The following is a 288,358-nucleotide window of genomic DNA, read 5'->3' on the forward strand; positions in this document are numbered from 1 at the left end:
CCCCTGGGAGCACAGTGCCATCAATTGCCGAGACTACTAGTGGAGTAGCGAGGGGAGAAAGGGTAAGCTTCATAGAAGAAGCAGTTCTCCAGTCCATAAAATTGCCGGCAGCCCCGGAGTCCAGATATGCTAGGACCGATTGGGAAGAAGTGCCTACATGGAGGAACACCGGAAGAAGGAGACGAGAAGGTGATGTTTCTGGGTCCAATACTCCACTTTCCAAATGTATTAGACCCGAGCGTTTCCCGGACGGAGCGAGCAGGAGTCACGAAAATGACCCTTGCCCCCACAATAAAGACACAAGCCCAGAGTTCTGCGTCTAGCACGTTCTTCGGGGGTTAGTCTGGTCTGGCCCAGCTGCATGGGTTCCTCAGCAGACAGAGGATGCTCCACAGGGTGACGGGGACAAAGCTCAGGCTGACTAGGACCTAGGGGGTGCTGGTGTCTTTTTTCTAAGGACCTCTCCTGGAAACGAACGTCAATCTGATTACATAAGGAAATTACATCGTCCAGACCCGCGGGGATAGCTCTTCCTGCTAATTTGTCCTTCACTCGGTCAGAGAGGCCATGTAAAAAGGTTGCGACCAGGGCCTCATTGTTCCAGCTCAATTCCGCCGTAAGGATACGGAACTGATGTGCATATTGGCCCACTAAACAAGATTCTTGGCGAAGGCGTAAAAGGGCACTAGCCGCAGAAGAAACCCGAGCTGGCTCCTCGAAGATGTTATGAAAGAGCTTCAAGAAGTTGGACAGGCTGGAAACCACTGGATCATTTTTCTCCCACAGGGGAGCAGCCCAGGCTAAAGCTTCACCGGAGAGGAGGGAAATTATATAGGCTACCTTTGCCAGATCAGACAGAAAGTTTTGAGGCTGGAGCTCAAAATGAATGGTGCATTGGCTGAGGAAGCCCCTGCAGGCCTTGGAGTCCCCAGAGAAACGGGACGGAGCTGGCAGTAATAATGAATGCGTGGATGCGACTGGTGCGATAGGTGCAGTCACAGACTGTACTTGAGGCTGCAGGTTCGGGGTTCCCAAGGAAGCCTGTAGCTGCTCAAAGCAGGAAACCAGATCCTGAAGGAATCGCATCACCTGAGTGTGATTAGATTCCTGGGTCTCGAGTCTCCGCACTATGCCCTGCAATGGATCGACTGCAGGGAGCGGCACGTCAGCCGGGTCCATGGCTGATCAAACTGTCAGGTCACCTAGCCCAGGTGACAGATGCACACCGTAGGGTTTAGGGGTGCACCGCAAGGTTGTGGACCCTACGGCTGACTGCTGCAGACGGGGAACAGATCCCACTGGGGTTAGAGCGTAAGATTCCCTGGGGCGCGGAGTCTAAGAGCCAGCAGGTGTTCACCAGCACCTCTGGTGGTGAGGATGGACTTGGCTGCAACTGGCTCCAGGTCGCGACCCCCAGGGTCCCCCAGCTCACACCCACAGTAGGCAACAGGAGGATAGGGATGGTGAGGGACAAAGCCAAGGTCGGGGGCCACAAGCAGACAAGAATAGTCGGGTACACGCCAAAAGGTCAGGATCACAGGCAAACAGGGATAGTCAAGACACGCCAAAGTCGGTAACGGAAAACAGTAGCAGAGCACATGGCAGGAAACAGGAAGCCAACACACAAAGGTTGATCAGCAGGATAGGCTAGCAGTGCACATGTTAATATAGAGTTGTCTGATAGGAGCTAGGGTGGAGCCATGCCAGAGGATGGATTATAAAAGCAGTCAGGTGAGGCTCGGCTGGTCTCTAGAAATGAACACATGCAGACAGGTAAGCAGACGAACTCTATTGCATAACCATGACAGACTGTAACTTTTGTCAAAAAATTTAGGATGTTTATCTGCTGCAAAATGAGTTTCCTGCAACAGAATAATGTCTGTCCCTAATCTCTTATAGTGACTGAAAGCCTTTTTCCTCTTTTGTGGAGAGTTAATGCCCTGGGCATTGTGAGATATCACCCTAAGCCCCATTGGATAGATGGTGGGAGACTGTAGTAGTTATAGGGTGATAGAGAAGGCTCACGAGGCCCAGGGCACAGCACATCTGCACAGGGACACAGGGTTACCATTGTTATCATGACCTTCAGCCTTAGGGTTATAAAAAGATTTGAGAAAGAGATCAAACTATTATTTTTTATGATATAGTGTAACCTGTCACTTGTGTACAACATTATAAAATATAACCAACTAAATTGTGGATTTACTATGGATGACCTTCTTTTATAAAATAACTTGTAAGAACATTTTCTATATGGTAGGGAGTAAAGGTGTGGAACACCACCTAACCAAAAAACATTTCGGTGTGGACAAAATTGTCCATAACTCACAAAGAGAGCCCTATCTATAAGAATAACAGATAACATGATCAGTTGCGTAAGAAACGATGCAGACTGAACCATATTTTGGGAACCCAATGTGAGTAGGGGGACAAACTAACTGAGACGGAGCACACCAGCTTCCACAAAGATTCTATAAAACAGAAAATGTATGTGCGTGCATTGTATCATATATTGAGAAAGTGAAAAAATAAAGAAGTATATAACTTCATATGAAAGGTAATATAAAATACCAACAAGTAACCCTCCAGAGGGGTATATCTACTGTTAACTTTGACTTGCTATATTAACTTGCAAACTTTAACTAGATAGAGTAAGTAGAAATCCTGGCTCGCTATCTCGTTTTAGTTTTGACTGGGCTATTCTAACACATAAATATGCTTTGATTTAAACCATTCCATTGTAGCTCTGGCTGTTTGCATAGGGTTGTTGTCCTGCTGGAATGTGAACCTCTGCCCCAGTTTCAAGTCTTTTGCAGACTCTAACAGGTTTTCTTCTAAGATTGCCCTGTATTTGGCTAAATATACAAATCCTTCAGAGCAAAGATTGTAAATATATAGAAAATCCTCTAAAAAATGCTTTATGTATAAATTGTAAACAATAAAATGAAAACCTTTGTAGTACGCACACTCTCCATCAACTAGGTCCCCTTTGGCAATTGCTTTTGAGATCACTTCTCACATAGAGACCCCTATGTTTTACCCTGTCTTTCAGAAAGAGAGCATAGCCAAGAATATTAATAGCCCAGTCATGTGAAGAATGAAGTTCAAGATTCAGCAATACCAATTAAATCATAGTTCTCCTTGTGCACCAAAGCTTCTAACTCACCTATTGAACTTGTCAGGCTTCTGGCATTGGTGAATAAACACTTTAACTCATTGTCACATTTTGAACACTTATTTTGCATATCTTTTATTTTAGTATAAATACTACCATTTCCAATTTGTTTTGTAACATGGGAACCATCATATTACCTGCCATAGTCCTCCCCCCATCTTTCTCCTTTAAAGCCACCAATAGGGGCTGACCCCTGCCTGACCTGTCTGCCCCCTTATAATCAAATTCACCCTCCCCCTCAATCCTAGTTTAAATACTCCTCCAGCCTTCCCATTAACCTCTCCCCCAGCACAGCAAACCCCCTTCCATTTAGGTGCAAACCATCCTTAGCATATAGTTTGTATCCCAATTAAAAGTCAGCCCAGTGCTCTACAAACCCAAATCCCTCCTTCTTACACCAGGTCTTTAGCCTAGTACATTCAGTTCTCTAATCTTCCTCTGTCTTTCCTGTGTTGCGCATGGCACAGACAATATTTTAGAGAATATCACCTTGGAGTCCTTCCCTTCAACTTGCAGCCTAGTTCTTTAAATTGGTTCTTAAGGAGCCTCCACCTTCCATAAATCCTGTCATTGGTTCCAACATGCCCAGTCCCAAACCATTCGGTTGAGGCGATCCTGGTGACAAATTATTCTCAGTGCTTCTGATTACAGAATCCCCTATTACCACCAACTGTCTAGGCCTACCTGCAGTAACCTTAACACCCCTACTAGATGGGCTGCTCTCCCAGGTGTTAGGGGTAGCAGTGACATCTAGGGCCGCAACCTCTGATCTTGCTACCCCCACATCTTCACTCAACCTGCAAATCTGTTAGGGTGCGCTAACCCTGGGCTGGCCTTCCTTTTCTGTGAGCCCCTACCACTCCATCTAACTACATTAACCCATATTCCTACCTGATAACCTTGACTTACCCCTCAACCCTCCCCATTAGCCCTACTAGCCCCCTAGGACCAGGGCCAGACTGGCCTTCATGGATACTGGGACATTTCCCGGTAGGGTGCTTGCCCTGGGGCCGCTGCTGATTTGAGCCGTGGATGCAGGCAGCGGTCCCCCTCCCTTCTCCCGCTGTGTCTCCGAGCTCACTGTGACAAAAGTCCTGCCCTCCTCCTAGACCAGCTCGTGTGATAGACAGAACACTGCGTCTATCACATGATCTGGTCTAAGAGGAGGTCGGTACTTTTGTCACAGTGCAGCCAAACATCAGAGTCAGCTCCGAGATACAGCAGGAGATGCATAGTGAGGCTTCAATGAAGGTGCAATGGGGCACATTGAGGCTGTGATGGGCACCCTGAGGCTGCAATGACAGGTACATTGAGGCTGCATAATGGCAGGTACATCGAGGCTGCAATGACGGGCACATTGAGGCTGCAATGACTGTCACATTGAGGCTGCGATGGCGGGTAAATTGAGGCTTTGATGGGCACCTTGAGGGTGCAATGACAGGCACCTTGAGGCTGAAATGACAGGCACCTTAAGGCTGCAATGATGAGCAAAGTGAGGCTGCAATGATGGGCACATTGAAGCTGTGAGGGGCACATTGAGGCTGCAATGACTGTCACATTGTGGCTGCAATGACTGTCAGATTGAGGCCGGCAATGGCGGGTACATTGAGGCTGTGATGGGCACCTTGAGGCTGAAATGACGGGCACCTTGAGGCTGCAATGATGGGCACAATGGGCTGCAATGATGGGTACAATGAGACGGCAATGATGGGCATGGTAAGACTGCAATGATGGGTACAAGGGATAACAAGGCCACCATGGATCCAAAGCCAGCCACAAACAAGGAAACTGACAGCACACTGTACTTCAGAGGGTAATGGCATCCACAAAGGTAAATATAATTAAATAGTCATGGTTCGGGAGGTGTAACCTTCTTAAAATGTGCATCCTCACGAAATTCCTGTATTTGTTCCAAGCGCTGCCGATCAGAATAGCTTCTTTATATTTCAAACAAGTAAACTCAATGTTCATAAAATGTATTTGGTCACACTCGAAACCTCAACTGTGTAGACGTTACCTGACGCTGCCGAAGCATCAAGGAGGTCTAGCTCTCCCAGATGTGAAGCACCACCACCAAACAGTACATCTAGGGTGGATTATTGATTGGAACAGACACGAACAAACTAAATTATGGGTCCAAATAGAACGCACCCAAAGAGCAATCTGGTGCTATGAAAGACTCCCTCCAGACATGACGAAATACCCGATCATAGGCGCCACACTATCTATAGGCTCACTAATAATAAAGTCCACACCCTTATCATACAGTCTCCTTTGTTCCCTATCCTGGGCAATCCGACATTTGCTCCAGGCCTGGATCGCTTGGAGTACGATACATTATGGACTGAGGGTAAAGATTGTGCATTACACTACGTAGAAGGAGAACACTGGGTATCGATCCAATCATTGACAAGTGACACAGGGAGTTTCCAGCTACCGTTCTGGAAAGCGATCCATCTACACCACTTCATCTACTCAATTCCAGACCCTATACATTTTAAACGTGACCTGACCACTCTAGAGGACTACTGTAGAGATGAAGGGACATTGCCCCAGGTGCTTTCCAAGACATATTCATTGCTCAACACCCCAACAGAACAACCTGATCTACTGTTCATGCAGAAATGGGAAAATTAATTACAATGTAAATTTACAGCCATACAAAAGCAAAATATTCTCCAATTCTCCCTGAAGACATCCATCTGCTCAAAGATCCAGGAGACAAATTATAAAATCTTAACTAGGTGGTACTATACACCTCAGTTACTACATAGATTTTTCCCCAATACTTCAATACTACTGCTGGAGGTGTCAGACCGACAAAGGGACACTTCTACACATATCTGGACTTGCCCACTATTACAACATTTTTGAACGACAATTGAAAGGGTCATCCAGAAGCTGACAGATCGTGTTATTCAGAAGGGTTCTTTCTGCTACACCCAACCATGATTCTGGCATGGTCATACAAGAAATCCGTGATCAGATATTTGCTTAATGCCGCAAAGTCATGTATCCCAGCTACTTGGAAGCAAAATGTGTCTCCGTCAGTGGGATTGTGGTTGCGCAGAGTAGAGGATATCAAATCATTAAAAGATCTGGTGCTCACAGCCCAGCACAAGCAAGACAAACACTCCAAAACTTGGTCATTATGGAATATCTTCATTTATTCTGATGAAGGACAGACTTTGCTGAACTCTTGAGTATAACACCAACATGGTCCAGTGACGTAACGGTTCCCTTGCCGTGTCCATCGCGCTTGCGTTGAACAGATACCTACCTCCTACCCATTTCCCCCTTACCTTTCCTTTTACTGCACCCCCCTTCTTTTCTTTTTCTTTTTCTTTTCCTTTCCCTTCTTTTTTCCTCACCTAAGGGTCTTATCTTTAATGGGTCTTTCTATGCCCCCGGTGCTCTAGAGCCACAGGGCAGTTAGTAGCCCGCTAGAGTACACTATTCATTACGTATAGTAAGAATATGCAGACCTAAACTTCCATATAAAGGGTATGGTTTGACTCACGAGCCAGATGATATATGCATACGAGGACTTACCTCGTCTTGTACTCCGGCTGACAGATGTTATGCTATTCCTCTTAGGGACTGAATGTGCATCTATATTGCAGACCCACATGTATGCTAGAAAAACTAATTTGACCGTTGTTGTACTGTACTTTTCTGTATTCCTTTTAACAGCTCCCCCATATTGCTTAACTATAAATACACATACCCTAGCTCTATACACCAATGACATCACTTCCTGAATCGTCAATGAGCATAATGGCCAATAGGAAAGAGGCAACCACACAATCAGCTGTGTCACACCCCAGCAATGGCCACTAGTATCCAATAGGAACATGTATAACAAACTGCTGCGGGAACCCGCGAAAATTCGCACCAATAATTAAGGACTGATAACCATCCAATCCCATCCAAGGAAATCAGCCATTCACAGACCATGTACTAGTTTCATCCAATCACAGAAGGCCATGAAAATCAGATATAAACTTCTCTGAAGGGGCGGTCGTAAGCCACCAATAATAAAATGCTGACATAGACATTGCACACCACTGCCCAATATTAACCGATTCCCGACCAGCGCATGCCGATGTACGTCGGCAGAATGGCACGGGCAGGCATATTGGCGTACAGGTACGTCCAATCTTCAATGCTGCCCTGCCATCGCGAGCGCGCCACCGGCGGCGCGCTCGCGTGCCAGTTGGGACCCCCGTGAGTCCGGCCGCGATCGTCTCACGAGACGGCTGAATGGTGAAATGCCGTTGTAAACAGCATTTCTCCATTCTGCCTAGCAACTAGTGACGCTGATCTCTGCTCCATGTGATTGGAGCAGAGATCAGTGTTCACTAAATGAAAGCCCAGCCCCCCCACAGTTAGTAACAGACCCCTAGGAACACTTAACCCCTACACTGCCACCCACTGGTTAACCCCTTCACTGCCAGTATCATTTACACAGGAATCACTGCATTTATATAGCAGTGATTGCTGTATAAATGACAATGGTCCCAAAAATGTGTCAAAAATGTCCGATGTATCCGCCATAATGTCGCAGTCACAATAAAAATCGCTGCCATTACTAGTAAAAAAAAAAATAATAAAAAATTATTAATAAAAATGCAATAAAACTATCCCTATTTTGTAAACGTTATAACTTTTGCGCAAACCAATCAATAATCGCTTATTGCGATTTTTTTTACCAAAAATATGTAGAAGAATACGTATCGGCCTAAACTGAGGGGAAAAAAATGTTTTTTTTATATATTTTTGGGAGATATTTATTATAACAAAAAGTAAAAAATAATGCGTTTTTTTTAAAATTGTCGCTCTATTTTTGTTTATAGCGCAAAAAATAAAAACCGCAGGGGTGATCAAATACCACCAAAAGAAAGCTCTATTTGTGGGGAAAAAAGGACGTCAATTTTGTTTCAGAGTCACCTCGCACGACCGCGCAATTGTCAGTTAAAATGCCGAATCGCAAAAAGTGGTCTGGTCTTTGACCAGCAAAATGGTCCAGTCTGTAAGTAGTTAAACTGAGAGAATAGGTGAAAAGCAGACAGGCCGTCGTCCAATCCGGACTCGTAACAACGGGGACATGCCAGGACAGCCATGAGGGACATGACATAAACAATCAACACCAACCTGCGTTCCACCAACTAGAAAGACATGAAACGCAAGCGGCCGTAAGGAAGTTCACGTCAACTTCTGCCCGCGTTCCACCCGCCAATGAGGGTGACACTACTTCCGTATTTGCCGCTTGCGTTCCACGCCTCATTGGCAGGTGGAACGTGTGCGGAAGTTGGCGTGAACTTCCTTACGGCCGCTTGCGTTTCATGTCTTTCTAGTAGGTGGAACACAGGTTGGTGTCGATTGTTTATATCATGTCCCTCGTGGCTGTCCTGGCATGTCCCCGTTGTTATGAGTCCGGACTGGATGATGAGCTAGTAATTTTCTAGCAAAAAATATGGATTTTAACTTGTAAGCAACAAGTGTCAGAAAAAGGCATGAAGGGGTTAAAAAAAAGAAATATATTGTCTATGGGACTTTTGAGGTACCCAATCAAGACAAGAATAGCACTGAAATTGTCTTTATTTTAAAGGTGCTCTTGTTAAAAAAAATTGGATAATTTGTATATGTAATATATGTTACAAGACATCGACTATAGTAAAAGAAAAAAAATTGCCTTGATCGCCTACATCCTTTGTTGGTTTTCTATGTAGGACTGTATGATTGAGCAGAGCGCCCCTATATGTACAGTATGTGTGGCGGGCCTTTTATTTTAAGATTGGCATGAGGTTGGGATGTACAGATGTTTTTTCCTTGTCTGTTTACTACAGGAGTTAACCCCTGCAGTGTCTGCCTACCATTTATTGTCCCGTTCCATCTGGCTCTAATCAGGGTGTAACAGTGGTATGGACAAGCATGAGGCAGAAATGTATTGTGGTGTTAGGATGGCTGCCATTTGTGCATGTGTGGTAATTACATGTCCATCCCAATGATCCCAATGATGACATCACACACATGTACATCATGGCGGGGCAGGGCTGGGCTGGGGGTTTATAAGAGGAGATGGTTGTGGACACCTTTTGTTAGTGGATGTTTGACAGATACAGAAGCAGGGGAAGCACAGCGGACTGGTAATGTGCTCATCATTTGGATCTAAATCAACATAGCTATTTGGCACGATCATTGCTTGTATAGGAAACTTATTTGGCTCTGGATGTTTGTTTGTTTTTTTATTTGTTGTAATTGGGCACAGAGAACTAGTAGGAGGTAGTGGATTCAATTTATTCTGAATACTCTCACACAGAGATGTGGGTCTTATGCTTTAAATTTATTGTTTAAATTACGACTACTCAGTGATTAGGAGAAGAGGAACAATTAGTTACCCATCAAATGGGAATGAGACAGAAGGAGGGATGAGGATTAAAGATTTAAAATAATAAAAAAATAAAAAAATAGGACTTAGTTTTTAAAATGATTGGTTACTTACCTTTATGCACGAGCCCTCTGACAGTTGGATCCTGGATTACCTATAAATAAGAGTGGCTGAGTCAGTTATGCAGAAGAACGGCGGTGACGATTAAGAAGACTCTCTGTGCTCCACAGAATGGAACAAATGCGTCAGCTGTTGGAATGAGCGGCAGCACTGGGCAGAGACGAGTAGGTGCAGTGCTGCCTGTCTCTCTCGCCTTCATTTTCTGTGGCTGGGAAAGATGTTGACATGACTGTGCCCTCTGCTATGCTGTCCCTTCCTGCAGCAGCTCGGCCTCCGGTTCCTAAGAATATTCTCCCCTCGCTGACGTCGGATTCTTGGCAAATTCCTCCGCCTCCTGCTGTTTTATCTGCTTGCCCTTCATCGCCCCCCCCTTCATGATGCTCTTGCTCAAGATGATGTAATCATTGCGGGCACAAGCACAGTATGATCCGGCCAGACTGTGTCTAATAGACTGAAGAAGGGCCGCAGGTTAGAATCCCCATTGCCGCCTGGAATTAGTAAAAAGGGTAAGGGTGTTAAAAAGGCTCCTTCCCTGCTTAATAAAGGAAAGAGAGCACCTGTAAAGAAGATAGGTTCTAAAAATGTTAACCACTTGCTTACTGGGCACTTAAATCCCCTCCTTTCCAGACCAATTTTCAGCTTTCAGCGCTGTCACACTTTGACTGACAATTGCGTGGTCATGCTATACTATACCCAAATTAAATTTTTATATATTTTTTTACACAAATAGAGCGTTCTTTTGGTGGTATTTGATCACAGCTGGGATTTTAATTTTTTGCTAAATAAACAAAAAAACATTTTTTTGAAAAAAAAATCGTGTTTCATAGTTTTTTATAAAATTTTGCAAACAGGTAATTTTTCTCCTTCATTAATATGCACTGATGAGGCGGCACTGGTGGGCACTGACAGGCTGCACTGATGAGCACTGATAGGCACAGCTAAGGGGGCACAAACAGGCACAGATAAGGCGATACTGATGGGCACAGGTAAGGCGACACTGATGGCCACTGATAAGATAGAACTGATGGGCCCTGATGGGTGGCACTAATGGGAGGCACTAATGGGCACTGAAAGGTAGCACTGATAGATGGCACTAATGGGCACAGATAGATGCCACTGATAGTTGTCACTGATAAGTGGCACTGATGGGTGGCACTAATGGGCACTAATGGGCTCTGGTAGGTGACACTGATGAGCACTGATAGGTGGCACTGATGTACAGCACTGTTGATGAGGCACTGATTGTGGGCACTGATAGGTGGCACTGTGGGCACTGATGGGTGGCACTGGTGTGAACTGGTAGGCGGCACTGTTGGCTACTGCTAGGGCACTGGCAGGTGGCACAGGTGGGCACTGAGGAGCTGGCGGCAGCTCTCCATGATTGGGACTGATGTCCCTCTCACAGCCGCTGGTGATCAGAGAAAAAATACCCGATTACCGGCTCTGTTTACATCACATGATCAGCTGTCATTGACTGACAGCTGATCACGTGGTAAGGGGTCTGGATCGACCACTTACTCCGATCTGTGATCCAGTAAGCCTCATAGACTCACTGATCACTGAGCGATCTGTTTGCCCTGCAGGAGGCACGCGGGCTGCTCGGGCACGGGAGGACGTCAATAGACGTATTCCTGGCAAAGCAGATCTGCGCTGTAGCCGTCATTCGGCTAAAGCGCAGATCTGAACAAGTTAATACTACTGCTGCATGTATGCCTGTTATTAATTCTGATTCTCAGGCCGCGTACACACGGGCGGACTGTTCGCCCAACCTTGTCCGCTGAACAGTGTTTGGGCGGACAGTCCGCTCGTGTGTGGGCTTTCAGCGGACAGTTTCAGCGGACAGTTGGACGGACAAAGTCTTTCGGAAATTCCGAAAAACTGTCCGCTGAAACTGTGTTTGAGCGAACAGTCCGCCCGTGTGTGGGCCTGTCCGCTGTACTTTCGAAATGAGCGGACTGTTCCCGCTCGGAAAGTCCGCCCATTTCGAACGCGTGTACAGGTAGGCGGGGCCCGCGAAGGAGACGTCGCGGGCTCCGCCGCCTGGAATGTGCTTAAAGGGGAACCCCAACGCCGAAAAAAATCGGCGTGGGGGTTCCCCCAAAGTCCACACCAGACCCTTGTCCGAGCACGCTACCCGGCCGGCCAGGAAAGGGGGGCGAGCGAGCGCGCCCCCCCTCCTGAGCCGTACCAGGCCGCGTGCCCTCAACATGGGGGGGTGCCTTGGGGAAGGGGGGGCCGCGCGGCCCCCCCACCCCAAAGCACCTTGTCCCCATGTTGATGAGGACAAGGGCCTCTTCCCGACAACCCTGGCCGTTGGTTGTCGGGGTCTGCGGGCGGGGGGCTTATCGGAATCCGGGAGCCCCCTTTAAGAAGGGGGCCCCCGGATACCGGCCCCCCACCCTATGTGAATGAGTATGGGGTACAATGTACCCCTACCCATTCATCTGTGAAATAAAGTACAAAAAAAAACACAACACAGGGGAAAAAATATTTTATTGCACAGCTCCGGGGGTCTTCCGTCTTCGGGGGTCTTCTCGCCGGACTCCTCCGCTATCTGTGTGTAGCTCTTTTACTAGCGGAGGAGTCCGGCTTTCTTCCTCCCCGCCGCCGGCCTCTTCTCCCGACTTCGGGGGTCTTGTCCCCCTCTTCGGTTCTTCTGCCGGGCCACCGCGCCTTCTTGTAGCTCTTTTACAGGCAGTGGCCCGGTCTTCTGTCGCCGCTGTCGTCGTCGCCGCCGCCGCCGCCGCCTTCCGTTCTTGTTCTTCTTCTTGTTCTTCTTCTTCTTCTCCTGGAGATGTTGACTCGACGATCTCTCCGGCCGGAATGCCAGAGCCGCGCTGTGCGGTCACTTATATAGTGACAATGGGGCGGTGTCACATGGTATATGTCACATGGGTTGGTCACATGGTGACCCCGCCCCCTTACGATGTCATAGTCCCCATGTGACATCAACCCATGTGACCAACCCATGTGACATATACCATGTGACACCGCCCCATTGTCACTATATAAGTGGCAGCGGAGCGTGTCCCTGGCATTCCGGCCGGAGAGATCGTCGAGTCAACATCTCCAGGAGAAGAAGAAGAAGAACAAGAAGAAGAACAAGAACGGAAGGCGGCGGCGGCGGCGGCGACGACGACAGCGGCGACAGAAGACCGGGCCACCGCCTGTAAAAGAGCTACAAGAAGGCGCGGTGGCCCGGCAGAAGAACCGAAGAGGGGGACAAGACCCCCGAAGTCGGGAGAAGAGGCCGGCGGCGGGGAGGAAGAAAGCCGGACTCCTCCGCTAGTAAAAGAGCTACACACAGATAGCGGAGGAGTCCGGCGAGAAGACCCCCGAAGACGGAAGACCCCCGGAGCTGTGCAATAAAATATTTTTTCCCCTGTGTTGTGTTTTTTTTTGTACTTTATTTCACAGGTGAATGGGTAGGGGTACATTGTACCCCATACTCATTCACATAGGGTGGGGGCCGGTATCCGGGGGCCCCCTTCTTAAAGGGGGCTCCCGGATTCCGATAAGCCCCCCGCCCGCAGACCCCGACAACCAACGGCCAGGGTTGTCGGGAAGAGGCCCTTGTCCTCATCAACATGGGGACAAGGTGCTTTGGGGTGGGGGGGCCGCGCGGCCCCCCCTTCCCCAAGGCACCCCCCCATGTTGAGGGCACGCGGCCTGGTACGGCTCAGGAGGGGGGGCGCGCTCGCTCGCCCCCCTTTCCTGGCCGGCCGGGTAGCGTGCTCGGACAAGGGTCTGGTGTGGACTTTGGGGGAACCCCCACGCCAATTTTTTTCGGCGTTGGGGTTCCCCTTTAAGCCCATTCCAGGCGGCGGAGCCCGCGACGTCTCCTTCGCGGGCCCCGCCTACCTGTACACGCGCTCGAAATGGGCGGATTTGCCTCCTCCTTACGTGGGCGAGTCCGTTCATTTCAAAAGTTGAGCGAACTGTTTGCCCAACCTTGTTCGTCAAACAGTCCGCTCGTGTGTGGGCAAGTCCGCTCATGCAAATTTTGAGCGGACTGTTTGCCGAAACTGTTTGACGAACAAGGTTGGGCAAACAGTCCGCGCGTGTGTACGCGGCCTCATGATTTCCTTGCTGCCTCTAATGTCTTCTGTCATGCAGATCAAGCTGACTTACCTTTTAATGTCTCAGTGTCAGCTGAGCAGGATCAAATACATGTGATACCACTTGATGCAGCATCTCCTCAAAATCCTGGAGGTGAGTCTCAGGATCATAATGCTTTATTTGGCTTGATTAACAATTTCTCTTTGCTTGGTGACCAATTTAAACGTATGTTAAACATATGTTATCTAGCGCTAATTTGCCACCTGCGGATATATCTTGCAAAAGGTCTGGTCAGCCAATTGCACAATCTTCTTTATCTGTTACGTGTCCTGTTGTACTTGATGAGCCTAATTTGCATGCTTCTGAGCTTTCTAGTGCCTGAGATCTGTTAATAGAAATATAGATGTTGTTTCACATAAGACTGATAAAGAGGTGCTTGCAGGCAGGGTTGAGGGTCCGTTCTCATTTCCACCATTCGCAAATTTCAGCCTATCCCCTTTGGGTATTATTCCTAAGAAGGAACCTCAGAGCTTTTGATTAATTCATAATTTATCCTTTCCAGCTGGAAGTTCTTTGAATGATAACATTGATCCTGCTTTTTGTTCAGTGACTTACAGTTCTTTCGATGATGCGATCTCTAAAGTGCGTGCTGTTGGGCAGTCAGCTTTGTTGTCTAAAGCTGACATAAAATCTGCATTTCATTTATTACCTATTCACCTGTCCGCTTTTAATTTGCTGGGGGTTTATTTTAATGGGTGATTTTATTTTGATCGCAGTCTCCCGATGGGATGTTCTGTTTCTTGCTGTTATTTTGAGATTTTTTCATCCTTTTTAGAATAGTCGGTTTCTCATGTCTCTGGTTCTGAAAATTTGATACACTACCTTGGTTACTTTTTCTTTATTGGTTCTGCATCATTGCATGAGTGTTTATATTTGTTTACATTGTTTAGGATGCTTTGTAGGAAGTTTGGCATGCCTTTGGCTGAAGAGAAGTCAGTTTGGGCTACTACCTCTCTTGAATTCCTTGTTATCACCACTGATACTGTGAATATGGAATTCCGTTTACCTCATGAAAAGGTGAGTCCTTTGCGTTTCTTAGTCTCCTTTGTTATTAGTAAGCAAAAAGTTGCACTGCGTACATTGTAATCCTTATTGGGATTGTTGGCTTTCGCGACTTGGGTTATTGCTCTTTTAGGGTTTTGTCTAAATGATTGTATAAGCACTTGGCAGGTTTGAAGAATCCTCACCATTTTGTTCAGATTTCTCCTGATTTGAGGGAAGATTTGAGAGTTTGGGACTGTTTTTTGGCTTCTTTTAATGGCCGTTCCGTTTGGCAATCTCCTTTTTGCAACACTTCGGCCATTTCTCTTTTTACAGATGCTTTGGGATCCTGTGGTTATGGCCATTTATTGGAACAGGCATTGGTCAGCTTCTCCTTGGCCTTCGTCTTGGATAGAAAGAAGTTTACATTTCAACATTGTTTTTTTGGAAATTTTTTGGAAATTTCCTATTTTGGTTACCCTTGAATTATGGGGTGATAAATTTATTAACATCCGGATTACTTTTGCATTCTGATAATAAGGGTGTTGTGTGCACCATTAACTGTATGTTTTTCTAGGTCTTTACCTGTCATTGCTGTTCTGCAATAACTAGATTTCAAATATCTTAGTTTGAATATTTGGATTAAATCCAAATTTGTTCCGGGCCATTTTAATGATATTGCTGACTCATTGTCTCAATTACACCTAGATTGTTTCAGAACATTGGTGCCAGATGCGGATCATCAAGGTCATCAGTGCCCTGTCTGGCTTTGATCTCTCATCTAGTGAATGTTCAAACTGCAGTCCAGAATTCTTTAGCTTCTGCCACGTGGGCGAACTATAATGCTGTGTGGGCATGCTGGTGCTCGTTTTTGAGTTCAGCGGGTCATCAGCCATCTGAGCACAATGAACACTTGGATTTAATTCTTCCAAATATGGTTTTAGTTTTCCCTCAAATTATTCTGAGATTAGCATGGTTAATGTCTCCTGAACTTCTATTTTTGGAAAAAATTAGAAAGACACTAAATAGGGCTGTTGCTAAATTAATTCCCTCGGTTAGTGGTCAGTCCTTCCGACATGTTGATATAGAGGGTGGGCTTTCTGGATTTTACTGTCTGGATAACGTTAACTTTTCTGATGTGGCCCTTGATTTGTTTAATTTAGACTTACAAAATATTATTGAGTTAGCCGTAGTCATGGTGGTCTGGCGTGTGGGGACAGTTTGAGGTGTTATTATAGTTGTTTAGTTTGAGCTGTGAGCTGGACTATTTTATGGAAAAATACTGTTCAATATATTATCAATTAAAGTTGTGGATATAAATAAATGTGTACCAACAATAAAAAAGGGCTGCGGCCAATTCATACAATTTTAAGTTATATCCTTGTAGTCATTATTTCAATTTAAATATCTATTTCTGTATTCATTTCCATAGGAGAGGGGGGGGGGGGGGGACAATTAGTTACCCATCAAATGGGAATGAGACAGAAGGAGGGATGAGGATTAAAGATTTAAAATAATAAAAAAATAGGACTTCATTTTTTAAATGATTGGTTACTTACCTTTATGCACGAACCCTCTGACAGTTGGATCCTGGAGTACTTATAAATAAGAGTGGATGAGTCAGTTATGCAGCAGAGCAGCGGTGACGATTAAGAAGACATGTCCTCCCTCCCGCCCGTTTGCAGCAGCCCGATATTGTGTGGTTTGTTATGTCCCTTCTTCTGAAGGGGACAGTTTATGGTGTTATTATAGTTGTTTAGTTTGAGCTGTGATTGCTGGACTATTTTATGTAAAAATACTGTTCAATATATTACCAATTAAAGTTATGGATATAGATAAATTTATACCAACAATAAAAAAGGGCTGTGATCAATTCATACCATTTTAAGTTATAGCCTTGTAGTCATTATTATAATTTAAACAACTATTTCTGTATTCATTCCCATACAATTTTCCACAGTTTTTTTTGTATACGTGTGTTAGGCTTTTGCATTTGATTGACATATAGGTGCCCCAGAGGTGTACGTGGCTCCTGTTCTTGGGATAAGTCTGGTGAACTAATAATTCCTAATTCTGAAGTTCTGCAACACATATAGCATTGCTGGGATAGCAGGTATATGGTATAGAATGAACATATTCATCTTTTTCAGTCTCTCCTTTATGATCATTTATGTGGATACTGTTTTCTGTGTGAATATGTGTACCCTACACTTATATTTGATAATGATATACGTTTGGTATTTATGCTTTTGTAAATACCCAGTGCTGCCCAAATCTGTCTGCATTGTGCTATATGTTTATTGAAAAAAAAAGAACACCAATCTTAAGGTGCCAAAATGTCAACTACAATCCAGTAAGTTACTACAATTCAGTAAGTTACTACAACCAGTTGCTGCTATAGATACCAGATAGAGATTGGTGGTCTACATATACCAGAAAACATATCACAAAGCGCAATAAGCTACCTAAAATCAAATACAAATGTAAAGTATGTCTAAAGAGATGTATATTTTAATAGCAAAAAATAAATAATATAATACATCTTGTATGCAGTATGTAAGGGGTTAAAAACAGGTCCCAAGCGTGGCTTGGCCGCTGACCGGAATGGCCGCATAAGTGCTGAGCTCCTCACATCCACGCAGCTACGATCAGCATCCAGCGCCATCCGATACCGCAATCCATCCCACGGAGCTCCAGGGATCACCCCGCACCACCGGGGACATGACTCGCGGCAGAACCGCCACCCACGGAGCGAGGAAACGTACCGATTTCTACATGAAGCCGGCCGGCGTACAGGCCCAAGATGGCGCCGACCGGGATGAAAGCCACACGCCTCAGGAGACACCCGCGGCCTCGGCGGCCCCCGCATCCATAGAGGATCACCTCTCTGATATGGAGGAATCTGGGGAACAGCAGCGTTTGCCCGCCATATCACCGGCTGACAGAGGTAAGAGAGCAGCAATCTCCCCAGCACACTCTCCCTCTAAGCCTCCCCTAGTGAAGAAGCAACATGGCGCTGGCATCTGTAGTTCCACAGCAGCACTAGGTGATTCTAACTCCTCGCTGGCTGCTTACAATACTTCAGACAGCCCTGCTTCTGAACATACACTGAAAGCCATGCTGCTCTCATTACAAGCAGACATGCAGAAAGAGCTCAGATCCTCCATTAACCATTTGTTGGACAGAGTAGACGACATGGAAGACCGCATAGATCACATTGAGCACCATCTCTCTGCTGCCACTAGCTCCCATAACACTGTGGTTGACATTCAAGATGAACATACCACAGCTATCCGCCAACTGCGTCTTAAAGTCGCAGACCTCGAGGACCGCTCGAGGCAGAATAATATTAAGATCCGGGAGTCCCAGAGACTGTGTCACCCCCCTGATATAGTCCCCTACTTGCACCAGCTGTTTCACAAGATCATACCGGCCCTTACGCCGCAGGATCTCCTCATTGATAGAGTGCATAGAATTCATAAACCGCAGCACCTGCCTGATTCAATACCCAGAGATATCCTGGCTAGGATACACTTCTTTAATACTAAGGAGCAGATTATGAGGGCCGCGAGAACCATACGCAACCTCCCTGATCCCTTTGCTAAGATTAAACTATATAATGATATTTCAGCCGCCACCTCACAGGCACGCAAGGCCTTCTCACAAATTACTGCGATACTCATAGAACATAAAATCGCATACAAATGGGGATTTCCCACCAAGCTTCTTGTAAACTACCAGCAACAACAAGTCGCATTTCTGACTCCCAAAGATGGATTCAAACAGTTACATAATTGGGGCATCTCCCCTCACGTACCCCCGGCTCCGCCTCTGAATACTAGATCTACAAAGATCCCTTCTAAATGGGCTACAAAAATTAAATCATGAATCTCCGAGAACTGGGGGGCCTCCCCCCTGGGCACCCCCCCTTCTTAACAGGTGCTTGACTTCACAGGTAAAAGTGGATGACTGCTTTATTTCTTTTGAACCCCCCACGCCGAACTGCCACTGTGTGCCACGCACACGGCATTACCCATACCTGTACTCCCAACTCACCATCACAGCAAGTTTCCAGCCACTTTTTGTTCCTCCAGGAACTATCTGAGTTTGTGGTTTACGCCTCTATATCTCCCGGTCAACGATATAGAAGCTTCAACACTGATTGTTTTATATATTGCAATTTCGTTCTTGTTCTTCTTTTTTCTTGTGTTAGGCCGCGTACACACGCGCGGACTGTTTGCCCAACTTTGTCCGTCAAACAGTTTCGGCAAACAGTCCGCTCAAAATTAGCATGGACGGACATGGCCACACACGACGGACGAACAGTTTGCTGAAACCGTGCGCGATGACGTGAACGGCACGTACGACGGGACGAAAAATACGACGTCCTATACACTGCATTATAACTTTCGGCGTGTAAATCCTTTCTGAGCATGCGCGGAACTTAGTTTGACGAACAAGCCTACACACGAGCGGACTGTTCGCTGAAACAAGGTTTCAGCGGACAGTTTTTCGGAAATTCCGTAAAACCTTGTTCGTCAAACTGTCCGCTGAAACTGTCCGCTGAAAGCCCACACACGAGCGGACTGTCCGCCCAAACACTGTTCAGCGGACAAAGTTGGGCGAACAGTCCGCGCGTGTGTACGCGGCCTTACTGTTACAATACTTGATTATCTCTACTCAAAGTCAACGGTTTTTGTGTTCATTCTCTGTATACAGAGCTACTGTTTGTTTGTTTTTTGTAAAGGTCCGTCAACCTCAGTACCATTTTGACAACTGACCTTAGCAGTTCATGTCCCTTACAATCACATCCCTTAATGTTAAGGGACTAAATAGTCCTTTCAAGCGATCCCTCTTATGGAGGGAAGCAGCGACTTCCCGATCTGATATCCTATGCGTACAGGAGACCCATCTATCCTCCCGGAACCCTCCACAATGTACTAATAAACGATACCCCCATATCTTTCATTCCCGCACAGACAAAAAAGTTAGAGGAGTACTGATAGCAGTACGCTCCACGGTGGCGCTCACGGTTTCCAATGTAGAGCACGACCCCGAAGGAAGGTTCCTAATTCTGGCCGCTTGTTTTAATAACAAACCCTTGGTAATTGTGAACATTTATGCTCCTAACACTCACCAAAAGCCCTTTCTTAAGTCCATTCTTGCCAAAATACAACATTACCCGAAAGATCAAATTATTTTATGTGGGGATTTCAACGCGGTACCAGATCATGCACTTGACTCCTCATCCCCCCAAAGCAGAAGATCCTCCACCCTCTCCTCCTTTCTACACCTGGAAGAATTCTATGACCCTTGGAGGTGTCAACATGGTACTGAGAGAGACTATACGTTCTACTCTAACGCTCAGAGATCATATTCTAGGATTGACCTGTTCCTGACATCCAAAGTGCTACTACAAGCAGTTGCGTCCACTAATATTGGCGTAATATCATGGTCTGATCATGCCCCCATCTCTATGGTTCTCAATCTCTCCCCTCCTACCACCCCATTCACAATTTGGCGTCTGAACCCCAACCTGATCAGCGCTAAGGACATTAGGGAACAGGTCAAAACTGTCATAGAAGATTATTTCGCTCTAAACCAACAATCTGTCCCCAATCCCACCACATGCTGGAACGCTCATAAAGCGGTCCTACGAGGGATTCTATTGAAGCTAGGGGCTCAGGAGAAGAGAAAGCGCTCGGCGACCCTTAACGCCCTTCTAGATAGAATAAAGTCTCTAGAGAAGAGTAATATGAATTCGCCCTCTGCCTCTACTCACGCAGAACTCAGTAAACTGAGGTCAGAACTGAGTCCTTACCTTCAGAACAAACATGAATTTTATTTACGAAAACTTAAGCTAACCTGGTACTCTCAAGGTAATAAATCAGGGAAAGCTCTGGCCCAACAATACAAACACAGGACAGCCCAATCCACAATCTCCCACCTAATAGATTCTAAAGGCAACAGATTGACTAATCCCAAAGACATAGCCAACTGCTTCGGCACATTTTATCAACAACTGTATAACTTAAAAAACTCCACGACTGAGACACAGCCCACTGAGGCGACTATCCAGACATTTCTCTCTAACGTAGCCCTCCCCTCCCTGTCCCCTTCTCAAGCTGCTGACTTAGCCTTACCTTTCTCCCCCCTGGAAATTAAAAACGCAATTAAAGGCCTTCCTCTACATAAAGCCCCGGGACCAGTCGGTTTTGGAAACGAATATTACAAGACACTCATTGATGCACTGACCCTGCATTTATGTAACTCCTTTAATCACATGTTGGCCACCGGGGAGATCCCCACAGAATCTTTAGAAGCGACCATTTCCACCATCCACAAACCAGGGAAGGCCTCGCATGACCCAGCTAACTACCGCCCTATTTTGCTACTTAACACCGATCTGAAAATGTATGCCAAACTCCTTGCCACCCGACTTTCACAACACATGACTTCCCTCATACACCCGGACCAGGTGGGTTTCATTCCCCGCCGACAGGCCTCAGATGGTACCCATAGGTTTGTAGATCTTATCCACTGGGCAGAACACAGTCGAACGCCTTCTCTGTTGATTTCGCTGGATGCAGAGAAGGCGTTCGACAGAGTCCATTGGGGTTACCTCGAGGCAGTCCTAAAGAAATTCGGCATAGAGGGCGAATTCTTACGAGCTATCCTAGGCCTTTATACCTCGCCTACTGCGAGAATCCGCACTTCAGGCATTCTTTCCAACCCCTTTAGAATCACTAACGGCACTCGCCAGGGTTGCCCACTCTCACCATTGATTTTTGCCCTAGTCATGGAGCCATTGGCGCAATCCATTCGTTCACACCCTCATATTTCTGGTATCAATGTGAAAGAAACTTGTCATAAGATAGGTCTATATGCGGACGATGTCATCATAGCTATCTCCAACCCAGTGAAGTCCTTACCTGTCCTGACTGAAGTTCTCCATAACTTTAGCGAAGCATCATTGTACAAATTGAACCACTCGAAATCTGCCATGCTTGGCATTGAGATTTCACCAGCGCTTAAAGCAGAAATTGCTAAAATATCGCCCTTCTCCTGGGCCCCCGGTTCCTCTTTGCAATATTTGGGCATTCAACTGGTCTCCCCCTCTTCTGCATTGTTACGAAATAACCTTGCCTCCTTGCTTACGAAATTGAACAACTTAACCTCGAATATGACCTCCTTAAAAGCTTCATGGGTTGGTAGGATAGCCCTAACCAAAATGTTTCTCCTCCCACATGTACTTTATTTCTTTCGGACCCTCCCGCTTCCAGTTCTTTCAGCAGACCTAGCTAAATTACAGCGTACCTTAGACTCATTCATATGGGCAGGACGTAAACCCCGCTTGAAATCCTCTGTCCTATGCACTCCCTCTGCCTTAGGAGGGATGGGATCACCAGACGTTAAAAAGTACTACAAGGCTGCCATTCTAGACCAAGGGAAGCAACTGTGGTCGCAAGACCCAAACACAAGGTGGCACCAAATTGAAGCAGCAACTCTCTCAGCTGACCCACAACTAACCCTAGCTGCGATCTGGCTGTCTCTCCCTATCACACGATCCATCCTTCCCACAGTACGTGCCTGTCTAGCTCAATGGAATGCAATACGCCAAGATCACCGAGGCATTCATAGAGACGCATTGAAAAATCTCCCCTTACTAGCGCTACAACTTCTCTCTCCAGATCTCTCGATCAAGCACTGGCATGAAGCCGGAATCAAAACAATTGGAGCCCTGTTTCTTGGTGTAGATCTAAAAAGTTTTCAACAACTGACATCGGAATTTAGTCTCTCGCATAAGGGCTTTTACATTTACCTCAGGCTCAGACACATCGTCTCTCAAAGCTTGACATCTCCAGAACCCACCTCCAAGGAACTTCTCCATTTTTACAACCGTCCCCTTAATGTCTCAAAGGGTATATCCTTCATTTACAAGCTTCTCTCCAGACCTACCATGTCCTCGAAACCTTCGAACATGATCTATTGGGAATCCCAGTTGCATTGCTCTTTCCCTCTGGAAGATTGGCATCGCGTACTACGCACCCCACTAGTCATCTCCAAAAATGTAACGCATTGGGAATTGGTCATGAAATTGTTTCATAAGTGGTATTATACACCGCAAAAGTTGGCGACCATCTTCCCCACCCACTCTCCAAAATGTTGGAGGAATTGCAATTCCACCAGAGACATGTTCCACATCTGGTGGAGCTGCCCGGTTATCGTGTCCTTTTGGCTTCAAGTCTCCTCTCTGGTCCAGACTTTGACCAACTCTCCCCAACAGCTGACTTCACGAATGGCTCTTTTTGGTCTGGATTCCCAATATTGGCCCCCACTAGTCCTGTAGTACACCACATACTAATCTCAGCACGCCTGCTCATAGCTCGTGCGTGGAAAAATCCCCTCTCTCCAACACTTACTGAGCTTATAAATACACTTAATGTTCATTGCCGCATGGAATTTCTTTTCTCCAGAATAAACATGGCAGAATCTAGATTCAACAAACAGTGGTCCTCCTGGTTAACACACCCAAGCTGTGTTAAGCTTGCGTAACCTCGTGGTGCATCACCCCCAGACCAGATGGAGCCGGCAGTGAAAGTCACTGGTTTAATGTACTATTTCTTATATATCATATGTAAGTTAGCTGTGATTCTCCTGAAGCTCTGACTACTTGACTCAGTTATCTCTTTTTTTTTTCTTTTCTACTTGTTTTTTTTTTCCTTTTTTTCTCATTATGGGACTAAGTTCCACTCACACTCTATCTTACCTTGTCACTGTTCTTCGGCATGGCGTCCCCACTGGACACAGCCCATTGGGGTGTCAGGGGGGGACGGGATGCCCCCGGATCTACCGGACCTAACTATGCGGAATGCATAGTATACAGCAGATGGGCACCAGGCCCATATTCCGTTATGCTAGTAACTCATGTTGTTCAATGTATCTGGGCACTACTTGCTTATCTATTCATCATCTCCCTACAACTTATGTACAATTGTTGATGTCATATATTTGTTACTGTGATATATTACAATAAAATCTTTTGAAAATAAAAAAAAACAGGTCTCAAATAACAAGTCCCAAAAAAGTCTATATAGGCCATACAATGATACCTGGATTTCAGTTCCCACTAGCAGCTTCAATATCTGTACATCTGGTAAGGAAATAAATACAGGCACCATAAATGATAATTCAAGATACCATGAATGAAAATAATGTCTACTCACATGACAGCTGTAACTGTGTGCATCCAGGACACCTCTGAAGACTCACTGAGTGCTTCCCCTTTCCTCTCCTTTGGTCAGCAGTAGAGATGTCAATTGAGAGGATCATGAGAAAGAAGCCACTGTGTTCACAGTGAATTGTGTATACTTGTAGCTCAATTTCACAAGCAGGCAGGTGAACCAGAAACAATAATGTCTGCATACATCGCTTCTGGGATGAGCAAAGCATCCCCTATTGCTGCGACATTTAAACTAATTTAAACTACATTACTATTACATACACTGGAACTACATTTTTGTCAATCGTGTATTTAATGGCAGGTTGCTAATTGTGCTTTGTGGTGTGTTTTTTTGGTGTATGTTTTTATTGACTGCAATGTGCAATTATATTCTTATTTATCATCATATTATTATTATACACGATTTATATAGCGCTAACAGTTTACGCAGCGCTTTACAATGTATAGGGGGGGGGGGGACAACACAATTACAGTACAATTCAATACAAAAGGTACAGGAGGGCCCTGCTCGTAGAGCTTACATTCTAAAGGTAGGGGGTGGTGGTACAAAAGGAAATAGCTGCAGAGAATGATTTGATGAGGGTCATCATAGTGTTATGGTTATTTGAGCCAATCTATGCTATATTTAAAGTGATTCTAAAGGCTGAAGGTTTTTTTTTACCTTAAAGCATTCTCTGAATTTAGGTAGAAAACATGAGTGCAGCCCCCCTCCCCTTTATACGTACCTGATCCCAATCTCGATCCAGTGCTTTGCACAGGAGCAGCGGCACTCTCGGTTCTCTCCCTCCTCATAGCCTCAGAAACAGCAGCAAGAGCCATTGGCACATCTGTGCCACAGGCTAATTGCCTCCATGCTACACCATTTATGCAGTAATTCATGCAAAAGGCTCCCTGGCCAAGTATTAAGTGCATACTATACTGTACATGAACTTTACTATCCAGTAAGCCAACATTTGTGTATTGAAAATCCTTTTTTTTTTTCCTTTTCTTGGTCTTGTGTAATATTCTAGTTTTCTGAGATACTAAATTTGGGGTTTTCACTAGCTGTAAGCCATAATCATCAAAATGAAAAGAAAGAAATGCTTAAAATCACTCTGTGTGTAATAACTCTATATACCACGAGTTTCACTTTTTGAATTACTGAAATAAATGAACTTTTGGATGATATTCAATTTTTTGGGATGCACCTGTACAGTATATATACAATTAAAACATTCACATACAAACTTTTATACAAAGGTTTTTTTTTTTTTGCAAAACTTGTTTTATGAAACAGCTGCTACAATATTTAGCAACAAGTTACAATAAAAAAAATCCACTTATATTGGGCATTAAAAAAGAAGAAAATTCTCTCAGTGATTGATGCAATACAATAATAAAAAGGACATAGCAAGGTATGTCCTTCACATATAGTTATACAACAGAACTACAGTAACTCAGAACTTCTACATTTGAAATTGCCAACTTTTACTTTTTGAAGGTAAGCTTTGATTTCAGCAGGCTTTGTAAAATGTAATAACTTTATTTTTTTTTTTAAGGGAGCCTATCTTGGGAAATATTTTCCAAGAAAAATCCAGTTGAAGACCTTATATTTCTCTTGTGATAGGTGTATGTTTTGTAATTTTGAACAATGATTTGACGCTGTTAAATCCAAACATTCTATTGCAGGATGTTACAATTAAAAAATGTTTCTGGTAGGTAGTTTCAAAGCAACAGATGACATAATAGAAAATTAAGGGTTGGGCTTCTATTAGTTTTAAGGGTAATTACTTTAGAATTATAGAAAGAAAAACACAATATGGGAGCCCCCAAAGCTGCATAACCCAAAAGTACACAAAAAAACAGGAAGTTTCCCCAGGGGTTTTTTAGCAGCAGAGAATTTGTATAAAAATGGTTGATGTAAAGAATAATTTATTTTACAGACAATAATAATTACAAACGAACAATAATGAATCATCCATATAGGTGGTGCGACACAAAAACAGACATAGAACATCACTCATAGCAAGGGACACCCTATGTATAAGCAGGGTTTGCCAATTGTATTTGTAACATATGTATCCACATGAAAAACCCCAATGCATTTCGACCCTTGTGGTTTCTGCTCTCTTCAGGGGGATTTATATTCTAGGAAAATATCAAAATATCTAATTAAAGAAATTGGACAATATAAAAATGTAGGTAAAACATTTTAAATTGAGGAAAATTATATCTCCATACACATAGAAGTATAGTTACCAATGAGTGGATGAAGACATTAGGATGTATCGCAGGATTGTAATTGTCCAGTGATCCCATCACTGCCTCACGTCCCCACCACATCCTCGGGGTGGGTGCATAGTCCACAGAGCTTGCAGGGTGCCATGTTCTTGGACCCGGAGAGGAGAATGGGGGGTAAAACACCTGCAGATGGACATGCAAAGACTTTTTGTGAGTCATCATTAGATAATGTTAGGGGAATGTCTAGGCTGGTTGTTACTTGGTCACTGATGGATTCATATTATAGAAAAATTAGGTTATACATAACATGGCATAGTTTATTCGTTAGTTGGATTGGTTATAAGAGGGATTAGCTAGCAGTGAAAAAAGGTTGAGTGGCTGATAGGTTGTAGTGATGTGATTACTGAAGTGAAAATGCATGATGTGGGATTGACTGATACAATACAAGTGTAAAAGTGAAAACAAAAAAGGCTGCTAAAAACTGAAAAACAAGTGTTAAAAGTGTAAAATGAAATGTGTGGGGAACTGGGGGATAAGTGTGAGTGTGGAGTGCCTATGTTGATGGGGGGGGGGGGGGGGGATGTATATGTGGAGTGAGAAAAGAAAAGGGAAATTATTAAATAAATGAAATGATTAATGCGAGATAGATTTGGGTGCCAAACAAGTGATGTGACACTGAACAATATATATGTAAAGTAAGGGGATAGGACTAAGGTTATACTACATAGGGATAATAGTGTTACTTAGGCCGCGTACACACGGGCGGATTGTATGGCCTACTTAGTCCGTCATACAATCCGACGGACAGTCCGTCATACTTTCGAATGAACGGACTTGACCACACACGGATGCACAAACAGTCCGTCGAAAGCTTACGCGATGACGTGTACAGCACGTATGACGGGACTAGAAATAGGAAGTCCAATACACAGCAATGCACCTTTCCGCCGTGTAAATCCTTTCTGAGCATGCGCCATTCTTAGTCCGTCGAACTAGCCTACTCACGAGCGGATTGTCCGCTGAAACCAAAGTATGACGGACAGAATTACGGAAATTCCGAAATACTTAGTACGCCAGACTGCACGCTGAAAAAGTCAGCTGAAACCCACACACGAGCGGACTGTCCACTGAAATGTGTTTCGGCGGACTAAGTAGGCCATACAGTCCGCCCGTGTGTACGCGGCCTTATAGTTACTTTAGAAATACAGTTACTTTAGAATTAAACAATATATGCTAAGTTCATTAAGATCCTTTGCATCGTTAAAATATGGATAAGGCCATATGAAACATTTATGAAACATTTATTGGATAAACTGGTCACTACTGCAAATTTTTTTTTATATAATATGTAATATTGTACAAGATGTATGGGATGGGTCCTAGAAGACAGGTACAGTATCTCACAAAAGTGAGTACACCCCACACATGTTTGTAAATATTTTATTATAACTTTTTTATGTGACAACACTGAAGAAATTACACTTTGCTACAATGTAAAGCAGTGAGTGTACAGCTTGTATACCAGTGTAAATTTGCTGTCCCCTCATAATAACTCAACAGACAGCCATTAATGTCTAAACCTCTGGCAAAAAAAGTGAGTACATCCCTAAGGAAAGATGTCCAAATTGGGTCCAATTAGCCATTTTACCTCCCCAGTTTCATGGGACTCGTTAGTGTTACAAGGTCTCAGGTGTGAATAGGGAGCAGGTGTGTTAAATTTGGTGTTATCGCTCTCGCTCTCTCATACTGGTCAATTGGAAGTTTAATAAGGCACCTCATGGCAAACAACTCTGAGGATCTGAAAAAAAGAGCTGTTGCTCTACACAAAGATGGCTTAGGCTATAATGCCCCATACACACGGTCCGATTTTAAGACGGAAAATGTGCGATCGGATCACGTTGTCAGAAAATCCGATCATGTGTGGGCTCCATCTGGCTTTTTCCATCAGAAATTCCGACGCACAAAGTTTGAGCGCTGGAGCTAGAATTTTCTGACAACAAAATCCAATCTCATAAATTTGATCGCATGCTCAGAATAAATTATGAGATGGAAGCGCTCAGTCTGGTAAAACTAGCATTCATAATGGATATAGCACATTCGTCACGCTGCAATGTTAAATATTGTTTAATGCAGCACATTCTCTTTTCCGTTATAATGCTAGAATAATTAAGTTTTGCTGCTTATACTCACACAGTTCTCACAAACTTCTTTCTTTATTCTTTCTCCTGATTTCATGAATATAATATTTTTATTTGTCAGATCTCCTGAATAATTATTTTAGTTTTATGTTTTTAATATTTTTAAGTATTTTGTGCTTGTTTTTTTATTCACGATCTCCATTTAAAAAAAAATATGTTATCTCCATAATATTTTTTGTGGGATTTGTGTGTCAAGTTTCCACAACACCATTAATATCTTGTATTTTGAAACCTCAAGGAGGTTGGTTGGTGTGCCTTGTTAATTTCACATTGTATTTAGGAAATGTAACTGCCTACTCACAAATAAACTGTGCTTTTTTAAGTAAAACATATAGGCAAGTATTTCCGAAAAATAAATGCACCTTTATTAGGGGGAATAAGAAAATAAAGAGGAAGGAAACGCTGGCAAAACTGCTGAAATTGGCGAAGCCTTTGTACACCAGGACACACATCAACTATTTAAAGGCAAAATTGGTGGCCTGAGGAGTCCATATATAAGGGAGTACACTCTGGTCCAGAAATCCAAGAGATCAGGAACAGCAACAGTTGACATCTATGTCCCTAGGCTGTGGTCATATAACAGCCTGCATCTTTTGTCAGACCAGACTGAACCCAGGCCATCACACTCTTGTCTTCCTTAGACATTTCCTTCCAGGCTGTGGCTCTGCTGTTGTAGTTGTGGCAGAAGGTGGAGGAGGAGAAGGGCGATGTTTGACCCCCCTGGCTGCCACTTGCCACAGCCTCCTCCTGGCTGAAGTCTTCCTGTGTATGAAAATGGTACATAGTTTTAGTTTTTTGTTTATCAATCACTCAATTTTATGCTCATGTCTGTTGCAAATTGAATGTTTATAAATAGAACAGACAATCATTCTAACTCCAGCATTTTTCATTCTTGTCCCAATCATTTTTGGTCACTACTGTCTATTGATATGTAAAACACTTTGTTAAATCAGAACTTACTGATCAATAATAACATCTAGTTAACATCATTAAATTTACGACAATAAATATGTTGAACAATGTTCTACCTGACTCAAGCTGGGCTCCTCTACATGTTTCTGCTTGGAAGGCCCAGGTTGGACATCGGAAGCCTCAGCTGGAGGCAGGGAAGGAAGCCTTGAAGGAAGACTGTAGAGTGCTGGCCTGGGTTCCCTCTGGTCTGCCAGAAAATGCAGCCTGTCATAGTACCACAGCCTGGGTACATAAATGCCATCTGCAGCTCCTGATCTTCAGGGAAATCTGGACCTTCTTGAGCTCCCTCAGATATGTACTCCTCATGATAACAATTTTGGCCTTCAAATAGGTGATGTCTACCATGGGGATCATCGGCTTCACAAATGCAAGCTGTTTCTCCAGCGCTGCCTTCCTCTTTCTTATGTTGTTATAAAAGGGGTGGTTCACCTGCCACAGGCAGGGTAGCTCCCTGAACAGATCAATGAAGATGGGGATAAATTCCCTGTCTTTGAAGGGATCCATATTCTCTGTAAGACACAACGCAAGACAAACCCTAATGTCAGGCTAAACTCTTCTAATCTTGTCCCAATATAAGCCTCAGCCATCTAGAAGCTGTATAGGCCAGTGATGTACCAAGTTAAAATTGTACCTTTGTTCGAACACTTCCGCTACTCCTTCCTCCACTCCCAGATCGTACGTACGTCGCACGTGTGTTAGGTTTTATATACATATTCCCCTCCCCTTGTCTTTCGGCACAGTGGGGAGAGCACAGCAGGTGCATGCTAATTGCAGCCATGAGGAGGACGAGGAAAGCCCGGAGCCAGAAAAGTCCCGATCCTGGAGGAGAAGATTTAAGGCCTCAAATATGTCCTTTGTAGAGATATTGGAGATGGTGGACATATTGAAGAGGAACGACTATGATGTGAATTATGGACCTTACCCAAACCCAAATATCAGAAAGGCCAAGATCATGACTAAAGTTGTGAAGAGTCTTCAGAAGAATTTTGGGGTACAACGATCCAAGGATCAACTGAGGAAACGCTGGTCAGACCTGAAACTGAGGGAGCACGATCAGTACAGAAAGATCAAGCGAGTTCTTCAAAAAAGTAAGTAGTTGTCCTGTGTTCATATTATTATTATTGCTTGCATACTGCTCCATGTGCTTTTCTTTAGTGTTGTACAGTTTAAAATGGCACTTTCATGTTTATGGGTTCAATCAGTAGTAGTAAACATTGTTTGTTCGCCCACTGAAATACGATGTTCTGGGAAGTTTCAGTTAACTACATTTGTTCAGGCCTATTTCTAGTCAAAGGAAGTTTGTTGTCTAGAGGAGTTTGTAACTAGAATGAAATGCAAACTTGATTCAGTGTAGAGAAGAGGACATGCAGCAGCTGTTTACACATCTGGACTCAGGAGAACTAGTGTGGGACACCAGAGCACCCTTTTTATTAGTGTGTCCCACACACATGCTCCAGTGGATACTATAGGGGTATCTCCATCTGTGAAACTTGCACAAAACAGGTAAGTATTCCAGGTTTAGAAAGTGTAAAAAATAATGTTTACAGCTTTGAACTCTGCCAAAAAACACAATTGTACAACACTTCCAAGCAATGTTTCATATTCCCATTTCTGCCCTCCAATATCGGTGTGCTAAGTATTCCTTTTTTACATTCTCATAGGGGAGAGAAGACTCAGGACATCTGAGGACACCAGGGACCCTACACCTCCCAAAGAAGGGGAAATCCCAACACCAGAAGCAAAGGAGCAGGAGGAAGGGAGGTTGTTGAAATTGGCGAAATTGGCACCACAACAGGTGAGAGTCTGAGACCACAGCTTCAGTTAATAGATGCATGCCTGCATTATGAATGTCATTTTACCAGTGAAACTGCCCAGGTCCTCATCGGGGGGATAATGGGGTGCAATCGCAATTTAGAGAATATAGATCATCATATCATTGATGTTTTAGGGAGAATCTGAAACACACAAAACTAGCTAGCATAAATTTGCCATTTTACAAACCAGTTTTAGATTTTTTCAAAAGCCAAATTTGGAAGATGCACACAGTGTGTCAACATGTGCTATTTCCCATCATGGGGGATCAATGTACGCATTTTGTGGGTGCAACCCCTTCCTCGCTGCTAAAGTGGCTGAAATGAAGGGGTTGCACCCCCAAAACACGTACATTGATCCCCCATGATGGGAGATAGCACATGTTGGCAGTAGGCATGGGATCAGGAGGAAAAGGCCCCATTTGAATCACAATTTGTGTGCATCTTCCAAATTTGGCTTTTACAGGGGTAACACCCGATATGATGAAGGCAATATCAGCACAGTTTGTACATACTCATGTCTGATATTGTCTTCACTAGTGATGGACGAACTTCCGACGGGACGTTTCGCGAACGCGGACCGTGAACGCGGCCGATAGTTTGCGAACCGGAACGTTTGCGGCGGGCCCCATTGACTTCAATGGGAGGCGAAGTTCGCAAACCTACAGGTCAAATTTTCAGCCACAAAATAATTAATAGCTGTGCAAACATAGTCCCACCACATGGCCAATGACATAACACATGTATGAGGTGAATCTGGGATCGACAACTACAAGCATTCTTTTTTTATATGGGAAATTGTTGTGACAATTCAGGACTGTGGAGCGCATGAAGGCAATGGAGGAGAGGGAAGGTCAGGGACCAGGGTAGGCAAAGAAGAGGGTGCAGGAGATGATCACCAGCAGCGTGACATACAGCAATGACACCTGCACCGTGATAGAGTCATCTGACAGCAGCACCGTGATAGAGAGCACTGACATCAGCAGCGTGACATACAGCAATGACACCTGCACCGTAATAGAGTCATCTGACAACAGCACCGTGATAGAGAGCACTGACATCAGCAGCGTGACATAAAGCACTCACACCAGCACCGTGATATATAGCACTGACAGCAGCACCGTGATAGAGAGCGCTGACATCCGCAGCGTGACATAAAGCACTCACACCAGCACCGTGATATACAGCACTGACAGCAGCACCATGATAGAGAGCACTGACATCAGCAGCGTGACATAAAGCACTCACACCAGCACCATGAGATACAGCACTGACAGCAGCACCGTGATAGAGAGCACTGACATCAGCAGCGTGACATAAAGCACTCACACCAGCACCGTGATATACAGCACTGACAGCAGCACCGTGACAGAGAGCACTGACATCAGCACAGTGATATACAGCACTGACACCTGCACCATAAGCAGCCCCAGGAGGAAGTCAGCATAGCACAGGGATGGTGGGAGCCCCTCATAATGAGCATAGCACAGGGATGGTGGGAGCCCCTCATAATAAGCAGCCCCAGGAGGATGTCAGCATGGCATAGGGATGGTGGGAGCCCCTCATAATAAGCAGCCCCAGGAGGATGTCAGCATAGCACAGGGATGGTGGGAGCCCCTCATAATAAGCAGCCCCAGGAGTAAGTCAGCACAGCACAGGGATGGTGGGAGCCCCTCATAATGAGCATAGCACAGGGATGGTGGGAGCACCTCAAAATATGCACAGCAGAGGTACAGCCCCAGGAGAAAGTCAGCACAGCACAGGGATGGTGGGAGCCCCTCATAATATGCACAGCAGAGGTACAGCCCCAGGAGGATGTCAGCACAGCACAGGGATGGTGGGAGCCCCTCATAATAAGCAGCCCCAGTAGAAATATGACACCGCTCAACCTCTTCAAAGAGGAGGGTACGGGCATATAGTACGGTGTGCTTTTTTTGGACAAGGAAGTGAGCCAAATGAAGAAAGAAGGTCTGTGTGCTCGATTAAAAAAATTGTTTATAGACATATACATGGTCTACTGGTCACATGTGTTGAATTCCTCCGAGATCCATGCCTCATTCATTTTTAGAAATGTGAGGTAGTTAACACTGTCGTGAGCTAGGCGAGTACGCTTATCGGTCACGATCCCCCCTGCTGCGCTGAACGTCCTTTCGGACAGGACACTGGATGAGGGGCAAGCCAACAGTTCGATTGCAAATTGGGCAAGCTCTGGCCAGAGGTCAAGCCTGCCCACCCAGTAGTCCAGGGGTTCATCACTCCTCAGAGCATCCACATCGGCCGTTAACCCGATGTAGTCGGACACCTGATGGTCTAGGCATTCCCTGATGCTGGATCCGGATGACACCTGTCGATGGGTCGGCTGAAAGAATGACTTCATATCCGAAGTCACCAACACATCTTCAAACCGGCCTCTTCTTGCAGGCGCTGTTGGATTGGTACCCGCAACTCCTTCTCTGGTAGTGGGAATTGCTCCTCTGCCAGCGCACGCAAAAGCAGAATGCAGCATTTCTCGAAGCAAGGCCTGGAAGTGCTACATTCTGACAGCCCTCTGTGACGGTGGTAACATTTCCGCCATTTTGTGTTTGTACCTGGGGTCTAAGTACGTTGCCACCCAGTACTGGTCCTTGACCCTTATGCTTTTTATACGGGGGTCCCTATTAAAACACTGGAGCATGAAGGCCCCCATTTGCACTAAAGTGGAAGCGGTGTGGTGGCCTGGCTCCTGCTCATCATCCAGGATAATGTCGTCCTCTTCATTCTCCTCTCCCCATCCACGCACAACAGGGATCCCAGAAAGGTTTAAAGCATGCTCTTCTTGCTCCTCCTCATCCGCCCCGGCACCATCCTCCTCTGACTCCTCTTCAGACTTCTGTTGTTGACTTGTCTCAGATAGAGTAGCCCCCCCTGGGAATTCATCCAGCATTGCGACTTCCTCATCTTCCCGCTCCTGCTCCTCCACAGCTTGATCAATGACACGACGCAATGCACGCTCCATAAAGAAGGCATAAGGTACCATGTAATTGATGGCACCATGGCTGTGACTGATCAGTTTGGTGATCTCCTCAAATGGGCGCAGAAGTCTGCATGCGTCGCGCATGAGCAGCCACTGGTGCGGTGAAAAAAACCCCAGCTCCCCAGAACCGGTTCTGCCGCAGAGTTCATACAGGTAGACGTTAACTGCACGTTTCTGCTGGAGCAGCCTATCAAGCATATAAAAGGTTGAGTTCCATTGCGTCGGGCAATCGCAAATAAGACGTCTGACCGGCAGATTGTGTCGCCGCTGAATGTCAGCAAGGCGAGCCATGGCCTTGTAAGATCTTCTGAAATGGGCTGAGATTTTCCTTGCCTGCCGCAAGATGTCCTGGACCCCAGGGTATTTGACAAGGAATCGCTGCACAACCAAGTTTAAGACGTGTGCCATGCATGGCACGTGCGTGATTTTGCCCTGTTTCAATGCGCTAAGCAGATTGGCACCGCTGTCACACACCACTTTACCAACTTTCAAATTGAGCGGTGTTAGCCACTGATCTGCCCGTGAACGCAAAGCTGAAAGGAGTGCCGGGCCAGTGTGGCTCTTGGCTTCCAGGCACAACAGACGCAGCACGGCATGGCAACGTTTCACCTGGCATGTCGGATAGGTTCTGGGGAGCTTGGGCGGCGCAGCAGAAGAGACGCTAGCAGCGGAAAAGGAGGAGTCAGCCGAGGAGGAGAGGGAGGAGGATGGAGTAGGAGGAAGAGGAGAAGAAGAGTCAGGCCTGCATGCAATCCGTGGCGGTAAAACCAAATCTACACGGGTACCACAGGTTACATGCTTGACGGCCGTCAGAAGGTTCACCCAGTGGGCAGTAAAAGTGATATACCTTCCCTGCCCGTGTTTGCTAAACCACGTGTCTATGGTCAGATGTATCTTGGCACCGACACTGTGTGCCAGAGATACATTCACTTGCCGCTGAACATGGACATATAGCTCTGGGATGCCCTTCTCTGAGAAATACTTCCTTCCTGGGACCTTCCATTGTGGTGTTCCAATGGCCACAAATTTGCGAAAAGGCCTCCGAGTCCACCAGTTTATATGGCAGTAGTTGGCGGGCTATGAGTTCTGACAAGCCAGCCGTCAACCGTTGGGCAAGAGGGTTATCTGGCGTCATCATTTTTTTACGCTCGAACATTAGGCCCACGGAAGCCTGCCTTTTTGCAGAAAAATGTGAGCTTGGCGTGATGGAAGGTGGAGTGGAGGACAATTGTGAGGAGAGAGGAGAAGGAGAAGTAGAAGACGAGGCTGGACGGTGAGAGCCTGGAGTGCGGCTTTGTGTGTTCCATTGCTCCCACTGGGCTCGATGATGGCTGCTCATGTGCCTTCTTAAGGCGGTCATCCCTAGATGAGTGTTGGGCTTACCGCAACTAATGCGTTGACTGCAAAGATTGCAGATGGCAACGCTATTGTCAGCAGCGGATACGTTAAAAAAAGCCCACACTGCGGAGCCATGTGCCGGTGTCATGGGAGCGCCAGATGTGACCGTACATGGTCGATGACTCGCTCCTGATACATTTGCAGTCTGCTTTGTCCCTCCTGTGCAATGTAAGTTATTCCTGCTTCTCCTCCCTATCTGCTGGTCCATATCTCCCTCTGAACTCCCCTCCTCTTCCTCTCTTGTGGGCACCCACGTGACATCACTAGAGACGTCATCATCAACGTCACCTTCCCCACCGCTATAAGTAGAGATCTCGGAGTAGGCAGCAGCAGCGGGGACCAACCTTCTCCTTGGGCTGATCTGGGTACTGTCGTCAGACTGCTGAGTGGCGGTTGTTGCTGCCTCCTCTTCCTGATCCAATACCAAGAGTGGCTGCGCATCAGAAATGTCTTGATATGGATCAGAAAATAATTCCTGTGACTCAAGTGGAAGGTATGTGGTGGTGGTGGTGTTGTTGGTGGTAGTGTCTTTGGGGGTGCACAGAGCAGAGAGTGAAGAAGAGGGTGCAGATCGAGAGGATGAGGAGGGTGCAGAAGTAAGGCTGAGCGAGCCACTCAACTAAGTCTGGTGCGTCCTTTAAAGCAATTGAACGCACCTTCTGCAACTTCCCACTTTGGCTCAAGCCTGTTGCTCCTGCCCTACCCCTACCACCCTTGCGGATGGGCCTGCCTCTTCCTCTGCCTGTCATTTTTTAAATGACCCTGTGACAAAACTCTCAGTCCCTATACCGATGAAGGACTGCTGCAGTATAGGGCAGCGGTCAGCAGTAGTGCACCTCAACCCTATGTATTGTGGACCGATACCAGTCCTTATAGAATGGCAGACTGTACCTCACTCAACCCTATGTACTGTAGTACCCTATACCTTACCAGTCCTTATAAGGACCTTTGTGGACCAAGTAGGTTGTGTGTGAGTGATTAGCAGACTGTACGTCAGTCCCTATACCGATGAAGGACTGCTGCAGTATAGGGCAGCGGTCAGCAGTAGTGCACATCAACCCTATTTATTGTGGACCGATACCAGTCCTTATAGAATGGCAGACTGTACCTCACTCAACCCTATGTATTGTAGTACCCTATACCTTACCAGTCCTTATAAGGACTTTTGTGGACCAAGTAGGTTGTGTGTGAGTGATTAGCAGACTGTACGTCAGTCCCTATACCAATGAAGGACTGCTGCAGTATAGGGCAGCGGTCAGCAGTAGTGCACCTCAACCCTATGTATTGTGGACCTATACCAGTCCTTATAAAGTAGCAGACTGTACCTCACTCAACCCTATGTACTGTAGCACCCTATACCTTACCAGTCCTTATAAGGACTTTTGTGGACCAAGTAGGTTGTGTGTGAGTGATTAGCAGACTGTACATCAGTCCCTATACCAATGAAGGACTGCTGCAGTATAGGGCAGCGGTCAGCAGTAGTGCACCTCAACCCTATGTACTGTGGACCTATACCAGTCCTTATAGAATGGCAGACTGTACCTCACTCAACCCTATGTACTGTAGCACCCTAGACAGACCAAGTTACCAGTCCTTATAAGGAACTTTGTGGAACAAGTGGGTTGTGAATGATTAGCAGACTGCAGCAGAAGGGCAGCAGTCAAGTATAATATTCTTTCTATATTTGGAAGAAAGAATATTATACGTGTACAAGCCTATTACCATACCACTGATACCAGTCCTGAAAAGAACCTTTGTGGAACTAATAGTAACAGCTACTGATTAAACTGACCCCCACTGCCTCACACACTGCTTCCTGCCTGTCCCTATATAAACTGACAAAACAGAGGCTACTGGAACAATAATTGAAATAGCACTTTTGTGGACCTGATAGTAACAGCTAATGACTAAACTGGCTGTCCCTGCAGCACACACCGTCATGTTCCTTTCTCTAAACTGACAAAAGACACTCAGGCTGCTGCAACAATCACTAGCACAGCACTGCCTATCCTGAACTACACCTAGCACCTATACCAGTCCTGAAAATAACTTTTGTGTACCAAATAGCTAGCTATTTGGGTCACTGTAATCTCTCCCTGCTCCACACAGCAACCTCTCCCTATAGTGACAGAAGAAAGAATGTAAAATGGCCGCCGGATTGGGTGTATTTATAAGTTAGGGGGAATGTCCAAGTGTCCATGTGCTGTAATGTCTCAATTGGCTGTCCTGTACCCCATGATGGATGTGTCATCATAGGTCAAAGTTCTTTTACACAGTAAACACGGAAATCAGCCGGGGGAACGGCGCCAATAGTCCGCCGAACGGGCGGACCGCGAACAGCCTAAATTCGCCGCGAAACGACCGCCGGGTGAACCGTTCGGCCATCACTAGTCTTCACTTTTCAAAGTTGAACTTTGTAAGTTCCTGAGTTGTGTATGTTATGCTTTGAAACATGCCTGTTTTATAAAAAACTGCTAGTGATATTAATGTTACCAAAAATAATGTTATATACACCAAATATGTTGGTTTGTTGAAAAACCCTTTTATAAACGCACATGTGAATATGCTTTCAGTAAAAAGTTTTATTATCAACAATGTGCGGTTTCTTCTTTCAATGTTCAAAAGCATTTTTTGTAGTAAAGTTGGTGTTTTCTTTGGCAATGAGGGTTATTTACTAAAGGCAAATCCACTTTGCACTCCAAGTTCAGTTTCAGGTGCACTTTTGCAGTGCACTTGCAGTGCATAGTGGATTTGCCTTTAGGAGATAACACCCACGGTGCTTTTTAATTTGCCCCAATCACGCCATTTTTATGACTCCACACATTTCTGCTATGGTGCTGAAAATTAGGAATATTTTTGTCAGTAATGCACTACATACATTAAAAACTAGGGATGAGCTTAGAGTTTGAGTCAAACTCATTTTCGACTCGAACATTGCCTGTTCACCAAACAGCAAACAATTTGGGGTGTTCGCGGCAAATTCGAAAAGCAGCGAAACACCCTGTGCAAGTCTATGAGAGAAAGTGATAATTTTAAAGGCTTATATGCAAGTTATTGTCATAAAAAGTGTTTGGGGACCTGGGTCCTGCCCCAGGGGACATGTATCAATGCAAAAAAAAGTTTTAAAAATGAAAAAATCGGGAACAGTGATTTTAATAATGCTTAACCACTTGACACTGGGCACTTAAACCCCCTTAATAACCAGACAAATTTTCAGCTTTCTCACATTTTGAATCATAATGACTCAGTCATGCAACACTGTACCCATATGACATTTTTGTCCTTTTTTTCCCACACAAATAGAGCTTTCTTTTGGTGGTATTTAATCACCGCTGGGTTTTTTATTTTTTATGCTATAAAAGAAAAAAGACCGAAAATTCTGTAAAAAAAAAAAAAAGAATTTTTCTTTGTTTCGTTTATAAAATTTAGCAGATTAGTCATTTTTCTTCATAAATTTTGGCCAAAATTTATACTACTACATATCTTTGGTAAAAATAAGTACAAATTGGTGCATATTATTTGGTCTTTGTGAAAGTTATAGAGTCCACAAGCTATGGCGCCAATATCTGAAAATTGATCACACCTGAAGTACTGAAGGCCTATCTCATTTCTTGAACAAATACCCCCCAAATGAGCAATTTTTGGAAAGAAGACATTCCAAGGTATTTAGTAAGAGGCATAATGAGTTTTTTTTTTTAATTTGTCATTTTTCCCACAATTCTTTGCAAAATCAAGATTTTTTTTCCTTTTTTTCCCCCAAAATTGTCATATTATCAGGTTATTTCTCACACACAGCATATGCATACCACAAATTACACCCCAAAACACATTCTGCTATTACTTCCGAGTATATGTGAGGCTTTTACATAGCGTGGCCACATACAGAGGCTCAACATGCAGGGAGCACCATCTGGCGTTCTGGAGCACCCAGGCCAATTCTAACATTTCTCTCCTACATGTACAAATCAGCATTTATTTGCTAGAAAATTACATAGAACTCCAAAACATTATATATGTTTTTTTAGCAAAGACCCTAGAGAATACAGTGGTGGTCGTTGCAACTTTTTATCTCACACGGTATTTGCGCAGCAATTTTTCAAATGCATTTTTTTGGAAAAAAAAACAGTTTTGTGCTTTAAAAAAAAAAAAAACAGTAAAGTTAGCCCAATGTTTTTGCATAATGTGAAAGATGAAGTTACACCGAGTAAATAGATACCTAACATGTTACCTTACAAAATTGCACATGCTTGTGGAATGGCACCAAACGTCGCTACATAAAAATCCCCATAGGTGAGCTTTACATTTTTTTACTGGTTACATGTTTTGAGTTACAGAGGAGGTCTAGAGCCAAAATTATTGCTCTCGCTCTAACGTTCGCAGCGATACCTCACATGTGTGGTTTGAACACCGTTTTCATATGTGGGTGGGCTTCTGCATGCGAGCACATGGGGACAGGGGCACTTTAAAAAAAAAATTTTTTTTATTGTTCATTTTACTTTATTTATTTTAGTTTGAAATTTTTTCCCCAAAAATAAATTTTTTGATCACTTTTATCTCTATTTCAAGGAATGTTAACATCCCTTGTAATAGGAATATGGCATGACAGGTCCTCTTTACAGTGAGATATGGGGTCAATAAGACCCCACATCTCACCTCTAGGCTGGGAAGCCTGAAATAAAAAAATAAAAAAAAACGATTCTGGCTTTGATCGTATTGGCGAGTCGGCAGAAGCAACGGAGGGCGGCGGGAGGGGAGTGTCCCCTCTCGCCTCCTGTAAGAACGATCCAGCAGCGGAACAGCCGCTATGATCATTCTTATGGTGTAGGGAATCGCTGGCTGAAAAAGCTGATATCTGAATGATGACTGTAGCTACAGGCATCATTCAGATATCCCCGCACGAAGTCAAGGATGTCATATGACGGCCGGCGCACGGGAAGTGGTTAAAATGCATTTTTTTTAACACAAAGTTGTCCATTTATACAATATTTCTAACACATAGCAAGTACATACCAAAAATGACACCCCAAAATAGATTCTCCTACTCTTCCTGTGTACGGTGATAACACGCGTGTGAGACTTTCACAACCTGGCAACATACAGAGGCTGAGTACAGCCAAGCATGGCCGAGCATGGCAGGGTATCACCGAGCATGGCTGGGTATTGCAGGGTATCACAGAGTATGTTAATCAACAACACAAAACTCCAGCGCTAAGATTTTTTGGTCTTATGCTGGCCATACACCATACAATTCTCCTCTATGGATCTCCTCCAGATCTACCAAAACCATATAATATGAGGCCAAATCTAAACACCCCCAATGTGTGTGCAATCAGACAGGCCCATGTACCACATAGCTCAAGGCAAACCCAAAGGCAATCCCAACCCTGTCAAAATGGGCAATGCAGTAAGGTTCATTTCCACATTAAATACCAAGTTCAGATCTATCTCTAAAATCATAAATAAACATTATGCCATTCTCAAACTTGATCATCTCCTGGCTCCAATACTTCCCTCCAGACCAAAAGGGACATTCAGACGTTTTTGCACAGTGAAGAATAGTATAGCTCCCAGCAAGTTGACAAACTCTGTGAGGGGTCCCCTCTCCAATATTAGAACTTATTTTGATAACAGGGTTGGGATATTTCAGTGCCGTAAGAGGGGTTGTCTTACCTGTCAGTCCATTCCCCACGGACGTTCTGAGGTAACCACCAGTAAGAGCGAAACGTTTAAAATTAAACAATTCATTACCTGTTCAACTGAATTTGTATATGTATATATACACATTTTATACAATATGTTACATTATTTATATTTATATATATCTTTGTAGTAAGTGTCTAATAGTATTATCTCTTAGCCTTGCTATGCTATGTATATGAAGCATCCAACAAGGGGTTAAATCTAAGGTTACTTCAGACAGCTGATCGGTCCATCCCTCAGGGTCTGTTATGCTTTATAATCCACCCTGCCAGTGACTCCCGTGACTTTGACAAAGCGCAGGCACGCAAAACATGTCAGTCACGGTCATCATGGCAACTTACTGAGCTTCACTGACCGCCCTTTCCTTCCGAACGGGAGCTCCATTTTCTGAACGGTAGTGGTTGTCCTTTTCCGGTCGTTCACGGCGACTCAGGCTCTTTCCCTCTTCACCACACGGCAGGAGTCATGGGACGCCAACCCGATGTCTCTCGGACATACACTATAGGACGCCGCTCATCGTGAATAGAGGTACTCTGGTGACTGTCTTGGTGCAGCGCTGTCTGATCCCTGGTCATCTCAACTTGAGATTAAAATAGCGCACATGTTTTTTAACCACTTGACCACTGGGCACTTAAACACCCTTAATAACCAGACCAATTTTCAGCTTTCAGTGCTCTCACAATTTGAATGACAATTACTCGGTCATGCAACACTGTACCCATCTGAAATTTTCGTCCTTTTTTTCCCACAAATAGAGCTTTCTTTTGGTGGTATTTGATCACCTCTGCGTTTTTTATTTTTTGTGCTATTAATGAAAAAATACCGAAAATTTTGTAAAAAAAAGCATTTTTCTTCATTTCTATTAAAATTTTTTGCAAATAAGTAATTTTTCTTCATAAATTTGGCCAAAAATGTATACTGCTAAATGTCTTTAGTAAAAATAACCCAAATTAGTGGATATTATTTATTCTGCGTGAAAGTTATAGGGTCTACAAGCTATGGTGCCAATCACTGAAAATGTATCAATTTGATCACAGCTGATGTACTGACAGTCTATCTCATTTCTGGAGACCCTAACAAGCCAGTAATGTACAAAAACCCCCCAAATGACCCCTTTTTGGAAAGTAGACATTCCAAGGTATTTAGTACGTGGCACGGTTAGTTTTTTGAAGTTGTAATTTTTTCCCACAATTCTTTGCAAAATAAAGATTTTTTTTATTTTAATTTTTTTTCACACCAAATTGTCATTTTACCAGGCTATTTCTCTCACACAGCATATACATTCCACAAATGAAACCCCAAAATACATTCTGCTGCTCCTCCTGAGTACGGTGATACCACATGTGTTAGACTTTTACACAGCCTGGCCACATACACAAGTCCAACATTGAAGTAGCAACTTCAGGCGTTCTAGGAGCATAAATTACACATCTAATACCTCAACCACCTATTACACTTATGAAGGCCCTGGAGCACCAGGACAATAGAAACGCCCACAAAGTGACCCCATTTTGGAAAGCTAACACCCAGGTGGGCACTGATGGGCACAGGTGGGCACTGATGGACACAGGCGCCACTGATGGACACAGGCGGCACTGATGGACACAGGCGGCACTGATGGGGCACTGCAGTGGCACAGGTGGCACTGATGGGCGCAGGTGGCACTGATGGGCGCAGGTGGCACTGATGGGCACAGGTGGCACTGATGGGCACTATAGTGACTTTGGTGACACTGGTGTGGCTCTGGTGGCACTGATTAGCACACAGATGGCACTGGTGGGCACAGGCGGCACTGGTGGGCACAGGCGGCACTGGTGGGCACAGGCGGCACTGGTGGGCACAGACGGCACTGATGTGGCACTGCAGTGGTGCAGATGAGCACTGATGGGCACAGATGGCACTGATGGGCACAGGTGGCACTGATGGGCACAGGTGGCACTGATGGGCACAGGTGGCACTGATGGGCACAGGTGGCACTGGTGTGGCACTGGTGTGGCACTGGTATGGCACTGGTATGCACTGTAGTGGCACTGGTATGCACTGGTATGCACTGGGGTGGCACTGGGGTGGCTCTGCTGGCACAGAGGTGGCACAGAGGTGGCACAGAGGTGGCACAGAGGTGGCAAAGGTGGCACAGGTCGCACAGGTGGCACAGATGTGGCACAGGTGATAGATGGCACTGGTCTGTCACTGGTCTGGCACTGTTCTGGCACTGTTCTGGCACTATTTGGGCACTGCTGGGCACTGCTGGGCACTCACGGTTATCTTTTATTTTCACTGGGATGTTCTCCTCTCCTCTCACGCTGCATCGGTGTGAGGAGAGGAGACTGATGACCTTAGCTTGACCCGGCAAGCCGAATTGTTTACATTTGTGATCGCTCCGTCATTGGACGGAGCGATCACGTGGTAAAGGACCGCTGCCATTGGTCCTTTACCGCGATCCGTGTTGCGCCGGGTCCCGTGAACTCGGCGAGCACGGATGTTCCGGCGTGCGCGCCCCAGGGGGGCGCGCACGAACGATTCTCCGGGAGGCCGTTAATTAACGGCCTCTTAGAGATAGCAAACCGACCTATAGCCGTTAATCGGCTATAGGCCGGTTATTAAGTGGTTAAGTGCACAGCAGCCTGCGATAAGTGGATTGCTGCAACATGGAGCTATGAGTTCTCTATGCTTTGGCTACCTGTTAATAGATCTATAGCCGAGAGTTAACCCCTTGTTTCCTGAAGGAAGGTGGCACAGTGTGCTATTACTTTTGCTTTATTCCTACTTTTGAATTTTTACTTGACTGTGCAATAAGTACATCCCTCACTGTTGTGCTGGATATTAATGATTTTACCTCTGTCCTTCTATTTAGATTAAATGTGATATTTTTAATTAATTGATTGTATTTATGTTGAGTTCCACTGAGTGCTGATTTTAAATAGTATCACAGAGTATGGCTGAGCATGGCCGAGTATGGCTGGGTATTGCAGAGTATCACCGGGTATGGCTGGGTATTGCAGGGTATCACCGACTATGGCTGGGTATTGCAGGGTATCACCGAGTATGGCTGGGTATTGCAGAGTATGGCTGGGTATTGCAGGGTATCACAGAGTATGGCTGGGTATTGCTGGGTATGGCAATTTATGGCAGAGTATTGGCAGGGTATTGCAGGCTATTGCACAGTATTGCTGGGTATTGCAGAGTATTGGCAGGGCATTGCTGGGTATTGCAGAGTATTGGCAGGGCATTGCACAGTATTGGAAGGGCATTGCTGGGTATTGCAGAGTATTGGCAGGGAATTGCTGGGTATTGCAGAGTATTGGCAGGGTATTACAGAGTATTGCAGGGTATTGCAGATTATTGCTGGGTATTGCAGAGTATTGGCAGGGCATTGCTGGGTATTGCAGAGTATTGGCAGGGCATTGCTGGGTATTGCAGAGTATTGGCAGGGCATTGCAGAGTATTGGCATGGTATTGCAGAATATTGGCAGGGAATTGCAGGGTTAATTGCAGATCCAGCCCACAGCGCTGCTGACACCGATCTCTCCCCTCCACTCTACCGGTCGGTACAGAGAGGGGAGGGAGGAACCGTCGTCATAACATGACGCTGGTTTGTTTACAAGTGATCGCTCCATCATGGGGGATGCACGAGAGCGGAATTCTGGGAGTTTATCTACTATAAAGTCCTCCCAGAGTTAAGCAACCAACTTGTAGCCATCATTTGGCTATGGGCCGGTTGTTAAGTGGTTAAAGTGAAACAATAAAAGTGTAATATTCCTTTAAATTTCGTACCTGGGGGGTGTGTATAGTATGCGTGTGAAGGGGTGCATGTTTCCCGTGCTTAGAACTGTCCCTGCACAAAGTGTCATTTCTGCAGGAGAAAAAGTCATTTAAAATCACTTGCGGCTATAATGAATTGTCGGCTCCCCGTAATACAGAGAACAGTCATTGAAAGTCATTGATAAAAAAAAAAGCGTGGGGTAAAGCGTGGGGTTCCCCCAAATTCAATGACCAGGCCCTTCAGGTCTGGTATGGATTTTAAGGGTAACTCCACGCCAAATTTAAAAAAAGAAAAATGGCGTTGGGTTCCCCCTAAAAATCCATACCAGACCCTTTATCCGAGCACGCAACCTGGCAGGCCACAGGAAAAGAGGGGGGACGAGAGAGCGCCCCCCCTCCTGAACCATACCAGGCCCCATGCCCTCAACATTGGGAGGATGCTTTGGGGTCCCCCCCAAAGCACCATGTCCCCATGTTGATGAGGACAAGGGCCTCATCCCCACAACCCTGGCCCGTGGTTGTGGGGGTCTGCAGGTGGGGGGCTTATCAAAATCTGGAAGCCCCTTTAACAAGGGGACCCCCAGATCCAAAAGTACCAAAAGTACCCCTACCATTTCACAAAGAAAGTGTAAAAAATAGTTAAAAAAGACACAAACACAGTTGCAAAAGTCCTTTATTAAAAAAAAAAAAAAAAGATTCCAGTGGTGGTAATCCACTCTGATCCAGCGATGGGTGACCATCCAGCACAGAGCATCCATCCTCTGTCTCCACCGGCAGAGACACTGTGGGGATCCCGGCAGCCTGACACTTCTTATATGAGGAGGGCACCCGTCACCTGACCCCGCCCCCTCTGAAGCAAGTAGGAAAGCCCGGCTTCCCCAATGACGTGCGGGTGACCCCGCCCCCTCTGATATAACGGAAACCTGTTGCTGAAAAGCCCCCCGCCTGCAGACCCCCACAACCATCGGCCAGGGTTGTGGGGATGAGGCCCTTGTCCTCATCAACATGGGGACATGGTGCTTTGGGGGGTACCCCAAAGCATCCTCCCAATGTTGAGGTCATGTGGCCTGGTACAGTTCAGGTGGGGGTGCTCTCTCTCCCCCCCTTTTCCTGTGGCCTGCCAGGTTTCGTGCTCGGATAAAGGGTCTGCTATGTATTTTTAGGAGGAACTCCACGCCATTTTTTTTTATTTGGCGTGGAGTTCTCCTTAAAATCCATACCAGACCTGAAGACCTGAAGGGTCTGGTATGGATATTTGGGGGGAACCCATGTCATTTTTTAAAATTTGATGCAGGGTTCCCCTTAATACCCATACCAGACCTGAAGGGCCTGGTAATTGGATTTGGGGGAACCCTATGCTTTTTTTTTTATCAATGACTTTCAATGACTGTTCTCTGTACTACGGGAAGCCGACAATTCATTATAGCCGCAAGTGATTTTAAATGACTTTTTTTCCTGCAGAAATGACACTTTGTGCAGGGACAGTTCTAAGCACGGGAAACAAGTGCCCCTTCACACGCATACTATACACACCCCCCAGGTACAAAATTTAAAGGAATATTACACTTTTATTGTTTCAGTTTAAGCATTAATAAAATCACTGCTCCCGAAAAAAACTTTCGTTTTTAAAACTTTTTTTTGCATTGATACATGTCCCCTGGGGCAGGACCCAGCCTTTAAAATTAACACTTTTGATTTTGAACGTTCGAGTCCCATAGACTTTAATAGGGTTCTAAAGTTCACACGAAGTTTAGGTCTGTTCGCAGGTTTTGGTGCGAACCGAACCAGGGGGTGTTCGGCTCATCCTTATTAACAACAAAAACAAGGTGTGTGTAGGAGACCCACAACATAATAATATTTTCTGAAGAAGAGTCTGTCACCTCATCCCTCAAAGAAATTTGGTTTGAACTGTTGAAGAAAAATGCCAAAAAAAGTCAAAATAAAAACCTAGGAGACAGCTAAAACAAACTGAAGCAGTAAAAGAAAACAAATATTATTGCAGTTTCAAATATAATTTATTTCAGACATTGTCTGGCATATCAATGGCCCCCCTACCCACAACATACTCTGTGTATCTGCGGGTACTTTGGGGGGCAAGCCAGGATGACCAGCTTCAAGTGCCGCTAGGTTGCAAAGTTCTGGAAAGTAGGCCTCAGGCCCAACTGAGGTCACATAGTTTGTTGAGTTTTTTTTTAGATAATTGTGCAAAATGCAGCAGGAAAGCACTATATGATTCAGTTTATATTCTGCCATGTGGATTGGAGTAAAAAATAGGTGGAACTGGCTGGCCATTATCCCAAAAGTGTTCTCCATCACTCTTCTGGCTCTGGCCAGCTGGTAATTAAAAACCCTCTGGTCCGGGGTGGTCCTCATAGGTTATGACTGCATAAGATGGTTCCCCAGAGCAAACGCTTCATCCACGACGAAGACGAAGGGGAGTCCTTCTACATTCTCCTCTGGAGGTGGCAAGCCCAAGCTGCCATTCTGGAGACGCCAGTATAATTCCGTCTGGGCAATCACTCCACCATTCAACATCTGGCCATTTTTCCCCACGTCCACATACGGGAACTAGTAGGTAGCTGACATTACTGCCAATATCACTATACTATTATACCCCTTGTAATTATAATAGTAGGAACCCGAGTTGGGTGGTGGGACGATGTGGACATGTTTCCCATCAATTGCACCTCCACAATTGGGACAGTCCCAATGGGTGGCAAAGTAGGAGGCCACAGTCTGCCGTTCCTGTGGCGTTGAAGGAAACTGTGGAGTCAAACAAGAAAAAAAAATAAATTGGTAATTTTGCACATCAACATTGCAAGCAGATTAGACACAAAGATTTTTGGCCAACATAAGTATAACATTTTTTCAAATGAGTATATAAAGACAAAAGGTCCACTTATCTGATTCCTCACCCCATCTGATGGCCCATTGCAAACTTTAGGGGGGGGGGGATGTTTTGGACCGGTAAAACTCTCCACTTCATTGAGAGCTGAATACATAAATAATGTGTGTTACTTTGGCAAGTAAGGATACTTACACTATTGGCAGCCCATTGGACAGGTAAGAAGTGTCATAATAAAAAAAATACACACTGAACAAATGGAAGCACATTTTTACACTCTGCTATTACCGATCAAGATAATATTAGGAGAAGCGAAATTAAACAGTAGCAATTGAAAGTAATCAGACAGGCCCTTGCACTACATGCTTTGGTGAATTCATCCATAAAATATGACCACAAAAGAGGTAGGTATAGTGTGTATTGATAGAGGCTTGATATCAGCTGACTTAGCGGTTGGGGGAGGGGGGTTCCAAATGAGTTTGGGACACAAAAAAAGCCTCTGCCACTCTGCATGAATTTAAGGACACACATAACATTTGTACACATTTTAGGGGGTGTTTATGGGAAAGAACTACGATGGAGCTGACAAAATACATTGTTAAGTGACTAGACTATATTTGTATATGGGCCCAGAAGAGCATGCTGGGGAGGTTAGTGAAGGCAAATATGCATGAAGGACAAAAAAGGAACTTTAAACGCTTCCAGCATGCATGAGGACAAAGGGGCACAGCATATTACAGCATATTCCAATCATGGTAATTAGGGAATGATGAAAGAAATACAATACATTAGCAAACATTAAATACATATAATGTGATGTTAAAGGAGAAAACTTACCTTAATTTAGTCCTTCTGCAGGACCTGAATAATGGCAGAACAGGTCTCTGCAATAATGATCCTCAGAGCCTGGGGGGAGATGTCTGTGGAGAACTTGAGGTCCTGCAGGCTTCTCCCAGTCGCCAAGTACTACAAAGTGACAACTAGCCTCTGCTCTGGAGTGATGCCTGCTGATATAAGGGGAGAGCAAAGCTATCAGACGGTGAAAAATAGGGTCCGTCATCCTGAGATAATTCCTGAAATCATCAGGATTATTTTCCCGGATCTCAAGAAACAAAGGCATGTGCGAGAATTGGTCACACTGGACCAACCAATTCTTGCTCCATGAACTCCTCCTCGTCCTGTTCATGGATTGGGCTTGTGTCAAAGCTAAAAGCCCAACATCAAGCTCCTGCACAGCACGAACTCTACGACGAGTACGTACACGCAACATGGCTTCAAAACGGTCAGCTGGTCAGAACGGACTAACAGAAAGCACTGAATAACAGCAAGGCCCGAAAGAACGAACTGAAAATCAGCAACGCACGGACAAGAACGCACTGAAAATCAAATAATGTACTACTATAAATAGCACGCACTGACAAATGTGAACTGACTACATGCAATGAAAAGCAGATACAAACCCACAAGCAGAAACTGACGGGCAGTAACGATCTGAAGTACAAGTTTGAAAAGTGCAAATTGTCTCTAACCAAACTTCTAATAACACGCGATAAACATGAGATCAGCAGAAGGAGCCCAAAGGGTGACGCACGTGGTGCTGAGCTTCCCTTTTATAGTCCCATTGTATGTCACCGCATTCCCGATGATCGGAAATTCCGACAACTTTGTGCCATCATGTGTATGCAAGACAAGTTTGAGTCAACATCCGTCTGAAAAAATCTGATGGTTTCTGTTGTCAGAATGTCCGACCGTGTGTGGGGCATAAGAAGATTGCCAAGATCCTGAAACTGAGCTGCAGTATGGTGGCCAAGACCATACAGCGGGTTTAACAGGACAGGTTCCACTCAGAACAGGCCTCCCCATGGTTGACCGAAGAAGTTGAGTGCACATGCTGAGCTTCATATCCTGAGTTAGTCTTTGGAAAATAGACATATGAGTGCTGACAGCATTGCTGCAGAGGTCAGACCATATGCCACACACTGCATCAAATTGGTCTGCATGGCTGTCGTCCCAGAAGGAAGCCTCTTCTAAAGATGATGCACCAGAAAGCTTGCAAACAGTTTGGTGAAGAAAAGCAGACTAAGGGCATGGATTACTGGAACCATGTCCTGTGGTCTGATGAGACAAAGGTAAACTTATTTGGTTTAGATGGTGTCAAGCGTGTGTGGCAGCAACCAGGTGAGGAGTACAAAGACAAGTGTGTTTTGCCTGCAATCAAGCATGGTGGTAGTAGTGTCATGGTCTGGGGCTGCATGATTGCTGCTGGCACTGGGGAACTACAGTTCATTGAGGGAACTATGAATGCAAACATGTACTGTGACATACTGAAGCAGAGCATGACCCCCTCCCTTCGGAGACTGGGCCGCAGGGCAATATTCCAGCATGATAACGACCCCAAACACACCCCCAAGACGACCACTGCCTTGCTAAAGAAGCTGAGGGTAAAGGTAATGGACTGACCAGGCATGTCTCCAGACCTAAACCCTATTGAACATTTGTGGGGCATCCTCAAACAGAAGGTGGAGGAGTGCAAGGTCTCTAACATCTACCAGCTCTGTGATGTCCTCATGGAGGAGTGGAAAAGGACTCCAGTGGCAACCTGTGAAGCTTTGGTGAATTCCATGCCCTAGAGGGTTAAGGCAGTGCTAGAAAATAATGGTGGCCACACAAAATATTGACACTTTGGGCCGAATTTGGACATTTTCACTTAGGGGTTGTAAGATTGGGGTGATCAGACTTAAGCGGTAGGTGCATTTCCAGTGAGTAGGCCATTCCAAAACTGTATTTTAAGAGAGTGGTAGCCCACTTTTATATAAAAGAACAAAAAAAGGTTCACAAAAACATCAGTAGCCCACACAGTGGTTCCACCATTACTGTATCTTACAGACTCCAAATGCTTCAGCCTCCTGGCTTACATTATTGCCACACAGCTGCTTCAGGCCCGGCCTTAGGTCTGCTCCTTAGAAGTAAAGAGTTTCCTATAGTTAAGCTCTCTCCTTGCTTACTCCTGATCAGCGTCTTGCTGCTCTATCACAAAGTACATCTGCCTCCTGTAGACATGCATGCTATGGCTGCACCCCACATGCAGCCTTTGACTCCTGCAAAAGAATGGGAGTCCACCTGACTCACACGCACAGGCTTCCTGTCTGTGGGGTGGGGCCCTAAGCCATAGTCAGGTCACACCTAAATATCCCAGCACACAGCTGTGCTATCAGCATCCCTGTCTCTCCAAAATCTGGCGTAAACCAGCAATCTTTCAGGTAGCACGGGTTCCCAATGCCACAGGGTATACTCACTTTTTGCTAGTGGTTTAGACATTAATGGTTGTGCGCTGAGTTTTTTTTGAGGGGACAGCAACTTTACACTGTTATAGTGTACACTCACTACTTTACATTGTAGCAAGTGTCATTTCTTCAGTATTGTCACATGAAAAGATATAATAAAATATTTACAAAAATGTGAGGTCTGTACTCACTTTTGTGAGATACTGTATGTTCCTTGATATTTGGGTTGTGGTCCTTTTAAGAGAGATGATTTGAAAGCAGTTTTTGAGTGCTCTGGGGTTCTCAGAAATGCAGGGCGAGGGATTCCAGATGGAAATAAGTAAACTAACGTGCAGATTGCCCAAAATTGGTTAGTCCTTATATGGGGTCCAGTATTCGGAGGCTTGGAGAGACTATGGCTGAGAAAGAGCCTCCAACTCTGATTACAGAAACTTTGGTCCTGAAAGGGTGAACCCACCTACACAGGACAGGTCTTTAAAAGGAAGAGGAAACAGCCAGCAGTTTGTAGTGTGGAGCACAAGGTAGGACACACTTGGGAGCAGTGGTGGCTGGTGCTCCATTTTTTTGGGGGGACGCAAAGAATGCCCGAACCCCACTGGTCACTCACCCACAATAGGGCCTACAGATAGTTGGATAAATAGACAGAGAAATTAGATAAATGGACACATGGATAGATAGACACTGGGTGGGGGGATGGAAGGATGGATGGATAGATAGATACTGGGTGGGAGGGAGGGATGGATGGATAGACACTGGGTGGGAGGGATGAATGGATAGATAAATAGATACTGGAGGGAGGGCTGGATGGATAGATACTGGGTGGGAGGGAATGGATGGATGGACAGTGAGTGAGTGGGGTGGATGGATGGATGGATGGATGGATGGATGGATGGATGGATGGATGGATGGATGGATGGACAGTGAGTGAGTGGGATGGATGGATGGACAGTGAGTGAGTGAGTGGGATGGATGGATGGACAGTGAGTGAGTGGGATGGATGGACAGTGAGTGGGATGGATGGACAGTGAGTGAGTGGGATGGATGGATGGACAGTGAGTGGGATGGATGGATGGATGGATGGACAGTGAGTGAGTGGGATGGATGGACAATGAGTGAGAGGGATGGATGGATGGATGGATGGATGGATGGATGGACAGTGAGTGAGTGGGATGGATGGATGGACAGTGAGTGAGTGGGATGGATGGATGGATGGATGGATGGATGGACAGTGAGTAAGTGGGATGGATGGATGGACAGTGAGTGAGTGAGTGAGTGGGATGGATAGATAGATGGACAGTGAGTGAGTGGGATGGATGGATGGATGGACAGTGAATGAGTGGGATGGATGGATGGACAGTGAGTGAGTGGGACGGATGGACAGTGAGTGAGTGAGTGGAATGGATGGACAGTGAGTGAGTGGGATGGATGGATGGACAGTGAGTGGGATGGATGGATGGATAGTGAGTGGTATGGATGGACAGTGAGTGAGTGGGATGGATGGATGGACAGTGAGTGAGTGGGGTGGATGGATGGGCAGTGAGTGGGATGGATGGACAGTGAGTGAGTGGGATGGATGGACAGTGAGTGGGATGGATGGATGGATGGATGGACAGTGAGTGAGTGGGATGGATGGATGGACAGTGAGTGAGTGGGATGGGTGGATGGACAGTGAGTGGAATGGATGGACAGTGAGTGAGTGGGATGGATGGATGGACAGTGAGTGGGATGGATGGATGGATAGTGAGTGGTATGGATGGACAGTGAGTGAGTGGGATGGATGGATGGACAGTGAGTGAGTGGGGTGGATGGATGGGCAGTGAGTGGGATGGATGGACAGTGAGTGAGTGGGATGGATGGACAGTGAGTGGGATGGATGGATGGATGGATGGACAGTGAGTGAGTGGGATGGATGGATGGACAGTGAGTGAGTGAGTGGGATGGATGGATGGATGGACAGTGAGTGGGATGGATGGATGGACAGTGAGTGAGTGGGATGGATGGACAATGAGTGAGTGGGATGGATGGATGGACACACACAGATCAGTGATGAGGACTTACATGTCTGTTAATGAGGCTCTGTCCTGAGCAGGAATCCATGGCTAGTGACAGGCAGCTGTGACTGGTAGGTAGGACACACTTGGGAGCAGTGGTGGCTGGTGCTCCATTTTTTTGGGGGGACGCAAAGAATGCCCGAACCCCGCTGGTCACTCACCCACAATAGGGCCTACAGATAGTTGGATAAATAGACAGAGAAATTAGATAAATGGACACATGGATAGATAGACACTGGGTGGGGGGATGGAAGGATGGATGGATAGATAGATACTGGGTGGGAGGGAGGGATGGATGGATAGACACTGGGTGGGAGGGATGAATGGATAGATAAATAGATACTGGAGGGAGGGCTGGATGGATAGATACTGGGTGGGAGGGAATGGATGGATGGACAGTGAGTGAGTGGGGTGGATGGATGGATGGATGGATGGATGGACAGTGAGTGAGTGGGATGGATGGATGGACAGTGAGTGAGTGAGTGGGATGGATGGATGGACAGTGAGTGAGTGGGATGGATGGACAGTGAGTGGGATGGATGGACAGTGAGTGAGTGGGATGGATGGATGGACAGTGAGTGGGATGGATGGATGGATGGATGGATGGACAGTGAGTGAGTGGGATGGATGGACAATGAGTGAGAGGGATGGATGGATGGATGGATGGATGGATGGATGGACAGTGAGTGAGTGGGATGGATGGATGGACAGTGAGTGAGTGGGATGGATGGATGGATGGATGGATGGACAGTGAGTAAGTGGGATGGATGGATGGACAGTGAGTGAGTGAGTGAGTGGGATGGATAGATAGATGGACAGTGAGTGAGTGGGATGGATGGCAGTGAGTGGGATGGATGGACAGTGAGTGAGTGGGATGGATGGATGGATGGACAGTGAATGAGTGGGATGGATGGATGGACAGTGAGTGAGTGGGACGGATGGACAGTGAGTGAGTGAGTGGAATGGATGGACAGTGAGTGAGTGGGATGGATGGATGGACAGTGAGTGGGATGGATGGATGGATAGTGAGTGGTATGGATGGACAGTGAGTGAGTGGGATGGATGGATGGACAGTGAGTGAGTGGGGTGGATGGATGGGCAGTGAGTGGGATGGATGGACAGTGAGTGAGTGGGATGGATGGACAGTGAGTGGGATGGATGGATGGATGGACAGTGAGTGAGTGGGATGGATGGATGGACAGTGAGTGAGTGGGATGGGTGGATGGACAGTGAGTGGAATGGATGGACAGTGAGTGAGTGGGATGGATGGATGGACAGTGAGTGGGATGGATGGATGGATAGTGAGTGGTATGGATGGACAGTGAGTGAGTGGGATGGATGGATGGACAGTGAGTGAGTGGGGTGGATGGATGGGCAGTGAGTGGGATGGATGGACAGTGAGTGAGTGGGATGGATGGACAGTGAGTGGGATGGATGGATGGATGGATGGACAGTGAGTGAGTGGGATGGATGGATGGACAGTGAGTGAGTGAGTGGGATGGATGGATGGATGGACAGTGAGTGGGATGGATGGATGGACAGTGAGTGAGTGGGATGGATGGACAATGAGTGAGTGGGATGGATGGATGGACACACACAGATCAGTGATGAGGACTTACATGTCTGTTAATGAGGCTCTGTCCTGAGCAGGAATCCATGGCTAGTGACAGGCAGCTGTGACTCCTCCTCTGCCCCATACGCTGGCTGTGAAGGATGTCTTATCTCGGTGTGTAGTCAGTCACACAAGGCTGGTCTCCTTATATATAAGGCTGGGTTCACACCGCTGCGGGGGGAGAACCGGATGTGATTCGCACAGCAAATCACATCCGATCTCCGTAGCGCTGCGAGTTCAGCCATACAGATAGTATGGCTGAACTCGCAGCGGTCCCGCAGCAAACTCGCACGGGACCCTTTTTTGGGTCCGCAACGGAATCGGATCGCATGGGGGTTCACACCATGCGATCCGATTCCTGTGCGAGTCGGCAGATCGCACTGCGATATGCCGACGGATCTGGGGGTGTCATTAACATAACATTGACACCCCCAGCCGTCCGCATAGGGCAGTGTGAACTGCCGGCGGGAGGTATGCGATGCGGGAAAACGCCACGGATTCGCGGCGTTCCCGCATCGCAGCGGTGTGAACCTAGCCTAAAGGATGGGCTGTGTGTTTAACAAGAGCCTCCACTGACACTGCCAAACCGAGACACAGCAACACCAGTGGAGATAGTAGAAGCATTGACGATCAGCACTTGATAAACACACAGTCCGTGTGAAGCCTCCCCATCCATCCATCCATCCATCCTGTAGAAATAAGGAGACCAGCCTTGTGTGATCGTCAATGATTCTATTATCTCCACTGGCTTTCTCGGTTTGGCAGTGGAATTATTCTGCTTTTCTGCTTTCTGCTTTCCTGTGGATTTCCTACTAGATGCTTGTCGTTTGGTCTCTAACAGCGCAAGTGAAGGAGTACGCTCCTCTGCTCGGGCGCACTGGTCTGACACAGGCAAAACCGGAAGTGACATACTAACTAGTCTGTCACTCAAAGCAAAAGGCCATAGTAATCCTATGGGCGCTGGGCGGATGCAGATCGGCACTTTTCATTGCGCCACAAGGCGGGTTAAAACCCCGCAAATGAAGCGCCGCGTCTGCAATCTTGTGATTGCATTGATGTGGCGCTTCATATAGTCCACTGTGTCCAGTGCTCTAACACAGTGCACTTAAGCACTTTTTTCATTTCTTTTTTTTTAAAGGGCCATTTGAAGAAAAACTATTTTTTTTCAAATTTTTTTTTTTTGTGACTGACTTCCTGGAGGGGGGGGGGGGGGGCGGCGCCCGGGCGCCCCCTATGGACGGGCCGCCACTGCTTGGGAGACCGTGGTGGACTGCTGTCCCCTGCGTAGTGGCTGGTGAACTGGCTTAGTTTTTGAACCCATGAGGCAGGCAAGGATGTTACTCTGTTAAGGGATACATTTTACAAGCAGTGAGCCAAAAGTTTGACTTTTGTTCCAGGCGTTTGAACTGTTTTATTGAAACTCCTGGCAGGGATCCCATGCTAGTATGCTTGGGTCATGTGCCAGGTCCTGGCTAATGCATTTCATCCTTAGCAGACATCATCAGACTTCACTATACAGGGACTTTACTTCCAAGTGCACTTTCAGTGCACTTCCAAGCGACTTGGAGTGCAAAGTGGATTTTCCTTTCATAAATAACCCCCATATGAGGTTATTTACAAAAGACAAATCCACTTTGCACTGCAAGTACACTTAGAAGTGCAGTCGCTCTAAATCTAAGGGGTAGATCTGAAATGAGTGGAAGCTCTGCTGATTTTATCATCTAATTATCCTTGCATGTCCCCCTCGGATCTACAGCGTCTTTACTTCCAAGTGCACTTGCAGTGCAAAGTGGATTTTCCTTTAGTAAATAACCCTCATAGTGCGTTAATATTGAGAGTACATGCTACTGCGAAAACATAGCAATTTTATTGGACTAATGATAAACTTTATAGCATGAGCACTAAGATTTCTTCCTCAGTGTATCCAAAGAACGTATTACTCTAAAGAACTTAACATTTTAATGATATCTCGTTCTGTACATGTCCAAAGTTTGCTAACTGTTGGTGGGACTGTGTTGCTCTTATTCTCCCTTAACTGAAGAGATTAGCAGGTAAACAATGCTAAAATACTTTTTTTCCAAACACACTATTTAAGGCAAAAAAGGAAACTTGAATAGAGAACGACAAGACTGAAAACTTGCACTGCAGCACTTTTTACAGTAAGCTTAGCACTGTTTGCTGAGTTTTGCACTATCAAGCCATTAATAGGCTGGTCAATGCATTGCTTTATGAGGCAATTATTTCAGCACGCTCTATTCAAAATACACATTACAACTTAACCTTCTGAATCTCCAAGTAACAGTTTTATCACTGAACAGTAGAAAAGAACATGAGTCAGCATTTTGTTTTTCATTTTTATGATATGGAGCATTAATATAACATTGTGCTACTTGACTCTAATATAATTTACAGCACAAAAAAAAGCTTGCTGTATTGCAATTGCATGTTGACATGCTTAAGCCTAAGCAATTTACAATCACTTTAAAATAAAAAAAATTGAAGTTGCAGTGGGAAAAGGTATTTTACACATATGCATAAGGAGTCATGCATTATTAGATAACAGTTTTTTCCATGCTTTAACAGAAGTAAAGGCAAAATTACATTACATTAGAAATTGTTATTTACCGTATATACTCGAGTATAGGTCGATCCGAATATAAGCCGAGGCCCCTAATTTACCACAAAAAAACTGGGAAAACTTATTCACTCGTGTATAAGCCGAGGGTGAGACATGCAGCAGCTACGGTTACAGCTTAAAAGAGGGGAAAAGAGGGTCAACACTGCCCATCTGCAGCTGCATACCTCCCTGTGTCCATCCCTGTGTCCCTCCCTGTGTCCATCCCTGTGTCCATCCCTGTGTCCATCCCTGTGTCCCGTCCATCCCTGTGTCCATCCCTGTGTCCCGTCCATCCCTGTGTCCATCCCTGTGTCCCGTCCATCCCTGTGTCCATTCCTGTGTCCCGTCCATCCCTGTGTCCCGTCCATCCCTGTGTCCCGTCCATCCCTGTGTCCCATCCATGCCTGTGTCCCGTCCATGCCTGTGTCCCGTCCATGCCTGTGTCCCGTCCATGCCTGTGTCCCGTCCATGCCTGTGTCCTGTTCATGCCTGTGTCCCGTCCATCCCTGTGTCCCGTCCATCCCTGTGTCCCGTCCCTCCCTGTGTCCATCGCAGCCTACCTGTCTCTTTGCCTTCTGCAGCCTCTGTGTGCCATGCCGCACCTCTCCTCCTCGTCTGACAGACGGCGGCCATTCCACTGTTCAAAATCCGTGCCTCTCTGTCTGTGATAGGCGGAACACTCAATTTCCCAGCAGTCAGTGTTTTCCGCCTATCACGGACATCCTCTCATCCTCGTCCGTAGTATGAGAATGAGCGGATGTCCGTGATAGGCGGAACACTGACTGCTGGGAAATTGAGTGTTCCGCCTATCACAGACAGGGAGGCGCGGCTTTTTAATAGTGGAATGGTCACCGTCTGCCTACCTGATCTGCGTGACTCGAGTATAAGCCGAGGGGGGCACTTTCAGCCTAAAAAAAGGGGGCTGAAAATCTTGGCTTATACTCGAGTATATACGGTATGCTATCAGAGATGAGCATGGCTAGAGTAAAACTAATTTCTAAGAAGGTTCTGTTTGTGCAGCCACTTTAACTCCGAATGACTAATATAGCATGTGAGATGAGTAAACAATAATAAATCTCTTTCATGGGAATTAACAGAGGTTGATTTACTAAAGGCAAATGTGCTGTTCACTTTAGTATAAATGCATTTTTTCCCCTAGGTGTGGGACTTTAAAGGCACAGGCATGTGACAAAACTTTGTAGTAAAGTAGTAATATAGTAAAGCAAAAGAGTATCAAAACACAATTTTATGCTTTTATGTTTCAAAACTGTGAATGCAGAACAATACCAGTTGATATATATTATATCCATATACATGATTTGTTTTTGCCATTTTTCTATGTATTAGCTTAGTAATTGTAAGCATAAAGTTGTGTTTTAATACTTTTTTGCTTTACTACATGCACTTTTTGATACTATTGAAAAGTAATATTTTATAACATAGTTTTGTCACACGCCTGTGCCTTTAAAGTCCCACACCTAGGGGAAGAAAATGTATTTATACTAGAGGGATGTTGGCCTATTCAAGCATTCCACAACCACCTCCAATCTTTTGATGTTCACTTTAGAAGGGAATTTTCCCTTAGCTTAGTGAATAGGGTGCAGCTATATTGACTTCAGTCATCCAATTGTGTGAAAGCAAAACACGTTTTTTTTTTTTTCTTTGTACATGATGTGATGAGGTGTTGTTTGTAAAGTGAATTTTCACATCATCCACTAAGGTAAGGGAAAATACCCTTGTGACATGAAAATTCCCTTACAAAACAAACAGCCATTTTGTCTTTAGCAAATCAACTCCACCGTGTTCATAATCAAAACCTACTCTACTAAACCAGAACTTCACCCCATGAAACAAAACTCTGTTGAATAAATCATCTATTATTAGTTTGGTAAAATATTTGAATGATGTTGTTCATATTATTGCTATTTTAGAAGCAACTGTTGTATTTAATACTTATATGTACATTTTGGGGCATCTACAGGTTTCAGAAAATCTGTTTAACCAGAGTTTGGACTGCACGGGTGTACGGTGCTAGTTCATGTTTTCACTTTTTCTGAAAAGGTCAACTTATTCATTTTTAAAATCTCTGGTTCCCACTAAAAGGAATTACATTTTTTTCTTCTTTGAATTGGGACATGCCCCCCAGAGCAGTGCACTGCTCCCCAAACCCATTGTTTGACAATGCCTTGCCTATTAACCAAGAAAAGTGGACATTATTGATTTCAGAGATTCAGCTCCTATTGATTTTAATATGGTTTAGATTAAGCATTCGAACTCTAGTAAAGTTTGAAAACCCCACCCCAATAGCAACCCATCAATAACCAGCTCCAGGGACTTTTGTAAATTTTTGAGCACTTTTTAGTATGCTGAATTTAAAGCGATCTTGTCAAGTCTTGGAACTGAAACATCAAATTATTATGTAAAACAAGTCCTTACTTATAAATAGGTGATACTCTTGCGCTGTCAATTGAAACTAAATAAGATATGAAATTACCAACTGCTGCCAGCACTGTTCAGTTAATCCGTGGCAGATGAAAAATGAAAGTGTGAAAGTGGGTGTGCTGCGTGGTTGAATATGAAGTAATGTGTGATATTTAACCAACTTCTACTTAAAGAGCAAGTGCAAAATATCAATGTATGTGAGTGTGTAAATATGAAGATAATCCCACAAAAACTTGTGTAAACAGAATCAAATTAAATTGATGTCAATAATGATAATATACATGTACAAAAACAGCAAATAAATTTATAAATATATAGGGTGCAGTGAAATCATAAGTCCCATGTACCACTCAGACTGCCTAAGTGAATGAACAAGTTGCAAACAAACAAGGTATAAATCCATAAGTCAAGTGATGAATCCCTTCATCTCAAGGGGTCCTCTAGGGGTCCTTCTCTGGTAAATCCGGCATGTGGCTTCCTATGGTAAATGGTATCTCCTCTATGGTATTATCAATGTTTGTGGTGGAAATAGAAGAGAGAGGTTCCAGATAGTGTAGTAACATTTAAAATATGTATGAATGTAAAAACACAGCTGGTACACTCACTTTTGAAAAGGAGAAAACAAGCAAATACTCCACAAGCGGTGAGCCTGCATTCTTGCGTCACTTCTGGTATGCCCAACGCTCAATCCCCACATAGCGTCACACCCACGTGACTTCATCAGAGGAAGATCCCCTTGTGATGATGTTTTCAGTATCATATTGTTTTGTGAATAAACTTTAATAAAACATAAACACTGAGTGCACCAAACAAATCAAGAACACAAATAAAAATTCCAGAGATGAGGCAGTTGTTATGCAGAATTAAAAAATTAACATGTTATATTGCAAAGACAATGGCTAAACATATAGCATAGTGGCTGCAGAGTATGCAATCAGCATGATTGGACACTTAGCAGCAATGTAAAAAGGTTACGCAAGTCTTTTTCTATCAAGTAATAACAATTGTAGTATGACAATGACAGCAGCTAGAAAGATTATATAAAATGGCTGCACACTTTAGCCCATTCGCCCCCCTATTTGTGGAAGCTGTGTATCTTATATAGAAGCAGCATTGCTACCACTCATAAATATATCACATATTCCCACTGTCACTGCTTATTAAGGAAGCTTGCTTGCACCTGAGGCTTTCATAAGAACCAGTGATGTTAAGGGAAGTCCAAGGCCCTTTTAAGCAAAGGGCAGGGATAGTAGTGACATCACTGTCCAAATTCGGCTAGTCATAAAGTACTTGAGAGACAATGAGGGATTGCAAAATGGCACCAACGTCCTGTAGAGTGCCTTGAAAAAGTATTCATACCCCTTGAAATTGTCCACATTTTGTCATGTTACAACCAAAAAAGGTAAATGTATTTTATTGGGATTTTATGTGAAAGACAGCACAAGGTAGCACATAATTGTGAAGTGGAAGGAAAATGATAAATGGCTTTCAAAAATGTTGACAAATAAATATCTGAAAAGTGTGGCGTGCATTTATATTCAGCCACCCTGAGTCAATACTTTGTAGAACCACCTTTCACTGCAATTACAGCTGCAAGTATTTTTTGGTATGTCTCTACCAGCTTTGCACATCTAGAGAGTGACATTTTTGCCCATTCTTCTTTGCAAAATAGCTCAAGCTCTCAGATTGGAAGGAGAGCGTCTGTGAACAGCAATTTTCAAGTGTTCTTACAGATTCTCAATTGGATTCAGGTCTGGACTTTGACTGGGCTATTCTAACACATGCATATGCTTTGATCTAAACCATTCCATTGTAGCTCTGGCTGTATGTTTAGGGTCGTTATCCTGCTAGAAGGACCTCCGCCCCAGTCTCACGTCTCTACCGAACACAGCCGAAGACTGATCAGTGTACTGGCCCGCTGATGGTACCATGTGATCACTGTGACCAATCACATCAGATCACATGACAATTGTAAACAATGGATGTATTCCTTTCATGCTATCCATTGTGTACAATTGTGTTGCTAGCTTTGATTGGTCACAGTGATCACATGGTACAGACAGGGCCAATCACAGTCAATTTTACAGAACAGAACATCTAAAGAGGTAAGCTGTGATAAAAAAAAAAAAATTTACTTATGCTGAGGATGAATGAACAATAAAAAATAATAATATGGGCATTAGTAAATAATATTGATATTATTTATTAATGTCCATATTATTATTTGTGTAATCACCCCACCATTTTCTTACATATTTAGAGAGCCAGGTAGGAGGGGCTTGGTGTTGCTGAAATACATATTCATAACTGTGGTGTATTGAATCATAGAATTTTGTGTACAGTTTTGTTTTCTAATAAGGGTTTGTTGAGTGCCACTAGTTGTGAAAATCAGTGGATTGTGTGGTCATTCATTTTGTTGGAGATGTATATGTATGGGAGGTAAGTGCAGCGCTAATGAATAATCTCAGAATGAACTGAGAAAAAATATATATAAATAAAAGTGTACATATATAAATATTAATACATATATGTATAAAACACATAACACATATGTAATAAACCCTTAAAAGGAAAATGAGGAACCAAAAATAATAATAAAGGATGTGCAAATAATACAAAAAATACTTTTTTTTGTTAAGTAATGTCCAAAAATAATGTCCAAATAAGACAAATCACTAATAATTAAAGTAAACTGTGAAGATGAGCCAAACTGTATGAGGATAGAAATATCCAAAACGTGATTTGAAGTGATTGAAAGGTAAACTAAGCATCAATGTGGTATAGAACAACAAAACGTGCCCGAACTTGCTGATATGTGATCCACCACCAGAGAGTCAAAAGGCTTACTGGAGAGATTGAACCCAAGTAGGTATACACCTAGTGGATCAATCAAGGTTATGGGGCAACACACCCAAAAAAAACTGCCTCAGCAGACACAACCTCCAGCCAGAAGACCAACTTCAACAGTGAACCTCAATGGAGTAGGTATTAGCCCTTGTACACACGGCCGGAGAATCCGTCGGAATGTGTCCTATCGGACCGTGTTGTTGGATAATTCGACTGTGTGTGGTATGCATCGGACTGTTCCCATCGGAATATCCGTCGGACCCAATCATACAACTTGTTGGAAATATTTCCCGACCAACTGGGCCGATCGGACATACTCCGATCATGTGTAGCCTACTCCGACGGATAAGGTGCCACGCATGCTCACATTCAAATTCCGACACGGAAGTGCTCGTTCAGGTAAAACTACTGCTCGTAAGCGATAAAGCACATTCGTCACGATGCAATGTTAAAATGTCATTCATGAAGCGCATTCTCTTGTTCTTTACAATGCTGCAAGAACGATCTTCTTTTGATGCTCATAGTCACACACACTTCTCCCGAACGTATTTCATTACTCTTTTTTAACCATTTCAGCAATACAATTTTAGTTTGCGTCACATCTACACAATTTTAGATTTAGTTTATTCTTTTTTGGATGCTTTTTTATTTTTAATTCCTAAAAATCTCCTTTAAAGACAGTTTGCTAATTTCTCCTTTTTTTGGGGTGTTTTTTGTGTGTAAACTTACCACAACAACATTATTTTATTTTTTATCTTCGGTTTTTCTTTTTTAATCTACAGGAGTTTGTTTAGTGTTGGTACCCCTTGTTATTCATTTCACTTTGTATTTTTGAAATGTACCTGCCTGCTCACAAATAAACTGGCCTTTTGGAAGGAAAACACATTACACAAGTATTTCATCAAACAAAAAAAACCTTTATTTTGGTCGCTATAAAATAAAAATAGGAACGCAGCACTGGAGAAACTTCTTAACTTTGGTGCAGCCTTTGGCCCCCAGGGCAGACATGAACAAATTCTAATTGAAAAAATTGGTGGCCTGAGGAGTAGATATCTCAGGGAGAGAAGTCTGGTCCCGAAGTCCTAGAGAACAGGAAATTCAGATGCCATTTCTGTCCCCAGGATGTGGATCTTCAAGAGGCTGCATCTTCTGGCAGACCAGACTGAACCCAGGCCATCACGTCTTCCTTGGGCACTTCCCACCAGGCATCCTTCCAGGCTGTGGCTCGGCTCCTGTAGTTGGGGCAGGAGGAGAAGGAGGGCATTGTTTGACCTCCTGGCTGCCACTTGCCACAGCCTCACCCCGACTGAGGTCTTCCTGTGTATGAAAAGGGGACATAGTTTTAGTTTTTTGATCATCAATCACACCATTTTGTGCTCCTGGCTTTTGCAAATTGAATGTTACCAAATAGAACAGACTATATTTCTGAGACCAGCATTTTTCTTGCCCGTCCCAAATATTTTTGATCACTACTGTCTATTGAGATGTAAATCACTTTATTAAATCACAACTTACTGATCAATAAGAACATCTAGTTAACATCATTAAATGTAACACAAGAAATATGTTCAACAACGCAATACCTGTCTCAAGCTGGGCCCCACCACATGTTGCTGCCTGGAAGGCCCAGGTTGGACATCAGAAGCCTCAGCTGGGGGTGAAGGATGCCTTGAAGGAATACTGGAGAGTGGTGGCCTGAGTGGTGGCCTGGGTACCCCTTGGTCTACCAGAAAATGCAGCCTGTCAAAGTGAACCATCCTGGGGTAATAAATGGCATCTGGATCTCCTGCTCTCAAGGACTCCAGGTGCTTCTTTCTCTCCCTGAAATATGTAAGCTTCATGGCCACAATTTTCCGATTCAGATAGTCCATGTCTGCCGTGGGGACCATGATCCGCACCAAAGAAAGCAGTTTCTCCAGTGCTGCGTTCCTCTTTGTTCTGTCAGCATAAAACTTGTTGTGGAACTGCCACAGGCAGGGCATCTCCATGTACAGTTCTAGGAATAGCCCCATAAAGTTTGCATTTGTGAAAGGACCCATATTGTCTGCAAGACACAACACAAGACAAACCCTCAAATACTAATAATGCCATTAAAAACCCTCCTAATCTTGTCCCAACAACGGCCTAGATAGAAGCAGTCTAGTCTAGTGAAGCACCAAGTTAAAAATGTTACCTTCGTTTCCACGTTTGTCACGTCCGCGCCTCACTCTCTTCCCAGATCGTACGGACGATACACGCGTGTTGCGTTTTATATACAGTGCGCATGCGTGAAACTCCGCCTGCCCCTGACGTTCTTTCCAGACTATTCCCCGCCCCTTCGCTTCTGGCGCAGTGGGGAGAGCACATGGCGGAGAGAACACAGGTATGCACTAATAATAGTTCAACTAACGAGGAGGAGGGTGAGGAAAGCCCGGAGCCTGAAACGTCCCGATTGAGGAAGACAAGATTTAAGGCCTCAAATATGTCTTTTGGAGAGATGTTGGAGATGGTCGACATATTGAACAGGACCGACTATGATGGGAAGTATGGACCTTACCCAAATCCAAATATCAGAAAGGCCAAGATCATGAATAAAGTTGTGAAGAGTCTTCTGAAGAATTTTGGGGTACACCGATCCAAGCATCAACTGAGAAAATGCTGGTCAGACCTAAAACTGAGGGAGCACGAGCAGTACATAAGGATCAAGCGTGTTCTTAAAAAAAGTAAGTAGTTGTCGTGTGTTCATATGATTATTCTTGCTTGCATACTGCTCTATGTGCTTGGATTTCATGTTGTGCATTTTAAAATGGCCACTTTCAAGGTCATGGTTTCGTTCGTTCGTATGAAACATCGTTCTGCAGGGAAGTATTCCAGCTTAACAAAGTGTCCCCAATAATGTTCTTGTAACTCGGCCCAAAAACACAATTGTACAACACTTCCAAGCAATGTTTCAGATTCCTATTTCTGCCCTCTGTGTGCTAATTATTCTTTGTTTACATTCTCATAGGGGAGAGAAGACTCGGCAAGTATGAGGACACCAGGGACCACACCCCTCCCAAAGAAGGGCAACTTCCAAAAGCAGAAACAGAGGAGGAGGAGGAAGGAGAGATCGTGGAGGTTGGACAAATTGTCACCACAAAAGGTGAGTGTCGGAGAACACAACTTCCGGTAAGCTCTTCAATGTATGTCACCATATTTTGATTACATGGTGTGTTTGTTTGCTTTGTTTTGTAGGTGATGTGGAAGAAGATTCCCGTTTTACCAGTGAAAGTGCCCAGATCTTGATCGGGGAGATAATGGGGTGCAATCGGGATTTGGAAATTATCCAACAAAACATCAATGATGTTAAAAATAAAATGAAGAACATCATTGATGTTTTGGGGAGAGTGTGAAACAACAAAAACTAGATAGGGTTTTATTTTTGCTATTTTAAAAAACAAATGTTGTATTTATCGAAATTCCGAATTTGGAAGATGCACAGAGTGTGTAAACATGTGCTTCATGGGGGATCAATGTACATGTTTTGTGGAAAGTGTCTGAGAGGAAGGGGTTGCAGCCCCAAAGCATGTACATTGATCCCCCATGATGGGAGATAGCACATGTTGACACACTGTGTGCATCTTCCAAATTTGGATTTTTCAGGGGTGACACCCCATGTGATGAAGGCAATATCAGCCCAGTTTGTACATACTCATGTCTGATATTGTCTTCACTTTTCAAAGTTGAACTTTGTAAGTTCCTGTGTTCTGTATTTTACGGTTTGATACATGCCTGTTTACACAAAAACAACAAGGAAACCAAATTCTGATTAAACGCTGTTTTGGATACACAAAATCTCTTGGTTTGTTGTAAAAACCTTTTTGAAACACACATGTGAATGTGCTTATATTAAAAAGTTGAATTCTCAACAATGTGTGGCTTACTTTTTCATTGCGCATAAAATGTATTTGTAGTCAAATTTGAGTTTGTGCTGAGAAGGAGTGTGATTTACTAAAGGCAACTCCACTTTACACTCCAAGTGCAGTTTCAGGTGTACTTTTGCAGTGCACTTGTAGTGCATAGTGGATGTGCCTTTAGTAAAAAAACACCCACAGTGAGGTGTAAATTTGGACAATCATGCCATTTTCCTGCCATGGTGCTGAAAATGAGCACGATTTTGGTCAGTAATTCACTACATACATTAGTTAACAAAAAGAAGGTGTGTGTGTAGCAGACCCACAACTTAATAAGATTATCTGAAGAAGAGACTGTCCCCTCATCTCGCTCTGAACTTGGGTTTGCAGTGTTGGTGAAAAAGACACAACTTCAAAAAAAATGGCAAAGTGGGAGGCCACAGTCTGCCATTCCTGTGGCGTTGAAGGACACTGTGTAGTGAAGCAAGAACAAAAATTAGTCATTTGACAAATCAACATTGCAAGCAGATTAGACACCAACATTTTTGGTCAAAATTCTTATAACATTTTGCGAACTGAATATTTAAAGCCTAAAGTATAAGGTCCCCTTATGAGAGTCATTACCCCCCCCCCCATCCCCCCATCTGATGGGCCCTTGCTAAAAAATGAGGGGGGATGTTTAGGAGAGGTAACCCTCTCCACTTGATTGAGAGCTGAATGCCTAAATAATGTGTCATACTTTGGGAAGCCCCTCCTTAGTTACACTATTGGCAGCCCACGGGACAGGTAAGAAGTGTCATAATAACAAAATGGAAGCACATTTTGACATTCTGCTATTACATAGCAAGAAAATTAATGTGTTAAAAAAATAAAAATAGCATTTGAAAGTATTGAGGCAGGCCCTTACACTACATGATTTGGTGAATTCGTCCATAAATGTGATCATGAAAAAGGTAGGTATAGTGTGTATTGGGTTTGGTCAAGTCATCAGATAGAAGATTGCTATCAGCTGAGGTAGCAGTTGGGGAGAGGGGGGTTACTAATGAGTTTGGCACAACTCCAAAAATAAAAAAAAGGTCACTTTGCATGAATTGAAGAACACACATCACATTTGTAGACATTTTAGGGGGTGTTTAGGGGAAAGCAATACCATGGAGCTGCCAAAAGACATTGTTAAGTGACTAGACTATAGTTTTATGGGCCAAGAAGAGCATGGTGGGGAAGTTAGTGAGGCACATCTGCATGAGGACAAAGGGGAAGAGCATATGCATTAAAGCATATTGCAATGATGGTAATTAGGGAATGAGGAAAGAAATGCAAGACATTAGCAATCATGAAATACATAGAATGTGATGTTTAACCACTTTAGCCCCGGACCAATTTTCAGCCTAAGGACCAGAGGTCTTTTTCGCACTGCACTGCTTTAACTGGTAATTGCGCGGTCATGCAATGTTGTACCCAAACGAAATTTGCGTCCTTTTCTTCCCACAAATAGAGCTTTCTTTTGATGGTATTTGATTGCCTCTGCGATTTTTATTTTTTGCAATATACATGGAAAAAGACCGAAAATTTTGAGAAAAAAATATATTTTCTACTTTTTGTTATAAGAAAAATCGAATAAACTCAATTTTAGTCATACATTTAGGGCAAAATTTATTCAGCCACATGTCTTTAGTAAAAAAAAATGTCAATAAGCGTATATTTATTGGTTTACGCAAAAGTTATAGCGTCCACAAACTAGAGTACATTTTCTGGAATTTACACAGCTTTTAATTTATGACTGCCTTTCTCATTTCTTGAGGTGCTAAAATGGCAGGGCAGTACAAACCCCCCCAAATGACCCCATTTTGGAAAGTAGACACCCCAAGGAAATTGCTGAGGGGCATGTTGAGCCCATTGAATATTTTTTTTTTGTCCCAAGTTATCGAATAATGACACAAAAAAAAAAAGTTTACAAAAAGTTGTCACTAAATGATATATTTCTCACACATGCCATAGTTATATGTGGAATTGCACCCCAAAATATATTCTGCTGCTTCTTCTGAGTACGGGGATACCACATATGCGGGACTTTTTGGGAGTCTATCCGTGTACGGCACCCCCGAAATCCAATCACTGCCTTCAGGATTTCTAAGGGTGCAAATTTTTGATTTCACTCCTCACTACCTATCACAGTTTCGAAGGCCATAAAATGCCAAAATAACACAAAACCCCCCCAAATGACACCATTTTGGAAAGTAGACACCCCAAGCTATTTACTAAGAGGCATGTTGAGTCCATTAAATATTTTATATTTTGCCACAAGTTGCAGGAATATTACAATTTTTTTTTTTTTGCACAAAGTTATCACTAAATGATATATTGCTCACACATGCTATGGGCATAAGTCAAATTACACCCCAAAATAAATTCTGCTGCTTCTCCCGAGTACGGGGATACCACATGTGGGGGACTTTTTGGGAGCCTAGCCACGTACGGGACCCCGAAAACCAAGCACTGCCTTCTGGATTTAAATATTAAACACTACCAAAAAAACTGTTAGCGATCGCAGGGATCAGGCCTGACTCTGCGATCGCTGTAGTTATGTGTTTAGTGTTTTGTAAGTGACAGTGATCGATCGATACTGCACTTGGGTGGGCTGGGCGTAGGGGCAAAACGCAGGTGCTAGCAGGTATCTGGGCTGATCCCGCTAACAATGCGTTTTTTTGGAACCCTAAACTGCTGGGGACACTAGTATAGATCTGATCAGATCAGATATTGATCTGTTCAGATTCTATACCACTACGGGAGGTGTATGCTTTGCGCGTGGGTGTTAGCGGTACTGGCACTAACCTAGCCCCGCCTGGGGCGACGCAGACCCTGACTCTAAAACCTAATTGATATCACCCGCTGGGTGATCAGGGGGTTAAACCTTTATTGGGTAATAAATGGTGGGTGCCCTGATGCTATAAAAAGCAAACTAACTAACCAGAGTCACCCGTAACACTTACACGGTGATCACTGGTGAAAGGGTTAACTAGGGGCAATCAGGGGGTTCAAATTTTTATTAGGTAGTATATGGGGGTCCCTGGCGCTATATAAAAACCTGACGGGGAACCTAAATAACTAACTGGCTAACCAGCGTCACCAGTGACACTTATACGGTGATCGCTGGTGAAAGGGTTAACCAGGGGGTTAAAACCATTATTGGGTAGTATATGGGGGTACCTAGCGCTATAAAAACCTGGCAGTGAACCTGAAAAAATAACTAGCTACCTAGCGACACTAGTGACACTAATGCAGCGATCAGAAAAATGATCGCTTAGTGACACTGGCAAAAGGGGGTGAAAGGGTTAACTAGGGGCAATGAGGGGGTTAAAACCATTATTGGGTAGTATATCGGGGTACCTAGCGCTATAAAAACCTGGCGGTGAACTTAAAAAAATAACTAGCTACCTAGCGACACTAGCGACACTAGCGACACTAATGCAGCGATCAGAAAAATTATCGCTTAGTGACACTGGCAAAAGGGAGTAAAAGGGTTAACTAGGGGCAATCAGGGGGTAAAAAACATTATTGGGTAGTATATGGGAGTACCTAGCGCTATAAAAACCTGGCGGTGAACCTAAAAAAATAACTAGCTACTTAGCGGCACCAGTGACACTAATGCAGCGATCAGAAAAACGATCGCTTAGTGACACTGGCAAAAGGGGGTGAAAGGGTTAACTAGGGCAATCAGGGGGTTAAAACCATTATTGGGTAGTATATCGGGGTACCTAGCGCTATAAAAACCTGGCGGTGAACCTAAAAAAATAACTAGCTACCTAGCGACACTAGCGACACTAATGCAGCGATCAGAAAAATGATCGCTTAGTGACACTGGCAAAAGGGGGTGAAAGGGTTAATTAGGGGCAATCAGGGGGTTAAAACCATTATTGGGTAGTATATCGGGGTACCTAGCGCTATAAAAACCTGGCGGTGAACCTAAAAAAATAACTAGCTACCTAGCGACGCTAGTGACACTAATGCAGCGATCAGAAAAACGATTGCTTAGTGACACTGGCAAAAGGGGGTGAAAGGGTTAACTATTAAGGGAAATAAGGGGGTTAAACCTTTATTGGGGGGTGGTAGGGGGCTACCCTGGACCTAACACTAACTGCCCTGACACTTTTTACTTTTACAACTGACACTGAATGCAGTGATCAGTAAACAAATGATCACTGCAATCAGTGACACTGTGACTGGGAGGGGGAGGGGGGGTGGGGGGCGATTGGGAGGGTGATCGGGGGGTGTGCCTATGTGTGCCTACATGTCAGTGTAGTGTTGGTGCACACTTACTTTTAGTCTTTTCCTCGTAGTCCGGTCAAAAAGACCGCCCCGAGGAGAATGACATCACTTCCTCCCTGCCTGTGTATACAATACACAGTGGGAGGAAGCTTCTTATTCGCCAGGAGCGATCGAGAGGGCATGGTCAGAAACCAACGGCCATCCCCTCATCCCGGATCGCTCCTGAAGCGAAACGGACCGCCACATCCAGCGGGAGGGGGTCCGATCGGACCCCCCACCCGCTGGAAGGCAAGCACGTACATGTACGTGCTTGTGCCTGTACATGCCATTGTGATGACGTACAATGGCATGCGGCGGTCGGTAAGTGGTTAAGGATAAAACTTAGCATAATATAGTCCTTCTGCAGGACCTCAATGATGGCAGAACAGGTCTCTGGAATAATGATCCCCAGAGCCTGGGGGGAGATGCCTGTAGAGAACTTGAGGTCCTGAAGACTTCTCCCTGTCGCCAAGTAGCTCAACGTGGCGATGAGCCTTTGCTCCGGAGTGATGGCTTGCCACATGCAGGTATCCTGCCTGGTGATATAAGGGGTCAGCAAAGCCAGCAGATGGTGAAAAACGGGGTCCGTCATCCGGAGAAAATTCCTGAAATGATCAGGATTATTCTCGCGGATCTCACGGAGCAAAGGCATGTGCGAGAACTGGTGACGCTGGCGCAACCAATTCTTGGTCCACAAACGCCTCCCCTCTCTGTTCATGGACCGGGATTGTGTCAAAGTAAGAACCCCAACATGAAGCCCCTGCACAGCACAAACTGCACGACGAGTACGTAGACGAAACATGGCTTGAAAACGGTCGGCTGGTCAGAAAGGACACCAGAAAGCACCGATAAACAGCAAGGCCTGAAAGAACGACCTGAATAGCAGAAGCAAGCAGACAATAAAAAATGCCTTTCAAAGCGTACTATACCAAGATATAGTAGAAATAAGTTGGTCCACACTGTCCCAGAAACACATTACTATTAAAGGTACCTCATCCCCTAATAATTCTGCAAATATTGTATCCAAGAGTAGGAAAAAGGGGGGCAGGGGATTTTTATACGGTACGCTTTATAAAGAAACAGAGATTTCTTATAAAATAATTCATAGCTTTAATATTTATAAGTATATTAAAAATATTTTGTAAAGACAAAAATAGCAAAAATAGCAAATACACTCATTATACAAAACAGTACATGACATAAAGCATAGGGGATCCTGAAAATGTTAGTTGCTGAGACTGATCGTATTTCCTCCCGACATGTTTCGCGTTTTTGCTTCTTCAGGGGAGTATGCAACTAACATGGACATAAACACAAAGAAAAGGTTTAAGAGTACAGAAAGTACATTTGTGCCGTACAGTTGAATACACATGAAATTCAGGACATTGAATATGAAATTAGTCTCAATGTGCTCAGTCCAAAGAGGTACAATGCTTACCCAGGTATAGTCATTCCCAGCATCGCAACACACAAGCCAATAGATGGTGAAATAGGTGGCAGGAATTAGGGGACAGGATCAAGTGCTAAAAACAACCCAGCCCCATGCAGGGCATAGATGGAGGTGGACAAGCGCTACAAAGATCAAAAGACAGAATCCAGAGATAAGTACCGAGTTTACAAATCCAGCACAGACATTGAAAAATGTTAGTTTGTAACAGAAAGGGTAAACGATATTAATCCCTCAATTATAAGAGGGAATTGGGGCTGAAGAACATGCCTCCATATTAGAACAAGAAATACTGATTATCAGAGGAGTGAAACAATTGATTGTAATTACGCCTAATTAGTATATAGGTTGTAAAAGGTAACTGTTTGGGATATATGACTAGTATACTGTTAAAAAGGAATAAAAATTATTTTTACCTGCAGTTAAAGTCAAAGATGAAAGAATTAGTTCCATGTGATAATATTGATGCAGTATAGATGCAACAGATCACAATGAAAGAATCAATTGATTCATTGTAGTATTTTGTAAGTTACAGAGTGCAGCGCTCTGCTGCCACTCTAAGCTTGCTGAACCTACAAGCAAATAAGAGGAAGGATGAATAGGTATAGGTATGTATGGGTAAGAAAAGATGTTATAGCAGTATAAAGTTCAACTAAGAAAATATATTTACCAAACAGAAAAAGTCAGCGTGGCGGCAATGTCTGTGCTGAACCTGCACTAAGGTGAAATGACAGCGCTGCCTCTTTATATCCCCCATCCATCGAGCCGGCGTCTGACGTCACCGGCTCGATGCGGACAGCCATAGGTGTAAGCAGTGAGCATGTGCAAAGCCTTTCGAATCGGCATTTGAACTACCAACCCCATAATGCCTCAGTGCTAACACGAGGTTTGTTTGGATGAATGCTGATGGAGATGGGGCTACGCTGGCTCTCCGCCCTTAAAGGGGCGGGAAGACAAAGGCCAGCATAGAGGGCAGATAAAACGACGATTGTCATGGCTTCTAACCCAAAGGGGGATTACATGCCCCCGTCCACCTCAAATCGGGAGCCGCCTGGGGAAATTACCCAGCGGCGCCCTTGGGTGTCCATATGCCCTTACATACTTGGAGCCAGGGGAGAAAAAAGCAGAGGATCCAGTTCCCTACACCGCATTCCTAAGCCTTACTATTTTGTGGTTTGGGACTGGATCCTCTGCTTTTTTCTCCCCTGGCTCCAAGTATGTAAGGGCATATGGACACCCAAGGGCGCCACTGGGTCATTTCCCCAGGCGGCTCCCGATTTGAGGTGGACGGGGGCATGTAATCCCCCTTTGGGTTAGAAGCCATGACAATCGTCGTTTTATCTGCCCTCTATGCTGGCCTTTGTCTTCCCGCCCCTTTAAGGGCGGAGAGCCAGCGTAGCCCCATCTCCATCAGCATTCATCCAAACAAACCTCGTGTTAGCACTGAGGCATTATGGGGTTGGTAGTTCAAATGCCGATTCGAAAGGCTTTGCACATGCTCACTGCTTCCACCTATGGCTGTCCGCATCAAGCCGGTGACGTCAGACGCCGGCTCGATGGATGGGGGATATAAAGAGGCAGCGCTGTCATTTCACCTTAGTGCAGGTTCAGCACAGACATTGCCGCCATGCTGACTTTTTCTGTTTGGTAAATATATTTTCTTAGTTGAACTTTATACTGCTATAACATCTTTTCTTACCCATACATACCTATACCTATTCATCCTTCCTCTTATTTGCTTGTAGGTTCAGCAAGCTTAGAGTGGCAGCAGAGCGCTGCACTCTGTAACTTACAAAATACTACAATGAATCAATTGATTCTTTCATTGTGATCTGTTGCATCTATACTGCATCAATATTATCACATGGAACTAATTCTTTCATCTTTGACTTTAACTGCAGGTAAAAATAATTTTTATTCCTTTTTAACAGTATACTAGTCATATATCCCAAACAGTTACCTTTTACAACCTATATACTAATTAGGCGTAATTACAATCAATTGTTTCACTCCTCTGATAATCAGTATTTCTTGTTCTAATATGGAGGCATGTTCTTCAGCCCCAATTCCCTCTTATAATTGAGGGATTAATATCGTTTACCCTTTCTGTTACAAACTAACATTTTTCAATGTCTGTGCTGGATTTGTAAACTCGGTACTTATCTCTGGATTCTGTCTTTTGATCTTTGTAGCGCTTGTCCACCTCCATCTATGCCCTGCATGGGGCTGGGTTGTTTTTAGCACTTGATCCTGTCCCCTAATTCCTGCCACCTATTTCACCATCTATTGGCTTGTGTGTTGCGATGCTGGGAATGACTATACCTGGGTAAGCATTGTACCTCTTTGGACTGAGCACATTGAGACTAATTTCATATTCAATGTCCTGAATTTCATGTGTATTCAACTGTACGGCACAAATGTACTTTCTGTACTCTTAAACCTTTTCTTTGTGTTTATGTCCATGTTAGTTGCATACTCCCCTGAAGAAGCAAAAACGCGAAACATGTCGGGAGGAAATACGATCAGTCTCAGCAACTAACATTTTCAGGATCCCCTATGCTTTATGTCATGTACTGTTTTGTATAATGAGTGTATTTGCTATTTTTGCTATTTTTGTCTTTACAAAATATTTTTAATATACTTATAAATATTAAAGCTATGAATTATTTTATAAGAAATCTCTGTTTCTTTATAAAGCGTACCGTATAAAAATCCCCTGCCCCCCTTTTTCCTACTCTTGGATACAATATATACCAAGATATAGTCCACAATGAGAAACAAATACTTAATGACTGCACGCACTGATTATCAGATACGCAAACACAAGCACAAACTGAAGAGCAGTAGCGATCTGAATCACTAATATGAAAAGCGCGAATCGTCTCTCCCCAAACTTCTACTAACACGATATCAGCAGAAGGAGCCAAAAGGGTGCCAGATGTGGTACTGAAATTCCCTTTTCTAGTCCCGCCGTACACGGCTTACGTCACCGCGTTCTTGGCAACCGCAAAATCAGCCAACTTGGTCCGACCGTGTGTATGCAACAGTTTCGGACACAATCCGTCGGACAAAATCCGTCTGACAAAATCCGACCGATTTGGTTGGCAGAATGTCCGACCGTGTGTACAGGGGCTTAGACAGGAAACTGGATGGATAGTTTCTCCAATGTAATATATTTGCAGAAAGGAAAAAAAGGTAGGCACAGCGTAATTCCGTTTTGAAATTGGAAGATATTTATTTTAAATACACTCACATTTTAGTGGTTAAAAAAGCACTTAGAATAGAAATCAGTGCATTCTAGTCCCCTCCCCTTTCAGTTAGAGTCACCTTCCAGGGAACACAGTTAACCCATTGATCGCCCCCTAATGTTAAACCCTTCACTGCCAGTGAAATTTTTACAGTAATCAATGCATTTTTATAGCACTGATCGCTGTATAAATGCCAATGGTCCCAAAAATGTGTCAAAATTGTCCGATGTGTCTGTCATAATGTCGCAGTCATGATAAAAATCACAGATCGCCGCCATTACTAGTAAAAAAAATAATAATAATAAAAATGCTATAAATCTATCCTCTATTTTGTAGACGCTATAACTTTTGTGCAAACCAATCAATATAGGCCTATTGCAGTTTTTTTTTACCAAAAATATGTAGAAGAATACATATCGGCCTAAACTGAGAAAAAAATTGCTTTAAAAAAAATTATTATGTATTAATATTTATATATTTACACTCTGATTTATATATATTTTTTCTCAGTTCATTATGAGATTATTCATTAGTGCTGCACTTACCTCCCATATGTTTTCTAACTTTAGCAGTTGATCTATTGCTATGCTGGCTGTTTTTATCTATTATCTATTGTAGACAGCGCGGTATATTGGTTTTATTTTTTCACATTTGGAGATGTATATGTGGCTGCTATATTTTGTTTGTTTATGAATTGTTCTGTGGATTCTTGTTGCTTTGTTGCAGTGTAGGAGCCTTTTTCTGTAGCTAGGTGTTATCATGTATTGTGCAACAAGCAGCAGCATCTGGTGGTTTTACTGTTGCATTAGTGACTTTTTTATTAAGTTATTATACTTATGTTTGTCGGAATAATGGTGGAAATCTTGGAAAAAGGTGGCAAAAGTAAAGGACACTGAGGCTATTGTTCAGGCCATGCAGGAATGTACTGATCCATGGCTGCAGGCACAAAAATCTGTGCATAAGATGATTAGCGGCAAAAGGCTGAATGAGCATAAGGCAAAGTAAACCCTTATTTCTGCTGCAGGCTGGATAGCACAATACAAATACATATGTCAGAAGAAGCAGCAATGGGAACCTCACTTAAAGTGAAACAATAAAAATTCCTTTAAATATAGTGCCTGAGAGGTCGCCTTTGTCTGCCTGTAAAGTGGTGCATCTGTAGCATATATAGAACATGCTGCAGCAAAAATTACATTTCTAAAGAAAAAAAAAAGAGTCAAATCACATCTAAATAATGTATACATAAAAAGTGTCAAAAAACAAGAAAAACTGTTTTTGATAAATCCTTTATTAAAAATAAATAAATAAATCAAAGCCCCCAATGTAGACCCATCTCATGCTGCCTGCCGCACCTGAAAAAAAGAAAAGAAAGAAAACCTCCGGCCTTGTCAAATGTTCCCCATGGACTACCTGCTCCTCCATCTGACATTTGTTAAATAGCTAAGGGGCAGAGTCACCCAATGACGCCAGCGGGTGACCCAGCCCCTTTGTGATGTCATTGAGCCATCATGCCCCATGTTAAGAGCATGTGGCCTGGTATGGTTTGGGGGGGGGGCGCTCGCTTCCCCCTTTCCTGGCCTGCCGTGCTGCATGCTCAGATAAGGGTTGGGTATGGATTTTGGGGGACAGCATACTAAGTTTTTAAATAAGTTTTTCTGGTTTTATGTTCTTTGGCATGAATTAAGATTTAGCTACTGTACTCAGAGATTTGGTCTCAGTATATGTGACATTATGGAGGACCTTGATGTATTTTTATATTTTCGAAAATATAACCTTCATGATTTGGCATATTTTTTTTTAATGAGGTGGAAAATAAATTCCAAATTCTTTTTGTATTGTATATTGTTTTAGCCCAACTGAAATAGAGTGTTGCCGGGTAAAGCCTAAATTAGCAACTGCATAAATTTTCAGTTTTTACTGATGCTGCGTACACACGATCGGACTATCCGGCGGAATCTGCACATGTGTGGGCTCCAGCGGACTTCTTCTTTCCGAAAGTCCAGCGGACTTAGAAAGAAGTTTTTACTCAAATCTGCCTGTCTGTGTGCTAGTCTGCTGGACTTTTGAAATGAATGAACTTGCCCACACGTGGAAAAGTCTGTTCATTTTGAACGTGGCTCCAGGTAGACGGAACTAGCGAAGAAGGTCAAGGTGAATGGGTAGGGGTACATCGTACATGTCAAAGTGGCAACATATTTAATTGGTTTAACAGACTACATGCTCCTTGCTCTTCCTGATCAAGGTAGAAGAAAGATGTATAAGAGTGAAAGCAACAGTCTGTTTGGGTCTTATTTTCGGTAAGTAACGAGAAAGTTGAAGCTTTAAAGATTTCCTTTTTCCTTGGTGGTTTTATGTATTAATGTTTTATTTTCAGTTATGTATTAATGTTAATTTTGATTGTTTGAACAAGTTTGCAAGTGGTGTGGAGTGCTAAGCTACAGGTTACCAAGATAACTGTTTAGACCAGAAATTACACATTTGTGCAATAGATAGTTGGGGATCTGGAAGCCAATGATCTCGCTTTGCAGACCTGCACATCCTTCTCTAAAGATGCTCTGGAACCTTCCCAGCATTGAGCAAACATTAGCACTGCTGAATTTCCGGCTTGCTATCTGTTTTGCCACCTGATGACATCTCAAAACTACTTACGCCGACACTACAATCACAATCCAGTGTAAGAAGAGGACACTGCCATGGTCCTTCTGTGCTTTTAGTGGCAATCAACTACTGAAACATTATGATTGACTGGTGTTCCCTTTATGTACAATCAGTACCTTGTGGAGAGTAAGAGCCTGGATCTAAGTTCTGTCTGTGGGGCTTTGTCTTAACCCAAACAAAAACAGTGTGTGCATGAACACTGAAATACTATGCTTTGCAAAAACAAGTAAAGAAGGACTGTGAAAAATGCCTACTATCAGAAGACATGCAATGTTTCCTACAAACGCACTTCCTGGGACGAGTAGATCAAAGAGTGACAAGGGTTTTCTACAGTGTGCCTTTAAGGGAATCAGTATGAGGGCTCTCTAATTCATGATTTTTTTTTGTCCTCAAAGGGGGAATGTAAGAAATTACCATGCCCATTAAAATGTATATTTATAGGGAAATTATGTACGTAATATATTTTTATGGGATTAATATGATATGTGGGAATACATAGTGGAATGGCTATGAACATAGCTGATCTAAAGTCTACAGGACAATATTGTATACTGTTTCTTAAATAACTAGTCTTCCCTGTCTTTATTAGTTAGTTAAAGCCAAATGTTAGGCATGGTAAATACATTGTTAGATTGCCCCTTTTGTCTTTAGGGCTGATGACCAGACACTGTGTCTCCATTTGGTTATAAGGCTTTAGCATACTAATTTGTGGACTGTTTATCCTAAAAGTCCAGGGTGATGCCAGACTTAATGAATGTATACATGCTGTAGACATTGGGTCACTAGAGATCTTAATTATTATGGGATAAACATCATAGAAAAGTAGACTTGAGTTTTATGTAAGCACTTTCTTGAGAATTATATGATTGTACCATTTGGACCAATGAGAGATTGCTCAATGAAGGTGAATGGAGGGAACTAGTATAAGAATAGCCAAAAATTTGACATCGGGGAGACACTTGAGGGGAGTTTGACTAAGGAGTACCTGGTGAGACCCTGACTGAATAGCCAGATCGGGGGAGTCTGGACTGCAATCTTGATCGGCAGACCTGACTAATTGTGGAGATTTTCCTTGATGTGTTTATCATTTATGCTTTTATCCTTTATACAGAGACTTGTAGACCAGGAAAAGACATGAATACACAGTGTCTGTGGATTGTGTTGATATATTATATTTTTTTATTTTTTTCTCTCCCTTTTTCTTGGGAGAAGAATGGGAGGCTATGATCCCTCCCCTCCTTTATTTGGTTATACCTTTATTGGTTCTTTGTTATATGCCCTCCCTTTGTACCCCCTTCCCCCCATTCTGTATTTTATTATGTGCTTTCTGTATTTTCTGCTACTTTATTGATGGTTATTCATTTTCCCATTTAGTTTGTAAAACCCTGATGTGTCTCTTTGCAGGCCATCCTTACAATTGCTATAGGGCATTTTTGTATTATTTTCTTTCTTTGCAAATGTGAAAATAAAGATATAAAAAGAAAAAGTGTCGTAAAAACCAGCATGGAGTTTTCCTTCAAATTTAAACTAGATCCTATTCAAGCATGAAGCCTGGGTGGCCAGGAGAGATAGTAGGGCAGTGATTAAGCAGCCTCTCTTCCTTACCCATACCAGGACACATACCTTTTAACATTGGGGGGATACTTTGCAAGGGGTCAGCAAGTTCCCCCCTTGCAAGGAACCTCATCCCAATGTTGAGTGAGAAGGGCCTCTTTCCCATGTCCATCACAAGGAACCTACTGGCTGCTTCCTCCACTCTGCTCAGCTAAGCACAGGGAGGGAAGAGACAACTTCTCCTGCCTCTTTCTCTGGTGAGCGTTTGTACAAATTCCTATTTGAGGTAGTCAGCCCAATGTGCAGATCTGCTTCTGATCAGACCATATACAATATGTGGCTATTATCTGCACTACATTGTAGGCAGAAATACTTTTGAGTGTGTGTCAGCTAAACTTAATTTGACATTTGACTACTGTATCACCCTTGTTTTATGTTTTGGAGGTGCTTTTTTTAATATCACATGTTCATTATCTGTCTTTCAGCAAAAAAAAAAAGGGGGGGGAGGTTAGTGTTCAAAGACTTTGCACATAATCAATAGAATATTGTGGGGGCTTTTCAGTGAAATAACCACATTGCAATGCTATTTTGTTTAAAGCTGTATGATGTCATGCCTGTTGACAATGCAGCCTAGTCAAAGATTTTAATCATCATGCATGTACTCACTCCAATATTTTGGGGGCTTTTTACAGTGAAATATATACATTCAGTATATTTCTTAACTTGGAAATGGCTAGTGTGTGTCCTGTTAACAAAATAGCCTGGTCAGAGTTTCAAAATACTGTAAATGTAATTACTACATTATTTTGGGGCCTTTTTCAGGGAAACAATTAGATCCTATTGTTAATTTATTAATTAAATGGCTGGAGAAGATATTGTTAAAAGTGGGGCCTAATACGAGTGATTAAACAGGCACAACATTATTTTCTGGGCCGTTGTTTTGAGAATAAATTATTTGCTTTTAAAATGGCTGGTGGGCTGGTGGGGGTCCTGTTCAAAATAAGACCTAGTCCAATGATTCAATACTGTCTTTGTAGAATCTATAATATGTGGGCGCTTTTCTTGGTGAATAAATTAAACTCTAATGCTGCTTTCATGATTTTAAAATTACTTGTGGGGGTCCTGTTCAAAATGGGACCTAGTACGAGATTAAATACTGTACTGTGCATTAATTTCATTATTTTAGAGGGTTTTTTATATGAATGAATTACACTTTGATATTGATTTCTTGATTTTAAAATGGTGGCGGCGGTTTAAAATTCTGCCTAGTACAAGTGATTAAGACCATAAACATACTCATTACAATGTTTGTGGGACATTTTGCAGTGAAATAAATTTACTCTTAATTTAATTTCTTGATTCAAAGGTGTTGGTCCTACTAACAAAGAGGCCTAGTCAATCTATTTAAATAATATGCATGTAGGCACTACAATAGTTTGGAGTTTTTTTTCTGCAAAATAATTACACACTAATGTTGATTTATAGATTAAAATCTGGCTTGGGAGGTGGGGTACTGGTGAAGAAGGAAGTGATAAGGGCATACTGGATAAAAAGACTACACGATCTAGTCCCATCAGTTTTTAGAATTCCCACTGGTAATACCTGCCAAATATTCATACATATACGGTATATGCCATATATTCATACACATTTAACCAACCCTCCTGATAGGCCTTGTTAGTGGGATAGACTCGATGCATTCAAGATTTGGTGAATATTTAGATTTTATTGTTATAGATGTAGTATCCTTATATACTAATATTAAACATGAACCTGGTAAGGAAGAGACGACAGTAGAATTGCCAACAGAATAGATAGGTAATATACTTGAATTCTTGGAGTTTTCTATGTTAAAAAATGATTCTGGTAAAAAAATGAGTTTGTACAAAATCTACAGGAGTTGCTATGGGAGCAAAATATGCTCCAAGCTTAACCAATCTTTTTATGGCTAGGTGGGAGCGTGAGGAGATTTTTTCAAAGGAATGGGGCCAATAAATCCTAATGTAAACTCTAAACATACTTCAAGCCAACTGATAGAAATGGGTACATATCACTTGCAGTTGCCACCCAAAGTGGATAAATAATACTAGGGGACAGATGAGAAGATGAGAAATAAACTATTGTAAGAGAAGACAGGGAATGGGGATGGACTATGGGAATGGGACAAACAGGACATTTGAGGGAAAGAATACAAATAAATCTAATGGACATGAGTGCACCTTTATCATAGATTTTAATACCCACCATAAGCACATAGAAATATATTTAAAAATATTGGCCTGTTTTGTAGCGAAATAGGGTTAAATAGAGGAAATATGAAGTGTACTCTCACAGGGTTTTATCCCTGAAAAGAATGTCAATGGTGTATATTTGCTAAAATTTGAGCAGATTGTAAATGTAAATATTCACAAATCTGATCAAAGAGATTTAAAAACAAAGAGATTTACAACAGTTATCAAACATTGGATACCTTTAGGTCACATTCTACAGGGAGAGAGTATGTAGCAATGAAGTTTATTATAATGATTAATACATTGTTTGTAATTTTTGGAGTGCCCTTGCGGCCCCAAATATGTGGATTGTATAACTAGTAAACTTCATGTTAGAGTAGATGATTGTTTTAATAATATAAAAAAGATATAAAAAACACAGTTTATCAATAAATTCAATTTATTTCCTGGTAGGGACCCCAAACAGTAAACATTTTGTGGGATAGATACAATTAGTGCATATTGGAGAGGTTCCAATAAAAATAAAGACATTTTCAGTAACTATTTTCCTTTATCGTGTTAAATGAAATGGGCATATGAACTTGATTGCGTGCAACCTAATGTTGAGTTACCACTGAGGTATGACTGATGACTTATTTATATTTGGTATAGTTTTTATTAATGTGATTTATTTAAAGTTTTGTACTGCAAATTTATATTGTATTATCTGAAATGCTTATAATTAACTACCGTATATGAGCACTTTCAACTATTAGCTATGCCATTAGGAAGTATTGTGGATAATAAAGAGTGCATGATCTCTAGCTGAAAGTAGCATATATAGGAATCATTGAATATCTGATGCTTGCCAACTCCTGAGGAAGTCCTTGTGAAGAAAAGCGTTGAGGGCAGGCATGTGTGTGACACTTATAAGAAATCTGTGCATATTTACTGCATCAAATACTGTAAGCCCTTTGAAATGTGAGTTGAACTATTAAATTTTTTTTTATAAAAGTGGAAATGGCAGACAGCACAGTTACAATACTATTCAATACAAGAGGAATCAGAGGGCCCTGCTTGTTAGAGCTTACAATCTAGGAAATGTGCAGAGCTGTGTTCTATTCTGCTGATTTGCCATTGTAAGACCTACTTAGAGATACGGAGGCAAAAATATCTGGTGAGTGTTTTAGATCCTGAACACTGTTTGTCACTGAGGTGGATGGTGCAGCGAAGAAGGGGGATCGGTACTGTAGAATACAACTTGGGAGGAGAAGCTTTCACGTGTGGAGAAGATTTTGATTAATTATAATAATTATTTTGACTTTATATATACACCTACCTGTGTATTTGAGTGATTTTGACTATTATTTATGCCATTAGGAGGTATTGTGGATAATAAAGGGAGGGCATGCTTGAAGTAGCAAACAGTATATAGGGATTTTTGACTATCTGAGGCTGGCTGTCTCCTGAAGAATTTCTTATGAATCAAAGCATTGAGGGTGGACATGCATGTGACGTCAAACACCCATAAGGAATCTATGCACATTTACTACATCTTATATTGTAAAGCCTTTGGAAATGTAGGTTGAACTATTTGATTTTTTAATAAAGGGGCTTTACAATTGTACACTATGGCATACATGTTTGTGTTTGATATATAATATTTGGTGATGAATGGAGGAAGAAACAGTGAGATTGAAGTATAAAGGAGGGAGCTGAGAGTGAAAATGTGTAGAGCTGTGTTCCAAACTGCTGATTTGGCATTGTATGACCTACTTAGAGATAGGGGGTTTTACATCCTGATTCCTGAACACTGTTTGTCACTGAGGTGGATGGTGCAGTGAAGAAGGGGGATCGGCACTGTATGCTACTTGGGAGGAGAAGCTTTCAAGTGTGGAGATGATTTATCACGTACACTATATTTTTTTAAAACTCAGCTTTATTATAAGTTTTTCAAAACACAGTACAAAGTTGAACAGTAGCTCATCAGATGAGCAATTTCATAAAGAACAAGGTACTGTACTAACAAAGGATGTACAGTACATAGGTCAATAAGATACATTTATACATGGCTAGAATGAGCTTAGTAAATATAGTCAATCATAAGTGATGTGCTATAGGTTGCAAAGCATTATCAAAGAGGTGACAGATTGGGTATGGTCAGGGTGTAAGGATTTCAAGGATGTGCATTCATTAGAGAGGTAGGCATTTAGGGTGTTTAAACCAAAGGTCCCAGCACTTTTGAAAGGTAGAAATTTGTAGGTGAGCTTTGGCATACATATACTAAATCAAACAGTGGTTGTTCAGAATGGCTCTCAATTCCAAGCTTGAAGGGGGTGCGGGACTTTCCAGTTTCTGGCAATGGCTTGGCGATTGGCTATAAATACATGGGAGATGACTGTGTGGGAGAACCAGGGGCCAGGTATCCATTTCCAGACCCAGTAGTAGCATTTGAAGTGATAGGGATACAGGAGTTGGTGAGGAGCTTAGAGAGCATAGTCTAGAATTTAGTGAGGGACGGGAAATTCCACTAGATATGCAATGAAGTCCCTGGGTTTCCACAATTTCTCCAGCATAGATTGGTGGAAGATGGGTAAATGTGGATGAGTTTAGTTGGGGTGAGGCACCAGCTGTGGAAAAACTTCCCAGTGTAGTATACAGTTGTGCACAAAAGTTTGCATACCCTGGCAGAAACTGTGACATTTTGGCATTAATCACGAAAACATGACTGATCATACCAAAAAAACTTACTTTTTTTTTCTTTTTTTTTTTTTTACTTTTAAAAAAATATATATATTTTATTTTTTACACTTTTTTTGTAACTGTAAAGGTTCGGGTCTCCCAAAATGTGATGGCAGTGCTGTGCTCTATGCTAATACTTCACTAGTGTGTGGTAGCATTCAAAACATTCAGGATGGTCAGAAAAGGATGGACAATAATAGCGGGTGTCACGCCTATATCCATGCTTTCTACAAATACAAAATTTTCTTTGGGGGGCTCGTTGGGTAGGGGTACCAGGTAGAACATACAGAAAATGACTCTCATGCAACCGGCTTACTGCATTTGGATTGGGAAGCTGGGCCACAGCACTGTCTGGAAACAGAGGGGCTGTGATGATCTCTTCCTGGAATTTAAGGAAGGATCCAGTTCATCCTGAAGCTTTGTATAGCACATAAGTATTCAGCAGAGCCAATTGAAATAAGTATACAGACACTTTTTTGTACCAGCATCGGGCCTGATGGGCAATTAGGTACAGCGCCAACAAATGGTCATTGAGGTCCACCCCTCCCATATTAAGGTTATATTTGTGGACACAGAGGGGCTTCTCCACAACACCAGTCACCATAGGAATTTGGACCGTCGTGTCTGTGTGAAGGGAGGACAGAACGAAAACATTCAGATTATCCCTCCACTTCACAGCGAGCAAATTATTGCACTTCAAGCAGGCTCTCTCCCCCAGCCTAAGACAGGAATTTACAAGCTGCTGGGGTAAGCCCTGGCGATTAGATCGCACGGTGCCACATGTGCCAATTCCATGATCAAACAAGTGACTAAAAAGGGGCAGGCTCACGTAATAATTGTCCACATACAAGTGGTACCCCTTTCCAAATAATGGTGACACCAAGTCCCAGACAATCTTACCAGCGCTCTCTATGTAATCGGGGCAGTTCTCCGGCTCTACGTGAATCTCTTCCCTTGTAAACAATAAAACTATATGTATAGCCTGTGGCCCTGTCAAAGAGCTTATACATCCTGACACCACGTCTGGCATGCTTGCTTGGGATTATACTGTTTGAAAGACAAGCGGCCAAAAAATGTAATCAGGGACACAGAAAACTTGATCAGGAGTAAACAAGGCTGTAAAACATTTGTTGAAGTGGTTTACAAGGGGCCGAATTTTGACCAGCATACCAATTGCTTTGGTCCACAATAGATCTATAGAGATCTTTGGTGAAAAACATCAAACATCAAAGCATATTCCACCTGAATTCCAGGTTGGCCAGTAAATGTGGGAAGTACAGGTGCTGCAGAAATGGTGGGTTCCCAATTAGGATTGGCGAATGCAGCAGGAAGGGCACTATGGACTTGACGAGCCTGCGTTTGTCTTCTTCTTGGTGGCTGTGGGACACTAGTTGTGCTAGCCAATGCACCAGCTTGAACTGCACTTATGGGACTCGCCACATCACCACGTGATACTGCAGTGCTGGTTTGACTACGACCAGGATTTACTAGGCCGCTGGTGCTTCCCAATTCACCAGAAGGATGAGCGGGTCTAGTATTGGCTGCGGTTCTTGCTCATCAACGACAGCAGAAGAACGGGGTCTGGTACGCCTTGGCAGGAACCACAACTCCCTCATCAGAGCTATCTGTCAGGGTCCCACTGCTGTCTACAAGATCGTATTCTGAGCCTGAATCTGATAGATGAGTGACTTCCTCTTCACTATCTGTCATGCTCAGAAACGTGTAGGCCTTTTCACTACTGTACCTTCGATTTGACATTTTGGTATCTAAATTTACTGGTACACTAGTGAGACTCACAGGTAAAAAAAGCTCCTTGCTGTCAGCGACTGATTCAAACGCTACCAAAAATGCCTGACTCCGCAAATTCTGCAGTTATGTGTGTTGTGTTTTGTAAGTGACAGTGATCGATTGATGCTACACTTCGGTGGGCTGGGCGGAGGGGCTAAACGCAAGTGCTAGCAGGTATCTAGGCTGATCCCACTCCCACAGCGTTTTTGGGAACCCTAAACTTCTGGGGACCCTAATATAGATCTGATCAGATATTGATCCATTCAGACACTATACTACTAAGGGAGGTGTATGGTGCGTGCGTGGGTGTTAACGCTACTGGCTCTAATCTGATGCTGCCAGGAGTGATGCAGACCCCGACTGATGCTAAAACATAACTTATATCACCCGCTGGGTGATCGGGGGGTTAAACCTTTATTTGGTAATATAAGGCAGGTGCCCTGATGCTATAAAAACAAACTAACTAACCAGCTTCACTAGCAACACTAATACAGTGATCACTGGTGACAAGGGGTGAAAGGGTTAACTAGGGAGCAATCAGGGGTTAAAACCTTTATAAGGAAATATATGGGGGTACCTGAGGCTATAAAAACCTGACGGTGAAATTAACTGGCTAACTAGCGTCACCAGTGACACAAATACAGCGATCAATTAGTGACACTGGCAACAGGGGGGAAAGGGTTAACCATGGGGTTAAGATCTTTATTAGGTAGTATATATGGGGGTACCTGACACTATAAAAACCTAAAGGTGAAACTGTTCACCTAACTGACTAACTAGTGTCACCAGTGACACAAACACAGCGATCAATTAGTGACACTGGCGACAGGAGGTGAAAGGGTTAACTGGGTGTGAGCAAGGGGTTAAACCTTTATTAGGGGGTTTGGGGGTAACCTAGACCTAACGGGGGCTACTACTAACTTCCCTAACACTTATTTCAGTCACAAATGACACCAATGCAGTGATAGTGAAAATCTGAAAACGGCAATTGGTGACACAGGGAGTGAAAGGGTAAACTGGGGGGGGGGCAAGTGTACTTATGTGTACTGGTGGTTAGTGTACTGTTGGTGAAACTCACGGCTAGATGTCCTCTCTCTCTCACTGGAATCGAAAAGACCCCACGAGGAGAGATGACATCACTTCCTCCTGCCTGTGTTTACACTTACACAGACAGGGAAAGCTTTTCATTCGTTTGGAGTGATCACCAGGTTCAGACCATAAATCATTGGTCTGGCCCTGGGGACTGATCGCTCCCCTAATGAACCCGACTTTCGCAGGCATGGGGGAGGGCGCAACTGTGCCCCCCTGGCCACAGGGAGGGCACGACATACAGGTATGCCCATTTGCCCACCAGTGCCATTCTGCCAACGTACACTGGCATGCGGTGATCGGGGAATAGTTAATCGGTTAGCCGATTAGTTGGACTGTATACAGAGTTAATTATTTATTTACATATTTGGAAATACAGTGCAGCACACATACATCTCAGTACACTGACCACACATGTCAGTAAGTGCTGAGAACTTATAAATGCATGAGGAGCAGTGCCTCATGGGACATGTAGTCCTGGGCAGGAAGTGAGTGGTTCTAAAAGCAGAATTTTTTTTTTACCTTGCTATAGGGGCACTCTATTCTATAATTTGAAACTTGCTATTGGGGCACTCTGAAGGCATGGGGAGCCAGAAGCGTTGGTGGGGGACCTGAGAAGAGGACGATTGGGGCTGCTCCATGCAAAACCATTATAAAGAGCAGGCAAGTATAACATGTTTGTTGTTTAAAAAAAAATCACTTTAAAGACTCTGTGCAGGGAAGATCAGCATCTAAACCCAGAGAAAGTAGAGGCTGATAGACTGGAGGTAATAGAAGGCATTACTATTGTAGTGCCCTCTACCAATAGGTAGGTGCTAGTATTAGGGTTTTACTAGGAGACTGTCAGCACAGGCAAATTTAGGCAGGCCTATGCTGAAAGCTAGGCCTGTCTGTTTTGGTCTGGGGGCTGGGAGCGGTCAGAGTAGCAGCGGGTGTGATCACCTGTGCTCTGGTTCTGAGGTGCCTCCCCTGCTTCCAGGAAGAATGTTCTGGAAGTGGGGCAGGGCCTGGAGCTGGAGTGGCAGACAGCTCATATGGGAGCCCTGACCAATCCCCAACTGGTATTGGCAGGGGGCAGGCCTATATACTATATATAAACTATATAATATAAACTATATAAGAGGTAACATGCCTCTGTGGAGAATTGTCGGCTGAGTGAAGTGGAGGATGAAATACTAGGCAGCAGCAGGAGGGCACCCCCATCAGGGGGGAGGGGGTGCTGATCGCAGGAGGAGGCCCAGGGAGAGCTATGAAGGAACTTTGCCATTACGTGGTTATTGGCAATGTCTTTACCATTACACAGTCATTGGTAAAGAACTCCTGGAGCAGAGGGGCAGGTGAAACTGTTATAACATATGGTCCAGTCAAATTCTCCATCAAGGTCTCAGAGCAGAGAAAGGTCGTGAGTGTACCACAGTGGAGGGCTGGATGTGCCAGGACGTATGTGAGGGAACTTTGCTTCTACACGGTCATTAGCAAAGTCTTCATCATTACACGGTCAATGATGTGGAGTCCTGGATCAGAGGAGAGACTGTGGGGATATGTGTCAAATCGATGTTGCCTGAGAGCACAGGATTTGCTAGCTGGGCTGGCTGGGAACAGTAGTCCATCATCCAACATGTGCTTTTAAACTACTAGGCCTCTGGGGAGAGGTGCTGCAGGCCTCTGGCCTAGTAGCTGCGAGCCACCAGAGCCAGCTTAAAGGATTCATTCAGAGTGGGTCCTTCTAGCTCTCAGAAGAAGATGTGATATTATTTTACTTCAATATAAGATTTGTGCAGGAGGAAAGGAGAGCTGATAAGGTTTGTGCAGGAGGAGAGAAGTTCTGGGAACATCACTCTTACATGGTCAAGAGTGATGTCCTCATCCCTTACACGGTAATGTACTGGGAATGCCTCGAAGCAATAGTCTGTAGGAGTTAAGCAGACAAGGAGCAACAGTCTGCATGGTTATGCAGGAGGAAAGATCATAGCTATAAATTCATGCACATCATCTCTTCTGGCTCTAACTATGTTCTAACTTTTACAACCTTAAAATATGATGGCAATTCAACTTTCCTATGGGCATCCCCTATACCATTTTCCCCAAGCAAGTTGTACCCCCTAAAAAAACTAAACAAAACAGTGATGTATGGGAGTCTGGCAGAGGGGTGATTTGGTGGATGTTTGTTACTAGTGGCAACTACACTGCTACACTATTATATTTAAAGTAAAAGTTTACTAGTATTGTGCATTATATATAAAATGATCATGTCCATGAAAAAAAAAGTCTCAGCTTTTAATACTGCTTTAATATAAAAGATTTATATCTCCCTTCCACCCTTCATACAGCTTCATGTCTGACTCCTAGTTATAATGCCAGCATATCCTACTTCTGGGTGTATTAATTATTATATATACGTACATTGTCTGAAAATTCCTTACACCAAGAAGTTTTCTATTCTGCTCCTTCGAATTTTCCAGTCACTATGGTCAAAAACAAACGTCGTTTTGACCCTGCTAACGATTAGAAAATTGAATGAACGTTCTTAAAATAAATTTTTTTTTGAAGGAAGACATTGTTTTTGTATGGCCAGCATAAATGACAGCAGGGGCAGGGAGCTTTTATTTTTTATTTTTTTATTTCATATTCTTTATTTATTTTCTTCAATATTTTACATAATAAAAAAAAGGAAACATTCTCTGTAAAAAATACATCCACTTATTTCACCCTATCAAATAAAACATTTCTATATAACAGGGTAGGCCTTTAAAAAACATTCTTATCCATAAAGTATCATTAATTCGTATACTATCAATCCCCTTTTCCTCTCACTACTCAGATGTTCTTCCTTCCCTCTTTTTTCTTCCTTTTATTCCTTCCTCTTCTCTATCCTCCCCTCCCCTCCTTACCATTCCCTTCTTCCAACCTCCCTTCTCCCCCTCACCTATATTCCTAATCTCTCATACTGGATATCTCAGTCTATCCAACCAGGGTTTCCACATCTTTTTAAATTGTTTAAAATTTCCTCTCCTTAAATATATTACCCTTTCCTTCCATATTGTTTCAGTGATTACCAGCTGCCAGTCTGCTACTGAAGGGAGGTTTTTTGCTTGCCCCCTCTGCGCTATCAATTTTCTTGCTTGAAACATACACCTCAATATTGCTTTATTTATACATGCTAATCCTCCTATTCCTTCGTCCAGGCCCAACGCACATACCCTGGGGTCCCCCTTGATCGCCACTCTAAATATTTAATTCAAAGTGGTAACAATCTCTGACCAGTAGCGAAACAGTTTTGGGCATCGCCAGAACATGTGTGCCAGACTCCTGGCATCTAGGGCATTGATCATCTGATCTACGTCCAAAGCTAAACAGTCTCTTTGGTGTGTAATATGACCTATGTAGCAGCATTAAATGTGACATCTTCTGTGCAGGCGAGATTGAGATTGAGTGCCCTACCTCCAATATCTTCATCCACTGTTCATCCGTAAATGTTCCAAGTTCCTCCTTCCATTTCCTTCTACATTTAAAGCTTTCTGGGCTTCCTATACTTCCTTCACATATAAATGGGTAAACGTCCGCTATAAATCCTTTTGCCCTTTCTTGGGAGTTTAATCTACTATAAATAGGGGAGTTGTTCCAAGCTGGTCCCTGCTTATTGAATTGTTTCTCTAACGCGTGTCTAATTTGAAGGTATTTAATAAATGATTGTTTTGATATATCAAACTCCGATCTTAATGCACTAAATGTTTTTAATATGTTTCCTGTATATAACTGGGCCAGCTTATCTATCCCCTTTCTTTCCCAATCTTTATATCCTCCTATCTTTTCCATTTCCTGCAAGTTCCGATTATTCCACAAGGGGGCGTATTTGGTTAAGCCTCCCAGACCTTTAATCGCCTTAACTGCCTTCCACACTTTTACTGCTAATTTTATTGTAGGTGTTTTTTGGGGGAATGAGTTTGCCTCAAGGGCTTCTACCAGGGTCTTATGGGGTGTCCCCATTAACATTAGGGTCTTGTTCATTCCACCACCTGTCTCCTTACTCATTCCCAGATGCTGCAATTGGGCAGCCAGGAAGTAGCTCCTTGGGTGCGGTACTGCCATTCCTCCTTTTCTTGTTGGTGATTGCAGAGTTTGTAAGGCAATCCTTGATACTCCCCCTCTCCATATGAGTTCTTGAAATAGTACCTCTATTTTCCTAAACCATTTTATATCTACCCATATCGGGGAGTTATGTAGCGCATACAGTAACTGCCGCATCCATAACATTTTAATCAAATTACATCTCCCTGCAGTCGATAATGGGAGTCTCTTCCAAATTTCAATTTTATTTTTAAATTTAGCTATTAATGGGGCAACATTATCACTTATGTATTTATTGGGATCTCCTTGTATATATATCCCCAGGTATTTAATTCGTTCCACCACTTCCATCTGCGGCACTGCCGCTGAACTTTGGCTCCTCAGTTTATCCACTGGCATAAGGGCTGATTTTTCCCAGTTTATAACCAATCCTGAGAACCTCCCAAAATCTATAATGACTTTCATCCCCTGCCTGAGGGACTGCTCTGTGTCCCCCAAGAAGAGGAGAATATCATCCGCATACAGCGCGATCCTCTCTTCCCTCATCCTCCTTTGGAAGCCAACCATATTCATATTGGATCCAATTGCAATGGCTAACGGTTCTATCGCCAGGGTGAAGATCAGCGGCGACAAAGGGCACCCCTGTCTTGTCCCCCTCTCTAAAAAAATCTTATCTGAATACTGATTATTAACCCTGATTCTGGCACTAGGGCCATTATACAGAGTTTTTACCCACGCAATAAGCGTGGGACAAAATCCAAATTCACCCAGTACACGCCAGTACATCCATTCTAAACTATCGAAGGCTTTAATCACATCCAAAGCCATAATTGCCTTTTTACCTTTGTTTTCTGTTGGTACCTGCAGATTAAGATATAATCTTCTTATGTTCATACTTGTAGACCTACCCAGGATAAATCTTGTTTGATCGGGATGTATCAATCTGGAGATAATTTTATTCAACCTGATTGCTACTACTTTAGCTAATATTTTAGCATCCGCACAAAGGAGGGAAATGGGTCGATGAGATTGAGTTTCCAACAGATCATTCCCTTCTTTGTGCAAGACTATTATCCTTGCTTCGGTCATTGAGGTGGGCAACCTCCCTTTCTCCTTTGCCCAGTTCAATGCTTTAAGAAGCTCTGGCAGCAATATTTTGCCATAATATTTGTAGGTTTCCACAGGGAGACCATCTGGTCCTGGGGATTTCTGATTAAACATTTCTGACACTGCACATTGAATTTCCTTTAACCTTAAAGGGGTTTCCATTGTCTCCCTCTCCTCCTCGGTGAGGGACGGTATTTTGATGTTCGCGAAAAACATATCCATGTCCTCATCACCCACCGTCCCCTGTGATCTGTACAGTTTTGCATAAAATGCCCTGAAGGTATCTGTAATCACTGAACCCTGTGCTGAAATTTCTCCCTTCTCTGTCCTGATCACTGGGGCGGTGGATGGCGAGGAGTTAGTTCTTACTATTTGTGCCATCCTTCCTACTTTTTCCCCTTCCCCATACTCCACTTGTTTCTGGAACAATCTTTTATTCTCTTTTTTCCTAATGATCACTGCCTTATGTTCCTGTTGTTTCTCTAGCCATATTTTTTGTTTCTCTGGAGTGGGGTTTTCTATGTACGCTCTTTCTGCTACCACTAACTCCCTTTTAACTCTGTTCTCCCATTCACTGGATGTCTTCTTAACTTTCGCTACTTGTTGGATAAGACTACACCTGAGGTAGGCCTTTAATGCATCCCATATCACTCCTCTTTCTGCAGATTCATTATTAAACTTTATAAACTCTGCTAATTTAAATAGCACCTTATCAGAATCTCCAATTAACTCGAACCATACTGGATTCATTTTCCATACTCTTGGGGGTCTTATCCCCCCTAAATTTACTGATACTGTCACTAGTGAGTGATCTGACACCCCCCTAGGTTAATAGACTATTTCCCTTACTATACGGCTTGCTTCCTCATTCCCAAGAACTAAATCTATTCTTGAGAGTGAGGAGTAAGAGCTTGAAAAGCATGAATATTGTAACAGATCCGGATTTCGCATTCTCCACAAATCAAACAGTCCCCCCTCCTGCAGAAACCGGGACAACCAGGTCTCAACCTCCGTCTGCATATATATTCCTGATGGAAACCTATCCTGGCTTTTATTAATGACCTCATTAAAATCTCCCATTACTATTACTGGCATCCCGGATTTATCAGCTATGAATTCCATTAAACAATATAGAACTTCCAATTTAAATGGCGGAGGAATATAAATATTTGCAAAAACATACTCCTGGTTCTCAATTACACAGTGTAAAAAAACAAATCGCCCCTCTTTATCTATACTGATCTGCCGACAGGAAAACACCACCTCTCTCCTTACCAACACAGCCACCCCCCTTGAATAGGAGGTGTGAACTGAGTGGAACTGAGCTTGAAATTTCCTGCTCTGACTTTTTAATTTAGTATCTTCAGTTAGATGCATCTCCTGTAGGCAGATCAGCCCTGCATCAAATTTTTCAAGGGTGTCACACACAGCTGCTCTTTTAACAGGGGCCCCCAGTCCTCGGACATTCCAAGAGCCTATATTCAACACTCTAGACTGCATATTTCAAGAAAGGAAGAGAGAAAAGAAAACAAAAACCAAACATTGAAGGTTGAAATTAGAGTTCCTTGGCGCTGAGTAGAGATGTTCCCTACATCTCCACCAGCAAACCATGGCGGAAAAGGGGGCGCAGAAAGGGGGCGTAGGAAGAAAGAAGAGACCCCACTGAATAAACAACCTGATAAGTTTGTACATCCCTTTATACTTCATAATGTCATCCCTTCCTAATCTTCCCTTGTGAATACAAAATATAAACTTTACATCTATACATACTCTCGACCCTTGTTTACTCATTAATTTTAATTTATCATCTATTACTGTGCAGGCTTCACCCTTTTCCTGTGCTTTGTATACTTCAGTGTTCCCTAAACCCTCCCCCCTCCCCCCTTTATACCAATCTAGATTACCCCTAGGGGCTTTTTCCGTGACCACTACACTCCCACCTACACCTTCTTGCTCCCCCCCTCCCCCCCTCTTTCTCTCGTGCTTTTACCCCCCCCCCCCACTCTCCCCCCATACTCAACAGCATCCCATTTTGACCCTCCCTTCTTCTCATTCATAAATTCCTATTACACTGTATACCTCTCACTACACCCTAACTCAGGCATATCATGCAAATTTTTCAAATACAGTGCACCCGATACACCCCACTGTGCAAGTACTCACCCCCCCCCCAAAAAAAAAGGGAACCACAAATATGAAAAGAGAACATCACTTCCTCAATAACTGATCCCCCTTCTCCTGCACCCAGGCCGCTACGCTTGTTGGGGTATCGAAAAATAAAGTCTCTCCCAATGCTACTACCCGTAGCCGAGACGGATAGAGCAAAGCGTATGTAACATCCAGTTTCTGAAGTTTGCGCTTGGTCTCAATAAATTCCACTCTGCGCTTCTGCAAATCTGGGGAAAAGTCAGAATAAAACGAAATTTTTGCGCCCTTATAAGTAATACTTCCCATTTCCCTGGTCTTGCGAAGTAGAACAACTTTATCTCGATAATTCAAAAATTTCAGTAACACAGATCTAGGCTGACCCCCCCAATGCTGAATTCTAAGCGGGACTCTATGTGCCCTTTCTATTGCAAATTGTTGGGAAAAAGTCTCTCTACTAAACACTTTGATAAACCATCTTTTCAAAAACTCATTTGGATCAGGGCCTTCACACTTCTCCAGGAGGCCTACCAGTCTTATATTGTCCCTTCGGAGCCTGTTTTCCATTTCATCCAGTTTCCCTTCAAATTTACCCATCTATATTTTTAAATCTTTAACTTCCTGGTTCAGTGGGTACACCTCATCTTCAATCTGACAGATTCTACCTTCTGCTGCTGTTATTCTATCAACCGTTGTCTGAAGTTCCTGTCGCATCAGGGCCAGCTCTTCTTTAATACTTCTTTTTGATCGTATAGCTCTACCTGTGAGGCCGCGTACACACGGGCGGACTGTCTGCCCAACTAAGTTCGTCAGACAATCCGACAGACAGTCCGTTCAAAATTTGCATGAACGGACTTGACCACACACGATGAACAGACAGTCCGCTGAAAGCGTGCGCGATGACGTACGGCACATACAACGGGACTAGAAATAGGAAGTCGAAGACACAGCAAAGCACCCTTTGGGCTCCTTCTGCTGACTTTGCGTTAGTAGAAGTTTGGTTAGAGACGATTCGCGCTTTTCAGACTTCAGCTTAATTTGTCCGTTCACTGCGGCGCAGTCTACCTGTGAGGTTTGTATCTGTCTTTCGGTACGCGTGGATCAGTTGTTCCTGTTATTAGGCGCTTCTGGTCCTCTCGTTTCTGGGTTTCAGGTCGTTCTTCATAGGTCTGGCTGTTCTTCAGTGCGTTCAGTTGAGCTTGTTTGTCCAGCCGACCGTTTCAAAGCCATGGAGAGTGGACGTACTCGGGAACGAGTTCGTGCTATATTGGGGCTTGGTGTTGGGGTTAATACTTTGACCCGAGCCCAGTCTGTGAACAGGGTGAGGAGGAGTTCATGGACAAAGAATTGGTTGCGCCAGCGTGACCAATTCTCGCATATGCCTTTACTCCGTGAGATCCGTGAGAATAATCCTGATGATTTCAGGAATTATCTCAGGATGACGGACCCCGTTTTTCACTGTCTGCTGGCTTTGCTGACCCCTTATATCAGCAGGCAGGATACCTGCATACGGCAAGCCATCACTCCGGAGCAGAGGCTCGTCGCCACGTTGCGCTACTTGGCGACAGGGAGAAGCCTTCAGGACCTCAAGTTCTCGACAGGCATCTCCCCCCAGGCTCTGGGGATCATTATTCCAGAGACCTGTTCTGCCATTATTCGGGTCCTGCAGAAGGAATATATGAAGGTAAGTTTGTTCTTTTAATATTGCATTAAATGTGTTATATGCATTGTATGTTTGTATTCATTTCATCATGACTTTTAATATCCATGACAGGAATATGATGTGAATGTCCCCTTTATATGAATGCATGCATTTTTTTTTTTGTGTCATTTTTTTTGAGCTTTTTACCTTTTTGTGTCCCACGTGCATATTTGCTTTCACTAACGTCCTCAGCATTCAATCCTGGGCCCCATATACACCCACAGCCGAGACTGTTTTTCTCTATAATTCATATTGTCAGCTCCATTGTACTATTTTACTTGCCCCCCCCCACCCTTTGTATACTCTTTGTATAAACCCTGTGTGTGTGTGTGTGTGTGTGTGTGTGTGTGTGTGTGTGTGTGTGTGTGTGTAGATAGATAGATAGATAGATAGATAGATAGATAGATATAGATATAGATATAGAGATAGAGATATAGATATAGATATAGATATAGAGATATAGATATAGATATAGATATAGATATAGAGATATAGATATATATGGATTGATATATATGGATTGTCAACTCATTAATTAGTCCCCCCACTCAAATTGCTTGCAGGTATTGGATACTCATTAATTAGTCCCCCCACCCCACTCAAATTGGTTGCAGGTGTTGGATACTCATTAATTAGTCCCCCACCCCAATCAAATTGGTTGCAGGTATTGGATACTCATTAATTAGTCCCCCCACCCCACTCAAATTGGTTGCAGGTGTTGGATACTCATTAATTAGTCCCCCACCCCAATCAAATTGGTTGCAGGTATTGGATACTCATTAATTAGTCCCCCACCCCACTCAAATTGGTTGCAGGTGTTGGATACTCATTAATTAGTCCCCCACCCCAATCAAATTGTTTGCAGGTATTGGATACTCATTAATTAGTCCCCCACCCCACTCAAATTGGTTGCAGGTGTTGGATACTCATTAATTAGTCCCCCACCCCAATCAAATTGGTTGCAGGTATTGGATACTCATTAATTTGTTCCCCCCACCCCACTCAAATTGGTTGCAGGTGTTGGATACTCATTAATTAGTCCCCCACCCCAATCAAATTGCTTGCAGGTATTGGATACTCATTAATTAGTCCCCCACCCCACTCAAATTGGTTGCAGGTGTTGGATACTCATTAATTAGTCCCCCACCCCAATCAAATTGCTTGCAGGTATTGGATACTCATTAATTAGTCCCCCCACCCCACTCAAATTGGTTGCAGGTGTTGGATACTCATTAATTAGTCCCCCACCCCAATCAAATTGCTTGCAGGTATTGGATACTCATTAATTAGTCCCCCACCCCAATCAAATTGCTTGCAGGTATTGGATACTCATTAATTAGTCCCCCACCCCAATCAAATTGCTTGCAGGTATTGGATACTCATTAATTAGTCCCCCCACCCCACTTACCCACCTAACTTATGTCCCCTGGTCCATCAGAGGGCTGATTAATCTGTGAATTGGTCCGCCTATTTTTTGGGGGTTTTTTTGCAGAAAAAAATTTGCAATATTTCTGTTTAACTGTTGTTCCAAAATGTTTTTGAGTTTTATTTGTTATGAATTGTTTTTATTTAATGACTAATTTAGTTTTTTTCCTGTGTTTGACTCCCCAGTGTCCTTCCACGCCACAGGAATGGCAGACTGTGGCTTCCCAATTCGCTGCCCGTTGGGACTTTCCCAACTGCGGAGGGGCGATCAACGGGAAACATGTGAGGATTGTGCCCCCACCCCATTCGGGGTCCTACTATTGGAATTATAAGGGGTTCCATAGTGTGGTGCTAATGGCGGTGGTGTCGGCACAATGTGACTTTCTTTATGTGGATGTGGGGAAGAACGGCCGGATGTCTGACAGAGGAGTCTTTAGGCAGACCGAGTTCTGCCACCGTCTTATCACTGGTGGCCTGGACTTGCCACCAGATGCCGAGAATGTGGAGGGTCTACCGTTTGTGTTTCTGGCTGATGAAGCGTTCGGTCTGAGTGACCATCTTATGAAACCCTTCCCCCAAAGGAGGGTTTTTAATTACCGGCTGGCCAGAGCAAGAAGGGTTGTGGAGAGTGCCTTTGGCATTATGGCCAGCCGGTTCCGTCTGTTACTGACAGCGATCAACCTTGCAGAATATAAACTGAACTATGTGATCCTGTGCTGCTGCATTCTGCACAATTTTCTACGTAAATTTTCAGGTAACCAGTACCTGCAGCCTATTGGGCCTGAGGCCGGACTAATATTCAGAGAACTCACAGGGCTGGATCATGCCCTTCCTGACTTAGCCCCCCAAACAGCACGTGAGGTGCGTGACCACTATGTCAGCTATTTTAATGGTAGGGGGGCTTTTCCAATGCCAGCTGAGCAATAAAAATGTATTTTTCTTGAAATATGTATTGTCTGTTCAAATTTTTAAGTTTGGTTCTTGTTTGCTTTTCACGTTGCTTGTCTCCTACATTGTCCTAATTCAGGGATATGCAATTGGCCAACCTCCAGCTGGTGCAAAACTACAAGTCAATCATGCCTCTGGGTCTCATGCTTGTGGCTGTCAGTCTTGCTATGCTTCATGGGACTTGTAGTTCTGCAACAGCTGGATTTCCACTAATTGCATATTCCTGTCCTAGTGCATTTGAATAGCAAAGTGGTTTTTGCCAATAGGAAATAAGGCCCTTTGTGACAGAAAACACAAAATGACTTCCCAAACTGGTATTGAGTATTGAAAGAAGTAGACACACACACACACACACATCTTTTTTTTTGATTTTTTAATAGTGCACATTCCAACCAGTGCCTCTTTTTTAGATATTTTTCTTTTTGTTTTGTTTTTTTGTAATTTTTTCTTTTTTTTTCTTTTTTTGTAAACATAGAAATATATAGATATATCTATATATAAAATACAATTATCCAAAAAAAAAAAAAAAAACATATTTTTAACTATTTACAGAAAACAAGGGATAAAGCCAAATTTTGAAGATGCACACCAAAAATTGGTAATGTCAACATGTGCTATGTACCATCATGAGTGATCAATGAACGTGTTTGGTGTGTGCAATCCCTTCCTCTCACATACTAGAATGAGGAAGGGTTTGCAAACACCAAATGCGTACATTGCGATCCTCTGATGGCACATAGCACATGTTGACACACCGTGTGCATCTTCAAAATTTGGCCTCTAAAAACAATGTTGTAAAAACATTAAAAACTTTTTTCCAAGGGAATGAAGAACATGATCGATTGGGTTTTAGGGAAAAGGGGCTTAGATTCTCCCTAAAACATCGATCATGTTCTTCATTCCCTGCCTCATAGTGACCAGTTCTCTTTGGATGTTTAGAATTTGGTTCTCCATCCGATCAATCTGCCCATTCCAGGCCATGATGTCACCAATCAGCCTCTGGGCACTATCAGTGGTAAATGGCTCCGCGGCTTGTCCTACCACAACCAGATCATCACCTAAAAACATGTGTAGATAAAAAATTGGTTAAAATATACAGCCATTAATTGTTTACCTTAAGCTGGGTTGTCAGACACTCACTTTGTGGGGTGTGTATCTCCACCAGCTCTTCCTCCTCCACATCTAGCCCTGGGCTCGGCTGATCCAGCTCGGATACGGAGCTTGGCTGCTCCCTCACAGACACAGGGCTGGGCAGCTCCAATACCGACACGGGGCTGGGGCTAATTGCCCAATCAGGCTGGCGAGGTCGGGGGGTCCTGGGCTGCTCCGCCTCTTGTCTGAGTCTTTGTTCCCCTATGAGAATGGAAAAAAAAAAAGGATACTTTTAAGCATAGTGATATTTGAGTTCAGAAATTTGAATATGAAACATTGGTTTGAAGTGGTGTACAATTATTAGCTGGTTATTACAAGCTCCTAGTTTAATACATCATTAAAATGACATTTTTTTAGTTAGGCTGTGTTCAGACTGCTGCGATGTGCGAACGCTGCAAATCTACTGTGGTTTCACGCATCGCATGCCTCCCGGAGGCAGTTCGCACTGCCCTATGTGACCTGCTGGGAGTATCAGTGTAAAGTTTTATTGACACCTCCAAATTAGTTCTCATATCACAGTGCAATCTTTAAACTCGGACAGGAATCGGACCACATGGTGTGAACACCCATGTGATCCGATTCGGCTGTGGACTAAAAAAAGGGCCATGTACAAGTTTGGGCCGGATGCAATGCGAATTCAGCCATACTATATGTATGGCTGAAATCACATCACACAGAGATCACATGTGATTTGCACTGCAGTGCGGTGCAAATCACATTTGATCTCGTACATTGCAGCAATGTGAACCTAGCCTTTAACCAAACTGTGATACTTTATATCTTTTGTCCAAGTTTCACAGACGGACACACTCGAATCATCCCCTGGAGTACCTGTGTGTGATTATGTCAAAAAATGTTCTATGATGTCCCAAACTACACTAAATGTTTCCCAGTCCAGATGTTGAACCAGCATTTTATCTATCTATCTATCTATCTATCTATCTATCTATCTATCTATCTATCTCATTTTTTTATTGAGTCTACATTGCACTGAATACATTTATGAAACTTTATTAAAAATTTATATCCTATAAACTGAGTGTGACAAATCAGTTTATCATGAACAATACAAAAAAATTAATAACTAATTAAAATCTAATCCAACACCAGATAAATTTACACCATATACAAATTCATGCTATTTACGACCACATATACGAACAAGCATATTCGCTCATTACATGGTCTATTAACTACACGAACGATCAAATTCGCCAGATTTACAGACAATACCTATACGAACGATTATGTCCGACAGTCACGATAAACGCGGAGTTTACTCACTTTTTTTCAGGGCCTTTTTGATGCGATGATATTGGTCCGGCTCCCTGGACTTGATGTCGGACCATCGTTTCCGGAGCTGGTCCTTGCCTCTTCGTACCCCAAATTTGTTATACAAAGTTGCGACGACCTTATCCAAGATGCCGCTTTTCCGCACATTGGGTTTGGGGTACGGGCCATTTTCCCCATCATAGTCCTCCCTTCTTAATATATTCACCATCTCCACCATCTCTTCAAAGGCCATGTTGGTGGCCTTATATCTCCTCCTTGCTCCGGAAGCATGGGGTCCATGGCTTTCCTCCGCGCTGCTCACGCTGCTCACTGAATTTCCGTCCGCCATTTTCACCTATCAATCACCCACAGCGGAACGAGGGTAAAAGGGGCGGGGAAATACGGTCACACGGAACGTCAGGGGCGGGCGACGCAGGCGGAGCTTGAACGCATGCGCTGTATATAAAGCGTTACCGCGAGGCCGTACACTTGTCCGAACGGAAGCAGCGAGTGCTACACGCGACGGTAAGATAGTTATCGTTTTATTTTATCTTAATTTTAAGCCTGCGTTAGGAATGTGTATATTGAAATTTAACCTTATTGATGGTTAATTGATTTTTATGTGGGTTGGTGGTTGAGTGGGGTTGGTGTTTTGTGTGGTAGTGTGGGGGTGGGTAGTGTGTGTGTGTGTGGGGGGGGGGGGGGTAGTGTGTGTAGTGTGTGTGTGTGTGTGTGTGTGTGTGTGTGGGGGGTAGTGTTTGTGTGTGTGGGGGGTAGTGTGTGTGTGGGGGGGGGTAGTGTGTGTGTGTGTGTGTGTATGGGGGGGTAGTGTGTGTGTGTGTGTGTGGGGGGGTAGTGTTTGTGTGTGTGGGGGTAGTGTGTGTGTGGGGGGGGGTAGTGTGTGGGGGTAGTGTGTGTGTGTGTGTGTGTGTGTATGGGGGGGTAGTGTGTGTGTGTGTGTGTGTGTGTGTGTGTGGGGGGGGGGGTAGTGTTTGTGTGTGTGGGGGGTAGTGTGTGTGTGGGGGGGTAGTGTGTGGGGGTAGTGTGTGTGTGTGTGTGTGTGTGGGGGGGTAGTGTTTGTGTGTGTGGGGGGTAGTGTGTGTGTGGGTGTGTGTGTGTGTGGGGGGGGGGTAGTGTTTGTGTGTGTGGGGGGTAGTGTGTGTGTGGGGGGGTAGCGTGTGTGGTAGTGTGTGTCTCGCCTACATTTTCACAATATAAATAGTGTGCATTTGGTCTGACATTTTTTTTATTTTGTCTTAGTATTTATTTACTTATTTTATTTTTTTTTTTTTTCAGAAAACAACATAAACATAAAATGCAAAGGTATAACCCAGACCCCTTTAAGGAGGAGGCCTTCCTCTCCACATTTCTTGATTTATAGAGTCGCACAGGAGTCTTTGGGATTCAAAACACCCACAATATTCTAGCCGTTCTGGCCGGAAGAAGACACTGGAGACAGTTTTGACGTTTGTGAAAACCCGACTCCCCCAGGCAGACACTGACTTTGTGAACGCCAAAATTCAGAACCTGCGTAGCGTGTATAGGCGGGAGCGCAGAAAGATCCTAGAGTCCCAAACATCAGGATCAGCAGCAGGTCAGGTCTATGTACCTAGGCTGTGGTATTATGACAGGCTGCGTTTTCTGGATGACACGTCAGAAGCCAGGCAGTCACTTTCTACTCTTCCGTCTACCCTTCCCTCCACCCTTCCCTCCACCTCAGGTGAGCCATCCCTGGAAGATCCAGACCCTTCCTTGCTGGACGAAGTTGATGCGCCCAGCTGGAGCCAGGTATATTTTAGTTTCTAAAGTTTGGATTGCTCAAATATTAATGATGTAAAGTTCAAGGTTTGAATTGCTTCCAAATCTAGGATTTCATCACAAATTAAATTAGATAGAAGGATACAGTAGTTTACACAAATGTGGCTCAAATCTTGGTGAACTGATGGAAAAATGATGGTGTCAAAATGATAGCCTTTTGTATTTCAAGACAAATGTATTTGCAAGTGAGAACTGTAAAATTGTCAGTGATTGATGATTTCAAAATATAGACATATTTTATTTATTGATTTCTTTGTTTTTTACACAGGATGAGCTCACCCAGGAGGAGGCCGGGACCAGTGGTATGGAGGAGGAGGCCGGGACCAGCCACACACAGGAGCTAGCTGGGCCCAGCAGGAGTCGGACCAAAAGCCAGGTCCCTCCCCTCCGCCTAGCCAGCAAAAGGCCACGGAGGATGACCCGTACAGAGGAGGAGTCCTTGGCGCTTATACGCCAAGCCACACAAGTTCTGTCCAAACCCCCCAATCCGGAGGAGGCCTATGGCACTTATCTGGCTAGTAAGCTACTTGAAATGGACAAACCACAGCGCAACTTGTGTGAAGCAATATTTTTTGATGCCATCCAACGGGGTCTGAAGGGTGAGCTCACACCCACCACCAAGCTTTATAACGCAGACCCTACTGCTCCTCCTCCTCCTCCTCCTCCTCCTCCTCCTACCACAAGTCCACCACCAGAGGCACAGCCTCCAGCGAAGCGTGGAGGGAAGGCTAGACGGAAGAGTCGGAAGTGACTGCCTGGCTTCAGTCTGCTCTGAAAGAAGACGCAGGCTGTTGTAGTACCACAGTCTGGGGACATAGATCTCATCTGCTGCTGTTCCTGGTCTTTGGGATTCTAGGACCATGTTGTGCTCCCTATTTACATGCTACACAGGTTCTGAATTTTGGTGGCCACTCACTTGATGTGTGCCTGGGGGACAAAAGGCTTCACAAACGTCAAAATTGTCTCCAGTGTTGCCTCCCTCTTGATTTAGTTTTGTTCTGAGGAAAAATACAAATTTATTATTTCAAAAAATATTGTTTTAATAATTTTTATAATGTTTTTTTTTTTGTTGTTTTTTTTTTTGGCTTAAAAAACAAAGTTTATTTGTGAGTAGGCAGATACATGTCAAAACACACGTTCATGTAAATATGCTAACTTCAAGTGCAATTTTTAAAGCACTGCAAGTGCACTTGGAAGTGCAGTCGCTGTAAATTTGAGGCTTAACATTTGAAATGAGGGGAAGCTCTGCTGATTTTGAACATGCAATCATGTGTAAGCTAAAATGCTGGTTTGGGTATCTATCTATCTATCTATCTATCTATCTATCTATCTATCTATCTATCTATCTATCTATCTATCTCTACTTGCATAGTCCTGCTTGGCCAAAAAAAATGCAAGTCCATCTTGTTTCAACCCCCCCCCCCCCCCCCCACAAAAAAAAAAAAAAAATTACAATAGTAGTTCCAAAAATATATAGTAATAGATAAATTCTATATTTTTTATATATATATATATATATATATATATATATATATATATATATTATTTTTAATTTTTTTGGGGGGGGGTTTTCTTTAAATTTATATATATATATATATATATATATATATATATATATATATATATATATATATATATATATATATATATATATATATATATATATATATATATTGGATTTTTTAAATTAATTTTTAATATATTTTTCTAAAATTGGAAGATTAATCATAGGATGAGGATGAATAATAACATTTGGTATAACTCTGTGTGAATATAAGCAGCAAAGCTACTTCACTTTTCTTGCATTACGAAGAAGAAAAGAACGGGCTATATTCCGCCCTGTCCACCCTGTAAATCCTTTCTGGGCATGCGTCATACTTAGTCCGTCCTACGTGCCTACACACGAGCGGACTGTCCGCTGAAACCAAGTTTGGACGGACTGTCTTACGGAAATTCCGTAAGACTTTGTTCATCAGACTGTCCGCTGAAAAAGTCCGCTGAAGCCCACACACGAGCGGATTGTCCGCTGAAACACTGTTCAGCGGACTAAGTTGGGCAGACAATCCGCCCGTGTGTACGCGGCCTGACTGTTTACAAATATTAACTGCCCCCAAGACCTCCTTCATCATTGGTTCTTCTTCTCTATCTATTAAGGACACTTGCATGGGGACTGTTTCCGATCTTCCAGCAGCACCCATACTTTTACTATTTATGTGTTTTGCACCCTCTTGCATTGACTGCCCTTGGCTCTTTCTGTCCATTGAAGATTTTACTTGACTCCCCTGCCCCCCTTAGTTGGTGTATTATCGGGGGTGTGAGCATATTTTTCCAGCTTAGCTGCTGCTAATATCCCAGTTGTTGCAATGGGCGGGGGACCCTTTTCCTTGTCTTTGTCCTTGGGTGATCTCAGTGATTGTATCCTAACATTTTCCTGTCCAACATGCTCCTCCCCTCTCCTCCTTGCCGACATGATTCAAATCCACAGGTATCCCACAGGAGCTCCCTTTCCCCCTTTATTCCACTCTCTCCTCACTCCCTTCCAAAAGAAAAGGAGAAGTGAGAGGAAAAAAAGAAGGGGGAGGTAATTTCTCCTGGGCCAAGGCTCACCGATAGGGGGGGGACTAATACGGGGCTTTCATTCAAAACTCAACAATTTTCAGCTACTCCGCTGTTCAATAGTGGACCTGTTCCTTCCTTCCCTCCTCTTCACCCCCTCTTTCAACAACTATGAGGGGGAGCAGCAGCAGGATTTCCAAATATGTATGTGTTTTCTGTTATATCACATTACACACAATAGTGCAGCATCCACATCGTCTCACCACATCATCTTCAGTATCTCCCCCTTTTTTTAAAAAAAAATTCAGAGAGCAGTGGTGGGTAGCTTAACATAGGAAAAAAATCTCTCTCCTTCGCTTGGTACTGTAACTGTGTCTTTAATTTCCTGTATGTCGTACCTGACTGTGGCTATGACACTTTCCAGTCTCTAAAACTGTAGCTCCCCTCTGCACAGATCTCGTGAGACTTCACCGTCACAAGCTGAGAAACTTTTCATTCGCCCTCCACACGCTATCAACAGGGGCTTCCAGGGACCTCACCGCTCCGCTCTACGGCACACACCACCCCTCTCACCAGGCACCGGACTCCGCTGGGCTCCACAGACACTCCACAGGTACACCGCCACAGCTGCTGCTTCACCGCCGGGGAGATCGGGCGTGCCACGGGTCACACCACCTTCAGTTTAGCTCCACATCAGCCTGCAGTGAGAGCACACACCTCTCTCACTACTTACACAACACCACCGCCACCATCACCACCTGGCCACACCCCCTCATCATCTCTCAGGCCACGTACACACGGGCGGACTGTCTGCCCAACTAGGTTCGTCAAACAGTTTGACAAACAGTCCGTTCAAAATTAGCATGAACGGACTTGACCACACACGACGAACGAACAGTCCACTGAAAACTTGCGCGATGACGTGAACGGCACGTACGACGGGACGAGAGATTCGAAGTCCAATACACTGCAATGCAACCTTCGCCGTGTAAATTCTTTCTGAGCATGCGCGAGACTTAGTTTCTCGAACAAGCCTACACACGAGCGGACTGTCCGCTCAAACCAAGTTTCAGCGGACAGTCTTACGGAAATTCCGAAAAACTTTGTTCGTCAGACTGTCTGCTGAAACTGTCCGCTGAAGCCCACACACGAGCGGACTGTCCGCTGAAACACTGTTCAGCGGACAAAGTTGGACGAACAGTCCGCCCGTGTGTACGCGGCCTCATTCTAATGCCGCATACGGCAGGGAGCTTTTTACTTTTTCTTTAAATAACAAATTTGATCTCCGAGTCTGATAATATTTACCAGATTCAACCTCTAACAGTATTTATAGTATAACTCTTCTGTCTGTTATTCTCAGAGTGGATTGGAGATTTTGCTCCCTAGCTATATAGTTGGTTATTTATATTTACCACTGCATATAGATATTTAAGAATAAATTGCCTTTTTTTTTTTACTTTACATATTAACTACTTGACAACTGGGCACTTAAATCCCAGTGCAACACTGTACCTATATGACATTTTTGTCCTTTTTTTCACACAAATAGAGCTTTCTTTTGGTGGTATTTAAACACCGCTGTTTTTTGAATTTTTTTTGCTCTATAGAAGAGAAAATACAGAAAATTCTGTAAAAAATGCATTTTTCTTTGTTTCTGTTATAAAATTTTGCAAATGAGTAATTTTCTTCATATATTTTGGCCAAAATTTATACCGCTACATATCTTTGGTAAAAATAACCCAAATCGGTGTATATTATTTGGTCTTTGTGAAAGATATAGAGTCCATAAGCTATGGTGCCAATCTCTGAAAATTGATCACGCCTGAAGTACTGACGGCCTATCTCATTTCTTGAGACCCTAACAAGCCAGGAAAGTACAAATACCCCCCAAATGACCCCTTTTTGGACATTCCAAGGTATTTAGTAAGAGGCATGGTGAGTTTTTTGAAGTTGTCATTTTTTTTCCACAGTTCTTTGCAAAATCAAGTTTTTTTTTTCATTTTTTTTTTCTTAAAATTATTATATTAGCAGGTTATTTCTCACACACAGCATACGCATAGCACAAATTACACCCCAAAACACATTCTGCTTTTCCTCCTGAGTATGGCGATACCACATGTGTGAGACGTTTACACACTGTTCAACCTCTTGTTTGGAGTGTTTTCCGCTCCAGATAAAAGTGGTTACAATGGACTGGAGTTTCAGTAGTTGCTTTTGAAGAAAGGGCAATTTTACCTGCCCATGAGGTTTGAGTGTGCTGAAGATCATGAACGACCATCTGGAGTTTAGATATAACATTATTAAAGTTGAGAGCTATGATCAATAGGGATGGCCGAACGGTTCGCCCGGCGGTCATTTTCGCTGCGAATTTCGGCTGTTCGCGGTCCACCCGATCGGTGGACTATTGCCGCCGTTCGCCCGGCGGACTTCCGTGTTTACTGTGTAAAAGAACTTTGACCTATGATTACACATCCATCATGGGGTACAGGACAGCCAATTGAGACATTACAGCACATGGACACTTGGACATTCCCCCTAACTTATAAATAGATCCGATCCGGCGGCCATTTTACATTCTTTCTTCTGTCACTATAGGGAGAGGTTGCTGTGTGGAGCAGAGAGAGACTGCAGTGACCCAAATCGCTAGCTATTAGGCCCACAAAAGTTCTTTTCAGGACTGGTATGGTATAGGTGTTAGGTGTAGTTCAGGATATAGGTTTGAGGCACTGTTGTGCTAGTGATTGTTGCAGCAGCCTGTCTTTTGTCAGTGTAGAGAGAGAGACAGGACTCTGTGTGCAGCAGGGACAGTCAGTTTAATCATTAGCTTTTACTATTAGGTCCACAAAAGTCCTTTTCGGGACTGGTATGGTAAAGTAATACAGGATATAGTTTTGAGTGCTATTCAAGTTATTGTTCCAGCAGCCTGTGTTTTGTCAGTTTAAATAGGGACAGGCAGGAAGCTGTGTGTGGCAGTGAGGGACAGTCAGTTTAATCAGTAGCTGTTACTATTAGGTCCACAAAGGTTCTTTTCAGGACTGGTATGGTAATAGGCTTGTACACGTATAATATTCTTTCTTCCAAATATAGAAAGAATATTATACTTGACTGCTGCCCTTCTGCTGCAGTAGTCCTTTTTGAGTATAGGGACTGAGGTACAGTCTGCTAATCATTCACAACCTACTAGTTCCACAAAGGTCCTTATAAGGACTAGTAAGGTATAGGGTACTACAGTACATAGGGTTGAGTGAGGTACAGTCTGCTATTCCTTAAGGACTGGTATAGGTCTACAATATATAGGGTTGAGGTGCACTACTGCTGACTGCTGCCCTATACTGCAGCAGTCCTTTATCAGTATAGGGACTGAGGTACAGTCTACTAATCATTCACAACCTACTAGTTCCACAAAGGTCCTTATAAGGACTGGTAAAGTATAGGGTACTACAGTACATAGGGTTGGGTGAGGTACAGTTTGCTATTCCTTAAGGACTGGTATAGGTCCACAATATATAGGGTTGAGGTGCACTACTGCTGACTGCTGCCCTTCTGCTGCAGTAGTCCTTTATCAGTATAGGGACTGAGGTACAGTCTGCTAATCATTCACAACCTACTAGTTCCACAAAGGTCCTTATAAGGACTGGTAAGGTATAGGGTACTACAGTACATAGGGTTGAGTGAGGTACAGTCTGCTATTCCTTAAGGACTGGTATAGGTCCACAATATATAGGGTTGAGGTGCACTACTGCTGACTGCTGCCCTTCTGCTGCAGTAGTCCTTTATGAGTATAGGGACTGAGGTACAGTCTGCTAATCATTCACAACCTACTAGTTCCACAAAGGTCCTTATAAAGACTGGTAAGGTATAGGGTACTACAGTACATAGGGTTGAGTGAGGTACAGTCTGCTATTCCTTAAGGACTGGTATAGGTCCACAATATATAGGGTTGAGGCGCACTACTGCTGACTGCTGCCCTTCTGCTGCAGTAGTCCTTTATGAGTATAGGGACTGAGGTACAGTCTGCTAATCATTCACAACCTACTAGTTCCACAAAGGTCCTTATAAGGACTGGTAAGGTATAGGGTACTACAGTACATAGGGTTGAGTGAGGTACAGTCTGCTATTCCTTAAGGACTGGTATAGGTCCACAATATATAGGGTTGAGGTGCACTACTGCTGACTGCTGCCCTATACTGCAGCAGTCCTTTATCAGTATAGGGACTGAGAGTTTTGTCACAGGGTCATTTAAAAAATTACAGGCAGAGGAAGAGGCAGGCCCTTCCGCGGGGTGGTAGGGGTAGGGCAGGAGCAACAGGCTTGAGCCAAAGTGGGAAGTTGCAGAAGGTGCGTTCAATTACTTTAATTACTTGGTTGAGTGGCTCACTCAGCCTTACTCTTCTGCACCCTCCTCATCCTCTCGATCTGCACCCTCTTCACTCTCTGCTATGTGCACCCCCAAAGACACTACCACCAACAACACCACCACCACCACCACATACCTTCCACTTGAGTCACAGGAATTATTTTCCAATCCATATCAAGACATTTCTGATGCGCAGCCACTCTTGACATTGGATCAGGAAGAGGAGGTAGCAACAACCGCCACTCAGCAGTCTGACGACAGTACCCAGATCAGCCCAAGGAGGAGGTTGGTCCCCGGTGTTGCTGCCTACTCCGAGATCTCTACTTATAGCGGTGGGGAAGGTGACGTTGAGGATGACGTGTCTAGTGATGTCACGTGGGTGCCCACAAGAGAGGAAGAGGAGGGGAGTTCAGAGGGGGATATGGACCAGCAGATAGGGAGGAGAAGCAGGAATAACTTACATTGCACAGGAGGGACAAAGCAGACTGCTAATGTATCAGGAGCGAGGCATCGACCATGTACGGTCACATCTGGCGCTCCCAGGACGCCGGCACATGGCTCCGTAGTGTGGGCTTTTTTTAACGTGTCCGCTGCTGACAATAGTGTTGCCATCTGCAATCTTTGCAGTCAACGCATTCGTCGCGGTAAGCTCAACACTCACCTAGGGACGACCGCCTTAAGAAGGCACATGAGCAGCCATCACCGAGCCCAGTGGGAGCAATGGAACACACAAAGCCACACTCCAAGCTCTCACCGTCCAGCCTCTCACCGTCCAGCCTCGTCTTTTACTTCTCCTTCTCCTCTCTCCTCACAATTGTCCTCCACTCCACCTTCCATCACGCCAAGCTCGCATTTTTCTGCAAAAAGGCAGGCTTCCGTGGGCCTAATGTTCGAGCGTAAAATAATGATGACGCCGGATAACCCTCTTGCCCAACGGTTGACGACTGGCTTGTCAGAACTGATAGCCCGCCAACTACTGCCATATAAACTGGTGGACTCGGAGGCCTTTAGCAAATTTGTGGCCATTGGAACACCACAATGGAAGGTCCCAGGAAGGAAGTATTTCTCAGAGAAGGGCATCCCAGAGCTATATGGCCATGTTCAGCGGCAAGTGAATGTATCTCTGGCACACAGTGTCGGTGCCAAGATACATCTGACCACAGACACGTGGTCTAGCAAACACGGGCAGGGAAGGTATATCACTTTTACTGCCCACTGGGTGAACCTTCTGACGGCCGTCAAGCATGTAACCCGTGGCACCCGTGTAGATTTGGTTTTACCGCCACGGATTGCATGCAGGCCTGGCTCTTCTTCTCCTCCTCGTCCTACTCCATCCTCCTACCTCTCCTCCTCAGCTGACTCCTCCTGTTTCCGCTGCTAGCGTCTCTTCCTCTGTGCCACCCAAGCTCCCCAGAACCTATTCGACATGCCAGGTGAGATGTTGCCATGCCGTGCTGCGTCTGTTGTGCCTGGAAGCCAAGAGCCACACTGGCCCGGCACTCCTTTCAGCTTTGCGTTCACAGGCAGATCAGTGGCTAACACCGCTCAATTTGACAGTTGGTAAAGTGGTGTGTGACAACGGTGCCAATCTGCTTAGCGCATTAAAACAGGAAAAATTACGCACGTGCCATGCATGGCACACGTCTTAAACTTGGTCGTGCAGTGATTCGTTGTCAAATACCCTGGGGTCCAGGACATATTGCGGCAGGCAAGGAAAATCTCGGCCCATTTCAAAAGATCTTACACGGCCATGGCTCGCCTTGCTGACATTCAGTGGCGACACAATCTGCCAGTCAGACGTCTTATTTGCGATTGCCCGACGCGATGGAACTCAACCTTCTATATGCTTGATAGGCTGCTCCAGCAGAAACGTGCAGTTAACGTCTACCTGTATGAACTCTGCGACAGAACAGGTTCTGGGGAGCTGGGGTTTTTTTCACCTCGCCAGTGGCTGCTCATGCGCGACGCATGCAGACTTCTGCGGCCATTTGAGGAGATCACCAAACTGGTCAGTCGCAGCCATGGCGCCATCAGTGACATGGTATCTTATGCCTTCTTTATGGAGCGTGCATTGCGTCGTGTCATTGATCAAGCTGTGGAGGAGCAGGAGCGGGAAGATGAGGAAGTCGCAATGCTGGATGAATTCCCAGGGGGAGCTACTCTATCTGAAACAAGTGAACAACAGGAGTCTGAAGAGGAGTCAGAGGAGGAGGGTGCCGGGGCGGATGAGGAGGAGCAAGAAGAGCATGCTTTAAACCTTTCTGGGATCCCTGTTGTTGTGCGTGGATGGGGAGAGGAGAATGAAGAGGACGACATTATCCTGGATGATGAGCAGGAGCCAGGCCACCACACCGCTTCCAGTTTAGTGCAAATGGGGGCCTTCATGCTCCAGTGTTTTAATAGGGACCCCCGTATAAAAAGCATAAGGGTCAAGGCAACGTACTTAGACCCCCGATACAAACACAAAATGGTGGAAATGTTACCACCGTCACAGAGGGCTGTCAGAATGGAGCACTTCCAGGCCTTGCTTCGAGAAATGCTGCATTCTGCTTTTGCGTGTACTGGCAGAGGTGCAATTCCCACTCCCAGAGAAGGAGTTGCGGGTACCAATCCAACAGCGACTGCAAGAAGAGGCCGGTTAAAGATGTGTTGGTGACTTTGGATATGAGGTCATTCTTTCAGCCGACCCATCGACAGGTGTCATCCGGATCCAGCATCAGGGAACACCTAGACCGCCAGGTGTCCGACTACATCGGGTTAACGGCCGATGTGGACGCTCTGAGGAGTGATGAACCCCTGGACTACTGGGTGGGCAGGCTTGACCTCTGGCCAGAGCTTGCGCAATTTGCAATCAAACTGTTGGCTTGCCCCTCTTCCAGTGTCCTGTCCGAAAGAACGTTCAGCGCAGCAGGGGGGATCGTGACCGATAAGCGTACTCGCCTAGCTCACGACAGTGTTAACTACCTCACATTTCTAAAAATGAATGAGGCATGGATCTCGGAGGAATTCAACACATGTGACCAGTAGACCATGTATATGTCTATAAATGATTTTTTTAATCAAGCCCACAGACCTTCTTTCTTCATTTGGCTCACTTCCTTGTCCAAAAAAAGCACACCGTACTATATGCCCGTACCCTCCTGTTTGAAGATGAGCGGTGTCATATTTCTACTGGGGCTGCTTATTATGAGGGGCTCCCACCATCCCTGTGCTATGCTGACATCCTCCTGGGCTGCTTATTATGAGGGGCTCCCACCATCCCTGTGCTGTGCTGACTTCCTCCTGGGGCTGCTTATTATGAGGGGCTCCCACCATCCCTGTGCTATGCTGACATCCTCCTGGGGCTGCTTATTATGAGGGGCTCCCACCATCCCTGTGCTGTGCTGACTTCCTCCTGGGGCTACTTATTATGAGGGGCCCCCACCATCCCTGTGCTATGCTGACATCCTCCTGGGGCTGCTTATTATGAGGGGCTCCCACCAACCCTGTGCTATGCTGACATCCTCCTGGGGCTGCTTATTATGAGGGGCTCCCACCATCCCTGTGCTGTGCTGACTTCCTCCTAGGGCTGCTTATTATGAGGGGCTCCCACCATCCCTGTGCTATGCTGACATCCTCCTGGGGCTGCTTATTATGAGGGGCTCCCACCATCCCTGTGCTATGCTGACATCCTCCTGGGGTTGCTTATTATGAGTGGCTCCCACCATCCCTGTGCTGTTCTGACTTCCTCCTGGGGCTGTATCTCTGCTGTGCATATTATGAGGGGCTCCCACCATCCCTGTGCTATGCTCATTATGAGGGGCTCCCACCATCCCTGTGCTGTGCTGACTTCTTCCTGGGACTGCTTATGGTGCAGGTGTCAGTGCTGTATATCACAGTGCTGGTGTCAGTGCTGTATATCACGGTGCTGGTGTCATTGCTGTATGTCACGCTGCTGATGTCAGTGCTCTCTATCATGGTGCTGGTGTCAGATCACTCTATCACGGTGCAGGTGTCATTGCTGTATGTCACGCTGCTGATGTCAGTGCTCTCTATCACGGTGCTGGTGTCAGTGCTGTATATCACGGTGCTGGTGTCAGTGCTTTATGTCACGCTGCTGATGTCAGTGCTCTCTATCACGGTGCTGGTGTCAGATCACTCTATCACGTTGCAGGTGTCATTGCTGTATGTCACACTGCTGATGTCAGTGCTCTCTATCACGGTGCTGGTGTCAGATCACTCTATCACGGTGCATGTGTCATTGCTGTATGTCATGCTGCTGATGTCAGTGCTCTCTATCACGGTGCTGGTGTCAGATCACTCTATCACGGTGCAGGTGTCATTGCTGTATGTCACGCTGCTGATGTCAGTGCTGTATAGCATGGTGCTGGTGTCAGTGCTGTATATCACGGTGCTGGTGTCAGTGCTTTATGTCACGCTGCTTATGTCAGTGCTCTTTATCACGGTGCTGGTGTCAGATCACTCTATCACGGTGCAGGTGTCATTGCTGTATGTCACGCTGCTGATGTCAGTGCTCTCTATCACGGTGCTGGTGTCAGATCATTCTATCACGGTGCAGGTGTCATTGCTGTATGTCACGCTGCTGATGTCAGTGCTCTCTATCACGGTGCTGGTGTCAAATCACTCTATCATGGTGCAGGTGTCATTGCTGTATGTCACGCTGCTGATGTCAGTGCTCTCTATCACGGTGCTGGTGTCAGATCACTCTATCACGGTGCAGGTGTCAATGATGTATGTCACGCTGCTGATGTCAGTGCTCTCTATCACGGTGCTGGTGTCAGATCACTCTATCACGGTGCAGGTGTCATTGCTGTATGTCACGCTGCTGTTGTCAGTGCTCTCTATCACGGTGCTGGTGTCAGTGCTGTATATCATGGTGCTGGTGTCCGTGCTTTATGTCACGCTGCTGATGTCAGTGCTCTCTATCACGGTGCTGGTGTCAGATCACTCTATCACGGTGCAGGTGTCATTGCTGTATGTCACGCTGCTGATGTCAGTGCTCTCTATCACGGTGCTGGTGTCAGATCACTCTATCACGGTGCAGGTGTCATTGCTGTATGTCACGCTGCTGATGTCAGTGCTGTATATCACAGTGCTGGTGTCAGTGCTGTATATCACGGTGCTGGTGTCAGTGCTTTATGTCACGCTGCTGATGTCAGTGCTCTCTATCACGATGCTGGTGTCAGATCACTCTATCACGGTGCAGGTGTCATTGCTGTATGTCATGCTGCTGGTGATCATCTCCTGCACCCTCTTCTTTGCCTACCCTGACCTTCCCTCTCCTCCATTGCCTTCATGCGCTCCACAGTCCTGAATTGTCACAATTTCACATATAAAAAAAGAATGCTTGTAGTTGTCGATCCCAGATTCACCTCATACATGTGTTATGTCATTGGCCATGTGGTGGGACTATGTTTGCACAGCTAGTAATTATTTTGTGGCTGCAAATTTGACCTGTAGGTTTGCAAAGTTCGCATTCCCTTTGAAGTCAATGGGGCCCGCAGCGAACATTATGGTTCGCGAACTATCGGCCGCGTTCGCGGTCCGCGTTCGCGAAATGTCCCGTTGGAAGTTCGTCCATCACTAATGATCGATAGAATACCCAAATACATGAGGATTGAGTTAGTGGTCCACGAGAAAGATGTATGGGCAACAATGTCATTTTTGATGTGTTGGTCAAGACCAATGCCTAGCATGCTAGATTTTGAATAGTTCATTTTATACAGTGAGGCCCTTCTAAATAAGTCCAAAGTGTGATGGAGTTTGGGGAGTGAATTAATGATGTCAGTCAGGGATATGATGATGTTGTTGACATAGAGGCCAATTTTATGCGTTCTGTCACCAACTGTAATACCGAAAATGAGTGCGTTGTCATGGATAGATTGAGCTAAGGGCTCCATATTAAGGGAAAATATCAACGGTGAAAGCAGATACCCTTGACATGTGCCATTAGAGATGCAGAAGGGATCTGATAGTAGGCCTAAAGTCATATCTCTGGCACTGGGAGAAGAATAAAAAGAAATAATGATTTTTTTATGTGCACACTGTTTGTTAGGGGTTTGTAACGCTGGTTTAACCACTTAAGCCCCGGACCAATTGTCAGCCTAAGGACCAGAGGTCTTTTTTCAATTTCACACTGCACTGCTTTAACTGGTAATTGCGCGGTCATGCAATGTTGTACCCAAACGAAATTTGCATCCTTTTCTTCCCACAAATAGAGCTTTCTTTTGATGGTATTTGATTGCCTCTGCGATTTTTATTTTTTGCAATATAAACGGAAAAAGACCGAAAATTTTGAAAAAAAAAATGTTTTCTACTTTTTGTTATAAGAAATATATAATAAACTGAATTTTAGTCATACATTTAGGCCAAAATGTATTCAGCCACATATCTTTAGTAAAAAAAAAATGTCAATAAGCGTATATTTATTGGTTTGCGCAAAAGTTATAGTGTCTACAAACTAGAGTACATTTTCTGGAATTTACACAGCTTTTAATTTATGACTGCCCATCTCATTTCCTGAGGTGCTAAAATGGCGGGGCAGTACAACCCCCCCCCCCCCAATGACCCAATTTTGGAAGGTAGACACCCCAAGGAAATTGCTGAGAGGCATGTTGAGCCTATTGAATTTTTTTTTTTGTCCCAAGTGATTGAATAATGACAAGAAATTTTTTTTTTTTACAAAAAGTTGTCACTAAATGATATATTGCTCACACATGCCATGGTTATATGTGAAATTTCACCCCGCAATAAATGTTGCTGCTTCTCCTGAGTATGGGGATACCACATGTGTGGGACTTTTTGGGAGCTTAGCCGCATACAGCACCCCAAAAACCAATTACCGCCTTCAGGATTTTTAAGGGTGCAAATTTTTGATTTCACTCCTCACTGCCTATAACAGTTTCGAAGGCCATAAAATCCCAAAATAGCACAAACACCCCCCAAATAACCCCATTTTGGAAAGTAGACACCCCAAGCTATTTACTGAGGGGCATGTTGAATCCATGGAATATTTTATATTTTGCACAAGTTGCAGGAATATTACAAACTTTTTTTTTTGCACAAAGTTGTCACTAAATGATATATTGCTCACACATGCTATGGGCATATGTGAAATTACACCCCAAAATACATTCTGCTGCTTATCCTGAGTACGGGGATACCACATGTGTGGGATTTTTTGGGAGCCTAGCCACGTACGGGACCCTGAAAACCAAGCACCGCCTTCAAGATTTCTGATTTCACTCCTCACTACCTATCACTACCTATCACAGTTTTGAAGGCCATAAAATGCCAAGATGGCACAAACCCCCCCCCCCCCCATGACCCCATTTTGGAAAGTAGACACCCCAAGCTATATGCTGAGGGCATTGTTGAGCCCATTGAATATTTTTTTTTGTCCCAAGTGATTGAATAATGACAAAAAAAATCTTACCATACAATACCTGCAAAGCAAATACTAAAAAAAACATAGTAAAAAATAAAACATTTTTTAACGCAACCTGTGCCTAATATATATATATATATATATATATATATATATATATATATATATATATATATATATATATATATATATATATATATATATATTTGCCGGAGCATGGGGGCATCCTCCCGCAAATAAGTTATGCCCCGTACACACGGTTGAACTTTTCCACTGGCAAGCCCTCCGTCGGAATTTTGACCGTATGTTCGCTCCTCCGCCCCTGCTGCCCCCATACTTCGGCATATATGCTCTTTTTCTTTTAACTGTGGCGGTGAAATCACTTCCTACAGCACTGGGGTCATGGCTTTATGTATCATGGGAGCAAACGCTGTTGCTGTCAAGATAAATAAATCCGCTCTGCAGCTGAATGGCGCACCTGAAAACAAAAAAATGGTTAACAATAAAACACAGTAAACAGTAAAGTATAAAAAAATAACTTACCTGAAAAGAAAGCATGATAAAACATAATAAAATATTACAGAATAGAATACAGCAAAAAAGAGCAACAGTAGAGAGAGAATAGAGAGAACAATAAAACTACAACTATTGTTGGTTTTTATATTTTATATTTTTTTTGTGTTTTTTTTTAAGTTTTTTTTTTTTAACTTTTTTTTTTCTGTAGCTGTAACAACTGTAATGGTTCGGGTCTCTCAAAATGCGATGGCATCTTGGGAGACCCTGTGTAAGTGTGTCCTAGCCTGTGAAATGCTGTACCCTACGCCAAAACTTCACTAGTGTATGGTAGCGTTCAAAACATTCACCAATGCAAAGACCAGGATTGCCAGGACAGCATGGACAATAATAACGGGGGTCATGCCTATATCCACGCTTGGTACAGACACAATATCTTCTTTGGGGGGCTCATTGGGTAGGGGCATACGGAAAATGCCTCTCATGCAGCCGTCTTACTGCATTTGGTTGGGAATGGTGAGGTGCAGAACCGTCTGGATACAGAAGGTCTGTGACAATCTCTTTCTGGAATATAAGAAAGGATAAAGTCCCACCTGAAGCTCTGTATAGCACATGAGCATTCAGCAAGGCCAATTGAAATAAGTAAACAGACACTTTTTTGTACCAGCATCTGGCCTTACGGGCAACTAGATACGGCGCCAACAACTGGTCATTGAGGTCCACCCCTCCCATATTTTGGTTATATTTGTGGACACAGAGGGTTTTCTCCACAACACCAGTCGCCGTAGTAATTTGGACTGTCGTGTCTGCATGAAGGGAAGTAAGAACGAAAACATTCTTATTAACCCTCCACTTCATAGCGAGCAAGTTATTACACTGCAAGCAGGCTCTCTACCCCAGCCTAAGATGAGAATCTACAAGCCCCTGGGGAAAGTCCCGGTGATTAGGTCGCACAGTGCCACATGCTCCAATCTGCTGATCAAACAAATGACTAAACAGTGGCACGCTCGTGTAATAATTGTCCATGTACAAGTGGTACCCCTTTCCGAATAAGGGTGACAGCACTCCCTATGTAATCTGGGCAGTTCTCCGGCTACATACATAGCCTGTTGCCCTGTCACAGAACTTATAGAACTTGACCCCGTATCTGGCACGCTTGCTGGGAAGGTACTGTATGAAAGACAAGCAGCAGAAAATTTAACCAGGGACTCATCAACGCAGACAACTTGATGGGGAATAAACAAGGCTGCAAAACGTTGGTTGAAGTGGTTTATGAGGGACCGAATTTTGTAGAGCCGATCGTATTCAGAGTCTTCACGAGGATGTGGTACCCCTTTCCGAATAAGGGTGACAGCACTCCCTATGTAATCTGGGCAGTTCTCCGGCTCCATACATAGCCTGTTGCCCTGTCACAGAACTTATAGAGCTTGACCCCGTATCTGGCACGCTTGCTGGGAAGGTACTGTATGAAAGACAAGCAGCAGAAAATTTAACCAGGGACTCATCAACGCAGACAACTTGGTGGGGAATAAACAAGGCTGCAAAACGTTGGTTGAAGTGGTTTATGAGGGGCCCAATTTTGTAGAGCCGATCGTATTCAGAGTCTTCACGAGGATGACAGTGCAAGAACCGCAAGATCTGCAAGATCTGCTCATATCGTTTCCAGGACATGGAGGTAGAGAACACGGGCATATGGTCAGTTGGATGCGTGGACCAATACGTCCGCAGCGTCATGAATTTATGTATGCCCATGTTGAGGGAAAGCCCCAGAAAGGTCCGTAACTGGTTTCCAATCTCTGACAAGGTGTCAGGGCTGGCTTAGCCCTTCCTTCTCTGGGCTGGCTGCTCAGCTGTTGACTAATTGCCAGCTCTCTTCTCTCTCCACAGTTACCAGCTGTTCCTGATGATACTCGTCTGACCTGCCTACTTAAAGCCTTCCAGCTCACTTCACCTCTGCCTTCGCCTTGGTCACATCACTAGAAACCATCTCCTGCGGTTTGTTTAAAGACTGGCTTGCTGACACATCTTCTGACTCATTATCCTGCCTGCTGTTTCTCTACTTGGATCCCTGACTTCTGGCCTGGCTGACTACCCGATCTGGTTACTGGACTCTGGCTATGCTTGACTATGCTTTTCTATTTAACTTTTTATTTTTATTAATAAACAAGTGTGATTTAATTGTACTTCTGTCTCAGTCTGATTCATGGTTTCTGACAGTAGGCGAAGGCCATGAATTCAGAAGATACAGTCAATCCACTTGTTGGTAATATTTTTGTCCAGATTGGATGAGCAAGATCACTGCATGGATCAGTTTGCCTTAGCGTTACAAACGCTCCTGAATCGCACGGCTCACCTGGAATCCCCCACGGTGGCTGCTGCGGTACAACCTGAGCCGCAGGCCGTCCCTGCTGCTGCACGAGTCTCTGTGCAGGCACCCGCCTCGAGTATTACCTCGATAAGAGGTATGTCTGGTTCTGCTCCACTTCCCCAGTGATTTGGGGGCGATCCAGTTCAATGCAGAGGGTTTCTCAATCAGGTTGAGATATACTTTGAGATGCTGCACCAGTCGTTTCCCACGGACAGAAGCAAAGTAGGTTTCGTGATATCTTTGCTTTCTGAGAGAGCCTTGGCCTGGGCTAACCCTCTATGGGAGACGCAAAAACCTGTTGTCTTGAGTTACCCTCAGTTTGTGGCCTCCTTTTAAAAGGGTATTTGACGTTCCCGCATTCTCATGGTCTCTCGGATTCCATCAAGGATGAGATAGCAGCCTGAGATATACCCACTGAGCTGGAGAGCTTGATCTCGTTTGCCATCCTCATTGACTCCAGACTCAGAGAAAGACTTTCTCTTAAGGAGCGCTTGCGGAAGCCTCCTGTACGTTTGCCTCCGAGCTTTGTAGTCCCACCCATGCCTCCCTCACCTCCCATGCCTCCTGGTACCAAGTTGGTCAGTGAAGATGAACCCATGCACCTGGGCTTCACGTGTCTCTCTGTGGATGAGAGACTTTAGGAGGAGGGAGAGATTGTGCCTTTATTGTGGCCAGGCAGGTCACAACGCCCGAACCTTGAGGTCCTGTCATGGACAGACCTTAGGTGGTGTTGTTTCGTCCCCAGTTATCCAGAAGGATAAGCCCTTGGTTTTGGTCACCCTTTCTTGGGCTGAGTCGTCCATTGAGATACAGGCTCTAATCGACTCTGGGGCTGCAGGCCTGTTCATTGATGCTGCATTTGTTTCGGAGCACTCGATTCCACTGCAGCTGCGTGACACTCCACTTGCCATTGAGGCTCTTGACGGGAGACCTTTACAGCCTGCCCATGTGACTCATGAGGTGGTTCAGTTGTCCATGGCCGTAGGGGCTCTTCACCATGAGATAATCCAATTCCAATTTATTTCCTCACCCAGGTTTCTTCTGGTTATTGGTTATCCTTGGTTACAGAGGCACCTGGTCACCATAATGCAGTGAGACATGCTTCCTGAAGGTATTCAAGGTCCTGTGCACCTCTTCTCCCCTCCCTGCCGGAGGAGTACCGTGAATTTAGCGATGTCTTTGATAAAGGTCAAGACGGAAGTTTGCCTCCACACCGGTCTTATGATTGCGCAATTGACTTCAAACTGGTGCCATACCTCCTCGTGACCGGGTTTACCCTTTGTCGGTCTTGTAGGATAAGGCCATGGAGGAGTATGTTGCTGACGCACTTTCTCAAGGTTTCATCCGCAAATCATCGTCTCCTGCTGGTGCTGGTTTCTTGTTTATGAAAAAAAAGAGCGGTGAACTGAGACCTTGTATAGATTATAGGGGTCTCAATCGTGTCACGATTAAGAATGCCTACCCGATTCCATTGTTTACAGAGTTATTTGACCGCCTCAAGGGAGCAACGGTTTTACGAAGCTTGACTTTAGAGGGGCATACAATCTCGTGCGCATTAAGGAGGTAGACGAGTGGAAAACTGCGTTTAATACCAGAACAGGCCATTATGAATACCTGGTAATGCCTTTTGGCCTTTGTAACGTCCCGGCAGTTTTCCAGGAATTTATTAACGATGTCCTCCGAGATTTGTTGCAGTTGTGTGTGGTGGTTTATCTCAATGATATCCTCATATTTTCCCAGTCCCTAGAGAGCCACCACACAGATGTCTGTCGTGTGCTTCAGAAACTGAGAGAGAACAATCTCTATTGTAAACTGGAGAAGTGCGAGTTCCATCGTGAACAGGTTACATTCCTGGGCTATGTCATTTCCACTGCTGGTTTTTCGATGGACCCAGAGAAACTTTCGGCAGTCCTACAGTGGCCTCGACCCATGGATTTACGTCCTCTGCAGCGTTTCCTGGGCTTTGCCAACTACTATCGGAAGTTTATTCGTAACCTCTCGTCTCTGGTCAAGCCCCTGACTGATATGACCAGAAAGTACGGTAACCCACTGAGTTGGTCTCCGGAGTCCATTAAGGCCTTTGAGACTCTCAAGGCTGCCTTTGTTTCTGCTCCTGTGTTGGCACATCCTGATCCTACATTGCCTTTTATCCTAGAAGTTGATGCTTCTGAGACTGGAGTTGCCGCCCTTCTGTCTCTACGTCCTAACTCTGAGAGCGCTATGCATCCGTGTGGCTACTTTTCCAAGAAATTGTCACCTGCTGAGTGCAATTATGAGATTGGTGACAGAGAGCTGTTGGCGATCATTTTAGCCCTGAAAAAATGGAGACATCTCCTTGAAGGTACCACTGTGCCTGTTCTTATTCTTACTGACCATAAGAATCTTACATTCTTGTCTGAGGTTAAGCGACCCTATCCCAGAAGGGTGCAATGGACTAATTTCTTGTCGAGCTTTAATTACATTGTCTCATTCTTACCCGGTACTAAGAATGTAAGGGCTGATGCCTTGTCACAACAATTTTCCTCCACTTCCAAGTCGGAGTCGGTTCCGGTTCTTATGATTCCTCCTGATCGTATCTTGGCTGTGGTTCACAGCAGTCTTACTTCTCCTTTGGGTGACAAAATTCTTGCTGCTCAGGTCCATGCTCCTCCTGAAAAAACCTTGTGACCGCTGCTTTGTCCCAGAGAGTTTCCAGACTGCTGTGCTCCAGACTTACCATTCTCCCAAGGCAGCTGGCCATCCTGGGAAGAATCAACTCATTTGGGCCATTTCCAAACAATTCTGGTGGCCTAATCTACGGGCTGATGTTACTGCCTTTGTAGCTGCCTGTCCCATGTGTGCTCAGAGTAAGGCTCCACGACACATTCCAGTGGGCCTCCTACAACCCATACCCAATGGAGAGAGGCCCTGGACTCACCTGTCTATGGATTTCATTGTGGAGCTGCCCAACTCTCAAGGCAACACTGTTATCCTTATGGTGGTTGACCGGTTCTCAAAGATGTGTCATTGTATTCCACTTAAGAAGTTGCCCACCTCTAAGGAACTGGCTTCCATTTTTGCTAGGTAGATCTTTCGCTTACATGGGCTACCTAAGGTGATTGTCTCGAACAGGGGGCAGTCAGTTTGTCTCCCAGTTCTGGCGAGCCTTTTGTGCACAGTTGGGAATCCAGCTTGCGTTCTCCTCTGCGTATCACCCGCAGTCTAATGGGGCTGCAGAACAAGCCAATCAGTCCTTGGAGCAATTCCTACATTGCTATATTTCTGACCATCATAACAACTGGTCTGACCCATTACCTTGGGCAGAGTTTGCTCACAACAGTGCCTTGAATTCTGCCTCCCAATTTTCTCCATTTATGGCAAATTATGGTTTCCAACCTTCCATGTTGCCCGACTCAGAGTATTCCTGCGTTAGAGGAGCATCTCCGTGGTCTTTGTTCCACTTGGGTACAAGTCCAGAAGGCTTTGCGTCATGCTAATGATAGGTACAGACTCCATGCTGACCGCAGACGCCTGCCTGCACCTTCCTACCAGGTTGGGGACAGGGTCTGGCTGTCATCTCGCAACCTCCGGCTTCGTGTTCCCTCACTGAAGTTTGCACCTCGGTTTATTGGGACTTTCTGTATCCTTCACAGGATTAACCCAGTGGCTCACGCGTTGGATCTTTCTCCTAGTATGCGCATCTCAAATGTGTTTCATGTCTCCTTATTGAAACCGTTGGTCTGTAACCGATTTACCACCTCAATGCCACGTGCTCACCCTATTCAGGTTGATGCTCGTCTGACCTGCCTACTTAAAGCCTTCCAGCTCACTTCCCCTCTGCCTTCGCCTCGGTCACATCACTGGAAATCATCTCCTGCGGTTTGTTTAAAGACTGGCTTGCTGACATCCCTTCTGGTTCCTTATCCTGCCTGCTGTTGCTCTACTTGGATCCCTGACTTCTGGCCTGGCTGACTCCCCGATCTGGTTACTGGACTCTGGCTATGCTTGACTACGCTTTTCTATTTACCTTTTTATTTTTTATTAATAAACAAGTGTGATTTAATTGTACTTCTGTCTCAGTCTGATTAATGGTTTCTGACACAAGGGAAGGCAGCTGGGGATTAGCGGTGATGTGTTGACCAGCATATACATTTGTTTGGTCCACAATAGATCTATAGAGATCTTCTGTGGAAAACAGCGAATAAAAATCAAGTGGCGTAAAATCAGCTGTTTCCACCTGAATACCGGGTTGGCCAATGAATGGGGGAAGTATGAGTGCTGCAGAAGTGGTGGGCACCCAATCAGGATTGGCGAATTCTGCAAGAAGGACACTATGGGAACAACGGGCCTGCCTTTGTCTTCTTCTTGGTGGCAGCGGGACACTACTTGTGCTTGCCACCTTGCCAGCTTGAACTGCACTTATGGGACTCGCCACGTCACCACGTGTTACTGCAGTGCTGGATGTATGTCCAGGGTGTACTAGGCCGCTGGTGCTTGCCAGTTCACCAGAAGAAATAGCGGCGCTAGTACTGGCTCTCTGCTCCATATGAGGGACCTGCTGTCCTGCACCTCAACAACATCAGAAGATCGGGATCAAGTACGCCTGACCTTAGCAGGGACCTCACCTTCATCGTCAGAGCTATCTGTCATGGAGCTGCTGTTCTCTACAGGATCGTATTCTGAGCCTGAATCTGACAGATGAGTGACCTCCTCTTCACTATCTGTCATGCTCAGAAACGTGTAGGCCTCTTCACTAGTGAACCTTTGATTTGCCATTTTGGGCTCTAAATTTTGTGGTACACTAGTGAGATTCACAGGTAAAAAAGCACCTAAGCTGTCAGCGACTGTATAAAACGCTACCAAAAAAACTGTTCGTGATCGCAGGGATCAGGCCTGACTCTGCGAACGCTGCAGTTATGTGTGTTGTGTTTTGTAAGTGACAGTGATCGATCGATGCTGCACGTGGGTGGGCTGGGCGGAGGGGCAAAACGCAGGTGCTAGCAGGTATCTGGGCTGATCCCGCTAATGCATTTTTTGGAACCCTAAACTGCTGGGGACGCTAGTATAGATGTGATCAGATCAGATATTGATCTGTTCAGATACTATACCACTAAGGGAGGTGTATGCTTTACGTGTGGGTGTTAGCGGTACTGGCACTAACCTGGCGCTGCCTGGGGCGACGCAGACCCTATCTGACCCTAAAACCAAATTGATATCCCTCGCCGGGCGATCAGGGGGTTAAACCTTTTTTGGGTAATAAATGGCGGGTGCCCTGGTGCTATAAAAAGCAAGAGAGATTGGTGAGGGTAGGACTAGGCATCTTTGGCGTGGTGGGTCCCCCCCCTCCTGAGCTCCACGTGCTGGGTCTCCCCCCCTCCTGAGCTCCACGTGCTGGGTCTCCCCCCCTCCTGAGCTCCACGTGGTGGGTCTCCCCCCCTCCTGAGCACATGGTGGGTCTCCCTCCCCCTGAGCTCCACGTGGCGGGTCTCCCCCCCACCTGAGCTCCACGTGGCGTGCCTTCCCCCGCCTGAGCTCCACGTGGCGTGGACAAATACTTATTATACTGCATTTTAGTAATATGTTCTCTTTCGGGCTGGGGTTGTTCATTTCTTTCATAGCGTTTCTGTCCAGCATTTCTGTCATAGCGTTTCTGTCCAGAATTTCTGTCATAGCGTGCTGCCCAGCATTTCTGTCTTAACGTGCAGCCCAGTATGTCTGTCAGTGTTTGCCCCTGGATTCCTGTCACAGCGTTCTGCCCTGGATTCCTGCCACAGCATTCTGCCCCTGGATTCCCGTTACAGCGTCCTGCCCCTGGATTCCTGTCATAGCGTCCTGCCCCTGGATTCCTGTCATAGCGTCCTGCCCCTGGATTCCTGTCATAGCGTCCTGCCCCTGGATTCCTGTCATAGCGTCCTGCCCCTGGATTCCGGTCAGCGTTCTGCCTGGCATGTCTGTCTTAGCATTCTGCCCCAGGATTTCTGTCTTAGCATTTTTCTGCCCCAGGACTTCTGTCATGGCGTTTCTGCCCCTGGTTTTCTGTCATAGCGTTTTCTGGCCCTGAATTTCGCTCATGGCGTTTTCTGGCCCAGGGTGGCGGTCATAGTGTTCTGTCCCAGGATTTCTGTCAGCGTTTCACACCAGGTTTCTGTCGCAGTGGTCCACCCCAGCTTTTCTGTCACAGGGGTCCGCCCCAGCATGCTGCCCATCATTTCTGTCATAGCTTTCTGCCAAGCATTTTTTGTTGTTGCTTCTCTACCCCTGTATTTCGGTCATTGTGTTCTGCCCCAGCATTTCTGTCATTGCGTGCTTTTCCATCATAGTGTTCGGTTCGGCGTTCAGTCTCAGTAATTCTGGCAGCATTCAGTCTTAGCTTTTCAGTCATAGCGTTTCTGCCCCAGGATTGCTGTCTTTGCATTTCTGTCTCAGCGTTCAGTCTCAGCGGGGTTTCAGTCACGGCATTTCTGGCCAGGTTTCTGCTGTGGATTCGCTGTCTCAGTTTTTTCTGTTGTAGCGTTTTCTGCCCCAGGATTTCTGGTGTTGCATTTATGCCTCAGCATTTCAGGGGAGTTTCACAGGTTTTATAGGGGGCCCCTTCTCATCACCTAGTCAGGGGTCGGTGTGTTCTTTTGCCACAGCGGATACTTACGGTCACTTGCTGGATACTTACTGTTGCTGTCTGGGAGCACGCCGTTATCCGTGATGGTTCATTACCTTCCCTTCTTCACCTAAATTTGTGTTTTTTGCCCACTTTTCAGGCATACTGACCAGCTAGGCCAAGGCACACCTCAGGCCTTGGTTCTTAGGATTATCGTATTTCCCGCTTGAAGACTCTGACTACATTTAGTGTATTTGTAGGAGGAGCCTGAGAGGGCTATTTAAACCTCCTCCTCTGTTAGGGCTGGGGTTGTTGGGATTTCTGGGTTCCCACCCACCCGTTCCCCCAGTCTTTTCATACATTCTCATAGCATTTTGTTCTTATTCTTACATTCAAGGTATGCCCTCTTTTCAGGCATACTGACCAACTAGGCCAAGGCACACCTCAGGCCTTGGTTCTTAGGATTATCGCATTTCCCGCTTGAAGACTCTGACTACATTTAGTGTATTTGTAGGAGGAGCCTGAGAGGGCTATTTAAACCTCCTCCTCTGTTAGCGCTGGGGTTGTTGGGATTTCTGGGTTCCCACCCACCTGTTCCCCCAGTCTTTTCATACATTCTCATAGCATTTTGTTCTTATTCTTACATTCAAGGTATACCCTCTTTTCAGGCATACTGACCAGCTAGGCCAAGGCACACCTCAGGCCTTGGTTCTTAGGATTATCGCATTTCCCACTTGAAGACTCTGACTACAAATATAGTTGAATATAAAATGCACTTTTTATCTTTCAAAAAGTTTTTCCCAGTGCTAAACCTTTCATCCAATTTCTAAATTGCTGCATTTGTAACTATCAAAAGCTATTATAAAGGAAAAATAGTGGTAAAAAAAAGCACTTGTGGGTTTAACTAATCATTGTTTTTTATATAATTCTCCTTGAAGGGGGAGTGGCAGGCAATGTGTCCTATGCCTACATACTTTTGCTATTAGGTGTCCCTTGTTTCCCTCTCATAAAGTTGGGAGGTATCTTATAGTGGAACTTTACTTAGTAATTGAAGTCTTGTTAGATCATTTCATACTGGCCCCTTTTGCAGGTATAGCTATGTAAAACATTAGAAATAACTGCCTGTGCTGTTTAAAAAATAGTAATACACTGTCTATTGCTGTCTATTGTTAGGCACTTTGCCAAAGTTTTAGAGGCCAATCTGCTGACAGCCTAAAGATTTACTGCTGTTTCGGGGCTCTGGGCTTCAGCAAAATGGTAGCTTCCAGCAAAAAGAAACAGTAACAAATTTAGAGGTAGTTTACACCACACTCACATCTTGGTAGCATAATTATCATTGTACAATGTATGCTAAATACATGGGGGGGGGGGGGGGTTAATGTGTAGCGTTTATAGAGGCCTATTAAAAGTGATTGAATACTGTGCACACAATATTTTGGGAGCTTTTTTCCATGAATAAATTTAACTCTAATGTTTATTTCTTGAATTTAAAGTGACTAATGGAGACCTGTTTAACCATTTGCTGATCAGCTGCCGCAGTTTTACTGTGGCATAGTTGCACGGCTGGGGGCGAAAAGACATAACGCAACGTCACTTCGCCCTGTGGCCACTAGGGTCACGTGTGCGTCGCCCGCTGCTCGCCCCCAGAGCCACCGGGCTCTCGCGATCACTGGTGACACACACCGAGAACTGGGATCTGTGTGTGTAAACACACAGATTCTGGTATTCTGAGGGGCGAAGAGACTGATCGTCTGTTCATACAGAGTATGAACAGCGATTTGTCATCTCTCCTAGACACTCCCATCCCCCCTTCAGTTATAACGCAGAGAGGGAACACAGTTAACCCCTTGATTGCCCCCTAGTGTTAACCCCTTCCCTGTCAGTGACATTTTTACAGTAATCAGTGCAATTTTATAGCACTGATCACTCTATAAATGCAAATGGTCCCAAAAATGTGTCAAAAGTGTCCGATGTGTCTGCCATAATGTAGCAGTCACAATAAAAATTGCAGATCATTGCAGATTATTGCAGATTATTAAATATTAATAATAATAGAAATGCTATAAATCTATCCCCTATTTTGTAGACGCTATAACTTTTGCGCAAACCAATCAATATACACTTATTGCGATTTTTATTACCAAAAACATGTAGAAGAATACATATCAGCCTTAACTGAGAAAAAAAAATCGCTTTAAAAAAAAAAAAAATTGGGGACATTTATTATAGAAAAAAGTACAATGGTGGCACAGTGGTGTAGTGGGTAGCACTCTCACCTAGCAGTAAAAAGAGGTTGCTGGTTTTAATCCCAACCATGACACTATCTGCCTGGAGTTTGCATGTTCTCCCTGTGCCTGCGTGGGTTTCCACCGGGTTCTATCGGTTTTCTCCCACACTCCAAAGACATGCTGGTAGGTTAATTGGCTTCTGTCCAAAATTGGCCCCAGTATATGAATGTGAGTTGGAGACCTTGGATTGTGGGCTCCTTGAGGGTAGGGACCGATGTGAGTGTGCAATGTAAGTGTGGAGCGTTGAGTAAATTGATGGCGCTATATAAGTGCAAGATAGGGAAAATTGTAGACACTCACTAAGGATTACCGGTAGCTGGTGTCTTTATTCAACCTTACCAACTATCTACTATGTACAAAATATTGTGTTTTTTTTTTCAAAAAGTCGCAAAAGATAACCACAGAGATGATCAAATACCACCAAAAGAAAGCTCAATTTGTGAGGAAAAATGGACATCAATTTTCTTTGGGTAAAACGTTGCATGACCGTGCAATTGTCATTGACCTGGTCATTCAGCAGCCAAATATTCTGGGGCTGAAGCATTTAAAATGGATCATAGCACAAGCAATGCATTGCATGTGTCAGCACTACAATAATGGGGGGGGGGGGGGGGCTTTTCTTCAGTAAATAAATTTTGCTCTGTTGATTTCTGGAATTTAAAACGACTGGTGGGCTTCCTGTTCAAAATAAGATTTAGTACAGGGGATTAAATACTGGGCACAAATATGCTACAATATTTTGTTTTGCTCTTTCTTTCAGTAAATACCTTACATCAGGCTTTTTCAACCTTTTAACCCTAGAGGAACCCCAAAAATAATTTTCATGTCTCGGGGAACCCTTATTTAAACCAAATCATCAGGACTCAATAGGAACAATGCACCCTATATTGGTGGTCAATGCCCCCCCTTAAAGTGCTGTTTAGAATGCCACATTTAAAGACAATTAAAAAGATATTTGGTGTCATGCTGTTGGCTTTGCTAAGTGATGCTGAACCTTAAACTCTGCAGGCGTCATCCAATATGTGGTTCATCAGCCACAGCTCAAGGAACCCCTAGCAACCTCTGGGGGAACCCCAGGGTTCCACGGAACCCTGGTTGAGAACGGCTGCCTTACATAATAATATCATTGTGTTGCTTTTAAAATAGCTGGTGGGAGTCCTGTCCTAAATGAGACCTAGTATAAGTGATTCAATACTGTCCACAGTTTTGGATGAGTCATACCTCCAAGAAACTCAAAGGCAGAAGATCCATTTGGGAAAATTTCCCTATATGGATAAGACACTCCTAACAAAGGCAGCATACCTACAGTATATGGGAAAAATGCTCAGCCTGAACTTTTACTAAATAATAGTTGAAGTGAGCAGTCTATGCCCATTTACAGCTGATCACAGTTTGAGGTAAAGGACTAATCAAAGCAACCCTTTACCATGTGATCAGCTGTGTCCAATCACAGCTGATCTCATGTAAACAAACTTGCTGGTTATTGACATTCCTTTCCTCAAGCAAGTGTGGCAAGTGTGGCAGGGGACATTTACACAGTTAATCAGGGTACTGATCCTCGGTGCAGCCCCAACAGTGTCAATCAGTGCCCATCAGTGCAGCCTATTAGTGGCCATCAGTGCAGCTTATTAGTGCTTATCAGTGGCGATCATAAGTGCACATAGGGGTAGCTTAGCAGTACCCATTGGGCAGCCCACTGGTGGCCATGGGTGCTGCTTATTAGTGCCAATCAGTGCACATCATTAGTGCACATCAGTGCATCTAATCAGTGCACATCAGTGCTGTCTCATTAGTGCAGCCTCATCAGTGTCCTCTCATCAATGCCCATCAGTGCCCCTCAGTACCACCTCATTGGTGCCCATCAGTGCCACCTCATCAGTGCAGCCTCATCAGTGATCGTCAGTGCACATCAGTGCAGCCTCATCAGTACACATCAGTGCAAACTCACCAGTGCCCATCAGTGCAGACTCACCAGTGCTCATCAATGCAGCCTCACCAGTACCCATCAGTGCAGCCTCACCAGTGTCCATCAGCATAGCCCCATCAGTGCACATCAATGCAGCCTCATCAGTACACATCAGTGAAGAATAAAAATATTTATTTTCAAAATTTTCTAACAGAAACTAAGACATTTTTTTCCCCCAAAAAATGTTTTAATCAAAAAATATAAAACCCAGTGGTGATTAAATACCACCAAAGAAAAACTGTATTTGTGTAAGAAAAAAATTATACAAATTTATTTTGGGTACAGTGTTGCATGACTGCACAATTGTCATTCAAAGTCCAACAGTGCTGAAAGCTGAAAATTGGCCTGTGCAGAAAGGGGTAAAAGTGCCCAGTATTAAAGTGGTTAAATAACATACAGTAAGAGTAAACAACATAAACAGTTCAGTTTCATTGACCTAATCATATCCAGGGTGTCAGGAATACAAAAATCCATTGGGAATGAAAATACCATCTCGAGGGACGAAGTTCATTGCACTACCAAGTCTTATACTCAAAATAAACTACTTTTAGTGCTTCCGTGACTCATGTACAGTAATTGTCTAGAGTCCAGTCACTTAACCCATATATAATGGTCCCAGGAAACTTTTTGTTAAAGCCCAAGCCCCCTCTTACACGGGTTCCTCCTCTAAGCGGGGGGATCTCTCCGCTGATCCATTTGGAGCAGGCAGATGACAGGTCCATGTCCACTCCACTATGCAGAGCAGACACAGATGCGGTCTCACTCTCCTCTATGGGGCAATCAGATGGAAAAGGACCACCTGTCAGTTTCCATCCGATCTGATCTGCCAGATGGATGGGGCATAAGACCACCACCCATCTGTTTTTGGAGAACAGGATTGGATCGGATGGAGACGAGTATTAGTGGACATGTGTCCACTGACATCCACTGCTCCATGTAAGAGACTGGAGGGTCCATTCAGATCTGCCTGAAAAACTTACAGGAGGACTAGAACAGACAGCCCATGTGAAAGAGGCCTTGTTTTAAGGTGGCCAGAACAAACAATTTCTATTACTAATAGATAAAGCTGGGCTCAAGCAGCGGTATGGGGCTTCTTCTCCAATTCCTGGTGCAAAATCAAGTTGGGCTAAACACTGTTCAGCCATTCACAGGAAGCCTTATATTTGTATGAAAGAATACAAGGTAGAGAGGCAGGCAGATGTTATCTCCACCTCATTCAGAGTAAGTCTTGCATTAATTCATAAGAATATATGCTTCCTGTGAATAACTGAGCAGACTCAGACCAACATGATTTTGTTCCGGGAATGGCGTGGGAAGTCTCTGTACTGCTGCTGGAACACAGCAGCACTATATACTATATATATGTAATGCATACGGTTTATACAGTTCCGAGAGCAGCCACATTTCATTGTAATGAAAATAGCTTGCTTTGCCCAGTTTGACGCCAACAAACTAAAGAAACCCAAAACCTGTACAGTAAATAGGCTTTAGGTGTGAGAACTAAGCTCCTCTGAGGCACAACAGACTTTTCTTACCTTAAGGAGTGGCATTGACTCTCATTGCCTACCTGCTGCCAGATGGCATATCTGTCTGTGCTGATTTCAAACCACCTACCAACCTTCTGACACGAGAGGATGTGAAAAATCCGGTGCAAAGCTTCAGTTCAGAAAGTCCACGGGTGGCAGGTTTGTTGCCAGTTTACTTGTTGTACATACTTATGGCCAGACCGTGCCCCCCCCCCCCCTATTATATTTTTCTAACCATAGAAATGGTGTCACTTTCATGAGTAAATTACTGACATGATAAAACATACAGATATAAGAATGCACACAAACCCTGCTAAACATTGGAGCTTAGCTACTGTCCATTACTCTCTAAAACAAGCTTAAAAAAAAGAATAAAACTATGCTGCATCCCATTTAAAGGAGAAGTCCAGCTTGTGATTTTTAGGCTGGGCTTTTCCTATGGGTCACAGGAATGCAATTAGTTTTGCACTCCTGTGACCCATTTTCAGCAGAGTGGTCTGAAGTCCACTCTCTGCTGACGCCACTGCTATAAGTTGAGGCAGCACGTCATCACGACTTCCAAAGTTTGGATCCGCCAGCTGCCTTGATTGATGGCAGTCTCAATGGCTCACTGAGCCACTGAGACAGCCGCTCCCCGCCCTTCCACAGCTCAGCACTCCAATGAGCATGGAGGATCAGAGCACTAGAGATGCCGACTGATAGGCAGCATCTCTCCACTTGGGGAAGGGAGAGAACCGAGCCATGAGCAGTGTTTGGTGGCTCAGGTCTCAGTGCAGAGATGCTGGGGGACAGCTGCAGCACCGGTCTGATGCTGCTTCCATCTAGGTAACTCTGAATATAAAAACAAAAACAAATCCCATACTTTTCTTTTAAAAATAAACTATGTAATAAAACAGAAAACCTTACTCTCAGTACCAACAACTCTAATCTTATGAATTATCCTCAACTTTTATTTTAACCACTTGCTTACTGGGCACTTAAACCCCTCCTCCTGCCCAGACCAATTTAAAGCTTTCAGCACTGTCACACTTTGAATGACAAGTGCGCAGTCATGTAACACTGTACCCAAATTACATTTGTACAATTTTTTAACACAAATAGAGCTTAATCACTACTGGGTGTTATGTACAGCCTTGAAATAAAGGACATCTACGAAGTAGCATTTGTCTTAATGTATGTTTACTCCAGAATACACACTGTACAGAGGATCACACCTTCCAAGGGGATGTGATACAGAATACAATTTGGTACAGCTTTTTATAAGAAAATGATAACATCACAGTATATGGCAGGCACAGGCCCAAATCACAAAATACGCAATAGATTCCTGAATAATCTCCTCCACACCACATATGGTCACACTGACCCAACCGCAATAACCAGTAAAGAGTCAGTTTGACAAAATAAAGATGAATTAAGTCAGGAGAGAAATTATATTATAAGCAGGGACTTTCCATTTCAACATCATTTCTGGGAGCATTATCTTTTATCATTTCATTGGCAGGACATTTCATGTCACCCGGAGAGCAAAAGACACAATCAATATATGTGTTACAATATTTAACAAATACCAAAAGAATTCAGAAACATTTTGCTAAGAAATACATTTTATATTGAAGGGGAACTCAATGAGTAGTACACAGATATGTGCTTCATATATTTTCATAACTTCACAGTCCCTCCTATGTTTTAGAATTCTTTAGGTATTCTTCTTTAAACTTCCTCTGTGTCTTTGAATTGATGTCCAAGTATGCGGGCTACCATTTCATGAGCAGTTCTGACTCGAGACCTTGAGGGCTCAAAAGAACCGGCATTAGTACAAGCCTTACAAATAGTGTTACAAGAAGTTGTAGCTATATTCAAACAACAGTTGCATAACATAGGTGCACATTTGATTATAAGTACTATAATACCAACAATATAGAGAATACCATGTAAAATACCAGCGAACCATCCTACTATGCTTGAAAACCAGCTGACAGGATTAAACCAAGAAATCCAGCTTTCCCAGTTACCTTCAACCCAAGCAGTTTCAGAGTGCTCTTTCGAAAAATTGAGCTTTAGCTGTTGCACCTGTTCCACATGTGAAATGATAGTCTCTTCTGCTTTAGTATAATTTCCAATGTAGTTGCAACATCCAGTCCCCACTATGGTGCAGGTTTTATTTTTTGCTAACCAAAAAAAGACGGAAAATTAAAAAAACAAAAACAAATGTTTTTTTAGTTTGCTACTACATTTTGCAAACAGGTCATTTTTCTCCTTCATTGATATGTGCAGATGAGGCTGCACTGATGGGCACTGATGGGCTGAATTAATGGGCACTGATGGGCTGTATTAATGGGCACTGATAGGCTGCACTGATAGGCACAGATAAGGCGGCACTGATAAGGCGGCACTGATGGGCTCTGAAGGGTGGCACCGATGGGTGGTACTAATGGGTGGCACTGATGGGCACTGATGGGGGTCACTGAAGTGCACTGATAGGTGTCACTGATAGGTAGCACTCATAGATGGCATTGATGGGCTCTGATAGGTGGCACTGATGGGCATTGATGGGTAATGCTGATAGGCAGCACTGATGATGAGGCACTGATTGGCACTGATAGGTGACACTGATGAGCATTGATAGGTAGCACTGTGGGCACTGATTAGGGCACTGATAGGTGGCGCTGGTGGGCACTGGTAGGCAGCACTGTTGTGCACTGATAGGTGGCACTGGCAGGTGGCACATGTGGGCACAGATGAGCCAGCGACTGCTCGCCTTGATTGTCTTTTTTGACAGCTGCCGGCGATTGGCTTTTTTTAGCTGATAGTGTGAGGAGAAAAAATAGCCGATTTCCGCCTCTGTTTCCATCGCATGATCAGCTGTCATTGGCTGACAGATGATCACGTGGTAAGGGGCCGGGATACTCTGATCTGTGATCAGCCGAGTCTCATTGACTCGCTGATCACAGAGCTCGCCAAGCACGCCCTTCAGGGGGCGCACAGGTCGCTCTGTAGCTGTCATTCAGCTATAGCACAGATGGGAAGTGGTTAAAGCAGCAAAGATCACTTTATCCCAACAGTGAGAAAAGCTTGGGACACCTTGGTAGCTATAACATTCCCAAATTCCCTCCTGCACAAGGCACACCATTTCTTTTATTGGGACTAGGGATGAGCTTCGTGTTGGAGTCGAACATACGCTTGACTTGATATCGGCTGTTCGCCCGTTCAGCGAATACTGAACGTTATGGGCCGTTCGCGCCAAATTTGTGTGGCGCTCACGGCCCACAATGTACTGCGCCATCGCAGTGCATTGCTGGCTCATGATTGGCCAAGCATGCACTGTGACCCCGCATGCTTGGCCAATCACAGCGCCGGCAGCGAGGGGAGCCATGATTGGCCACAGGCAGGATGCCTGTGGCCAATCATAGCTCAGGCTGTGTAGTACACGCCCCACACTATATAAGGCCGCCAGCGCGGCGGCCTTGTGTAGTGTGTTGGCGTCTGTATGAGTTAGTGGGTGTTCTGTGTACCTTCAACAAAGTATACACCATCGTTATCGACTGCTTTTGCGTTCTTGCTCTTCTGTAGTGGTTGTTGTCTGCGTGCCCTGACCGTAGTATACACCATTATATCCACCTATATAGCTAGCTATATTTCTCTTTTTTAATTGAGCTTGCAGTCAGTTGTAGGAGATTGTGCGTGCTGTCTGCATGCCCTGACCGCAGTATACACCGTTATATCCACCTATATAGCTAGCTATCTTGCTCTTTTGAAATAGAGCTTGCAGTCAGTTGTAGGAGATTGTGCGTGCTGTCTGCGTGTCCTGACCGCAGTATACACCGTTATATCCACCTATATAGTTAGCTATCTTGCTCTTTTTAAATAGAGCTTGCAGTCAGTTGTAGGAGATTGTGCGTGCTGTTTGCGTGCCCTGACCGCAGTATACACCGTTATATCCACCTATATAGCTAGCTATATTGCTCTTTTTAAATAGAGCTTGCAGTCAGTTGTAGGAGATTGTGCGTGCTGTCTGCGTGCCCTGACCGCAGTATACACCGCTATATCCACCTATATAGCTAGCTATCTTGCTCTTTTTAAATAGAGTTTGCAGTCAGTTGTAGGAGATTGTGCGTGCTGTCTGCGTGCCCTGACCGCAGTATACACCGTTATATCCACCTATATAGCTAGCTATCTTGCTCTTTTTTAATAGAGCTTGCAGTCAGTTGTAGGAGATTGTGCGTGCTGTCTGCGTGCCCTGACCGCAGTATACACCGTTATATCCACCTATATAGCTAGCTATATTGCTCTTTTGAAATAGAGCTTGCAGTCAGTTGTAGGAGATTGTGCGTGCTGTCTGCGTGCCCTGACCGCAGTATACACCGCTATATCCACCTATATAGCTAGCTATCTTGCTCTTTTTAAATAGAGTTTGCAGTCAGTTGTAGGAGATTGTGCGTGCTGTCTGCGTGCCCTGACCACAGTATACACCGTTATATCCACCTACATAGCTCTTCTCTAATTGAGCCATCTGCCATCTGCAGGAGTTAGTGGGTGTTGTGTGTGCCTCCAGCACAATATACACTACCCAATTGCTGGTTTTCCCATCTCCCTTCAGACCATTACCATGTCTGGAAGGCCAGCAAGGAGAGGCAGACAGGCTGATAAAAGAGGGCAAGCAGGCTCTGTGTCTAGAGACAACAGTGCTGGTCGTGGACGCGGTGCATCGTCATCATCAGCACGTGGCCATGGGACACGCTTGTCCTTCTTTTCGGCAGCTGGACATGTTGAGCCGCAACATGCCGAAGACTTGGTAGAGTGGATGACCAAGCCCTCTTCATCCTCCTCATCCTCTCTTACCCAGGTTCAGGGTACTAGCAAAGCAGCTGCCAACGCATCGTCTTCCCTCCTCTCAATGTCATCATCAGTGACTCCTTCCCTAGACCCATCACGTCCTCCTGAGGAGTCTCCTGAACTCTTTGAGCACAGTGTTGGGTAAATGCTCCAGGAGGATGCCCAGTGTTTTGTAGGCTCTGATGATGATACTCAGCAGCAGCAGCAGTCTTGTAGGGATGATTTACAGTCCCAAGAAACCCGCAGACTTGTACGTGGCTGGGAGGAGGTAGCTGCGGATCATGTTGTCCTTAGTGACCCAGAGGACTCCGGACCAAATGCCTCAGCTAACCTACGCTGCATGGCCTCCCTGATCCTGCAAAGCCTGCGGAAGGATCCTCGTATTCTTCGGATCAAGGAGAGGGACCATTACTGGCTGGCCACTCTCCTTGATCCACGGTACAAGGGTAAGGTTGCCGACCTTATCTTGCCGTCGCAGAGGGAGCAGAGGATGAGACATCTCCGGGAGGCCTTGCAGAAAGGTCTGTGCAACGTGTTCCCAGAGACTGGGAGGTTACAAACTCCTGGTCCTGGACAACGTGTTGCTGAGGCATCGGTCAGAAGGAGCGGTGGAGAAGGTGGCCGTCTGACCGATGCGTTCAGACAATTTTTTAGTCCGCAGCCCCAAGGTATGATCGGTTCCAGCAACCATCACCAGCGTCTGATTTACATGGTGCAGGAATACCTAGGGGCAAAGTCAGACTTGGAAACCTTTCCCACCGAAAATCCTCTGGCTTACTGGGTCTTGAGGATGGATCACTTGCCAGAGCTTGCACAGTATGCAATTGAGCTACTGGCCTGTCCTGCATCCAGCATTGTTTTGGAACGCACCTTCAGGGCTGCTGGTGGCTTTGTTACCGATCACAGGGTGCGCCTGTCCACCGACTCAGTTGATTGACTGACCTTCATCAAGATTAATCAGTCTTGGATCACCCACAGCTACCAAGCACCTGAAGCTGATGTAACCGAATAATTTTTTTTGAAATATCACATCCCTTCAAGACTGCCTATGCTGATGCTGAGTGACTGTTCTGTTATATTGATTGTCTATCCTCTTCCTCCTCCGCTGATATGTTGGAAGAACATTTTTGGTTCTGGGTGATGCCACCAGCCCAATTTTTCAGCCCCTGTTTAACAGGGGCATTTAATTAAAATTTTTGATGCAATGCTTTGCAGCAGGACTCATTCCTGCACCACAACTAGAGTATATGGGAGAGGTTGCAGTGTCGTGGCACCAGCACCAGTGCCAGCAGCCCAATTTTTCTGCCCCTGTTAAAGAGGGGCGTTTAATTACAATTTTTGATGCAATGCTTTGCAGCAGGGCTCATTCCTGCACCACAACTAGAGTATATGGGAGAGGTTACAGTGTCGTGGCACCAGCACCAGTGCCTAAGGCCCAATTTTTCTGCCCCTGTTTAACAGGGGCGTTCAATTACAATTTTTGATGCAATGCTTTGCAGCAGGGCTCATTCCTGCACCACAACTAGAGTATATGGGAGAGGTTGCCGTGTCGTGGCACCAGCACCAGTGCCTAAGGCCCAATTTTGCAGCCCCTGTTTAACAGGGGCATGTAATTACAATTCTTGATATAATAGTTCACAGGAGGGCCCGTTCCTGTGCCCACCCAGAGTAACTGTGAGGACTTATAGTGTTGTGGCACCAGCACCACAACCACCAAAGGTCAATTTTACTACCACTGTTCAACAATGGCATGTATTTACAATTCTTGATAAAATCGTTCACAGCAGGGCGCTCCAGCGCCCACCAAGAGTCACTTTGAGGGCTTACAATGTTGTGGCAACACCAACACCTTGTTCCACCATTTCTGCAGAGCATATAGGGCAGGTCCCTACTTTCAAACATCCAACTTACAAACGTCTCCTACTTGCAAACGGAAGGAGACAACAGGAAGTGAGATGAAAAAATACGGAACAAATTATACAGGGGTGATAACCCTTCCCTATGTTTTCCAAAAAGCTTAAAAATAGATTTTTTGACTGGAGCTAAACTTTAAAAATGTACCAGTTGAAAATTACAAACAGATTCGACTTAACACAACAAACCTACACAGTCCCTGTCTTGTTTGCACCGTCTGTATACTGCTGTTCTGAGTATATAGGGCCTGGGTACGGGGTTCCCCTTAATATCCATACAAGACCCAAAGGGGCTGGTAATGGGCAGGGGGGCTACCCATGCCATTTTTCTCAATGATTTTCATCCATATTGCCGGAACCAGATATAACATTAAAACCGCAAGCAGTTTTGTGCAGGGACTGTTCTAAACACGGGAAACACGTGGCACTTCACAGGCATACTATAGACACCCCCCAGGCACGATATTTAAAGGAATATTTCACTTTTTTCACTTTAATCGTCATTAAAATCAATGCTCCCGCCAAAACTGCCATTTTTAAAAACATTTTAGGCATTGACCCATGTCCCCTGGGGCAGGAGCCAGGTCCCCAAACCCTTTTTAGGACAGTATCTTACATATTAGCCATTAAAATTAGCACTTTTTATTTCGAACGTTCGAGTCCCATAGACTTCAATGGGGTTCTAAAGTTTGTACGAATTTTCGGTCCGTTCGAAAGTTCTGGTGCGAACCGAACCGGGGGGGTGTTCGGCTCATCCCTAATTGGGACTTTCAAAATGTGAAACACTTTGCATTGCACCCTCCCCCAAAAGGGGTATGATATCAATATTTTAAAGCGGGAATAAACCCACTGGCTTTATTTATTTTTTACATCTGCAGGGGAAAAGGCATAATGAGCTAGTATGCACCATATACTAGCTCATTATGAAATAGTTACCTTAGAATGGGGCGCCAGAATCTCACTCTCTCCACGCCGAGGGAGCTGACGTGTCTTCCAGGTATCGTGGCTCCGGCGCTGTGAGTGGCCGGAGCCGTGATGTTGTCACTCCCGCGCACGTGCGGGAGTTTTCTTCCCGGCAAGGTCTGGCGTCTGCTGGACTTTCAGCCAAGAATCCCCTGTGCTCATTACGTACAGGTTTAGGAGATATTCTTTTTACCTACAGGTAAGCCTTATTATAGGCTTAACTGTAGGTCAAAGTCAAAAATTTTACTATACAACCACTTTAAACTGTTACATTTTTATTACACAATCTCTGTGCTAATATCAAACCTAATTATTCATTATCTCCCCTATGTAATATAATCCTTTCTAATGTAACAACTGAACCCCTGTATTACGTAAAATAAATGAGAACTTGATTTGACCGTTTAGTTAGGAATCTATAGAAAAATGATTAACACTATTACAAATCAGGCTGTATTGTCCCATGATCAAACATTTTTGGAATATGAACTGTGATATACCAAAATAACAGCAGATATATTATAAACTATACTAACTAAACTAAACTATAACTAAACTATATTATGAGGATTGAATCGTTCATTTCCCAAGTTCATCACAGACATGATTTTTAACTGATAAATTGACTCCATAGATGCAAATAAAACAATGCTATTTCAAACATACATGGCTCAGCTTGCTGTGATGAAAATGAGTCTTTGTATTTTAGAAATGCATTTTGTAAAATCGTATTAATTCTATTTTAGTAAAAAAAAGTATTATCTATTTCTGTACTAGGTTGGCTGTACTATGCTCTCTTGTGTACACTTTTCCATCTACGGGTTTTTATTTCTGTCTGTGACCCTATTAGGAATATTTTCCTTTACTTTTTGCCCCTCAAACAGGAAGGAATGGGCAGCACTAATGCGTTCTTACAACTTCTAACCCTTCGCTTCTCCACCAAAAAATGTGTCTGTGGTTTTGCCTGTATCCTTATCAGGGAACTTACTCAGAGCTGAAGGTTGTAGTTCTGGTGGCCACTAGCAGGTGTAATTAGTCTCCACCTGATGTTGGCTGCTGGGAAGGTATATAACCCCTCCCCTAGCTTCCTTCAGTACCGCCATGATTTACCTGATGTTCTGGTCCTGATCCTGATTCTAGTCCTGATTCCAGTCATGATTCTATTCCTGTTCCAGTATCTGTATTTTAAACCCTGGTACCCCATCTCTACTCCCCTCATTCCTGACCCCAGTTCTGGTCCTCTTCCTCATCCAACTTCCTAGTTGCACCCCTCATATCTTGACTCACCCGCTTTATGTGTGTTCCCCTCCATTTGTATATATTGTTTTATAGTTAGATTGCTTGTATTCTAAAAGTTTCTTCACTGTCGTGTATATTTTCACTTTTACTAGTATACTGTTTTCTGGTGTTGGATGGGTTTTGCTTTATTACTTATAAATGTTACTTTAATCATACTCAGTTTGGTCCCAGTTTTCTCAAGTACAGCATAATTATTTGGTTAGTCTTGCTATTGCTGGATACCTACACTTGGAATCCTAACAATTTCACAAATTTTTTTTCCGTGATAGAAAGTAAACGGCAATCTCCTAAATGGGGACATAGAAAGCAATACAAATATTGCAGGGGCTATACCTCTCACCTCTATATTAAAAATTAAATAAAAAGTTTGGGCCGGAATTTGGCTTTAAAATGATTATCTAGGTGGGATGCCGTGTTGATTCTTAGTGCATGACACCCATATTAAAACATCACTGTTGGTGTAATCACAGGAAAAAGAAGAGGATATGAAACTCCAATGAGATTCTGATTAGGGAATAAATTGGCATCAGTATGGCAGGGACAAAGCACATTGCTTAGCGTTCAACCTGAATGCCAAATTTGTTATCATAATACCATTATAAGGAGGGGAATCTGCTGATATGTGTAAATCTCTGCAGTGAATAAGCCCCATTTGTTATAGAGTATAGGTCCCAATGGTAATACTCAAATTTGTAGTTCAGCGGGCACATCCCTCTTCCTTTCTTAGTATGCAAAAAAATAAAAATAAAAAGGTCTAAATGGCTTATACTGATATTGTTTAAATAAGCACAATTTGCCAAGGTGTCATGAACTGACATGATGTTACCATGGCAATCCTTGTTCTTAAGTTGCTGCTTCTGTTTTTTGAGCAACTGGTTATTTAAATAGCAGCAGAACAATCGGAAACAAACTTAAAAATCAACCGTGAATCTGGACTGCAGTATCAGCAACTTGCAGGTTGATAGAATAGGTAAACGAAAGAGGCTAAATATTTTTGAACTTGGCATGTCAGCTTGTATTACTTACTTCTCTAGCATGTGAATCACTGTTAACCTAATTACACTTATTAGACAGGTGCATAAAATTGTGTTCTGTAGTTCCTTTCTCAGACCATAAATAAAATATGAGGAAACAATTAGGCACACTGTACAATAAAAACAGCAGAAAGAAAAACACTAGAATTGTATAATTATGTTTGTAGTACCAAGTCAGCAGTTTTGGTAACTTTTCTATAATAAGATTACAGAAGATGGAAAAGAAGCTTACTTCAGCTTTTATGAAGGATGTAAGCAATTTTAAACTGTTCTTTTCTCTGGAGAAATGAGTGAAAATAATTCTAACAAACTATAATAAAGGCATTTCTTAAATGAAAGAGAAAAAAAAAAGTTAAGAGTAGTTTTCTTCTGTGTATCTAGTTGCAGATCTTGCTAGGACTGGAAGTAGGATTAAAAGCATGTCACATAATAAAAGAGAGACTACAACAATTCATGGATAACAATGTTGTTTGTTATTGTATCACATTTCCTTCACTGCAAGCATAACTAGTTCAAATATAAATTGAAAGTCCCATTATTTTATGTTGTGTGATTACTTTGCTACCTGTAGCCCTCCCTCGTGATGTTAATAGAGGTGAAAAAGCTCACCAAAACTGGATCTGCAACTATGTGATTGATAAATGTCAGTGAAAAATAAATAAAATACAACCCTCTAAAAAAAAGGCAAAAATTTGTCAAAAACATAATTAATCAGAATCCATAGTGATGCAAAGTTCATAGTGCATAAAATATATTAATATTCATGTGCTCCAATCAGATTGAATTGCCCACTCACTGAAATTCCAGGCTGCCCTATCAGGTGCAGCAAAAGTGTGACTATAGGATAACAATCACTGAGACAACTTTCAGGCCCGGTTCACACCGCTGCGGGGGGAGATCCGGATGTGATTCGCACAGCAAATCACATCCGATCTCTGTAGCGATGCGAGTTCAGCCATACAGATAGTATGGCTGAATTCGCAGCGCTCCTGCAGCAAACTCGCACGGGACCCTTTTTTGGGTCCGCAACAGAATCGGATCGCATGGGGGTTCACACAATGCGATCCGATTCCTGTGCGAGTCGGCAGATCGCACTGCGATATGCCGACGGATCTGGGGGTGTCATTAACATAACATTGACACTCCCAGCCGTCCGCATAGGGCAGTGTGAACTGCCGGCGGGAGGTGTGCGATGCGGGTAAACGCTGCGGATTCGCGGCGTTCCCGCATCGCTATAGTGTGAACCCGGCCTCAATCCTCTAGTAGGTTGCATGATTCAAATGTCATACTTGGTGGCTGGAACTCAAACATCCGAAAACCAAATAGTGTAGTATTGCTAAAAACGAATAGCTAGAAAAAACACCCGTTATACTTGTGCAACACTATGTGATAGAAGTGTATTGCACACATGTATCAGATCCAAATGTCCATCCAGGATAACTTCTTACTCTCCTTCCTTCATCCAATGGCGGAAATACTCTAATGCTTGTGCCCAAAAAAATACTATAAGTAATACACAAAAAGCCACTATATAGTGTAATATTTATTAAAATTAAGACCAGCAGCAGAAACAATCAAATGTATACAAAAATCCAGATAAGAATCTATTAAAAGCCGCTGACACTTACATCAATCGTCGCCACACGATGTGGTGGCGCAACGTCAAGTTCTAAGCTCCACCTGGGCGCAAGATTCAATTAGGTATTGATAGCTTTTAGAATCTGAGAAAGAGAGAGATAGAGCAGCGACACTCTAAGGGTAGTAAATCATTTAAAAATGTGGCTTTAATCATAAAAAGGTTTGCACTCACATTTTGAGTAAATAAAAACAGGCAAGGAATGGTTCTCTTTAAGGTGTCCTCGGCTGGCTTCCTGTATCCTGCAGGGCTGCAGTGGGGGGTCAGACCCCCAGGCATTTTCAGCATAGTGTGTTTTTCCACGATGGACAACGTCAGCAGGCACGCCAGTGGGAGGCGTCAGAAGCTTGAGATCGGGGGCGTGGCTAAATCGCTCGCATTTGTGGAATGCATGCTCCTTCATCAGGCATTGGTTGCAGCCATTAGTTGATCCAGAGGAAGGCGTAAAAAATTGATCCAATTTGCTACACCAGGGAAAAAAAATCCTTCCTGACCCCCAAGAGGCAATCGGATTTTCCCTGGATCAACTTTACCTATAAATGTTATTACCCAGTTATACTATGCAAATTTAACCACTACAATACAGGGGACTTTCACCCCCTTCCTTCCCAGCCCAATTTTCAGCTTTCAGCGCTCTAGCGATTTCAGTGACAATTGCGCGGTCATGCTACACTGTACCCAAATGAAATTGTTATCATTTTGTTCGCACAAATAGAGCTTTATTTTGGTGTTATTTATTCACGACTCGGTTTTTTTTTTTTTGCGATATAAGCGCAAAAATAGCGGAAATTTGGAAAAAAAAAACATATTTTCTTTTTTCTATTTGAAAAGAAATCCAATAAAATCGAATTTTGTCATAAATTTAAGCCAAAATGTATTCTGCTACATGTTTTTGGTAAAAAAAATTCCGTTAAGTGTATAATAATTGGTTTGTGTGATCACGGACATATGTACGCAAATGATCATGTACATATGTGTGCAGGTGATCACGTACATATGTGTGCAGATAATCATTGGGACATGTGATTTTAGTGGGACATATGTGGGGGACATGTTTTTATTATTAGGGACATGTGTTTTTATTATTTGGGGACATGTATGTTTTGGGGACATGTGTGTTTTGGGGACATATGTGGGGACTGTGTTTGTACTGTGTGGTGTGTTGTGTGTTTACACTACACTGATGATCAGTGAGTAAAAAGCTGTAAAAAGCAGCCCATACTCACTGATCATCAGCCGGCTGCAGCGTTCTGCTCTCCTCTCCTCAGCGGTGACTTCCGTGTGAGGAGAGGAGAGCCGATTGCCTAGCAACCGGCTGTTTGTTTACATCACATGACGGCCGTGATTGGACACGGCCGTCATGTGATCAGGAGGGCCAATCACAGAGCCCTCCTGCCGATCTGAGATGTGCTGTGTCCGGGTGACACGAGCACATCGGGATCGCGCCGCTGCGCGGGCGCGCGCGCGCGCGCGCGCGATCCCGCTACTCCTGAAGGACGTTCCTGAACGTCCTATCAGGAGTAGACGGCTCCCACCCGGCCGTATATATGCATTGGCCGGGTGGGAAGTGGTTAAGAAGGCCTTTCTTAGCCCTTGTACACACGGTCGTACATTCCGACGGAAATTGTCCGATCGGACCGTGTTGTCGGATAATCCGACCACGTGTGGGCTACATCGGACTGTTTCCATCGGAATATCCGACCGACAAAGTTTTAGAGCTGGGCTATAAAATTTTCCGCCAACATGATCCGATCGGACTTTGTCCGATCATTTGTAGAGAATTCCAATTGGACAAAGTGCCACGCATGCTCAGGTCAAATTCCTAGACCAAAGCTATTGGCTACTAGCCTGAACGTAGTCCCGTCGTAACGAAATAACGTCATCACGTTCCGAACTATTGGATCTTCCGACAACTTTGTCCAACTGTGTGTATGCAACACCAGTTTCAGACAAAATCTGATGGATTTTGTTGTCAGAATGTCCGACCGTGAGTACAAGGGCTTAAAGCAATCTACTGGAGGGAGTCTATTCCACATTTTCACAACGCTTGCTGTGACGAAACCTTTCCGGATTTGGAGATGAAATCTCTTTTCCTCCAGACGTAGAGTGTCCCCTTGCCCACTGTGTTGACTGTAAAGTGTATAACTCAACACCAAGTTCACTATATGGACCCCATATATATTTGTAAATGTTGATCATACCCCCCCCCCCCCTCCCTAATCTCCTCTTCTCAAGAGAGAATAATTTCAGTTCCACTAATCTTTCCTCATAGCTGATCTCCTCCATGCCTCTTATCAGTCTGGTTGCCATTCTCTGCACTTTCTTGAGTTCCCCAATATCCTTTTTGAGAACTGATGCCCAAAACTGAACTGCATATTCCAGATGAGGTCTTACTAATGATTTGTACAGCATCATCTGGATCATCCCCAGCTCTAGTCAACTGCAGTCTGGGTGATTCCCTGGCTGACAGCTAAAAGTAAACAAAGGGGCAGGGATCATAATAAAACAAAATATACAACACAAAGTGATAATCCATCACCCATCCTCCATGCCAGACATGTCTGTATCTGTCTCTCCACAATCCTGTAGAGTTCCTTGTGATTGGTGTGGCTTCTCCTGTTATGTCCCTTTGACACAGGGTCTCTTGGGGTGTTACTAGCAATGGTGCCAATGTCTGCTCAGCAAGTTACACACAGGCTGGATGCACTTCTTAACCAGGGAAGGATTTATTACACACTCAGAAAGCAATGTACAGTCTTACATGGAGGAGTCATATACAACAGGTCACCCTCTAAGTATCATGCTGCTGCTTCCAGTCCCACACACACTGTAACTGACTTAATGGTACAGCCCTCCCCCAGCATGCATCAGGAGAAAGGGGTTAAGGGTCACAGTGATTCTGCATAAACATTACACCTCCTCCTTTTCTCGAAGAAAAAAAATAAAACATAAAAAAAAATATTACAAGAGAACAAATACACAACACATAAAATACTCAACACATAAAGAACAAGGCAAACAGAATCAGTTCAGCAAGTAGTATCTTCAACTCAGGTCTGTGGCTCCCACAGCACTTTTCTCCATTTCCTGTCCCATAAGATTTCAGTGCTTTGCCAAAGAGGAGTTTGATGTCTTTGGCAGGCAGACTTACGAAGTGGCCCAGCACTGGAAGGGATAGAGTCAGTCAAGGGTTCTGGAGATGTCAGTGGGTGTCCAACAGACCAATCAGTCTCTGCGACTCCAGCCACATGTCCAGACTCCTCAGGAATATGGTCACCAACCTTTTCAGGGGTTGTTTGTAAACCTGTGGGATCATGCCAGACACCATGCCATATGTCACCAGTAGAGCCCTGAGTAGACTCTGGTGGTTGATTAGAAAGAGGGGTCGGGTTTGTCTCTAGTGGTTGACAAATGCGCTTCCTCAATTGCGAAAGGTGTCGTCAAACATAAACACCATTCTCCAGGCAAACAAGGTACATTCTTCTTCCAAGAGGTCCACCAATTATCCCAGGAAGCCAATCTGGCAAAACTCTGTAATTCGGAAACCATACTAGATCACCAGCAGGGAATCCAGGACGGCCTGGTGGAAGAGGTGTTGGTGACTTTTCCAGTTTGGTGCGGAGAGACTAAATCCAGTTTGGTGCGGAGATGCCTGCCAAATATAAGAAAAGCAGGGGACAGCCCAGTAGTAGTGTGTTTTGTGTTTCGGTACATGGTCAAGAAGTCCAGCAGCTTCTCCTCTAACAGTCCGATCTGGTCCAGAGTGGACAGTAAGTGCATCTTAAACGTCTGCACAAACCGTTCTGCCAGCCCATTCGAGGCTGGGTGATAAGGAGCTGTTTTGTAGTGTTGGATACTCAAGCCACTGAGGAAGGATTGAAACTCATGCGATGTAAATTGAGTTCCATTGTCCGAGACTATGGTTGTTGGCAAGCCATACTGAGCAAAGAGCTTCCTTAAAAATAGAATGGTAGCAGCTGAGGTAGTAGACAACATTTGGAGAGAGAGGGAAATGGGACTTTAAATGAGGAATGTCACTGAATGAATACTTTAATTACATTTATTTATAAAATACAAATCACATCATGAAATGTGTCAGTCTGGCATACAAGACACAGTAAACTATGATACACTTGTTTACATACACTTCTTTAAATATACAGGTATTATACAGAATAAAATGCAACATGGTTGACATTGCAAATGCACAGACACACTCATCCATTCATAAAATCAATAAACATAAGCGATTGCTCATGGTGAGCCAAACTTGTCTGGGCATCAGTTGGATATATACTCGACGCACGTTTCATGGGTCATGCCAATCATCAGGAATAAAAATGTTCTGAAATTAAATCAAGAATATCTATAAATATGGGATAACCTTTAGACGGAGAACTCTCTCTCAAATAAAGAGAGGCCAACTTACAATCCGGCCCAAAAATGATGCCCAGTCTATGTCCAGGGGATGCAAAGGACAGGAACATCAATCTCCCCCGGGGCTGAGGTGAAGAATTGCATCCTGATCAAGGACAGCAGCTGGGTGGAGACCAGGTGACCATGCCACAGCCATATGTGTCTGATGTATGCTTAATAGCCCATACTGCTCTGCAAGGTTATAGAGATACAACCTTGTAAACATTTTTTACCATTAGTTGGACAATTCTATACGTATAAATACATTAATAAATAGTATGAAATTAATGCAATGATGTAAAATGTAATAATTGAATAGACTACAACTGGAGAGAACGTGCAATGAATACCCACTGTGGGTGAATACAAGGCAAACCCACCATATGGTGGTAAACTAAAAGATGTAAGTAAATCTAAGTTACCTTGTGCATAATTATGTGGCTGTAGACATGCCTGGAGTCCTGCTTGTGGAAATGGTCTATGTGAAATGGTCAGCTGGCTAACCCAGACAGCTTCTATCCCCAGCAAAGGGCAGATCCACCACAAACGTCAGGAAGCTCCAATTGGGGGAAAAAAAGAGGAAAACCAGCTCCATGCTCAGTTGTGTGAACACACCAAGCAGAGCAAACAATCATGACGCCAATGCACAGGAGGCAGGACCCCACCCCCTCCCCTATGCAAGGGGATGGTAGGGGAAGGGAAGAGACTGCTGTGCATTGCAGCTCTGGGGTCAGAGAAATGCCCCATCACCCCCCCATCCCCCCAGCGACAAATTGGCCCACCCAGGGTCGATGGAAGTGCAATAATAAATTACATCCCATATACTATGTCTAATAAACCTATATATCAGCAATAAATGCCAGGGTATGAGACTATAGAGACATATAATGATTCAAAAGTTCTAAAAACAAATGGCTCATTGTAAAAGGAAAAAATGGATGAGTAGTTAACTATTAACTATTATGCCTTATACTGAGGTAGTAGAAGGCATTTGAAATAAATCCGGCCATTTTGAATGTGCATCTACCGCGATCAAATAAATTCTACCCTGGATTGGGCCAGCAAAATCAAGATGGAGTCTTGACCACGGGTCTGTCGGCCATGGCCAAGGTAGCAGGGTTCCTTTCTTTTGGGGTCGCTGAGCTTGACAGCACCCAGGACATTGAGCCACATAATCTTCAATTGCTTTATCCATTTGTGGCCACCAAACATAGCTCCGGGCTCGCTGCTTCATGCGAACCACACCAGGATTGCCCTCATGCAATATCCTTAGCATGGTTGGTTGCAAATACTGAGGTATAATCACTCTATTGCCCCACTGTAGGCAACCAGCGTTAGTCACAAGCTCACATTTTCTGCTAAAGTATGGACGAAATTCATCTGGGACTTTCTCTGGCCATCCATCCTGAACATACGAGAATATCTGAGACAGGAAGGGATCTGTGGCTGTATTCTGGCAATTAGGGAGGTGGACATGCAGGACCATGGCCTGTGTACTTCCACTATGTGTATGTCTCTAGGTGGGTGGTCTTCAACTGGCAATCTGGAAAATGCATCTGCGTTGCCGTGGGATCGGTATCTGATAGAATAAATATAAGCTCCCAAGAATAAAGCGTACCTTTGTAAGTGAGATGCAGTTGCTGTAGAAATTCCTTTCTGAGGATTCAGTATGGACAACAGAGGTTTGTGGTCAGTGATAAGTGTGAACTCCCATCCATAGATGTACGTGTGAATTTTTTTTGAGGCCCATACAATGGCCAAAACGTCCTTGTCTATCTGGGAGTAGTTTTGTTCTGCTGAGGTTAAAGACCTGGAGGCAAAAGAAATGGGGCGCTCTGTGCCATCTGGCATGACATGGGAAAGCATGGTACCCATTCCATAAGATGAGGCGTCACAAGCCAAGGTGACCTGTTTCTTTAAATCGTAGTGGACCAGAACCTGAGAGGACAGAATGAGCTCTTTAGAAAGCCAAAAAGCTTCTTTACATTTGTCTGTCCATATCCATTTAGCTCTTGCATCCAGTAAGCGATGTAATGGGTAGAGCTGGTGTGCTAGGTTTGACAAGAAACGGTGGTAGTAATTTAGGAGGCCAAGGTAGGTTGTGTGACATTCTGGGACGTAGGGGCATGGGTAAGGGCTTTAACCTTTTCTTCAGTAGTGTGTAACCCATGTCGGTCCACAGTGTGGGCACAAAATTCCAGTCGAGACTTGAGAAATTTGCATTTTCAAAGATTGACATGTAAACCATACCATTGGTGTCTCTCTAGCACAGCTTCAACATTCTTTCTGTGTTCTTCATCAGTGGGACCAGTAATGAGCATGTCATCTAGTAGACACTGGGTGAAAGGTATGCCTGCCAGGACCTCATCCGTTATCCGCTGCCAGATGGCTGGAGCTGGGGCTATGCCAAAAACCATGCGGTTATATTGGAATAATCCTTTATGGGTGTTAATGGTCAACAGATGGCGTGAATCTTCGTGTACTTGTAGTTGCAGGTAAGCTTGCTTTAAGTCTATTAATGTAAACTTATGCCCCCCAACCAATGAGCCAAATAGTTCTTCAAGTCAAGCCAACGGGTTTGCCCCCCAACCAATGAGCCAAATAGATCTTAGTCGAGGCAACGGGTATTGATCCACAAGAAGTTGGTTGTTCAGGGCAACCCTGAAATCCCCACAAATTCTTATGTCTCCATTCTTTTTCTTGACAGGCACAATTGGCAATGCCCATTCACTTCTATCAACTTTAGTTATGATCTTTTCAGCCAATAGATGGTCCAGCTCTGCTTTCACTTTCTTCTGCAAGGCAAAAGGCACTGACCTTGCTTTACAAAAACGAGATGTAGCACTGAGCTTTAAGATAAGGTGGGCCATTTTTCCTTTTACCAAGCCCAAAGATCCTCAAAAACCTCCTTAAAGCGTGACTTCAGGGATTCCACCCAATGGTCTACCTTAGAAAGCAATGTACATTGGGCAATGGCAAGAGGGGGCATGCCCGAGGCTTTGATCCAGTCCCTATCATACAGCGGAGGACCTTACTTACAACATAAAGGCGTAGAGTTTCCCTGCGCTTGCCTAATCTCACAATGGGTTTCACATAACCTAAGGGCTGTAGCAGTTCCTTGCTGTAGGTTTGTAGTGTGAGATTTGTAGGTTGGAGCAGTAGGGACAGACCTGATGCCTTTAAATCAGTCCATGCAATGACGGACACAGCCGCCCCTGTATCAACATCCATGTTGACAGGACAGCCATTGAGTGTGACATCCACTTTTATCACAGGAGTGTTCCCAGCTACCCAAAACAGTCCAACATGCCAGACACAGGTCTCCTCATCAGAGCTAGAGCTGTTCTTGTCAGTATCCACATGAAATGTCTGTTTACGTCTACCTTTTGTGGTAGTGTTCGGGGAGTGCGAGCTGTGGCAAACACACCCAATATGACCAGTCTTTCTACAAAGAAAACAAATGAAATCCTTGAACTTTCAAGCAGGTGCATTGTGAGAATTGTTACCACAACGGTAGCACGTTGGTATCCTAGAGACAGAAGAATTAGGATGGCGAGGTTTAGGTTGATTTGGAGACGGGTGTTGGGTGATAGCAGTGTGGAATATTTCCTCTCCCTGGCTTGCAGTAGGTTCAGGTGGCGCCTTCAGTAAGGTGGCGTCCCGTGTAGCCAACTCCATGACCGTAACAAGGTCCGTGGCTTTCGTCAGAGTCAATTCAGGTTCTGTGAGTAAACATTTCTGTATGGCTGGGTCGCAGAGTCCCATGACAAACATGTCACAGAGAGCCGTCTGCAGGTAGTCTCCAAACTGACAAGTGGCAGCTAGTTTATGTAAAGCAATGATATAAGTCTTTATCTCCTCCCCAGCATGCTGCCTCCTACTGTAGAATTTAAATCACTCTGCGATTTCTAATGGCTTTGGGTTGTAGTGCTCATGTAGCCTCTGAATTAACTCAGGCAGGGGCTTAAAGGCCGGCTTGTCTGGAGAAATTAAAGCGATTGTATACCCGCTGACGTTTTTTTTTTTTTACTCACCTGCAAAGGAAAAGGCATAATGAGCTAGTATGCACCGCATACTAGCTCATTATGAAATACTTACCTTAGAACGAGGCCCCGACATCTGGCCCGATCCACGCAGAGGGAGCTGACATGTTATCAGGGAAGTAATTTGGATCAAACTCACCATCTCCCTGCACAAAGACACACACAAATTCGCCACTAGCTCATTATGAAATACTTACCTTAGAAAGAGGCCCCGACATCTGGCCTGATCCACGCAGAGGGAGCTGACATGTTATCAGGGAAGTAATTTGGATCAAACTCACCATCTCCCTGCGCAAAGACACACACAAATTCGCCATGGATCGGCCCTCCAGTGCATGCACATTCGCGGCCCCACTGAGAGGCATGCGTGAGTGCGCACAAGCACACGCATAACGTGAATTCCCTGACCAGCCTATAAAAGGAGCCTTAGCACACAGACAAGTTGCTGGTTTGTCTCAGCTCACCTGTGTTCCTCTGCTTCCTGTTCCTGTTTGCCACTTCCTGTTGTGACCCGGATTGCCTGAAGAATATGCTGATTCTCTCCTGACCTGACCCCTGGCTTGTTTAATGGACTTCATGCTCTTAGCCTTGCTGGCTCCCGGACTGATACCTGTGTTTGACCCTCGGCCTGTCTCTGTATTAACCTTTGTCTGCTGCACTTAGCCTTGCTGGCTCTTGGACTGATACCTGTGTTTGACCCTCGGCCTGCCTCTGGATTATACTCTGTCTGCTGCACTTAGCCTTGCTGGCTCCCGGATTGATACCTGTGTTTGACCCTCGGCCTGTCTCTCGATTATCCTCTGCACTCAGCCTTGCTGGCTCCTGGACTGATTACTTGTGTTTGACCCTCGGCCTGTTTCTACACTTTTCTTAACTGTTTTACAGACTTCCATGCTACTTACCTTTTGGTCCGGTCCATCCTGCACAAGCCCTCTTCCAGACCTTCACACAAGTCAGGTATCCCGCTGGAGGCTTGTGCCTCTTGGTGCAACCCACTCCCTGTATCACCTCAAGGGGTGGTGTGCGCTGAGTCGCAACAGCCACCGTTCTCTGCATCTTGGCCTCGGTACCTCTTTGCTGATAGTACAAACCAGCCATGTCAGAGGCCAACAGAGCGGTTCACCTTTGGACATGTTGTGCCAGCAAGTTACAGCCCTCGTAGACGCTGTGCAGAAATTGCAAGAAGGGTACACCCAAATCAACAGCCGTCTTCAGCAATTAGCCGTAACACCTGCACCAGTTAACACAGCACCAGCATCCCCGGCAGGGCCTCCCTACCACAGGCCCATTCACTGCCTGCCCTGATGATGGCGACTCCTGAACCGAGGGTACCTACGCCCGAGCGATTTTCGGGCGACCGAAAAAAGTTCAGGGCTTTTAAAAATGCCTGCTCCTTATATCTGGACCTGCAACCAAGGACTTTTTCTTCTGAAATAGTGAAAGTAGGATTCATCATCTCCCCACTATCCAAAGAACCCCAGGCATGGGCACATAGCCTTATGGAACAAAGAAGTCCTCTCCTGAACTCTGTGGAAACCTTCTTTAACTCCATGGGTCAGTTATATGATGACCCACAACGTACTACTACAGCTGAAGCCACTCTGCACACCTTAATACAAGGAAAGAGACCAGTGGAGGACTATACCGTCGAGTTCCATAAGTGGTCAGCTGACACTGGCTGGAATGAGGCCGCCCACAGGTACCAATACCGACAAGGCCTTTCCGAAACGTTGAAGGATGAATTAGCTAGAGTGGAAACCCCCGCCTCTTTGGAGGACCTGATTCAATTAGCCACCAAGCTGGACAGGCGCATGCGAGAGCAGCGCTCTGAGCGCCTTCAGACCCCTCGGCCCAGCTGGATGCTCCCCAAGTCGACCACTCCTTACCCTCCAATTCCAGTCCCTGCCGGCCCCTTGGCCACGGAAGGGGAACCCATGCAGCTAGGACTTGCTCGCCCTTGTCTCACCCCTGATGAAAGGCAACGAAGACGACAGGCCAACCTATGTCTGTACTGCGGAGGGGTTGGCCTTACCTTCGCAACTGCCCAGTGAGACCCTGTAAGCCACCTCTGCAATTTGTTATGAACTATCAAGCCACAAACCTCACCCAGTCTTATGTTACTCTTTTTGTTTTTCTGCAGCTGGCGGAAGAGAGGATTCAACTACCGGCCGTAATTGACTCCGGAGCATGCAGTTGTTTCCTGGACATCTCTGTGTCTCAAAAACTTCACATCCCTCTCCAAGAGAAAAAAACTAAATCTTCTTGTCCACTTGGCTGATGGGTCTTTACCTCGCTCCGGACCAGTTACACAAGAGACCCAGCCGATTCTCACCATCACGGACTCGGGCCACCAGGAGTTCCTACTCTTTGATTTGATTTCTCCTCCCATGTTCCCTATTATTTTAGGACTCCCTTGGTTGCAGGCCCATGACCCCCAAGTTAACTGGGGCAAGAAGAAGGTCTCCTTTACATCCTCTTACTGTTCTCAACACTGTTTTCCTCCATTTCCAGCTACTTGTATGGCAGTCGTTCCTGCATCCGACAGTCTTCAGCATGTCCCCCCAGTATATCTTGAATTTAACCACTTGCCGCCCGCCCTATAGACAATTGACGGTGGCAAAGTGGTTTCATAATCCTGATCGGACGTCATATGACGTGATCAGGATTATGAGCCGCTGCGCGCCCCCGGGGGCGCGCATCGTGGCGATCGTTGTTGCGGGGTGTCAGTCTGACACCCGGCAACTACGATCTCGGTAAAGAGTCTCCGACAGAGACTCTTTACCACGTGATCAGCCGTGTCCAATCACGGCTGATCACAGTGTAAATAGGAAGAGCCGGTGATCGGCTTTTCCTCACTCGCGTCTGTCAGACGCGAGTAGAGGAAAGCCGATCGGCTGCTCCTCTGACAGGGGGGGTCTGTGCTGATCGATTATCAGCACAGCCCCCCCCGAGGAGGCCAACGCTTGACCACCAGGGACGCCACCAGACCACCAGGGAAAAGGTAATCCCCCCTAGACCACCAGGGATGCCAGTCAGCACAATGGATGCCAATCAGTGCCCATAATGGATGCCAATCAGTGCCCACAATGGGCATCACTGATTGGCATGCATTATTGTTTGGCACTGATTGGCATCCATTAGTACAGTATAACACCAATGCCGCCTATGAGTGCCCACCTGTGCCGCCTATGAGTGCCCACCTGTGCCGCCTATGAGTGCCCACCTGTGCCGCCTATCAGTGCCCACCTGTGCCGCCTATCAGTGCCCACCCATGCCCATCTGTGCCGCCTATCCATGCCCATCTGTGCCGCCTATCCATGCCCATCTGTGCCGCCCATCCATGCCAATCCGTGCCAGCTATCAGCGCCAATTTGTGCCACCTATCAGTGTCCATCCGTGTCGCCCATCCGTGTCTCCCATCCGTGCCGCCTATCAGTGCCACATATCAGTGTCCATCAATGCCACCTCATCAGTGCCACTTCATTGGTGCCACATCATTGGTGCCCATCAGTGCCGCCTTATCAGTGCCCATCAGTGTAGCCCCATCAGTGCCCATCAGTGAAGGAGAAAACGTACTTATTTACAAAGTTTTGAAACTGAAACAAAAAAAACATTTTTTTTTCAAAATTTTCGGTATTTTTTTATTTGTAGCGCAAAAAATAAAAACCGTAGAGGTGATCAAATACCACCAAAAGAAAGCTCTATTTGTGGGAAAAAAATGATAAAAATTTCATTTGGGTACAGTGTAGCATGACCGCACAATTGTCATTCAAAGTGCGACAGCGCTGAAAGCTCAAAATTGGTCTGGGCAGGAAGGTGTTTAAGTGCCCTGTATTGAAGTGGTTAAGGATGTTTTTGATAAGAAGGCCGATTGTCTACCACCTCATCGGTCTTACGACTGCCCCATTGAATTGTTACCAGGATCTGAAATTCCTTTTGGGCGCATATTCCCTCTATCCGAGACCGAACTAAAGGCTCTCAAAGCCTACATCGACGAGAACCTGGAAAAAGTCTTCATTCAGCCCTCTTCATCTCCAGCCAGGGCGGGTATTTTCTTTGTTGAGAGAAAAGTTGGCTCCCTCAGACCCTGCATCGATTATAGAGAACTCATTAAAATAACTATCAAAAACCGATACCTGCTCCCGCTCATCCCAGAACTATTTCAACGCTTCCAGACTGCCAAGATCTTCTCCAAACTTGACCTACGAGGTACTTTTAACCTTGTCCGGATTCATACCAATGACGAACGGAAAACAGCCTTCAGGTCCAGGTTTAGGCATTTTGAGTATTTAGTGATGCCCTTCGGTCTGTGCAATGCCCCGGCCACCTTTTAACACCTGGTGAATGACATTTTCAGAGACTACCTTGATGACTTTGTAGTCGTATATTTAGACGACATTCTCATTTTTTCTGCCACCATCGAACTACACTGAGACCACGTAAGAAAGGTCCTTACCATTCTTAGAAAACATACACTATACCTTAAGGCAGAAAAATGCGAATTTGAGAAGACCGTTGTCCAATTTCTCGGATTCATCATTTCCACTCAGGGGATCGCCATGGACCCCCAAAAGGTCAGGGCGATTCTTGATTGGCCCGCTCCAGGGGACAAAAAAGCTGTGCAAAGATTCATAGGCTTTGCTAACTTCTATCGAAGATTCATTGCCGGCTTCTCATCCATTGTTTCTCCGATTACGCAGCTGACCCGTCAACATGGGCGCTTCCAGTGGTCCCAGGAAGCTCAGGAAGCCTTCATTAAACTGAAATCTTTGTTCACTTCAGCATCCATTCTACAGCATCCAGACCCACTTTTGCCATTCATGTTGGAAGTTGACATTTCTGAAACCGCCACTGGAGCCATTCTTTCACAAAGACGGGGCCCCAAGACCCTTTTGCATCCAGTAGCTTTTGCCTCCCGAAAGCTAAATCCTCCAGAAAAGAATTATGATGTCGGTGACAGAGAGCTATTGACCATTAAGTTTGCCTTAGAAGAATGGAGGTATCTCTTAGAGGGCGCCACTCATCCTATTACAATTTTTACGAACCACAAGAACCTAGAATATGTCAGAACAGCCAAGCGCTTAAGGCCACGACAAGCCTGTTGGGCATTTTTTTTCTAGGTTCAACCTCCACAATTCCTACCATCCCGGGTCCAAAAATGGCAAAGTGGATGCACTCTCCTGGATGTTCCCTGAATCCCCCCAGTTTACCGAGCCCAGCACCATTCTGTCACTGCAAAATTTCCTCCTGCTTACACAATCCGACCTGGCAACCGCCATTAAAACAGCCTCAAGCCACTGTACCGATCCCGTAGTGTCTTCTTTAAAGAAACGCAATGATCTACTTTGGGCACAGGATAAGATCTTTGTCCCTCAGGAAGTAAGGCCAGCAATCTTAAAGACTTTTCATGACCACAAGTTGGCCGGCCACTTCGGAATACGGAAGACGTCAGAATTGATTTCCCGTTCCTTCTGGTGGCCTGGTTGGAGGCGGGACTGTCAGAAATTTGTCTCCTCATGCATTCCGTTCCAACGCAAAAAAGGATTTAAAGCCAAACCTTGGGGATTACTGAGACTCCTACCTATCCCTGAACGGCTATGGGCTGATGTCTCTATGGACTTTATTGTGGACCTGCCACCCTCAGAAGGGTTCACCACCATCCTGGTCGTGGTTGACCGTCTTTCAAAAATGGCCCACTTCTTGCCCATGATTGGTACTCCCTCTGCCTTGGACACTGCCAATACCTTTATTAAGGAAATAGTCAGACTCCACGGAGTACCTAACAGTATCGTCTCAGATAGGGGTGCTCAGTTTACTTCTAAATTCTGGAAAGAACTCTGTAAGGCCCTGGAAATCAAGGTCTGTCTCTCATTCGCATACCATCCTCAGAGCAACGGTCAGACAGAAAGGACAAATCAATCTCTAGAACAATATCTTCGCTGTTTCTGTTCCAGCTCCCAGGATGACTGGTCTTCCCTCCTGTCTTATGCAAAATTTGCATACAACAATTTTGTACACACGGCTACTAACCAAACACCGTTTTGGTCAAATTTTAGATTCCATCCCTCCTTTCTTCCCAACTCCATCCCTGAAACATCAGTCCCTGCTGTTCAGGATCGGATAGTCTCTATCCAATCAAATTTTCAAAAGATTCGAGAAACCATGCAAAGAGCTCAAGACGACTACAGGAAGTACTACGACAAAGGGAGAAAGGAGAATCCAGATTTTGGAATTGGCGAGAAGGTCTGGCTAGCCTCTACTCATCTCAAACTACCCTGCCCTTCACGTAAGTTAGGTCCTAGGTTCAAAGGCCCATTCACAATCAAGAGAATGGTGAAACCTGTGCCCTTCGAGTTAGACTTACCCAGATCATACAGAATACATCCGGTCTTTCACGTATCTCTCTTAAAACCAGTGGTTCCTAGTCCATTTCCCGAAAGAGAGGAGCCTCCCCGCTTCCAGTTGTAATAGATGGGGAGGATGAATTTGAAGTGGAAGCCATACTTAGCTGCAGAAAGTCGGGCAGACAACTTCAGTACCTAGTAAAATGGAAAGGGTACCCATCAGAAGACAACTCCTGGGAACCTTCTGATAATCTTCATGCTCCAAGATTGATTAGAGCTTTTCATCGGGAACATCCGGAGTTGATGGCCAGCTTGGGGGTCCAGAGGCCACCACTTGAGGGGGGGGGGTCACTATCAGGGAAGTAATTTGGATCAAACTCACCATCTTCCTGTGCAAAGACACACACAAATTCGCCGTGGATCGGCGCTTCGGCGCACACACATTTGCGGCCCTACTGAGAGGCGTGCGCGAGTGCGCATAAGCACACGCATAACGTGAATTCCCTGACCAGCCTATAAAAGGAGCCTTAGCACACAGACAAGTTGCTGGTTTGTCTCAGCTCACCTGTGTTCCTCTGCTTCCTGTTCCTGTTTGCCACTTCCTGTTGTGACCCGGATTGCCTGAAGACTATGCTGATTCTCTCCTGACCTGACCCCTGGCTTGTTTAATGGACTTCCTGCTCTTAGTCTTGCTGCCTACCAGACTGATACTTGTGTTTTACCCTCGGCCTGCCTCTGGATTATACTCTGCTGCATTTAGCCTTGCTGGCTCCCGGACTGATACCTGTGTTTGACCCTCTGCCTGTCTCTGGATTATCCTCTGCACTCAGCCTTGCTGGCTCCTGGACTGATTACTTGTGTTTGACCCTCGGCCTGTTTCTACACTTTTCTTACCTGTTTTACAGACTTGCCTGCTACTTATCTTCTGGTGCGGTCCATCCTGCACAAGCCCTCTTCCAGACCTTCACACAAGTCAGGTATCCCACTGGAGGCTTGTGCCTCTTGGTGCAACCCACTCCCTGTATCACCTCAAGGGGTGGTGTGCGCTGAGTCGCAACAGCCACCGCTCTCTGCATCTTGGCCTCGCTGAGTACCTCTTTGCTGATACATGTTCCCTTGGCATTTCTTCCAGGTATCGCGGCTCCGGTGCTGTGAGTGTCCGGAGCTGCGATATCGTCACTCTCCCGCACGCATGCACGGGAGATTTCTTTCCGGCAGGGTCCGGCGTCTGCCCTGTGAATCCCCTGTGCACATGCGCTGCGGCAGACAGCGGCGCATTGCGAGGGGAATATCTCCTAAACCGTACAGGTTTAGGAGATATTTTTTTACCTACAAGTAAGCCTTATTATAGGTTTTCCTGTAGGTAAAAGTCCCAAAATTGACTATACAACCACTTTAAGTCTCTGAGAGTGCCATATCCAGCTTGACCCAATGCTGTGAGGAAAACTGCAACTTTCTTTTCTACAGCCACACTATTTGCTTCCATATACTGCTCCAGCGTCTCCACCCAGGAGCTCTGTGATTCAGCAGCAGGATCAAATGGTTGAATAAACCCTATGAAAGCCATGTGTGCTAAAATCCACAATCCTCGTCGCCACTGTTATGTCCCTTTGACACAGGGTCTCTCAGGGTTTTTGCTAGCAATGCTGCCAGTGTCTGCTCAGCAAGTTACACACATGCTGGATGCACTTCTTTTTAAATTCTTTATTTCTTTGCAGAGATACAAAACATAGGTTATTAATAATAGTTACATATCCAAAGCACTTTCTAACCACCACATATTCTATTGGACAACACCAAAAAGAAACAACATAATGTATTCCTGCCAATCTTATAGACAAAACATTATCAATTCCCCATAGGAATCCCCTTCCCTCCCCTCCTCCCTTAAAGAGGGGGAAAAAAAGAAAAGAAAAGGGGAACAGAGAGAGGACAGGGAAGAGGGAGAGGCACATCGACCTTACCCGCAAAGGGGCAAGGTTTGCATCACTCGACCAATTAGTCTAATCCTCAAGTTCCTCTCCAATCAACCTCTTCCCTTCCTCTGACTGTAACAATATTTCCCAAGGAGCCCAGACCTGTAATTTAGATTCCCTTTCCTCCGGAGGCATAGGGATCAATTTCTCCATGATCCCAATTTTTCTTACTTTGTTTAACCATTGCAGAATTCGAGGTGCCCCTGTTTCCTTCCAGCAAATGGTGATGCAGCTTTAGATGCATTCACCAGATGACATAGCATTGAATTCTTATATCTCTCTAGTGGAATATGTGTACATTGTAATAGAAAAAAGGCCGGATCTTCCATAACATAATATTCAGTGAATAGTTGAGAGATTCTCGGAACTTCTTCCCAAAACTGTCTAATTACTGGGCAATACCAAAAAATATTGGCAATGGTGCCTCTCTCCTTACCACACCTCCAACACCTGTCTGATGACTCTGAAAAAAATGTATTCATTCGTGATGGAGTATAATACCAACGCATTAATACTTTATAATTTAGTTCCTGTATCTTGGTACATCTGGATGATTTAAAGGTTAAATGTATTATTTTCTGCCGCTGGGCAGAAGTGAAGGTTTGTCCAAGATCCCTTTCCCACTTATCTAACTTATTATATTGATATCCTCCGAAGGTGAAATTAATAAGGCATATATCTTAGAGATAATATGAGTGAGAGACTCCTTCTCCTCACAGTACCCTTCAAACTTAGTAAGTGGGTTTTTTTTTCGCCTTCCTCTGGATCAATTGTGGGCAGAAAATTGGGTATTTGGATTGTACGATTATTTTTTATTTTATTTATTTGTTTTTAAGGTTGAACTAGATGGACTTGCGTCTTTTTTCAACCTGACTAACTATGTAACTATGTAACTATGTAACTATGGTCGATCATAATCCTCAATCGGTCCCAAAGTATCCAAGAAGTGTTTAACCTGTAACGCCTGCCAAAAGGGTAGTTCATATTGTCCTCCTGATTGCATTAACATTTCTATTGATGGCCATTTTTTAGACCTGAAAACATCCCTTCTCTCTTAAATTCCTAAATAACCTGGCTCCAAGCCAGATGGAAAGCTTGGATTCCCCAGGATAGGAAATAAGGGAGAGTTTGCTGTTGAGATTCTGGGGATCCGCACGGTTTTAGCTCCCATATAGAGCGTAGGTCTTATTAAAGGATGGGCTTTTAATATAGGAGGTATAGCCGCGTAGCACCACATGGCGCTATCTAAAGGGATGGAGCTTACTTGTTGTTCCATAGCGACCCACCTTTTACTGTCTCTATGACGGCACCAATCAACAATTCTACCAAGCTGAGTAGCTTGGTAATATTTATATAAATCCGGTGCCGCAATTCCACCCGCCTCTTTAGGTAATGTAAACAACTTCCTATTGATCCTAGGACGCTTACTTGCCCAAATAAACTTCATAAAAATTGTTCGGATTTTACTAAAAAAGGCCAGTGGAATCCTAATTGGTAATGCCTGGAACAAATAGAGAAACTTAGGGACTATGTTCATTTTCAAAATATTACTTCTCCCAAACCAGGAGTGTAAGGATTTACTCCATTCATTCAACAATATACTAATTCCCCTTAATAAGGGTGGAAAATTTAATGCGTATGCATCTGTTAAGTGGAAAATTTAATGCGTATGCATCTGTTAAGTTAGGTGGGATCTGTATCCCTAGGTAGTTCAGCGCCGTAGCTGTCCATTTGAACTTAAAATTGTTCTCCAGATTTGGGTGGAACACTCCAGTGATATCCCCATCGCCTCTGACACCATCGTTTATTTTAAAATTAGACAGAGCTCCGTAACGCTCTATTTCCCCCAATAAATTGGGTAATGATATTTGTGAACTAGAGAGTGAAAATAATAAATCGTCTGCGTATGCTGAAAGTTTATATTCCTGATCCGCTAGAGGGATACCTTTAATGTCGGGGTTCTGTCTAATTCTATTTAACAAAGGTTCCAGTGACAGCGCAAATAAAAGAGGCGACAAGGGACATCCCTGACGCGTCCCATTGGATATTGGGAAGTTTTCAGGATTTATTCCATTAACCTTCACCAAAGCTTGTGGCTTTGAATATATCCCTGCTATCCAGTCCAACATTCAGTCCCCAAGGCCCATTTGTTTTAAAACTCCAAACTCCTCCACCTCCACTCCCTCCTCTCTCACAACCACTCCTCCGTCTCCTCTGCCCCCTCCTCTGCCTCCTCCACCGCCAAGCCAAGCCGTCCGTCCGCCCGCTGTATCAACCCGCAGCACCAACCGGATCAGCTCCCGGCGGAGAGAGCAGCAACACAGCACAGCACAGACGCCAAAGGTACAACAGAATCACGGTGGACACGCAGCAGGGGTTATAGCTTTCACAACAGATCAATGGCTATAATCCGTAGGCTTTGCAGACTGCAGTCTGCCATAGGCTTCATGAGAGGGATGCTGGAGGGGAAAGTCAGTGCTCACACTACACCGCCATCGCTAAGCCATGCCCCCCTGGATGCACTTCTTAACTAGCAAAGGGTTTATTACTCACTCAGAAAGCGATGTAGGTTCTTACATGGAGGGGTCATATACAACAGATCTCCCTCTAAGTATGCTGCTGCTTCCAGTCACACACACACTTTAACTGACTTCCTGGTACAGCCCCTCCCCCAGCATGCATCAGGGGAAAGGGGTTAAGGGTCACAGTGATTCTGCATAAGCATTACATCCCCTTACAGGGCTGTGACATACAAGCAGGAATGATATCCCAGTTACTGCACAGGATCAGATTGAGTTTCCCAGGAGATAGCAGGTACTAGAGTGAGGCTGAGAGGGGCAGAGTGGGGTTGAGGGGGCTGAGGGGCTAAGCTACACATCCCACAGCATTTTAGCAACCATTGCTGCTGTGTAGGGAGTGTGAGGATGGGTATGGGGTGAGCCTGGCATGAGAATGAAAATGGTGGGAGGGGCAAGAATTGTCCCCACCCACCATGTATGGGATGCTGGCAGACCAATTGTCGTTAAACAGTTAAAATACTTACCTATGATTGGTGGTATCAAACAGCAACGGTCCTGGCACGAGTTGCTACCTATAAAAACAAAAAAAATTGCGTCACAAGCAGCAGTTACCGGGACAAGAAGAGAAGAAGACGTTGCTCTCCGGTAATAGCGTTATGGAGTCCTTGTTGCGGCAAGTTATTGAGCGGGCTGGCACTGAGGATGGCGAGCAGTGGTTGCGGTCTTGTTTGGCTATACCTGGAAATGATTCCCCGATTTCCTGCCTTCGTCCAGAACTGACCATCGTTTTGGACGGTCCTCCGGTGTTCGCTGCAGCTCCTTCCGTAGTGTCTCCGGATGTTCCGCCACCTGTGACTTCCTTTTCCTCCCGATGGGCTCCTCCTATTGACCCCGTGATGCCAGGTTTGTCGTTCGGAGATTTCCGCGCTGAATCGGCGTATTCTCCGATCTCGGAAGACGGTGCATGCGCAGTGGATCCGGCTATTAAAAAAAAAAGGACAAGAAGACTGCCGCGAAGATTTGAATCTTCTGTCGTACAGATTCGTTCGGATGCAGGTACCGATGCGATTTCTTTGAAAAAGAAGGGGAAAACAAAACATTTAAATAGCAATATGCTGGACAAAGGTAATTCAGGGCCTAGCAACTCTGTGAGGGCTCAAAATACTGTTAGGGCTACTGCAGTTGATGTTGTTAAGGATGTTGCTATGGCTACTATTCCAAATCACTCTGCTACATCTGCTGAACTGGCTGTCCCTTTGGATATTGTCCATGATGTTGACACTGCTGTAGATCATGCCCCTGCTACTGTATCGAGAGGTGAGTCTTTGGATGCCTCTGTTCTACGTGAATTTGTTTGTAATATGTCAGCTTTATTTAAAAGAGTTTTAAATGACCCAGCTCCTTCTGCATCTGACGATCAGTCTCAATTGGCGATGGTGTGGAAGGATAATGTGCATACGGTTAAAGATGCTAATGTATTACATAATGTCAATTTGTCGTCTGTTGATTTGTCTGTGTCTCCTTCCAATGTTCCTGTATGTCCGGTTTCTGAACCGTATTTAAAAGAGGTGCTTTCTTGTGAGCTGTCACCGTTGGGTTTTCATTTACCTATGGCTCTCAAAGAAAAAATATGGAGATGTGAATATGTTGATTTAATGACACTTTTGCCGTCTTTTAAAGAGCATCGTTCTGAAAAAAAGGACTTTGACAGATTGGATATTGAGAGACATCGGTCGAGCCCTCGCAATTTTCAAAATTGGTTGCAAGCCTTTTGTATATATATGCGAGTGTAATGGGTGAAAGACGCTCAGATTTATGCTGCGGTATGTTCCAGCACGTTGACATTATTTTGGAGGCCTATAAGAATTTTCCAGGTTTGTCTTGGTTTTTTTATGACGAAGCATTTAGACAAAAACGTTCTATTCATACCTCTTTGAAATGGGGTATGAAGGATGTGGGTCTTTGGCTTAATCTTTTGTTACCCCAAAAACCTGCGGCTAAACCTTTGATACCTGTAATTGGACCATTTCGTAAAGGTTTGTGTTTTCAGTTTAATGAGGGTCATTGTAAATGGCTCCAAAATTGTAAATACAAGCATGAATGTGCTCATTGTGCTGGTTTACACCCTGCGGTCCATTGTTTCAAGAAACAAGTTCATAATGCGCCTTCCAATGTGAAGGATTCCTTTCTTAAAAGCGGTAACGCCGGTGATTTTGGAAAAAATTCTTCCGTGGCTGCTTCAGTATCCAGATCGCAAGAAGGCGGACATTTTGCTTGATGGTTTTAGTTTGGGCTTCCTTTTACCTGTTTTTTCTGGGGAAGGTTGTACTGTTCATAGGAATTTAGCATCTGTTTCTACTTATGCAGAGATTGTTCGGAATAAGATTTATAAAGAAATTGCGGCCGGGAGGGTTTCTGGTCCGTTTTTAACGCCTCCGTTTATTAATTTTAGGATTTCTCCGTTGGGAATTATTCCTAAAAAAGAAAAAGGTACTTTCCGACTTATTCATCATTTATCTTACCCGGAAGGTATGTCGTTAAATGATGATATTGACCCTGAATTGTGTGCGGTATCTTATTCTTCTTTTGATGATGCTTTGATATTGATCAGAGGTGTTGGTCAATCAGCTTTGTTGGCAAAAGCTGATATAAAGTCAGCTTTTAGGCTTCTGCCTATTCGTCCTGCTGCCTTTAATTCTCTTGGATTTGTGTTTGATGATTTGTTCTTTTTTGATAAATGTTTGCCTATGGGCTGTTCAATTTCTTGTTTTTACTTTGAACTTTTTTCTTCTTTTTTAGAATGGGTCCTTCGTTTCACCTCTCATTCTAGTAATTGCTTGCATTACCTTGATGATTTTTTGTTTGTAGGGAGTGCGAATAGTTCTGATTGCCTGAATCTATTTAATCAATTCCGATTTATTTGTGACCTTTTTGGAGTACCATTGGCTGATGAAAAATCGGTGCTGCCATGTACGTGTTTGGAATTTTTGGGTGTTCAAATAGATACGGTACGTATGGAGTTCCGACTTCCTCTGGACAAGATTCTTAAAACTAGATTTTTGTTAGATTTTATTTTATCTAAGCGAAAAGTACAGTTAAAAACTATTCAATCTTTATTAGGTTTGTTGGCCTTTGCGGCTAGGGTTATTCCTGTAGGGAGGGTTTTCTCTAGACGACTTTATCGGGCCATTTTTGGTGTTTCCTCGCCGAAACACTATATTCGAATTACTCGTGATATTCGGGGGGATTTATTAGTTTGGCAAGAGTTCCTGGTTTCTTTTAATGGATGTTCCCTTTGGCAATCGTCATTTTGTGAGGCTTCTGCACTCGATCTTTATACGGATGCTTCGGGTGGTGTTGGATATGGTGCTTTTTGGTGTGGTAAGTGGTCGGCTGAAATGTGGCACCCTTCCTGGTCTGAGCAAGGTTTTCTTCAAAATATCGTTCTTCTTGAGCTTTTTCCTGTTTTCGTTGCTTTGGAATTGTGGGGCTCTCATTTTCGGGACAAACGTATACTTTTGCATTCTGATAATAAAGGGGTTGTTTTTGCTATTAATTGTTTAGTATCTAAATCTTTACCTGTTATTTCTCTTTTACGTTATTTGGTTTTGCAATGTCTACGATTAAATATTTGGTTGAAAGCAAAATATGTGCGTGGTGTTCACAATGTGGTAGCTGATGCTTTATCTCGCCTACAGATCAGCAAATTTCGAGAGTTGGTTCCGGGTGCGGAGGCGACTGGAGAACCTTGTCCTCCTCGATTGTGGACGTTGGTCTGATGCAAATACAATCTGCTATTACACAATCTTTGGCCCCTTCCACGTGGGCATGTTACGAGGCCGCGTGGGGGTTTTGGTGTTCTTTTTTGTCCCTTTATGGTCTTGATTGTGCTTATATTTCAGAAGGTATAGTTTTAGCTTTTGTTAATTCTTTAATGTTAAAAAATTACTCATATTCTTATATTGTTAAGACTTTAGCTGGTGTCTCTTTTTTTCGTAAATTAAATGGCGGTTCTTCATGCACTTCATATTTTTCTGTTCAATTGGCTCTTAAAGGGTATCGTAAAAGATTTAAGGTGCCTGATAGAAGATTGCCTATATCTGTTGATATTTTGGGTAAGCTTTGCGCTGCCACTGACATAGTGTGTTCTTCCCCTTTCGAAGCTTTATTGTTTAAAGTGTCTTTTTGTTTGTGTTTTTATGGGGCTTTGAGAATATCTGAGCTTCTTCCTCCAAATAAGTCTTCTAGTTTGGGCATGGCAATGTCTTCGGTTCACCTTGATACTGGGGTTCTTCGTTTATTTTTGACCAAGAGTAAATCTGATCAATTGGGTCGTGGTCATTGGATCACTATTCGCTGTCATGAGAATGTCGAGATTTGTGCAGTTTCTCTAGCATTTTCTTATTTGACCTTGAGGCCCTCTTTTAACAAGCAGTTCTTGATCCATTCCGATGGTTCCCCATTGACTGTTTTTCAATTTAATGCTGTTTTCAAGCGGTGTTTGGTTTATCTGAAATTGGATCATCTGGCCTTTTCTTCCCATTCCTTTCGTATTGGCGCAGCTACTGCTGCGGCTAAATTGGGTATGTCTGCCAGTGATATTAAATGTATTGGTAGATGGCGATCTCAATGTTTTCGTACTTATGTTCGTCTTGATAATTCTGTTTAAATTTCAGATTCTCCATACATCGTGTGGATCATCGGTCATTCCTTTGTCTATTGGGCCCATGAAAGAGCGGCTTCCAGATGCTATGGTCAGAATTTGGATTTCTCTTCGTCAAATATTTTGTTACATTGGTATGGACAAAGGGGTATGAGATGGCATCATTTGAGAGGGGTATTTTCTTTCTTGCTTTCCAGATGGCCTATTCCGCATATTGTGGTTTTCCATTTGGCTGGGAATGACCTCGGTTGTATTAGAACTTTGGATTTATTAGCTAATATGAAGGCTGATTTACTTTTCTTTCATAATATTATGCCTGGCGGCGTTTTAGTTTTTTCCGAGGTCATTCCTCGCTTACAATGGTTTTCTCCTCCTTTTAGGCATTTTGAGAAAATGAGAAAGAAAATTAATCGATCTATTGCTAAGTTCATTCCAGTTATTAATGGTTTTGCTTACCGACACGTGGAGCTGGAGGGTGGTGTGCTAGGCTTTTACCGCTCTGACGGCATTCACCTGTCGGATATTGCTCTGGATATTCTTAATATGAATGTCCAATCTAGTGTGGAGTTGGCCGTGGGCCGGGTGGGGTGCCTTGCTTATGTTTCATAAGCTCGGCTTATGGGACTGTTTATTCTGTGTGCTTAAATGGCTTGAGCTTTAATAGCTAAGCTATGTTAATGTTGTTGAAATATTATTTTGTGTTTTTTGACAAATTTATGCTGAATAAAATAAATATATATTGATTTATATTTAAACCTATAATAAAAAGGCCGCGGCCGTTTAACTCCACACATATTGGTTTATTGTTTATTTATTATTAATGTTGATATATTAAATTTGGCTAGATATAAGTGCTGCCTAGCATACCATGAAAATGGTGGGAGGGGCAAGAATTGTCCCCACCCACCATGTATGGGATGCTGGCAGACCAATTGTCGTTAAACAGTTAAAATACTTACCTATGATTGGTGGTATCAAACAGCAACGGTCCTGGCACGAGTTGCTACCTATAAAAACAAAAAAAATTGCGTCACAAGCAGCAGTTACCGGGACAAGAAGAGAAGAAGACGTTCCCGCCCTCCCTTCCCATGTCGCGGCCTGTATTATGAGGTTATTTGTCCTTTTCTTTGAAAAGGGACTGTTTATTCTGTGTGCTTAAATGGCTTGAGCTTTAATAGCTAAGCTATGTTAATGTTGTTGAAATATTATTTTGTGTTTTTTGACAAATTTATGCTGAATAAAATAAATATATATTGATTTATATTTAAACCTATAATAAAAAGGCTGCGGCCGTTTAACTCCACACATATTGGTTTATTGTTTATTTATTATTAATGTTGATATATTAAATTTGGCTAGATATAAGTGCTGCCTAGCATACCATAGAGTGTCTGTATGCAAAAAAAAATGTACCTGACAGGTACATTAATTTGTCACAGGCACCAACATTTGTTGACTGGAAGGACAACGGAATTCTAATGTACTATATTGTTATCGTAAAAATAAATGTGAAATATAGTCCCTCGCGCTGAGGAACTGAATCTAGTAAATAAACTAATACATGAATTGCACTTCTTTCTCACTTATTCACTTCTATTCCAGTTAATCCACTATGGGTATGTGTTGTTATGGTTGTCCCTGGGTGGTTGTTAATTCTTATCTCCCTCCCTCTCTCTTTTTCCACCCTAGTTCCCTCTTTACTCAAGTCGCTGTTCTACCTGCACTCTTTCTCACATCCACTACCCTTCACTCTATTCCCCTCCCCCTAGGTTGCGGTACATTATTTACCCGCTTATCTTATATATATTATTATTTATTACAGTACATCCTTGGGGTCTACATATCCTATCATAGTGTTGGAAGGGGGATTCTACCTTCGCACTCCTCTGCACCACTATGCCCTGGCCGGTCTTGCCTTGCTGCTGCAGTTGATACCACCTCAGCTCCTGGGGGGAATGGTCTCTCATTCCCCATTACCCCCCATTATATTATTTACTTATATATTTTTATATTTATACGATGTTCTACATTTTCATTATATTATCCACAGGTAAGAGTGATAGGACCATGAGTGGTGTTCCCTCTCTTCCTGTGTTAATTTATTACCATCAATTAGTTATTGATTTATCTATAATTCTTTATAGGCATCCCCATTTAGCTGCTGCTGATGAGTGGATACAACTCCATGAAACACATCAAGCTTTTATATTTGATGCCATATCATAGTATCCATGTTTATATTATGGGTTTTAATTGGTTGAGCCATCAATTAATTTTTAATTCTACTATGTCTGTGCAGATTCTGGGTATGCCACTGATATTAATTTTAGTTATTTGCTGTATTGTTTATTATGTTTATCATTTTATGAATTTTGTAGTATATTATGATGTAATAATCATGTTGTATCTATCTTGTATTAAATCACTGATCTAGCTAAATCTTTATCAACTAATGTGGCATGCCCATTGTGTTCACTTTTTGAATATTATGTACAATCCACCAAATGTCTCACCCTACCCGAGTGGTGTGCTTTATATAAAGTCCCAATGTCCCTTATGTCCCCTTATGCCCCCTCCTGATTCCCATCCTTACTCCCAAAGATGGGTACAAAAAATTGACCAACTGGGGATTTCTTCCTCTCCCTTCTATCACAATCGGACGCACGGGCTCCCAATCGGACCCTCCGTCATCCTGGAACCGGCCACACGATAAAAGCGGAACCTACAACAACACTCAGGCCTTCGGTCCTACTCCTACATAAGATCCTTTGTGGACACTGCCATAGAGTCAAACGCACTCCCTCAGGTTATACTGATTTTGCTGTTATTGTTGTTATTTTCTTGTTGCTCTTCTTGGTTGAACTGCCTGCTATCACACTGTCCTACTACCATTAATACACTAGTACAGTTCCAAAAGGTGTACCCAGTGACAAAACGTATATAGTAGACATACTTTGTGTACTTATATAGCCATTTGCTACCTTATAACATTTAAGTTGTGTACACTGAGAATGGTCTTGCTCCCTTCGTCCCCATCCCAGGGCACTCCCCACTAAAATGGCCTTCAAGATCACCTCACTCAAAGGCTTAAATTTCCCCTTTAAGCGCAATCTTCTGTGGAAAGAAGTGCTGTCCCACCACGCACATGTATTCTGCGTACAAGAAACGCAATTCAACAAGAACGACTCCCCAAAATGTACACACAAACGATACCCACACTGCTTCTTTGCCAGAACACATTAATAGACAAACACCTTCCAGCAACGTGTCCCTCAATCTAATAATCTCAGATACCAACTCAGTGAGCACCTCCATAAAAAATTTGACTGTTACATAAAATGCCTTAGGCTCCAATACTATTCCTCAGCCAACAAATCAGGTGCGTTTATGGCCAAACAAATGAAAAAACACTATGCGAACAAAAAGATTAGACATGTGCAGAGTAAAATATTTCGTTTCGGAATTTCATTTTCGTCCGAAAACTTAATTTATTTAGTTACTCCCGAAATTCGTTTTTATTTATTTAGTTTTTCGTTCAAAAATTGCATTCGTCCGAAAATCCACATGAATTACGGTCGAATCTGTCTTTGAAGGCTTATGGCGTCTGTCGAATGTATAAAGAAGATTCGACGGAGCTAGTATATAGCATACTTTAGAACCCTATTAAAGTCTATGGGACTCCAACGTTCAAAATCTAAAGTGCTAATTTTAAAGGCTAATTTGCAAGTTACTGTCCTAAAAAGTGTTTGGGGACCGGGGTCCTGCCCCAGGGGACATGTATCAATGCAAAAAAAAGTTTTAAAAACGGCCGTTTTTTCAGGAGCAGTGATTTTAATAATGATTAAAGTGAAACAATAAAAGTGTAATATCCCTTTAAATTTCGTAGGGGGGGGGTTGTCTATAGTATGCCTGTGAAGGGGCTCATGTTTCTGGTGCTTAGAACTGTCCCTGCACAAAGTGTCATTTATGCAGGAAAAAAAGTCCTTTAAAATCACTCGCAGCTATTATGAATTGTCGGCTCCCGTAATACAGAGAACACTCATTGAAAGTCATTGATAAAAAAATAAAAAAATAAATAAAAAAAAAAGCGTGGGGGTCCCCCAAATTCAATTACCAGGCCCTTCAGGTCTGGTATGGATATTAAGGGGAACCCTGCCTCAAATTTAAGAAAAATTGACGTGGGGTTCCCCCTAAAAATCCATACCAGACCCTTTATCCGAGCACGCAACCTGGCAGGCCGCAGGAAAAGAGGGGGGACGAGAGAGCGGCCCCCCCTCCCTCCTGAACCGTACCAGGCCACATGCCCTCAACATTGGGAGGATGCTTTGGGGGTCTGTGACCCCTCAAAGCACCTTGTCCCCATGTTGATGAGGACAAGGGCCTCATCCCCACAACCGTGGCCGGTGGTTGTGGAGGTCTGCGGGTGGGGGGCTTATCAGAATCTGGAAGCCCCCTTTAACAAGGGGACCCCCAGATCCCGCCCCCCCTGTTTGAAATGGTAAGGGGGTACAAAAGTACCCCTACCATTTCACAAAGAAAGTGTAAAAAATGGTTAAATAAAACAAACACACTTTTGAAAAATTCCTTTATTAAAAATAAAAAAATAAAAAAAAGATTCCAGCGGCGGTAATCCACTCTTGCTATCCAGCGACGGACGGTCATCTCTCCAGCAATGGCTCATCTCATCCAGGGCAGCGAATACATCCTTCTTCTGTCTCCGTGGAGGAGACACTGCAAGGATCCGGGCGGCCTGACGTTTCTTATATACGGTGGGCGGGGCCACCCGTCACCTGACCCCGCCCCCCCTCTGACGCAAGGGGAAACCCGGGGTTCCCCGTGACGTATGGGTGACCCCGTCCCCCTCTGATGTAACGGAAACCTGCCTGTGTTACATCAGAGGGGTGCGGGGTCACCCATACGTCACAGGGAACCCCGGGTTTCCCCTTGCGTCAGAGGGGGGCGGGGTCAGGTGACGGGTGGCCCCGCCCTCCGTATATAAGAAACGTCAGGCCGCCGGAATCCTTGCAGTGTCTCCTCCACGGAGACAGAAGAAGGATGTATTCGCTGCGCTGGATGAGATGAGACATCGCTGGAGAGATGACTGTCCGTCGCTGGATAGCAAGAGTGGATTACCGCCGCTGGAATCTTTTTTTTATTTTTTTATTTTTAATAAAGGAATTTTTCAAAAGTGTGTTTGTTTTATTTAACCATTTTTTACACTTTCTTTGTGAAATGGTAGGGGTACTTTTGTACCCCCTTACCATTTCAAACAGGGGGGGGCCGGGATCTGGGGGTCCCCTTGTTAAAGGGGGCTTCCAGATTCTGATAAGCCCCCCGCCCGCAGACCTCCACAACCACCGGCCACGGTTGTGGGGATGAGGCCCTTGTCCTCATCAACATGGGGACAAGGTGCTTTGAGGGGTCACAGACCCCCAAAGCATCCTCCCAATGTTGAGGGCATGTGGCCTGGTACGGTTCAGGAGGGAGGGGGGCCGCTCTCGTCCCCCCCTCTTTTCCTGCGGCCTGCCAGGTTGCGTGCTCGGATAAAGGGTCTGGTATGGATTTTTAGGGGGAGCCCCACATCAATTTTTTTTTAAATTTGACGCGGGGTTCCCCTTAATATCCATACCAGACCTGAAGGGTCTGGTTATGGATATTTAGGGGGAACCCCACGTCAAATTTTTTCTTAAATTTGAGGCAGGGTTCCCCTTAATATCCATACCAGACCTGAAGGGCCTGGTAATTGAATTTGGGGGACCCCCACGCTTTTTTTTAATTTATTTATTTATTTTTTTATCAATGACTTTCAATGAGTGTTCTCTGTATTACGGAGCCGACAATTCATAATAGCTGCGAGTGATTTTAAAGGACTTTTTTTCCTGCATAAATGACACTTTGTGCAGGGACAGTTCTAAGCACCAGAAACATGAGCCCCTTCACAGGCATACTATAGACAACCCCCCCCCCCTACGAAATTTAAAGGGATATTACACTTTTATTGTTTCACTTTAATCATTATTAAAATCACTGCTCCCGAAAAAACTGCCGTTTTTAAAACTTTTTTTTGCATTGATACATGTCCCCTGGGGCAGGACCCAGGTCCCCAAACACTTTTTAGGACAGTAACTTGCAGAATCTTTTCTCTCTGTCAAATCTTTTTTCTCTGTCGAATATTTTCTCTATATAATCTTGGACTAATAGAGGTAAGGTTAGGCACATTCGACCACGGGTTCTATAGACAGATTGTTATTGTCAGAGTCATGTCGAATCTCCTATTCTATATCGAACTGTTGTAACAATGAAAACAAAAATAAAGCATTTATTTATGTCGGATCTTTCGTTTTTCGGATTTTGTGCTTTCGTTATCGTTTGTCAAAACGAAAACGAAAATAGCTGAAATTCGGACGAAAATGCATTCGGACGAAAACGAATGCACATGTCTAAAAAAGATCCAGTTCCTTACAAACTCCTAAGGTAAACAGTTAAATAACCCTTTAGATATAGCAAATGAGTTTAGTGCATTTTACACCAAACTCTACAACCTTAAAGATTCAGAACAAGCAGCTCACCCAACAACTGAAGACATTGAAGCGTTCCTTTCGTTCATCTACCTCCCCTCTATATCAACCAATCAACTAAAAAAACATATCTACACCCTTCTCTCCCACGGAAATACTTCAAGCTATAAAGAAACTGCCCCTCCACAAGGCTCCAGGTCCTGATGGATTCCCAAACGAGTACTATAAACAGTTGTCTGACTTGATCACCCCACATCTATGCAACACCTTTAATTACAATACCAATACAGGTGGAATACCAAAAGAATCCCTAGAGGCCCTGATAGTCACAATACCAAAACCAGGTAAAGTCCCTGACAATCCAGCTAATTACTGCCCAATACAGACACCAAACTTTATGCGAAACTGTTAGCTCAGCGACTATCTCTGATCCCCCAAAATAATACATCCTGATCAGGTAGGATTTGTACCCGGCAGGCAAGCCTCAGATGGCATTAGACACCTCATAAATTTAATTCAGTGGGTGGAGCACAACCAAACGCCTTCTCTCTTCCTATCACTGGATGCAGAGAAGGCATTTGACAGGGTTCACTGAAGATATATGGAAAAAGTCCTGTGCAAATTTGGACTGTCTGGGAATATTCTGACAGCTATACTTAATCTATATTACTCCACGAGCACCCGAGTCTGGATGTCAGGGATCACATCAGTCCTTTTTGAAATCAATAATGGCACAAGGCAAGGGTGTCCTCTTTCCCCCTTCATTTTTGCCCTGATAATGGAACCACAGGCACAATCCATAGGGTCCACATCAACAATATTGGGTATCAAAATCTGAGATGTTTAACAAACTAGGCCTTTACGCCTAGTTTATTTTATTTATTTATTTATTGTCATCACCCTAACGAACCCCAAAGTGTCCCTTCCAAGTGTTCAAAAAAAACCTAGAATGATTCAGTTCAGTCTCCCTCTACAAAATAAACCACAGAAAATCCACTATGCTAAGTGTAGAGATAGATCAGCAGACCAAACAGATTATAACAAAAGACACACCCTTCACATAGACCACGAGTTCTTCACTCCCATATTTAGGAATTGACCTAACCTTCCCGAGCAACACATTGTTAAATGTGAACTATGCTGAACTCCAAGGAAAGCTTCTGCGCATATCCAAAGACATGAGTGACTTCGCTGTCTCTTGGGCTGGCAGGATAGCTCTAGTCAAAATGAATTTGCTTCCCCATATATTGTATATATTTCTTACAATTCCTTTACCCTTTCTACCCAACCAAAGCAACAGCAAGGGATAATTAATGCATTTATTAGGCAAAAAAAAAAACAGATTTAAGAAAGACATTCTCCTATCCCCAGTACAAAATGGAGGAATGGAAGTCTCCAACATACAGATATACTACAGGGCAGTGATAATGGACCAATTAAGAGAGTGGTGGTCACCTGCTTCTAATAAAACATGGACCCAAATTGAATCCGAGGCCCTGAATGCCAACGCAAAACTCACCCTGACGGCTGCCTTACTCACAGGGAAGCCACAATACCATTTCACGCACTCTATAACGTCTGCTCCTTCATCCTCTCTCGTGTTTGGATAGGTACGGTTTGGCGACCCGTGGGCATCAGCATGCGTTTATGGGTTTTAACACCATAGCTGGTGTTTTTCTATCTTGTTTTTTGTGTTTTTATTGATTACTTATGTATTTAAAAAATTGTTTTAATTGTTTACTGATTTGTATATGTATATATTTTGTAGCGCGAATCGCTCCTGAAGAAGCGCTAAACTAGCGTGGAACATGTCGAGCTATCTTGCTAACTAAAAATACGGACCCACATACCTGACACCACTCTCTGGGACTCTGAATATTTTTCTACTACTGGAGACCAAACCAATGGCTTTGTATTGTTAACTAATGTATTATATACTTTACTGGAGAATATCAGTGGTCAGGCAGTATGGGTCAAGCAACACTATGTTTTATTCAAATAATTGCTGTACCTATGTGACTGTTTTATGTGTATGACATTTTTTAAAATTAAATAATAAAATATTTCTAATACTTTTTAGATTGAATACTCATGTGCCATATAAAGTCCACCCAATATTAGTCTTTTTTCCTTATGTAACCCATATCGGGATGTTGGCACATTAATACTGGTGTGTTCGTAGTGTCACCCTACGATACATACTATCTCCTCTAGACACTTCCTCATTCTTTTTGTACTGTTGAACAACCACTTCCAACTGGAGTTCTCTATTGCTAAAGCCAACCTAACTGCCGCAACTTTATCTCAAGACTAGGAACCCTGGATTGTTGACCCATGAAGCACAGCACTATAAAACGCAATTTCCTAACAGAACTGATCCCTTTGTCCTACCTACTTTCAATCCGAGACACTGAATAATCATTACAAATTGTGTACACAAAAATCTTAAGCGCTCCTCAACTCTGCATTTGTTACGCTACGTCATCCCTTTGTTTGGCGCAACTCAAGGGAGGAACTGTCACCTCAAAGTGTATAATCAGCTAGCAAGACTCTGTGTTTTCCCTTATTTTCAGTTTTCAGTTATGCATTCCAATGCTACTCTATGATGTACAGGTTACCTAAGTTTGAACAGATGATTGTTGGTGGGGTTACCTCCCACCCCATGGCAAGGTGAATGCCCAAATTGGGGTGTCAGGGTGTGGAAACGCTTATATACCTTGTATCTGTCTGTTACCTTTGATGTAAGTTATTAACGTGTGCTATAATACTCAGTAAGAAATACTGTTGATATAATATCTTTCAACCTTCTGTATTGTTGCTTTGAAAAGCTTTGATTAAAAAAAAATGGGTATAAATAAAAGTTATAAGCACAACTTATTAAACTGTACTGCAGTCATGAGGTATATATATTACAGAAATGGTGACTGTGCAATAATGTGCAAACTTTCAAAAGTTTGTGCATACAAAAGTTTGTGCAAAATAATTAATATAATCCTGTGTAAAAATCTCCTATACAATTCACATAACCCTTATTATGTACATATCCATTAATGTGTCAAATACTAAACGATCTATGTAAATAAATAAACATATATATAAATAAATGAGTAAATCCAGTCCTAATTGATCAGAATAAAACTGTCAGAATAAATAAGATTGTGATCAAATAATCCAACAATGAGGAGGTGGAAAAAATGCAAATAGTCCTTCAAACGAGATCTTCAATAAATAGCCTCCAGTGTGGAATCTTAGATTTATGCAAGGGATGAAAAAGAATCTCCCATAGCACAGTATTGTATGAACTAACTGATTTATTAATTAAAATAGCAAAATGGGCACTTAAAACAATTAAATTAAAAAGCATCAGATCTGTAATTTTAACTGCGTTACAGGCGCCTCTTACATCACTTCTGGTTCTCTCAGCTTCCGATCAATCCCTATGCATTATCAGGGGAACCGGATTGGTTCTAAGCCAAATCAATTTATGTGAAGAAACAGGAAGTGTGTTGTCGGCTATTTTGTTGGATTTCTGTCTCCAATATAGGCATTTTTGCTTAATTGATAAACAGATATAATCCTATGTTGTATTCATAGTGGCAGCCATGTTTTTGATGGGTAAATTAACTGATTGTGGCGTTATAGATATTCATGGTGCAACAAATTTATTGTAAACAATTATAATAATAATTAAAAAAGTCGTTTAAAATTATAAAAAAAAAGGGGTGGTTTATATTATATTTATGTTTATGTTTGTGTTAAATACCACAAAATGGCATAAATAAAACTGTGTGTGTGGACAGCAGTGCAAACTATTTTTTTTTATTACCACTGTAATCCTTCATAGAGATATCTAAATCACTTAAATATTTATAAAATATTTAAAAAAAAGGAGGAATGTGAATGAAACAATAGATAGCTCACAATACATAAAACCAGAAATGTTGTATAGAGGTTACATCATATAAAAAATTACTTAAAAAACAGTTCAGATCAAATTCTACATGGAGTCCATCTGGCACTAAAGTATGGAGAGTGTGTATCCATTTGGATTACTTCTGACTGATACACCTAATTTTATGGGCTCCTCTTCATGGTCTCTTGCATTTCTCGATAACCCAAAATATTAATTGTGAGGAGTCCTTGTTATGTGCCTGTAGAAAATGTCTGCTTACATTGTGTTTTGGGAACCCATTTATAATGTTTTGGACATGTTCCCTCTTTCTGACCATGAATGCTCTTTTTGTCCTACCGACTGTTTCAAATGTCTATCGCTTTTGAATATGTGCCGGTGTTTCTTTATTAGTTGTTCCTCTTCTTTATGTTGGACATTAAAATCTAAAAACTATAAAAGGTGCATCCACGGCTGTCTTTAATATTGATTGGACCCTGGGCAAAACATTTTTTGCCCCCCCCCCCCCCCCATGCAGTTTCGTTCTCCACCTTCTCTGAGACATACAATAAATAGCAGCTAGACTCAAAATCAGTTTACTGACTCAGATCAGGCAGCTATTGCGATTGGTTGCCAGAGGTTACAGTGTATCATTACCGCTCACTGACTGGTTGCTAAAGGTTACAGTACACATTACGGCTCACTGACTAGTTGCTAAAGGTTACAGCACATGATTTCTGCTTGTTGATTGGCTGCTAGAAATTACTGTGGATATGACCTCAGGGGGGCAAGATATACATGTCAATGCCGCCGGCCACCGCTATTCACATATGAATGCCGGTAATTTACATGTAAACACAGGGTCTGCGGGTGAGTCATATGTACACAACAAAAGGGCAGAGCTGGGCAGCATTAGTAGCAGCACTTCACACTGAGATCTTGGGACACAGCACGGGACTAAAACCTCAAGGACCAAGGGAATTTAAACCAGGATAGTTGGCAAGTATGAGGCAGCTGCTTTGGGCCCCACAGCAATGATAGGGCCCAGGGCAATTGCCCCTTTTGCCCTGCCTTAAAAACGGCCCTGGGTGCATCCATATTTTGTTGACACGGGTTTGTTCCTTGTAGCATCTTTGTTCTAGCCATTGATTTTACGACATTAATTTGTTTATTGATGAACTTTTCAGAATATCCCTTTTCTTGAGTCTATTTCCTTGAAATACTGCTTGGGAGATAAAATCTTCTTCATTCATGCAATTTATCCTAATCCTAACCAATTGGCCTTTAGTAATATTGAATAGCCAAGGTTTAAAATGGCAGCTACTCATTGATAAATAGCTGTTGGTATCTATATTTTTAAAATGCGTTTTTGTGATCATTTGGTCTCCAAGGTGATATCAAGATCCAGAAAGTTTACCTGTTTGTCACTAATATTCCAAACAGGGCCGATCCTAGGATCACAGACGCCTGGGTGTAGAAATACTTCTGGCGCCCCCACGGGGGCGTGCTCATCTTACCAACTCCTCCCCTTTACAAATGCTACTATGGCAACAACTCAAACACAGAGATGCTCCCCTAAGATGTCTTCGTTACCCTAGGATCCTCCCATGATCTTTTAACAATAAAGAAAATACAGGAAGAGCGTACACTAATGAGACCTGGAGGGGAGTCTCTCAAAATGCACACAGAGAGGGCTTCTTTTAGAAAGAGCCCCCAGACATAGTACAGGAGATGGTCAGAGACTGCAATAATAGTACAGGAGACAGCCAGAGACAGGAGATATAATACAGGAGATGGTCAGAGACTGCAGACATAATACAAAAGATGGTCAGAGACTGCAGACATAATACAAGAGATGGTCAGAGACTGCAGACATAATACAAGAGATGGTCAGAGACTGCAGACATAATACAAGAGATGGTCAGAGACTTCAGACATGTTACAAGAGATGGTCAGAGGCTGCAGACATGTTACAGGAGATGGTCAGAAACTTCAGATATGTTACAAGAGATGGTCAGAGACTGCAGACATGTTACAAGAGATGGTCAAAGACTGCAGGCATGTAGTCCTGGGTGCACTTCCCTGAAAGCTTTTCCGGGCTCCTGGCTCTCTCTCTCTCATTCAGCTAAGTATGCTGTGTGGGCTGCAGTTTCCGTGTTACAGTGGGGCTGCCAGTCCTCAGGACTACATGTTCCACAATCCTCTTCTTTGCTCCTTTTTTTTTCTTCCCTGCCCGATATGAAGGCGGGGGAAGAAACATAGTGCACCGCTCACTAGTACAGCAGCATGGGTGAGGAGAGGGAGAGGGGAAATAAGAGCCAGCAGTGGCGTCACTAGGGTTGGTGTCACCCGGTGCGGTAAAACGTGGTATCACCCCCCCACCAACTATATTCGCCTCTCAGTACAGACCCCCTCCACTAAGTATAGACCCCCTCATCAGTACAGACCCCCCCACTAAGCATAAACCCTCCCTCAGTACAGAACCCCCCATCAGTATAGACCCCAGGACAAAACGCCCCCCTCTATCAGTATAGACCCCCCTCAGGACAAACCAACCACCCCTTCATTAGTACAGACCCCCTTAAGACAAACCACCCCCTCCACTAGTACAGAACCACCCCTCTCCATTAGTACAGACACCCCAAAACAAACCATCCCCCTCAGGACAAACCACCCCCCTCCATTAGTACAGAACCACCCCCTCCATTAGTACAGACCCCCCAAAACAAGCCACCCCCTCCATTAATACAGACCCCCCAAAACAAACCACCCCCCTCCATTAGTACAGGCCCTCCTGGGACAAACCACCCCCCCTCCATTAGTACAGACCCCCCAGGAAAAACGACCCCCCTCCATTAGTACGGACCCAGAACAAACCACCCCTTCCATTAGTACAGACTGCCAGGACAAATCACTCCCCCACATTAGTACAGACCCCCCAGGACAAACCACCCCCCCCATTAATATAGACCCCCCAGGACAAACCCCCCTCCATTAGTACAGACCCCCAGGACAAACCACCTCCCCACTATTAGTACAGACCCCGACAAACCACCCCCCTATTAGTATAGACCCCCCAGGACAAACCACACCCCCTCCATTAGCATAGACCCCCCAGGACAAACCCCCCTCCATTAGTATAGATCCCCAAGGACAAACCCACTCCATTAGTATAGACCCCCCTAGGGCAAACCCCCCCTCCATTAGTATAGACCCCCGACAAACCCCCCCCCTCCATTAGTATAGACCCCCCCAGGACAACTCCCTTCAATAGTATAGACCCCAGGACAAACCCCCCTCCATTAATATAGACCCCCTCAGGACAAACCCCCCTCCATTAGTATAGACCCCCCCAGGACAAACCCCCCCTCCATTAGTATACACCCCCAGGACAACACCCCCTTCAATAGTATAGACCCCCCCAGGACAACCCCCCCTCCATTAGTATAGACCCCCAGGACAACCCCTCCCTCCATTAGTATAGACCCCCAGGACAAACCCCCCCTCCATTAGTCCAGACCCCCCACAAACCCCCCTCCATTAGTTTAGACCCCCACAAACCCTACATTAGTATAGACCCCCACAAACTCCCCCCTCCATTACTATAGACCCCCCACAAACCCCGTCCATTAGTATAGACCCCCACAAACCACCCCCCATTAAGCTAATTACAAAACACCCAGGTGGCAGCTGGAGAGGAGAGGACAGGGTGCAGCGGCACGTCCGGGTGGAGAACAGAGCAGGTCAGGCTTGGGCAGCGCATTTTAAAAATATAGATACCAACAGCTATTTAACAAGGAGGAGGAGGAGAACTGGAACACGTCGGGCTTGGACCGCCCTCCTGTGACGTCACTCTCTGCACACAGAGACACAGCCTGTCCGATCTCCGGCTGTTTCTGCTCTCCTCCTCTGACAGGAGGAGGGAGGGGGGATGCGGCCACGATCACCCGCGGAGAAAGCCACCTATGGACAAGGAGAGCAGGAGGGAGAGAGGGGAGCAGTCTGGCGCTTCAGCGCCCCCACCTCTGTGGTGCCTGGGTGCACTGCACCCCATGCACCTGTTCCAGTGTTCTGGCAGATAGTGTCCTGCCATCATATAGTGTTCACCTGCATGCGCAGTACGGGGCAGAAGAAGCTTCGGAAAGTCTCCAAAGCTGAATGGCACCTGCACCGTCAGTGGAGGTGGTAGCCCCACCATCCAAGCGGACACAGGGTTCAGAAAATTAGAGGGCCTCTCGCGGGCGAGCTTTGCTCGACACGCTTCGGGCTCGGCCTCACTGCGCTCGGCTCTTTTTTATTCCTACTCTATGTCCACTTGGATGGTGGGGCTAGAACCTGGACTCACGGCGCAGGCGCCGTAAATCCTTGGCTATTTTCGGAATTGCTGTGTACTGCGCATGCACAGTACACAGTGGACACTATCTAATGGGGGCCTTATATGATGGGACACCGGGATCGGCCCTGCCAGGCGCTGCCATGAAGGACATATACAATACCAATGCCAAAATGTGAAAAAATATTTCTTATTACCAAGAACTCAAAGCTTTCCCTGGCAGGTTAAAACACACTGACACTTTAGGTGATATGAGCTCACCCTTTTATAGAATGGGGCTTCAACTTTTAGATCTTGAGACCCAGCTGACCAGGAGCAAAGTCTATACACCACATTTAGGTCGTTCTGTATATCTAGCAATGAGCCTGCAACATTTTCAGCCAAAGGTTTTGATTTAAAAACTTCGCTAATTCTGGGGATTTGCTCTGAACCCAAGGTAGCAGCGAACCTAAACTTCCTCCCATACTGATGGTGCACTGCTTGTATTTGGAAGCCCTAACCAAAACGAGACTAAATGCATATGTATACCTATATATATACATACACTGTGTGTATATATATATATATATATATTGTACAGGACGCCAAGGTTGGGTCCTGGACGAGTGCTATGTGGCGCCTATATTCGGGCTGTGGTTCCTTTAAGGGAATCATGGTAGACCTCAGGGGGTCACCCAAAAATGGGTGACAAATTCCGGGGATAGTTTCGGGAGAAGACTGACTCGCGGTCCTCTCCATATTTTAAGAGAGATAGTTGGGACCCGGAATTTGGGAGGCTCTGAAGTGACATTTGGGTTGGAAAGAGCCTCCCTCCCTGACCACAGGGATTCGGCCCACAGGGGGTTAACTGCCGCCAGGAAGACAGCCTATAAGACAGGAAGTAGTAGAGAGGTGGTGGTGAGAAGGAGAAGGAGACGAACACCTGTCTGGGGAGCTGTCTGGCTGTGTTGTTTTATTTGCTGTGTTGTTTTATTTGCTGTGTTGTTTTATTTGCTGGGTTGTTTTATTTGCTGTGTTGTTGTATTTGCTGTGTTGTTGTATTTGCTGTGTTGTTGTATTTGCTGTTTTGCTGTTTTGCTGTTTTGGAGGCTGCAATAAGATCTCTGCAAGGACTCTAAAGAAACTTTTTGGTGAAGACCTGTCTACAGAACTGTAGGTGCTTTTCTTTTCGTATTATTTGTGCTGAAGATAAGCGGACTTTAATTTACGTTTTTTTATATGCTGAAGAAAGGCTTTATTTTTGATTTAATTATAAATAAATAGATTTTTGGTTTCACCTCATACTGGTTTATGCACTTAATCCCGCGGAGCTAGTATCCCCAAACTTCACAATATCTATCTATCTATCTATCTATCTATCTATCTATCTATCTATCTATCTATCTATCTATCTATCTATCTATCTATCTATCTATCTATCTATCCTACAGTTAAGAAGAATAATGTGTACTGTGGTCTAGAGTGGTAAGTGGAGTACCGCTGGGACCATTTCTGTTTAATTTATTCATTAATGATAAAGTGGTATGTATAAATAGCTCAATCTCAGTGTTTGCTGATGATGCAAAGCTAAGCAGCAATAACTTCACAGCAGGATATAGAAACTGTAGAGCATGGGTGCTCAAACTGTGGCCCTCCAGGTGTTGCAGAACTACAAGTTCCATCATGCATCTGCCTATGGAAGTCATGCTTGTGCCTGTCAGCCTTGCAATGCCTCATGGGACTTGTAGCTCTGTAAAAACTGGAGGGCCACAGGTTAAGCACCCATGCTGTAGAGCAGGGGTGTCAAACTCAAATTCATCGGGGGCTGCATCGGCAGGATGGTTGTATCTGTAGGGCAGGGGTCAGGATTGCGATACGTACAGAGTGCAGGGGTCTGGATTGTGATACGTACAGAGTGCAGGGGTCTTGATTGTGATACGTACAGAGCGCAGGGGTCAGAATTGTGCTACGTACGGAGTGCAGGGGTCAGGCTTGCACCACGTAGAGTGCAGGGGTCAGGATTGGGCTATGTACAGAGTGCAGGGGTCAGGATTGCGCTACGTACAGATTGCAGTGGTCAGGATTGCGCTACGTACCGATTGCAGTGGTCAGGATTGCGCTACGTACAGAGTGCAGGGGTCAGGATTGCGCTATGTAGAGTGCAGGGGTCAGGATTGCGCTATGTAGAGTGCAGGGGTCAGGATTGCGCTATGTAGAGTGCAGGGGTCAGGATTGCGCTATGTACAGAGTGGAGGGGTCTGGAGTGTACTATGCAGTGTGCAACACCTCATTTCCAACCCCCCTCCTTGGTTCTGACCTCTGCACCCATCACTCTCCTCCTATCCCACCACCTCTGCACACATCTGCCTCCACATGCCCCCCCCCCCAAGTTTCCTCACATCTGCACTCTCTCCTACCTTCCGACCTGGCCCAGCTCTGGTACCTCCCTATATAGGTGACTCCCTCCCTTTGTATTGGGCTATAAGTTAGTACCTCCTTCTGGGGCGGATCTGTGTTAAGTATCAGTACTAAATAAGCAGCACACTGTCTCTCCAACAACACAAGTGTTTAAAAAGCTTGCCCTCGGGACATAGCCCGCTGGATGAAAAAAAATAGACCTGTCAGCAATCACTCGCTGGAGGGACTGGGGAGGCAAGAGAGCAGAGGCAGAGACAGAGCGGCGGTGGAGGCGGAGACAGAGCGGCATTGGAGGCAGAGACAGAGCGGCGGGGAGATATTTACTGTTATTGTCATAGAGACCGGCCGCGCATGCGCTAATACAAATCTGCACCCCTCGCGGGACTGAGGAGGATGTTTTCCCTTGTTGCCTTGGATACCTGCAGAGAAAAAGTGGCAGCTGCTGGAGGCTGCTGTGTGGGCCACATGACAAGGCCTGGCAGGCCGGATTTGTCCCACGGGCCTTGTGCTTGCCACCTGTGCTGTAGAGGAAGACTTCAATGAAAAATCTGGGGGCGCCACTACATGGCAAATGAGGTTTAACCACTTGGGATCCGCGCTATTGCCGAATGACGGCATTAGCGCGGACCTAGATTGCCGGGACTACGTCTATTGACGTCGTCCCGGTTACGAGCGGCCTGCGCGCCCCCTGAGGGGCGCGCGCGGCGCGCTCTGTGATCGGCGAGTCCGTGAGACTCGCCTGATCACCGATCCGTGTAAGGGGTCGATCCCGACCCCTTATCACGTGATCAGCTGTCAGCCAATGACAGCTGATCATGTGATAAAACGGAGCCGGTAATCGGCTAGTATTCCTCCTCGCGCTGACAGCGCGAGGAGAAAAAAAAAAAGCCGATCGCCGGCGGCCGTGTTCGGGACATCAGTCCCGATCACGGCCAACAATTCAAGCGGACACCTGCCCCCTGCCAGTGCCCACCTGCCACCCGCAGTGCCATCCTGAAATAAAGTAAGTGCCCCCCTGTCAGTGCCACCCAGCAGTGCCCATAGTGCCCACAGTGCCACCCAGCAGTGCCCACAGTGCCACCCAACAGTGCCACCCACAGTGCCACCCAGCAGTGCCACCCACAGTGCCACCCAAAATCTGCCTCAAAGGTGCTGCACCCCAGTGCCGCCCATCAGTGCCCAGCAGTGCCGCCCATCAGTGCCCAGCAGTGCCGCCCATCAGTGCCCAGCAGTGCCACCTATCAGAGCCACCTATCAGTGCCATCTATCAGTGCCCATCAGTCCCATCTATCTGTGGTACCTATCAGTGCCCATCCGTGCCACCCATCCGTGCCACTTATCCGTGCCACCCATCCGTGCCATCTTATCTGTGCCCATCTTTGCCCATCAGTGCCGCCTTATCTGTGCCCATCGGTGCCGCCTTATCTGTGCCTATTAGTGCCGCCTTAACTATGCCTATCAGTGCCCACCAGTGCAGCCTATCAGTGCCCACCAATGCAGCCCATCAGTGCCCACCAATGCAGCCCATCAGTGCCCACCAATGCAGCCTATCAGTGCCGCCTAATCAGCGCACTTCAATGAAGGAGAAAAATGACCCGTTTGCAAAATTTTATAACAAACTATTAAAACATGATTTTATTTTTTATTTTTTTGCATCTTTTTTTGTTTGTTTAGCAAAAAATAAAACTCCGAGCTGTAACTAAATACCACCAAAAGAAAGCTCTATTTGTGGGAAAAAAATGATAAAAATTTCATTTGGGTACAGTGTTGTATGACCGCGCAATTGTCACTCAAAGTGCATCAGCGCTGAAAGCTGAAAATTGGTCTGGGACTGAGGGGGGTTTAAGTGCCCAGTAAGCAAGTGGTTAACGTTGAAACGTGTAAAGGGGCTAAAAAATATGAATGCAAGTTACTCACGGGGGGGAATCCAGGGTGGAAACAGACCTGTGGATCCTAGTAGATCACAGGCTCAATAATGGCATGCCATGCCAAGCTGTAGCAAGTGAAGCTATCAGAATAATAGTATGCATTAAAAAAAACTAAATTCCTGACACTTTATAAAAATCTGGTCTGGCCACAGCTAGAGTATACCGTCCAGTTCTAGCCACCAATTCTCAGAAAGAATGTGCTGGAACTGATGAGAGTCCAGAGAAGGACAACAAAACGAATAAGAGGACTAGAGGATCTCAGTTAGGAGGATTGACTACTACAACCATTAAATATATTCTCCCTGGAGAAGGGATGCCTGAGAGGTGCTATGATAGTGATATGAAAATACCTCCACAGTGATTCTAGCATAGGGTGGAAACTATTCAATTTCAAGGTGTTTACAGCGGGAGTTCAGCCGTTTTTTTTTTTTTTTTTAAAAGCCAGCAGCTACAAATTCTGCAGCGGCTGACTTTTAAAATAAGGACACTTACCCACCCAGCGCGCCTGCGATGTCGGCACCCGAAGCCGATCTCTCGATCGTCTCTCGGGTGCTACTGCCCATGCGCGAGTCGTGCTGCACAATAAGGATGGTCCCCGCTGTCTCTGGGATCCGTGTGTTTCCCAGCAGACAGCGGGGGACCTGCGGAAAGGGGCGTAAATATCCGCCGATTCTGCGGATATCTATGCCGGAAGTGGGTGCAGATACCTGTACTGTACAGGTACCTGCACCCCCCTCCCCCCTGAAAGGTGCCAATTGTGGCGCCAGAGGGGGGGGGGGTTCCAATGAGCGGAAGCTCCACTTTAGGGTGGAACCCCTCTTTAAGAAGACACAGGGCCACTCAATGAAGGAGAAGCGGTTTAACCTTAAACTGCGTAGGGGATTCTTTACTGTCAGAGCGATAAGGATATGGAACTCCCTTCCACAATCGGTGGCAACAGCAGGAAGTATTGATAGTTTAACACTTAGGTGAGCATCCTTGTGAAAACAGTATACAGTATTATGGGAAATGGTTTTGACGTAAACATACACATGCACACACACACAGGTTGAACTGGATGGATTGGTGTCTTTATTCAACCTTACCAAGTATGTAACTATGATAAAATATCTTTTAATTGAATTTAATTTCTGCTCAAATACCACGTTACATAAAAAGTTGAAGTTATAACTTCAAACCGGTAATTTGACAGTAAATGGATAAATAATAAATGATTATGTTATAACATATAGCATAATAATAGATGATTTAGCTTGATTGAACAGTATCTTTTCAGAAGGCAGCAGATTCTCATTCTCCTTCTTAACCTCCCTGGCGGTATGATTATGTCAGGAATTTTGTACCAAAAGCGGTACAATTCTTTTGCATGGAAATTTGGTGTTATGTATTATCAGGGCCGTCTTTAGCGCAGGGCAAACGGGGCACCTGCCCTGGGCCCAATGTTTGTAGGGGGGCCCGCACTGCTACCAGCGAATTGGGGCCCCAATGAAGGTTTTGCTGAGTGCACAGAGGACACGGGAGGCTGTATTCCCGTGCTAGCCAGCTGAGAGGGGGCTGGGCCGGGAGCTCCACTGACACTCTGACCCCGCCCCCGCGCAGCCTGTATGCTCGGAACAGAGCGGCTGTAGTGAGAGCCAGTGATCGGAGTGGGAGTCACTGGAGCTTCCGGCCCCGCCTCGGACCTCTGTATTCCCCAGCCAGTATAGAGGGGGTGGGGCCAGGAGCTCCATGGACGCTCCCACTCCGATCACTGGTTCTCACTACAGCCGCTCTGTTCCGAGCATACAGGCTGCACGGGGCGGGGTCCGAGCGTCAGTGGAGCTCCCGGCCCCGCCCCCTGTCAGCTGGCTAGTGCAGGAATACAGCCTCCCGTGTCCTCTGTGCACTCTGCAAAGCCTTCATCAGGGGCCCCAATTCGTGGGTAACTGGGCCCCCCTACAAAGCATCAGTGGAGCTCCTGGCTGTTGTAGTGAGATCAGAGAATGGAAGCCCCGCCCACATACCTCTAAATGTATATAGTGAGTTTGGCTGCCCAGGTATGTCCTTGCACCCATAAAATGCCTGACTGCTTAAACCCTGAGCTGTGTTATTCAATTGTAAAGCTGTGCATTGCTGAAAGTTCTCTGACCATCACCTGTAGCAGTCTCTAATTGATTGTCTCCTGTAGCATGTCCGCAATCTCTGATTGATTGTCTCCTGCAGTATGTCTGCAGTCTTTTTTTTTTACTAATTCTTCTTTATTAAAAAAATTTTAAACACAGAATAACAATGGTTTTCACAGTTCACAAAAATATTAATTTCATTCATAAGAAATACAAAGGCGAAACTGTGTACAACCCTCAGGTTGCCACAGGCTCGCCTGACAATTTTTCCCCTGCCCACCCACCCAACCCACCCCCCCTCTTCGAACACACACTGCTGGTACCAGCCTCCCCAATCCTGGTTGGCCGGTTGGAGGATGAAGGGCGCCGGTCGATACAGAGAGGAAAAAGAAAAAAGAAAGACGGAACAAGAAGCGGACAAGAGTCCCCCCCCATCCCCCCCGGGGGCACCCCCTTAAGGAGGCCCACGGGGGGGGGGCAAGAAGGGCCCCCTGCCCTGAGCCAGCCAGGCCGATACTAGGGTCGCCCCTCGGCAGACACTCGTCCAGGGGGTAGCCCATGTCGATCAGCCAAGGTTTCCATAGTGCCCCGAATTTTTTTAAATTGTTTTGTTTTATAAACATTGCTCTTTCACACCAGATTGTGTAGTTAATTGCGTTAACCCAATGTTCAAGTACAGGGGGATTTTTAGCTTGCCAATTTATTGCTATCAGCCGTCTAGCCTGGTACAAACACCTTAATACGGACATCTTAGTTGGAGGGGAGATTCTACCCTCCTCCAAGATCCCCAGTAAACAAGTCCTGGCCTCTGGTTTCAGGGCGGTCTTAAAAATCCTATTTATTCTGTGTACAATTCCTATCCAATACCTATACAATTTGGGGCATTTCCATACCATATGATAGAGATCCCCCGATGCCCCGCATCTAGGGCAGTCGTCTCCAGGTTTTCTACCCATTTTCCACATCTTATGGGGGGTGTAATATGCCCTATATATAAGGAGCTAATGAGACACTCGCTGTGATGGAGATATAGATACCAAACTCCCCTGTTCGAGGACCTTATCCCATTGTTCCTGGGTTATCGGCCCCACATCCCCTATCCACCCCCTCCTACTCTTGTCAGGGCCCTCTCCCTTCAGAATCCTTTCCCTAATCTTTATATATAGCCTAGAAATCTGGCCTTTTGCTTGCCTTCGGTCCATAAGTGCCTGGAGCAAGGGGATTTCAGTCCTCTCAATCGCGAGTGACCCATATTGGGCTTGAATTCCATGTCTCAACTGTAAATATTTGTAGAATGACTTGTTGGAGATACAAAATTCCTGTCTAAGGTCTTCAAAGGATTTCATAACATTCCCTTCATATAGTTGCACCAGCTTATTAATCCCTTGCCTTTCCCATTCTAGAGATCTATCTATATTATTTAATTCACCTAAGTTTCCATTATACCATAGAGGGGTGTAAACGGTCACTCCCACATATCCCATAGACTGCTTTACTATCTGCCACACCTTCCTCATTAGTGCGTTGGTAGGGCATCTATGAGCAAATGAATTGGCCTCCAGGACTTCAACTAATGACTTATGGGGTGCCCCAGCTATCATCAGTTTATGATTTGGGGACCCTCCCTCCTGGAGCCCAGCCCCAGCTAAGTGCTGGAGCTGGGCAGCCAGGAAGTATGATCTCAAATGGGGTATGGCCACTCCTCCCCCCGCGACGGGAAGCTGCATCGTCTGCAGCCCAATCCGAGCATGCCTCTTCTTCCAGATTAAATCCCGAAAGAGCGATTCCATTTTTTTTTACTGACTTCTTACATCAAACAACAATCCCATCATTATCAGAACAGGATAAAATGAGCCTCGAACTACCACTCACGTTGGAGGAGCTAAAAAATGCAGTGGCTGAAATGCCCAACTATAAATCTCCAGGCCGAGATGGGTTTCCTCTAGAAATCTATAAGCGCTATGGTGAAGTGCTATTGCCGGAACTCTTGGAGACATTGAACCATGCATTGGAGGTGGGTGAACTCCCCGCCTCGATGCTGGAGGCCAACATCACCCTAATACTCAAGGAGGGGAAGGATCAACAGGAGGTTTCATCATATCGGCCAATATCCTTGTTGTGTACCGACATTAAAATACTAGCCAAGGCCCTGGCAACCCGCCTAAATAAACACATTCATAAACTAATACATCCAGACCAGTCGGGTTTTATTTTGGGCAGGGCAACCAGCACTAACATCAGAAGAGTTTTTCTTAATATTCAAACACCCAGGGATAACGATGGGCTGGGAGCTATTCTAGCCTTAGACGCTACTAAGGCTTTTGATAGCCTGGAATGGGGCTACCTGTGGGGAGTGTTGGAGAGGTTTGGCTTTGGTCCTCTATTCACCCAATGGATAAAATTACTTTATAATAAGCCCAGGGCAAAAATTAAGCTGGGAACTGAATTTTCTGAAGTGTTCCAGCTGGAGAGGGGAACAAGACAGGGGTGCCCGTTGTCTCCCCTTTTGTTCGTGTTGGCCATGGAACCCCTGGCTGTCCTGGCAAGATCATGCCTGGACATCCAGGGATTCCGACGCGGAGTAGTGGAAGACAAAATCGCCTTATTCGCAGACGATGTTCTGTTTTTTATTGGAGACATGAACTCTACTCTAAATAGGGTTGTGCAGATGATGGGGGAGTTTGGGCAACAATCTGGTCTGGTGATCAACTGGAGCAAATCAGCTCTACTGCCATTGACTAGACCCGGGGACCAACTGCCACCTATAATTACAGGTTTAGAGGTGGTACCCAGGTTGAAGTATTTGGGTGTTTGGATCTCTGGGGAAGTAAATCAGTACGTCAATGAAAATTTAGCACCATTATTGATGAAATTAAAACAGAAAGTCGATAGTTGGTGTGGTCTTCCTCTATCCGTGGCGGGGCGCTGCAATTTAATTAAAATGATCTGGCAGCCACAAATATTATACATTTTACACAACTCTCCCACCTGGATCAACCAGAAGTGGTTCAAAAAAATGTCTGCAGTCTTTGATTGTCTCCTGCAGTATGTCCGCAGTCTCTGATTGTCTCCTGTAGTATGTCCGCAGTCTCTGATTGTCTCCTGTAGTATGTCCGCAGTCTCTGATTTCCTCCTGCCATATGTCCGCAGTCTCTGATTGTCTCCTGTCGTATGTCCGCAGTCTCTGATTGTCTCCTGCAGTATGTTCGCAGTCTCTGTCTCCTGTAGTATGTCCCCAGTCTCTGATTGTCTCCTGCAGTATGTCCGCAGTCTTTGGTAATCTCCTGCAGTATGTCCGCAGTCTCTGATTGTCTCCTGCAGTATGTCCGCAGTCTCTGATTGTCTCCTGCAGTATGTTTGCAGTCTCTGATTGTCTCCTGCAGTATGTGTATTAATGTGCCCCTTTACTTTCTCAATTATTTAGGATTGCTTCACTGCTCAGTGAGAGGTAATGATGTGCATTAACCTGTAGCAACCAATGAGCAAACAGTAGTGATCTGCTTTAATCTCTAGCAGCCAATCAGTAAGTGGTAATGATGTGCATTAACCTCTAGCAACCAATCGGCAAACAGAAATTATGTGTTGTAACCTCTAGCAACCAGCCAGCGAGCAGTAAGGATAGGCTGTAACCTATGGCAAACAATTGCAATCATTGCGTGATCTGCTGCAGTAAACTGATTTTGAGTCTACCTGCTATTTTTTGTATGTCTCAGAATGGAGGGGGGGCCCCAAGAAAATGTTTGCCCAGGGCCCAATCAAAATTAAAGACAGCCCTGTGTATTATAGGCCTGCAACTCTTAGTAATTACTTACTAAAACCTGACCAAACAAGACTCTAGTAGATATCCCAGATGTGATAAAGATTGAAACATAAAATCATGAATTATAATCTAATAAATAATATAATTTTATTCAATAATGTAATGCGAAATAATAAAATTTGTCAAAGAAAATTCAATAAACATCCTGAGTGTGATAAATTTTGAAACAAGGTACAGCACACAGTCCAACATCACAATCCGAACAATAGAACCTGCTTTCTTTTTGGACTTTTTTTTCCACTGCTATCTCTCTTTGAACAGCAAACCACACACATCCTGGTAGGTGCTGCCTTTTTTGTGGTTGGTGGTATGTAGTCCATAAAGTGACGACCTGTTAGGCATTCTGGGTTGGCAACGTCAACAGCATGTCATCCAGGTCTGTTCGCAGCTCCTGATGGTGTCTGGTGTTTGACGAAAATCTGCTCAGCCACCTTCCAGGTAAAATCGGCATGAATAAGAGGCTTGTCACTCTTTGCTCTGTATAGAACATATGAATTCCAAAGGCATTGTTCCAGAAGATGCCGGAAAATCTTTTTATAACATTTTTTTTTGCTGTTTACGCATAGCCGGATAAAATGTCATTGCCTGATCAGCTCTGTCGACACCTCCGATTATAGTGCAATTATAGTCTATCACGACTTGTGGCTTCAGCACATCTTTACCACGTTTGTTGTGGAGGTATTGTGCACAGTGCTCATGAGACACACGTCCTTCTTGTCTCGCCATCGCATTGCCATCATCTTACCCTTCTGCCAGGCAACCATTTCTCCGGTTTTTAGCTTTTTCCTGGAGAACATAGATGGCATGTCACGTCGGTTAGGCCTAACAGTACCATACGCATCGGTCTTGTTTTGTAGCAAAACCTCAAAAAGTTCTGGAGACGTATAGAAGTTGTCCATGGTCACACAATATCCCTGGTTCAGCAATGGCTCCAGCAGTGTAAGGCCTGATGATGTGGCCATCCCATAGCCACTGTACCTGGGGTTGAACTTCGTGCCTTTACCGGTGTAAATGACCGAATTCCAGATGTACCCAGTGGATGACTCGCAGAGCATGTAGGATTTTATGCCAAACCGTGCTCTTTTGAATGTAATAAATTGTATCCAGCTCAGGTGTCCGTTGTAGGCCATCAAGCTTTCATCCACACAGACCTCCCTTTTTGGCACGTAGGTCCACTGGAAATTGGCCACGATAATTTGGCATACCTCCCAGATTTTTTTTAGTTTGGGTGCAGGATGCGTGGTCTCATCAAACTCTTAATTGTTTGTGAAGTGGAAATACTTCATGATGAGGGAAAAACGGTATTCGGACATCATGGCGCCAAAAAATGGAGTGGCCAGTAATTTATTGGTGGTCCAGTACCATTTCTGGAGGGGTTTCCCCACCACCCCCTGAAGAATAATGAGTCCCAGGAACTGCCAGAAGTCCTCTTTGGTCACTTGTTCCCACCTTCTGCTTCATGAAAACCTGGCATGCAGCGTAGCGGATTGCTGTTCTTGGTAGCGATTTGTCTCTGTGACAATTTTTTCAATTACATCCTCAGTGAGGAATAATTGCAGGTATGCCAGAGGGTTGTTACGCTCGACATCTACCTTCATCTACCTTCATCCCAGGTGATCCAGTGAAGGGGAATCTTGGCGGCACTACCTGGTCTGTATTGCAGTTAATAGGGCACCAATTGCGCACATCTCTGAGGTCAGGTACAGGATCATCACCACTGTCACTTGTCAGATCTGTGTCGGTGTCAGACAACAAATCTCCCCATGACTCACTATCGCTAAATTCTGCGAGCAACTCCGTGTCACTGCCGCTGTCACTCAGCTGGTCCAAAGGCGATTTTGTAGCGAAGTGGCACTTTTTTGATGCCATGTTAGATTTTATTGGGTATTTTATTGGAGGCAAGGGGCACTGTACAGTTATCAGTCAGATAAAGAGATGATACAGTGTAATCCTCTCAGATTATTGTGTATCACCTCTTTTTATGTGTTTGTGTTATGTTTCACTTTTAGTTTTTTTGTTTTTTTTCAATCAGAGTAAGTTTATTGAGTAGCAACAAAAACATTTGAGTACAACTTGCAGCTTACATCTCAAATTCAAATCTTTGACACAGTGTACAAACTTTTTCATCCTTACAAAACAAATATACAGACAATTAGTTCACCACTTCACATGCCTCAGCGCCCCAGCCTCCACAGAAATTGACGCATTAAAGGTCACTTGTCCCCTGATTCACCCATACCGAGTCATGTATTTTCAGTGGGTGTCTAACAGTCACTGCCCCTCTCAGTCTAATTTCACTCCCCTAGCCCTTATCTCAGCATTCTGTCCAGAACTAAATCAACCGGTGAAAGGCCAGGAGTATCCAACCAAAACGCCCAGAGTTTCTCAAATTTTTCCGGTCGCCCTCTATGTTGAAAAATGTACTTTTCCATCCTAATGGTATCCCCCATTTGGGCGATCCATTCCCCCAGTGTAGGGGGCTCGGGCGCCTTCCAGTGCCGGAGAATCATCTTCCGTGCTTGGAACAGGGCCCTGGCCACGGCCTGTCCACTAGTGTTCCCCATGGAAACGTCATCCAGGATCCCAAGGTGACATGGTTTTGGGTCTGAGGGTATGGTAATCTGAAACACTCTGTTAATAGTGTCCAGTACCCCTGTCCAGAATAGGTATAGTTTGGGGCATCTCCACAGCAGGTGGATCAAATCCCCGTGATCCCTAGCACACCTGGGGCAATCTGAGTCCTGTCGCACCCCCATCCTAAACAGCCTATCCGGCGTGTAGTGTACTCTGAGCACAATATACAATTGAGATAGCCGCTGGACCACATTTAGTGAGCAGTATTGTATTGCCTGTAGGGCCTCCTCCCATTGCTCCTCCTCGAATGTACCACAATCCCTCTCCCACTTACTCACTGCCGTCTGCAGGAATCCCCCAAAGTAGGCAGCGAGGACCATGGAATAAGTTCTGGAGATAAAACCCTGAAACTGTGTTACATTAACCATAGAGCGGAAGATCCGGGTTGGTGAAAGAGTCCACGGGTCCCCCCCCCCTCCGTCTGAGCCTTCACTGCATGTTGCAGTTGCAAGTAATAGAAAAGCATAGACTGCGGCAAGTGAAACCTCTCCCTCAAGTTGGGGAAGGGAGTCAAAAATTTGACCCAAGTACGTGACCCCGTGTCTCCTCCACCGAGCACCACAATCCAGCAATAGCAACTCCTCGTAGTGCTTATTTTCCCATATAGGGCTGTACTCAGTGAAGCCCTCCACCCCCTGCATTTGTCGTAGTTTATTCCAAATTGTCTGCATAAGGGCATAAGTGGGCAGTCGTTTATTTGTTTTGGCGTAGGCCAAGGCCTCCATTCCTGAGGGCACATCACCATGGCCAGAGGTCAGGCACATCAGGGCCTTAACTGGGTCCAAGCATAGGGTCTCCTCCTCTCCCCCTCTCCCCCCCCCTGCATAGCCCTTGCTATATGTTGTGCCTGTGCTGCTAGGTAGTAGGCCCAAGGATTAGGGAGGGTGAGGCCCCCCGACTCCTTGGACCGTTGTAATTGTTCCAGTTTAAACCGGGGGGGGGGGGGTCTATCTAACCAAATAAAAGCTCTAAAAATGGAGTTGATAATGCGAAAGAATTTCAGAGGGATTACCATAGGGGTATTGTGCAAAATATATAAAAGTTGGGGCATAAAGATCATCTTTATCAAATTGACTCTACCGACCAGTGACGGGACCAAATTTTAGTTTTATTCCGAATTCTATTTAAAAGTGGGGTCAGGTTAAGGGAAACATAATCAAGAGGTTCCGACGTGACCTGTATACCCAGGTACTTCAGACCCGTGGACACAGGCACGCTGTGTATCATCCGCCCGTCACTGTCCGGATTAGCATCCAGCAGCAGCAGGGAGGATTTGGTCCAGTTTATAGTTAGTCCTGAATACACACCAAACTTTCCTATCGTCTCCATAGCCTCCTGCAGGGAATCGGATGTGTCTCCCAGAAGCAGCATGGTATCATCTGCGTATAACATGATTTTTTCCTGGAATTTCCCATACTGGAAGCCTCGTATCCTCTGATTTGCTCTAATCAAGGCTGCCATGGGTTCGATGGCCACGGCAAAAAGGAGGGGCGACAGTGGGCACCCTTGTCGAGTGCCCCTGTGCAGGGAAAATGGGGCGGAAACATGTCCCGCCTCTCTGATAGTTGCCCGAGGTGAGCAATATAATAGCTTCACCCATGACAGAAACCCTTCGCCGAAGCCAAACTTACCCATGACAGCCCATAAGTATTCCCACTCCACGCTATCAAACGCCTTGTGGGCGTCCAGCGAGAGCAAGGCTCGATCACCCACATTCTCTCCTTGCGTTTGAAGATTCAGGTAGAGCCTTCGGAGATTAACGGCTGTAGACTTTTGGGGCATAAACCCTGCCTGGTCCGCGTGTATGATGGAGGAGATGACCCCATTCAATCTCAAGGCCAAAACCTTGGCCAGGAGTTTGATATCGTTCTGCAGAAGGGATATCGGTCTATATGAGCCTGGGTCTAAGGGGTCTTTACCTGGTTTTAGAAGGAGAACAATATTAGCCCTGGTCATGGAGTCAGGCAGACTTTGGCATTCCCTTGCGTAATTAAGAACTCTCAATAGGCGAGGCAGAATTGCCTCCCCATATTGTTTAAAGACCTCCATTGGGAGACCGTCGTCCCCCGGGGCCTTAGAGTTCGGGAAGAGGCTAAGAGCCCCTTGCAGTTCCTCCAAGCTAATTGGAGAGTCCAGGAGTGCTCTGTGAGAGTCAGAAAGTTTAGGCAGATCAATTCTCTGCAGGTATTCTCCTAAGTCAGTGGTCGAATAAGACGCCCTGGATTTGTACAAATCTGAGTAAAACCTCACCAATTCTGTCATAACCTTATTTTGGGTGTTTACCAGCCTCCCTCCCTCAGTGCGCAATGCTCCAATAGACGGGGACATCTGGGAGACCCTAACAATTTTGGCCAAAAGATGGCCCGTTTGCTCTCCCACTCATAGAAGGCCTGCTTGTGGAAAAATCTTTTCCTGTCAGCCACCTCCTTCGAGATCCGGGTAACCGCCTCCTGCGTGGCTAGCCACGCCACCCTTGCTGTCTCAGAGGGGCCAGCAATGTAGTCTGCCTCCAGTCGGCTAATCAGTCGTTCTGTCTGTTCCCTGATAGCATGTGATTTGGATTTAATTTCCGCCACCTCATTGATCAGGAGTCCCCCAAGATGTGCTTTAAATGTCTCCCATACAAGCCTTAAATCAGGGTGATCCTCATGTCGACTCCAAAACTCAGAGATCTCAGTCAACACCCTGTCATGGGAGGGAAATAGATTAAGCCAAAATGCATTGAGTTTCCATGGTGCCCTCGGCAAATCCGTAGCCGGCTTGGCAACCAAGGAAACCAATAGGGGCGAATGATCGGATATACCCCTCACCAAATACCTAATATCCTCCAATAAATGGATCGCCTGAGGCGAGTAGAGACACAGATCAATTCTTGACAGAGAGAGGTGGTTCTTCGAAAAACAAGAAAATTGTTTCTGTAGTGGATTACGATTGTGCCACGGATCAGCCCAACCAAACTCCTCCGTAAACTTCCGCAATGGCGTTCGAGCCCTCGTGTTGGAGGCCGCCGGAGGTGGATGCTTATCCAGGACTGGATCCATGTAACAATTAAAGTCGCCCACTATAATAAAGGGTACATCCGAGTGACCCAATTGGTACGTCAGCATGACCCGCAACACCTGTCGTGAAAGGAGGTGGCACATATACAGCAGCAAGTATACAATGCAATTGGTAAATTTTACACCGTAGGATCACATATCTTCCCTCAGTATCTATCAATTTATCCAGCAGTTGGAAAGCTATGGCCCGGTGCACCAGTACACTCACCCCCCTGGAATACGAGGTGTGAGTGGAATGGAACACACTACCCACCCAGGAAAATCCCAGGCAGGAGATCGTCTCCCGCACCAAGTGATAGTGCATAAATGGCAGGGGAGTATTTCCTAAGGAAAGTAGAAACCATAGATCGTTTCAGAGGATCCTGAACGCCCCTAATGTTCCAAGACAACAAAGGTACATTACACATGAAGATAGTCTCTCATCAACATAACAGGATAAGGCATTGTGTGTGCCCTAGGCGCTTTAGGGCGTGCATATGTGTGGAGCGCCAAGTGTGACAAAATCTTGATACCTGAGTTCCAATAAACTGAGTCTGCCATGACATGGAAGGTGAAACAGCATAGAACACAGTCCCTCCTGTACTCCTGCCGGTTCCTACTCGAGCTGAAGTTGCGGTAACAACAGAACAAAAACCAAAAAATAAGAATCACAACTGTAAGGCAAAAATTCTCCCGGACCCCGCAGGGGTAGAGAGGGTAACCCTCTCCCAAAAATGAGAGCGGGCCCTCCATGCGGCAAAATAGGGGATAAACAACCTTCAATAGAAGGGGGGAATACCGATAGAAAAAGTGTACAAAAAAACTTGGCTTGAACAAAACCAAAAACTCCAAATGGCTCTTCATTTAAACTACTGAATGATCCAAACCAAAGTGTTGCTTAACTGTGTTAAAGGTAACTTCACTTGCTCACGTCGCTTGTGGAAAATCAGTAGGTAATGGCTTCCCAGCCCAATGGTGTAATGACAATCGCTATACAATCATGCTGAAATGGAGGTCTGGTCAGTCTCTGTCTGCCGCATTTCTTCCCGCTTGTCTGATAATGTGTTCATTAGCATCCAGCCATGCAGACGCCTCGGCAGCCGCCTCAAAAAAGTGGGATTGGCCCCCGCCGTAATCCGCGGTTTCGCCGGGAACATGGCGTATGACGCTCTAAGCCTTTGCAATCGTTTTTTGACATCAGTAAATCTTGCTCTGTGCTTCTGTATCTCCGCTGAGTAGTCAGAATAGAATGAGATGCGTGCTCCGTTGTTTTGGACATTGCGTCGCTCTCTTGCCTGGCGCAGTACTATTTCTTTATCTTTAAAGTTAAGTAACCTGGCTATCATAGTGCGGGGCGGGTGTGCTGGTGGAAGGGGCCTGGGCGGTACCCTGTGCGCGAGTTCAACCGAATACAATGGTGTGAACACTTCTTTCCCAAACACCTCCAGTAGCCATTGTTCAACAAAGTCTGTGGGGTCCCTACCCTCCGTCTTCTCGGGGAGCCCCACAATACGGATATTATTCCATCTCAAGCGATTCTCAATTTCTTCAGATTTCAGTTCATTCACTCTAGCAATCCTGGCTGTAATTTGTGTGTCTCTCAGCAAGGGTGACAGCTTGTCCTCTATCTCACTGATGCGGCCCTCTGCCGCGGTGGTGCGCTCCCTCATTTTCTGTAGGTCATGCCTAATAAACCCCAGTTCTTCCTTCAGACCACCAAACTGATCCTGCAGAGTATGAACTGAAGCTGTGCATCGCTGTACTGCCCTCAGTATGTCTGCTAAGGATGGCTGGGCTGCTTCCTCTCCCTCATCCTCCTCCTCCATAGCAGGAAGGCTCTGGCTGGGGGACGCCACAGGGCCCTGTGCGTCGCTCCCCTCCTCCTGCTGAGTATGAAACACCGCAGGGGTGGCAGACAAGTCCTCCCCACTCCCCTGGGCCGTCTGAGGCACTATTTTCTGGGCATAGTAGAACATGTCCCTCGGGGGGGGGGGGGGGTTTCGCTGTGCTTGTAGGGGTCTTAGGATCCTTGTGCTTCTCCTTGCCACGAGCACGCTGTGAGAGAGGAGCTGCGGCGCCATGTTGGGAATCTGGGGTCCCGGTCTCCGCATGTTTTCGGGTCATCATACTCTCATCATACTCTCATCATACTCATCATACTCTCCACGGACCGTGGCCGCGGGTCCAGGCACACCAGTGGGATCCCCTGCGCTGAGATCAGCCCGATTTCGGGTGTATTAGCTGGCTGGGAACAGGATCTTTACAGGATCAGTGCGGGAGCTCCGTGATGCACGTCCTCTCACATGCCGGTCTCGGCCACGCCCCCCATGTTTCACAATTCCCACCCAGTTCCGCTCCCGTGCGCCGCTGCTGCTCGCAGGGAACGGAACCAGGAAGTGAGATGCCGGTGATGTCGCCGGCGATCGCGTCGGCGATCACATGGGAGGACAGCGGAGAACATCGCTGGAGCGCTAGGAGAAGGTAAGATCTCCGCTGGCCGCTCTGAAATGTTACCCCGAGTGTGACTCGGGATTACCGCTTCTGCAAGAAAAAATCAAACCCGAGTAATGTTCGGGGATACCGCCAAGGAGGTTAACTGTGTGAGAAAAACATGGGATTATGGGTAAATCTTATACCTATAAACCCATGCTTTTTCCTCCTAGTTAAAAGGGCTGGGCTGGAAGGGAGTCTTTTAGACACATGCCCCCTTCTAGGACACTGCAGTAAGAGGACAGCCTCCACTGCAGTATTTTTATTGGACATCTTGGACCAATGGTGCTTTACCATTGGTCCAAGGCTCCAAGCTGACCATTAGGCTTAGGGCCTCTGACAAGAAGTGAGAGGCACTGTGAGCTCATCCTCTCAGTTTGCTGTGCCAGCTTGTATTTTAACTGGCCGCTCTGTATGTAGCTTCTGACAGGCTGTGCAAGGAGCCCCATATCTCTGGAACTATAGGTGGCAGAAGCGCCAATTTTGACCAGTGGTGGGGCAGGACTTCAGCAACCTACCCTTCAATATAGGCGTCTCTGTGACCCCAGGTTGCCGAGCTACGACCCTCAAACTTTTTTTTTTATATTCATGGCAGGTGTGGCTCTGCCTCATCTGCCTCCCCTGACTGCAGATTCCTGGTCATCAGGATATTTGGTTTATCCATATGTCATGATTCAAAATTAGCTTGAAAAGGACAACTTGTATTGGAAAGGAATCCCGTCTTTACATCAGCAAACATTCCCTTAGACTGAACAATGTGAATTTCCCATCCGTAGCATAGGATGGCACAAGCATAAATATCCCATATAGCTGAAAATATTATCCATTCACTGCAAATGTTACAATTTCCTAATGCTAACTGGTGCAGGATATAAGCCATGTTTATAGGGAAGCTTAGAAACCTTTTGCGCACATGAGTAGCATTCCTTATAACCATATGAGCATGTCATAGTCTCTTGTCCAAAGTATATGGTTAGGCACAGTCATAACTTAAGTATTTATCTAATAACTGTATGGAATTAATTTAACCCATATCAGGGACTTAAGACTGCATACATTTATGTGGCTGAAACATAAGTTCACATACCCAGGAAACCAGATGGGTATTATTTTTAACAAGACTCTCAGAGGCAGGGCCCACTTAAAAGCTTAATGGGCCCCTGGGCAAAGTAATGCTCTCGGACCCCTACAAAGGAGACAGCACAGGTAAACAGAAATAAAATATGTAAGAGGCAATCAAGCGGAGCTTCCCCTTTTGGGTGGAGCTCAAAACTTTAGCTCAAAACTTTAACTGCATGAACAATCACTCTGTACAGCAAAGACACAGTGGGAAAATACTACATACATAAAATAACAAAGCTGTCCTGTGCATGTATTATATCTACTAGAATGATGCTCAAGAATGGTCACGGCCGCCAATAAAAATCATGAGGCACCATCCAGCCTGACAGGGCCTCAGACACCCCCAACATTGTAACCCCTCTACATCTTATATACATCCAGCGATCCTAACTCCACCAACCCCCCCCCCCCCCCCCCCCACACACACACACACCAGGTTTCCCCCTAAAATTGTTATCCTGTTACCACCTTCACACCCCCTCAACCCCAAATAAATAACTCCCCAGCACTCTGACCCCTCTACACCCCAGATATCCCCCCAGCACTCTGATCCCTTTCTGCAACCCAGATATCCACCCAGCACTCTGACCCCTCTATACCCCAGATATCCCCCCCAGCACTCTGATCCCTGCCTGCACCCCAGATATTCCCCCAGCACACTGACCCCTCTCTGCATCCCACATATCCTCCCCCAGCACTCTGACCCCTCTACACCCCAGATACCTCTCAGCACTCTGATCCCTCTCTGCACCCCACATATCCCCCCAGCATTCTGATCCCTCTCTGCACCCTAGATATTTCCCCAACACTCTGATCTCTCTCTGCACCCCATATATCCCCCCCCAGCACTCTTACCCCTCTACACCCCAGATACCCCCCCCCCCAGCACTCTGATCCCTCTCTGCACCATAGATATTCCCCCAACACTCTGATCCCTCTCTGCACCCCACATATCCCCCCAGCACTCTGATCCCTCTCTGCACCCTAGATATTGCCCCAGCACTCTGATCTCTCTCTGCACCCTAGATATTCCCCCAGAACATCTTATATACATCCAGCGATCCTAACTCCACCAACCCCCCCCCCCCCCCCCCACACACACACACACCAGGTTTCCCCCTAAAATTGTTATCCTGTTACCACCTTCACACCCCTGGATTCTCAACCCCAAATAAATAACTCCCCATCACTCTGACCCCTCTACACCCCAGATATCCCCCCAGAACTCTGATCCCTTTCTGCAACCCAGATATCCCCCCAGCACTCTGACCCCTCCACACCCCAGATATCTCCCCAGCACTCTGATCCCTCTCTGCACCCCAGATATTCCCCCAGCACTCTGATCCCTCTCTGCATCCCACATATCTTCCCCCAGCACTCTGACCCCTCCACACCTCAGATACCTCCCAGCACTCTGATCCCTCTCTGTACCCCACATATCCCCCCAGCATTCTGATCCCTCTCTGCACTCTAGATATTTCCCCAGCACTCTGACCCCTCTCTGCACCCCATATATCCCCCCTAGCACTCTGACCCCTCTACACCCCAGATACCCCCCAGCACTCTGGTCCCTCTATGCACCATAGATATTCCCCCAACACTCTGATCCCTCTCTGCACCATAGATATTCCCCCAACACTCTGATCCCTCTCTGCACCCCACATATCCCCCCAGCACGCTGATCCCTCTCTGCACCCTAAATATTCCCCCAGCACACTGATCCCTCTCTGCACCCTAGATATTCCCCCAGCACTCTGATCTCTCTATGCACCCTAGGTATTCCCCCAGCACTCTGATCACTCCCTGTACCCCAGATATTCCCTCAGCACTCTGATCCCTCTACACCCTAGACATCCCCCCAGCACTCTGTTCCCTCAACGCACCCTAGATATTCCCCCAGAACTGTTACCATATACCATAAGATACCCCTTGTATTGTGATCCCAATACATCCTGGATTCCCCCTACACTGTGGCCTCTCTACATCTCTGACACCTCTAGCACTATAGCCACCCAAGATACCCCAAGCATTGCTACCCCCTATACACTCCAGATCCCCCTCAGCATTGTTTTCCCCTATATAACCTTGATATCCCCCAGCACCATTCAAGTAATACCCCATTTTCCAGTGGAAATACAGAGCATGTAAACTTTTGCTATGTGCCCACCTCCAGCACTGTGACACGGACTCACCTATACCAATCAAGTCATGCAGGCAGAAGGAGGGGTGGAGGAGGGATCATCCTTCTTGGCCTTCCAAGTCCTTCACTGAAAACAGTGCTGGAGAGCTGGACTCACCATGACACCATCCACAATGCTACTTCCGCAGGTGGCTCTCAGTGCTGCCGACTCAGCAGCTCCCACTCCAGCTCCTACCTCATGGACTCTGAGTCCCAAGCATTCAAGCTGCATGGGGCGGGGTCAGAGCATCACTGGTGCTCCGGTCCTGCACCTAGAAGTATGGAAATCCTGTTTTTTGCAGATTAATACTTACCAAGGTGGATGCAGCATCGGACCGATGTTGCATCTGTTCCTTGCTGCCTCTTCACTGAGAACCAAGCCACTGAACGCCGCCGATAGCTCAGTTCTCACTTCTCCCTGAGAGGAGAGCTGCTGACTGTCAATCAGCAGCTCTCCTGCTCTGCTCCTTCATGATCACTGGATCGCTGAGCTGTGGAGGGGCAAGGAGCAGCTGTCTTAGTGTCTCGGCAGCTCGCTGAGAGGCTGAGACTGCCATCGGTCCAGGCACCTGGGGGATCCAGATCTCCAGAGTCAGGATGACGCTGTGCCTGGACTGATTTTGGTGATGTCACCAGAGCAGACTTCAGACCGCTCTCTGCTGAAAACGGGTCACAGGAGTGCAAAACGAATTGCACTCCTGTGACCTGTAGGAGAAGCCCAGCCAAACGAGCTCAGGCTGGATTTCTCCTTTAATTAAAGAATTGCTTCTTTAACAAGTGGAAGAAAATGTCATGTTGCTAATTCAAACATATATATGATATGAAAAAAATGAATATGTGTTTAAATTAATGTTTTTTTTTGTTTTTTGTTTTTTTACAGTTTCTAAGCAATACAGCATCTGTGAATGTCAGCACTGTGCAATCGTGCTTAGGAAGTGTGTGTGATAGACCTAGCCGGGACAGAGAGGCTTTTGGAGAGGATTGAATGCCAGCCTCTTTCATCCTGATTATGGGCCCTAAATTTTAAGGGAACAATACTCTTTGCGAGGTGAATAAGAAACACAGTCTGATCTGTACTAATCGGACTCAATCTTGTATACACTGTATGTATATTTTGTATATGGTCTCATTTTGTTGTGGACTCTTTGCTGTGATCGTTTGGGGTGTGGTTGTATTCCAATGTTCTATTGTGTCTGCCTGCCTTGGATATTATGGGATCTTTATCTCTATGGAGGGAGGGGGGGATTCCTCCAAAAGCCCCCCTGCTGATAAGCCTGTTTACAGATGAGAAGTTGACCACACCTGACCTGTGTGTTTATTGTCATTGGACAGTTTACCCCGCCCTGTTTTCCAAGGGTGGAGGAAAGATTCTCAGTTATTTTATCTGTTGTGTCCATGTATGATAATTAGTGCGTTTGTCATTTGCCACTCTACACTGGTGTTGTCTGGTGACTGGGTGAGCTAAGGGGTCTGGGGTAGTGCTGGTTCAGGACAGAGGAAGCATAGATGGCGGACAGAGACCTGTTTGAGGACAGGGGTTCGTCACAAAGTGATACCTCTTTTTTGAGGGGCATATTGTAAAGCAAAGCATTGATATTGAAGGATAAGTAAGCTAGTATAAATGTGGCAGGGGTTCAAACATTCACTTACTTTATTTCAAATGAGTAGCACAATCTGTGCCTGAAGTGCAAGACAACTGGCACTGTTTGGGGCAGTGGGAAGCACATTTTCTAATTTTAAACAAAAATGAAAAAGATAAACAACATTTCAGCAATATGAAAAGCTCTGGCTCCAGTTTTACAACTGTTTTAACTGTGAATTTCCCAACTGTCACATTTGCCAGGATTAAAGTGTTTGTAATCACTTTCTATGCATGATGAAGGTAAAAAAAACTTCTGTATGCTGCTCCCCCACAGCCCCCCTAATATTCACCTGAGCCCCCTCTCAATCCAGCAAATTGCACATTACTTTGGCTGTCCCAGGACTCCCTTTCCTCACTGACTGAGACAGCAGCAGGAGCCATTGGCTCCCATTGCGGTCAATTACAGCCAGTGAGCCAATGAAGGAAGGACGGGGGGTAGGGACAAGCCATGGCTCTAAGTGTCTTATAAACTGATAGGGTTAAAATAATTACTTAGAGTTCTACTTAAATTGTTTATTGCTTTTTCTTACCTGTATATGTATTAAATCTGTATCTAGATGGAATTTGGAACTGCTGATGTATCAATCTGTATCTAGATGGAATTTGGAATTGCCGAATAATCATTACGTGTTTACTGATGAGAAACTCTTTGTACCTTAACCTCATTTGGTAATGCCGATAAGATTAATGCTGCCTATAAAAGGCCTTTGAAAGAAATAAAGGGTGCGGTCCTTCATTTGCTCCGGACTGTGACACAGACATATCTGCTTATGTGTCATAATTCTTATAGAAGCATTAATTTGACATAGCAATATAAACCTAAGAGCAACTTATTTAAGAGTTGCCCCTAACATTTTTGGCGCCCGAACAGGGACCACCAATAACTACAAGAGGTGGCTGAGCTACGCTGATGGAACAAAAGGACAGGCATTCCGGGAACCACAGATCAAAAACCTGGCCAGGTAAGAAAAAGCTTTATTTTTCTTATATTCTGTGCTCCCCTGATTTGTGCCTATCCGTTCTGTCAGTTACGGTTCTCCTGGTTTTAAAACACCAGCCTCTGTAGTGGTGAGTCCAGAATTACTGTATATTTTGGTTTATATTGCTGGAATTGTTTGTTGTTTGTTTGTCTGTCTGTCTTGTTGAGAAAGCGAATGAGCCTTGTCAAGGATGGTATGAGTTGGAAGGGGATTGCCGAACTAAGCAACGGAATGCGCCCTTTCGGGGGGGTCTGACGCTTATGCTTAACCTCACATTTAATTCATAAACCATAGACGGGTTGAGAGTATAAGCCCTGTCTGCTCCATAAAGCAGGGATAAGAGTGTACGAGAGGGGTACCCCAGATACGGGGGGGGGAATAAGGTCTCTACAAAGTCCGGAGATCTAGTCAGATACCTGGCCACCACAAGGAATGCTTGTATATGTTGTAGCCGTCAGTCTGGTCATAATAGTTGTCAGTTGGCTAGCATATAAAGTAATTCGGTTTCAGAAATCTCATCTAGGAGAGGTTTTTAGTATTCTGACACCCTAGGAAGAAGGCAACGAGACACTAGTGTAACTTGGTTAAGTGTTTTATATTGTACACTAAGTGTCCACACGCTAGCTAGGCAGGACTGTCAGAATGGGCCAGCAGAATACGAAGCCCCGTCAGGGAATTGTGGCACATTATACGGTGCCACAGATAATTAAGAACATTTATGGAAAAGATGAAGCTCGAGATATAGGGAAGGTTCTCTGTAAATTTAAGATTAAAGGAGCAGCAGGCTTAGACCCAGAGGTATGGAGTGAAATAAAAAGGGACAGACAAGGAGAGGTGTTGGAGAAACAATGGATGTATCAGGTCCAATGTTTAATTAAGGTATCAAATAGGGCAAAAGAGGAAGGATGGAAATATGATCCAGATTGTAATGGTTGGGATATGAAGGATAGAAGAAAGGAAAATGATAAGACTCCAATCGCCCTTAAAGCGGGCATACCACCCCCATATACTGATGTAGAGAAAAATTTGCATAAGTCAGGGGTATATCCAGTACTTGAGGGTAGAGGATGGGTTTGTCAGGTTTGTGGAGCACAAAACCCAGAATGGGCAATATAATGTGTGCATTGTGGGGCACAAAAACCTCATCAAGAAACTGTAGCCCCCGTACGTACTGATACACGCATTGTACAGGTAAATAATCCGGAATTTGGACAAGCAGCCCATCCAAACGTCCCACCTACTGTCACCCGTAGAATGCAGATCAGGACATGGGCACCATGGTCAGCAGACACCCTTATGGCACTGATACAGAACGCCCCAGATCCTGTTACAAAACCTGCTGCTTTCTGTAGATTCGTGACACAGCTGATGAATACGCATGAAGCAACCTGGCAGGACGGAGAGGACTTATGTAGACATAAAATGACTTTGACATTATTCAACCAATTTATGAATGAGATAGGTCCATATCGGCCGCAGCCAGGACAAGCTGATGCAGATGGTAACCTGCAGGGAGTGCATGTCAGACACCTAGACTCCAGAGCCCTTTTTATTGCTAGATTAGAAGCTTTCTGTCAGGCAAAACAACAGGAGAGGGGGTCCATATCACCCATGAAACAAATGCCAGGACAGACCGTATCAGAATTTTACTTAAACATGGAAAGTATGATGGCAGATGAAGGACTAGATTTGGCCCTACCAGTCACGATCCGAGCTTTCAATAGACAATTTATGGAAGGCTTAATTCCACAAATAAGTGAGAGGTTGAAGGCCTGTACTCCGGAATGGAGGGCAATTAGAGATAGAGGGGCGTTACTACAGAAGGCGCAAGGCATAGAGGCGGATTTGGCAGAAAACAAAGGGAGAAGACAGCATGTAATTAATGTAGTTACAGGTCCACAAGAGCAAAATCGGAGCTCCTCCCGCAAGCCCCTCACTTGTTATTATTGTAACAAGGTTGGTCACATTAAACGAAACTGTAGGAAGAGAATGAGGGATGAGGAGGAGGAAGGTGCTGGTAGGGACCAGATCAGGGCCAGACGCAATGACGATAATAGGGGACAAAGAGATGGTCCGAGGGCATGACTCGCTCCTGTCTTAGGAAAATCGCATACAAAAATGTTACACATCCCAATACAAATAGGCAATAAAAAAATCTCATGTTTGGTGGACGGTGGAGCTTCGCGTAGCCTGCTCTCAGACTCGGTGATACGGCCCGACCAGGAGTCCACTGAAACAGTATTAATAACTGGATATGATGGCATTTTAGCCGACGCCCCGCTGACAAAACCTCTAAAAGTTAAAATAGGGAACCACATGTTCCTTTCACGCTTTCTGGTATCTAGAGGAGCCCCCACTAATTTGCTAGGAGCTGACATTTTGCAGAAAATAGGAGCTAACATTACCTATCACCCAGATGGCACTGTCACTTTAGCTATAGGGGATAATCAAGAATACATGGAGATATGTAGCCTGATACAATACTTGGAGGAGGAATCGGAACTGTCCGGTCCATCTCCTCCAGATTTGGATCAGATCTTGTCAACCCTTCCGGAAGAACTATGGGAGACACATCCAGCTGATGTTGGACTTTTGCCCATACCTCCGGTTACCCTACAGCTGATTCCAGGAGCAGTGCTACCCCAACAAAAACAGTATCCACTCAGTGCACCCCAAGAGGCGGCCATAGAAATGCAGGTCCAATCCTTCTTAAAAAGTGGAGTTCTAAAAGAAGTAAAATCACCGGCAAATACCCCTTTATACCCGGTTAAAAAGAAAACGATACCGGGTAGTCGGGTTAAGTATAGGATGGTCCAAGACCTTAGAGCGGTCAACAAAATACTAGCGCCGATGACACCTTTAGTTCCCAATCCACATACGTTACTGTCACAAATACCCTCAACTAGTATGTACTTTACGGTTATAGATTTAGCGAATGCTTTCTTTTCCGTCCCACTTGCGGAAGAATGCCAGCTTTGGTTTGCATTTTCAATAAAAAATCGGCAACTAACCTGGACACGCCTACCGCAGGGTATGGCGCATTCACCTACTTTGTATTCCCAGGCCTTGCAAACAGTGTTGGGAGAATGGGTACCACCAGATTCCTGTGTATTGTTACAATATGTGGATGATTTATTGTTATGCTGTCCTGACAAGAAAACTTGTTTGGCCACCACCCTTAATTTGTTGCGATTTTTGTCAGAAAAAGGTTGCAAGGTTAATAAGAAAAAGTTGCAAGTGTGTCAGGAAAAAGTTATCTTTTTGGGACATTGCATATCACAGGGTACGAGACATCTCACTGAGGAGAGGATTCAAGTGATAAAGGGAATGTTACCCCCACGGAATTTTAAACAATTGCGTATGTTTTTGGGTATCGTGTCATATTGTAGACAATGGATACCACACGCTAGCGCTTTGATGCAGCCATTATACGATTGTTTAAAAATTGTACCGTATGTGCTTACAGAAGTAGCTTATGAGTCATTTGTCACTTTGAAAAAGCTATTAATTTCTGCCCCGGCCATTGGTATTCCAGATTACACTAAGAAATTCAATCTATATGTTGCTGAAATTACTGGACATGCCACAGGTGTTTTGACACAGGCACATGGAAAACAAAGACCAGTCGCTTACTTTTCAGCAGCACTAGATCCAGTGTCCAGAGGTTCACCGTCCTGTGTACGGGCGGTAGCTGCAGTGTCAATCATCATTGATAAATCATCAGAGATTGTCCTAGACAATCCAGTTGTAGTGCACACCACACATGACATACATGCAATCTTGTCTCAAGTTCAGCCCAAACACATTTCAATGGCCAGACAACTGAGATTACAGTGTACTTTACTCTTACCTCCAAATGTCACTTTTCAGCGCTGTACAACTTTAAATTTGGCCACCTTTTTGCCTCTTCAGTCTCCAGATTTGGCAAGGGGGAATAATGGTGCTAATAAGGAAGGAGATAAGGAAACTGACACCCTTCTGTTTAAAGAGATAGATGAGCACGATTGTTTTCAGCTCATGGAGCAGGAGACAATGGAATTCCCACATGTTACGGACACACCAATTTTAAATGCTGAGCACACTTTGTACATAGATGGCAGTAGGTTTGCTGATGACAAGGGTAAATATCACACAGGGTATGCCATAGTGACTGATACACGGTTGATTGAAGCACAGCCCTTACCAGTCCACATGTCCGCACAAGAAGCGGAATTAACAGCTTTGGAAAAGGCCCTAGAATACTTAGAAGGACGAGAAGGGAATATTTACACTGACTCTGCCTACGCTTATGGTGTAGCGCACGATTATGGCCATATATGGAAGGCTAGAGGTTACCTAACAGCAGCAGGTACACCTGTAAAACATGGAGAAGGGATTAAGAGAGTCCTGAACAATCTTCAAAAGGTTAAACGAGTGGCCATTATGAAGATAGCGGCACACACGAGCGTGAAAACAATTGAGGCAAAAGGAAATGCATTTGCAGATTTGACTGCAAAACAGGCAGCTCTGGGGGAAGGAAGCCCTGAGACCTTGGCAATGGTAGAGGTGAGTATCCCAGAACCAACATGGCAGCAGCTGAGCAAATTACAGGAACAAGCAGGGGAGAGCGAGAAAGATAAGTGTGCCAGGATGGGAGCAGCACCAGACCTTGACAATGTATGGAGGGAAGGAGGCAAAATATGCCTACCAGCCTCTCTGTACCCAGCAATGGCAGCGGCAGTTCACCTACCCACACATGTTAGTTCCAATTCCATGTATAGGATTGTGAACCAAGGATGGCTCGCCCCTGGATTCAGTAGTACTGCGAGAAACTACTGTGCAGCCTGCCAAATCTGTCTCCTGAATAACCCAGGACAGAGAGTAAAAACCCCACGGAAACACCAGGTCCGGGCCCAGTACCCCTTCCAGAGACTGCAAATTGACTACATACAAATGCCTAAGAGCGGCCCTTTTGAATTCGTTCTCGTGTGCATTGATTTATTTTCAGGCTGGCCAGAGAGCTATCCCCTGAAATCCGCTACAGCGAAAGCCACAGCCAAGAAACTGATCACTGAGTTAATACCTAGGTTTGGTCTCCCTGAAACCATAGAATCAGATAGGGGAACACACTTTACAGGAGAAATCATGCAGAATGTGATGACCATGTTAGGGGTTCAACAAAGTTTCCACACCCCTTATCACCCACAGAGTTCGGGATCAGTGGAGAGAGTAAATGGGACAATAAAGTTAAAAATACAAAAAGCCATGCAAGAGTTAAACAAGCCATGGCCTGAATGTCTGCCTTTGGCTTTATTCTCTATAAGGTACACTCCGACAGGAAAAACAGGATTATCCCCATATGAGATACTTTTTGGGAGTGCACCTAGATTAGGTCTATACTTTCCACAGAGTATGCAATTGCAATGTGATAGTTTGACTGCATATGTAATACAATTACAACAACGTCTAACTAAGATCCACAAAAGTGTGTAGTCTTCTCTTCCAGACCCTAATTCAATAGCAGGTTCACATACTCTGCTACCAGGGGATTATGTATATGTAAAGAAACACACAAGAAAAACATTGGAGCCGAGGTTCGAAGGTCCTTATCAAGTACTTTTGACCACAGCCACTTCAGTAAAGCTGGAAGGAAAACCTACCTGGATACACGCATCACATTGCAAGAAACAACCCGAGAAAACGACATGATGAAATATCTGTTTACATATTTCCTGTTGAAAATTGTTGTTTTACAAATACATGCATGGACTCCTGGTATTAATGTCATTGAGATAGAGGAAACAGCAACTTTTCAATAGGTTATAGATGATCCTAAAGTAGCAAATGATTCAGGATATGAGATGAATAAGTATTATGATGTAGGTAATTACACTGTTAAAGGACACAGGCGACCGTTTCATATAGATGTAGGTATTGCATGGATACAGGCAGATCCACTCTCAGTAGTAACTATAACCTTCCAGTGGAATGACAATATGAGCTTTCCTTTCAATAACAGTAAAAATCATAGGTGCCATAAAATATCCCTTTCACAGACGTGGAAACAAGCCCGGGAACGGGTGGTAGGACAAATGTACCAAATATTAGTCACAATAGCAGGGGGAGAAAATATATCAGAAGGGATGTTTAATCTGACAGAGATTACCGTTAATCAATCCAGTACTTTCCTCTGTGCCTCTTGGTGGAGGAAAGAGACTGACGATGGGTGGTATTGGAATGCACAGTTCTATGGATTTCACATACAAATGGAGGAAGAAGTAAAGCCAATAATTGAATCTTCCATATTAACACCCGTACCAAACACTTGTATAAATGTATCAACATCACAACAGAAAACAAAAATAAAATTTAATATCACCTTTCCCCCAATGCCGGAGTGTAGGTATAAGCGAGAATGGTATGATACTCTATTGGGATTAACGGGTACAGGAATGGGAATTTTAAACTCGGTTGAAATAGAAGAAATGAACAACAGATGGAAGCATGCAGGGGGACACATAGCTGACAGCTTGACTATCACAAGCAAATGGTTACCCACCGCTTTTGAAACCCAACTGCAAGAAATACCCCTATTACAATTTTTGGGAGGGTTAATAAATCACACGATAGGAGCAGAGCTCCAACTGTGGAATCAAAGTCAACAGTTTGTAAATTTCACACAGTGCTCTTTTAACCTCTTATCCTATCATATACAAATAAATAGGGCCAGGACTGAACTACAGTTGGGAAATTATCACACCTGGATGAAATATTTTAAGGGTCTAACTGACGATGGTGTATGGTTCCAAGTAAAAGGGGATAAGGTAGAATGTGAGGATAAATGGTGTGTAAAAAAAGCTTCACCACGGCAGAAGGCGGCGGTGATGCGAAAAGGAGTGGGACTTTAAATGAAGCTCAAGATGACAAAGATGAGTAAAATGGTGGAAAATAAAGATTTAATAATACATAAATAACAAATTTACATACAATTCATTCCATGTATACAAAAATGCGCCCATAACATGGTGTCACTCTGCAACCTGGTAACAGTTGATAATAACATATTTACAACCATTAGTATTCAGAGTAAAATAAAAGGGACCACCATACTCATAATTAGGTACAATTGTTAGGGTAATAGTATCTGCACTGTCAATAGGCTCAAAAACCCAAATATGTTGGAAAGAATATAACACATCTCATGGTGGTTATGTAGTTCATACATCGGTAGCTCGACGCGTTTCGCGGCTTTAAACCGCTCTTCAGGAGCAGACATGTAAGGTATCTATAATAGGAAAATGTTTGTGGGTAAGTATTTTCAATCAGGGTAGGGGGGATGGATAAAACCCCCCCAAAAATCTGTATAAGAAAAAATGGCTTACAGATATGTATGCACTGGAAGGCAGGGCGCCAAAGACCCCAGGCCACCCCAAAGCATCGGTGTCGGGAGCCGAGAGGGCATGTATAGGGCGGCAGTCATCACAGGCAAACGTCCGGGTGAGCTCCAAGCATCCCTAGTGTGAATATAAGAACTGGTGAGGTGTGGTGAAGGCAATGAGTGAAAGCCAAAACCTGTTCTGAGTTCCTCCGAGCCCTACACTACAATGGACATCACATTAACTATGCTCTGCTTCTTTTCTTCCCAAATACAGGTATATCTCACACTCTATCTTCATTTAATTCTTTATCCATTGAATGTTTCGGTGATGACCTCTTACCATGGTCTTCCACCATCACTTCCGTTTGGATTCCATTTCCTCACTTTCACATTCATTATTTTTCATCAATCCTTATTCTCCTTCTCACATCCCACACACTCACTCTTCAAACATTGTTTTCAGTCCTTTTGTATGGTTTGTTTTCTGTTTTTCGTTTTTGGTTTTGGCTTTCACTCATTGCCTTCACCACACCTCACCAGTTCTTATATTCACACTAGGGATGCTTGGAGCTCACCCGGACGTTTGCCTGTGATGACTGCCGCCCTATACATGCCCTCTCGGCTCCCGACACCGATGCTTTGGGGTGGCCTGGGGTCTTTGGCGCCCTGCCTTCCAGTGCATACATATCTGTAAGCCATTTTTTCTTATACAGATTTTTGGGGGGGTTTTATCCATCCCCCCTACCCTGATTGAAAATACTTACCCACAAACATTTTCCTATTATAGATACCTTACATGTCTGCTCCTGAAGAGCGGTTTAAAGCCGCGAAACGCGTCGAGCTACCGATGTATGAACTACATAACCACCATGAGATGTGTTATATTCTTTCCAACATATTTGGGTTTTTGAGCCTATTGACAGTGCAGATACTATTACCCTAACAATTGTACCTAATTATGAGTATGGTGGTCCCTTTTATTTTACTCTGAATACTAATGGTTGTAAATATGTTATTATCAACTGTTACCAGGTTGCAGAGTGACACCATGTTATGGGCGCATTTTTGTATACATGGAATGAATTGTATGTAAATTTGTTATTTATGTATTATTAAATCTTTATTTTCCACCATTTTACTCATCTTTGTCATCTTGAGCTTCATTTAAAGTCCCACTCCTTTTCGCATCACCGCCGCCTTCTGCCGTGGTGAAGCTTTTTTCAGATGATAGGGATGGAGGCACATGACTTTACCCAGCCATGGCTTCACTCAAAGTCCCAAACTCCCCAATTCCCCCCTTTTTTAATAAATGGTGTGTAGGAAGGTTTGAAGCATATCGGGTAGCAGATGTAATGGAAATGTGTAAAATAGTGGTCATGCCACTAGTAATTAAAGACGAGTTTTGGTATCCGGAAATATATGGGAAATATGTAGATAAAAGAAACAGAACCCATGATTTAAATCTATGTGAAGGAACTAATAAGGGAATGGTATGTGGCAAAAGTTCCCCAGTATATGAACCTTGCTTGTTAAAATACCAAACTAGCATATGCAAGATGCAAAGAACACCGATGAATGTGAACAATAGATTCATAGAAATAGGACCCCAGCATATTTGTATCATTACTAATGATAACCGCACCATGTCAGCGTTAAATAAATCGGCGCCGTTTGCGGGATGTATAAAAAAGATTAAAATATTACAATGGGGTAACGACACCTATCTTTTTGAACCAGATGCTGATAAGGTATTCTCTTCAGTTTATGAGGTGCATAATCTCACTGACACTACACCCTTTATAATTTCTTTAGACCCACTAAAACAAGTTTTGGAACAATCAGAGTTGTTAAGACGACACATAGAAACACTAGAACATACCCTACAGAATAACCTCGTATCTGCAATAATTGACAAAGGTAGACTAGTGCATCTTTCCTCACAGATACAACAGGATACTGCACCACATTGGTGGGATATATTTAGTGGAATGTCTTCTACAGCAACCAATACCTTTCACTGGTTGTTAAGTCCAATGGTAATTATTATTTTAATATTAATATCACTTACAATCACAAATATATGTGTATACAGGAAAATAAATAGGAAAATTAGGAGAATAGACAGGGCATACTGATAAATGTATATTGACATCACCCTGCTCCCATAAACTCCTCTTCTTGAATTTAAAGATGTAAGCAACACCTGGAGGGATGGGATTTTCCCCTCTGACAACCCGCGGTCAGGGATAGTACTCTAGGAAAAGCTGACTAGAACTTGTTCATGAGGACACAGGGGGAGGGAAAGGATGATGTCAAAGGGGGAAATGATAGGGTTAAAATAATTACTTAGAGTTCTACTTAAATTGTTTATTGCTTTTTCTTACCTGTATATGTATTAAATCTGTATCTAGATGGAATTTGGAACTGCTGATGTATCAATCTGTATCTAGATGGAATTTGGAATTGCCGAATAATCATTACGTGTTTACTGATGAGAAACTCTTTGTACCTTAACCTCATTTGGTAATGCCGATAAGATTAATGCTGCCTATAAAAGGCCTTTGAAAGAAATAAAGGGCGCGGTCCTTCATTTGCTCCGGACTGTGACACAGACATATCTGCTTCCGTGTCATAATTATTATAGAAGCATTAATTTGACATAGCAATATAAACCTAAGAGCAACTTATTTAAGAGTTGCCCCTAACAAAACACATAGAGCAGGGAGCGAGCAAGTGGCTTGCTATAGGGGGCAATAGTCAAGGAGGAGGAACTGGATGGACTGATGTCTTTATTCAACCTAACCATGTAACTATGTAACCAGGAGCGCCAGCAGGGGACCCCAGAAGGAGAGGATCGGGGGCCGCTCTGTGCAAAACCACTGCGCAGAGCAGGTAAGTATGACATGTTTGTTATTTTTCTTGAAAAAAAAAAAGGCAAATCTTTAATATCACTTTAAAATGATTGAACATTTGTAAAAGTGTAACTGGTAAACGTATTATAAAACATCATCCTATGTATGTAATGGGAAGTTTTAAAATCACATACTGTATTTTAGGACCACAATTCCATTCTTTCCTAAACCAACTACCTTTTGCTGCCCTCCCAATAACTGTTTCAATGCTGATCCCCACACACATCACATGAGCTGTTACACATAAACACGAGAAAATAGTTACTTACACAAAGCGGATTAATGCATATTTCCTCTTTTGCACTCACATTTGAGAAAGTGTCACTATGTATGTGTTATGTGTTCCCATTCACGCAGCATACTGTACCTAAAGATATAGGAAAAATTTAAGAAAAAAATAAATAATAATTGTTTCTCAGGAGAAAGCATTATGGCTGACTACAAGGTTTTTTTTAAACAATGCTGGAAGCCTAGCCTCTAAACCTTTAATTATTTATTAGGACAGCATTCACATCTAGTTACAATTGGTAATGAAGATCTGCCTGTACACTAAAGACAGGGTTAATTATGGCAAACACAGCTACCCAGGCCCTCATAAAGAGAAAAACTGAAAACTATAAAAAATGAAAAGAGAGTGCATCAACCTTGCACATTAGCCAAGTGAGGAGGCGATCCCCTCCTCCTCAGAGCCAAGAGAGATCCCCCCTCAAAATGCATCAGCCATCTGGAAGGTTCTCCAGCTTGCTGGACACGGTCCCAGTAACCTGGTCGCTTTGAGTCCATTGTGGACTCTGATATGTTTTTATGACCTATTTGTTTGTGAGTATATTTCCTTTCTTTTTTTTACCAATAAACACTACTTGGGTAATGTGCAAGGTTGGTGCTCCCGCTTTTAATTTTTTCTATTGTATACATAAAGTAATGCATGGTGCACCTATTGAGAACAGACTCTCGGCATGCTGCTCTGACTGCATCCCAACTTGCAATAATGGGGACAGGACTGTGGGAGCAGGACCAGCTGGTATGTGTATGTATAGACTTAATATACATTATTATTTTATTTTATTACTATATATTACTATATTGGAATAGTTATTTGAATTCCCGTACTCATTTCATTAATATTTTGGATAATATTTTTAGTTACCCCACTTCTGTCAGCTATTTTGACATGACCTTTCAAGACATTGTACTTTGTCTTGAAACATGCAGTTTTGATACTAAATCATATTGAAAGTCATGTAATGGAAATACTGTATGACTTTCATAGCAACAAGTGGTCACTCGTGCCACTCCAATAAGGTAATTTCTGTGTGTAACACCCTCTAGTGTGCTAGAAGTAGAATGGCTAGAGTTTTGTGAGAGTAGGTACACTTCCAGGCTTGGCTATCTGTTTTGAACTGGGTTGGGAATGATTCAGAGTAGAGCTGGGTGACTTACAAGCAGCATCTCCAAGACCTCACACTTCTATCCAGAGCCTTCTAGAATATTCTCAAAAGGAAGGAGGAGAGGGGAGGTGGAGTTGCTTTGGGTGTTTTTAGGAGCACTGACCAATCCCCAACCCGGATTGGCAGGGGGGCAGGCCTCCTTAAATACCTAGGGTCAGCCCAACTGAGGAGGAGTCATTCGGGTGGAAGCTGGAGATGAAGTGCTAGGCTGTCTTGGCCTTCGAGGGAGCTCTCCAGTCTGGGGGGGGGGGGAACCTCTGGTCTGGGGCTTGAGTGCAGACAGGACTCTTCTCATGACACACAGAGGTGTCCTGGACAGGGGGCATGGATGCAAGAGAGGACAGTGGGAGAGCACTGCCAGGCAAAGTCTCCAGGAGAGGAACAACAGGTCGCAGCCAAGAGGGTTGGTGAGTGACACACAGTCAGGAGAGGACTGGGGAGGCACACCTGAAAGGACTGGGAGATTGCAGTCTGGGATGGAGCCAGTGGAGTGGACTGTGGTGGCACAGGCAGTGGGCAGAGGAAACTGCAGCCAAAGGTGCTGGCAGGGCCTGAAGATGTGATACTGTGAGCAGTATCCATGAAGACAGCTAGCACTGGGACTTTCTACAATTTTTTTGCTACACCGAAGGGGTCTGGGGTCCCTGCCTGCCAAGGACATCTTCTTTAGGCCTGGCTGAGCCAGTGCCAGGCCTACAAATCAGTGCTAGCTGGTCCAGGAAGTGCAAGCAAGTGATGTGCTGGAGGTGTTGAGGAGAGATAGTCTGCAAGCAAGTGATGTGCTGGAGTTGAAGACTGGAGCTGTGGTGTAGTGGTTAGCACTCTCGCCTAGCAGTAAAAAGGGTTGCTGGTTCAAATCCCAACCACCACACTACCTGCCTGGAGTTTGCATGTTCTCTCTGTGCCTGCGTACTCCGGTTTCCTCCCCCACTCCAAAGACATGCAGGTAGGTTAATTGGCTTCTGTCCCAAATTGGCCCTAGTATATGAATGGGGACCTTGGATTGTGGGCTCCTTGAGGGTAGGGACCAATGTGAGTGTGCAATGTACAGGGATAGGGACAATTGTAGACACTCACTCAGGTTGGACTGGTGTCTTTATTCAACCTTACTAACTATGTAACTATGTACAGTAACTATATACCAGAGGTGTATATAGTTAGTCCCAAATATATATTTTCTGCAATCAGATGGGCATCTCATGAATATTCCATCCCCATCCAAGTTTATTACCCTCAATAAAAATACAAAAAAAGCTCAACGACTGGTTTTCTGCCTGATTTTCTGCAAAGAGGAATTATTCTGATGATTAAGATCTACAAGCTAAATTTGATGCTTTTCAATATAGAATGAGGGAGAGAAGTTACTTGTAATTGACTGCTGTGCTGATTGAGCTAAACGTGTATAGGGGCAGAAAGGAGTTTGTACAGTATAAATCATGCTTGAATACCAGATCCTAGCAGAGAAAGTAAGCTAACAAAGAGAGAGAAGAGAATCATCTTTAGCAGCTTTAATTATCAGCATGCCAGGGATGCAGAGCGACAAATCTTCTAATTGATGTCAGAAAGCAAGTGTGAAGCTCGTACAAGAAAGCTTGGTTGTATATATTTGTAAGCAGACAGTATCCAGTTAAAAACAACTTAGATTACATAATTCAGGAACTATTTTTTCTTTCTGCTTTTACTACTGTGCAAAATTTTATGAACAGATGTACACACAGTAACAAGCATGCCTGTTAGAACCAGATATCTATGAACTACAAAATAAGTGAAACTACCTTGAACTGGCTTGTTATTGCTTCATAAAAATACACATTGCCTTGCAAAAGTATTCAACCCCCTTGGCTTTTACCAATGTTGTTACATTACAGCCTTTAGTTCAATGTTTTTTTATTTTCAAAAATTTTTATTAATGCAAGGTACATACAACGCAGAGATGTTTACATTTCGTCTTGCACAACATTAAGAAAAAATAATAACAGATAGTACCGAAATCTGCATCAAGTTGTAATAGTGGTGACATAAAAGTCATGTAATATAATATACAGCTTCTTGAGAGCAAATATTCTCATGGTCTGACCTTTACAGTGTATAGAAAACGTGAACATCTTAAACAAAGGCCAGGATGTTACTATTCAAAAGGAAAGCAGAATATCTAATTTCGTGTTTGCAAACAATTACAAAACATACAAATCATAACTGGTTATACCCAGGATCATCACTAGGGTAAACCTTTATCACAGTTGGGTACTTCCTTAAGACAGAAATCAAAGTACAAGGCGAAAAGAGTAGATGAAGAAGGGGGGAAATGAGAAAAAGAAGGAAAATAGAAGGGAAGAGATGAGAGAAGAAAAGTGGAAGAGGGGGAGAGAGATGGCGGGATGGGATCATAGAGGAAATGAAAAAAGAGGGATCAGAAGGGTGGGTAAGTCGGCCGGCCGGTTCCTAAACAGCTACCAAGGATCAGGAAAAGGTTGTCATTCGGGGGGGGCTGGGATTTATGGTACTAGTAACCGATGGTCAAAATGTGGGGGTAAATAGTGATCGACCCACGATTGCCATATCTTGGTATGTCTAGGGACAGTATCTTTAACAGTAGCTTCAATTTTATTATGTATCATTGCTTGTGTAACTCTATTCTTAACTTCAGCCAAACGAAGAGTAGATGTCTTCCATGCTTTAGCTATTGTTTGTTTAGCAGCGGTGGTGACCTGCAGAGCAAGGCGTATCTGGGCCCTAGTGAAAGAATCTGGGTAAAAATTGAGAAGGGCTAATGCTGGATCAGGATCTAATGAACTGGTAAACAGAGTGGACAGAACCAAAAATATTTCAGTCCAGAAGCACTGTGCCACTGGACAGGTCCACCAAATATGCAAGTGCGTGCCCCTCTCGCTACAGCCACGGAAACAGTTTGGAGAATATGAAGGTAAAAACTTTGCAATTCTATCTGGTACTAGGTACCAACGCATGAGAACCTTGTAGCTCGCCTCTAGAGCCACAATGTTCGATGAGGATAGTTTAGTGTGTAGCCATACATCAGACCAGTCGTTTTCCTCCAGATTTAAGTTCAGGTCCCTGGACCAAGACTGCGCATATGTCGGGAGTGTTGACGGCTGGGAGGTAAGGTGTGAGTATAACTGCGATATTTGTCCCGGGGCATGTGGATCAGTATTGCATAATTTTTCAAATAACGTATATGTGTTCGTATCCCTAGTCAAGCCAATAGTCTGCTGTACAAAGTGCGATATTTGGAGATAGCGAAAATATTCATTATTCGGTAATTGTGATTGAGCTTGCAGGGAAGGGAACGATTTGACTGTATCCCTGGCCACCAGGTCACATATACGCGTTAGGTTTGCACATTCCCAAGCTCGGAATGAGGAAGGGGAGGTGTAGGCTGGATAGAACTTAGGGTGACCGATATAGGACAACAAAGGGGAGTGCGGGGAGATCAAATGAAACGGTTTACAAAGTTTATCCCAGAGTTTGACAAAGGTAGAGGTTATGGGGTTGGATATTGGGCCTCGGGAAGCAGGGGGAAGCCAGAGAAGATTAGTTAGGGATATAGGGTGAAGATCTACTGCTTCAAGGCTCACCCAGATGGGGATTTCCACTTTAGCATGATAAAGCGTGGCTTGAGCAAGTTGGGCCGCGTGGTAGTAATGTTGGAAATTGGGTATGCCCAGCCCACCGGCCCTATGATGGCGAAGCAAAGTGGGTCTAGAGATTCGTGGCTTCACAGGGCCCCATATGTAATTAAATACCCGGCCTTGGATTATGCGATGAAAATAAGGGGGAACCGAGATGGGAAGGACTCTGTATAAATAAAGAAGTTTAGGGAGTAGGGACATTTTGACCGCGGCAATACGTCCCATCCAGGATATGGAGAGGGGTCGCCACTCCTGGAGTAAGGAGGAGAGATGCCTCAACATTGGGAGGTAATTTGCTCGGAAGAGGTCCGCAGGATCCTTGGTTAGTTTAATGCCCAGATATGGGATAGCCGAACCATCAATGTTTTTTTAATCTGAATTATATGTGATGGATCATAACACAATAGTCTAAATGCCCTGTACACACGGTCGGACATTTCTGATGACAAACTCCGTCTGATTTTTTCCAACGGATTTTGGCCCAAACTTGTCTTGCATACACACGGTCGCACAAAGTTGTTGGAAAATCCGATCGTCAGAATGAGGCGACGTAAACCATGTGCAACGGGACTATAAAGAGGGCAGTAGCCAATAGCTTTCCTCTCGTAATTTATTCTGAGCATGCGTGGCACTTTATCCGTCGGAATTGTCTACACACAATCGGAATTTAAACGATCAGATTTTGTTGTTGGAAAATTTTAAATTCAGCTCTCAAACTTTGTGTGTCGGAAATTCAGACGGAAAAAGTCAGATGGAGCCCACACACAATTGGATTTTCCGACAACGCGATCTGATTGCACATTTTCCGTTGGAAGGTCCGACCGTGTGTACAGGGCATAATGCCGCGTACATACGAGCGAAATGTCAGACAGAAAAAGTCTGATGGAAGCTTTTTATTGTATATTCTGATCGCGTGTATGCCTCATCTGACTTTTTTTCCAAAAATTCTGACGGACCTAGAAGTAGAACATGTTCTAAATACTTCAGACGGAACCGATGGAACCAATTCCTATCGGGGAAACCACCTATATGCTGTTCCGACGGACCAGAAACAACGCATGCTCTGAAGAAAGTACAAGACAGAAGTGGTGTGTGTGTGTGGTAAAACTAGCGTTATTATTGGAGCTAGCACATTCCTCACGCTGCTAATTCTGTTATCTTTTAATGCAGCACATTCTTTTCTTCTTTATAATGCTAGAAGAATGAAGTGTTTTGCTGCTCATATTCACACAGAGATCTTCATTATTTATCCTGATCACATGAATAATATTTTTTTAAAAGCCTGATCTCCATAATAATGTTTACAGTTATTTTCTATAGTCATCTTTTATAATTTTTTTATTTTATTACATTTTTTTTTAGGATTACTTAGAAATAATTTTCTAGTGATCACCATATAATTTTTTTTGTGTCAGGTTACCACAATAACATTACACATTACCACAATAACATTATTACCTAATTTTTATTACCTTCAAGGAGGTTGGTGTCCCTTGTTAATTTCACATTGTCTTTTTGAAATGTACCTGCCTGTCATGGTTATGCAATAGAGTTTGTCTGCTTACCTGTTTCCATGTGTTCATTTCTAGAGACCAGCCGACCCTCATCTGACTGCTTTTGTAATCCATCCTCTGGCATGACTCCACCCTAGCTCCTATCAGAGAACTCTATATTAACCTGTGCACTGCAGGCCAACCCTGCTGATCAACCATTGTGTATTCCTTTGTGTGTTTAGCTTCCTGTTACCTGCCGTGTGCTCTTCTGTTGTTCCGTTACCGATTTTGGCGTGTCCTTGACTATCCCTGTTTGCCTGTGATCCTGACCTATTGGCGTGTCCCTGACTATTCCTGTCTGCTTGTGGCCCCGACCTTGGCTTTATCCCTCACTATCCCTATCCTCCTGTTGCCTACTGTGGGTGCGATCTGGGGGACCCTGGGGGTCGTGACCTGGAGCCAGTTGCAGCCAAGTCCATCCTCACCACTAGAGGTTCTGGTGAACACCTGCTGGCTCTTAGACTCCGCGCCCCAGGGAATCTTACGCTCTAACCTCGGGGGATCTGTCTCCCGTCCGCAGCAGTCAGCTTTAGGGTCCACGACCTTGCGGTGCACTCCTGATCCCTACGGTGTGCATCTGTCACCTCGCCTCAAGGTGACCTGACAGTTTGATCAGCCATAGACCCAGCTGATGTTCCGCTATCCGCAGATGACCCATTGCAGTGCTTAGTTCGCAGACTTGAGACCCAAGAATCGCATCAGACCCAGGTAATGCGATTCCTTCAGGATTTGGCATCCTGTGTTGAACAGGTTCAGGCCTCATTAGGACCCTCGGTTCGACAACCTCAACCGCTATCTGCCGCTGCACCTATCGCATCAGTCGCAGGCACACATTCATTACAACTACCAGCTCCGGCCCCTTTCTCTGGGGACTCCAAGGCTTGCAGGGGGTTCCTTAGCCAGTGCACAATTCATTTTGAACTTCAGCCCCAAAACTTCCTGTCCGATCGGGCAAAAGTAGCATATATTATATCCCTCCTGTCCGGTGAGGCGCTAGATTGGGCTGCCCCTCTGTGGGAACTGAATGATCCAGTGGTTTCTAGCCTGTCTGATTTCTTGAAACTTTTTCGGAATAACTTCGAGGAACCGGGTCGTGTCTCCTCAGCGGCTAGCGCTCTTTTACGTCTCCGTCAAGAGTCCGCTTCTGTGGGACAGTATGCTCTTCAGTTCCGTATCCTTACAGCTGAATTGAGCTGGAATAATGAGGCCCTAGTTGCAACCTTTTTACATGGCCTCTCTGATAGAGTGAAGGATGAATTAGCAGGAAGATCCCTTCCTGCTTATTCTGGACAGTGTCATCACCTTGTGTAACCAGATCGATATTCGCTTTCAGGAGAGGGCCCTGGAAAAAAGACGCCAGCACTCCCCGTTCTTTAGGCAGCCTGAGCCCCCAGTCCCTTCTCTTCGATCTGAGCAGCACCCCCTGCCTACTGAGGAACCTATGCAGTTGGGCTGGACTAAGTTATCTCCCGAAGAATGTGCTAGGCGCAGAACTCTGGGCCTATGCCTCTATTGTGGGGCCAAAAGTCATTTCCGTGACACTTGTTCTCTTCGTCCGGAAAAACGCTCAGGGCTAATACATCTGGAAGGTGGAGTATTAGACCCTGAAATATCACCTTCACCTTCTCGTCTTCTCCTTTCTGTGTTGCTTCACGTCGGTGCTTCCTCTCGTTCGGTCTCAGCACATCTGAATGAGACTTACCCTTTTGCCCCTTACAACGCCATTGGTGGTCTTGGCGATTGATGGCACTGTTCTCCCAGGGGGCCCTATCTGCTTCCAGACTCTTCCTGTTAAGATGTCAGTAGCGACACTCCACCAGGAGTGGATATCCTTCCTTGTCTTACCTAAGGCTTCATCTCCTATCTCTCCATCCCTCATGATGTTGGCCTCCAAGCGGTAAAACATTTTCTAGCCCTAGACCCATCCCTAAAAGCTGCACAAGCAGAGTTCATTTTAAACTCCACAAACTTTTGCCTCACCCACAACTACTTTTCCTTCAATAAAAAATTCTATCTACAGACCCAAGGGACAGCTATGGGCGCCAACTTTGCGCCCAGCTATGCAAATTTGACAATGGGCCTCTGGGAACATCTATACATCTGGAACAATAACCCCTACATAGAACACATAATCTACATAGGCCGCTACATAGACGATATTATCATCATATGGGACAGTACCGGACCACCCATAGATGATTTCGTATCCCATTGTAACGCCAATAATCTGTGTCTATCTTTCTCTTTCGAATTCAGTCCAGATAGTTTACCCTTCCTGGATGTTGAACTTTGCCATACTGATAATAGCATCTTCGCAAGAAACCACATTAAACCCACCGCAGGAAACTCGTATCTGCATTTCCAAAGTTGCCATCACCCGAGGTGGATTTCTAATATTCCAAAAAGCCAATTCAATCGTCTGAAACGAAACTGCACCCGCAATTCAGACTATATAGAACAAGGTACTCTGTTCAAAACAAAATTTGAGGACAAAGGCTATCTTTCCACCCTAGTGGAGGAAGCCTTTGTCAAATTCCTGGACACCCAGTCAGAAACACCCCATGATTTACCCCTCCAACATGAAACCATACAGAACAAACACACTGCCCATTCTCAAACTCACATGACTAGATTTATCACCCAATATCACTCCCAACATAAAAAAATGGAAAGGATCTTCCAAAATCATTGGGGCATCCTTCTGGAAGACCTCTTGCTAAAATCCTCCATCACAAATACCCCCAGGATTACATACCGTAGAGCCCGAAATGTAAAAAGTTGCATTGCCCCGAGTAAACTAAAAACAACTAACAACAAATCCAGACCACCCAGGATGTTTCTCGTCCCGAAGGGCATGTATCAATGTAAAAAACTTAAGTGTTTAACCTGCAAATTTGTTCCCCATCGTCAAAAATCCTTCACCACGAAGGGCAATACATATCAACTCAAAGAATTCTACAACTGTTCTTCAGAATTCGTAATATATGCGATCCGTTGCCCCTGCAATTTACTCTACATTGGACGTACCACCCGAACCCTAAGAAAGAGGTTTGGTGAACATCGCAGATCGGTAGAAGGAGACTCTAATTTAACCATCCCACGACATTTTAAAGAACATCATCAAGGTTGCACTGATGGCACACAGGTGTGGGCAATTGAACAGGTACCCGGAATTTTCCCCCTCGCAGAGCACTTCAAGCATCTCTGCGAGAGGGAAACCTTCTGGATATACACGCTTGACACCCTCACGCCTGGAGGCCTCAGCGAGGAAATAGAAATAAACTCAGTTGTGTAACCAGGGATGCCACTACAAAGGACACATAATCTTTGTTTACTATCCTTTCTCATTACATCCCCCGTCCCTCCCCTTGTCCCCCTCTGACCCCCCTATCAGTCCATTTTCTCTACTTTTCCTTCCTCACCCCCCCCTCCCAGTTCCCATACCAACATTATAATATTGCAAAAATATTTACTATTACCATCAACTCCACAGGGCCCATCCATTATAATAATAAAAATAAAAAAACTAACCAAAGCCCTTTGTATAACAATTACGGCTTGAGTAAGTACCCCCATTTACTAATCTTTGTTAGTATACATGCATATCTTCAAAATAATTTTCTAATAATTTCCTCATAAATTACACATATTTTATATGCATTTTTTTCTTTCTATACATGCACCTCCCCATGCGTACTCCCTACATGTGTATGTAGAGTCGCACACCCATTGGGCAAAACACACTTAGGATTGATGCGCTTCTTAGATCCTCTTGACCTTATGTATGTGTGCACATGTATACATATGCAGAAGCTTGTGTATGTGTGTATATATATATATATATATATATATATATATATATATATATATATATATATCTTCATTTTTTTACTATCATCCATTAAAAAATATTTTTTAATTATCAAATTCAAATTTCTTAAATTTTTAACTATCCATCTTTTTTATTATTATTACTATTATTATTTTTCATATATATTATCCCATATATTCTCTCTTATTTCATATATAATTTTTCTTTCCCTTTTTGTATTTTTGTATTTTTATATATATATATATATATATATATATATATATATATATATCATTTTTTTATTTTTTCATTTTGTATTTTCCTTTTCCAAAATCCCTGTGGAAAATTCCTTCCTCTTTTTCCTTCCCTTTTTATATATATATATATATATATATATATATATATATATATATCATTTTTTTATTTTTTCATTTCCAAAATCCCTGTGGAAAATTCCTTCCTCTTTTTCCTTCCCTTTATATATATATATATATATATATATATATATATATATATATATATATATATATAAAAAGGGAAGGAAAAAGAGGAAGGAATTTTCCACAGGGATTTTGGAAAAGGAAAATACAAAATGAAAAAAAAAATATTCTATCTATCTATCTCGTGACATTTACATTCGTATCTATTTTTATTAATATTATTTTTTAACTCTCACATATATAAAAAAAAACTCTTTCCAACCAATATTCCTACTTAGGTATACACACATCCCGTCCCACGGTATCCTCAGCCAGCCTGTAACACACAGTTTACTAAAATAAACACTAAGCTCTGGCCGCAATAACCCCACCCCACATAGGGGAGGTATCGTAATTATATTGACCAATCAACACCGCCTCTTCCCTATTTGACAACTTCCAACATGGTGGTCAGTATGCCTGATGAAGGAGCACGCATGCTCCGAACGCGTGCGCAACGATGTCATCACAGCGCGACCCCGAACAATCCATTAGCTGACCTCCGTGACGCTGCGATACCGAGCCAGAGACGCTGGGAACCACCGGCGCCACCGGACGAGAACCCACAGCCAAAGAGGACAGCTTACCCCAGGGAGCCCTGTGATGTACCTGATGTCCGTATAAACGACGTGCCTGATTTACTCCAACAGAGAGTGAGTGGATTACTCTGTGAATAAATACCTGTGTTTTACAATAGTGCATTTAGGTTGGCGCTGTTTTCTGTCTTCTGTTTGTATATCTCCTATCATATTAGGTCTTCCTTGGTTACGGCTCCATTCTTCACACGTTGACTGGCCTGCTGGACAGACCCTGGCTTGGGGTTCCTCCTGTTCCTCTTCCTGCCTACTCAAGGGTACCCCAAAAGAGAAACTTCCTGTTACCACCATCCCAGTATCTTCTGCTCTTCCCGCTGTATATAGCGATCTCTGGGATGCGTCCTGCAATACTGCAATACTGGACTGATGCACTCTCTAGGTCATGTGGTACTCTGGATGAGGGGCCCACCTATGAGTCAATCATTCACTCCAGTTTGCATAAACATTTACCTTTGCCTGTCCCTAATCTCCCTTGGACGCACAGCCAGGCTAACTTGTCTGCAAGTTCCACAGTTGCTATGCCCTGTGATGCGATTGAGATGGTCACTACACCTGACAATACTATTCAGTCGGCCTCTGCACCAGTTATGCCAGTCCAGCCCATGCCCAATGAGCTTCCTGCTTCTTGTTCAGGACCTTCGGTGACCCGGCCTCACCCTACTGCTACTATGTCCGTTCAACCCGTTTAAGAGGCTCAATCCATCCTTTGGATAGACTGCCTCATTCGGCCAGGTGGGGTTTTCAATCTTTTTCTCAGGGTTCTCTGCATTCTGTTTGTGTTTCAGCTTTCCAGCTTGACTCTTGTGACATGTCACCTTCTAACCAACCTGACCTCAGGGATCCACTGACCTCTGCCCAGTCTGGTGGTCCTGTTCTAGATGCCCAGCTCATCTTTAAGGGCCTGGGGGACCCTGCTCAGGCTCCTGATCTTCTCATGCCCTTACCCATTTCTAAAAAGCCTTTAGTCCTCAAGTCCTCTTGTCCTCTCCCGACCTCGGTTCCAGTCTCTGAGGATAATCTAAAATACAAGGTTAGTCAAACTTTGGATTCCCAGCTCCGTAAAGGCATTCTTCAGTACCTCGTACATTGGAAAGGGTTTGGTCCTGAGAAGAGGTCTTGGATCACTGCATCTGAGGTCTTTGCTCCTAGTCTGTTGAGGAGGTTCCATCTGGAGTTTCCCTTTAAGCCTGGACCCAGGCGGGGGAGGGGGAGGCCTTGTAAGAGGGAGGGTACTGTCATGGTTATGCAATAGAGTTTGTCTGCTTACCTGTTTCCATGTGTTCATCTCTAGAGACCAGCCAACCCTCACCTGACTGCTTTTGTAATCCATCCTCTGGCATGACTCCACCCTAGCTCCTATCAGAGAACTCTATATTAACCTGTGCACTGCAGGCCAACCCTGCTGATCAACCATTGTGTATTCCTTTGTGTGTTTAGCTTCCTGTTACCTGCTGTGTGCTCTTCTGTTGTTCCGTTACCGACTTTGGCGTGTCCTTGACTATCCCTGTTTGCCTGTGATCCTGACCTATTGGCGTGTCCCTGACTATTCCTGTCTGCTTGTGGCCCCGACCTTGGCTTTATCCCTCACTATCCCTATCCTCCTGTTGCCTACTGTGGGTGCGAGCTGGGGGACCCTGGGGGTCGCGACCTGGAGCCAGTTGCAGCCAAGTCCATCCTCACCACTAGAGGCTCTGGTGAACACCTGCTGGCTCTTAGACTCCGCGCCCCAGGGAATCTTACGCTCTAACCTCGGTGGGATCTGTCTCCCATCCGCAGCAGTCAGCCTTGGGGTCCACGACCTTGCGGTGCACTCCTGATCCCTACGGTGTGAATCTGTCACTTCGCCTCAAGGTGACCTGACACTGCCTACTCACAAACAAACTGTCCTAGTTGAAGAAAAACACATAGGAAAGTATTTTCTGAAAATAAAATATCCATTTATTCTGGGTAACAAAATAAAGAGGAAGTCAACGCTGGAGAAACTTTTGGCCCCCAGGGCACACAACAAGTGTGTGGAAAAGAAAATTGGAAGCTTAAGGAGTCCATAAAATAGGGAGCACAATCTGGTCCAGAAATCCCAGAGATCAGGACCAACAGCAGATGACATATCTGTCCCCAGGCTGTAGTACTACCACAGCCTACGTCTTCTGCCAGACCAGACTGAACCCAGGCCATCACTTTCTTGTCTTCCCTGCAGCCTTCCCTCCACACTTCCCTGCAGCCTTCCTTGGAGGCTGTGGCTATGGTGGTGGACTTGTGGTAGGAGGAGGAGGAGGAGGATGGGCTTGCTCATATATGTGGCTGTTCTCAGTCAGCTGGCCCCTTTGGCCTCTTCAGCATTGGTGGGACTCCTGAGGAAATCACTGGCTTCCCTAATGAGGCCCAGTGCTGCCTCCTATGTCATCATCCCCTTCCTGGGCCTTTTGGTTGTAAGGCAGAGGGGAGGCACCTGAGATTGGGTTAGGCTCCTACTGGGCCCAGCCACCTACTCGCTGCCACTGGGCACTGCCTCCTTCTGGCTGCCACTGGGCATGGCCTCCTCCTGCCTGCCACTGGACATGGCCTACTCCTGGCTGACGCTTTCCAGACCCTGCTCCTGGCTGAGTTCATCCTGTGTATAAAAAAGGGACATAGTTTTAGTTTTTGCTTCATCAATCACACACAATTTTTAGCTCCTGACTTGCAAATTGAATGTTAATAAATAGAAAAGACAGTCATTCTGACCTCAGCATTTTTCTTTCTTGTCCCAAACATTTTGACCACTACTGTCTATTCATATGTAAATCACTTTGTTTAAAATCATGAATTCATTATCAATTATAACATCTAGTTAACATCATTAATATTAGGACAATAAATATGTCTACAAATAATATACCTGGCTCCAGCTGGGAGCATCCCCTTCTTCCAGGATGGAAGGCCTAGGTTGTTTCTCATCAGCCTCTGCTGGGGTTGAGGGAAGGGTGGAAGGAAGGTTGCAGGGAAGGGTAGAAAGTGATTCCCTGGCTTCAGTCTGGTCATCCAGAAACTGCAGTTTGTTGAAGTACCACAGCCTGGGGACATACACTTGCACTGCTGATGCTCCTGATTGGAGTGATTTCTAGATCTTATTATACTCCTTCTTATACATGTTCCTCAAGATCCCAATTTTATTGTCCAAAAACGTCATGTTTGCATTGGGGACCCGAGTCTTCACAAATTCCAGAAGTTTCTCCAGTGATGACCTCCTAGCTTCTTTATTATAATATAAGCTGTGTTTCACCTCCCACAAATTCCTCATCTCCCTGTATCTGTCTATGAAAGTGGCCATGAATTCTGGATCCTTAAAGTGATTTATCATTGCTGTGAGCCCTTGTACACATGGTCGGACATTCCGACAACCAAATCCGTTGGATAAATTCAGACGGATTTAGTCTGGAAGTGGTGTTGATACACACGGTCGGACTAAATTGTCGGAATTTCCAGTTGCCAAGAACGTGGTGACGTAAGCCGCATATGACGGGACTAGAAAAGGGAAGTTCAGCACCACGTCCGGCATCCTTTGGGCTCCTTCTGCTGATCTCGTGTTTATCGCATGTTAGTAGAAGTTTGGTTAAAGACTATTTGCGCTTTTCAGATTTCTGCTTCAGATCGTTACTGCTCTTCAGTTTGTGCTTGTCGGTGCGTATCTGCTTATATCAGTGCGTGTAGTCAGTTAGAATTTTTTGGTCATTGTGGACTATATCTTGGTATATAGTACGCTTTGATTTTCATTGCTTATTGTCTGCTCATTTCTGGTTTTCAGCTCGTTCTTTCAGGCCTTGCCGTTTATCGGTGCTTTCTGTTGTCCTTTCTGACCAGCCGCCTGTTTTCAAGCCATGTTTCGTGTACGCACTCGTCGTAAAGTTTGTGCTGTGCAGGGGCTCAGTGTTGGGCTTTTAGCTTTGACACAAGCCCGGTCCATGAACAGGGCGAGGAGGAGTTCATGGAGCAAGAATTGGTTGCTCCAGCGTGACCAGTTCTCGCACATGCCTTTGCTTCGTGAGATCCGAGAGAATAATCCTGATGATTTTAGGAATTATCTCCGGATGACGGACCCCGTTTTTCACCATCTGCTGGCTTTGCTGTCCCCTTATATCAGCAGGCAGGATACCTGCATGCGGCAAGCCATCACTCCGAAGCAGAGGCTCATCGCCACGTTGCGCTACTTGGCGACAGGGAGAAGTCTTCAGGACCTCAAATTCTTAACGGTCATCTCCCCCAGGCTCTGGGAATCATTATTCCAGAGACCTGTTCTGCCATAATTAAGGTCCTGCAGAAGGACTATATGAAGGTGAGTTTTCTCCTTTTACATCACATTCTATGTATTTAATGTTTGCTAATGTGTTGTATTTCTTTCCTCATTCCCTAATTACCATGATTGCAATATGCTCTAATTGATATGCTGTGCTCCTTTGTCCTCATGCATGCTGGAAGCTTTTCAAGTTCCTTTTTTTCCTTCATGCATATTTGCCTTCACAAACTTCCCCAGCATTCTCTTCTGGGGCCATAAACCTAAAGCCTAGTCACTTAGCAATGTATTTTGTCAGCTCCATAGTATTGCTTTCCCCTAAACACCCCCTAAAATGTGTACAAATGTTATGTGTGTGCTTAAATTTATGCAGAGTGCCAGAATTTTTTTTTTGGTTGGGCCAAACTCATTAGGAACCCCCTTCCCCCCAACTGCTAGGTCAACTGATAGAAATCCTCTATCTGCTGACTTTGCCAAACCCAATACACACTATACCTACCATTTTTCTGGTCAGATTTATGGATGAATTCTTCAAAGCATGTAGTGCAAGGGCCTGCCTAAATACTTTCAAATGCTACAGTTTCAAGTTTTTTTTTTCTCCTATTATCTTGATAGGTAATAGCAGAATGTCAAAATGTGCTTCCATTTGTTTATTTTTTTGTATTATGACACTTCTTACCTGTCCGGTGGGCTACCAATAGTGTAAGTAAGGAGGGGCTGGCCAAAGTATCACACATTATTTCTGCATTCAGCTCTCAATGAAGTGGGGAGGGTTACCTGTCCAAAATATCCCCCCTCATTTTTCGCAATGGGCCATCAGATGGGGGGGATGAGAGGGGGTGGGGGGGGGGGTGAAGAATCTGATAAGGGGACCTTATACTTTAGGCTTTAAATACACATTTCCCCAAAATGTTATACTGATATTGTCCAAAAATGTTTGTGTCTAATCTGCTTGCAATGTTGATGTGAAAAATTAAAATTTTTTTTTCTTGTTTCATTCAACGCCACAGGAAAGGCAGACTGTGGCCTCCCACTTTGCCAGCCGTTGGGACTTTCCCAATTGTGGAGGTGCAATTTATGGTAAACATGTCCGCATTATCCCACCCCCCAACTCGGGGTCCTATTATTATAATTACAAGGGGTATAAAAGTATCGTGATGTTGGCCGTGGTGTCAGCGACGTATGACTTCCTGTATGTGGATGTGGGAGAAAATGGCCGTATGTAGGATGGTGGAGTGTTCACGCAGACGGAATTCTACTGGCGTCTCCAGAGTGGCAGTCTGGGCTTGCCACCTCCAGAGGAGAATGTAGAAGGACTCCTGTCCGTTTTCATCGAGGATGAGGCGTTTGCTCTGGCAAACCACCTGATGCGGCCTTTCCCAATGAGGACCCTCACCCTGGATCAGAGGATCTTTAATGTGCAGCTGGCCAGAGCCAGAAGAGTAGTGGAGAACACTTTCGGGATAATGGCCAGCCGGTTCCGCCTATTTTTGACACCAATCCACATGGCGGAAATTTAAACTAAATCATATTGTGCTTGCCTGCTGCGTTCTGCATTCCGTAAATTATGTGGCCTCAGTTGGCCCTGATGCAGACTTGATGGAAAATGTGATCCTCACGGCCCTTGAAGCTGCTTGTCCTGGCTTGCCCCCACCAAAGCGCCCGCAAGGTCAGAAACCAATACATGGAGTAATTTGTGGGTAGGGGGGCCATTGATATGCCAGACAATGTCTGAAAGTCATTTTTTTTTAATACATTTTTCTTTGAAACTCCAATAATCTTTGTTTTCATTTACTGCTTGGCTTTGTTTTAGGTGTCTCCTAGGTTTTTTGGTGTTTTTTTGGGCCTTTTTCTACAACAGTGCAAATCCAAGTTCAGAGCAAGATGAGGTGACAGTCTCTTCTTCAGATAATCTTATTATGTTGTGGGTATGCTACACACACACCTTTTCAGCACCATGGCAGAAATATGTGGGGTCATGAAAATGGCGTGATTGGGGAAATTTAAACATCACTGTGGGTGTTATTTACTAAAGGCAAATCCACTATGCGCTACAAGTGCACTGCAAAAGTGCACCTGAAACTGCACTTGAAGTGCAAAGTGGATTTTCCTTTGGTAAATAACACCCATTGCCACAGAAAACAACAACTTTACTACAAATACTGCTTTTGCACATTGAAAAAGGAAGCCACACATTGTTGATAATTTAACTTTTTACTCAAAGCACATTCACATGTGCGTTTAGAAAAAGGTTTTACAACAAACCAACATATTTGGTGTATAGAAAACATTATTTTGGGCAACATTTTTATAACTTGGTGTTTTTGTGTAAACAGGCATGTATAAAAGCATAACATACAGAACACAGTAGCTTACAAAGTTCAACTTTGAAAAGTGAAGACAATATCAGACATGAGTATGTACAAACTGTGTTGATATTGCCTTCATCGGATGGGGTGTCACCCCTAGAAAAGCCACATTTTTGAAGATGCACACAAATTGAGAATTAAAAAGTGTCCAGTTTCCTCCTGATCCCATGCCTAATGTCAACATGTGCTTTCTCCCATCATGGGGTATCAATGTACATGTTTTGGGGGTGCAACCCCTTCATCTCAGCCACTTTAGTAGCAAGGAAGGGGTTGCACCCGCAAAACATGTACATTGATCCCCCATGATGGGAGATAGCACATGTTGACACACTGTGTGCATCTTCCAAATTTGGCTTTTCTAAAAACTTTTCAGACTCTCCCCAAAACATCAATGATGTTCTTCATTTTTTGTTGAACATCATTGATGTTTTTCTGTATATTCTCTAAATCGTGATTGCACCCCATTATCTCCCCAATGAGGATCTGGGCACTTTCACTGGTAAAATGTTATTCTTCTTCCACAACATCCACATCACCTAAAAAAAAACAAAAAAAAAACACACCATGTATTATACTGTAAATATGCAGACATACATTGATTAGCTTACCTGAAGCTGTGGTCTCCGACACTTACCTGTTATGGTGACAATTTCGCCAATTTAGGCAATCTCTCCTTCCTCTTCCTCCTCTGCTTCTGGTGTTGGTATTTCCCTTTCTTTTGGAGGTGTGCCTGGTGTCCTCAGACCTCCCGAGTCTTCTCTCCCCTATGAGAATGTAAAAAAGGAATACTTAGCATACAGAGGACAGAAATAGGAATATGAAACATTGCTTGGAAGTGTCGTACAATTGTGTTTTTTGGCAGAGTTCAAAGGGGAAAACATTATTTTTGACACTTTCTAAAGCTGGAATACTTACCTGTTGTGTGAACAAATGTAGTCAAGTGCAAGTTGGCAAAACATCATTTTTGGAGTGGGCTAACGAACGATGTTTACTGCAAACGATTGAACCTATGAACATGAAAGTGGGAATTTTAAACTGTACCAATGATGTGAAATGATGTCCACCTGTATGCAATCTAAGTGTAACATGATCTGACATTACACATACACACCTTTTTGAAAGCAAGAGGCACCACTAACGAAACACTGCCACGAAGACCAAGGAACTCTCCAAACAAGTAAGGGACAATGTTGTTGAGAAGTATAAGTCAGGGTTAGGTTATAAAAAAATATCCAAATCTTTAATAATCCCTAGGAGCACCATCAAATCTATCATAACCGAATGGAAAGAGCATGGCACAACAACAAATCCACCAAGAGACGGGTGCACACCAAAACTCACAGACCAGGCAAGGAGGCCATTAATCAGAGAGGCACAGAGACCTAAGGTAACCCTGGAGGAGCTGCAGAATTCCACAGCAGAGACTGGAGTATCTGTACATAGGATGACAATAAGCCGTATGAGTTGGGCTTTATGGCAGAGTGGCCAGAAGAAAGTCATTACTTTCAGTAAAAAACAAAATGGCACGTTTTGAGTTTGCGAAAAGGCATCTGGGAGACTCTCAAAATGTATGGAGGAAGGTGCTCTGGTCTGATGAGACTAAAATTGAACTTTTTGGCCAATGTCTGGCCCAAACCCAACAAATCACATCACCCAAAGAACACCATCCCCACAGTGAAACATGGTGGTGGCAACATCATCCTTTGGGGAGGTTATTCAGCAGTCGGAACTGGGAAACTGGTCAGAGTTGAGGGAAAGATGGATGATGCTAAATACAGGGATAATCTTGAGCAAAACCTGGTGTTTCTTGAGTACCACTCTGTGTGTGATTTGAGGTTAGGACAAAGGTACCCCTTCCAGCAGGACAATGACCCCAAACACACTGCTAAAACAACACTTGAGTGGTTTAAGGGGACATGTAAATGTGTTTGAATGGCCTAGTCAAAGCCCAGACCTCAATCCAATAGAAAATCTGTAGTGAGACATAAAGATTGCTGTTCACAAGAGCAAACCATCCAACTTTAAGGAGCTGGAACAGTTTTGCAAGGAGGAATGGGCAAAAATCCCAGTGGTAAAATGTGGCAAGCTCAGAGAGACTTATCCAAAGGGACTTGGAGCTGTGAAAGGTGGCTCTACAAGGTATTGACTTTAGGGGGATGAATAGTTATACACATTGACTTTTTCTGTTATTTTGTCCTATTTGTTGTTTGCTTCACAACAGTGGCGTAACTAGAACCTTCAGGGCCCCGATGCAAGAAACCATGAAGGGCCCCCCTGAACCCCAGCCAGGGCCCTCCCCCCCCCTGAGTCCGGCGGTGGAACTCCAGGGCGTGGTCACAGGTATGACCTTTGTGAGCCCTGTAGTTCCACCACTGGTATCAGTAGTTTTTTTTTAATTATTTTTATTTTTAGGTGCCCCATTGGGGGACTGTCCCTAGGCAGGATGGGGTCCCCGTCCCCAGAAGAGGTGAGGTCCTTTTCTCCAGGGCAGATGAAGTTACTGTCCCCAGGTGAGAAGGGGTCCCTGTCCCCAGGGGAGGTGGGTGTCCCTGTCCCCAGGGGAGGTGGGTGTCCCTGTCCTCAAGTGAGAAGGGGTCCCTGTCCCCAGGGGGAGATGGAGGGGGTATGTAATGGTGTGTGGGAGATGGGGTCCTCTCATTTACCATGACCAAGCTGTAGGCCGCGCACTCATCCATGTTGGCCTGGGCTCCATCTAGTGTGCTGGACGGGGGCGATCAGCATATCTCCCAGAAAGACCTTTCATCATCTGTGTATGATGGGGGAGGAGGGGGCTGGCAGACAAGCCTGCAGTGTCCTCCGGGGAGTCGGCTCTCATAGGGCTGCACTGCATCTGTGTGCTTAAAGTTTGTTTACCCGGGAGAAGTATGCAGTGCAGTGTGGGCCAGACTCAGGGGGAGCAGGACTCTGGCTGGGGAGAACAGACATCGGACTGAGCGGCAATGCATGGAGCAGGAGAGGGGTACTCTGAGGACCCGGCCGAGGACACAGGTCATGCGGGGAATGCACAACTAAAGAGCAGCCAGTGCGATAGTCGAGCATGGAGCTCTGCTAGTCACCCTCCACCTCCAGCCACCCGTGTGCATGGTGCACTGGTACCCCTAGCTGCCTATGCTGCTGCCGGCCATATGTAGTGGGGGCTGCATGGGCTCCCTGCATCACAGGGCCCAGTTGCGGTCGCAACTGCTGCACCCCCTATAGTTACGCCCCTGCTTCACAATAAAGGCAAAAAAAAAAACATATTCAAAGTTGTGGGCATGTTCTGTAAATTAAATGATGCAAATCCACAAACAATCCATGTTAATTCCATATTGTGAGGCGATAGGTGAGTGACAGTATGATCTTCTTATTACTTAGAACTTCAGGGAAACATCATTTTGTGAAGTTGATAAGGGAGGGAATACTAAATTTGTTCATCTCAAATTGTAAATGTTCATTGGTTAACTTTCTTATTTGATCTTACAGTAGGGAAGCACAGATGTATTTAATTGCATACAAGCTAATTATTTCTAACACATCATGGTTGATGTCCAGGAAGAAGAAATAACACACAAGAGAATAACAATGTCAGAGAGGCATGAATATTTGTGGAGCTGATCACAAACTGTATCTCTTAATTACAATTGTTTTGTGAAAAAAACAGTGTGGAGTCCTGGCTTTGCTATCCAAAGGTACAAATTTGAAATGTATGGTTTTATACTTTTCAAAATATACAGCACAAATATTATAGAAATGACAATTAAAAGACAAACTAGCATATAAAAAAATGACAACTTCCCCCACAACAGGATATTCCCATGTTATTTACTACAATAAAATCTATTCAACCTTTATTCAGATGATCAATCACACTGCACGTTGAAGAATAGATGTAGTTTTGTGAGTCATAAAGGATTTGGAGGTTCCTATCACCTTTTATTTTTCAAGAATTCAGTATACAGTAGCTTTCATGCAGGTGTTCCTTTATACTGTATGTGGGCCTTAAGATATAGATATGTATTGCCATCTATACTCTACAACAATTGCTGTCACATCAGTGATATCAACTAAGAAAATTTCTATAATTCAATAATAAAATTATTAGTACTAATACAAAACTGCATGGGAAAAGAGGGGAGAGGGATAGAACTGTAACTGTTTTTTCAGATCCTTTGTTTTACCTAATTATAGAAAGTAGAAGTAAGAAGGTAGAGAGAGGTGTCAGTGCACCATGAAATTAGGAGATGAAGAGGGAGAGGGTCTTATACTGATTGTAGTATAAGGAACATGTGAAAGGTTAAATATATTTAGATCTGAGAAAAGACACATGTTTAAATTGTTATCTCTACTTGCTATCAACAGGAATGGTCAGTAATGGGCATACACTGCAGAAAACCCATCATGTTTACCCCCCCCCGCCATTTACTTGTGGCCCACTTTGCAAAATTTATGTTCTCATCCTTGTGCTGTCTCTGTTAACAGCCCCCTATTGCTTGCAGTTTCTGTTAAAGCCTTTGTTTTCCACAGACATGTATTTCCTGTCTTCAGGGACACCTGCCACATACTGGTTCCACTCGTGCTAGCCTGCAAAACATTTCAGCTTCTTAACTGTGTTTCATTTTTTAAACATAGGTAACTTTGTGATCAACGGTGAGGTAGGAGACCAGCATGGGCTACACACGGCTATGAATTATTAACCTTTGGGAATTGCAGTATTGCACAGATATCACTTCCTTTACATTCTCCTGGTCTGTTCAATGACAGGGCAGCTTAAAAAAAAAGGGTGGAAAAAGAGGTTGTGGCTATATAGCTCAATATGAAATGACCCCTACTTCCAGAACAACTTCATAAAGTATGGAAAGCTAGCGCCATAACAGCTTTCCTGATAGACAATGATTCTGAAATGTATGAAATATTGTACGGCACTAAATTCTTAGTTTCAAAAGTGGGGCTTTCTTGTACCCACCACCATAACCCAGCTGCCTTGAACCTGTCGTCTTGTTCCTACCACTTATACCTGTTACCCTGATCTAACTGCCTCTACCTACTCTCCTTGTACCTAACCTTATCCCCATTCTGGTCCCCTTCTTGACCTGTCTCACCTTCCATTCCTAACACCTTTTATCAGACCCAGTCTTACCTCAAATCTCCTCAAGGCACAACATTATGCACTGAGAGCAGCTGTATGGGCCTGTCAAATGAGAGCCATATATATCACTGTTCCTTGTCTGCCAGCGATGCAGAAATATATCACTCACACATCGCCCAACGGAAAGTGACATGCTTTTGAATCCAGGTCACAGATTCAGAGGAGCTGAAGCTGCAAGTGAGTGAGATATTTCTGCCACTCCGGGGGAAGAGAAGTCCTGTATGTGGCTCTCATTAAATAGCCCCAATTACCTTTATAGCCACTGTTACCAAAGTAACAAAAGTATAACCAAAGTACCAAAGTACACCCGGTGTACAGTGTCAATATGGTGAACAAAGAAGCTCAGGAGCAGGCAAAGGATCTTTATTTATAAAATTTATTTTTCCTCCAGTCCACTAGGATTATTAGTGGAAATCTTTATATGTTTATATTTTACCACTGTGTTAATGTAAGCACTTCTAGTATTCTTTTGTGGCATTGTGCTATATTGGTGCATTATATTATATTTGAACATGCTGATTTTATATTCTTGCCATGCTTTATATTGCATTATTTTATTTGGTGGTTATGTTATAAGATGGGCACCACATACAACATAATATTGCACAAACATGCACTCTATTATATCGGAATGTACTTTTGAAATGGCTGATATGAGTTTTTATTGTAGACTGCTGTATTGTGAAAGGGACATTTTCTAACTGTCTTGTGAGCAAGTTTCTTTTGTTTCTATAGTATCCTCTTTTGTATTGTCACATCCACATATTTTATTGTAAAGCGTTATATATACTGTGCAGTACTTCATAATATATGCTATATTAATACAAATAATAATTTTGTTCCTTGTTTAAAAAAAAAAGAAGTGGAGGGAGGATGCTTATGAGGTGGGGCAAAGTTGGGCAATGCTTGGGAGGCAGGACAGGAGATTACAAGAACTTCTACTGAGACAAAAATATCCCTGTTTTTAAATAATCAGATTCAGCAACAATCAAGCTATGAATAAGTAGCAATACCCACACAAAGGAGTTGCTTAAATTGGTTCAGTCTGTTACTCTGCCTCTCAACCCCAAGAATAGCCTCAGCCACTCTGGCACACTTGGCAATGTGATTAATAGAATACCACAGTAATGACACACTGACGCAGTTCAAGTATGAATGTTTTCGTTCTATTTACTTAGGCAGCAAGAACTAAAAATGGTATTGGTCAGCCAGATCCCAGACAAACAACCAGGATTTGGTTGAATTGATTTTTATAGTGCTCAAACAAATATGTAAATAGGCAGCATCATTACAGTCCGTGACAGTCAATCTGTAAATACCTTCTTCAAAACAATTGAATACTTGCAGATATTACCAATACTAAAGGGCAACTCCAGGCCAACCTATTAACCGTTAGCTCTAATGAGAGGTCTGACTTAAAGGAAATGGTATAAGGGCCCATATAGCAGCAATGACAGTAATATCCCCATTGCAGATCTGATGGTCTTCACCAGCATGGAGGAGCTCATTAACTTTTATTCAATAAGGTGTAGTAGCAAGCAATAGGTTTCTCAAAATGAGGAGAGCTAAAGTTGTCTTTGCACAGTGTTCAAAGTAGGTTCAGTAAAGTATTCCTAAGGTAGAGTTTTTGTGCAAAGTGTGCCAGTGAAATCGTGAGAAAGGCTTTGTAAAGGTGGGCGACTGCCCTCTCACCAATGACCAGGCTAATTCAATGTCTTCCGGACAGTAGCTCATGTAGCTACATTCGTGCAACAGATCCGCTGTATCGATCTCCTGATGTTAAGCTAAGTAGACAGGTTGACAGGTGACCCGAGTGGTGCTGGATGGATGTCAGACAAACAGCAAGAAGAGCCAGGCCCCTCTCATCCGGGTTGGAACCTGGTACACTGCGTGGTAGGCCTCAATCCCCCTCTCACAGTGACAGGATGGTGTTCACATGAGGGGATCCAGGAAACAAAGAGAGCTGGGCCCAGTCTGCCCTGTACATTTATAGTATCTCACAGTTGATTTGACTCTCTGCAGTGCAACCTGGGATTTGTGGTCCTGTCACCTTAAAAGTCAGTCAGGCTGCTTTGTGCTGGAACTTCATATCCCACGGTTCCTTTCTCTTCCTACAGTCTTCTCAAGATGAGGAGAGCTGAAGGTGTCTCTGCACAGTGTTCAAACTAGGTTCAGTAAAGCATTCCTAAGGCAGAGATGTCTGTGCAAAGTGTCCCAGTGAAACCGTGAGAAAGGATTTGTAAAGGTGGGTGACTGCCCTCTCACCAACGACTGGGCCGATTTGATGCTTTCCACACAGTAGCTCATATATCGACATTCGTGCAGTGGATCTGCCATATAGATCTCCTGCTGTGTAGCTCAGTACACAGGTTGACAGGTGACCAGAATAGTGCTGGTTGGATGCCAGCTGAACAGCAAGTAGAGCCAGGCCCCTCTCATCCGGGTTGGAACATGGTATACCACATGGTAGGCAGCAATCCCCCAATCACAACGACAGGATGATGTTCACTTAAGGGGGTCCAGGAAACAAAGAGAGCTGGGCCTTGTCCACCTTATACTTTTATAGTCTCTCCCACAATTCTCTTGACTCTCTGCAGTGCAGCCTGGGATTTGCGGTCCTGTCACTTTAAAAGTCAGTCAGGCTGCTTTGTGCTTGGACTTCATATCCCACATTTCCTTTCTCCTCCTACAGTCTTCCTTTGATTGGCTGTCTTTCCTCTGCCAATGAAGACGTAGAGGAAAGGACAGAGTAGGCTGTCTTGCCTGTGACTCATCACACAGTCTGTATCTCACAGTGAAAAGAAACTGTGTCTCTTCATTGAAAGTTCTGGCTAGCTTGGCAATACAGTAAGAATGTTAAATAGTCGCTACATATACATAGGCAAATGACAACTATGGAGATTTAGTTAAAGCATGAACAAGCTACGCAAACTTAGTCCCAGAAAGTAGGCTGCATTTCTTGGTCAGTTTAAATGCAAAATGTTTGTATTTAAATGATGTGGATCTCAAGTATCCTTTAAAACATGAAATACAGTGGGAGAAATACAAAATCCATACATTAACCGCTTCCCGACCGCCTCACGCCGATATACGTCGGCAGAAGAGCACGTACAGGCAGAATCACGTACCTGTATGTTGCCCTTTAAAGCCCTGTACACATGGTCGGAGAATCTGTCGGAATGCGTCTTATTGGACCGTGTCGTCAGATAATCCGACTGTGTGTGGTATGCATCGGACTGATTCCGTCCGAATCTCCGTCCGACCCAATTTTCCAACATGTTGGAAATATTTCCCGACCAACTGGGCCGGTCGGACCTAATCCGATCATGTGTATAGCATTTTGATCGGACCAAGTGCCACGCATGCTCAGATCAAATTCCTACATCAAAGCTATTGGCTACTAGCCTGAATGTAGTCCCATCGTAACGAATTTACGTCATCACGTTCTGAAAGATCAGATTTTTGGCCAACTTGGCCCGACCGTGTGTATGCAACAGTTTCGGACACAATCCGTCGGACTAAATCCGACGGGCAAAATCCGACGGATTTGGTTGGCAGAATCTCCGACCGTGTGTACAGGGGCTTAGAGGCGCACGTGGGAAGCACCGTGAGGTGGGTCACGGGTCCCGCAGACTCGATCACCGTGGAGATACCCGCGATCTCCTCACGGAAAGGAAGAACGGGGAGGTGCTAAAGTAAACAAGCATCTCCCCGTTCTGCCTAGCAACAGTGTCACTGATCTCTGCTCCCTGTGATTGGAGCAGAGATCAGTGATATGTGAAACACAGCCACGCCCCCCACAGTTAGCAACACGCCCCTAGGACACACCTAACCCCAAATACGGCGGAAGGGCAGCTATTGGCTACTGGCTATTGAACTTCCTTTTCCAGTCCCGTTGTACATCATCACGTTCAAAACAAACGGACTTTCGAACAGACTTTAGTCTGTTCGTTCGGAAGTCCGTCGTAACTCCGTCGAAAGTCTGTCGGGAAGACTGTTGAACCTTTTCTGCAGTAAAGTCCGGTCGTGTGTACGCAGCATTACACAATTATGGACAGTCTTGAGGCACTCCATTCCAAAATGTAAAAAAAGCTATTCTAATAGCTTTACACAATGCAGCAACATCCACACGTAGAACACCCGATGTTAGAGATGATTTTTTCTTCCAAAGGAAATACACTTTTGCACATTGGTACTGACTAGTATGCCAATGTTTCTCTTGTCCCACAATTTCTCTCCATCAGCCAACTAATCTCACCCCAGTGCTGAGGGAGAGGGGCACATGAGGGTCAAACAAGGATGCTGTGGAGGTAACAGGCATCCTCCTTATTAACTCATGATATCATTGGTTTTTAGGATGCCAGTGTCTAGAAAGTCTTAATGGTGCATAATGGATATCCGTGGCTTTGTGTAACTAAAAGGCAGGCTTGATCTGGCTTGTATACAATTTTTGATACATTTTTAGGCATTTTGCCAAGGCACCCTGGTTGAAAAAGACTGTTCTAACATGTATCCCAACTTACTAAAAAAAAATGAAATAAATGTATGTTAGTAATTTATGTTTGATATTGCTTTTTTAAATATGAGCTGCAGACGTGTTGATATCAAAGGTTAGAACTGTTGATAGCAACTGTGTGCATTTGCAAAACAATATTATCTAGACATATTTACTGTTGGATTATACCGAATATAATGGCTAGTGAGGGCCACATTCAGAAGAGATGTTCTGGTGTCCGTGAAAGGCATTTTGAAGGCATTATGAATTTTTATAGACTTACAACCCATAGGGAATATAATTGTTTTCCTTCAAAATGTTGTATTAAAACATGTGTTTAAAAATTTAAAGAACCATCTCTAGCCTAATGCTTTTAATAATTTACAAAAAGTAAGTACATTTTAGGCAAAGGCTGAAATTGAAGATAAACTGTAACAGTTTTGGTTCAGTTTTATTTGGCTTATTTTATTTTTAAAAAGAACTATAGGCAAAACCGTTTTTTCATTTTGGATAGAGTGTCCGGGAAAATGAATGCATGGTCCTGCCCAAAGACGTGCACAAAAATGTGCACATGCTCATAAAAATTATTGAGTGACAACTAGATGTCACCTATCTTGCACACATGCACCCACCTGTGCATACGCATTAGCATGAGTGTGCATGAATACTTGATGCTCACTTGCCTTTTAAAGTGGCTCCAGAGGATTGCTGAATGGACCTCAGTTTCTACCACATGTGACCTGATCCTGTGTGTACCCAGCCTGCTTGACTCTGCTTGTTCCTGCTACTTTGTTGCTGATCTGGCTTGTGACCTGACTCTGCTTTTAGCCTACCGTTCCAGTTAGTTTCTGTTCACCTGATACCCAGGCTGGGCCTGGCCCTGTCTCTGCTCGGGATCCGATTCTGTACTTCTGCTGCTTGGCTGCTACTGACCTCTGCCTGTCTGACCACCTGAGATCCTTCATCTGCCTGCTTACCCGCTTGTTTGTTGCCTGTTGTTATACTCCTGCTGCCATGTACCCACATCAGCCAGTCCATTAGACTGCCTGCTGTCCTGCACCTGCTGCCATGTATCCGCATTCCTCCTGAAGTAGATACGTAATTCCCTGTATAGAATACGCATTGTGGAGGGGACAGGACGGCATGAGAAGCAGTATACATGCTTTTGGAGGAGACGCACACCACCCCTATACCTTTCCGATATCTTATTTCAGTGATTATTGCTGGCAATAGAGTGGTGCACTAGACGCACTTTTTAGATGTGAGTACCCTGTATTGGGGTTTGTTTTACTTTCAATAAATTGTTTATACTTTACTACATGATCAAGCGATTTTTTATTATTTTTTGCATAAAACTGAGGTATTTTCATCGAGGAGCCCTGGATGCAGGTTTTCCCTTCTGAGCCCAGAGGAGGTTCAAATGCGTGTTTAGACTGAGCTTAATTGCAAAGTTGCACGCTCCAAGGTGAGCATTCACTACCTAGGGGATAAATGAAAGGAGGACACCTTGGCACATCTGATCATCTACCAAGTTGTTTTTGTGATTGCATGGACTACTCAGCATATTGATTAGAAGCACAGCAGGACACTTTGTCTGTACATGAGCACTTTAATATTTGGTATGTGTATATATATATATATATATATATATATATATATATATATACATACACAGACACACACACACACACACACACACATATTTATTTATTTATTTGTTTTTTTATTTGTTTTTTCGCATACAATTTATGGACTTTGTGAGGGGTTAGCTCGGCAGCGGGTGTGTGTGACCCCCTGGATGGGTTCACAACACAAAATCAGGCACAGCAGACAGCGTTGTAGGTGCAAAAAACAAAAGATGCAGTTTATTTATGCTACATGCAGTGATACATATAACAGCCAAACAAAAAATAAAACATGAAAATAAATCCTGGTCAGCTTGACCTCTAACTACACACTTAGATTCCCTGTCTAACAACTGAGTGCAGCCTTGTGCTGCACCAGTCCCTGTCTCTGTTGTAGAGGTTTGCCACACAGGCATTAACTCACCGCACAGAACAGATATCACACTCCCCAGTCTATACAACACAAAACTGGTTCCAGGATGGAGCATCTCCCTAAGCATGCTGGGGTTTTTTGTAGAGGTCTTAATGAGCCCACTTACTTCAGCTGGGCTCATTAACTCTTCCCCTCTAATTGTAAAGGTCTGCATAAAGCCTGAATCTAGGGCACACATATTTCCCATCCTGGATACAACCAGGTGACTTTACCTGCGTGCTGCCACATACCCCCCCCCCCTCTTGTTTCAACCTTGGGGTTGTAACACAAGCAGTCAGACACGCATGTATCCGAGACAAAGCATCCACATTCCCCATTTTAACACCAGGGTGATGCTTAACTGTAAAGTTAAATTCTTGTAGGGCCAGGAACCACCTATTTACACTTCTATTGGTCTCCTTGTTCTGAGCCATCCACTTTAAAGGAGCGTGATCAGTCACCAGGTCAAAGTGCCTACCTAGCAGATAGTACCGAAGGGAATCTAGAGCCCACTTCACTGCTAAACATTCCTTCTCAATCGTGGCGTAATTTACCTCATGGGACTTCAACTTCCTGCTGAGGTAAATGACTGGGTGCTCTTCCCCGTTCCAGACCTGGGATAACACTGCTCCTAACCCAACGTCTGATGCATCAGTTTGTACAACAAAGTCCTTAGAGAAGTCTGGTGAGTACAACACTTGCTGGCTACATAAGGCTGTTTTTAAGGACTGAAATGCTTCTTCAGCCTCTGGGGACCATTTAACCATGACAGACTCTTTCCCTTTTGTCAGGTTGGTGAGGGGCACAGCCTGAGAAGCAAAATGGGGAATGAATCGTCGATAATAGCCAGCGATTCCCAGAAAGGCTCGTACCTGTTTCTTGCTGTTGGGACGTGGCCAACTCTGTATGGCCTCGACTTTATTGACTTGGGGTTTTATCACCCCCCTCCCAATAGTGTACCCAAGATATTTGGCCTCCTCCTGTCCAATGGTACACTTCTTTGGATTGGCCGTAAACCCAGCTTCCCGGATAGAGTCTAGGACTGCTTGTACTTTCGGCAAATGTGAGACCCAGTCTGTGCTATGGATAATCACATCATCCAGGTAAGCTGCAGCATATTTCTGATGGGGCCTCAGAATCTTATCCATTTTCCGCTGGAATGTTGCCGGTGCATTCTGTAACCCAAACGTCATTCTCTTATATTGGAATGCCCCATCTGGGGTTACAAACGCAGTTTTCTCCATGGCCGACTCGGCCAGGGGAATTTCCCAATAGCCTTTGGTGAGATCAAGAGTTGTCATATATCGGGCTGTTCCCAGCCGGTCAATCAACTCATCTATACGCGGCATGGGGTAGGTGTCAAATTTTGTAACTTTAATTGTCGAAAATCGTTACAAAACCGCCAGCTCCCATCAGGTTTGGACACTAGTACGATAGGACTGGACCAGTCACTCTGGGACTCCTCTATCACACCCAATTCCAACATCCTTTGAACCTCCCCACGTATTGCCTCCCGTCGGGCCTCTGGTATTCTATAAGGTTTTAGTTTTACCCTTTCTCCTGGCGGGGTGATAATGTCATGCTCTACGCCAGATGTTTGTCCCGGAAGCTCAGAGAAAATCTCTTTGTTACGAAGTACAAACTCTTTAACCTCCTGTTGTTGGGGTTTCGATAAGGTGTCTGCTATTCCAACCTCAGGAACTAAGCAATCAGGCTGTACTTGTGACAAAGTCTCTGCGACTAGGGATTCCCTATCCCTCCAGGCTTTCAGCAGATTGACGTGATAGATCTGCTCCGGCTTTCGCCTTCCTGGCTGTCTAACCCTGTAGTTCACCTCACTAATTTTTTCAATTACTTCATATGGACCTTGCCATTTGGCCAGAAATTTGCTTTCAACCGTAGGGACTAGCACCAAGACCCTATCCCCCGGGGAAAAAGTACGGGTCTTGGCCCCACGGTTGTACACTCTCTGCTGTGCTAACTGGGTTAAATGTTCCTTTACAATTGGCTTTACCTGTGCAATTCTATCTTGCATCAGAGCGACATGCTCAATCACGCTCCTGTGAGGAGAACTCTAATTTTCCCAAGTTTCCTTGGCGATATCCAGCAGCCCTCTTGGGTGTCTCCCATAGAGCAACTCGAAGGGTGAGAAACCCGTAGAGGATTGGGGTACCTCCTTAATGGCAAACATCAGATAGGGTATTAGACAGTCCCAATTCTTTCCATCTCTATCCACCACCTTCTTTAACATTTGTTTAAGGGTTTTGTTGAATCTTTCAACCAACCCATCTGTTTGGGGGTGATACACAGATGTACGCAATTGCGTCACTTTGTACAACTTGCATAATTCTTTCATAACCCGGGACATAAAGGGTGTACCTTGGTCCGTAAGCTGTTCCTTACAAATACCCACACGGCTAAAAACAAGAGATAGCTCTTTGGCTATGGTTTTGGCCGAGGTATTTCGGAGAGGAATTGCTTCCGGATAACGGGTGGCTTAGTTCAATATAACCAAAATGTACTGATGCCCCCTGGCGGACTTCATTATCGGACCTACCAAATCCATTGCGATCCTTTCAAAGGGGACCTCAATGATAGGAAGAGGTGATTATTGCTGGCAATAGAGTGGTGCACTAGACGCACTTTTTAGATGTGAGTACCCTGTATTGGGGTTTGTTTTACTTTCAATAAATTGTTTATACTTTACTACATGATCAAGCGATTTTTTATTATTTTTTGCATAAAACTGAGGTATTTTCATCGAGGAGCCCTGGATGCAGGTTTTCCCTTCTGAGCCCAGAGGAGGTTCAAATGCGTGTTTAGACTGAGCTTAATTGCAAAGTTGCACGCTCCAAGGTGAGCATTCACTACCTAGGGGATAAATGAAAGGAGGACACCTTGGCACATCTGATCATCTACCAAGTTGTTTTTGTGATTGCATGGACTACTCAGCATATTGATTAGAAGCACAGCAGGACACTTTGTCTGTACATGAGCACTTTAATATTTGGTATGTGTATATATATATATATATATATACATACACAGACACACACACACACACACACACACACATATTTATTTATTTATTTGTTTTTTTATTTGTTTTTTCGCATACAATTTATGGACTTTGTGAGGGGTTAGCTCGGCAGCGGGTGTGTGTGACCCCCTGGATGGGTTCACAACACAAAATCAGGCACAGCAGACAGCGTTGTAGGTGCAAAAAACAAAAGATGCAGTTTATTTATGCTACATGCAGTGATACATATAACAGCCAAACAAAAAATAAAACATGAAAATAAATCCTGGTCAGCTTGACCTCTAACTACACACTTAGATTCCCTGTCTAACAACTGAGTGCAGCCTTGTGCTGCACCAGTCCCTGTCTCTGTTGTAGAGGTTTGCCACACAGGCGTTAACTCACCGCACAGAACAGATATCACACTCCCCAGTCTATACAACACAAAACTGGTTCCAGGATGAAGCATCTCCCTAAGCATGCTGGGGTTTTTTGTAGAGGTCTTAATGAGCCCACTTACTTCAGCTGGGCTCATTAACTCTTCCCCTCTAATTGTAAAGGTCTGCATAAAGCCTGAATCTAGGGCACACATATTTCCCATCCTGGATACAACCAGGTGACTTTACCTGCGTGCTGCCACATACCCCCCCCCCCCCCCTCTTGTTTCAACTTTGGGGTTGTAACACAAGCAGTCAGACACGCATGTATCCGAGACAAAGCATCCACATTCCCCATTTTAACACCAGGGTGATGCTTAACTGTAAAGTTAAATTCTTGTAGGGCCAGGAACCACCTATTTACCCTTCTATTGGTCTCCTTGTTCTGAGCCATCCACTTTAAAGGAGTGTGATCAGTCACCAGGTCAAAGTGCCTACCTAGCAGATAGTACCGAAGGGAATCTAGAGCCCACTTCACTGCTAAACATTCCTTCTCAATCGTGGCGTAATTTACCTCATGGGACTTCAACTTCCTGCTGAGGTAAATGACTGGGTGCTCTTCCCCGTTCCAGACCTGGGATAACACTGCTCCTAACCCAACGTCTGATGCATCAGTTTGTACAACAATGATAGGAAGAGGTACCAGCGGGTTACGGAAATGTGGCATAGGTGCCGACTTCTCACACACAGGGCAGGAGGAACAATAATTTTCTATTTCCTTCATGACCCCAGGCCAATAGAATCTCTGCAATACCCTCTCTCTGGTTTTCTCTGTCCCCAGATGACCTCCCAGAATGTGCCCATGAGCCAATTCTAACACCAACTTCCTGTAAGGTTTGGGCACTACAAGTTGCTCAATGGTTTCTTCTGCCCTTTGGGCCACTCGATACAGCAGGTCCCTTTCCATAGTGAAGTAAGGATAAGGGCAAGTCTTATCTGGGTTCACTAACTCGCCATCTATTTTCACCACATTTTCCCGTGCCTTTATTAGGGTGGGGTCTTTTAACTGTTCTGTGGCAAAATTTTCCCTGTGAACCTCAAGATCCGAAAACTCCACAGACGGCATGTTTTCACTTGAGGATGTTGGCTCCCCCCCAGTTTCTCGAGTTTCCCCCGCCAATACCGACAAGGGAAATTCAGGAGAGTCCTCACCACTCCCAGAGGAATTCTGGTCATCTTCCTGGTTTATAGGGGCACCAGTGGGGGGCTGAGGACAATCCCAGAGTTCCCAGAATTTTTGAAAATCCCTTCCCACAATAGCATCATGTGGTAAGTGAGACACTAACCCCACCTGATGAGAGAGGTTACCTTTGGGGGGTCTCAAAAAACACTGAAGTTACAGGATACTCTCGGGTGTCCCCATGCACACAAATAACAGCCACCCTGTTCTTCCCAGAGACCTCTGTAGTAACTAATTCAGCTTTTATCAATGTTACCAGGCTACCTGAATCCAGCAACACATCAACATTTCTACCATTAATACACATTTTACATAAATGTTTCTCAGGTCCCCGAATGGCAGTGCATGCAACTGTCGCAAACAGCGACTGACGTCTCTCCCTTATAAAGTCACATTGCATAGGCTCATCCACAACGGGGCAATTGGCTGCAATATGTCCCTCTTGCCGGCAGCGGTAGCAAATAATCTTTTTCGCTGTCTCTTGCAGCATGGGCTTCCTGGGCTGCTCCCGCCAGACCTTAGGTAGAACTCCCACCCTCTCACTCTCTCCACCCTCACCCCTTGGAGTCATCTTACCCGCCACTGGGAATGATCTGGTCTTAGGGTGGAAAGTCCGTGAGTCCCTGGAAGAGGTGGTCAGGTTCTCTGTAGCCAAGTACCTCTCAACCAGATCCACAAGTTTATCTGCATTTTCTGGGTCTCCATGGCTTACCCATTTTTGGATGGCAGTAGGAAGAGCTCTCAGGAAACGATCCATAACAACACGTTCCACAATGTTTGGTGCGGTCAAAGTCTCTGGCTGCAGCCACTTCCTGCTCAGGTGAATGAGATCATACATTTGAGACCTGGGAGGTTTTCCAACCTGAAAAGTCCAATTATGCACGCGCTGAGCCCGGACGGCCAGGGTGACACCCAGCCGTGCCAATATTTCTGTTTTTAGCACCACATAGTCTTTTGCTTGGTCAGGCTCTAGGTCATAATAAGCTTTCTGCGATTCCCCAGTTAACAGAGGGGCCACCAGTCCAGCCCATTGCTCCTTAGGCCACTTTTCCCTTTCAGCAGTCCTTTCAAATGTGGTCAAAAACACCTCCGGATCATCCTCTCCAGTCATTTTTGTCAATAAACGGCTCACACCAAAGGATGCGGTATTATTGTAACCACTTGCTTCATTGGTCTGCGGACGTTGCTGTATTAATGTCTCTATTTTCTGTTGAAAATTCTGCTCTTGCTTCTGCAACAGGTCTATGAAGCGGGCTTCAGATTGCTGCTGGGCTTGTTGCTGAGCTTCCAGACTCTGCAGGTGAGCTTTCTGCTGAGCTGCAAGGCTCTTTTGTAAAGCCGCATTTGTTTGCTGCTGATTTGCATTTGCTTGCTGCTGGTTTGCATTTGCTAGAGCCAGCTGTCTCAGTATCTCCTCCATGCTGGCCTTTAAAAAAAATTGAAAGAAAACTGCCAAAATTCTCCACCAACTGTGAGGGGTTAGCTCGGCAGCGGGTGTGTGTGACCCCCTGGATGGGTTCACAACACAAAATCAGGCACAGCAGACAGCGTTGTAGGTGCAAAAAACAAAAGATGCAGTTTATTTATGCTACATGCAGTGATACATATAACAGCCAAACAAAAAATAAAACATGAAAATAAATCCTGGTCAGCTTGACCTCTAACTACACACTTAGATTCCCTGTCTAACAACTGAGTGCAGCCTTGTGCTGCACCAGTCCCTGTCTCTGTTGTAGAGGTTTGCCACACAGGCGTTAACTCACCGCACAGAACAGATATCACACTCCCCAGTCTATACAACACAAAACTGGTTCCAGGATGGAGCATCTCCCTAAGCATTCTGGGGTTTTTTGTAGAGGTCTTAATGAGCCTACTTACTTCAGCTGTGCTCATTAACTCTTCCCCTCTAATTGTAAAGGTCTGCATAAAGCCCGAATCTAGGGCACACATATTTCCCATCCTGGATACAACCAGGTGACTTTACCTGCGTGCTGCCACAACTTTTATGTATTTTATGAATTTATATGCTTTTTCACATGAGCACTATACATTTACTGTGATTTGAATTTCCACTCCCTTATTTATTTGTTGGCACTTCACTATTGATCAATATTTGTGTATGTTTATGTTACGCATTTGGTATCTCATTACTGGGTGTAGTGCATAATACCTAGCACAGCACTTTCTTCATTTAATGGATTATTATGATTTTAGCTGCTGTATTTTATATCAATCCAATACCGTTTTTATCTATTTACATGATGAGATAATTTGTATAGCGCGGCATAGTATTTACTCATGTATCCGCATCTGCCAGTCCACCAGTCTGCCTGCTGCTTGGGACCTGCTGCAAGTGCCTTACATCCAAGATCTCCAACCAGGCACATGTACCACTCCATGCCCTGTTATATCCTGTCACCATCTTCAGGAAAAACAAGACAGGAGGTGTAAGGGAAAGTCCTCCCATCAGCTTGACCTCAACCAGGTAGGTAACAGAGGGTTTTAACCCCTGTTAGATTTTTTTTTTTTGCCATCTGTGTCCCATTGCAGAGATTATCCTTTACTTCCTGTCCCATAACCAAACAGGAAGTGAAAGGAAATTCCTGAAAATTAAGGAATTCTTTGGGGACCCCCAGGTCACCAGAACTAGTGTTCCTATTGGAAGATTTCTCCTCTATGACTTTTCTGGGGACAACCCAAAATTTTAGATTTTCTTTTACTTTTACTTACAATAATAATGGTAAATAGGAAAAATAGAGAGGGTGAATCTCTTAAACCACTTAAGCCCCGGACCAATTTGCAGCCAAAGGACCAAGCCCCTTTTTGCGATTCGGCACTACGTCGCTTTAACTGACAATTGCGTGGTCGTGTGACGTGGCTCCCATACAAAATTCAGGTCCTTTTTTTTACACAAATAGAGCTTTCTTTTGGTGGTATTTGATCACCTCTGCATTTTTTTTGTGCTATAAACAAAAATAGAGCAACATTTTTGAAAAAAATGCTATATTTTTTACATTTTGCTATAATAAATATCCCCAAAAAATATATATATAAAAAATGTTTTTTTCCTCAGTTTAGGCCGATACATATTCTTCTACATATTTTTGGTAAAAAAAATAGCAATTAGCGATTATTGATTGGTTTGCGCAAAAGTTATAGCGTTTACAAAATAGGGGATAGTTTTATAGCATTTTTATTAATATTTTTTTTACTAGTAATGGTGCCGATCAGCGATTTTTATTGTGACTGCGACATTATGGCGGACACATCTGACATTTTTGACACATTCTTGGGACCATTTATACAGCAGTCAGTGCTATTTAAATGCACTGATTCCTATGTAAATGACACTGGCAGTGAAGGAGTTAACCACTAGGGGGTAGGGTAGTGTTATGTATGACGTTATGTGTTTTTTTTATTGTAGGGGGTGTGGCCTGGAATGTGACGTCACTGATCGTCTTTCCCTATAAAAGGGAAGAGACGATCGGTGACAGCCACAGTAGGAAGCACGGGGAGAGGTTTGTTTACACAGATCTCTCCTCATTCTTCAGCTCTGTGACCCGATTTCGGGACACCAGCGGCGATCGGGTCTGCTGGTCCCACGGCCATGGTCACGGAGCTCAGGACCGGGTCGGGAGCGTGCCGGCACGCTCCCGACCCACGGCTGGGCACTTAAAAAGCAACGTACAGGTACGTGCTTGTGCCTAGACATGCCATTATGCCGACGTATATGTGCAGGAGGCAGTCCTTAAGTGGTTAATGAGGACACAGACAGCCATGAAAACTGACACGCATTCTAATCCCTTTCCACTCTATCCAAATCTAAAAAAAAAGTTTTGCCTTTAGTTATACTTTAATTTTAAATTTCTACATTTTAAACAGATTTGATATCTTACATAGAAGTAAAAAATTCTAAACATCTTTAATAACACATAAACATTTAGAGCTTTTTGTATTTCTGAAGAGAAACCCCAAAAGTTTTTTGCTTTCAGGCTATCCCATATGGACCCAAAAAGAGCAGAAAAGAAGCAGACAGCAAGGGGGCAGCAGAGGTGGATGAAAGAAGGAGGAGTCAGTCTTTTAATCTTTCGGTTGTGTATGTACACCTGAGCTTAACGTAGAACTATAGTCAAAACTTTTTTTTTTTCATTTGGATAAATCAAGAGAGGGTTATAACCTCTGCCAGAATTTTTTCGCCATCTGTGTCCCATTGCGGAGATTTCCCTTCATTTCCTGCCCCATAGCCAAACAGGAAGTGAGAGGAAATCCTTGCAAATTAAGGTAATGTCCTGGGAACCCCCAGGTCACCAGAGCTAGCGTCCCCTTCAGAAGAGTTCCTCTCTATTACTTTTCTAGGGACAACCCAAATTGTTTGATTTGATTTTACTTTCACTTTCAATGATAATGGTAGACAGGACAAATAGAGATTTTAAAAGAGCATGATTCAGACTTCCATCAACACCCAAAATACATGGCACTTCATCCCTGTTAACAATATTCTAGATATTTGGGAAACGAAACCCAAATGAGGGAGGAATGGGACATTAACAGTGCAATATTTTAATTAGCAAAGAACAAAAGAATATTTTTTGAAAAAGTATAAGTATACAATTTTTTTAATTTTATTATAACAACAATTCAATAAAACAAAAAAACAGCCTTATAATTATACAAGGATGTTACATATAGCGTGGGGTCCAGGTAATGGTTCAGTTGGGGTGCTTGTAATTTGCTTATCCTGACATGTTTCGCTATCGCTTCATCAGGGGATATACAAGCTAGCAGAGTAAATAACGAGCACAGACGATGGCCAGTCTGGACAAGTAGAAAAAAGTTTTTTTTTAAAAAAAGAAAATTTTTTCATAATTACGAGTTTTTTGCGAGCCAATAAACTCTGTAATAACATGATCTTAATTCACTTTTAAAACATCTTTATATTTATAAAAAAAAAATATATATATATATATATAGTGGAGATAAATCAGAAGAAAAATCCCCAAGATATTTGTTTTAATAATTCATTGGTTACCCAAAACGTTTTATTTTAAATTTTAAAGGACGGACATTTTAAGCTGCTTATAGGCTTATGAAACAGAAGTATATATTATATTATTTATTTATAATTTTATAGAGAAAGACAGGAGGATAAATATATACACACAATACTATACTTACCTACATGGTTACATGAAAAAAGAAGTTCTTTCATATAATCCTATGTTTCAGCTAAGCCAATGAGAATATCCTATAGCCCATTAGAGGTGGTGTATAATGCTGTAGATTGGCACCCACAAGCTATCCAGCTTGTTTCCAGGGTGTCTGTGGTGTGTAAAAGAAAAAAGATGGGGTTACCATGTGGGGGATAAGGATCAAAGCAAAGAGGTCTGTGTGAAGGTTTACGCCTATAGATATTCTTACTGGCAGTGTAGATAGGTATGCCTCCCAAGCGCGGCTCCTCCGTGACTGAGCCAGGTGTAATTGTGTCCGACTATATAGCCACCGTCCATCGAGCCGGCATCTGACGTCACCGGCTCGATGCAGACACCTGAGACAGCACTGCGCATGTGCTAGAGGAGGAAGAGGGGAAGGAAAACTACATTTCCCCTAATGCTCCGGTGATCTCACCGGCATTGAGTATCACGCTGAGGACCGATCAGCGTGTACGAAGGAGATATAGGGCTAAAGTGTTATAAGACCATCCCCCCAAAAATGGAAAGCCTCCCTAAGCGACCCAGCAGCAAATACTGTCCAAAAATGGGCACCCCGTTCAAAAGAAAAAATCAATCAAACGGAAGTGCCCTTGGGTGTCCGTATGCACTCCCATAATGCCGCAACTGCACAGCCAATGAGTCGGCGTCCGTACACCCAGGATGGAAATTGCAGGAATCAACGGGGGGGGGGTCGGGGAAGCACACACCTAAGTCAATAAGTCCAATAGCAGTCCTGGACCAAACTGACTGCAAGACAAGGACATAAGACTTCGAAGCCCTAGTCATACCAAAACAGAACAGAAAAGAAGCAACAATGGGAAAAAAAAAATTTGCAGATTTTCTTCCCATTTAGTTTTAGTTCTAAGCAAGTATCTTCACGTTCACTCACTATGTTTCAACCACCATCTGCACCTTCTTTCCGAAGATCATCTGCCTCTGCCATTCCTATGGTCACTTCTTTTTCCACTAATAGCACTTCTACTATCATTTCTACCACGGTGAGTAACCCCAATCAGAACATTATTATTTCTCCCTCGGGCACACCCCTCCCGGCTGATCTCCGTGTGGCACCAATTTTTTGGGGGAAGGAATCTCCTCCAATCCCAATGAAATAGATAACTCCTTAGATAACCATGATAAAACCACCTGTTCTGAATTCTCTATTATTAATTTATCCTCTTATTCATTAACAAATCATGAAGAAGAGGTTTTGAAACTTGGTCTTACTTTCTGTCCCAACAATAACATCGACAAGTTTGATCTGATAAAGGACGTGCATTTATTCGCCCGCAGACTCCTATTTAAAACCATTTTTGATAAAAATAGGGCTGAACCTTTTCAGAATCCATCTGAACTTACATTAAAAGAGAGTATAATTGAACATCGGGCGATACAGGACCTAATGGATTTATGGGAGGAGGGACATGACACTGTGGATGACCCGGGAATAATTGAATCTGTGGGTTTATCCATTGATGGTATGTCCTTCCCCCCTCCACAGTCTTATAAACTTAAATCGAATGCCTTTCCTTTGTTAAATTCTAACCCGAATATTTGGGCTTTCACTCAACAAGTTTGCCAAACGATTGAAAAAAGTTCTTTTACATCAACTCCAACTTCAAACCTTACTAAAGAACAACGAGAGGCCTTGCACTCTCTACAATCCAATTCTGACTTAACGATTAAACCAGCGAACAAAGGCGGCAACTTTGTTATTATGAACAAAGCACAATACATTCATATGTGCAATAATATATTAAAAAATAGAGATTGGTATCACCCTATCTCGACTACAATAATTTCAAATTATGACGCACAATACCGTCAAATAATATTTAAAGCGTACAGATCAGCAATTATAGATAAGAACACTTGGGAATTTCTGAACACAAAAGACCCAAAAGGTATGTACTTTCTATGCGCTTCCTAAGGTGCACAAGTCCCTAACGGAACCGCCAGTTGTCAAAGCCTTACAGAAAATGCTAGTTCTTTAATAGACAACTATCTACGTCCACATGTCACATCCTTATTCTCTTATATTAAAGATACTATCGATCTTCTTAAAACTATTAAGGGAATCTCCTTAACCCCTAATGTCTGGCTCGTCATGATTGACGTTGAATATCTGTACAACGCCATCCCTCATGAGAAAGGGGTGGAGGTTGTGCAGGCCTTCTTAAACGAGAGAGGTCCATCTAATGCCAAATACAGTGGTTTCGTACTTGAACTTTTGAATTATGTACTACGACATAATATTTTTCAATTTGGTCAAACCCACTACCTCCAGGTACAGGGGGTTGCGATGGGGACTAATATGCCCCATCGTATGCCAACCTGTACCTGGGGGGATGGGAAAAAGATATGTTCTCACGTGATGATGTGGCTCTCCTTATTGAAAATGTTTTGGCTTGGTATAGATACCTGGATGACATTTTAATCTTTTGGTCAGGAACGGAACTTGAATTAAATAATTTTTTTCAATTAATCTCAAATAATGACCACAATCTCCGTTTTACTCTAAAATACATGAGAGAGGAAGTTGAGTTCTTAGACTTAAAGATTAGTATCAAACCCGATGGCTCTTTCGCTTCTTCACTCTTTAGGAAGCCAACAGCCGGAAATACTATTCTACACGCAGAAAGTTTTCACCCACCATCATTAATACATAGTATACCTTATAGCCACTATCTTAGACTTAAGCGTAACTGCAGTCAAGAAATAGATTTTAAACAAGCAGCGAAGGCACTCTATGCTAGGCTTAAATTACGTGGATATAGTCACAATAGTTTAAAGAAAGCATATAGTCAGGTCAAGTTGAAGAATAGGAATACACTTATCTTCTCCTCTAAACCTCGTGAGAATACAAACACAGTGAGACTAATCACTAGACATTCAAATCAAAATAAAATGTTTAGGGATATTTTACATACATTTTGGCCTTTGTTAGTGGCTGATCCTGTGGCTAATAAGTATGTTAACAAATACCCAGAGATAACCTATAAGCGAGCACCTTCATTGAGGGATCGCCTGGTACATAGTCATTTTACTGACCCCGAAAGAGTTATTGAAACTGAGAAACCTGGTACATATTCTTGTGGACATTGTGACATGTGCCTCTATATGGCCAATTGTGCTAAATTTAAACTACCGTATATACTCGAGTATAGGCCGACCCGAATATAAGCCGAGGCCCCCAATTTACCCCCAAAAAAACTGGCAAACTTATTGACTCGTGTATAAGCCGAGGGTAAGACATGCCTGTCCATCCCTGTGTGTGTGTCCGTCCATCCCTGTGTGTCCGTCCATCCCTGTGTGTCCGTCCATCCCTGTGTGTCCGTCCATCCATCCCTGTGTGTGTGTGTGTCCATCCATCCATCCATCCCTGTGTGTGTGTGTCTCCATCCATCCATCCATCCATCCCTGTGTGTGTGTGTCTCCATCCATCCATCCATCCCTGTGTGTGTGTGTATCCATCCGTGTGTGTGTGTGTGTGTGTGTGTGTGTGTGTGTGTGTGTGTGTGTGTGTGTGTGTGTCCAGCCTACCTGTGTCCCGAGCCTTTGTCCCGAGCCTCCGTCCCGTGCCTTGCCTCCTTGCCTCCGTGCCTCGCCGCCGTGCCTTGCCTCCGTCCCGTCCCGTCCCGTCCCGTGCCGTGCCTTGCCTTGCCTCCGTCCCGTGCCCTCTTCGTCGGCGCCTCGGCGGCCATTGTAAAATTCAAAAGCTGCGCCGCCGCCTTCGCCTGTGATAGGCGGAACACTGAATTTCCCAGCAGCCTGTGTTCCGCCTATCACGTACATCGTATCATCCTCGTCCGTAGTACGAGGATGATACGATGTCCGTGATAGGCGGAACACAGGCTGCTGGGAAATTCAGTGTTCCGCCTATCACAGGCGAAGGCGGAGCCGGAGGCGCGGCTTTTGAATTATAGAATGGCCGCTGTCTGTCTGCTCGACACGCTGATCGAGCGGGCAGACAGCGATGACTCGAGTATAAGCCGAGGGGGGCACTTTCAGCCTCAAAAAAGAGGCTGAAAATCTCGGCTTATACTCGAGTATATACGGTACCTAACGGCAAATGGCACAAACCCAAATTTCACGTGACATGTTCCACGTTAGGCATTGTCTACCTAGCACAGTGTCAATGTGGAGGATTCTATGTAGGAAAGACTAAAAGAGCTTTTTCGGTACGCATGCGTGACCATATCAAACCTATTCTCAATAAAAAAAATGGTCACTGCGGTTAGCAGACACATTGGTATATACCACGCTTTTGACCCTGATAATATTCGGTTTCAAGCATTAGATCACATTCCACTTACCTCGAGAGGGGGCAGCGTCGACAAAACCTTGCTCCAGATCGAGGCAAGGTGGATTTTCAACCTAAAGGCAACCATGTTTCCCAGTTTTAACGAAAATTGCGAGTCTGCCTAGAGCAAGGTAAATACCTCCCTGTGACACTGGACATATATATCCTCTTTCTGCCCTGAACACTCTACCTAAGTAGAGAAACTGACTCTGCTCCTCTGTGACTGGCCCCAATATGCTGTAAATGGCGCATACTCTTCACTGTGTAACCGCGGCGCCCAACTATGTGGAGACTTACCAGTAGTATGCCTTCATAACGGCTATCATTGCTATTGGGCCTCTTTACCCTGCCTACGTGGGTGTCGATGGGGGGTCAGTAGCCGGCCTCTGCCCTGAGGTTGGAACAGTAATAACCTCATTATGTAACTCTATGAATGTTTTACACACCAGTAGGCTAGGTTACGGAGCCCATTAGCCTTTACTTGGTTGGAGGACACTTTTGTTTGTACTTCTTACCTCCTAGGCATTGGGCTTCCCTGGTGGTGGTGATGGCCGTGCTGGCCCCCCACAGAGCTTCCTGTGCTGCCCTGTGGAGCGTGCCTTGACGCTGGATCTTCTGCTCCAGACATGGAGGGTACATGGTGATCAGGGACAGATGACGCTCAGTACATATATGTCTAGTGTGTTCATAACTTCTAAGCCTGTTTCCCCTAGCGCAAGCTGGGCGATTTGCCTCCCCCCTCCTTTTTTGGGGGGTTCTTTCCCTTTTTACTGTTTTTTTTGGTTCCACTTAACTACCTACATAGGTCTGTAAGGTATACAGTCCCGGTTAATATTAATATTGCTAGAGACATGCAGATGATAATATAACTAGGTACTAACATAGGTAAAGTTGATCCAGGGAAAATCCGATCGCCTATTGGGGGATCAGGAAGGAATTTTTTTCCCCTGCTGTAGCAAATTGGAGCATGCTCTGCTGGTTTTTTTTTTTCGCCTTCCTCTGGATCAATTGTGGGCATAAAATTGGGTATCTGGATTGTATGATTATTTTTTATTTTATTTATTTGTTTTTAAGGTTGAACTGGATGGACTTGTGTCTTTTTTCAACCTGACTAACTATGTAACTATGTAACTATGTAACTATGATCGTGGGTGCGGACCGCGATGATCACAAGATTTAATTGAATAAAGTCTCTGGTCTGTAGCCTGTTCCACGGCCCCCATAGGAGAAATTCCTAACATACATTGGGGTTGTAAATTCTATTAGTTTGGGGATAAATTTCTCTGTGCATTTTTATTTTATTTTAACATGGAGGTGAGGGGTGAGGGGGGTTTGGGGGTTTAAATGTGTATTTTTGTTGTTTTTTCTTCTTTTCGTTCAAATGCAGTGGTTCCTTTAAATGGATAGGGCAGGATGTGTTTAGAGGTTGGGTGGTGGGTTGATAGGTGGTTGTGTCTTAAAGATGTGGAGATGGAGAATAAGACTTACACCCCTGGGTCATGGGATACGTGCAAATTCGAGAAACACCTGACTACTTTCACGAGACATCAGGGGTCTCAATGATAAAGTAAAGCGATCCCTGGTTATGTCATTCCTCAAACAACACAACCCTCACATCTGCGTCCTGCAGGAAACCCATTTGGTTGGCAGCAGGGTATAAAGCCTTAAAAAACCGTGGGTTGGGCAATACTACCATGCCACTTATTCGAGCTACGCCAGAGGAGTAAGTGTCCTGGTACATAAATCCCTGACCTTCAAATTTTTAGATGTTAAAACTGACCCGGGGGGGGGGGTGGGGGTGGGGGGGGGGGCGGTAGGTATGTGTTGTTACATGCTGTTGTAGATACTCTCGAACTGTTAATTGTGGGAATATATATATATACCCCCGCCTGCCACCATCTCATTGTTAAAAAGCCTGGTTCCTATTATTGCTACATATACCATGGAAAACATTATAATAGCAGGGGATTTTAATATGCTTCCGAGTCCTGCCTTAGATAAAATGATCTCTGGTCCTGCCACAGACTCCTCCTTGTTGAAGTGGGCATCCCTGTACGGGCTGATAGATGTATGAAGGTGGAAGCACCCTTCAGACCGCGCCTTCCCCTGCCAGTCTGCCTCTTATCGTTCCCTTTCATGGATAGATCTGATATATGTTAGTGGAGGGCTTCTGCCCAAAGTAAAACAGATTGAAATCCTCCCAAGGGGCATATTAGATCATGCCCCCATGCTCTGCTGCCTCCAAACATCAACCCTGCATTCTGAGAGGGTATGGAGTCTCTCCCGATATTAGATCTTGAATCCTACCATAGAATTCAAGATGGTGACCCTCATCTCTGAATACTGGAGGTTGACGCCTTTAAGGCATACATTAGGGGCTGCTATCAGTCCTCCGTAGCTAGAGCCCACAGAAATGCTGCTATTACCATAGAAGAGCCTGAAAACAGGGCAAGTGCCCTAGAATCCCAATATATCCTTTCTAAAAACCCAATCACTCGTTTGGATATGCAGGCAGCCTATCGTGAGGTAGCTCTCCTAAGGCCGCGTACACACGGGCGGATTGTCTGTCCAACTTAGTCCGCTGAACCGTGTTTCAGCGGACAATCCGCTCGTGTGTGGGCTTCAGCTGACTTTTTCAGCGGACTGTCTGACGAACAAAGTCTTACGGAATTTCCGTAATTTTGTCCGTTCAAACTTGGTTTTGTCCGTCCAAACTTGGTTTCAGCGGACAGTCCGCTCGTGTGTAGGCAAGTTGGACGGACTAAGTATGGCGCATGCTCAGAAAGGATTTACACGGCCGAAGGTTGCATTGCAGTGTATAGGACGTCGTTTTTCTAGTCCCGTCGTACGTGCTGTACACGTCATCGCGCACGCTTTCAGCGGACTGTCTGCTCATCGTGTGTGGTCAAGTCCGTTCATTCAAAATTTGGACGGACTGTCTGTCGGATTGTCTGACGAACTTAGTTGGCCAGACAATCCGCCCGTGTGTATGCGGCCTAAGACACTCACTCTCACTAAGGCCAAAAAACACCAGTTAGCACAAACCCAGCGTAATTTTGAAAGGGAGGACAAGGCAGGGCGCTTCCTAGCGTGGTTAGCGAAAGAACAACAGCCACCCAATACTATAGCCCGTATTAGAGATGAACATGGGGCGGCAATTACTGACCCACAGGCCATTAATGACCGCTTCGCCTCTTACTATAAATCCCTATACTCTACTAGGATAACATACTCACCAGAGGAACTGGGAGGGTTTCTAGATGGGATTGCCTTTCCCAGACTCGCTGAGACTGCTAGAGACAGTTTTGACAAACCGATAATCCTCAAGGAAGTGCAACAGGTGCTGGGTAGTCTTCTAGTTGCAAAAACCCCTGGAGCAGACGGTCTGCCGACAGAGTTCTATAGGCAGTACAGTGAACAATTATTAACTAGGCTACATGGTATGATGGACAAAGTCCTAGACGGGGGAGCTCTTCCCACCTCCATGGCAAAGGCTATGTGTTGATACCCAAACCAGGCAAGAACCCAGAGCAGTGCGCATCATATAGACCTATTTCCCTGCTTAATGTTTATGTCAAGTTACTCACTAAAATCCTGACCAATAGAGTAAATGAAGTTATTTTAACACTGATACATGAAGACCAGACAGGATTTATGCCCGGCAAGGGAACCGATATCAACCGTAGGAGACTGTGCGCGGTCCTGGCGTCCACTGACTATCTCACTCCATCGGATCTGGTTGTTTCCCTGGATGCCGAAAAGGCGTTTGATTCAGTTGAGTGGGTATACCTGTGGAAGGTTCTACGCCGATTCGGCTTTGGGCCCAATTTTGTCTCATGGATCCAGGCACTATACAGGTCCCCGAGGGCCAGGGTGCGCATGGGCACCACTGTCTCTCCGCCTTTCCCATTTTGCAGGGGCACGAGGCAGGGGTGCCCCTTATCCCCAGGAGTGTAGCGTTTCTATTTACCAGTTTTACTTTTTTTTTTTAATGAGTAACCAGGGGTTCTAAGTACCTTTCACTTATTCACAAAGCAGGATCAGATATTAGGGGGTAGCCTTATTTTAAAAGAGCTTCCAGATTTCAATAACTCCCTCCATGCCACCCCCCACATCTATTGGGTCAAAAATGTAGGAAAGACACCCATGTCCCCTTTGACATAGAGGGTAAGGTGTGTTGCTGGGGGGGGGGGGGGGCAGGGTAAGGTACATTTTCAATGTTGCGAGCATATGGCCTGGTATAATTCAGGATTTGAGGACTGGCACAGTCTTGCTGCCCCTCCCTGTCCTGGCTAGCCAAACTGCATGCTTACACTTTTGGGGTTTTATTTGTGCATGGTGTACTCCCTTACAAATGCTACCAGATCCATGCCAATGAGTGACTTTATGGCCACTGGTGTTGTAGTAAACAATGACATCATGAGTTGCTAGGCTGCCAGAGGGCAGCCTGCACAACATCCTTTCTTACTAGAACACAGATTTCTGTCAACATCCTAGCAACCAAGGCACAGTAAGTAATTTATTTGTGGGCAGTAGTAATATCAGCACTAAATGAATGACTTCTGGCTGAAGCACCAGAAGTTTGGTGGACAGTTAAACTGCCTATTTAGTTTTGGTCAAACTCTGCATGGTTGAAAACTCAAATCTCAAACATAAAACGGGTGTGCATAAAAATATTGGTAGGTGTTTTGGACTATTAATATATATAATATATAAATTAAATATTTAGCTTAATAGAAGCTAAAGCTCTCCGCAATACTGAAAAATACAAGCTGTCTACTTACTTACTTATCTCCCATGCAACACCATCAGGGAGGCATCTTTTCAGTCCCAAATTAATTCTGTAGAAGGACAATGACCCCAAATGTACAGGTAAATTTCGTACTAACTATCTTAAAGTGGATGTAAACCCGCTTCATGAAATTTGAGCAGGGCACATATATCTCTAGTGTTTTCTTATCTCTCTCCAAAGCACTGAGTCCCGTAGCCGCCTTTCTGACATGTCCATCCCTGATCAGTGTGCAGAGATTGACCTGCCATCTTCCTGCCCAGTGGGGATCGGCGGAGCGATCCCTGCTGAGCAAGCGGATGTTCACGGGTGGATCATCACGGATGCGTCCCGTGTGAAAGAGGCCTTAGTCTTTCTGGGGTTCCATGAAGAGAAAGAAGCAACTAAGACAGCCTAAAATCACAGAAGAACTGTGGTTAGTTCTCCTAGATCATGGGTGTTCAACCCGTGGCCCTACAGCTGTTGCCGAACTACAATTCCCATCATGCCTCTGCCTTTGGGACACAGTTATAACTATTAGCTTTTAATGCTTCATTGGACTTGTAGTTCTGCAACAGCTGGAGGGCCACAGGTTGAGCACCCATGTCCTAGATGCCCAGTTCCTTAAACAAAGTACATTTGTGGGTTGTAAATTGATGAATAAAAAACTATTTATTAGGATTGCTTTATTAAAACTGGAGAGGCAAAACCGGGTGCAGCACTGAATAGGAAACCCAGAAAACAGCTTCCAGTTAATGTTATCAAAGTTCAATTGAACACACTGTTCATTTAGAAGCTGATTCTCTACCACACACAGTTGCACCAGGTTTTTCACTCTCCAGTTTTAGTAATTCAAGCCCATTGCATTGTTTTCAAAACATCCATTTTACAGCATTTTTCACAAGTGCCTAAAACGTTTACATATTACTGGATTTATAATTTCCTTAAAATTTACAAGCATCTGGAAGTTCAAGGTCCTATCACAATTATTTCAATTTATTTCTAAACAGGTAGGCCACCACACAACATTAATGTGTTTAAATCTAAAGATTGTACAATCACAGTGCATCACGTGTGGCTAACTTTACAGTGGAAATACAAAGCGAGTACTGTATTTCACAAATCATATAGACAATGCATTCATCATTTGTAACTATTGTCCCTAGCACTGCCACTTGATTTATTTCAATTAGTATTTTTTTTCCTTACTGCTAAACTGCATTCATAACTATAAAAACACAATGAAAAACTATACGTTGTCTAAAAAACAGGTTTACACTGTCTAGTTTTAACTTAAGTGTCTGAGGTATTTAATTTGAAACACAATCTGAACGCTAACTGGAAATGTGTTGTGTATTTTTTATGTGGCTGTTACATGTGTGATTCAGAAACACTCTATGATTAAGCAGGTTCATAAGATCGGGGATATAAAAAATGAGAGAAGCATATGCATCCAAAATGACAAATACTTCAGCGGGACTATAAAACATCTAGTCTAGTAGCACACAACCATAAGAATATATTGATTGAGGTCCAAACTCATCAGAAGATTGATCAATTCAGCTGACTTGCATTAATTGTGAAATAGAAAGAACGATGCGATCAATGATAGGAATGAAAGTGCAGCGGTAATGATGCCACATCTAGCTAATCCAATAATGGAGGGCCTGATGTATAGCATATTGGAATTCTACCATTCAGAGCCCTGTCAAAATAAAGTATATCCTGCAATTATGGGGAAAAATTGAGCTGGCAGCAGTTGAGCTCACCTAATCAACTACTGCAACAGTAGTTCTTCTGATTAAACACTAAGTAAAGTAACACTCAGATTCTATTACCTTTCCTGTACTAAATAAGTAAATAAATAAATATATAATTTAGTGAATCTACCGGTAAATTACAGTAAAATCAATGGTTAACCCTTTAATATTTTAAGCCTACGTGGTAATGACTGTTGCAGCACATTAACATATTTACCCATTTAAACAATTCCTTTCATGTTATTTTCATTTCAAAATGATTCTTTGCAAACGTACAAAGGAATTATTCCTTTACTCGAATTTGTAACTGTATTTAAAAAGCTTCTTAAATTGGTTAAATTATTGACTTCCATGTGTTACTCAAAACAGCCTCATTAACGAAAATGTATACAGCAACAGACCCCTTCAATGTAGGGCATTCCTTCCTGCTGCTTAGGTTTCCTTTCTGTGAGAAAGAGATCTTTAATGTTAATGTATTTTGTGATTGGACTCTCCTCTCCAGGGCTTCTGTGAAAGAGGGAGGAGGTGTAGAAACATCTGGCTGGAGAAGAGCAGGAAAGCCAATAGGAAGATAAAATAGCTGATAAAGTATACACACACTGAGGCAAGGCATAGAAACATAGAAAAGTGACGGCAGAAAAAGACTGAGTAGTTCATCGAGACTGCTTGCGATTTTGAAATCAAGTACACAGGATAAGCATAGGAAATGCATAGGATTTCTAGATAGATGTACACTCAGAATTTCAATTTACACTTGCTAGCAAAGGTGTACTGTTTGCCAAAAGCTGAATACACACTATACAATTTTCTTTAGAATTTTTTTTCCTTTAGATTTACCAAAATAATATAATACGAGGTCAAACCTAAACACTTTCAATTTGTATGCAATCAGGCAGGTCCTTGCACTATATAGTTGAATGTAAATGTAAAGAAAATCGAACAACAAAAGTTGTATAGTGTGTATCCAGCTTGAGGTGTCCATTTATGAAGCAGTTAAAAATTTTCACTGCTCCATTCTCTGGCATTCTCAGAGGAGATCGTTCTATTCTGGATGCCAGTTTATGAAGCAGTGTAGATTGCTTCTCCTTTGGAGGAGTGAAGCGATCTACAAATGCTTCGAACAGTGGAAAATGGCCCCTGATATTGCAATCTCATGAGACATAGTGAGATTACAGTACCAGAAATTCACTAAAACACAGAGATGTCCGTGTATTAACCACTTCAGCCCCGGCAGATTTGGCTGCTGAATGGCCAGGCAATTTTTTGGGTTTCGGCACTGCGTCACTTTACCTGACCATTGCGCGGTCGTGCGGCGCTGCATCCAAACAAAATTATGTCTTTTTTTTCCACAAATAGAGCTTTCTTTTGGTGGTATTTGATCATCTCTGCGTTTTTTGCGCTATAAACAAAAAAAGCGACAATTAGGAAAAAAACACAATATTTTGTACTTTTTGCTATAATATATAATAAATATCTCAATTTTTTTTTAAAAAAAGCTAATTTTTTTTCAGCCTAGGCCGATATGCATTCTTCTACATATTTTTGGTAATTAAAATCACAATAAGCGTATATTGATTTGTTGGTTTGTGCAAAAGTTATAGCGTTTACAAAATAGGGGATAGATTTATAGCATTTTTATTATTGCTATTTTTTTTTTTCCAATAATTGCGGCGAGCTGCAATTTTTATCGGGACGGTGACATTATGGTGGACATATCAAATGCTGATTACTGTAAAAATGTCACTGGCGGGGAAGGGGTTAACACTAGGGGGCGATCAAGAGGTTAATTGCATTCTCTATGTGTGTTTCTAACTGTAGGGGGAGGGGACTGACCTAGAGAAAATGACAGATCGTGATTCCTAGCTATTAGGAACTCATTATCTGTCTCTCCTCACAGAACAGAATAAGGATTTGTGTGTTTACACAGACACGACCCCGTTCTGCCTCTTGTGCCCGCGATCGCTCATGGCCAGAGGTCATCACGACCTCAGGTCACGGACATCGGCACCCCTCCAATGCAGCGAGCACGTGCGCGCCTGCTATCCCGCTTAAAGGGACCGACAAATAGCTTTGACGGCTAGCGGGATCGTGCCGACCTGCCACAGTATAATGATGGTGGCTGGTCGGCAAACGATTAAGCAGTGATAAATTAGCACTGTTCAGTACACAGACATTCCCAGAGGGGACCTCTCACCTAGTTAAAATATCTGTCCCCCTACACTAAATATGTGTGTGTGTGTGTGTGTGTGTGTGTGTGTCTGTGTGTGTGTGTGTGTGTGTGTATACAGTGCCTTGCGAAAGTATTCGGCCCCCTTGAACTTTTCAACCTTTTGCCACATTTCAGGCTTCAAACATAAAGATATAAAATTAAAATTTTTTGTGAAGAATCACCAACAAGTGGGACACAATTGTGAAGTGGAACGAAATCTATTGGATATTTTAAACTTTTTTAGCAAATAAAAAACTGAAAAGTGGTGCGTGCAAAATTATTCGGCCCCTTTACTTTCAGTGCAGCAAACTCACTCCAGAAGTTCAGCGAGGATCTCTGAATGATCCAATGTTGTCCTAAATGACTGATGGTGATAAATAGAATCCACCTGTGTGTAATCAAGTCTCTGTATAAATGCACCTGCTCTGTGATAGTCTCAGGGTTCTGTTGAAAGCGCAGAGAGCATCATGAAGACCAAGGAACACACCAGGCAGGTCACTAATACTGTTGTGGAGAAGTTTAAAGCCAGATTTGGATACAAAAAGATTTCCCAAACTTTAAACATCCCAAGGAGCACTGTGCAAGTGATCATTTTGAAATGGAAGGAGTATCAGACCACTGCAAATCTACCAAGACCTGGCTGTCCCTCTAAACTTTCAGCTCAGACAAGGAGAAGACTGATCAGAGATGAAGCCAAGAGGCCCATGATCACTCTGGATGAATTGCAGAGAACTACAGCTGAGGTGGGAGAGTCTGTCCATAGGACAACAATCAGTCGTACACTGCACAAATCTGGCCTTTATGGAAGAGTGGCAAGAAGAAAGTAATTTCTCAAAGATATCCATAAAAAGTCTCGTCTAAAGTTTGGCACAAGCCACCTGGGAGACACACCAAACATGTAGAAGAAGGTGCTCTGGTCAGATGAAACCAAAATCGAACTTTTTGCCCACAATGCAAAACGATATGTTTGGCGTAAAAGCAACACAGCTCATCACCCTCAACACACCATCCCCACTGTCAAACATGGTGGTGGGAGCATCATGGTTTGGGCCTGCTTTTCTTCAGCAGGGACAGGGAAGATGGTTAAAATTGAGGGGAAGATGGATGCAGCCAAATACAGGACCATTCTGGATGAAAACCTGTTGGAGTCTGCAAAAGACCTGAAACTGGGACGGAGATTTATCTTCCAACAAGACAATGATCCCAAACATACAGCAAAATCTACAAAGGAATGGTTCACAAATAAACCTATCCAGGTGTTAGAAAGGCCAAGTCAAAGTCCAGACCTAAATCCAATCGAGAATCTGTGGAAAGAGCTGAAAACTGCTGTTCACAAACACTCTCCATCCAACCTCACTGAGCTCGAGCTGTTTTGCAAGGAAGAATGGGCAAGAATTTCAGTCTCTCGATGTGCAAAACTGAGACATACCTCAAGCGACTTGCAGCTGTAATCGCAGCAAAAGGTGGCTCTACAAAGTATTAACGCAAGGGGGCCGAATAATTTTGCACGTCCCACTTTTCATTTTTTTATTAGTTAAAAAAGTTTCAAAAATCCAATAGATCAGGTGCGCATGCGCGGCGCCCTGTGATGGACGCTTGAACACAGGGCTCCGCACCGCCCCAGCCAGATCGCACACTTAGCGGCCGAACACCGCAGCGGATCGGGACCAAAGTGCCTGCGGAGGTGCCCGCTGACACGGGGGCACTTTTTAATGTACGCGGGGGCCGTCAGGAGGGGTTTAAAATCCCGTTTTGAGGGACTCCCGGGAGCGGCCGAAAAATCCAAGATGGCGGCGGAGCGGCCGCCTCACGAGGCTCACACAGGCTCCTCAGGCTCATCTCCCTGGCGTGACAGACTGCATGAGGAGGTATGCGGAGAAGGTATCTCACACTTATCCCAGGGAGGGCCTTTATCCCCGGCTACCACTGTCTCCCTGCTTAATCAGACGCTGGAGGAAATTCAGGGGCTTTCCCCTGGAGGGGAACACACAGGCAGGATTCAGAGTGCTTTATCTTACAAGGAGGCAGCCCTGCTCATCCCTCAGCCATCCCAGTCTCCTCAGGCACAGGACATGTCAGTGCTCTTTTCTAAATTTGCTGAAATGCTTGATAGAGGGCTAGCACAGACTGCATCTGTAATCACTTCTGATATCAAAGCTGATCTTCATATGCTGGGGAACCGAATTGAAAATATTGAACTCAAATTGGACGCCACAGTTGACCGGGTGAACCAGAATACTGATCGATTTCAAGAATTACATGAGCAACTTGAAGGGGCGTACGCCAAAATTGATGATTTGGAAAATAGATCGCGCAGACTGAACTTTCGCGTCAGAGGACTACCTGAGTCCGTCACTGATGTGCATGAAGCAGTGCATTCTCTTATCAAGTCCCTTATACCTGACATAAGATCACACAGATTGGAATTAGACCGTGCACATAGAGCTCTGGGCCCTCCCCGCAAGGATGGACTCCCTCGCGATATTGTAGTCAAACCTCACTATTTCAGCGTTAAGGAAGAGGTTATGAAGAGGGCCCGGTCTTCGCCTCAAATTCAGTTAATGGGTCATCAAATACAAATTTACGCAGATATCTCTCCCTCCACCATTCAAAAGCGGCGTTCCCTCAAGCCTTTGTTAACGATCCTGACGCAGAAGAATATCAAATACTGGTGGATGTTCCCGTTTGGTCTGAAATTTGACTTTAATGGTAAACCTTATCGCTTCTCTTCACTGCAGGACGGGGAACATTTGCTACGAAAACTGGGTCTTATTCCCACGGATCCTCCTTCACCCATGCAGACCTCCTCTTCTGGGATGTCCAAGCGACCACCACCATCTAGCCCACTCACATCCCTCTGGGTCTCGCCCAAGCACAAGAAAGCAAAGGATGGACTTCCTCCATGATTTTGTGACTCTCCTCTTCCGGGTTTCTATTTTTGTCATACGATTTTTTGGGCAGAGTTCACTCTGACCAGGGGCCTCAGGGCCAGTTGAAAACTTTTTGAAAAATTTTTTTTTTTTTTTTTTTTTTTTTTTTTTGGGTTTTTGCCCATTGGACATTATTACACCTTAGTGCAGGCCTTATCTCAGGCCTTTAATTTGCGTTATTTGGTCTTCAGTATTTTAAAAATTGATTATTGGTGTTCGGTTTTTCTATATTTCAATGCATGCTTATTCATTAGTGTTGTGGGGGTTGGGGCGTACCTCCTGCGCACTCACTCTATCCTGGGTGAGAGATTCCCTAGTGGAGTGTTCTTATCTAGGATGGGTCATTCCTCCTTTGGGGGGATTATGTGGTTGGTGGCTTCGGGCGGAGGGATTCTGTCCTCTCCTCCGTCTCGAATCCACTGTTTTTCTTTTATTTTTATCTCTTCTTTTTATTCTCTCTCTCTTTACCCATTCTCTTCTTCCCTTTTTGCAGCTCTAGAAGTGGACCCCCTCACCTGTGACACGCGAAATGACGCTTGGTGGTTCTCATGGATTCTCTGGAACTCGCATCTGGCATATAGCGCGAAGGTAGGCTTACAGAGATTTCCTGCCTTCGGTACCTCTCTGCTCCATGGCTAATCCCCCCAGTAATAGCACTTCATTACGCCTAGCTTCTCATAACGCCCAAGGCCTTAATTCCCCGGTCAAACGTAAAAAAAATTTCCAACAATATTACGGCCAAAAAATTGATATCTTATTCCTTCAAGAAACACACTTCCCTAAATCGTACCAACCATCTTTCATTCATGCCAAATTTCCCAAATTTTTCTTAGCCAACGCTGACAATAAAACGAAAGGGGTGGGTATTTTCTTTGCACGTGGGGTTCAGTTTTCGGAGGTCTCCATTTTTAGAGACCCTGGAGGCAGATTCCTACTTGTTAAGGTTCTCATAGATGATCAAATTTATTCTCTTATTTCCTACTATGCACCGAATAAAGGACAAGCGCAGTTTTTTCAATCCATGTTCAATACCCTAACCCCAATAACAGAAGGTTTTGTCATTTATGGTGGGGACTCTAACCTTGCGTTCGACTGTGGTGTCGACAAATCACGTCCCCCAGGAAAGGATAGGGTCCGTCCGACCAAGCAGAGTCTGAAAGTTGCTAGACAACTGTTTCATTATGGTCTAGTAGATATATGGAGGGAACTTAATCCTAGAACTCGGGACTATACTCATTATTCTAGTCCTCACCAAACCTTCGCTAGAATTGATCACTTTTTTGTCCTCCAACAACATATTCCGCTGGTTCAAAGGGCAATCATTAAAGACTCTGCTTTGTCGGATCACTCCGCAGTTCTTCTCTCTATCCAGGGTGGCTCACTCCCGCGATCGGGATTTCATTGGAGACTGAATGCTTCCATACTTAGTAACCCGGTTCATGTGACTGAGATAGAGAAACACATACAGGATTATTTCCACCTCAATGACGTGGACGACATCTCCCCTTCGTCGCTCTGGGCGGCTCATAAGGCCACCATTAGGGGTACCTTTATTCAAATCTCCTCTAGACTTCGCAAGGCTCGCAAAGTAGACATAGATAGGCTTGAGAAGGAATTCTCCTCCTTAAGCAAATTAAATAAAGCTCATCCCTCTAAACTCACTGCTGACCAGCTTAATGCTACCCGCACCAATCTAAACCTTGCACTAACAGCTGTAGCAGAAAAAGATCTCAGATGGGAAGGGGGACGCTTCTATCATCAAAGTAACAGATTAGGCACATTACTTGCTACAAGACTAACCCCCAAAACCAGACTGTTTTCTCTTCCCAAGATAAGATTGAAAGACGGGTCTCCCTCTCAGAATCCCCGTAAAGTTTTGGCCGCTTTCCACGACTTTTATCTCTCTCTTTACGGTAGCAAGGTTGACTGTTCATCTCCCGATGATGTCCACTCTTTTTTACAATCGATACAAATCCCTAATTTAAAAGGTCGCCATAGGGATGAAATGGATGCGCCAATTTCGGCTGAGGAAATAGAAGGGGTCATCAAAAATCTAAAGACCAACTCCGCTCCTGGGCCGGATGGGTTCTCTGTTCATTACTATAAACACTTTTCTCATGTCTTAGCCCCTTACTTAGCACGCTTCTTTAATCACCTTCGGTCTGGTTCTTCCCTGGATAAAGCCCTGAACTCAGCTTTCGTTACGGTCATACCTAAACCGGGAAAAGATCCCAGTTGTGTTGCTAATTATAGACCGATATCCTTGATAAATAATGATCTTAAAATCCTAACGAAACTTCTAGCAAATCGACTCTCTAACTTCATCAGTCTTTATATTCACGCTGACCAAGTGGGCTTTATCCCGGGAAGACAGGGACCGGATCAGATTAGGAGGGCAGTGGACGTAATTTCGCTCCTGGGATCGAAGTGGGATGGGGGACCCCCCCAACAGGGTTGCCTCCTTTCTCTTGACCTTATGAAAGCGTTTGACTCGGTTTCCTGGTCTTTCCTGTTTTCTACCCTGGAAAGATGGGGTTTTGGTGAGTCATTTATGAATATCATTCATGCTCTCTACTCAAACCCAGAAGCCCAAATTAAGATGCAAGGTTACTATTCCAGCCCTTTCCCGATTCTCAGGGGCACGAGACAAGGATGCCCCTTATCGCCCCTGCTCTTTGCCATGATCATTGAGACTCTGGCAGTAGCGATTAGAGCGAACCCAGACATTACAGGTGTACGGTGTGGCCCTCAAACTCATAAATGTGCCTTGTTTGCGGATGACGTTCTGCTTTTTATTACTCATCCTACCACATCGCTCCCAGTTCTCTGCAGACTTCTCAATGATTTTGGTGAACTCTCGGGCCTTAAGGTCAATTATGCGAAATCCTCTGCACTTAACATTAACCTTCCATTATCACTTGTCTCCCGACTAAAATCTAGCTTCAAGTTCACATGGTCAGACTCTTCCCTCCCTTACTTAGGAATACACCTGACGGCCTCCATTGACAGATTATACAATGCTAACTTTCCCTCGACTTTTCGCAAATTGGAGGAAGATCTCATCTTTTGGGACTCACTTAAATTATCTTGGTTAGGTAGGGTGAATTCAGTTAAAATGACTCTTCTCCCACGTATCCTGTATCTTTTTCGGTCTCTACCTATCCTGGTACCTAAGGATCGTATCCGTATCTTTCAGGCCAGAATTATGAAATTTATTTGGGGATCCAAAAGCCACAGACTATCGAAGGAAACTATGTTTCGTATGAAAAATCAAGGGGGTCTTGGAGTCCCCAACATTCTCTGGTATTATAAGGCGGCACAACTCTCCCAATTATCAACGGTTTATTTAAAAATCGCTCACCCGGATTGGATAAATATGGAAAGACAGGCAGTTCCCAACTTTACACTTGACTATCTTCTTTGGTGTGCACCTAAGATCAGACCAGCCATACTAGCACCTACACTCTCACACTCAATTGCTCTCTGGGACTCCATGAAAGCAAATCCACATATTACCTCCAACTGGAAGCCCCTCTCTCACGTTTTTAGGAACCCTCTATTTCCTCCGGGCCAGGACATTAAGGCATTTCGTTGGTGGCTCGACAAGGGCATTTATAGGATTGGCCACCTAGTCTCCCCCTCAGGTCCTTTTTCTCTAAGTCATTGTCTGAGGAAACTGCACATGCCAGTCTCGGAAAAATTCAGATTCCAACAAATCTCTCATTTCCTCAAATCTCTAGGATTGTCCTCAGGCTCTCCTCTCTCAATTACTGAATATGAACTTTGGGGTGGCCAGGCCATGGAGCAGAGAGGGGGGATTTCTGTGATTTATCGCGCGCTTGCCCAAACAGAATCTAAAACGCTTTTTATGCGGGAATGGGAAAATGATCTCCAGCAGCAATGGTCTTTAGGCGATTGGCACATGGCAACTCGTGCGGCAGCTAAAGGCTTACTCAATACAACTCTTATTGAAGCTAACTTAAAGGTTCTTATGAGGTGGTATATGGTTCCTCTGAGACTAGCCAAAATATACCCACACGCTTCTCCCCTCTGTTTCCGCGAATGTGGTCACATTGGCTCGATGATACACATTTGGTGGGAGTGCCCCAAAATTAGAAACCTATGGAATAAGGTATTCCATATTATCCGGAAGATCACAACCTTTCCTATCCACAAAACGCCTCAAATAGCCCTTCTAAATTTCCCTCTACAGGGGGTTCCGAAATTAACACAACATCTCATTAGATTTATTCTCATTGGTACCAAACTTACCATTGCCAGGGCCTGGAAGCAGCCCACGGTTTCCTTGGGATTGGTAAAAAGGAAAATATCATGGATCATGATTCAAGAAAAGATAGTGAGCATTTTCCTTGACAAGGTAGATAAACACTCAGCGACATGGGATCCGTGGATCAGATACACCACCAAGTGTCTTCATTCTCCTGAGCAACGTTCGTGAGCCAGGTGAGAGCGGTCCATTGCGATAGTTTCTTCTATCTCAACTGTTCCCTACTATCTCTACTTTTCCTTTTCCTCTCTATTCTTCATCTTTTCTTTCTCTTTACTGTTTTTTCTATATCTAGTGCTCTCTTTGATACTGTATCTAGGTTCAACATTGGGTTTCTATACTCTATAAGAGTACAACATTACCATGCTAAATGTGTTACATGACTTTCTCAGGGCAATTGCCTTTCTTTAGCTCTAACAGCTCTTTAATTATCTGATACAAGTTATTTTCACTCGCTTAGGCAAAAGGGGGGTTTTTTTTTTTTTTTTTTTTTTTTTTTTCCTACCTAGATCAGTTGATAGGTTATTTGCAGGCTTATGGTATTCTTTTTTCCTTTTTTATGGGGGTCTGAACCTTCAGGTGTCCGACACAGTGTGATCCCATTTGGGGTGTCGGACACGAGTGGTCTTTCACTACTGTTTAGCTGTTAGTATTATGGGTTCTTAATCCCAAGTGTTGCTATGTACCCCTGCAGATATCTCTCGTGATACTATTTGTATACCAGTTTGTATGCCTACCTTAGTCATCTCAACTATTCTAGACTTTATTTAGCAAACCTTATGCTTTACTCTCTATCTATGTGAAACTCATTGTTGTCAGCTATCACTTTGAGCACAGTTCTGCTGTTGTTATATATTTCATTGTTATTTCAATAAAAATCTATTGAAAGTAAAAATCCAATAGATTTCGTTCCACTTCACAATTGTGTCCCACTTGTTGGTGATTCTTCACAAAAAATACAATTTTTATATCTTTGTGTTTGAAGCCTGAAATGTGGCAAAAGGTTGAAAAGTTCAAGGGGGCCGAATACTTTCGCAAGGCACTGTATATACATACACATATACATGGCCGGGGGATATGGTAGCGGCTTGGGGGGTCTGAGGAAGTCAAAAATCTTCATCCTTCCCCCAGGATTCTCTCTTCACTCCTTGATTTGCCAGCTCTGAGCGTGAGTGTGAATTCATTTTCATTTATAAAATGAAACTAGAACTTGGTTTTAATTTAAATATTCCACTGCTTATAAATAAAGTAGACATGTGTTCGGGTAAAAATTAATGACCTGTTAATTAGAAACAATGGCCAGTTTTCATGGTTGTTTATGAACTCTTACAAGGAAATAATAAAAACCTTCCATGGACTGAAGGCAGTTCTGTGGACAAAATCTCCCTAAGTAGACCTATTTCTAAAGCTGCACACGATCGGATTTTGCGCAGAAAAAACCTCTGACTTTTGTCTGAAGGGCATTGGCCCCAAACTTGCATACAGATGGCAAACAATTGTCGGCCAACAAACATGAATGTAGTGACGTACTAGACATACTACAAGCTGATAAAGAGGAAATTCAATTGTCAGGTGCCACCCTTTGGGCTCCTTCCACTAATTTCATGTTAGTAGAGGTTTGGTGAGTGTTATTTCACGTTTTTCATTTTGCACCTTTCATTTCGTGCTTTCAGTTCACGCTTTTCAGCTCGCAATTTTCAGTTTGTTTAGGAATAGCCGTTCGTCAATCAGACATGTTGCAGAATTGTAGGAGATAACGTGTTATTTATTATTGGCCTTGTTGTTATTGCTTTGACCCAAGTCCAAAAATTGGTTGCTTTTTAATTGTGACCAATTAAGTCATATGCCTTTGCTGCGGAAGCTCCAGGAGAATAATCCGGATGATTTTCAGAATTATCTCCAGATGATGGGCCTCTGCTTTCACCAACTCTTGGCATTATTGACCCCCTATATTAAGAAGCAGGACACATGCATGAGGCTTTTATTTTATTTTTTTGGGTGAATAATTTTCCATATTTTTGCTTGCATAGAATGCACTTTTTGGTTAAGTTCTATTGGCAGATAGCATGTCTAATTGTATTTGTTTGTTTTTTTAATGCACAATAAAAAAATTGTGGAGAATAATACTTGGCTATGTGTTTTACTTTGATTGACAGTTTGGGAGTAGGCAGTTATATTTAAAAAAATAAAATGTAAAATTAACAAGGGAGACCAACATAGTTGTATCTGATCTTAAAAACTACGGAATAATGGTGTTGTGGTAACTTGCCCCCAACAAAACCCAAAAAAACAAGCATAATAATATTATTCTTGATATTAATAGAAAAAAAAACTTTTAAAATACTTTTGGCAGAACTTCATCTTGTATCACCAGCAAAGCAGTGTTATTATTATCCCATTAAAGAAGAAGAGAATTGTGCGCTGCATTTTGAGATTTCGTAATTTGCCACGTAACGAATGTTAATTCTCCATTACAAACGCTAGTTTACAAGACCGAAAGCTTCCGGTTCATCCTTGCTTCCGAGCATGCGTGTTTGTACTTTGGACTTTTGTCAAATGGACTTGTGTACACACGCTCAGAAAAACTGAGACATTTGTCCACGTAAAATTTTAAAACCTGCCATCCAACATTTGTCCACAGAAAATCCGACAAGACCACAAATGTCCGATAGGGGCGTATAATCGGTCGGATTTTCCACCAGCGGCCTGTCATCACACAATTCCAGTCGGAAAATCCGATTGTGTGTACAAGGTTTTACAGTATGAGAATTGTGGCAGGCCCCTGCACTGTAGAAAATAATTTTAATATGGACAGATCCCTGTCCATAATTTTCAGAGAGATATTTATCTTTAGCCATTTCTACTTTACAGCCAAGAAAAAATACTCATCAATTTTATAATAATCTATTCTATATTACAAGCTGTAAAAAAATGGGTGGTACCACTTCTGTCATTGTAAAATATTACATACAAAATTCCAGCTTAATTATATCTTGTTCTAATGCACAAATGGTAAGCTTATAATCTATAGTAATATACATAGGGGTTAATTTACTAAAAATGGAGAGTGCAAAAACTGGTGATGCTGTGCATGGTAGCCAGGCAGCTTCTAACTTCAGCTTATTCAAGTAAACTTTAACAAAGGAACCTGGAAGCTACTTGGTTTTTATGCAGAGCCGAACCAGATTTTGCACTTTCCATTTCTAGTAAATCAACCCCATAGAGTTGTGCAGCGCTATGTTAATGCATAGAATAAATAACAATTTATATTATGCATAATCCAACAACAATTTTTGTGCAAAACATCTGCGTGTGCCATGCTACCATAAATTCATAACCTTATCATAAACAACTATGTCCACCAATTTTATATAAATCTTGTGACAGGACGAGATTCTGTTATTGTGTAGAGATGTGACACGGGATCTGCATGTAGGTTAATGTAACGTTCCAGACTAGTCTTTCTGAGCAGAGAATGCTGTGTATTTGTCTTTCTCTGGATTCCTCAGTTCTGGATCAAAACAGTAAATCCTGAGTCTGGGTTTTGCTAGACACCTGCAACCTGGCTGCGTACACAGGTTTGCAGTGTAATTATAAAATCAGGTTGAGGATAGCTCAGAGCTCCCAGTTCGGAGACAACTCCCAGTGTGGGAGACGGGAGGTCTCATCAAAGGGTCAGAGGGCCCAGCCTAAAGCCAAGAGACAAAGGGTTTCAGTTCCAGAAGTCAGGTTGGCTCCTATTGAGCTAGCTTACCACCACTTCATTGTGCATGGTGATGGCATAGACATTAGGGAGAAAAGAATGCCAATGCTAGAGCCATGGACACTTGAGTCCTACTTGTTATGTCTTCTTTTTGAAGAAGTCGATACAGACGTAATGTGGAAGGTTGAGCACTTACCACACACAGCGAGCAGAGTGGTGATCCTGATTGTGAGTAGTAGGCTAATCTATGTTAGAGCCTTGAGCTGTCAATTAGACCTAGTTGTGAGCAGTGAGCCACAGGTTGCATCCCACTCTGGTTAGCTGTATTTTGACTTTTTTATTGTGAGTGCAATTTTAATTTTAGTGATAAAGGGATTAATATCCTATACATAAAGCATCATTTTGTTGGATGTTCTTTAAAGACGGCTGAGTTGGATGAAAGCTGACCAGACAAAGGAGGACAGCCTGTGATCCCTTTTTTGCAGCAGATTCCGGCTGAAACGGGAACAAGCGTAGTGAGACCTTTTATGATTTAAAGACCCTTTGGTGGATGGTATTTAGACACGTTCACTGGGACTTGTGTTTTGAAGCTTGAGAAGGAGGACTCTCACTTTTTCAAGGCACTGATAAAAAAAAACTTAAAGTGATATTTATGCACAGTTATTATACATATCTATTAACACAAAGATCTGAAATATTTACATTACTAATAGAGATTATGACATAGGGTAGTTAGCCGACAGTGAGCCCAGAGCAAACAAGAATTATATTTAAGAGCCCTGTAGCCAACTTTTATTAAAACAGCAGAAAGCAAAACAACAGTCCAACATAAAGTTTCCCACACAGGGGATCATAAGCTCACTCTACTTCAACTGCAGTACTATGCTGTACTTCTTACCAGTCTCTCAGACTGTGTTGTCCAACTCTCTTGGATACTTGGCTCTCTAGCCTTTAGTCACAGCACCTTGCTGCATGGCCTACCTCAGTCCTTTGGATTGTTTTTCTCCTGACACCCTGATAGGAGCTAAGGATGAGCTCCAGCGTCTTCACACACCCCCTGTGCAGAATAGCACTCCGCAGTGCCGACTTTCTGGCGGGCTCTGCACGTGGGGTGTGCCAACACGCTGGAGCTCATCCTTAATAGGAGCCAACCTGACTCCTGGAACTGAGACCCTTTGTCTCTTGGTTCAGGCTGGGCCCTCTGACCCCTCGATGAGACCTTCCGTCTCCCACACTGGGAGCTGCCCCCAAACTGGGAGTTCTGAGCTATCTGCACACTGCAAAGCCCAGACACAGGGCTGACTGTTTTGATTCAGAACTGCAGGATCCAGAGAAAGCCAAATGCACAGCTTTCCTGATGGCTCCATGTCAGCACAGCTGGGGTATAGGCAGTGGTGTATTTAGGTTTTGTGCTGCCCTAGGCCTGACTAAATGTTGGCACCCCCTAATTTAAATCAGACACACCTCTTCCTGTCAAGGCCACACCCCTTACTGTTTAAGACCCACCCTGTCATCTGTAAACCATACCCCTCCAATGCCTTATATCAGTGCAGCTTAAGAGTACCGCCTCATCAGTGCAGTCTATCAGTGTGGCCTCATCAGTGGTCATCAGTGCAGCTTAGGAATGCCGCTTCTTTAGTGGGTGTCAGTGCCCATCAGTGCAGCACTGCCTCATCAGTGCCCAGCCCAATGGTGCAGCTTATCAATGCAGCCTCATCAGGGTACCAGCGCAGCCTATCAGTGCCCATCAGTGCAGCATAACAGTGCTGACTTATCAGTGCAGCCTCAGTTTCATAATATCACAACTTATTAGTGTATATGAATTATGTATTGATTATTGCATGGATCACTTTGCAGTACATGAGTTTTCACTGAATGTGGACTGTTTAAAGTGAATTTCCACCCAAACATGGAAGCTCTGCTTATCTGCTTCCTCCCCCCTCCGGTGCCACATTTGGCACCTTTAGGGGGGGGGGGGGACTGGGTACCTGTTTTTGACAGGTACCCTTCCCCACTTTCAGGAGATCATGCCATCCCTTGGAAGTCCAGCCCTCTTCCTCCTTCCTTTGCCGCCAGGCCATTCAGAAAGCGCAGCTTGCTTTACACATGTGCAGTAGGGAACCGGCTGTGAAGTTTCACTGCCAGTTTCCCCTAACATATATGGTGGCGGCACCACACGAGAGCTGATCCAAAAATCAGCTGGGGTGCTGACATCACAGTCTCCCTGGACCATTAAGTGTCCTAATATAATTTTTTTTTCATGGAGGGGGGCTGGACCTCCTCTTTAATAAGTTTGCATTGATTTCAGCATGCATGGAGAACTTTGCAAATTCAATGTACGGTAAACTCAGTCCTCATTCAGTGAAATTTCATGTGCTGCAAAGTTTGCATTGATTTCAGCATGTGCAAGGTGCTCCATGCATGCTATAATCAATGCAAACTTTGCAGTACATGGACTTTCACTGAATGAGGACTGTTTACTGAGTTTTCAGCACTGATCACTTTATTGCAACAAAATCTGTATATAAATTTCCATATTAAGCACTTATATGTGATTGGCTGCTTGGCACACCATACAAAAGTTTTGTAGTCAGGAGCTGTGGGGGATTTGACACCACAAGGAGTGAGTGGAATTAGAGAGCACGGAGTGTATGGGGGAGGGGGAGTAATGTATGACTGCATGGAGGGGTAGGTAATGTATGACTGCATGGAGGGGGAGGTAATGTATGACTGCATGGAGGGGGGAGGTAATGTATGACTGCATGGAGGGGGAGTAATGTATGACTGCATTGAGGGGGAGTAATGTACGACTGCATGGGGGGGTAATGTATGACTGCATGGAGGGGAGGTAATGTATGATTGCATGGAGTGGAGGTAATGTATGACTGCATGGAGGGGGAGGTAATGTATGACTGCATGGAGGGGGAGTCATGTATGACTACATGGAGGGGGGTAGTGTATGACTGCATGGAGGGGGAGTAATGTATGACTGCATGGAGGGGGATTAATGTATAACTGCATGGAGTAGGGGGAGTAATGTATGACTGCATGGAGTAGGGGGAGTAATGTATGACTGTGTGGAGGGGGAGTAATGTATGACTGCATGGAGTAGGGGGAGTAATGTATGACTGTGTGGAGGGGGAGTAATGTATGACTGCATGGAGGGGGAGTAATGTATGACTGCATGGAGGGGGAGTGTGACGGATCCAATCCCACACTCCGCTTGAGTGCTTCCGTCAGTATATCGCTTCCTAAGTCCTGAATATAGACATCAGATATTCCAACCGCTCACAAGCACAAAACAAGACGGCACTTGCTTAGCTGCTCAACATGGACTGCTTTATTAGAACCAAAATGACAAGTATTTATAATACAGTAGAAGACTAAAACCTAACCTAATTAGCATGAGCTAATTATCTAATCATTGACCCAGACGAGTTGTCTGAGAGATAGGACTTTTCAGGGTAAGACTTTGTCTCCTAGCTCACTGATTGACTATTCAATACACATTGCCATAAACATAAACACAGGGTTAATTAGCACAAACAACAATGTGTGGAATACTCTTACAAGCCAGACTAGACTCTGTGGCAGCACGCAGGTAAAATCACCTGGTTGTATTCAGGATGGGAAATATGTGTCCCCTAGATTCAGGCTTTATGCAGACTTTTACAATTAGAGGGGAAGAGTTAATGAGCCCAGCTGTAGTAAGTGGGCTCATTAAGACCTCTACAAAAAACCCCAGCATGCATAGGGAGATGCTCCATCCTGGAACCAGTTTTGTGTGTATAGACTAGGGAGTCTGAGATCTGTTCTGTTCTGTGCGGTGAGTTAACGCCTGTGTGGCAAACCCCTACAATAGACAGGAACTGGGGCAGCACAAGGCTGCACCCAGTTGTTAGACAGGGAGTCTACGTGTGTAGTTAGAGGTGAAGCTGACCAGGATTTATTTTCTTGTTTTATTTTGTTTGGCTGTTATATGTATCATTGCATGTAGCCTAAATAAACCGGATCTTTTGTTTTTTTGCACCTACACCGCTGTCTGCTGTGCCTGACTTTGTGTTGTGAACCCATCCAGGGGGTCACACACACCCGCTACCGAGCGAACCCCCTCACAGTTGGTGGAGAATTTTGGCAGTTTTTTTTTCAATTTTTTTTTTAAAGGGCCAGCATGGAGGAGATACTGAGACAGCTGGCTCTAGCAAATGCAAATCAGCAGCAAGCAAATGCAAATCAGCAGCAAACAAATGCGGCTTTACAAAAGAGCCTTGCAGCTCAACAACAAGCCCAGCAGCAGGCAAATGCAAATCAGCAGCAGACAAATGCAACTTTGCAGCAGAGTTTGGAAGCTCAGCAACAAGCCCAGCAGCAGACAAATGCAACTTTGCAGCAGAGTTTGGAAGCTCAGCAACAAGCCCAGCAGCGATCTGAAGCCCGCTTCATAGACCTGTTGCAAAAGCAAGAGCAGAATTTTCAACAGCAAATAGAGACATTGATATAGCAACGTCCGCAGACCAATGAAGCAAGTGGGTACAATAATACCGCATCCTTTGGTGTGAGCCGTTTACTGACAAAAATGACTGGAGAGGATGATCCGGAGGTGTTTTTGACCACATTTGAAAGGACTGCTGAAAGGGAAAAGTGGCCTAAGGAGCAATGGGCTGGACTGGTGGCCCCTCTGTTAACTGGGGAATCGCAGAAAGCTTATTATGACCTAGAGCCTGACCAAGCAAAAGACTATGTGGTGCTAAAAGCAGAAATATTGGCACGGCTGGGTGTCACCCTGGCAGTCCGGGCTCAGCGTGTGCATAACTGGACTTTTCAGGTTGGAAAACCTCCCAGGTCTCAAATGTATGATCTCATTCACCTGAGCAGGAAGTGGCTGCAGCCAGAGATTTTGACCGCACCAAACATTGTGGAACGTGTGGTTATGGATCGTTTCCTGAGAGCTCTTCCTACTGCCATCCAAAAATGGGTAAGCCATGGAGACCCAGAAAATGCAGATAAACTTGTGGATCTGGTTGAGAGGTACTTGGCTACAGAGAACTTGACCACCTCTTCCAGGGACTCACGGACTTTCCCCCCTAAGACCAGATCATCCCCAGTGGCGGGTAAGATGACTCCAAGGGGTGAGGGTGGAGAGAGTGAGAGGGTGGGAGTTCTACCTAAGGTCTGGCGGGAGCAGCCCAGGAAGCCCATGCTGCAAGAGGCAGCGAAAAAAATTATTTGCTACCGCTGCCGGCAAGAGGGACATATTGCAGCCAATTGCCCAGTTGTGGATGAGCCTATGCAATGTGACTTTATAAGGGAGAGACGTCAGTCGCTGTTTGCGACAGTTGCATGCACGGCCATTCAGGGACCTGAGAAACATTTATGTAAAATGTGTATTAATGGTAGACATGTTGATGTGTTGCTAGATTCAGGTAGCCTGGTAACATTGATAAAAGCTGAATTAGTTACTACAGAGGTCTCTGGGAAGAACAGGGTGGCTGTTATTTGTGTGCATGGGGACACCCGAGAGTATCCTGTAACTTCAGTGTTTTTTGAGACCCCCAAAGGTAACCTCTCTCATCAGGTGGGGTTAGTGTCTCAGTTACCACATGATGCTATTGTGGGAAGGGATTTTCCAAAATTCTGGGAACTCTGGGATTGTCCTGAGGCCCCCATTGGTGCCCCTATAAACCAGGAAGATGACCAGAATTCCTCTGGGAGTGGTGAGGACTCTCCTGAATTTCCCTTGTCGGTATTGGCGGGGGAAACTCGAGAAACTGGGGAGGAGCCAACATCCTCAGATGAAAACATGCCGTCTGTGGAGTTTTCGGATCTTGAGGTTCACAGGGAAAATGTTGCCACAGAACAGTAAAAAGACCCCACCCTAATAAAGGCACGGGAAAATGTGGTGAAAGTAGATGGCGAGTTAGTGAACCCAGATAAGACTTGCCCTTATCCTTACTTCACTATGGAAAGGGACCTGCTATATCGAGTGGCTCAAAGGGCAGAAGAAACCATTGAGCAACTTGTAGTACCCAAACCTTACAGGAAGTTGGTGTTAGAATTGGCTCATGGACACATTCTGGGAGGTCATCTGGGGACAGAGAAAACCAGAGAGAGGGTATTGCAGAGATTCTATTGGCCTGGGGTCATGAAGGAAATAGAAAAGTATTGTTCCTCCTGCCCTGAGTGTTAGAAGTCGGCACCTATGCCACATTTCCGTAACCCACTGGTACCTCTTCCTATCATTGAGGTCCCCTTTGAGAGGATCGCAATGGATTTGGTAGGTCCGATAATGAAGTCTGCTAGGGGGCATCAGTACATTTTGGTTATATTGGACTATGCCACCCGTTATCCGGAAGCAATTCCTCTCCGAAATACCTCGGCCAAAACCATAGCCAAAGAGCTATCCCTTGTTTTTAGCCGCGTGGGTATTTGTAAGGAACTGCTTACGGACCAAGGTACACCCTTTATGTCCCGGGTTATGAAAGAATTATGCAAGTTATACAAAGTGAAGCAATTGCGTACATCTGTGTATCACCCCCAAACAGATGGGTTGGTTGAAAGATTCAACAAAACCCTAAAACAAATGTTAAAGAAGGTGGTGGATAGAGATGGAAAGAATTGGGATTGTCTAATACCCTATCTGATGTTTGCCATTAGGGAGGTACCCCAATCCTCTACGGGTTTCTCACCCTTCGAGTTGCTCTATGGGAGACACCCAAGAGGGCTGCTGGATATCGCCAAGGAAACTTGGGAAAATGAGAGTTCTCCTCACAGGAGTGTGATTGAGCACGTCGCCCTGATGCAAGATAGAATTGCACAGGTAATGCCAATCG

This window comes from Lithobates pipiens, unplaced genomic scaffold (genome assembly GCF_037356315.1).
Source record: "Lithobates pipiens isolate NorthernLeopardFrog02 unplaced genomic scaffold, aLitPip1_a1.2 Scaffold_22, whole genome shotgun sequence".
NCBI classification, from domain to species: domain Eukaryota; kingdom Metazoa; phylum Chordata; class Amphibia; order Anura; family Ranidae; genus Lithobates; species Lithobates pipiens.